Raw genomic sequence first — 266,585 nt, forward strand, 5'->3', positions numbered from 1 at the left:
CCTTTCTGTTTCTGTTCCCTTTCTATTTCTTTGCTTCCCTTCTTTCCCTCGATTCTCTCTTTTCCTCTCCTTTTCCCCCATGCTCTAAATCCTAAGATCCTATTGATGCCCCTTGCATTAATTCTGTAATATTCCACTCAGTCTACCCCAATCTACCAGCAACATACTCTGCCCCTACTTAATACCTTCCCCCTTAGTGGGCTTCAGTATGACTTGGCTTAAGCAATCAGTGGTACCCACACTTCTGCACAGCAGCCTTCCCTACCCTGTTTCCTATTTCCTGGGCTAACTTCCTCATGCAGACTGATGAAGGATATAAAGAGAGAGCTAGGTATTTATTGGAAGAGAGTCAAGCTTAAACTGGAACCGACATTGTACTTCTCCCCATTCCTGTACCCCTTGCAACTCCCCCAAAAACTAGGACCAGAGGATAAGAAGGATGGAAGATGGGTCAGAGAGCCAGGGGTCTAGAGATGGAAGGAAGCCCAGAGACCATCTAGGAAACTAAGAACTAGGGAGATGGAGAATCTCAAGCAGGGTCACACCACTAGCAAGTGTTTGAGGTTGGATTGGAACCCAGAGCTTCCTGACTCCAAGTCTAGAGCTCCTTCTGCTCCATCCATTATGCCCCACTTGAATAAATGGAATGAATGAATGAATGACAAATCATAATTAAGTGCCTACCATTTTCTTCTTCTTCTTCTTCTTCTTCTTCTTCTTTTGGTGAGGCAATTGGGGTTAAGTGACTTGCCCAGGGTCACACAGCTAGTAAGTGTTAAGGGTCTGAGGCCGGATTTAAGCTCAGGTCCTCCTGAACCCAGGGCCAGTGCTCTATCCACTGTGCCACCTAGCTGCCCCCAGTGCCTACCATTTTCCAAGCACTGTGCTAGGTGACAAGGATACAAATACAAAAGACGGCCCCTGTCTTTAAGGTGCCTCCATTTCTAATAGGGGAAAGCAAAATATGTAGGGGAGTGATGGCTAAGGAAGAAGATTTTGGTCTGGGGAGCTGCAAGAATGGTGGGAGGAACCATAGAATAATGAATTTGTCACACCTTCCTTGTCATCCATTGTCATGCCTTAAAGCATTGGTAGAATGGGATTAACTACTATTCCCAGAGCAAAGGGTAGGCAGGGGGAAAGGAGGGAAATGCTTATGATAACAGAACAGATGTCAAAATGTCAGGGATGGATAGAGGTAAAGCCTGTTCTGGAGCAGGTTACATATCCTGGGTTAGGTGAACTTGTATTCACTCACAAATGAGAATGGTTCAGAACCTTATAGAGCACCAAAACTGGGTGGTTTAACTAAGGGTAGGGAGAAAGGGGGAAGGGAGGAGAGCTGGGTATCTTGGATTGTGGAGATCTGGTCCAAGGATAGTACTACAGGTGAGGAGATCAAGGCAATGGCAAAGCAGACTGTAAGATGTTATTTCTTGGTGATCACTAAATGGCCACTCTTGTCTCTCTTCCAGGACTAAATCTATGATTCTCTTACACTTTCCTTTTGAAATCAACTACATCATAATATAATAATTAGCATGTACATGGCTCTTTAAGGTTTTGCAAAGCACTTTACAAATATTATACACATACACACACACACACACACACACACACACACACACACACACACACACATATATATTTTGCGGGGCAATGAAGGTTAAGTGACTTGCCCAGGGTCACACAGCTAGTGTCAAATGTCTGAGGCCAGATTTGAACTCAGGTCCTCCTGACTCCAGGGTTGGTGCTTTATCCACTATACCATCTAGCTGCCCCTACAAATATTATATTAATTATAGGAGGTAGGTGCTATTATAATCCCCATTTTACAGAGGAAATTGAGGAAACTGAGGCAAAGATTAAACGATTTGCCCAGAGTCACACAGCTAATAAATAAATATCTGTGGCCAAATTTGAACTCAGGTCTTCCTGACTTCAGGTCTAGCACTCTACCCACTCTATTCACCTAGCTGCCCAAATCTAATAAGTAGCTTACTACATCAAGTTACAATGTAGTCCATAAAATATTTTAAACCAGAAGGCTTCCAATGCCAGTTCTCTTTATGGAGGATGTAGAGATGACAATCAGAAAGGATAGCAATCAAGGCTCGGTTTCATTCTGTCCCTGTTGAGGGAATACCCACACAAAGTTTGCTAGCAAAAAGTTTTCCCCATTGGGAACCAGATCTTTTCTGTTCACAGTTCTTTGGGGTCCTCATTGTCTAGCAATCATTTTTCTACCTTCCCTCCTGAGATCAATGAATTCAATTCAACAAACATGAACTACTGACGTGGGGGTCCAATGTCATGAGCATGGGATACAGATGGAGTCAAACTTCTGATCAGTTACTGAACTACCTCTGTGACCTTGAACTTATCACACAGTTTCCTTAGCTATATAATGGGAGGGGGGTGTTGAGGGATCTCAAAGGTCTCTTCTGCTTCCAAATTCCATGGTCCTTCACCAGAGATTATAAGCAAACAAGAAATAATAATACAAAATTAACCATATGTATTCTGTGAGATTTGTTTATGTACCATTTGTATAGGTGGTCATTCTGAGGATGGCATGTGGTCTCAGACACTAGTGTGTTGTACCTTTTCTCTTGCAGGTTTTATTGAAGGACTGACTGTCACCAAATGATTACAGACAACATAGAATAACAGTTTGGATCTCTAGGAAGGAGTTCTACATTTGTAGTCAGGAGATCTGAGTGCAAATCCTGACTCATTATCTGTGTAGCCTCGGACTAATCAATTTTCCTCTGTCTTACAGTTCCCTCATCTGTCAGATGAAGGGGTTGGACTAAGATGATTTCTGATATCCCTTCCAGCTCTAAATCTATGGTCCTACAGACTTTTTTGTAAGTGTAACGATTGGAATGACGCCACCTGCTGGAGACTTACTGTAGAAGAGTTCTGCCCATGAAGCGAAGGTCTTTGAGGGCAAGACCAGGAGTCTTTTCTTTGGTGTCAGGAAGTGATGCGGGCTAGTGGGAGGAGGAAGGAAGAGGCTGGCGCTCGGTCTCTCTCGCTTTCCTTTGGACTCTGGTGGAGAGCGGAGCTAGAAATCTGCTCTCCCTTTAATAGATAGGAATCTAGGCCTTTTTTCTCTCTCTTTACCAAATTCTTATTCTCCTGAATAAATGCTTAAAAACCTAACTCTTGCTAAAGCTTATAATTTATTGGCGACCACTCATTAGATATTTTAGACAGTTTAGCTAGAATTTTAGCCCTTAACATAAGCCTTCAAGAAAATGGGAGATGAGGGGCCAGAGATATATTGTATACATTATGAATCATAGGTGTACTGGAGGAAAGAAAATGTTACACTTCTTAGGTTCTACTTCACATCCAGTGACATGAAAACAATGACAAAAAATGGCAATAGTAAACACGTTGTTATTGTTTGTTCTTCTTTTTTTTTTTTTCCAGGGCAATGGGGGTCAAGTGACTTGCCCAGGATCACACAGCTAGTAAGTGTCAAGTGTCTGAGGCTGGATTTGAACTCAGATAATCCTGAATCCAGGGCCAGTGCTTTATCCACTGCACTACCTAGCTGCCCTGTCCTTCATTCTTGAAGAAGACCATGGCATCAGGAGGTGATGTCATGGCTTGCACTGAATTGGATTTAAGTGAAGGAGGGCTGTGCAAAGTCACCAGCCTCACTCTCTCCTCCAGAGCCACCTGGGTCCAGTGGCAAGACAACTGGAGATGGCCCTGGATGTTTAAGGCCACAGAGCTAGAAGTGTCTGAGGTGGGATTTGAACTCAGGTGCTCCCAACTTCAGGGCCAGTTCTCTATCCACTGCGCCACCTAGCTGTCCCTACTAGTAAATACTAGAGGAAAAAAAAGGCACATTAATGCATTGTTGGTGGAGTTGTGGATTGATTCAACCATTCTGGAAAGCAAACTGGTATTATGTTAAGAAAGTGACTAGAGGGGCAGCTAGGTGGCGCAGTGGATAGAGCACCGGCCCTGGATTCAGGAGTACCTGAGTTCAAATACGACCTCAGACACTTGACACTTACTAGCTGTGTGACCCTGGGCAAGTCACTCACTTAACCCCAATTGCCTCACACACACACAAAAAAACCTAACTAGAATGCTCATACTCTTTAACCTAGAAATCAAACTGCTAGGCATATACCCTCAGAGATTACAGACAGAAAGAAAAGTCACATGCTCACCAAAATATTCATAGAAGTTCTTGTGGTGGTGAAGAGTTGGAAACAAAGAAAGTACCCATCAATTGGAGACAACCTAAACAAATTATGGTATGTGAATATAGTGGAATATTACTGAGCCATAAGAAAAGATGAATATGAAGAATTCAGAAAAACACGAGAAGACTTACATGCACTAATTCAGAATGAAGTAAACGGAACCAGGAAAAATATGCACCTGATGACAATGAATGGAAATAACAGAAACAAAAAAGAAACTAAATGATGTATAATTATAAGGACTAAGCTTGTCCCTAATGAAGAGATGAAAAAATGCATCTCCTCTTTTTATAGAATGATAAGCGTCCTTGGGGATGGAATATTGCATATACTGGTTGACATAATGTGTTGTTTAGTTTAATTGAACTGTATTTTTTTCTTTTCCTTTTTTATTCTTTGTTTCTGAGAGGGGAAAGCAAGGAGGGATATACTGGAAAAAGGAGTGGTTTGCCATTTCCTTTTCCAGCCCATTTTACAGATGAGGAAACTGAGGCAAGCAGGATTAAGTGACTTACCCAGTAAGTATCTGAGGCCAGATTTGAGTCTTCCTGACTCCAAGCCCAGTGTGCCACCTAGCTACCATCTGGAAATGAAGTTGATATTAAAACAAAAGACAGCTACACTAATTTTATTAATATTTTTAAAAAGAAAAGAATTGTTATTTGTAAATCAGTTGAAAAAAACAGAAAGTGGTACTTATACCCTCTATTTTACCTTAGGTTACATGAGACTCCCAGGCTACTTAGGCAACAGCAAGGTGGAAATGGGGAAGATAACCAAAAAATATGGAAGACTTGATCAAATGTCCGACATGTCTACATCATGGATCAATTTAGAAGCACCTATAAAGAACAGAGGTGCCCAAATTAAATTATAATCTATATCGAGCTTCTGATTACTACCCTCACTCCCTCCAGGGCAAATAGCAATGCTGATAAACCCAAAACCCTAATTAAGTGTAAAATAAATCTAAGCAAACATGAGGTCTGTGGTTACATTCATTTTAATAAGAGTTTGCAAGCAAGTATATATGTAAATGGAGGGCCTGGCACCGTGTGGCATTGCTTTTAGACTATTCTAAGTGACTAGGCTCCACGTGTACTAATTGGGAATCCCATCATTCCTGAGCAATCCAGTCATATATGTGCCCAGAGAAGCCTGAAGCAAACAAACTGGGAGTTAAATTTTTAATTATTACCTTGCCCAGCTTGCAAGCTGAGAATAAGATCCCATGAGGTCAGATTATATATGATACTCAAAAGAGAAATTTGAAAGATGTGGGTCCCTTGAAGATAACCAGCTCTCCTGTCTTGTTCTATTCCACCACATTCCACAGTTGTTTGGGGTTCTTGTTGTTTCCCTCCTTGAAAAGATGTCTGAGAGAACTTTCTGGTTAGGAACTCTAGTAGCCTTTCTCAGATGAAAATGTCACTGTGACCTGACCATAAGCACCACAGATGGGACACAAAAGGGAGTGTTGCCACGGCCAAAGTCATAAATCAGATTTACATACCCTGGAAAGAAAATGGTGAATAATAGAGTCTTCACCAGGTGAATTAAAGTTGGAACTAGCACAAATTGGGCAGATCAGCAGGATTTCTATGACATTAGACATTCTTAGTGAATCTGAGGTAGAGTGGGATGGGATAATGAGCAGAACTGTTCAGTAACTCATATTCCCATGTCCTATCCCCCAACCCCCAATACTGACTGATTCATTGCCTAAATGGGAGGAAAGTCTCCCTGATCCTCAGCTGCTTTCCTGGCCTTTTCATGTGCAGATGAGGTACTCAAAGCTTCATATCCTTGAGAAGGTAAGAATGAGCCTACTCAAAATTCTGAATCATTTACTTAGGTATGAAAGGCCCCACTAAAATATGAGGGATTATCCTTTATAAGGCAAAACTGCAGTCTGAATGGGATGGGACATAACTTTTCATCAGAATTTCTCATCTACCCAACAGAACTGTGTTTGCACTGAAGCTTCACTTTCCTAGGTAAGTGATAGGGTTTTTTTGTTTTGTTTTTTTTGGTGAGGCAATTGGGGTTAAGTGACTTGCCCAGGGTCACACAGCTAGTGAGTGTTAAGTGTCTGAGGCCGGATTTAAACTCAGGTCCTCCTGACTCCAGGGCCGGTGCTCTATCCACTGCGCCACCTAGCTGCCCCTAAGTAATAGGTTTTTGCAGGCAATGGTTTGTTGTTGTTGTCGTCCTGTCTGACTCTGTGACCCCATTTGGGGTTTTCTTGGCAAAAATACTGTCGTGCTTTGCCATCTACTTCTCCAGCTCGTTTGACAGATGAGGAAATTGAGGCTAAGAGGGTGAAGAGATTTGCTCATGGTTACACACCTAGTGTGTGTCTAAGGGCAAATTCGAACTCAGGATCTTCCTGACTGCAGGCCCAGCCTTCTATCCACTGTACCACCTACCTGCCCTTGGTAGGTACTGTATTTCAATAAAGAAGATCACACTCATAATCCTATTTCAAAGTCACAATATTGCTTCCTAGTACTCAGACCCAACTATAACCTACTACGCAGTTACTGAGTAACAAAGATCCTACTTAACTCGAATTCCTTGATGTGGGCAGGTAACTGTGCCTTCAGCAAATTTACTGGAATGGAAAGTGTGGGAGTAGGAAAGGAATACAATCACATAAAAGATAACTCCTCCAGTAAGTACAGTCACATTAGAAGGGGTTGGCCAGAGCCCCTGAGAATGTCATGAGAGATTCTACACCCCATGCCTTGAAGTTCCTGAAAGGGAATCATCACACCAAAGATGCACATTGATTTTGGCACATGGCAAAGGTGCTCTTCATGTTATTTATGGCTCTGATTCCAAGGTTACTGTCAAATGTTTGAGTTATAAGCAGGTATGTTGTTGTCCGTCCTTCATTTTCTTTTTTTTTTTTAACTTTTTGTTTTTGTTTTGTTTTTTTGCAGGGCAATGGGGGTTAAGTGACTTGCCCAGGGTCACACAGCTAGTAAGTGTCAAGTGTCTGAGGCTGGATTTGAACTCAGGTACTCCTGAATCCAGGGCAAGTGCTTTATCCACTACGCCACCTAGCTGCCCCTGTCCTTCATTTTCAAAAAGGACCGATGACAACATGGGGAGATATCTTGACTTGTAAAGTCCTCAGCCTCACTCTCTCTTCCAGAGTCATCAATGTCCAGTGGCAGAACAAAAGTCAAGACAACTGGCAATGGCCTGAGATGCAGCGGATGACCTTGGCCTCTTAGATGTTTGGCCTAGCTCTAAGCTCTCCATAGCACCTGCTTCAGCTGCCTTCACAGTCACTGGAACACATTGTTCTCATCTGGGGGAAGTCTTCACATGCTTGGGGTAGACACTCCCCTACCTCACTGGGTTTGAGGCCTTTCAATTCTCCTCAACCTGGTTTAGCCCATCTGCAAAGGCACTAGCAATCAAGTCAGACTATTGTCAAAAATACCTGACTCAGGCCAGTCTGGTAGTTCAGATTTGAATTGGAAAGAAACAAGATGCTTGTAAATTGTCTAACAACTAAGAAAAGGTCTAACTATCCATAGCATGGATACAGCACTGGTTCAGGTAGAAGTAGTTCCTTTTATCTCCACCTATAAATCCATCCGGTCGGTAGGGTATAATGTTGTTTGTCCTTCGTACTCAAAGAGGACCAATGACATCATGATGCTGGGGTCAGGGTGCAGTGTGTCTGACTGTGGCTGATCAGAAGGCTCTACTACATGTCAGGCACAAATAGTCCATATGAACATTTGGAGCAGGGAAGTATCTAAATCAGTACATCTCGTGTTTCTTTTGAGCTACTGCAATTCTGCTCTGCTCATAGAGCACAGAGCCTTCTTTGATGCAGGCACGCCAAGCTGGGTGGTTCAGTGCCAGTGTCTCCCATGGATCACAAATGATTCTAAAATTCTTCAGAGACACCTTGAGAGTGTCCTTTCATCTTTTCAAATTTTATTTATTTTATTCTGAATTTAAGAAATAAAACAAGAATTTTCATAACAGTAGAATTTTTGTTTGTTTGTTTTTGGTTTTTGGTTTTTTTGGTTTTTTGCAGGGCAATGGGGGTCAAGTGACTTGCCCAGGGTCACACAGCTAGTAAGTGTCAAGTGTCTGAGGCCGGATTTGAACTCAGGTACTCCTGAATCCAGGGCTGGTGCTTTATCCACTTCGCCACCTAGCTGCCCCCCAGTAGAATTTTTTAAAAAATGATTGCACATGCAATTGCAACTCTATCATGAACTTGCTATTGCTTTTAAATATATAATAAAATTATCATGTAAATTTTTTCTTTTTCTTTCCCCCTTCACCTTAGAGATGGCTACCACTAGACAAATATATATATGTGTGTGTGTGTGTGTGTATATACACACACATATATAACATAATATACAATCATTCTATACATACTTCTATTTATCGGTTCCTTCTCTGGATGTAGATAGTGCCTTCCTTCATAGGTCCCTCATAGCTAATTTGGGTATTTATAATGATTTATAAAAGATACTGGAGTGGTTTACTATTTTCTTCTTCAGCTCATTTTACAGATGAGAAAACTGAGGCAAACAGGTTTAAGTGACTTGCCTAGTATCACACAGATAATAAGTGTCTGAGACCGGATTTGAACTTAGGAAGATGAGTCTTCCCACCTTCAGGCCTACTATGTTAGCCACTGTGCCATGTAGCTAGCTACTTTCCCTTTTAAGGACTGAGTCCCAAATATGCCAAATCTTCACTGTTCACATTAGCTCTCCTAATGTAAAATTGTGTTACTGAGCAGGAGCAGCACATCACGGTGATAAGCACAGATGATAACACTTAGGGCACAGTCATCAGTTCTCATCATGGGTCAGGATCATCTGTACAAAGGTAGCTAAGAGAGCATGACCCTTTTGCATGCAGCTTGTCCTGCTTCCAATGTCACTACCCAGGCTTTCTTGGTACTATCATCGCCTTGGAAGGAAGTGTTCCTCAGCACACCAGCCAGGATGTCCCCTTCCTTTAGAACCCCATGATAGGAAATACAAAATTTCTGTTCCTTTAGAAGCCTCTGCTGATGGTCTTCCCCCCTCTTTTTTTTTAAGGTAAGAATCTTTATTTTGTTTGTTTGTTTTTTGTTTTTGTTTTGGTGAGGCAATTAGGGTTAAGTGACTTGCCCAGGGTCACACAGCTAGTAAGTGTTAAGTGTCTAAGACCGGATTTGAACTCAGGTCCTCCTGAATCCAAGGCTGGTGCTCTATCAACTGTGCTACCTAGCTGCCCCTTCCCCCCTCTTCTGAAGGAACTGGAAGAGGACTCTCCTATATCTTCATTTAGGAACTTGGGATGGTGACCAAGTCAGCTAAGCATACATTTACCATAACTTATGCAAAGCCATTTTCACCTCCACTGTGTCATGAGAAAGTAGGGCACCTCCCAACAATATCACACCTTGGACCTCTTCCGGGAAGGAGCTGTCTGAATCATCTCAGGGGAAAAGTAGGTCTGCTAATTGAGGAGGCTATGAATTATTTCTCAAGGGAATATGGAACACTTTGAGGGGGGCAACAATATTGTCACTGTGAGCCAGGGAAGGGATAAAGAAGGGCAGGAGAAATTCAACCAGAATAGTGACCAAAAGCCTTCTGTCCTTTCCGTGTGTCTTCCTGGAGGCTGGATCTGAGAAACTGCTGGATCCGAGTCCTATCTTTCCTCATGTGGCACTGATTAGTTGTAGACATGGCCTCTGGGAGGTGGTGTACCCAACCTTGGTGGTCAAGGGAATAATGACAAAGCTGTTATTTAGCAGAAGGGCAAATCTCTTTCCCTAATAAGGAGAAAAAAGGCCATTTTTCTAGTTGGGAGCAGGTCAGGGACAAAACTTTGTTCAAATTAGCATGAGGGGGGCGGCTAGGTGGTACAGTGGATAGAGCACTGGCCCTGGAGTCAGGAGGACCTGAATTCAAATCCGGCCTCAGACACTTGACACTTACTAGCTGTGTGACCCTGGGCAAGTCACTTAACCCCAATTGCCTCACACACACTAACCCCCCCCCAACAAATTAGCATGAGGGGCTCTGTTGGGCAGAAACAGCTGCCTTGCCTTCAGCAAGGAGGATCATATGGTTCCATGTCCAGCACCCCACGACACTGCAGCCACTACATCCAGATTGGCAACAGACCCAGTTCCAAAGCCCTCCCAGACTTCGGTCTGGTAGTTTTGTTCAACAGAGGGCATATGGTGCTTTGATATTTGCTAACACACCCTACAAACAATTATTTGCGTTGGGAGGCATTCTCCAAAAATCCTCCCCCAAATAAGAGTCTATAATAATTGTCCACGTCTGCTATCTCCAGACCTCAGACCACTCATCCAGAAACATGAGCACCACCAGGTAGGAGAGCAGATAAAGATCTTATTTCTCAAGGTTCTCTTACAGACCTCTCATGTGGCTTACAACTCAACCCTGGGGCAGCTAGGTGGTGCAGTGGATAGAGCACCGGCCCTGGAGTCAGGAGTACCTGAGTTCAAATCCGGCCTCAGACTCTTAACACTTACTAGCTGTGTGACCCTGGGCAAGTCACTTAACCCCAATTGCCTTACCAAAAAAAAAAAAACTCAACCCCGTAGGGGGACTTGCCTAGACCCTCATTCCTCAGGGCACCCCAGATTCCTGGATTAAGAACCATGAAAGTTCAGTTGTTTGCCTTTCTTGTAGTAGTCAGAAATGTCATTGAACCAGGCAGAACAGGAAGCAGATCCTCATAGGCAGGGTTCATGGGGCTAGCAGAGAAGTCACCTAATCTCCATTTGCCTGTTTTCTCAACTGTAAAACTCTCATAGTAATGTCACCTACCTCACAGAGTTGTTGGGAGGATCGAATGATCTAATATTTGTAAAAAAAAGCACTTAGTACTATGCCTGGAACATAGTAGGTGCTATATAAATACTTATTCTCTTCCCTCCATTTCCCTGGAGGTGGGTAGGTAGCTCAGTGGATAGAGCACTGGGCTTGATGTAAGGAAGACCTGAATTCAAATTGGACCACAGACACGTAGTAGCTGTATGACCCTGAACAAGTCACTTAGCTTTTGTTTGCCTTAATCCACTGAAGAAGGAAATGGCAAACCACTCCAGTGCCCACAAAACACCCTTGTACAGTATGGTCCACAGGTCACAAAGAGTCAGACATGACTGAACAAGAACAATAACCCTTCCCCTGATGTCTGAAATCCCCTCAGAGTTTAGAGAACACAGCCCTATCCCAATCTCTGCACACTCTATTCCAAACCTTTCGCTCGAATTCCAAGAGGTGAATGACAGGGGTAAATATAATTTTTCAAATGTATCTTGAGCCCCCAAATAAGTGCATTCTCTACCAAAAAACTAAGCATGAGCCTTGAGTCAAACAGCAAACAATGTGATTAGGACAGAATAACAAAGTCAATAATAAGAGATCAAGCTGTAGGCTCATTTTCTTTTTTCTTCCTTCCTTCCTTTTTTTTTTTTTTTTTGGTGAGGCAATTGGGGTTAAGTGACTTGCCTAGGGTCACACAGCTAGTAAGTGTTAAGTGTCTGAGGCTGGATTTGAACTCAGGTCCTCCTGAATCCAGGGCCAGTGCTCTATCCCCTGCACCACCTAGCTGTCCCTGTAGGCTCATTTTCAAGTCTTCACCTGACTCTGTACACAAAGAAATAGTGTTTAATCCAGTGGTTCTCTTCCATGCTCCTAGGTAAGAAAATGTAATTGTGTCTGTAATAACTTTCATGTAGCCATCTTCCAGAAACCATATGTAAAGTTCTTTGCAAACCTCAAAGCTCTAAATATTAGTGGTTGTTGTTTACTACTCCTTCTCCAGCTCCTACTCCTGTTCCCATCACCACCACCAGCAGCACCAGCACCGCCACCAGCACTACCAGCAGCACCAGCACCAGCAGCACCAGCAGCATCAGCATCATTAGCACCACCACCAGCACCACCACTGATGTGGTCCCCATCACCTCAGCAATTGCTCTACTCTGCTTCCACAGCCATCGTCCATTGAAGCTCTAGCCTTCCTACACAGATAGCACTTTTCTGTGCCTCTGAGACTTCCATTTGATCTTTCTCTACCAAGCTACTGCGGCCATCTACTCCAAGGGGCATTTGCTGCTAAAACTTCTTTGGAAGGTAGTCTACCTTTTCTGTGAAACTCCCTAGGCTAAGAAGCCTTGGTATCATACATACGAAAAAGCCCTGGGCGGCTCTTAAAATCTTTTCTTTTGGGATCAATGGAAAATCCTCCAGATCTTACTCCTGACTGTCTTTGGGTCTCTTTGCATGCCCCAGGCAGGTGGCATGCTAATGGACTTGAGTTTCCATCTGCCCAGGGGGGCATTCAGTCACATTGGAAGGGAGGCAACTTTTGTCCTCTATTTCTGCCAATATGACATATAGTGGGTTCTCACCTATTTTACAATTCTGTATCATTATATTAGCATTACATGTTGCCTTTTCACTCTTGATGGATTGTAAGCTCTCTTTGCATCTTTCACAGACTCTAACATAGTGGGTTTTTTTTTTTACACTAGTCTTTTATAATAAATGGTTGTTTCCCATTATCATTCTAACTTCTCCCATAACTAATCATAACAATATAGGCAAATTCAAAATACCAATCAAGAGTAAGATATGGTTATGATAAAATGGGGGACCAACATCAATTATAAGCTAATATAAATGGAGATGCTTTGCATGATGGTTTTGAAACCTTTTCCTAAGGTTTTCTAAGGAAAACTAGGTGGTGCAGTAGATAAGCGTGCCTGCCCTGAAGTCAAGAAGACTCAAGTCCAAATTCAGCCTCAGATACTTACTAGTTTTGTGACCCTGGGCAAGTCACTTAACCCTGTTTGCCTTAGTTCCTCATCTGTAAAACGAGCTTCAGAAAGAAATGGTAAACCTCTCCAAGATTTTTGTTAAGAAAACTCCAAATAGGATCAAGAAGGACAGACACCACTGAAAACGACTCAACGACAACCTTCTAATGAAGAAGAGGGCCTTGTCTGGTACCTTGAAGGCAGGGATAACATCTTATTTACCTTATATTTTCCCACTGCCTATAACAGTGCCTTACACAAAAGTAGATGCTTAATAAACGTTTGTTGAATGAATGAATGACCACTTCAAATTTTTAAAATAGATATATTTTTGGAAGTATTTTAAAATAACATTCACTTTGATTTCAGAAAGGCTTAGAAAATCTTTTATGAAGTATAGTGAAGAGAACAGAAGCAAGAGAACATTGTGCACAGAGACAGCAGTATTGTTTGATGAAGAACTGTGAAAGGCTTATCTATTCTCAACAATACAATGATCCAAGACAATCCCAGAAAACTAATGATGAAGCATACTAACCACCTCCAAAGAAAGAATTGATATTGATGGAACACAGACTGAAATATGCTATTTTTCATTTTCTTTCATTTTTTTCTTTTATTCAAGTTTTCATATACAAAGTGACTAATATGGTAATATTTTACATAATCGTACTGTATAATGTATATCTGTTTACCACCTCAGGAAAGGGAGAAGGGAGGGGAAGGAGGGATAAAAATTGGAACCCAAAACTATAAATAAAAATGTTTATTACTTTAAAAAGAAAAATAAATAAATTACATCCGCTAAAGGCAGAGTATTTTATCAGTATTGGAAAGGAGGCTTCCTTCTTCCTAACAACATAAATTCTATGTTGAGTTCAGCAAACTTGTATAGTTTGAGGACAGGAGAGAAAGATGCTGACAAAGTTCTTCATTGCATGAACCTCATTTTATCTTAGCAAATCTCACCCTCTAGTGGGAGTTATCATGTCACTTGCTTTGAAAAACCAAACCAAACCGAACCAAAAAAAAAGACAGCCTTTGAATTTGCAGCTAACCTTAGAAACCTAATTAAAAGGCTAAAAGGCACTTAGAGGTCATCAAGACTAATCTATGATCACTTTCTAGGGAGAGATTTTTTAGTGAAGCATAATTAGAGATTAGTGTTCTCTAAAGAGGGAGACTTCACAGACCATGAAAGCCAAATTGGGGGGCGACTAGGTGGCACAGTGAACAGAGCACCAGCCCTAGAGTCAGGAGGACCTGAGTTCAAATACCACCTCACTTACTGGCTGTGTGACCCTGTACAAGTCACTTAACCCCAATTACCTCCAAATTAGAAAAGAAAGTAATGAATAAGAATTTCAGAAGAGGCAGTAAGAAATACATATGAGGGGGGGCAGCTAGGTGGTGCAGTAGATAGAGCACCGGCCCTGGATTCAGGAGGACCTGAGTTCAAATCCGGCCTCAGACACTTGACAGTTACTAGCTGTGTGACCCTGAGCAAGCCACCCAATTGCCTCACCAAAAAATAGAACAAAAAAACCCAAAAGAAATACATATGAGGGGAAGCTAGGTGGCACAGTGGATGGAGCACCGGCCCTAATCCGGCCTCAGACACTTAACACTTACTGGCTGTGTGACCCTGGGCAAGTGACTTATTGCCTCACCAAAAAACAAAAAAACAAAAAAAAACAAAACAAAGAAATACATATGGACGTTGCTCCACCATGGTAGATTGGATTTCACTTTTTTCAGTGTTGTTACCAGTGGTCCTTCTGGAGGTGCTTCACTGACAAACAGGGCAGGGTGGTTATGTAGTGCTCAAAGAAGCAGGAGTTGAGTCTTTAGCAAATCTGATTCTTCTCACTGAGCCCTACATAATTATAAAGACCTATCTTGCCCTGAAGAAGAATTGAGAAAATGTACCTCTCAGGATAGCTCAGTGGTGGTGCAGTAGATAAAGCACTGGCCCTAGATTCAGGAGGACCTGAATTCAAATTCGACCTCAAACACTTGACACTTACTAGCTGTGTGACCCTGGGCAAGTCACTTAACCCTCAATTGCCCTGCAAAAAAAAAAATGTACCTCTCTCCTTCCAGTAGAGAAGTGGAGGACAGAGTATGGCATACACTGCTAAATGTGGTCGTTGAGTCAATTGGTTTTTGCTTAACTGTTTTTTTTCTTTTTTACAATGGGAAGGCGGGAAAAAAAAGGGATGGTTGGTTGTTGTCCTTGTGTCTAAGAAGACCAAAATGACATCACTATGTTGGGGTCAAGGTACAGTGTGTCCAGCTGTGGCTGATCAAACCAATACAAGCTCAGAGGTTCTACCAGGGTGTCCATATGAATGTTTGGAGTGGAGATGGCTTCAAATGGGTGTCCCTTATGTTTTTTTTTTAGCTACTGCAATTCTGCTTTGCTCATAGAGCACTGCACCTACTTTGATGTGGACACACCATGCTGGGTGGTACTGTGGCGATATCTCCCATGTCTCATGATCAATCCCAAAGTTCTTCAGAGAGACCTTGAGAGTGTCCTCGTATTGCTTCTTCTGACTTCAGGTGATCATTTATTTCCCTTGTGTGAGTTCTCTGTAAAATAGTCTTTCAGGCAAATGTACATCCGGCATTCAAACCATGTGGCCAGCCCATTGGAGTTGTGCTCTCTGCAGTAGAGAAAGGACCTCAGCGTCCGGTACCTTATCTTGCCAGATGATCATCAGAATCTTCCTAAGACAATTCAAATATTCAGTTTTCTGGCATGGCGCTGGTTTATTGTCCAGGTTTCACAGGCATAGAACAATAAGGCCAGAACAACGGCTCTGTAGACCTTCAATATGGTATGTAGTCTAATACCTCTTTTCTCTTGCACTTTCCTTCGGAACCTTCCAAACACTGAGCCAACTCTGGCAATGTGTGCATCAAGTGAACTTATCCACAGCATTCAAAACTTCTCCATTTGGCTCCACATATAGATATGTGGTGCTGGCAGGCGGAGAACCTCTGTCCACTTGGTGTTAATTGTTAGGCCAAAATTAGCCCAAGTAGCAGAGAATACATCCATACTCTGTTGTGTTCCTGCCTCAGAGGCTGCACTGAGAGCACCAAAGTCACGCACCAACTCTCCCTCCTCTCCATTTTTACCATGGGAATGCAAAAGGAAAGGAATAAGCATTTATAAATAGTGCCTATTATGTGCCAGGCAGCTAGGTGGCGCAGTGGATAGAGCACCGGCCCTGGATTCAGGAGGACCTGAGTTCAAATCCGACCTCAGACACTTGACACTTACTAGCTGTGTGACCCTGGGCAAAAACCAAACAAATATTATCTCTTTTGATCCTCACTCCAATCCTGAGAGATAGGTGCCATTTTTGTCTCCAGTTTCTGGTTGGGAAAAAGGAGGCAAACAGAGGTTAAGTGACTTGCCTAGAGTCATACAGCTGGTAAGTGTGAGCCCATATTTTAAGGCTTACTAGGGGTATAGGAGTTAGAGAGACAGAGAGAGAGAGAGAGAGAGAGAGAGAGAGAGAGAGAGAGAGAATGAGTATATCTGGAAATTACTGTTACATAAAAACAAAAGACATCAATACAACTTAGTACATTTTTTAAAAAGCAGAATTCTTTTCCTTCTTCTTGTGTTTAAGGGAAATAAAAATAAAAACACTAAAACCATTTTATTTATACATGAATTAACATTTCTGTTCTAAAATCACTGAATTTGAAATTCAATAGAATTCTATTATAAATATACTCTTGCTCCTTTGTATTTTTTTTTTTTAGTGAGGCAGTTGGGGTTAAGTGACTTGCCCAGGGTCACACAGCTAGTAAGTGTTAAGTGTCTGAGGCTGGATTTGAACTCAGGTCCTCCTGACTCCAGGGCCGGTGCTCTATCCACTGTGCCACCTAGCTGTCCCGCTCCCTTGTATTTTTATAGTGGATCTTTCTCATCATAACAGAGAGGGCCTACACTGCAATTGTTCACCTTGTTCCCTGACAGCAGCACTAAAATGAGGTTCTACCATAAGCTGATTTGATTTTAAGAAAATATGGAAAAGGAATATATTCTTGTGAAACTGGGGAGTTAGGCAATGAGAGTTTGCTCTATACCATGTAGGAGAGTTAGCATCAGGTAGAACACCAGGCTTGGAGACATGAAGACCCGAGTTCAAATTTGACCTCAGACACATAAGCTGTGTGACTCTGTGCAAGTCACTTAACCTTGTTTGCCTCAGTTTCCCCATATGTAAAATGAGTTGGGAAAGGAAATGGCAAACCACTCCAAGTATAATTGCCAAGAAAACCCCAAATGGGGTGCTGAAGAGTCAGAAACAACTAAATAAAAACCCATTAAATTTTTTTAGCCCATTAGTTTTTTAAGCCTATTTTGCCCATGCAAAGTTTATGACTCTTCCATTTCATCTTACAGGATGCAATCCCCCCTTTCCCCAAAAATTTGTGAACAAAGGCAGAAAAACAGACATATTAAACAAATCCTTCATAAGCACAACTCATCAAATGTTATAATTTTTAAAAAGGGCTTTAAAAGAAAAGATTCAAATTTTAGTATATATTAAATAATGTAATCCTAGAAAACATATAGAAACAATAGATAATTTCATTAAAGAAAATGTCGGCAATGAAATAATGTACCTAAACTTTTGGGATTCAGCCAAAGCAGTCCTTGGGGAAAAATTTCTATATCTAAACATTTTGATCAACAAAATAGGGGAGGGGGCAGCTGGGTGGCACAGTGGATAAAGCAACAGCCCTGGATTCAGGAGGACCTGAGTTCAAATCTGGCTTCAGACACTTGACACTAGCTGTGTGACCCTGGGCAAGTCACTTAACCCTCACTGCCCTGCACAAAAAAATAAAAATAAATAAAATAGGGGAAAATTTCCTGACAATATGGCCAGCCCAATGGAGGCAAGCTACCTAGTTCCTCCATACCCATTCCAACAAAAACTTAAAATTCATGACAGAGTGAATAATGATCAAGAAGTTGAATGAAAAAACCTCAGTTCTCCAACCTCTTCCATTTAGGGAGCAGCATCAGAGGTATTCTACTCCTGGACCAGTTCACTCACACTAAGAATACCTCCAAAAATTATTGCAAATCCAGAGGGAGGAAGATATTAAAGCAGGAAGAGCTGTAAGCAAAATAAACTTCCTGATGCTGAGGGAGATTGAGAGAAAAGACCATACTTGGACTCTTCTTAGAACCCTAAAGACAAAGAGTGAGTTTAGTTTCAAACCCCATAACTCAGCCTGAAGAAGCCAAGGCCTCTGGGACTTAGGCCCGAACAGGGCTTGGAATGGGGCCTGTGCTTTGTGGGAAGAAAGCTAATCTGGGAATTCATCTTCAGGAGCTGAAGGTGATTCCCACATGACCCTGATGTTCAAACCCTGACTTAAGTTTTGTTTCTTGAAAAGTTATGTATATTTAGGTATGTTAACACAGCACTATTCTAGTGAGGAATGGACATTTTTGCCCAGAATAAGGTTAAGCCCTTGTGCTTAATCTGATTGGTCTACTGATAAAATCTGATTGGTCATTATAGTTACCATATATGGGGGGTGGGGGGCAGTGGTAATATATGCTGTGATTGGTTGTTTCTGTAATTCTGTATGTAAATAGGAACTGTAATGTGATTGGTTGGGAGGGACCCTTGATGGGTATAAATAACTGTGCAGGACCTCACTTTGGTGAGTGCCCATCTTTGAGAAGATAAGAAGCCTTCAACCACACTCTGCTGCCTGCTTGGATTCTTTGAGCTGAGAGCTGGTTAGCTGCGTTTCTTTTTTTTTTTTTTCTTGTATAAGGTATTTTATTTTTTCTGTTACATGTAAAGATAGTTCTCAACTTTTGTTTATACAAGCTTTACAATTTCAGATTTTTCTCCCTCCCTCCCCTCCCTCCCCCCCTCCCCTAGACAGCAGGTAATCTGATATAGGTTATATCTATATATCTCTATACATATACATATAGATACATATATACACACACATATATATACACATAATAACATTAATCCTATTTCTGCATTAATCCTGGACAGCAGGTAATCTGATATAGGTTATATCTATATATCTATATACATATACATATATATATATATACACACACATAATAACATTAATCCTATTTCTGCATTAATCCTGTTACAAGGGAAAAAATCAGAGCGGTGATGCAAAACCTCAAAATAGAAAAAAAAACATCACCCAAAACAAAAGAAATAGTATGGTTCAATAAGCATCTATACTCCACAGTTCTTTTTTTTTTTTCTTGGATTTGGAGATCCTCTTCTATCATGAGTTCCCTGGAACTCTTCTGTACCATTGCATTGGTGAGAAGAATATAGTCCATCACAGTAGGTCAACACTCAATGTTGATGATACTGTGTACAATGTTCTTCTGGTTCTGCTCATCTCACTCATCATCAGCTCACGTAAGACCCTCCAGGTTTCTCTGAACTCCTCCAGCTCATCATTTCTTACAGCACAATAGTATTCCATTGTATTCATATACCACAACTTGTCCAGCCATTCCCCAATTGATGGGCACCCCCTCAACTTCCAATTCTTTGCCACCACGTAAAGAGCAGCTATAAATATTTTTGTACATGTGGGTCCCTTTCCCCCTTCCATAATTTCTTTGGGAAAAAGACCTAAAAGTGGAATTGCTGGGTCAAAGGGTATGCACAGCTTTATCGCCCTTTGGGCATAATTCCAAATTGCTCTCCAGAATGGTTGGATCAGTTCACAGCTCCACCAACAATGCATTAGTGTTCCAATTTTCCCACAGCTTCTCCAACATTTATTATCTTCCTTTTTTGTCATTTTAGCCAATCTGATAGGTGTCAGGTGGTGCCTCAGAGTTGTTTTTATTTGCATCTCTCTAATCATTAGAGATTTAGAGCATTTTTTCATATGGGAATAGATAACTTTGGTTTCTTCATCTAGCTGCGTTTCTAACAAAATTAAATGGAAAAAAGAAAAGAATGAGCCTGTAAGGGGATGCCTGTCAGCTGAGGAATGATTGAACAAATTGCGGTATATAAACGTAATGGAATATTATTGCTTTCTAAGAAATGACAAAAGAGGTGATTTCAGGGGATTCTGGGTAGCATTAACTGATGATGTATAGGGCAGTGAGCAGAACCAGGAGAGCATTTTATACAAAGAAAAGGGGGATGGGGGAGGAGAAGAGAAGGCAGCAGCATTTATTAAGCCCCTTCTCTGTGCTGATCAGCACCAAGGACTTAAGGACTACAGATATTACCTTATTTGATCTCACCACAACCCTGTGAGGCAGAATCTATTATTATTCCTGTTTTACCATAGAGGAAAAGGAGGCATACTGAGATTATGATTTCTCTGGTGTCATACAGCTCATAAGTAACTCTGAAGTCAGATTTTAATTTGGGGCTTTCAGATGTCAAACCCAGTGCTTTAACCACTGTACCACCTAGCTTCTTCTAATGTACAATGTTATTAAAAACAATAACAAAAACCCAACTTGGAAAGACTTAAGAATTCTGGTCTCCAGAAGACTTAGAACAAAATATATTATCTGCCATCTTATTAACTCCAGGTAGAAAGATACACATTTTTGGACAGGGTCAATGCATGAATTTGTTTTGCTTGATTACATTTATTTATAAGAGCTTTTTTTTTTTCCTTTTTGATTTTCTAATGGAGGAGGCTGTAGAGTAGGGATTAGTAATCTTGATGGAAAACAAAAGTGGGCCATTTAAACTTTCTTTTTTGAAAAAGCCTAGAAGAGAACAGAAGGAATGTCAGAAGGAAGCACAGATTAAAAAGGATAGTCTTTGAAAGTAATGTGTGGAATTATCTATCTAGATCTATAGATATTTTAATATGTAATACACAGATATTTTACATATAACAGACACATATATACATATATGTACATATATACACATGCCCACACATATATAAACAAAGTGGATATTCATAGTTTCTCAAACAATTCTTTTGTGTTTCACTGTGTAAATGGACATGTTTGTGGATTTTTTTTTAGGGGATTAAGTACAAAATAAAAAATAGAATGATCAAAGAGAAAAAAACAAATCAGTGGTTTGGATATGCAACTAAAAAACAAATAAACAAACAAGAAAAGCAGCACAGAGGGGCAGCTAGTTGGGGCAGTGGATAGAGCACCAGCCCTGGAGTCAGGAGTACCTGAGTTCAAATCCAGCCTCAGACACTTAACACTTACTAGCTGTGTGACCCTGGGCAAGTCACTTAACCCCAATTGCCTCACCCCCCCCCAAAAAAAAGACTAAAAAAAAAAAGCCAACCAGAGGAGTTCGTATTTGATCCCAGAGGTAATAGAGAACTCCTGAGTTTTACTGAGGAGAGGCGTAACATTTTTGGACTTGTGCTTTAGAGCTATCACACTGATAGTTATGTAGATTATGGATTGGAGAAGTGAGAACCTTGGAGGCAGGGAGAAATATTAGGATGCTCTTAAAATGGTCCAGATGAGAAGAGATGCAGGGCTGGACTAGTGTGATTGTGAGGTGAGTGGAGATAAGGGGATGGATATGAGAAACGTGGATGTAGAATCCATTCTTGGAAACTGATTAGATATTTGGGGAGATGGTGAGTAAAGAATCCAACATAACTCCAAGGTTGGTAACCTGGGTGATTGAGAGAATAGTGGTACACTTAATGAGAAGTAAACAAGTTAGGAAGAGCTTCTGAAAAAAAGATGAATTCTGTTTTTGACATGTAAAGTTTGAGATGCTTACTTCCAGTTAGAACTTTTTTTTTCTTAGGTGAGGCAATTAGGGTTAAGTGACTTGCCCAGGGTCACACAGCTAGTAAGTGTCAAGGGTCTGAGGCCAGATTTGAACTCAGCTACTCCTGAATCCAGGGCTGGTGCTCTATCCATTGCACCACCTAGCTGCCCCAGTTAGAACTTTCTAATAGCTAGTTGATGATTTGGGACTGGAGCTCAGAAGAGAGAATAGGGTTGGTTATATAGCTATGGGAATCAGCTGCCTAGAGATGAAAACTGAGTCCATGGAAGCCGATGAGATCATCACATGGGAGAAAATAAATAAAATAAATAGAGAAAATGGCCCAGGACAGAGCTTTGAGGTATACACCCACAGTTAATGGACATGATATGGACAGAGATGTAGCAAAGGAGACTGAGGAACAGTTGGAAGGCCATGAAAAATCCAGAGAAGAGAGATTGTTTTGGGAAGGAGGGGGCCGTCAACAGTGTGAAAGGCTGTAGAGACAAAGAAGAATGAAAACTGAGTGAAGGTCAAAAAGACAGAGGCTCTGAGCCTCTCTGAAACCCATAAAGCTCACTTGTGATAGTCTGACTCTGTTCTGGACGCTGGTACATCCCTTCTTCTTGACCAACACGCACTCCCTACCATTTTCTGGAAACGACCATGTTTCTTACATAGTAGTTGGCATATGAGCAGTGCTTGTGCTATTGTGCTGGGGGTGGGTTGTGGGGGGCAGGCACAGTGATGTTATTTTCCTTTCTGTCCCCCATCTCCAGGTACCAATCTTTCCCAGCTCCACCCTCCAGGAATATTCTCTAATCAACTCAAGACCATGGGAAATAGTTACCCAAGGCGGCCACATCAGCAATACTGCTCCTAGATCACTTGCCACCTTCCCCTCTACAAAGGTTGCTTTTTTCACATGAGCAGAAATTAATTCATGGTTTTTTTTTTTTGGTCCCCTGTTCTGAGAAGTTATAAAAACATAAATTACACTGAGTAAGGTCCCAAAAATTCATTGTTGTTGGTTGTTGGTGGTGGTGGTGGTGCTGTTGTTCAGTTGTTTCACACTTTTCATGACCCTTTTTCGGGCATTCTTGGCAAAGATACTGGAGTGGCCTACTATTTCCTTCTCCAGTTCATCTTACAGATGAGGAAACTGATGCAAAGTGACTTGCCCAGGGTCACACAGCTAGTAAGTATCAAAGGGTGGATTTGAACTCCAGGTTTTCATAACTCCAGGCCTGGAACTGTATCCACTGAGCCACCTAACTGCCCCAAAGTTCTAGTACTTGTAAAATTCACTTTCTCTCTCTCTGTCACACACACACACACACACACACACTTCCCCCTCCGCAAACCCCCTGTACTCAACTACCAATGGCCTCTCTCCTTCTGCCACCCTTTCCACAAGAATACACAGGTAAGCAACAAAATACAAAATAGTTAACTACTTTATTAGAAAGAGAAACAGATTAATAAAAACCATTCACGAACAGAAAGCAAATAAAATTCTTCAGAAACAAAGATTGGGAATAGAAGCTCCTCTCAACGAGTGAAACAAAGGATGGGAAAGTGAAAGACCACCATGTTCTCTTCCCAGAAGAAGCAAAGGCTTTGCCCTGCATCTGTTTCATGGGGTTCCAGCACTACTTGGCCACAGTCATTGTTTTATTTTCTCATTTTGGCTCCCCTGCCAGGTGACACATGGTGGCAGCAGCAGCAGTCAAAACCTGGTTATTGGGTGTCTTTGTCTTCATTTCCACTGGTTCCAGTGAAAATTATCTCCAAATGAGATAATATTTATAAAGCGCTTGGTACACAGTAAACTATTTACTATTTAGCCTTTACAAATATTATCTCATTTGATCTTCACAACTACCCTGGGAAGTAGGTGCTACTGTGATCCTCATTTTATAGTTGAGGAAAATGAGGCAGACAGAAGCTAAGTGACTTGCCCAGAGTCATAAAGCTAGGAAGTATCTGAGGCTGGATTTGAATTCAGGTCTTCTTGATTCCAGGACTAGTATTCTATCCACTATGCCCTCTAGTGGCTTTGGTTTTTCCTGGATCCCCATTGTGCCTGTCTCCCATGCTTGTTCCAACTCCATGCTCACAGGTCTTGCTCCTTTTTGAGTGTACATTTCTCTTTCCTGAAACAGTAAGGTCTAGGTTAATGATCAGAGGGTCCCAATAATTCTCCAGGGGCATGAGTAGGAGGCCAGTGGAAATTTCTGTCCACTTGTGACATCTTTTCCAATGCCCAGTTACATTCCTTCCTAAGGTTAGAAATTTTGCAGTCTCCTACAAAGTCAGTCTTGGTCCAGCTAACATCTATCATTATACTTTACAGCACAAAATAAACATTAGCTCTTAACAGAATAAGGGATCCCTGTGTCCAAGAGATGCGTTCAGTGTCAGGCTGCCATTTATAACAAACATATATAAACAATATGTTTAATAGAGATAACAGTATAAAGTAGGGTAGGCAGTAGATAGTACAGTAGAGTACTAGTCTTGGAATCTTGAAAGCTCATCTTCCTCAGTCCAAATCAAGCCTCAGATATTTACTAGCTGTGTGACCCTGGGCAAGTCACTTAACCTGGTTTGCCTCAGTTCCCTCATCTATAAAACGAGCCGGGGAAGAAAATGGTAAACCACTTCACTATCTTTGCCAAGAAAACTTCAAAAGGGGTCTCGAAGAATCTAACTGAACTGAAATTTACTAGCTTTGTAACCTTAGGCAAGTCACTTAATCCATTTTACCTTAGTTCCTTATCTGTAAAATGAACTGGAGAAGGAAATGGCAAAGCACTCCAGGATCTTTGCCAAGAAAACCCCAAAAGTCAAAATGACACCACAGTGTAAAGTATTGTTTGATACAAGGCTTTGGTGACTACTTGTCTAAATTACACGCAGGGCATATTACATGCACATGTCATAGAAATTCATGCATATCCATAGAACAAGCAATTACGTATAACAGCAACACAGAAGCAAGAACATCAGTGAGCCTACAGAGTAGGAAGACATAAATAAATGCCAGTGCATGCATGTTCATGCTCTCATGTGCATGCACACACACAGAGCCACAATTATGCATACTGAACAGACAAATGTATCAAGGGTACATGCATGGTACTAGAACAAAAGCAAATGATCATGAATAAGAAAATAATAAAATAAAAGCAACCTCAAAACATGCCATAATTAATATGCACATGAATGAACATAAACAATTCCATGTAAAACCCACAGTATATGATAAACATTAGCATTTTCCTCTGATTACAAATGTCATCACTTCTTCATTTTCCTCTGTGTAACATCCGAAATTGATTTGAAAACTTGACAATACTTTATATAGTTATTATCAAGAGTTATTATTATTAAGTTATATATTACATACCATTATTAAGTTATTATTAAGCTTAGCAGGAATGAGAGAGAAAGGTGTAACTATGAGAGGTTGTGACCAGAGATGGGGCTTTCACAGTTTGAGATTCTGAAGGGAGAGCAATTCTGTGTGATGATGTGGCCAAGCCTTGACTAGACTGGTGTGTGCTGGAAGAGGAATGGAGGTATATGAGAACTCACATTTAGATACCATCTTAAGATTTATAGCAAAGTAATAATAACAATAACAATAATAACTAATATTTATATGGTACTTTAGGGTTTACCAAGCACTTTACAAATATGTTCTCATTTGATCAGCACAACAACCCTGGGGAGTAGGTGCTATTATTATGTCTATTTTAGAGATGACAAAACCAAAGAAGATAGAAACATGTCTGGGGTCAAATCTGAACTCAGACCTCTCTTATTTCAGATTCAGCCTTCTATCCACTATACCATCTAGCCACCTCTAAGTACTTTCCTCAGATAGGACCAGTATCATCCCCATTTTATTGATGAACAAAATGAAGGAAGCAGACCTTAATTATTTTCTGTCTGTTCTTGTTCTCTAATTAATAATACTTCGCAATTACGTAGCACTTTCCCCCAGTCAGTCAATGAAGAAACTTTTATTAAGCCCTTGCTACGTACCAGGCATTATGAAGTAGGTAGTAAAAGTAATTGTTCTTTTCTATCATATTTACAAGGAAACAGGGTGAGAGAAGGGTCCCATAGCTAGTAAATGCCAGACCTGGATTAAATCTACTTTTAAAGTGATTTTGAACTTATTTGGTAGCCCAGTGGCTGAGTGGTCATGAAGTCAGGAAGTCAGGAAGACCTGAGTTAAAATCTGGCCTCAAACGCTTAGTAGTTGTGTGACCCTGGGCAAGTCACTTAACCACTTGGCCTTACTTTACTCCTCTGTAAAATGGGGGAAATAATTGCACCTACCTCACAGGGTTGTTTTAAGGATCAAATAAGAATACTTATGGCAAGCACTGTACAAACTTCAAAGCACTATACAACTGTTATTATGGTTGTTACTACTGCAGTAGCCACTACTACTAAAAGCCAAAACAAAGACAGCTAGATGGTGCATTGAACAGAGTGCTCAACCTGAAATCAGGAAGACCCAGTCCAAATCCACTCTATCACTTGCTAGCTGTGTGACAATGAGCAAATCACTAAATTACTCTCAGTCTCAGTTTCCTTATATGTCAAATGGGAATAATAAAATAGCACCTGCCTCCCAGAGTTGCCACGAGGATGAGATAATATTTATGAAGAAATTTGTAAATCTTAAAATACGGTATATAAATGCTAGCTGTTAGAAAATAAAATTAAAAATAAAGACAAGAAGGATTGTGATGGGTGAATGCAAGTAGATTCTAACTAACTATGGAGCACAGTCTCTGCAAAGGCATAGAGTGAGGAACTGGCCAGAGGTGTAGTGGAGCAGGTCATAACACCTTTGAAATCCACAAATGCTACAAATCAGGCCTTGATTCATTATTTTGTTGATTGTCTAGACTTCTTAATAATGCAAATGATACTTACAAGTGTGTCATTCGCAAAGAATTGGAAAATGAGGGAATGCCCATCAACTGGGGAATGGCTGAACAAGTTGTGGTATATGAATGTAATGGAATACAATGTGTGGTAAGAAATGATGAGCAGGCAGATTTCAGGAAAACCTGAAAAGACTTCCATGAACTGTTTTAAGTGAAGTGAGCAGAACCAAAAGAACACTGTACACAGAAACAGCAACATAGTGCGATGATCTACGACTTAGCTCTTCTTAGCAATCCAAGACAATTTCGAAAGACTCAGGATGGAAAATGTTCTCCACATCCAGAGAAAGAACTATGAAGACTGAATGTAGATGGAAACATACTAATTTCACTTTTTTTGGTTGTTTTTGTTTCTTCTTTATTGTGGTTTTCCCCTTTTGTTCTGAATCTTCTCTCACAACATGACTAATGTGGAAACATGCTTAACCCGATTGTACAGTATAACCTACATCAGGCTGGTTGCTGTCTAGGGGAGGGGGGATGGGAGGAAGAAAAATTTGGAACTCAAAATCTTACAAAAATGAATATCGAAAACGATCTTTATATGTAATTAGGTAAAAATAAAATTAAAATTAAAAAAATTAAAAGTGTAGCGTGCGTGTATACATTTTTCCCCCCTGAAAGGCTGTTGTTAACTATTTACTAGAGCATCCAAAGGACGCAGTTTGGCTGGAACTTAGAGCGTTCGAAGGTGAAGTAAAATTTAACTTACTTAAGAGGGAGCCAAATCTTGCAGAAAACAGGAGCACCTCTTTCGTCCTCTCCTGGTCTCTTTCACGTCTCTATGGTTGATATAGAGCTGTCCTATGGACTAGACGCCTCGGCGAGAATGGCCAATCCAAAGACGACTCTAGAATCACATGCTTAGATTCTTATCGGTTATTGGTTGCCTTCGGTAAAGCCCGCCCCCTTCTGCTCCCGCCTTCGGCTTTAACTTGCGGCCCGCGCAGGCGCTGGGTCTTTTCGATTCAGCGCTGGTCTCAGGTAAGTTGTGCGTATTGGCTCGGGAGTGGGGTGGAGGAAGCTGGCGGCGGTGATGACAACTATGAAAGCGTGTTAGACTACTGAATACCGTGAAGTGAATTGGAATCTGAGCCAAGGCCCTACCGAGTGCTCTGGGTCGGGATTCTACCACCTAAGGGACCTTTCGCTGACTTTGTCCTCTCCCCTCCCCTCCCCTTTCCCCGCCGCAGGTCCCAGCGTGTCCGGACGTCGAGACGGAGCCGTTCTGCGCACGCGCGCCCCTACGACCTCTGCCGTCCCTCCCCATTGTGTAAAAACTGCCAATAAAGAAGGTTCCCAAGGTCTTAGTCTCATCTCGCGTGTATGTCTGTCTGATGTCAGTCGCACTTGCCTTTGAACCCGAGGAACGCCTGTGCTGTGGTATCCCGGGCCAAGCAGCAGTGCAAGAGCAGCCCTGGCTTGTTTATAACTGGTTCCGCTCAGCCCAAATTTGAGCGGTTCTTTTAAGGACAAGCGACATAGGACGCGACCCCCACTTTGAGTCTAGGGTCACAGGGTGGGGGTGGGAGAGGAATAGAAATGCTAAACACGTGGTTATTGGTAGGAAGCTGCCCCCAAGTGCATCCTTCGTGCAGTTAATCACCACTCTGTGCCCTCTGGCGGGTATTGCTAAGTACAGATCTATAAGGACATTGAAATAGACAAACACGTGTGTGATTACGGGTAAAGCTTTTTAAAAAGCATTAGCCGGGCAGCTAGGTGGATAAAGCACCAGCCCTGGATTCAGGAGTACCTGAGTTCAAATCCGGCCTCAGACACTTAACACTAGCTGTGTGCAAGTCACTTGACCCCAATTGCCTTACCGACCCCCCCCCAAAAAAAAAACCCCATTAGCTAGGTTATTTGGGCAGCACTAGCTGCTGGGTGGGATCAGGGAAGTGTTGAATGGCGGTGGCACTGGAGTTTTGAAGGAAATTAAGCATTCTGAGGGGAGGAAGGACATTCAGGTACAGGACTGAAAACGGGCAAAGCGGCTGGAGACGATGTGAGGAGACCAAGAAGGTCGTTTTTGGCCCCAGTTTAGAATGCATAGTAATGTGGTAGATCTGGTTATTGAGGTGGTGAAATCTTAAAAGTGCTTACAAATGTTTAAATTGAAATAGCTCCTATTTAAGAAGCTTGCAGTCTAAAGGGGGAGACTTGAAGCATATGTTTTTGTGGGGAAAATGTTATGGGGAAATAGGTGGGTGTTTGGGATAGGAGTTTTTAGGAATTCCTCTTCAAAGAATTTCACCCTCTTGCACACAAATCCAATTAGGATAAAATAGTTTATGTTGTGGGGAAATTGGGTGGGGGGAGTTGGGGTCCTTACGAATTCCTCTTTAAAGAATTACACCCTCTTGGGGCAGCTAGGTGGCGCAGTGGATAGAGCACTGGCCTTGGAGTCTGGAGTACCTGAGTTCAAATCCAGCCTCAGACACTTAACTAGCTGTGTGACCCTGGGCAAGTCACTTAACCCCAATTGCCTCACTAAAAAAAAAAAAAGAATTACACCCTCTTGCACACAAATCCAGTAGAATAAGATAAGTTTATTCAGGGACTGGGGAAGGGAAACCAAGAGAGAAATCCTTGGACTTCTCATGGGGAGAAGGCTTGGCACAGAACTTGACTCTGAGATATCAATCTCCTTGAGCAGGAGATAGGCAGGTACTTTTTTATAGAGGACTGATGGGGGTGATCATCTGACTATAAAGCTCCCTTATTGAGGGAGGACCATCCTCCAGTGGTGGTGGCTGGAGGAGTTGGGTGAGGCAAGGCTGTGGAGCTCTCAAGCTGTCTCTGCTTCTCATGCCACAAAAGGAGCAGCCACTCCTAATCTTAACTCCCCAGGGGTAAGGGAGACTGGAATGAAGGGTGGTGGTTCTGGATGCCACTTATCTTTTTAGGTGTGTTTTTGTCTTTTGGTTTAGTTTCTCAAGGTTCTTTGATTTACCCTAGAGAACTTCTGGGGTATGCTAGGCCCATAACTTTAAGGAACTGTCAGAGGCCTTAGGACAGTGCTTGGGGTTTTTTTTGTTTTGTTTTGTTTTAGTGAGGCAATTGGGGTTAAATGACTTGCCCAGGGTCACACAGCTATTAAGTGTCAGGTGTCTGAGGCCGGATTTGAACTCAGGTACTCCTGAATCCAGGGCCAGTGCTTTATCCACTGTGCCACCTAGCCGCCCCTTAGGAGTAGTCTTAGAGAAGATATTTTGGTAGTTAATTATCAGGGATTTGAGGCAAGCCACTCACTGGAGTGAAGGGCTCTTGGGTTTTAGCCTCCATTAGAGCCCCCATAGCAAATATCCCCCCAACATCTGATCTTGTCCTCCTTTTAAAAATTCCTATCTCTGGCTCATCCTAATCCAATTTGTGTGCGTTTCTGTATTTTTGTCAATTTTACCTTCCTGCACACTGCTCCGAAATTGATTTGCTGTGGGTGCTAGCAGTCACCCACCCCTGGGATGTGCTAACCTTCTGTCTGCTACTTTGGGGAACCGTTTCAAGGCTTAGCTGATTTTACCCCCTCCTGGCAATCTTTCCTTGACCTTTCACCACTATGCCCGCCCTTTTTTTAGTTCTCTGTTCCCTTCTGTTTCTTTGTTTACATGTAACCTTCCAGAAGCTTGCTTGGCTTAATTGAATTCAAGGGAGTAGATTAAGTCTTGTAGGTGAAATTAAGCTGGGAGTAGGGAGTAAAGAGGTAGAGATGAGGGTCCAGAAAATGCCAGGTGTGTATTAACACCAGTAAAAACGGAGGAAGTCTGTAGAGTCTAACAGTCTGCCCTCAAGCTTGCTTTCAAATGGAGGAGGCAACTTAGTTCCCCCTTCTGTGGGGGGCCAGGTATGCATGGGGGTAGGTGCTTAATGTTTTAGAGCAAATGACAGGGAACCGTTGCAAGTTATGAGGGAAGCTGGGGAAACCTTAAGAGGGGAGGAGAGGAGGAAGCATTTGAAGTGTCTTCTGCAGAGAGACATAGGTTGGAGATAAGAGAACCATCTCTTGTAAATTTAGTTTGTGCCCTTTTCTGGTCTTAGTGTTGGGACCACTGAATGTTGGTCCCCAGGTACTTCTCTATACTCACTTGACATTGATTCCCATGGGTTTGATTATGTCTGAAGTTGATTTCCAGATGTATAGGTGCAGACCTGGTCACAAGTCAAGTGGGAATAGCTCACAGGACAATTTGAAAGGTTAGAATCCACACTGTCACGGGGTAGCTCAAATTCATGTCCAAATCTCCTCTCCCTTTTTAAAGTTTCCCATTACTTCTAAGGCACAGGTCTGTTTTTGACTCCTGGCATTCAACCCATACCTAAGCAGTGGCCAAAGTGACATTTTTATTTCCATGACATCTCAAATCTGTCCCCTTCCGGCTGTCATTACTGGTCACCTGAACTGTTGCAACACTTCTGAGATCTGTCTTGTTACTTAGATGCCAAAGTGATTTTCCTAAAAGTGCAAGGCAGCTAGGTGGCACAGTGGATAGAACACCGGCCCTGGAGTCAGGAGAACCTGAGTTCAAATCCGGCCTCAGACACTTAACACTTACTAGCTGTGTGACCCTGGGCAAGTCACTTAACCCCAATTGCCTCACCCTTCCCCCAAACCAAAAAAAAACCAAAACCCCAAATAAAGTGCAAGACTCCTAAAGTGTGTCACTCCATTGCTAAGTAAACTTTAGTATCTTCCTATTACCTCTAGAGTCAAAAATAAAGTGGCACTTAAGTGTGGCCCCTTCCTATTAAAAAAAAAAAAATGTTCTTTCCTGGTTAACAAGCATGTAGTGTCAGTAGGAATACAAAAGAAAGGAACTGCTCTCAAGAAACTCAGTTCAATGGGGGAACATGATAACACAAACATCTATGTATAAATATATAAAGGATAAATTGGAGAGAATCTCAGGGATTGTATACTGAAAGGAACACAGCCCTCTCTGGATTTAACCCTGAGAAAAGTGAATCATGAAGACCTAGGTTAAAATCCCACCCCCAAAACCTTACTTCACCATCTCTGATTCTGACCATTTAACCATTGTTTCCTCATCTGTAAAGTGGGGCTGAAGAAGAGGATGGACAAACCTCTTGGGTCCTTTCCAACCCTAAAACTTATGGCTTGGAATGTACTTTGCTTTGGCTGCCCATCATACTTGCAAAGCTCTCCCTCTTGGAATCCCAGAATTCAAGACTCAACTCTCCCCCCCCCCCTTTTTTCTGGTGAGGCAATTGGGGTTAAATGATTTGCCCAGTGTCAAGTGTCTCAGGTCAAATTTGAACTCAGGTCTTCCTGAATCCAGGGCTGGTGCTTTATCCATTGCACCACCTAGCTGCCCCAAGACTCAGCTTTAATATCGCCTATAGGAAGCTTTTCCCAGTCCCTTAAGCTGTTAGTGTGTATTATGCCTATATGACTCCCATTAGAATGTGATCTTGAGGGTAGGGATTTTTTATTTTTGGCACTTGTGCCATGAACTGCTTTAAAAAAAAAAATCTAAATATATGTCATGTCCGAGTTTTCATGGCAGAGATCCTGGAATAGTTTGCTATTTCCTTCTGTAGTTCATTTTACAGATGAGGAAACTGAGGCAAACAGTGAAGTGACTTGCCCAGGGTCACACAGATAGTGTCAGACCAGATTTTAACTCAGGAAGATGAGTCTTCTTGATTCCAAGCCCATTCTCTCCACTTTACCACCTAGATGCCCTGATTTAAATAAATTGAAATGTTAAACATGCAGTGTACAAACAAGCATGTTTATATAGCAAGAAGAATAGATGAAACTAAATCTTACGTATGGCTTTTTAAAAATGTTTCACTAGGGGCAGCTAGGTGGTGTAGTGGATAGAGCACCGGCCCTGGAGTCAGGAGGACCTAAGTTCAAATGTGGCCTCAGACACTTAATACTTAGTAGCTGTGTGACCCTGGGCAAGTCACTTAACCCCAATTGCCTCACCGAAAAAAGTTTCACTGATGCTCTTTGGCATAGTAGTCACTACCCTTCGTTCCCTACCCTACTGACCCCAAACTCAAAACCCCTCCCTAATAACTAATAAGTAAACAAATCCACACATTGAGCTTATTTGAAAATGGGGGTCAAGTTTCATACCTCTAGTTCTCTGCCAGAGGTGAAATGCATGACCCTAATCATGGTTATTGTGTTAATCATAGTTTTTCAGTTATTTCCTTCACAAGAGTTTAGTTGTGCAACTTATTCTGGTTCTGCTCCCTTAGTTCATACAAGGCATCCCACATTTCTCTAAGTCCATTCCTTTTGTCATTTCTTTCCGCAAAATATTCATATTCTGTGATTCTTTTCAGCCGTTCTTGAATTTATAGGCATCTACTTGTTTACAATTCTTTGCTAACACAAAAAAAGTGCTCACCAGAAATATTTTTGTCCATAGGAGTCCTTTCCCTCTGGTTTCTGGAATATTTGCCTAGTAGTGCTATCACTATCAAGGAACAGTTTCACCTTTCTCCCTTCACAAACTAACTGCATGCTCATCCTTTGAGCATTTATCTGTGAGTGAATGGCTTTTGTTCTTATATTTGTATCTGTTCCCCAATTGGTTTCAGACCATTAGCAATAATAGTTAAGGTTTTCTTTTCTGTCCAGTTAACTTTTCTTTCTAGCTGCATTTATGTTTATGCAAAATTTTTCAATTCTATATAATCAAAATTGTGCTTTTGTTTTGATACTCAGTCTCGTTTGATTAATAATTCTCCCCCATCTACAGTTGTGAAAAGTACCTTGTTCCTTGAGTTAAGAGAATGAGTTCTTAACCAGGGATGTCTGAACCTTTAAAAAATGTTTTGGTAACTTTTAACATAATTGATTTCCTTTGTAGACCTATGTATTTTATTTTGTGCCCTTAAAAACATTCTCCCCCCTTCCCCCTCACCAGGGCAATGAGGGTTAAGTGACTTGCCCAGGGTCACACAACTAGCATCAAGTGTCTGAGGCCGGATTGTAACTCAGGTCCTCCTGAATCCAGGGCCCATGCTTTATCCACTGCGCCACCTAGCTGCCCCCCACTTAAAAACATTCTAAGGAGTCCATAGGCTTCCCCAGATTGCCAGATGGGTCCATGATGCAAAAAGGATCAAGAACCCCTGAGATAGAGGTTCTAAGGGTCAGGAGTGGAGAGCAAGCATCAGGGAGCTCTGGCCCTAAGTTACTGGTTGCCAAATTGGACAGTTCCAACAGGATGTCATCTCTGTGGAGATTCTACCCCTAGAACCTTACCTTTTCTGACCACTCATAGGTCTACCACCCTAATTCAGATCATTAGCACCTTTTTTGTTAGGCTACTGAAATAGCCCCATAATTTATCTCCTTGCCCCAAGTCTTTTTCTCACAATCTTCTCCTACTGCCAATGTGATGTTCCAGTACAAGGTCTGACCACACCAGTGATCCTCAAGAGGCTCCGGTGGCTCCTGCTTCTACGATAAAATGACTATACTTCTAGGCTGATGACATTATTCCCCTTCATACACTGTATCTGAGTCTAAACTGGCTTACTCCTTGCTATTGATTTCACATATTCTATCTCCATTCTGTTGTCCAGTTGATCCTGAGCCCAATTCCTATAATAAATTCCTTCTTCAGTTCTTAAATACCCTCACTTCCTTCAAAGCCCAGGTCAAGCACCATCCTTCCCATGAAACTGTTCCTAATACCCAACCTGCAGCTACTAGTGCTTCCCTTCAAAAATTACCTTGTTTTCTGCATATATTTTAAATGTACTTATGTGTACATGTTTCCCAACAGGATGTGAGCTCCCTAATAAGGCAGGGAATCTTGCATTTTGGTCTGTATCCCCACAAAGTAGGCAGTTAATAAATGTAAACTGATCAGAGTTCTTTCCATGATTCCAATAGGCTTCTCATAAATCTTCCCATGTCATCAAAGTATTTGGGGAAGGGATCTTCAAATAGGCATAGTTGGCTCTGACTTTTTGTACCCATTGCCTGTATTGTGTTCCGAGACAGCGGGAATGTAGCACCTGGGTCTCTTTCGGAACCCTGAGACCAACCATCAAGAAAGCTTATATAATGACAGTCCAAATATACTAGGGGGTTTTCACTTTCAGGGATTGGGGGCTATGGGGTGAGAAGATTCTCAAGCGTGAGGGGAAGATGCTAGAGTGACTTCTGTTGAGGGGTAAAGAGGTTCATTACCCCAGGGGATTGAAGGTGATCATGCTCCAGGAGGTTTATCCTTTCAATGAAAAGAAAACTGCTTGAGCATTGGGTTATGACAGCTGACAGCTGATTTAGAGATGACTGGATTGTCTGTTCTCAGATACCTTAGAATTCTAAGGATGATGGGGATCTTAGATGTTCTGCTCCACATAAATGATGAAACAGGCTGAGCAGTGTTGTTAGTGTAGAGCCTGTGTCAGTCTCCTCTGTTTCATTCAGTGCTTTTTCTATATTACTGGGGAACCTCTAAGAGATCACTAAATGTATATTTGATTCATTGTAATTAGACTTAAGCTCACCTTTGATTTTGAAGCCCAAAGTAGAACATACTGTATTTTGTATATGGCATGCATATAAACTTGTTCATAACTGGTCTCCATGGTCATTTTTTTTTTTTTTTTTGCGGGGCAATGGGGGTTAAGTGACTTGCCCAGGGTCACACAGCTAGTAAGTGCTAAGTGTCTGAGGCCGGATTTGAACTCAAGTACTCCTGAATCCAGGGCTGGTGCTTTATCCACTGTGCCACCTAGCTGCCCCACCATGGTCATTTTTTAAGTGAAAGAATAGTGTCCTCCACATACATGAGTTTCATTAGCAACCAAACATGGGTAGCTGATTAATTAGTGAACTCTGGGTGTTTTTGCTGCTTAATAAAGTTGTTTTTGAAGTGCCCTTTGGTTAACCTTCAGTCACTAGCGATTTTCATGTTACTCTTACGTGTTACTTACATTTTTTTTTTTAACTTTGTGTGTGTGTGAGAGAGAGAGAGGCAATTGGAGTTAAGTGACTTGCCCAGGGTCACACAGCTACTATCAAGTGTCTGAGGCTGGATTTGAACTCAGGTCCTCCTGACTCCAGGGCCAGTGCTCTACTACTATCTACTGCGCCACCTAGCTGCCCCTTAACTATGTTTTTTTTCTTTCTTTTAAAAAATATGTTACCTACATCTTAACAATCCATCAAATGTGTATTATGTATCTACTTTGCAGAGCACTGGGCTTGGCACTTCAGGTACAAAGTTTACATAAGACAATCCCTTTCTTCATGTGCCTATGCCATCTAGAAGTGGGAAGATGAAAAACATTTCTAAATAATAACTGGTATTTATATGATGCTTTATGAAGGTATACAAAACCCTTTACAGAAATGCTTTCATACAGTTCCCCAAACCATCCTCTGAGGGAAAACAAGGATTATCACCTCAGCCTTCTGGGTTAGAAAGGCTTGAAGGGCTGGTAACCCACCTGAATAACTTACACATCCAAAAGATATGTCTGTGGGAAGAATGAGGACCAAAAAAGGTCCTATGAAAAGACAGAGTAGGAATATACTTGAAAAGGTACAAGTGTATAGAACTAAATGTTATAGAAAAATTTTAAGTGGTATTTTAGAGTCCTGTGCAATGTTATTGGCTGTGCAAGCCTGGGGTAGTCACTTCACCTCACTGCCTTAGTTTCCTCATTAGTAAAATAGGGACTGTAATAGCACCAACCTCCCGTGGTGGTTGTGTGGTTTAGATGGGATAATATTTGTAAAGTGCTTGGCAAACCTTTAAGCGCTACATAAATGTCAGCTATTATCATGTTACAGCATGAGATTCAATTCAACACTCATTAAACACCTACTATGTGCACAACACCATGCTAGAATCTGGGAGACGACAAAACTACAAAACAATTTCCCACAAACATTCTGCTGTGGCTTAGCAACTCTTAATACAGTTAAGCACATAATTAAAGTGACAAGCAACAGGAAGTTGGATGTGCAGGTTATATTCCAGGCAATCTTAGAATCTATACTCTGGCTCTATTAGCTAAGGAGGGTCAAGGAAAAATCAATGAGCTGCTCAGGTATTAGACATGAGATATTTATTTTGTGAGACAATGCAAGTGACTGTAATTCCCCACATACTTCTGATTAAGTGCAATAGGAGACAGTCATGTGTGATCTCTACACAATAATGCACCTCGTCCTTTTATTTTTAGTTATTGCACAACAATCAAATCATAAAGACCAGTGAACAAGACATGCGGACTTTATGAAAGGCAGCTAAGCCTACATAATGAGAAATTAGAACTGGACACAAATGGAATGGTCAAGGAATAGGAATTTAGTCAGATAGAATGCAATTAAAAGTAACCAAAATAAATGTTCAAATATAATTTCTTCAATATATTAAATGCTCTCTTTAAATCACATCCAGGCAAGGTGCACATTTTTTTTTGTTTTTGTTTTTTTTTGTTTTTTCCTTTTTAAACCCTCCACTATTAGCTTAGTCGTGTTAGGTATGAATGGTAAATTATCCCATGTTACACAAGGTAATTTTGATTTGGGTCAAATGCTGCTTTGAACACAATGTAAAAAATAAGGTTGACTTTCTGAAACTAAATTAACATTCTGACACAAATACACAAAGTAAAATTTGGCAACATTAAGGAGATGTCACAAATGCTTATTCTCAGCTATGTAGTGTTCCAATATGCAAACTTTTGGTTTTAAATCTCACAATAGGATAAGAATTTAGGAGCAGTTCTCTTTCCATTTTGGCCATTATTTAGAAAAAGAAACTGTTCCTAAAACCAGTTTACAATGAACTTTAGTAAGCATTTTAATTCCTATAGAAAACTTCCAGGTGTAACACAGTAAACACTGGGTGGGAAGCCTGTGAAGTACAAAGGTCATCCCACTCCCCATTGTATCTAGATTCTTTTTCTAAAAGCAGAAAAATTGGATTTTTCTGGTCACTGGGTGCAATGTTAGACATTTTCATGTGTGCTCATGTTTCAAAAAAACATTCAGAGAAGTTACAAAGCACTGTGATTGTACCTCACTGGTAAAAGGCTTGGTATGGTTTGATCTCATGGCTTTGCCTGTTTCACAGAAGCCCACCATCCCCACCCTGTTTGAGAGTGTGTTAGTGTGTGTATATATTTTATGGCTACTTGCTTCCAAAGATGCGCAATTTAAATGTGAAAAAAAGTTGCTAGGCCTATCTCCTTGCTGCCAACAAAATCACTCATAGAGCCACCCTGCCCCACAAACGCTCGTCATCAGAATCACAACCCAAAGAGTTCCTTTGTACTGAGGCTGTCTTGAGGACCAGCGCCGGGGAAGCTGAGGAGAGAGGGAGTCTTCCCTTCCCTAGGCTCATCCCCTCCTTGCTTGCTGTTTGTCCCTTTGTTGCCAAGGCATTTTTGGTAGTCCAGGGAGGCAACAGCTCCAACTCTATCTTTTGCCTGCTTAGAACTTCTGGATAGGCTGGGATGATTTTTCATCTTCTGCCCAAGGCAAACCTTCACAGCTGACCCAGGGAGAGACACCTCACAGTGGAATGGGAACAGGCAGGCAGAGACATGGCAGAAGCAGGCCTTTGGGGGGCGGGAGAGAATCTCTGGCACAAGTGAAGGGCACAACTACAACACAGCTCAAAGAACCAAAAACCTTGATGATTAATCAGTCTCATAATACTGTAAACCGCAGGTCTTGACACGTCACAGTTGATCAGCAGCGGCTTCCACGGGTGGATCTTGGAGCAGACAGGAAGCTGATCGGGGATCCATGGCCGAGTGCATTATTGGGATATAAACATCATCCATGTTTGGCATGACAAAAATTTTCTGTAAAAACCATGAGAGAAAACAGGTTATAGATTTAGAAATTAGGACTTTGCCAAAGAATCTCCTGTTTTCCCTACCAAGTAAGTCATCCTACCCCATTCTACTTCCATCAGACTCATGTCATAGACTTTCTCAACTTCTCATTTCTGAAGTAAAGATTTTTAAAAGTATTCTAACAACAATTTTCATCTAGAAAGCTTAGTAACTGGCTTGGAACACAGTGAGTAACCTTGGCATCTTTGATATCTGACCAAAGCTTAGGATTTTTACCAACTACTCAGCTGAATTCTACTGTAACAAAATAGTATGACATTTGAAATTCACTATATTGGCCCCCCCCCCCAATATACTCCTCCTCCTCCTCCTCTTCTTTTTTTTTGCGGGACAATGAGGGTTAAGTGACTTGCCCAGGGTCACACAGCTAGTGAGTGTCAAGTGTCTGAGGCTGGATTTGAACTCAGGTACTTCTGAATCCACGGCTGATGCTCTATCCACTTCGCTGCCTAGCTGCCCCCCGCCTCTAAAACACCTTTATAAAGAAAGCAGAGGCTTAGAATTGTTCTAAAGGGCTATCAAAAATTACTAAGAAGTTGGCGTAATAGAATTTTTAATTCAGTTCTAAAGTTACAGCTCTATTTACATCTATTTCTTTTCTTCCTTTCACAGCCAATCTTCCAGAAAAAATTCATTGTGCTTCCACTTCTTCAGCTCCCAGTCACTTTTCAACAGCCCTTCCAATCTGGTTTCCAATGTTTCCACTGACAAACTGCAAAGCTACCATGGATGTCTCAGTTGCTAAATTTCATGGTCCTTTTCAATCCTTATCCTACTTGACTTCTCCCTGTTTTCTTCTTGTCCATAGCTTCTCTTTCCTGACTCCTTTGCTGGATCATCATTCACTTCCCACCTTCTAATTAGGAGTATCCTCAGGCTATATGTTGGGCCTTCCTTGCTTCCTCCTTTACTCTCCCTCTTTCTGTGAACTCATTTGCTGCCATGGGTCCAAATTTAAGTTCTACAGTTAATGCTCAAATCTATTTATTTTTAGGTTGTCTCCCTACCTCTAGTCCCACATCAACTTACTGCTGCATATCCAGCTACCAGGATGACCTATAGGCATTTCAGATTCCACAGAACCAAAGTAGACCTCGTAGAGGAACACAGATCATGTAGTCCAACCCATCATTTTACTGATGAGGAAACTGAGGCCTACGCAGGTTAAGTTCCTTGGCTAACATTATAAAGGGATTAATAAGTGGCAGACCGGAGATTCACACTCCTGTTTTCAAAAATCTGACCATCTTTCCACGTCACCACATTGCCCCCCAAACTTGCCCTTCCTCCCAGCTTCCCCATCTTTGTTCTGGTCACCCTGGTTCATAACCTTGGAGTCCTTCTTTGCTGCTCTCTCATCCCCTTACATGACAGCAGTTGCTAAGTCTTATACAACCCACCTCACTGCTTTGCTGGGATTTGTCCCCTTGTCTCTTCTTCTTCTTCTTTTTTTTTAGTGAGGCAATTGGGGTTAAGTGATTTGCCCAAGGTCACACAGCTAGTAAGTGTTAAGTGTCTGAGGCCGGATTTGAACTCAGGTACTCCTGAATCCAGGGCCGGTGCTCCCTTGTCTCTTCTAACATAGCCACTATATCTCAGTTCAGGTCCTCATTACTTCAAACTTAGACCGTTTGTTTTTAGTCTGGATTACTGCAGTGGCCTGTTAACTGGTCTCCCCTTCCTAACTGACCCCCCACACAACTGCCAAAATGATCATGTACCTCCTCCCCTGATAAAAATCTTCAGTGGCTCCCACTTGCCTCTAGGCTAAAACTCCTGCTCCGGCTCCAGCAGGCTTTTTCAGACTTACTTCATATTACAGCACTGTCTTTATATTCCAGCTAGACTGGCCTTCAGGCTGTGTCTCTTGCACTTCATGTTCCATGCCTGTGCTTCACACAGGCTATACCCTCAGAGCCTGGAATGGGCTCCTGGCTCTCCTGCATCTTAGAATCTTCAGCCCATCTACTCCCTCAGACTGAACAGCTTTCCCAACCACCCACTCCCAGGTGTGGGTGTACTCTTCTTCCTCTATGGACATCAGTAACTGATCACTGCTTGTGGATCAAATGATGTGTTCCTCTCATGGAAAACACTAAGTCCTCTGAGATCCAGGACTTCTTTGTCTACTTTAGCATCCCCAACACTTTACTCTCAGTAAGTGCTTAATAAATGTTTATTAAATCGAAGCAATGTTGCCTCTAATGCAGGGAAGCATTTACCACCAAATGAAGCAAAATGGGGAGAAGAAACTCAGCAAGTCTCCCGATTTTTAAATTCCTCAAATTCAAGGAGCCTATATTCCAACTGCTACAGTATGTGGCTGTAATTTCACTTGCCATAAGTGGTTTCAGACAATGACTTTTAAAGGCCCTTAATAACTGAAACTCTCATTTTATGAGACTGAAATGCTCATTACCAGTTGTGGGCTAGGATACTTGTGGAATTGGGAAAGACTGAGTTAACCCCCATACTTTACCACCCTGGTGCTTATGAGCCAAGATACAATGGAACAGACCTGGGGCAGCTTGAGTTAACTTTACCACCTGTGCTCCTCCCCCTCCAGCTGCCACCCCCCCCCCCAATCTGGGATATAACTGGTTCCAGTAGGTAAGGAGAATATAAAAATAATTTTGGCAGAGAGCTCCTGAGATCCAGGGTACTTCCTTGCTGAGTGTACTGGTCAATAACATTTACTATTTGTATGGCTAAGAACTGAAAGAGTTCATGACTCAAAGGCTAGATGACATAGCAAATGTACCTGAAACTCTTGTTCCAATTTCTTTTCTATCCAATCAGTCACATGAACTATAGTCACTTCTCTCTCACCAAGTTTTGGCCGAGCCTTCAGCTCCACATGTGGTGGCTTTCGGAAGCCATACCTTTAAAGAAAACACAAATACATAAGTACGATTTTTTCATAAACAAAGATCTCCAGTATGGGCTATCATAAAAAGATGTATTATGCAACAAAAATAAGACTGTTTTTAGTACCATTTAAAATGTGAACTGATAGTAGAGACACATCAAAATAATATTGATTCAACTGCTGTCGGGGACATAAGAGAAGTGCAGGAAGCTCCTTCCAAATCTCTTTTGGTCCTTTAAGTATCATGGTGCTGCTATCTATGATGCCAAATGAATGAATAAATGCCCATTGCAACACTGATTTCCTTGGAATATAGCTATAGAGAACAATAAAGCTGTCATTTCTGCTTTAGAGTTCTGTGGTGGATGTTTAGAAGGCCAGCCAGAGTCAAAGATCACTGACAGGTTCTAGAATGACTTAACAGTACAGGTTCCTGTATAGCCAAAAGGCAATAAAACTGTGTATACTCTTTGACCCAGCAATACTACTACTAGGTCTGTATCCCAAAGAGATCATAAAGAAGGGAAAAGGATCTGCATGTACAAAAATATTTATAGTTGCTGTTTTTGTGGTGGCAAAGAATTGGAAATCAAGGGAATGCCCATCAATTGGGGAATGGCAAAACAAATTGTGGTAGATGAATGTAATGGAATACTATTGTGCTGTAAGAAATGATGAGTGGGGTGCTCTCAGAAAAATCTAGAAAGACTTAGATGAACTGATGCTGAGTGAAATGAGCAGAACCAAGAGAACACTGTACAGAGTATCAACAATATTGTGTGATGATCAGGGTGGCTAGGTGGCGCAGTGGATAAAGCACCGGCCCTGGATTCAGGAATACCTGAGTTCAAATCCGGCCTTGGACACTTGACACTTACTAGCTGTGTGACCCTGGGCAAGTCACTTAACCCCCATTGCCCCGTGCAAAAAAAAAAAAAATTGTGTGATGATCAACTGTGATAGACTTAACTCTTCTCAGCAATACCATGATCCAAGATGATGCCAAAAGACTCAAGGTGGAGAATGCTCTCCACATTCAGAAAAAGAACAATGGAGTCTAAATGTGATTGAAGCATACTATTTTCACTTTTGTTGTTACTTTTTTGTTGTTGTTAAAGTTATTCTTTCTTGCGTTTTTTTCTTTTGTTCTGATTATTCTATCTCCCTTTTAAATTGTAAAAGTATTTTATTATTTTCCAGTTACATGTGAAGATAGTTTTCAACATTTGTTTTTATAAGATTTTGAGTTCCAAATTTTTCTACCTTCCTCCTTTCCCTCAACCCTCCCCCAAGAAAGTACTCTGATATAGGTTATATATGGACAATCACATTGAACATATTTCTGCATTAGTCATGTTATGAAAGAAGAATCAGAACAAAAAGGGAAATACCTTGGGGGTAAGGGGAGGTAGAAATAGTATGGTTCAATCTGCATTCAGATTCCACAGTTCTTTTTTCTAGATGTGGAAAGCATTTTCCATCATGAGTCCTTTGGAATCGTTTTGCTAAGAAGAGTTAAGTCTATCATAGCTGATCATCATACAATGTTGCTATGCTATGTACAATGTTCTCCTGGTTCTGCTCAATTCACTCAGCATCAGACCCCTTAAGTCTTTCCAGGTTTTTCTGAAGTCTGCCTGCTAATCATTTCTTAGAGCACAATAATATTCCATTACATTCATTTACCACAACTTGTTCAGCCATTCCCCAACTGATGGACATCCCCATAATTTCCAATGCTTTGCCACAACAAAGAGAGATGCTATTTTTTTTGTACATGTGAATCCTTTTCCCTTTTTTATGATCTCTTTGGGATACATACCTAGTAGTGGTATTACTGGGTCCAAGGGTATGCACAGTCCCATGGCCCTTTGGGCACAGTTCCAAATTGCTCTCCAGATCAGTTCACCACTCCACCATCAATGTTCCAATTTTTCTACATCTTCTCCAACATTTATTATTTTCCTTTTTTGTCACATTAGTTAATCTGATAGATGTGAGATGGTACCTCAGAGTTGTTTTAATTTGCATTTCTTTACTCAATAGTGATTTAGAGCATTTTTTTCATATGGCGATAGCTTTGATTTTTTTTTCATCTGAAAACTGCCTGTTCATATCCTTTTTTTTCTTTTTTGTGGGGCAATGAGGGTTAAGTGACTTGCCTAGGGTCACACAGCTGGTAAGTGTCAAGTGTCTGAGGCCAGATTTGAACTCAGGTCCTCCTGAATCCAGGGCCAGTGCTTTATCCACTGCACCACCTAGCTGCCCCTTTTAGTCCATTTCTCAATTGGGAAATGACTTGCATTCTTATAAATTTGATTTAGTTCCCTGATTCTTCTCTTACAACATGACTAATGTGGAAATGTTTAACATGATTGTCATTTATAATCTATATCAGATTACTTGGGAGGGGGGAGGGAAGGGAGGATGGGAGAAAAATTTGGAACTCAAAAAAATATCCTTACATCTAATTGGAACAACATTTTTAAAAAATTTAATTTAATTTTAAAAAAGACTTTAAAAAACTTGTACAGGTTCCTGGTAGCCTTTGTTGCCTCTGACACTGAAAAGCTGCATTTGCAACTTTGGAAAGACCTACTGGGTCAGCACTTACTTAAAAAAAAAATCTCTATATCCTAGATATTTTGGTATTTCCTACCTCTCCTATAACAGAGAAAAACAATTAAGTGAAAATATTCAATATAGTAATTATATCTGACAATGTATACAATATTCTGTGTCTGTGTTTCAGTAGTCCCCTATTTCTCTGCTGAGAAGGAAGAAATAAGTTCCATGATTTGGTTTCTCAATTACTCAGTCTTTCCTTAATGATATTTTCATTGTGTAGTCACTGTGTATTCTGTTCCCTTGGTTCTTCTTATTTTGCTCTGCATCGGTTCAAGTAAATCTTCACACATTTCTCATATTCATCATTTCTTACTCCAAAATATTTCATCACATTCATGTACCATACTTTTCTCAGCCATTCACCAAGTGATGGGCACTCACTTTGTTTCCAGTTATTTACTACTACCTAGTGCTACTATCAATATTTGGTCTTAGGCTCCCTGCCTCAGATTCCCCTCTTCTCTCATCTATCTTCCACAGAGCTGCTAAAATGACATTCCTAATGTACAGGTTAGGCCATGCCATTCCTCCTCTGCCAGAAGCTTCAGTGGCTCCCTTTGCCCAGAGAATGAAAGAAAAACTCCAATCTCCTCTTCTTGACTTCCAAAGCCCTTCACCATCTGGCTCCAGATGATCTCTCCAGTCTGATCATCCATTACTCCCACTAACTCATTCTACACCCCCACCAAACTGGCCCACTTTCAGCACCTCATACATAACATTCCAGCTCTCATCTCCAGGCCTTTTTGCAGGCTGCCCCACCCCCTAGAATGTTTTCCCTTCCTCCTCTCTGCCTCTTGGAACCCCCAAGCTCCCTTCCAGGCCCAGCACAAGTACTACCTTCTTCAAGAGGTTCTCCCAATTGTTAGTTCCCCTCTCCTCCACTATAGCATATTTATTTGGGGGATAGCTTGTATTTATTTGTGATCTGGTAGTAACCCAGTAGAATATAAGGTCCTGAAGGGCAGGAATCATCTCAGCTTTGTATTTGTATCATGAATACCTAGCACATGGTAGGTGCTTAATAAATGTCTGATTAACTGATAGATACTTCACTACCATCTCTCTTTGACTTTCTTAGAGTATTTGCCCAGTAATTGGATTGCTGGATTAAAGGGTATAGACAATTTAAAAACAACTAACTCCCAGGGCCTTTAGCAACTTAGGTCCCCTTGCCAGGCAATCAGTCCAAGCCTTGCTAGAATGACTGTTCTGCTTGCATAATTAAAAAAACAAAAACCAAGCTGAAACCCAAAAGGGTCAAACGATTTCACAGCTCTACTGATTTGTTTTATGAGTGCCTCTGCTCCCACACCTCTTCTCCTCCTCCCCTCCTTCTCAGTGCATATCATTCAGACAACTTCCCTTGCTATCTCCTTCTTTACTCCTTTCTCACTGCCAGACGCAGCCCCCACACTTAATCCTGCCCTTTCCTGTCTTCTCTAGCAGACTGAATCTACAGTGTAACAAATGGAATGATGCCACCTGCTGGAGACCTACTGTAGGAAAGCTCTGCCATGAGGAGAAAGCGTCTGAGGGCAATCCATGAGGTTTTCCTTGGCATCAGGAAGTGATGTTTGCTCGTGGGTACTATAAAAGTGACGTTTGCTCGTGGGTCTATAAAAGAGGCAAGGCTTGTTCTCTTGGTCTCTTTCTGGATGACCTCAGGGGGGAGAGGAGCTGGAGACATTGGCTCCCTGAGATAGACAGCTGAATCTAGGCCTTTCTCTCTCTCTTCACCAAATTCTTATTCTCCTTAATAAATGCTTAAAAGTCTAACTCTTGCTAAAGCTTATAATTTATTAGTGACCACTCATTAGATATTTTAGAAAGACTAGCTAGAATTTTAGCCCCTTACAACAGTCTTTCCCATTCACTCTCCTCTCTTCAAACTCTCCCTGTCTCCTGGCTACTTCCCTGGTGCCTACAAACACACTGATATTCCCCCATCCCTAAAAAACCACTCATTAGATCTTACCATCCCACAGCACGGCTTTGATTGAGGAGGGTATGGTAGGAAAGGAACAAGAGCAAGAATAATATTTTTTAAAGTTAGATCATATTCTACCTCACACAGCTTACAGGTCAACTCTGGCTGAGAATATAATTAGTATCCAGAACCTCCAATTCAACAAATCCCCCTCCCATACTGGTGTGTGTTTGGAACTGCTGGCAGTCCCTGATCCAAGATGTTCTAGGAAGATGATGTCTTATTGAGATCTGAGTCCTGGTGCAAGAGACAATGATGTGACAAGAGTGGAACCATTATCATCATAGATAAAAGCCTCTTCTTCCTTATTACAACATAGCTCAAGACTGGCATGGCCAGGGGTGAGGAGCATGCAAAGTGGACCATCATGCACCTGGCTTCCCACTCACTGAAAATGAGATTTTTCTAATGCATGAAGACCAATCCAATGTGATTTAATCTTTTGCAAAAGAATGTGAAACCAAAACCTAGTTAACCATCACTAAACTAAACCAAACCATGGTGAGCTGATGAAAAAACATTTGGGATTTCTGTGGTTAGGAATATGCTGCTTTCAGTCATCAAACAATGAAGTGTCCCAGGACCTTGTAACGTCAAAGTAAAGATACCTGAAAGAAAGAGCAAAGTCTTGTTCTACATACCATATTCGGTCAGTTGGAGGAGGTGGAATGTTAACTGCTAAGGTTCCTTTACACTCTTGTATTTCAACAGTGAGAAGCAGTGGAGTATTTGAGACTTCCTCAATCTTCTTTTTAATAAATTCTGTCTCTGTTGCTTTTTGGAAATATTTTGACTTCGTGATTTTGTCCACAAACCTCATAATCTTACTTGTCCGGTATCCACCAACATACCTTCAAATTAGAATAGGAAAAATCAAGTTACTGTAAGAAGTGCTGCTTTTTCAAAAGCCATCTAGTTATTTTTTTTTTTGGTGGGGCAATGAGGTTTAAGTGACTTGTCCAGGGTCACACAACTAGTAAATGTCAAGTGTCTGAGGCTGGATTTGAACTTAGGTCCTCCTGAATCCAGGACCGGTGCTTTATCCACTGTACCACCTAGCTGCCCGCCCCCCCCCCCCCCCCCCCCCCCCGGCCCAATCTAGTTCTAGTGGCTCGAGTGAAAACCTTTTTTTTTTTTTTAAATACTGTCCATGTTCTGACTTAGAGGCAGCTATGGCATAGTGGTCTTGGAACCATGAAGACCTAGGTTCAAGTCTGGCCTCTGATATATACTGGCTGTGTGATTCTGGGCAAGTCACTTAACAGTTCTGGGCAACTCGCTAAGACCTTAGACTGCAGAGAAGATGCTAACCTAAATTGATAGGAGTTTCCTTATTCATGAATTTCCTAGAAAAATATATCCATAGGTTTAGTACCTACCCCTCTCTTCAATCTTGAGAGGCAGACAGTTGCTAGAGGACTGGCCTATACTAGATGTGTGATTGTAAGCAAATCCTCCCAATGATTTAGACAACTCTGGAAGACTCTTTAAGTTACAGATGAGTTGTCCATCTGCATGATCTATGACCTGTATCAGTGGAAGAGTTTCCTTACACAAAATTTGCCACACTAATGAAATCACAGCTCTGTATGGGGGAAAAAAAAGGGAGAAGCAGCTCCATCCACTCTGAGAATACAGTAAGAAAGTACATGAGATTTGGTGATATAAAAAAAAATGAATTACATATAGACATCATTTTTCACCACGGCCAAAAGCATCTCACACATTAATTAAAAAAAAACAACCTCTCAGATATTAGAATATAGTAAGAATACTCTAACATTCCTGTTAAATAAATGTTATAACAAGTGATATCAATGACCCCAGATTTAAACTCGACTTTAATCTCACTAAATCACCACCTTATGTTTTTAAGGTCATACCACATGTGTATATTCTCTCCCCAACTAGACTGACAACTCTAAGAAAAGGTACTATGGGTTAATTTTTATAGCATTTCCCTTCTCTACAACATCCAGTGACAGTCTCCACAATCACTGGAGTAGCTGACAAAAAGTCTCTTTTCCAGTTCATGTTCTCACAACATCACCAAACAATGCCTACTCAATGAATGGCCTAAATGAAATAATGCTACACAGCTTTAACCAAAAAGTCAATAAGTATAGCAGCTGGCAGAGTAGGGAACTGCGTTTTTATGTCTCATTTTCTAGTGGAAAAAATGCTCTAAGAAGTATTTTGGCTTAGAAAATTACTAGTTTTGAAGAATAGCGCTCATAAGCAGTCATTTCAAATAAGGGCAGCAAAGCTTTAGTATCAACCCATTTGACCTAATGATTCTTTGCCTCATACATAAGATTTCATAAATGGACAGAGTATAAAATTTCCTTTAATTAAGTACTGAATCACTTGGTTTCCTTTTTTCTTTTTGCAGGGCAATGAGGGTTAAGTGACTTGCTCAGGGTCACACAGCTAGTAAATGTCAAGTGTCTGTGGCTGGATTTAAACTTAGGTCCTCCCGAATCCAAGGCCAGTGCTTTATCCACTGTGCCACCTAGCTGCCCCATCACTTAGTTTCTTTATAGTTAGCTCTTGGAATGCAGTATTTCTCTGACTAGTTTAAGCTTCTCATATTGAGAATTTTATGTCATCGGTCCAAAGTATCAAGTGTTATATTTACAATGAACTGCTAAGATACAAAACACACAGGAAGTCAGATATTTAAGAGTTGTTAGATTATCCCAATCTTCAACTTTCACTGAAGGGGATGACCTTAGGATTTCTGCTGCATAACTAGAAATTAGTTTCTATGAACCAAACATAGAGGAGGAGCTTCCTAGAGAAAGCAGGAAATGTTACCTAGTTTCTTTCCTTTCAGTATACAATCAACATTACAGTCTAGTATCTCAGTAACGGGGGCTCTCCACCCCAGGGGAAGAACTCCACCTATACTGGTGCTCTCTTTCTTTTGTTAAGGGAGTCAGCATGATGAAGCATTTAGCTTTAGGACTCTGATTTTTTTTTTTTTTTTAGTGAGGCAATTGGGGTTAAGTGACTTGCCCAGGGTCACACAGCTAGTAAGTAAGTGTTAAGTGTCTGAGGCTGGATTTGAACCCAGGTACTCCTGACTCCAGGGCCGGTGCTCTATCCACTGCGCTGCCTAGCCGCCCCCTAGGACTCTGATTTTAAGCATGACGCATTGCCTATTAAAGCCCAAAGCTCTCAATTCCACAAAGTCCACAGTGAGGGAATTCACTGAAACATTTAAGATGGGGAGAGGGAAGAGGAAAAATGTTCTGAACCACAAACCCTTCAGTGCCTGGAGTGAGCTGCTTGTCTCCACCAACCACTTCTGAAGCATCATCTTCATCGGAGGAGCCAGCACTGGAGGATTCTTCATCACTGTCGGCAAGGCAATATGCCCTTGGCCTGAAACTGAACAAGAAAGAGTCACCACCAAGCTTCTGTGGGTTGGCAAGCTTTAAAAAATAGTGATCACACAAACACAAGAAGCCAGGAGGGACTAATGAGACCGGCACATTTTAATATCCTCTTCTGCCCACCCCAAATAAATAAGCTAACCCCAGAGTCCGCGAGTCTGATGAGTCATACAGGAGACAAGCTGGTCCAAACACAGGCTGAACGTTTTTCCTTAAAATCTGTTTTGCATAGAACTTGTGTTCAGTTTATGATCTTACATTTGGTTACCATAGACATTATTCCTTACATCTCACTGGTCTTCCTAGCAGGAAGGAGCAGAAACAGTAGCAATAGCTTTTCTCTGTGGGGATGCACGAAACATGTTCCTGCAGCCTTGGCTGTAATGTAAGGGAGGCAGGTACTGCATCCAGTTCCTGAATCCTTTAGAGAAAGGCAGCTCACTGCAAAGATATTAACTCTTCCTTCCACTGTGACATCTGGGGCCGGAAAAGACCCACTAGAGATAGGTAATAGGAGAGGATTCTCAGAAAGCCCCTTCACCAAAGAGTCTGCACTTTGCCCAGCACAAATTTGTAGTTGGACTCTCCTCCTTTCCACCTGTAGACAGATGACCCCAAGTCGGAGGGTTTTTCTGCCCTGAAATGGAGCAGAAAAGGGGGTAGGGGAGGGAGATAGGAGCAGCTGAATCCCAGGGGAGTAGTGAGGTTGCAGTGAGGTTCTGCTGGAAAGAAGGAGAGGAGAGTGGGCAAGTGAGTGGGGCTCATCTGTGTTAAGAGTACTCAGAGCCCTGAAGACAAAGAGGCTACTCCACAAATGGGAAAGAGGTAGAAGTAATTATTTTTCAGTGTATTTTTTCCCCCTTCAAAAATACCCTGTTTTAATGGTGCAGCTTATATTTGGACCAATACTGTAAATTTATTTAAAGGGATAATAATTTGAGACCAAAAGACTTCTTTGGCATGCATCAACAAACAGGAGAGTAGTTCAACACATTCTATGTATATAAAGTGCTTTGCAAACCTTAAAGCACTTTGTAAATGCCAGTTATTATTCAATGGAATGCAATGGTTTTTATCAAAAATGCTGGCCATGTTGAGTTTGTGGATAAATGGAAAGATGGTAATGATTTCAAGGGTGAGATGACATGCTGTCTCAGGGGAATCCTTCACCAATGACAATAGTAGTCTCTTTGGTTAAGTCACTTGACTTTGCATCCCAAATCTCTGAAGCTGCCCTGGCTAGGTTTTCATAAAATCAGCTTTGACTCTAAAGACCTCTTTGTAGCAGAAACTCATAGCACCACTTGGGGTTTCCCCATCTTATGCTTTCCTGGCCATTATCTGAGCTCTTCAGGGTCAGAGATAAGGTCAATGGCCACTAACAGCTGTCTGAGGAATCTTTAACAAGTAACTTAACAGAGATACTTAAAAGCTGTCTCAGAAAAGTGGAGTTATTTTTTTGCCAGCTGTTCAAAAAACACCCATTAAGCACCTACTATGTGCTACACACTGTCTAAGCTCTACACATACAAAGAAAGGCAAAAGATAGTCCCTGCCTTTGAGAAGCTCATAATGTAATGGGGGAGAAAATATGCAAACAACTGTACAGACCATATGATAAACAGGAAATGATCAACAGAGGGAAGACATTAGAATGAAGAGGGGTCAGGAAAGGCTTCCTGTGGAAGGTACGATTTTAGCTGGGACCTGAAGGAAGGCAGGAGGTGGGGAAGAGGCGGGAGAGCCCCGGAGGCAGTGGGGGAGACCAAGCGTCTTGTTTTAGGAACAACCTGGAAATCAGTGTCATAGGATCACATGTAATTGGTGGGAAGGCTGTGAGTAACCTGTAAGGTGGGAGGGAGGGGAAGTTATGAAGGGCTTTCAAGGCCAGACAGAGCATTTTACATGTGATCCTCGTGGTGATAGTGAACTACTAGAGTTTATCGAATAGAGTCATGCTCAGATCTGCATTTGAGAAAAGTCACTTTTGTATCGGAGTGGAAGACAGGCTAGAATGGGAAGAGATCTTTGGTAGGAAGACCAACCATCAGGCTACTGTGGCAGTCTAGGGCTGAGGAGGTAAAGGCCTATACAAAGGTGATAGCATCAGAGAAGAGGAGAGAGTATAGGTGAGAGGTGTTATAAAGGCAAACTCAACAGGTCTTGGTAACAGATTAGATATTGGGGAGGGGGGCAAGTGAGCAAGAGAGAGTCAAGGATGACACCTAGGTTGTGAGCCTGGATGTCTGGGAAGATGGTGGTGCCTTCAAAGGTAACAGGGGAGTTTGGAAAAGGGAAGGGGCTGGGGAAGAGATAATGAATTCAGTTTGGGACATGTTGCATTTAAGTTGTCTATAGTACATCCGGTCTAGGCAGCTGCAGATGGGAGACTCATCAGCAAAGAAATAACTCAATCCATGGGAGATGATGATATCACCAAGTCAACAATATAACAGAAGAAGAGAAGAGGGCTCAGGGCAGAAGCTTGAGGGAAATCCAAGGTTAGCAGGACAATCATGTTTGGTGGGCGTGACCTGGAGAAAGATCCTGCAAAAGTGACTGAAAAGAAGTCAAGAAGTGGCAGGAGAATCAGAAGAGAAGAGTGCTCTGAAAAACTAGGGAGCATAAAGAGAAGAGGGTGATTGACAGTGTCAACAGCTGAAGAGGTCAAGAAGGATGAAGACTAAGAAAAGGACGTTAGATTTGGCCCACGAGGGAGCATTTCTGATTGAATGATAAGCTTGGAAATCAGCCTATGGAGAGTTAAGAAGAGAGTGGGAAGAGAAGTGGAGGCATCTATCATACATAACCTTCTCAAAAGAGCTTAGCCACAAAAGGGAGATATGGGATGACAGTTAGAAGGGATGGCAGGAAGTCTGGGAGAGACATGGGCATGTTTGTAGGCAGCAGAAAAGCAGCCAGTTAATCAGAAAAGACTGAAGATATGTAAGGGGAATGGGGACATGAGAGAGGATAGCTGTCTTTTTGCTAAGCAAAAGGCACACAAATTGCAATAGACTATTTTCCTCTTAGATTTTTCCTGAGTCAGATTTTTAAAAACCAGGGTCACCAGTAGGTGCTTTGTTTTCCCCCATTCCAAAACATTTAGCCTAAAGGTGAATGCCCTTGCCCATTTTGTTCCTTAGAAGGTCCAGTTAGTACCTCTTGTACTAACAGTCTGTAAACATATAATACAGAAGGCTGATACGTTCTTGCACAATGGCCTGTCCTCTGAAGAGACTGGCAAATCCTTGTCCTTTTCAGCCAAGGCATTTGAGGGGGTTGTCTCAGCACTAACATTGCTGGGAAAATATCAGGCTTCTGAAACTTCTATTTTTGCTAAGAGCAAGATGACCCAGCAAGGTCAAGTCAGTTTTGTTTCTCACTTGTTTCTAGGCAGCCACAGTCTTTGGATTGCCTCAGATCTGCTTCTCCGGCCCTGGGGGCCCTCTGGTGGCTGCCAGGACAGACAGCAGAGCAATGGAGGGCAAAGGGGACACTGCTACATTCCCCTGCCAAGTTACATAGAGCTGAGGGCTGAAATGCATGGTGGCGATCAGCAGCAGTTCAAGTGTGGTGCCAGGGCTGGGACTGTACCCTCTTCCTCTGAAACAGGAGCCCATCAGTAAGGGTACCTGCAGGCTCTCCCTGTGCAACACACTGCTCTGACCCTGCTCTGCAGCAGCTTTGGAAATGAGAGAGCCAGCTTGTTTCAGCAGATGGACTTTTATTTAACGTTAAAGGAAAACTCCCTTGCCTGGCACAAACACACTTCTATCCAGTTACAGAAAAAAGCAACCTACCTCTGTATGTACTGGCTAGGTCTTCTAGGAAGTGTTTTTTTTCTAGGAAACGTTTATGTGCATTCCAGGTTACAAAGCTGGAATTGCTCACCAGTGCAAAGAGGCATTTCTGCTGAGTTCAGTAGCTGATACGAAGGAAACTTTTAAAAATTTAAAACTTGGACAGCAACATTTAATTACCCAAACCCCAAGTTCTTGGGAGAGGGGATGCAATCCTATTAGGTATGTGTCTATAACACTTAGTTAGCAGAGTGACTTTGCTATCTAGTTCTCAGTCTTGGTGGTGAGGGCGTCACAATTTCAGTGATTCCTGAGTCTCCAGGGTCCCTTCTACTGAAGCAATAGTTCTTTTTCATCCACGGCTCTCCAAAGGGCTGCACAGATAAGCTTGGAGTATACTGAAATCTGCTGACCTACCAACCTGAATGATCTCATCTCCTCCCACATCCATCACCTGGCAGCCTCCAGATCTCACAGGGGAAAATACTAAATGCTGAGAACTGCATAGAGGTCTCAGGTTACTGGATTAATCACTCCACCAGAGCATAGGGGTAGGACATCTCTTCCTGGACTGAAATAGTCATTTGGATGAAACTGTAGCCATCAGATCAAACCACAGATGATGTGGAAGCAAAGAAAGTGCTTCCTCTTGCAATGGCTGAGGTGAGAGTAGAAGTGGAGTAGGGAAGGAGGGAGTATTCTCATCAGCCAAGACGCTTGGCTGGATGATGAGGTCCCTCAGGGACCACAGAGTAATGGCCTTTGGCTTTGTGACTTTATAAGGAAAGGAACGCCCAACTTTTGGGCCTGACCTAGCCACATGCACACTCTATAACCACTAAGACTGGCTTCTCAGAAAGAATGGACCCAAACTTTGGCGTGTGATCCTCTAAGGCGTCACCCTGGGAAGGTAGATGCTCATCATTTGGGAAACAGTCTTCCCTCCCTCCCTTCCTTCCTTTCTTTCTTGGGCAGGGCAATGAGGGTTAAGTGACTTGCCCAGGGTCCCATGTCTAGTAAGTGTGTCAAGTGTCTGAGGCTGGATTTGAACTCAGGTCCTCCTGAATCTAGGGCCAGTGCTCTATCCACTGCACCACCTACCCCATCCCCCCAAATAATTTTTCGATAGCCTGCTTAAATGATAGTACCCAGCCTGGTCTCTAGCCTTGGCTCTGAAAGCCTTCTGGCTGCTGACAAAAGACAATCCATTCTCCCCCGCACCCCCACCCCAGAGGAGAGTTCAAAATAATGTGCTCCAGACTCTGAAGGTGATGACCAAGGGTTGGGGGGTGGAGGAGGAGAGAAGCAGCAGCCTGCTTAGATTTGGGCATCTCTCATTCATTTCAAAAACAAAAATACCTACAAAACCTGAAAGACCTTGTAACTTGCATAGTCACACTTCTTAGCCATCTCCTCCTTGAACAGGCCTTTCCTTAGGCTGTCACAGTGCCACATCAGACCCCTAGATAATGAACTTTTAAATGGTCTTTGTAAGTGGGAAGCCCACAAAAGAAGAAGAACCCCTGCCCCCCCTTTCCTATACAGTGTAATATGAGAACATACTGGGGTGGGGGTATGGTACATTGTGGGGACAGTGACTGGAGGAGTGGCCCCAAGATTTTGCTCTGGGGAGAACAGAATTTAAATGTGCAATCACATACAAGATTCAGTTGTAGACACACATTTGAAGTTCTCTATAGGAAATACTTTACAATCAGTGGAAACAATGATTCAGAAGCCATTTAATGGCCAGATCATGCATCCATTTGATCCCTTTCTGCACCCCCTCTTCAGTTCTGAGAGGGCATCTCACTGCAATGAGTTCCATGTAGGGTACCTTACTGCCAGAGAGCTAGGATAAACCGAAGCAAATCCCAAGAACATATTTTAGGAAGGTATAAGAACAGGAGAGAACAAAAAGGACTGCAACTCTGAGATGTACGCATATTTTAAAGGGGAGAGAGCGTGCCTGGAATAAGTGAACATCATTTACCTTCCTTAGTTTTACTCTAAAGGCAGGTCAAGATGGTGAGGGGGTTGAGGAAGGCTGTGTGGGGAATCTTTCTGAACATAAAGAAGTCCCTACCCATGCAGGAAGGGCTCCATCATTTGGCCCATTTGAAATTGGACTGAAAAAGAGGGTGGTCAAGGGCCAGCGGCACTAGCTGAGAGAGCCTGGGTGGCTGAGAAGCTGGAAAACCAGAAAGCTTCCTAGGAAGCCACTAAGGGCCCTGAAAGGAAGTGCCTGGGGCAAAAGGCAGCCAGTCAATTAGGCAAGTTAACTACCAACTTCACCATCTAGCACTCAAAGGTCCTGATGGTTTATTGGAACTTATTTCAATTATCCTCCTCTTTCCAGTGGTCTTCTGCAGGGCCAGTTCTGGGGTTTCAGATCCCTGCCTCTGGCAATTTATGTTCTGGGCTTTTCCTCACCAACAAAAGCTTTAGAGGATGTTATTTCACTTTGTTTTTCAAATTAAGCAATGAGGATACTGGCAAGAAAGGATAGGATAGCAAGAACTGGGAGTCAGAGTTCACCTGGCCTTTTGCAAGAAGCTTTTCCTGATCCCTCTTAATGCCAGGGCCTTATCTCAGTGGATTATCCCCAGTTTACCTAGTGTGGATCTTGTCTGTACATAGTTGTTTCCTTGTTATCTCCTCCACGAAACTGTGAGCTTCAGGAGAGTCTTTTGCCTTTCTTTGGATCTCCAGGGCTTGACTCAGAGCCTGGCATATAGGTGATTAATAAATGCCTGTTGCCTTGCCTTTGACCTGTGACAGTGATGTGTGATCCTATAGTGAGTGAGTCACTTAACCCCTCTCAGGCTCAGTTCCTTCAGTTCTAAGGCAGGAATAACAATACCTGTAGCATTTATACCCAAAGGCTGTTGTCATAAGATGATGTCAATCAATTGTTTCATAAACCTTAAATTTAGAAGTATTATGTCAGCTCTTTTTGTGATTCCTTGGCATGCCCTCCAAGAAGCATATACTGGATATATGTGTGCATATATACATACACATACAAACACACATGTGTGCACACCCATAAGAAGCCCTGACCACCACAAGGGCACCACTTTGTGACCAATGTCATCACTGTTAACAGCTTGTGATCCGACATACTTCCTTTTGTGAATCTGAACTGCACTGGGAGAATAGCACAAAGCTAAAGTTGCCAAGGAAAATTCGGCATGAAAACATTCCAGTAACCTGCACATGTTAGGGTCATATAGCATTTGTGACTAAATTCCCCAGAGAAGCAGTAAGCACTTTTCAGAGGGTTCCTTGGACACTGATAAATGCTTGTATCTTCACTAGACTTCTTAGGCATCAATTCAGGTCCAATGTGAACCTTGCTGCCAAGGGACTCTAATGATGAATAATAACCCAGAATACATGAAGAACTTTACTTTTTTAAAAAAGTAAAATAGGTTCTTCCCAAATTGCTAAAAGGATCAGAATAGAATCACAGAGGTTGTGTTCTCTTTGGATGAGGAACTTCTAGTAACAAGAACTTAAGACCTTAAATTATAAAGATTTTTATTTTATTAATGGTATTATAAAACCCTTTTTGTTCTCACTAAAATGATTATTAAAATATTTTAGTGAGAGCATAGGCTTCATTTTTTTTTTTTGTATTTTTTTTTAAGTGAGGCAATTGGGGTTAAGTGACTTGCCCAGGGTCACACAGCTAGTTAAGTGTTAAGTGTCTGAGGCTGGATTTGAACTCAGGTACTCCTGACTCCAGGAGCAGTGCTCTTTCCACTGTGCCCTTTCCACTGTGCCACCTAGCTGCTCCTCTTCATTATTTTTTAAAATCTTGGCTTTTTAACACTGCATTTACTTTAAAGTCTGGTTTTATTTTGATACTTAGCTTTGATAGCTATCAAGCTGACTGATAGATTTACACATATGAACCCAACAAATACCATTTTTAAAACCAACAGGGTGACTGGGCGGTGAAAAGGTTGAATTTTACTCTTTATCTCATTACACTTTGAGGTTTTCCTCCCTATTGCTGAAAAAACCTTGTAAAAAAAATTTTTTTTTAAATATCCTTCCTACACTATGAGAAGCTTTCTGCGCTTCCTAGGGGTCAGTTCTCTGCCTTCATGATTGCTGATGAAATTCTTCTGTGTTTATTTTGAATATATCTTTATATTGACTTATCAGTCTATGTCGTTTCCTTCCACTAGAATGGGAGCTCCTTGAGGGCAGGCAACGTGATTTTGCTTTTGTCTTTGTATCTACACAGAGGATCCAGATTTAGGTGCTTAATAAAAAACATCTGAATTGGAGTATGGAGCTCTGTAATCTCCTTCTCTACCTTACTCAAGTTCATATGCAGAGATGTAATTGACTGTGAATACTAAGTAATAATCCATTTCCAATCTGTCTGTAAAGGACAGTCTGGTTCTGAAAGATCATGTCAACAAGGCCAAGAAAGCAAAACACAAGCTTTAATCAACTCTTCTTAATAGAATTTCTACTTTTTAAATGTTACATCTTTCAGTACACCAATGTTAAAAAGCACTGGCTTTGGAGTCAGAAGACCTGGGTTCAAATCTTTATTCAGATGTCTACATGACCTTGAGCAAGTGCCAATCTCTCTGGAACTCAGTTTCCTCGTCTGTAAAATGAGGTGGTCTCTCCCAACACTAGAGCTATGACTTTTGCAACCCCTTAAGAATTCTCTCTCCCAGGTGAAGGAAGCAGAGTGAAGAAAGGAGAAAGAGGGTAGCCAGGTGGGAGGAAGAAGATGGAGAAGGGAACTGTTAGCGACTAGGGGAGGAGAGGACCAAGAAAAATAAGGGTGTCACACACTGCAGCTCATATCTAGAGATTTTTCACACTCTTTAAGATGGCTCAGCTCCCAATTCTCTGGAATTTTCAATCTTGCCCACTATGTATTTTTCTTGTCCCTTCTGCAATCTTTTTTCAGCTCCCTTTTATGAGTGGTCTATCTCTGTTACAGCATAAACTTTTTCAGGGCAGGGACAGTCCTTTTTTGTTTGTTTGTTTTTCTGGGACATGTATCCACAACAGTTTTAGTACAGTGTCTAGCATATGGTAAATTCACTAAATGCTTTAGATCTGATCTAACCTAATCTTTACTGTGACCAGCTCTTTTCTTCTACCAGATGAGCTACAATTCCTTAGTACTTTGTTGGTGCAAATCAACCTTCTGTCTAAACTCCTAGGCAAAAGGGCCAACCTTTCACTACCTTCCGCATGTGGAAAAGAGTCCTGCCCAGGGCACCCTTTGTGAACCCAGCTCCCTAATTTGGGATGCTATAATGGAAATGTAGGAGTGGGAATGAGCATGAGAGAGAAGGGTGATAAGCATGAGATCCAGGGCAAGGGCTGGTTTGGGGTTGGGGAGCTGGGGTAGGGACAGGGCTGACTAATTTGAACCAACCAGCATAACTATCTTATATGTATCAAATGAGGGTAAATCTAAATATTAAATATTATTTTAAATTTTAAAAATAAATAGTTCTAGGGTTTTTCTGCACTCTCATTGAGAGTCTTGCACACCCCACTTTTGTGACCACTACTCTAGATCACTAGGTAAGAAACATACAATTGTCTGAGGTCTCCAATGATAATGTAATTCTACTTGTAATGATGCACAAGAAACCCTAGGCAAAGTCCACTACACTGACCTATTTTAAGGGAAATTAGGGAGACACTGACCACTGTTCAGATGTACAATGATAGAAGGGTGAGAGAGGACAGGGATTAGATCTGGGATTTCACTGACATAGGGAACTCACAGAATACTCGCTCCCTCTATCAAAGTAGTTCAGCACCTTCTCAGCCACTTACCCAGAGCACAAAGGTTAAGTGAAGCCCTCAGGTCACAAAACTAGAATAAGTCAGAGATCCTAGAAAATTTTTCAAATATTCCCCAATCTCAGCGGTCTGAAGCCCCCAGTTTGGCACCCTTATTTCTAAGAAGGTGATGGAAGAAAACTCTACAATGGGTTCATACACAACTGACAAGACTCAGCACTCACAGGGAATGAAATGCTACATTGATAAATACCACTCACCAGAAAATACAAATCCACAGATTGCCGAGTCCAAACATATTATATAACACAACAGCAGAAAGGAATAAAGGGAAAATAGCACAGATAGAAGTTAGATGAGAAACAGTAGGTGCAATGCTCTAACTGTTATACTAGAAATAGGGTTTAAATCACCTACTTGCACCAGAATCATCCAAGTAAAATAAACACATTCTCAACTGCATGACCCACCCACCGGCTCCAATTACCTTCTGGAATATTTCTAAAGAATAGCATTTATACTGGGTTCATAAGTCAACAAACCCCAATAATCTTGTGTTCAAGCACTAAGCTTGATTAACCAGCTGATTAACCAGCACAGAAGGAAGCTGGCCTTTGGCATTACTGCCATTAGGGGAGACTCAAGGGGTTTTCCCCAAGGGGACTACAAAATATGGAGCTATGGATTCCAATCCAGGATGTTTAAATTATCAGTTATTCAAACCTTGGGTCAATTCTTTTAAGGTCAAAACTTGATTGGATTAGGGCCCAGCCCAGCCCAGCCCAGTCCCAGGGCCTAAACCAAAAAGATCAGCTACTCATCACATTCCTTTTTAAAATGCCAATAAATAGTTCTTCAAAGGCTTTATCAAAGCAAGTGCCTAATGATCACAATAGCTTTTCTAAGACAGGCACCTTCCAAGGGACAAAATGAACAAATGATACCTCCTTTTGGCAGAGAGATGGTAGACTAGAGATGCCAAATGTTTGTCAACATTCAATCATAGGTAAATGACAAATTGCCAGTGAAAAAACAATGCAATCTATAAGAAGGTTCAAGACAAAAGGAAAGATCTTGTATAGGCCAAAATATTCACTGTAGCACTTTCTGTGGTAGCAAAGAAAAGAGAATAAAGTAGATGCCCCTGATTAGTGGAGTGAGCAAACCATTGTGTAGAATGTAATAGAATATTCATGAGAAATGAAGACAATGAAGAACTCAGAAACATGAGAAGACTTATAGGAACTGATGCAGAATGAAGTAAGCAGAACCAGGAAAATTATGTACAAAATGACAATAATGTAAATGGAGAGAACAAGAAAATGAAAAAGAATGCTATGCAGTTATAATAACCAAGCTTGGACCCTGGAGGAGAGTAAAGAAAATCCATCTCTGTCCTTTTATTACAGAGTGGTGTGTGTGTGGTGCTATGGGTGTGAAATATTGCATATTCTGTCAGAGGTGTTCATTAATATGTTGGCTGGTTTTACAGAACTGTTCTTTCTTTTTATTTTTAAATCTTTGTTCCAAGGGAAGGCTCACTGGGTAATGGTGAGGGATAGGGATACATGTGGAAATGAATGTGATGTAAAAACAAAAGAGACTGATTTTTTAAAGCATTTTTTTTTAAAGGCAATGCAATTAGCCATAACAAGTCTCCTATCTTCTACTAAATGGGACTCTACAAAACTATAAAATGAAACAGGTTAACTGGAATCCATAAAATGGACTGACCATACAAAAGCCTTCATTTGAATAGTGAATTCAATTCATAACATACTTTAAAAAAATGGAACTAAATTATTTAAACAATGAAACTAGATGCTGGTTATTGAATTCATGCCATCCCTTACCCTTCTCTGCCAATTTCTCCAACTCTGAAGGCTTCAGCAAGAGGCTCTTTACCCAGTTTGGTTAAATTCATTTTGGTCTCAAGCGTCATCAGAAAGGGCCCGTTATAGGACATTTCCAAATCAATCCAGAGTCCTGAAGTGTTAATATAAAATATGAAAGTTACTTTCTGAAACCTGTGACATTAAAAATGACAACCAATATAAATTCTCCAGATTATGTTTAAAAAGCACTAGTATCATAAGCATAAGATTAATAAGTTTACAATTTGCTTATCTTGCCAACATACAAATTGAAGCTTTGGTATTAGAACCAAATTCAACCCATTATGTTTAAAATTTAGTTTTGACTTAATACAGACAAACAATGGACTCACTCATAGGTTATCAACAAGAATTTCTAGACAATGCCCTCTGTATGGTGTTAGTGTTACAAAGACAAAATGGAGATAGTATCTGGTTTCAAGGGGCTTAAATTCCACTAGAATGAGACAACCTGGGCTTTTTTTTTTTTTTTTTTGCGGGGCAATGGGGGTTAAGTGACTTGCCCAGAGTCACATACCTAGTAAGTGTCAAGTGTCTGAATCAGGATTTGAACTCAGGTCCTCCTGAATCCAGGGCCAGTGCTTTATCCACTGCACCACCTAGCTGCCCCTGACAACCTGGACTTATTAAACAAATGCAGGACATATAGAAAAATAAATAAATACATAGTGAAGATGGAGAGGAGTTTGAGAAGAAAAGTCTTCTTATTGCAGTTAAACATTAAATGTTGGTCATCTGCCACAGATAATTGAGTTGATGGATTGATGGTACATATTGAGATCAGCTACAACAAAATCTGACATTGATTTGATTCTCACAACAACCCTGTGAGGTAGGTATTACAAGTATCATTATGCCCATTTTATAGATAAGAAAACTGAGGCCCTCTCCAAAAGGTCAAATGACTTGCTCATTGTTACATGGCTATTAAATATTAGAGCCTAGATTTCAACTCAGGTCTTCCTGATTCCAAGGCCAATAAATATTTTATCTAGTCCACTACAAGATCTTAAGATGGTGGAACTATCTTAAAACACTGGGGGACAGGACTAGCATATGTGTTAGACACTGCATTCTTTTAGACTTTCCAGGGTGTGGTTATGTTGTAGAGGCTGAATTCTGTTCAGTGGTATAGCCAAATCTTTTCCCCCAAAAGTCTCCTTTAATAAAGCAGCAGGCAAAATTACTCCCAGCTAAGAATCTGGCAGGATAGACTGTACTCACAGCCAGTTTGCCACCTGCCCCGCCCCCCCCCCCAAATCCACCAAACTGTCATGGAGCACAGAGCACCCCAGAATTTCTCTGGGGCACACCGAGGAATCTTCTCCTTGAGAAACTAAACCAGAGGACAGATAAGGCCTAGAGAGATAAACTGAACCAAATCGGACTGAGCTAGCTTGGGATTCCTACCCTTCATTCTGGTCTCCCTTACCCTGGGGAGATAAGTTTGGGTGTGGCTTCGGCCTTTGTGTTCTGAAGAGGGATCCGTAGCCACCCCTCACCCAATTCCTTTAGTCACTACCAGTGGGGGATGGTCCTCCACTCCTCACCCAATTCCCCCAGCTACCACCAGTGGGGGATGGTCCTCTCTCACTAAAGGAACTTTCCACAGGAAGATGGTCTACCCCCATCAGTCCTCTATAAAAGTACCTTCCAGTCTCCTGTTCGAGGAGATTTGGTACCTCTGAGCCATGTGCTTTATGCCGAATCTCCCCATGAAAAGTCCAAGGATTTCTTTCATGGTTTCCCTCCCCCCACCCTTCCCTTCCCTTGCTCCTAAATAAACTATCACCTTATTCTAACTAAGTTTTGTGTGCAAGAGGGTGTAATTCTTTAAAGAGGAATTCCCAAGAACCCCAACCCCAACCCGTACCCCATTTTCCCACCACATCAAAACCAACAACAAGCTTTGCACAAAATCTCTGCCATGGTCCCTCTCTGAGAATCTTTTTTTTTTTTCAGGGCAGCAAGGGTTAAGTGACTAGCCCAGAGTCACACAGCTAGTAAGTGTCAGAAGCTGTATTTGAACTCATGTCTTCTTGAATCCAGGGCCAGTGCTTTATCTACTGCACCACCTAGCTGCCCTCCATAGTCCCTCTCTGAAAGGGGTTCTGTGAAGTCAGCTCTTTGTTAATTCTACTTGAGTTCTAAGATAATGAAGTTAGACATGGAGGTTAAACAACTTTTCCCACAAATTATGGAGTAACAGAAAAGAACTCAACCTATAGGATAACAGAGGAGGAGGTTCTACCATCACACTCCTTCCTCTTTCCATTCTACTTTCTATTCTTACTTCCCATGAAGCCCACTGGAAATTGTGATATTAAGAGTCCAAAGGAGGTGGCTTCACTGAATTAATTTCCTTCATCTTACAGAAAAGGAAACTGAGGCCCAGAGGAGGTATGTGATTCACCCAAGATCACAGTGAGTTAGTGATAGGGTGGGGATTAGAATCCCAGTCTCTTGATTTCCAATTCACTGACTGAGCTTCTTCATAAAAGCAAGGTGGGGTGGGGAAGGAAATTGGACTGGATGCTACTGGGATTCTTTTTTTTTTTTTATTTTATTTTTTAACAAACAATTATTTTATTTTTCCAGTTACATATAAGGGTAGTTTTCAAACATTCATTTTCATAAGGTTTAGATTTCCAAATTTTTCTCCCTTCCTCCCTCCCGTTCCTCTCCCCTCCACAAGACCACACCCAGGCTATATACATACAATCCACAAGTGCTTTTTTTTTTAATCAGTTCTTTCTAAGGGGGAGAGTAAGCTTCCTCATTAGTCCCTTGGGATTGTCTTGGATCACTGCACTGCTGAGAGTAGTTAAGTCATTCACAATTGCTCACTGAACAATACTGCTATCACTATGCACAATGTCCTCCCAGCTCTGCTCACTTCACCATGCATCAGTTCATGAGTCTTTCCAGGTTTTTCTGGGGTCATCCTGTTGGTTATTTCCTATAGCACAAGACCATTCCACCACAATCATATAGCACAGCTTCTTCAATTGATGGACATTCCCTTGATTCTCAATTCTTAGTCACCACAAAGAGTTGCTATAAATGTTTTTTGTGCAATTTTCCCCTTGTCTCTTTTTCATGATTACTATTATTAACTGTTTCCCTTCCATTCTATTTTCTTCCCCATGATATTTATTCTATTATCCATCTTCTTTCATCCTATCCCTCTTCAAAAGGGATTTGCTTCTGTCTGTCCCCTCCCCCATTCTGCCCTTCCTTCTTTTGTCCCTCTCTCTTTATCCCCTTCCCTCCTATTTTCCTGCAGGGTTAGAGAGATTACTCCACCCAATTGAATGTGTATGTTATTCCCTCCTAGAGCCAAATTCTGATGAGATTGAGGTCTTTGAGCCAATTCACATGAGTGTTAGGCTCATTTACTGCCCAGATTACTCCACCAGGTTGGGTGTGTATGTTAATCCCTCCTTGAAGCAACTTTGATGAGTTTGAGGTCTTTGAGTCTTTCCTGAAGAGTGTAAAATTCATTTACTGCCCTGCTCCTACTCCCATCTCTTCCCTACTGGGATTCTTGATAGAAAGATTTGGGAATCATGATTTTTCTGAACAGTCTGAAATTGGAAGGTAAGAGTTAACTTCTGAGTTACGGGGCTATTTTAAGGAAGAGCCACTTAATGTCTCTAACAGTTTCTTCATCTGCCCTTTGGAAAAGAGTTCACGGTAATGGGCTCCCATATCTCTAAGACACTGAACTCTTCAGAAACGATTACCTGTTGTCCAGCAGCTATGTACTGCAAGAGGTTGTAGATAAGGCTCTGCCATTTAAACTGCCCCACTGGCAATGAATGTCATTTAAATGGAGAATATCAGATTAGATCATAGAATATTAGACCTGGAAAGGACTTTAGAGATAATCTACCTCTCAAGTTCTCTTCCAGTGGTAAGATTTCATAAATTGGCAGGTAAGGAGGCCTACATACACTCAGTGACATTTCCCTGGCATTAGGGGCTCAATGTTGGTAATGTTTTACAAAGTGTCCTTTGGGGGGCAGCTAGGTAGCACAGTGGATAGAGCACCGGCCCTGGATTCAGGAGGACCTCAGTTCAAGTCTGACCTCAGACACTTAACACTTACTAGCTGTGTGACTCTGGACAAGTCACTTAACCCCAAATGCCTCACCTAAAAAAAAAATAAATAAATACAAAGTGTCCTTTGACACTGGACAGCATTTAAAGCAGACTCAGGAGATTAACCTAAACTCATTATCAAGGAGCCCCAGCTTCCAAAACCATCCACAGTGGATGACCCATCACCACTCAATCGCATATAGCACCCTAATAAAGTATCGAATGGTATAATTTCCCATTAAAGTCAGCATTGCCTTCCTGCCCTCAACAATTTTTCTGATTACATCTCAAGTATTGTATAAGAGGGACCTAGTAAATTTGATCAAACGACAAGCACTTTGGTGGTGAAAGCTCTATTTATAAGGCACCTCAGACAGTTATACTACTTTTTCAAATGGTACAATTAATTTACTGACCGGGGGAAGGAGAAACGATAGGTATTTATATAATGCCTACGTATGTGCCAGGTTGGGGCAATTAGGTGGGGCAGTGGATAGAGCACCAGACCTGAAGTCAGGAAGACTCATTTTCCTAATTCTAATCTTGCCTCAGACACTTACTAGCTGTGTGACCCTGAGCAAGTCACTTAACTGTTTGCCTCAGTTTCCTCATCTATAAAATGAGCTAGAGAAAGAAATGACAAACACTCCCCCGCCCCCCCCCAACACACTCCCTCTCAGTTTCCCTAGCCTGTTTGTTTCTGTTGTCAGAAGCCAGGCTTGCTCCTGAGTTCTACTCACCTCTACTGCCGCTGCCAGCCCTTCTCACTTTCACCACTCCTAGCTGTAACTGCTTGTTGCCGCTCCATTAGCAGCAATTGGGACCACAGGCCATGGCAATGAGCACAGCTAGCAGTGGGGCACTGAACACTAGGCCACTAGGAGGATAGCCCAGGAACTTCAACTTCTGGGCTCTACACAAAATAGCCCTAATAACCTGGAGATGTGAATGAGTCGACAGATGAAGCTTGAGCAGGCTTTCCACACCTCACCCCCTCACTGTTCTACATATCTCTGAAGACAGTGCCTTCCATAAAATGTTTGCTGTCATGTAGGGACAGTGCTGAGTCACAGGGCCCAGTGGTGAGCCCAGGGGCTGCACGGATATGCATGGGATTTTCAGTCAGAGGAAGGAAGGTGGGAATGCAGTATCATAGGCCAAGTGCTGAAAGGGACCTTTAAGACCCAAAAGTCTCACCACTGTACTTTACAGATGAAGAAATAGGTGAGGAGAAGTCAAATAACTCCCTGAAATTCATCTCAGCAGTGAATATTAAAGCCAGAATTTGAATCCAGCTCTTTAATTCTTCTCATCATACCATAATGCTTCTCTGAACAAGAGGTGCACAAGATGCCAAGGTGTGGCACCATTGGGAGGGATAGCCACAATGATGAGATCACAGATCCATTGAAATATTAAAAGAAATAAGTGAGTAGATGAAGGCTTAAGAATCTTTAATAAAAGATATTGCCTCAGTTTCCCTAAGTGAAAAAGAAGGGGATTAGACTAGGCCCCTCGGGTCCTTTCTAGTTCTAAATCTATGGGTCCTATTTTCTCAAAGTGCAAGAAAATATTCCTGAGTCACAGTAAATCATTCTAATGACTAGACTTTCTTCCCTTCCCATGAGGACCGTCTATTTTCAAACCAGGTGCAAATAAATACCAAGTTTCTTCACTGACAATACAGTAGGTGAAAAGCACCCTGAAAAAGTGATCACATGTGGCTCTGACAGCTGAGCACCACTTGTTATGTAACCAGTGAGTCAGCACATGCTGAATCTGAATTTCACAACCAAATTAACAATGACAAGAAAGGCTGCCTTTCTATTAGGGATAAACGGAATAAGAATGTGAATTAAAGAATGTGGACATAAGAACATTTCACAAGCAGAATCTTAACTAACCCACCCGGAATCAAGTGTTACTAAACATGTAATTACTATTTTTTTCAGCTCTTACAAGTGTGAAGGGTGTTTTATATAACATTTAACTTAAAACCACCAACCTGCAGCTGTCTCCCATCAAGGAATACAAAAAGCCACAGAATAAGAGAATCAACTGTTTTTTCCATTTTCAGGAAGAGTGACTTACTCAGCCTTGCAGTATGATCATTGTAGAGTCTCTCCTAGAATCTTCAAGGTATGTTAACAGAAGAGGGTTATCTAAACAAGGTGGCACCACCATGTTGGCAGCAAGGAGGTGCCCTGAATAAGAGTCCTGTCCTTGAAATTCTGGGAGCTCAAATCCTGCTTCAGACACTCAATAGCTGTGTGACCCTGGGCAAGTCACTTAACTCTTGTTTGCCTCCAGTTTCCTCATCTGTGCCTTGTTTAGAAGGAAATAGCCAAGCATGCCAGTATCTTTGCTAAGAAAGCCCCAAATGGAGTCACAAAGAGTTGTACATGACAGAAAAACGACTGAACAACAAAATGGTGATAATAATAGCTAGCACCTAGCTCCCAAGGTTATCTTGTTTAGTCCTGACAACATAGGTCAAGTGTTTTGTAAACCATGAAGGGCTATATCCATGTTATTATAACTATTTTTACCATGCTCAAAGCACCAGACTCCATTGCTTACAACAAGACCCTATGAAACAGGCATTCCCATCCACAATTCTGGTGGCTTGACTGACTCCTTTGGAGAGCAACCTCAATAAACCTCTGTTTTACTACCAGTTATTCCACCTGTCCCTTGGTTCCCACAGAGAGATCTCAGTGACCACCAACCTCATATTACCACACGACCACAGAGGGCAATGATGTTGGAAGGGTCATCTCTCATTCAAGGTGAAATAAGTCAGAAAGAGCCAGGATGACAGAACACACACATGCTCTAACTTAGTATGGCAATGAACAGTGCTAGAAGTCATCTAAAACAACCACCTTATTTTGGAGAGGAGGAAACTAAGGCCCAGTGAGGCTGAGCGACTTCCCAAGGCCACACAGAGTGAATGCAGCCCATATCACCTCTAATGGTCCTGCCAGTGTCTTTTTTTTTTTTTTTTTGGTGAGGCAATTGGGGTTAAGTGACTTGCTCAGGGTCATACAGGCTAGTGTCAAGTGTCTGAGGCTGGATTTGAACTCAGGTCCTCCTGAATCCAGGGCTGATGCTCCATCCACTGCACCACCTAGCTGCCCCATGCTGGTGTCCTCTTGAAGCCTCTTCATTAAGACCATGTACTTAGAGCTAGTAGAGGCTCTATGGATGATCTTATCCACCCCCCTCATGTGTAAGGCCTCAAGAAGACATGGGTCTCGTCCAGCACTGCACAGGCAGTACACTAAAGAGCTGGCATTTGAACCCTGGCCCTCTGACTCGAAATCAAGAGCTCAAGAGTATTTTGGATCATTTTTAGCTTCACTCCTCTGAAGTATTCAGTTAACACAAAATAAATTTAGTACCAAGTCACAGGAACAAAGAGAAGTGGATGTGATACTGTGCACTTAAAACATTTATGTCACAGGACGGGGCTCAAGGAAGTGAAGTTAGTTCTTGTTAGTGCTGTCTCGGCAAATGAATGCAAAGCTCTTTTTCCATAGGCTTCAGGGAAGTGCTCCCAACTCCCCCAATGGCACACCCCTCTTCCTTGTCTAGCCCCCAGACTGTAATTCCCCAGGGACTCTCCTATGGTCTCCCTGCTTATCCCCCATACACTGCCTGGCCTGGGGACCTAAACCATGCAGGATTAAGCTATAAGTCACATTCTTGCTATAGTCAATTTCCACTCGTTCCCCTACCTAGCCTTGGCCTTCCCGTGTCTCTGTCTTCCTCTGTCCTCTAAGAACCCTTTTATATTGTTATAATGTCATAGACAGGGAACTGGAGGGGACTTAAAATTCATGTAGTCCCTCTTTTCTAGATGAGTTCCAGAGGTTAGGTGACCTGCCCAAGGTCACGAGAGCTGAATGACCAGAGCTGGGGTGGGGACTTAGGTCTTCTGCCTCCAAGTCACACTGCTCTCATCTTAGACCTTTTCTCTCACTAAAAATCTAGCTTTCTCTAAGTTATCGATGTCACTCAGCATTGTTTCCTTCTCTCACACCCTTAAGCACACAGGGACAAGAAAGGAGGTGTTCTATACCTGTTCTCCACATGGTCCCATGGGGACCTACTTGCCACTTTCTGACCCTCACGCTGCATGGACAGCCTCAGTTCCACATCTCTTCCTTTAAAAGTTCACATCATCCTGTCCAGATCCTTGCTGCCATCATCCATGGACTTCCTCCCTAACAATTTCAGTACCTGAGTCAGTTTTCTTCTCCACCCCAATCCCTGTTCCCTTTCAACATTCTGACCTCCAAGTTCCCCCAAAATCTCAGCTCTGTGACCTTTTAGTTTTAACTCATGCCATGCACAGGAAGTTGAGATGAACCCACTTCCTTCATCAAACTGGAGATGCCTCACAAGTCAGATTTTAAAGGGTCAGCTGCAGACTTTATCTCACTCATATTCTCCAAAACCTCTCTCTGATCATGAGAATGTACTTTCTCTACCTTAGGTCAAATATTCCAATGTAAACTGAAACCAAATCTAATCTTCTAATCTCTCTTGAACAATTTGTCTATAAAAAGGAATTACAATTAGGAGGCAGATATAGAAAATCAACTGGATCCCTAGGGGTTTGTCTCTTTTTGGACTAATTAAAGTCTTATCCATCCTGAATCATAATTCCCTTAGTGTCAATCTACATTTCAAGTTAGTTCTAATAATTCTCTAAAGAAGAATGAAATTCTTAGAATTCTTAGAAGAAATTCACATTAAGAAAACAATCTAATGTCCCCAACTTACATAAGGTGCCTATCTTTCCATTCCCATAAGGACAAATTTTACATACTATATGTTCAATAAGAGTTTGGAGGGGGAGCAAGGTGGCATGTAGAGTGCTGGCCCTGGTGTCAGGAGAACTGAGTGCAAATCCTGCCTCAGACATTTATTATGTGTGATAGTGGTCAAATCAACTAACTCTTCTGGGCTTCTGTTTCCTCATCTGTTAAAATGGGTGGATAGCATCTACCTCACAGGCTTATTGTGAGGATCAAACGGTATAAAGTGCTTTGCAAACTTTAAAGCACAGTATACATGCTAGTTACTCTATGACCTTTCCAAAGAGGGCTTCGTCCCTTCTCCCACCCTCTCCCCACTGGAAGTCACTACTAATTAAAAAGATATAGGGGGGCAGCTAGGCGGCACAGTGGATAAAGCACTGGCCCCTAGGATTCAGGAGGACCTGAGTTCAAATTTGGCCTTAGACACTTAGACGCTGTGTGACCCCGGGCAAATTACTTAACCCTCATTGCCCCTGCACCCCCCCCCCCAAAAGACATACACATATTTAGGAGACCTCTAAGGATTCATAACATACTGTATTTACACAGAGCACTCACTTTAAAAAGCACCAGTTACTTAAAGGGGGTATACCCTCAGCTGAAAAGGTTGGAGGTAATAAATGATATAGCTCTGGGTAAAACAAAAAAAAACTGAAAGGTTGAAGGTTAATAAATGATATAGCTCTGGGTAAAACAGAAAAAACCTATCCTTGAAGGGATAGATCAAATCAGAGGAAGGGAGGAAAAAAAATCAGTTTATTTTCCCTTCTATTTACATAAATACACCACATATGACATCTTTGAAGGAAAAAAAGGAAAAAACTCCAATACAGTGATCTGCACTGAGGACTTGTACCTTCCTGAAACAACTTTTTTATTTATCATTATCCTCATTCAATATAATGGTTTAATTTGAAATCACAAATTCTGGAAGATTTTTTTTAATGCAACACATAAGACTTAGTTGTGTATGCATATACATACATAAAGAGAACATTCAGTAAAAATAGAACTTTTCTGAAAAATCTGAAGCACATTTTACATGCATTTGTCCATTTCCTACATTATTTCAGCCTCAAGATCAAAACCTTGTGGTTCACTGATAGATGTGTGACTTTTACTAATCATTTAGAGTTTGCCTCAATTCTGGAAGCCTTGGGTTCCCATCCTGACTCTGACACATACTGGCTGTGAAACCCTGGCAAATCATGCAATCTCTCTTAGGACAACTACCCCTTCAAAGAACAGGTGGTAGGATCTGCATCAGTGGAAGGAATTTCCTTACCTGGAATTCCCAGGTAAAGTCATGACTGGAAAAGCATTCATTAGTATGTCAATTTCTTAATTCATTTAGATCCATGATTGCTCACTTCAGTGAGGACAGAGAGATCTCCTACATGACAGAACTGCCAGTTGTCTGCAGGCTGTTTTCAAGCAGCCAAACTCTTGGCCCACAGTCTCCCAGACTTGGGGAGATTTCAAAATAAACATCTTTTCTGAAATTGAATCCTATATAATGCATGACCTAAGATGCTCATTTCAATTTTGAGAAATAACAATGTAAATAAATACTACACACTAATTAACTGTGCTGGTTTTTTAAAGTTTGCAACAATTGTGAAGTCAGATATTTATTTCTGTGGTGGAAGAGGACTATTTCCCTGGATACAAACACACAGCTATTACTGCTTAGAAGGCGACTTTTGGCTGATACGCTTCTTTTCTAGATTCACAGTACTCATATGCATGAACACATTTTGTTACAGTACAGCTTCTCAACATCTTTGGGGAAAAAAAAATCACAAAAATCAACAAAATATTTTAAAGAATTGAATATATTATTTAAAAATTTTAGATAGTTTACTAATGCATTAACAATTGTGACAAAATATATCTAGCCCATAAAGTACCTTTAGAAGCATTACAAATAAACAGCCTCAAGCACTGAAGAAAAAACAAACGCTGTACATACCTTATGGTACCAGATTCAGCCAAGTATTGAAAAATGTTCACATGGCTGCCCCATTTTAGCATTATAGGAAAAAAAATTAAACTATAGTTGCCTGAGACCATTTAGAACCTAAGTAACTTGTTCCTGGTTACACAACTAGTCTATGTCAGAAGCAGGACATGGTCACAGGTGCTCCTGACTCTAAAGCTAGCTGTCTTTCTGTTATACTATGCTGCCGCCCATTATTAAGTCATCATCATCATTAAAATGCCTTTTATTAACATCTGGTTCCTTCCCTCTCCCTGCCTTTCCCAAGAATGGATGCAAATACTATCACTGATATATATAGATATATTTATTTATTTTGGTGCGCGCGCGCGCGTGTGTGTGTGTGTGTGTGTGTGTGTGTGTGTGTGTGTGTGGCAACTGGGGTTAAGTGACTTGCCCAGGGTCACACAGCTAGTAAGTGTCAAGTGTCTGAGGCTAGATGTGAACTCAGTTTCTCCTGAATCCAGGGCTGGTGCTCTATCCATTGCATCATCTAGCTGCCCCTGGCCCTGGATATTGTTCAAGATGAAGCTTGTCTTATTTGTTATTAGTATCAAACTAACTTAAGTGGTTAGGAACAAACTTTAATGTTTCTTTCACAAAAAGAATCCTACTTCCTTGAAAAAAGTTCTTGTTATCAATCTGATACCCATGTAGAAATCCTGCAACCATTGTAAACATCCTCTTGTATTCAACTAAAACTTACCTTGATGGTCAACATAGGGTTTGAAAGCCTGGAGGATTTTTGGCACAGCTACGCCCCATGTCAAGTTCCGTCAGCGTTAGCTCATTCATAATGATATGGGAGCTAGGAAGGAAGGAAAGTGGACAAGGAAGGAGAGAAGTTAGAAAGCCTAATCATCATTTTTCTATGTTTGCTGAGATAAGGAGGCATCAAGCTTCATATGAACTATGGGTTGGGAGATGGCAGGGGTGAAGAAGATTCGGGGGGTATTTGCCCAGAGGACCAATTTTCAACAACAGGGTTTATTAGCATTCCACCCAGGAAAACAATTAAACTGAAGCACTAATTTGAAAGAAATTTCCTATAGTGATCTGGGCTGACCAGTGCCAGTAAGAAAACAGCACGATGTCTAGACAGACATGCATTTGGCACTGACAGTTTGCACCTAGTGGTCTCAGGCTCTGGGAGGAAAACCCTGTCCATTAAATTTGAATGCTCAGTGGTCAGAGGAGCTGATCTTTGTGACTCTTTCTCTCTGCAGCAGTTATGACTGCTTGCTGCTGTCAGACAGGCTGTACTCATAGGCAATTAGCTGTCCTCAGAGACCTCAAAAAAAAAAAAAGATAGCTGAAAGAAACGAACACATAGACTGTGTCATACATATGCCCCCGTCGGCAGCCTGTTGAAACTGTGGACACCTTTTTAGAATAATGTTTTAAATAAATACAATAAGTATACAGGATTACAAAGAAAATCCGTTATAATGAAATTGTTAACAAAACCATTAGGAAAAACAAGTAAATCGACTCCAGGTTACAGACCCCTTACTGGGACTATCTAGTCCATTCCACTGGAGACAAGGAAACCCAAATGCTAACTTGTAAGCAAATTGCTGTGGAATGTGGAAAGTAGGAATGATGTTCTAAGCAGTGGGAGGTTGGAGGCCTAGCCTATATTGTCCCTTTCACCCCCTGAAGTAGGTAAAATACCATAATCTAAAATGACAGTACTTCAGCTACTTCCATCCAAGGGCTGGAGCTGGAGGAAGACAGCTGAGGGTGGCTGGCCCCCTAAAGCTTTCTGGGTTAGATAACACGCATCATACCAAATGAGTCTTGACCCATGACCCAGACATCGATCATCGTTCTAGAGTTGGAAGGGACCTTCAAAGGCCATCCAGTCCCAAACCCCTCATTCTTCAGACAAGGAAACCAGGTAAGGGAGATCAGGTGACTTGACTAGATCACACAGGGTGTCAAATTTCAGACCTCAGGATTCATCCTCAGGTCCTCTGCTGTAGTCAGTGTTTCTTCCATGTACTATGCTGCTTTTCTCCCTGTACTGCATACCCAGGATTATGCATTTTCCCCAACTATATCATTTTAATGTTTTCATCTAATTACTCTAGGCGAATAAAAGATGTCTCCCTCATTCCCCTTAAGTATTTCAGTAGTACATCTCCTGGAGTGGAACAGGAAAGCACAAGATACCCTGCCCCCCACACACACCTTGTCATACTTATTGGTCAGATGAACCCCTTCTGTTTGCAGATACATATCTGGAAAGGCAGTGGGGCAAGAAAGATTCATGTATAAAAATATCTCCATACTTGTCCAAGAGGAGGAAAGGAATCATTGTGGCTGCTTGCCCCTTATCCCCAACGCTGATGTTTCTCTTGTCCTCAGAAATGGGCCAAAGCTGGCTTACCTCACACCCGGAAGACATAAGCGAACTTGTGCTTCTCATCACCCTCAGCCCTCCTTCCTAACCTCTCCCTGTTCAGTCCAAACTCCAGGAACTTCATGATCAAAAGGGAGATCTTCCACACAACAGGTGTGAGGAGAGATATTAACTGCATCCTATTTCCTGCAGAAGGCTGTAATATGATAATGCTTGTTCTTAAACCTGAATTAGACAGAATCCTCACATTGTCACTGATGATATAGGGGAAAAATAACCCAAACACTGTCCCCACCCAAACACCTTTCTTGATCTTTCTGAATGGGTAGCTAGGACAATGACTGAGGAATCAGTAAAACCAGTGGTTTGGATTCCTACTTCAGATATTTATTAACTGTGTGATGTTGGGAAAGTCGCTCCCCGTTTCTTTACCTGTCAAATGGAAATAGACAACTCTCAAGACTAGAGTCACTAGATGGCACAATGGATAGAGTGTTAGTACTTGAAGTCAGACCTGAGTTCAAATCCTGATACCTTTATAGCTGTGTGACCCTGGGCAGGTCACTCTAGTTGCCTTAGCTTCCTCATCCGTAAAATGGGGCTAAAAATAGAATCTTCCTCCCAAGGCTATTGTGAGGCTCAAATGAGATGATATATGTGAAGCATTTTGCAAATCTTAAGTGCAGTGTAAATGCTACTATTACTACATGGCCACTACCATAAGCTTGTAGAAGTGCTCATCTACAACTGGTTGAGGGAGTCTTAAACCACTGAACAAACAGGTCTGAGGTGCAATCCTCCCTCTGCTTCCTCCCTGCTCCCCCCTCCCCCCACTGCCCCAACCACACTTAAAGTCTTTCTGGCTTGTCTGGACCTTGCAGTTCTTATGGCTGACTAGCACAGCCTCTAAGCACCCTGGTTTTCCTTCGGGTCACGATGAGGCAGGAGAGAAGGATCTCAACATTAGCACAAAAAAAAAAAAAAAAAAAAAAAAAGAATGATGTAAGCTAAGCTAACCTGTGGTTAAACACAGAATTTTTCTAAAGCCAAACATGTGTTTGGTTTGTCTATGTTATTACTCCCCTCAATTAGAGAGGATAATTAAGAGTTGTCTGCACATGGAAAAAAAATGTTACAAAGCCAAGAGACTTGCTCCTTGGAAGGAGGAGTAAGACCAAAAGCACAGAGCAGACACTCCTTTCACAAGTATTTATCGCTCTTGATCCCTCATCTAAGACAAGCCTCTCATTCGGACACGGCCAAACAACCAGAGAGGGGTAGATAGCAATAGCTTGTCATTGATGTAGCGCTTTCAGGTTTCTAAAACACATTCTGTATATTGCCTCATTTGACCTTCACAGTCACCATGAGGCAGATACTGGATATATCATCACCCTTTTATATATGACGAAAGGGAGCTTTAGGGAGGTTCAATGCCTTTCCAAGGGGACATACAGTGAGGGAGTGTTGAGGTGGGATTTGAACCGGGTCTTTCCTGAATTCAAGTCCACAGTAAGTGCCTTCTCCTCCCACACCTTGATGCCTCTGAGGGCAATGACTGACCAAAACATCACCCAGCTAGGGGCAAGGGTGAGGAGACTGAGACAGGGTGGATCCTTACTCCTAATCTGGTCCTTTTTCCATCACAAGGCACTGCCTCAACTAGTACTGATTAGGCCCCTCACTGTACAGGGAAACTGAGGTATAGCTGATTCTGGCCCCATCCATGTCCTCCTTCCTGTTCTCTCTGGTCACACTTACCTTTACCTCTTTAACCAATGGCTGCCTGGTCTGTGGACTGCATCATTAAACCCTTTGGCTTTGTTCTGTCGTCGTGGATGTCAAGTTATTTTTATTTAGGAGATTCTAGTATTAAACTTTTGTATTGGGTGGGGGGGATCTTCACAACTGAAACTGAACTACAAAGAATACTTTGCTGTAAGAAAAAAAATACCTTAATTTTACAGAGTTTCATTTGGATTTTCTTTGACACCAAGTGAGACCAATATTTCTCTCCTAGAAAGTCCCAAATATTCTTCCGAGAAAGGCGTTCACCAGGCTTCCTGTTCTTCTTCTTCATGGGGCTTAGTCTCTGGTGTTAACTGGCAAAAGACACAAGATTCAAAAGCAGCCTATCATAAGACAGATCATGTGCTTCCACTCTACAAGCAGCCCCCACTTATATGACTTTCAGAGATTGAAGTATTAGCCAATGGGGGAAAAAATGCCCCAACCACCATGCCTCCCTGTACCAGTCAGTGATGAAAGATTATGGCAGCTTCCTCTTGTGGTCTGCTCTTTTTCTATAGGTCTGCCTTTAAGATAGCTACATATTTTGTACTAATATTTCAACACATAGATAGATTCACTGGCATAGACACTTCTTTCTCCATCAGTGCAGCACAACCCATCCATGGCTTCTCAACTTGGGGGGAGCTCTTGTATGGCTTCCCATAAACTCTCCATGGAGGATCTGTCCAATACAATGGGGACGGGCCCTTCTCTAGGTCTTTCCCTACTCTGTGGGTAGCAATACGGTACTGGGGATGTCAGCCCAATTCCCCCCTGCCTTTTTTTTTGGTGAGGCAATGGGGGTTAAGTGACTTGCCCAGGGTCACACAGCTAATAAGTATCAAGTGTCTGAGGCCAGATTTGAACTCAGGTCCTCCTGAATCCAGGGCCAGTGCTCTACCCACTGTGCCACCTAGCTGCCCCCCTGCAAATTCCTTTTAATTTTACTATTATTTTGTACTAAAAGTTTAGTCAAATTGCCCAGGATTAAAAATCAGAAATCTTTACATCTTTTTTTCTTTTGCTCTAAGCTGCTTGGGCCTAAGAATGAATTTATTCTTTCTATTTGGAACACAGGGCTTCTGAATAGCTAATCCTTGTATTCTGGCTTGCTCTTCCCAAAGCAAGTGTTTTAGGAGCTCTGAAAATTCCATCTTCCCCAGGAAAGGGAAACCTTCTTGAATTATAAAAAGGATCATATGCATCCTTCCTTGTCTATGGAACCTGTTATCTCCCAAGATCTTTATTGCTCACAAAAGGAAAGACCAAGCCCTATTTAGTTCATGTGAAATGAGAAATGATTAAATGTATATTACACATTTTGTAACCCTTGTCTTCCCAAAGTAGTGAAATAAGGAATTAGGAAAGTGGGTTTGAGTCCGGCTCCCTAGGATGAAATGCATTTTTCAGTGCTCAGGGACTTAAGATTGTCTGTTACACAAAGGGCCTTAGGTAGAGCAAATTAAAGAGATCCATGATGAATGAATCTGCTGGTTGTGCCTGCCCTCCTGCCAGTCTCAAGCTGTGATATACAGGTCTATTCTCTCCTCACCTGTAATCTATGATGAGTATATACATTACCACCTCATTATCATGCAGTAGATTCATTCTATGTCCTGGATATTCCAGGTGGAATTCAGACCAGTGCTATCTTTCTCATAAGGGCCGAGAGAACAAGAAGAGTTGGTTGCCTATCAGCGCCTAGTACAATGCCATGCATGATTATTTATAGTATCAGATATTGCTTAGTAGTGAGATCACTCCAGCAGTTTGTTAGGCAGCTCAAGAGCTGTGAAAGTCTTCTGGATCACTTTTCTTCCTGTATTCTTTCATATTTTAGTGGACTGCCTGTTCTTTTGGTTTTGTGTGTGTGTTTGTCCCAGTTTATGATGTTTGTTGTTGTGTCATTTCAGTCACATCTGACTCCTAGTGTCCGTATTTAGAGTTTTCTTTGGCATAGGTACTGATACTCATTTTACAGATGAGAAAACTGAGGCAAACAGGGTTAAGTGACTTGCCTAGGGTCACACAGCTAGTGTTAAGTGTCTGAGGCCACATCTGAACTCAGTTCTTCCTGATTCTAGGCCCAGTGCTCTGTCTACTGTGCATCTATGTGCCATTAGGATGTCCATTTTCACACCATGCCATGCAATCTTCTCAGTAAATTCTGCTAGAGACCTTCCTTAAGATCATGGAAACTAAAACTAGAAGGGAACTAACTCTACAGATGATGGAACTGCAGCCCAGAGAAGGTAAGTAAGTTGCCCAAGGTCACACAGAGAACAAGGCAGCAGTTGGGTTCTGACCCTAAGTCCCTCTGACTCCCAATACACTTGGTTCCCTTTTTTCTTGAGGTCACGTGTGGTCTGACCACCGTAGTCCTCTGCTCACAAATCTTCTGTTTGGCCCTTCTGCCTCAAGAGCAAAATACAAACTACAACAGTCAATGGATACTAAGTAATTCAATTCTTCAGGCTCTACCACCAAGCCACTTAAGTTGTCTTTTTTTTTAGCTTCTATTTTCTCAATCCTAATCTTTAAGCAATTCTTTTCTTCAGAGAGCTTTTGTACCTCCTTTTCCATTTGGTCAGTTTGGCTTTGCAAGCTACTGACTTTTTTTCCCCATGATTTTCTTTCATCACTTTCATTTCTCTTTCCATTTTTTCCTCTACCTCTCTTACTTTATTTTCAAAGTCCTTTTTGAATGCTTCGATGGCCTGAGACCAATTCATATTTTTCTTGGAAGCTCTGGATGTAGGAGTTTTGACTTTGTTATATTCTTCTGAGGGTGTATTTTGATCTTCCTTGTCACCATAGAAACTTTCTAGGGTCAGCATATTTTTCTGTTTGCTCATTTTCTAGTCTATTTCTTGACTTTTAACTCCTTCTTAAAGTGGGACACTGCTTCCAGCGGGGAGGGTGCACTGTCCCAAGCTTCAGGGGAGTTTGAGCAGCTGTTCTCTGAGATACTTCTAGGAATTTGTAAGTCCGTAGTTCCTCCAAGGTGGTACAATTCAAGGAGAGGCACATTCACCACTTCCCTGGCCTGTGCTCTGGTCTGGAAGCAAACCTCCAACTCAGAACAGAATCCTGCTACACTGCGGCCACAAGCTCCAGGCATGCTTGTATCCTTCCCCAAGCTGGGCTGCCACCCAAGACTGTGACCTGGGCCGAGCATGGGCAAAACAACAGAGCCCTGCCTCAGTGCCAGCAAAGAGATTCCTGTGATCTTTCCCTGGCCAATGGCTCAACCTCCTCACCACCTGTGGGCTAAGTTCCAGAAGCAGCTGCTGCTGCAGCTGATTCAGAGTCTCCCAAGGCCTGGCTCACTGGCATGGCCTGCCTGGGGCTGTGCTCCACCCTCCCCCTGATACAACAGACCTTTCCTGCCGACCTTCTAGGTCATCTTTGGCTGGAGAATGATTTCATCCTGTCCTTTTGTGGGTTCTGCTGCTCCAGGAATTGTCTTACGGCATTATTTGAAGGTATTTGGAGGAGTCTTGGGGAGCTCACTGCTTTTCCTCCACCATCTTGGCTGTGCCGAAAATTTTTTTTTTTTTAAATGGAATAATCTCGGGGCGGCTAGGTGGCGCAGTGGATAAGCACCGGCCCTGGATTCAGGAGTACCTGAGTTCAAATCCGGCCTCAGACACTTGACACTTACTAGCTGTGTGACCCTGGGCAAGTCACTTAACCCCAATTGCCTCACTAAAAAAAAAACCAAACAAACAATAAATGGAATAATCTCCCAGAACAGAGGAAGGATTAGGATGGAAAATCCCCACTGCTCAAAACTGAACGTGTACCGCTGACTCCCACAGTACAGCAGATCCTCTCCCCATTCCACTTCACCAACTTTGTTTTTTGTCCCAGCCATTCCTCAGAGAGAATACAAGAAGCAGCGGGTCATCTCAACCTTTATGGCTAAGCTGATGATATAATCACTATAGAGGCAATGTGGAGGATGGCCTTTTTTATATGATTAACTTTTTAAAAAAGAAAATTAAAAATTTATTGTAAATCCAAAACTATTTATATTTATAAATGAAAACACTATTGTCAGCATTTTTATTAGCCTGTATAACTTTTTAAACAGTTTGGGGACTAGTGGGGCATTTAACCCACTGTTTATCATAAAAGCAAAAACTGGTAATAATGGAGAAAATATGGCATAACTCACGACATTCAAATTTGGAATCAGGTATATAAACAGTACCACTGTTTATCCTTTACAGCAAAGTTGGGAATGTATTCAGAATACCTCACCTCTTTTCTTTATAAGAACTGTTTTTATAAACTCACTGTTTCTGTGTCACATGTTTTGTTAATAAGTTAAGTCATTTTAGTGCCACTAAGTTGAATTTAACTCATTTGAAAGGCCAGTTGAAGAGGGTTTTGGTTTTTGTTTTTTTGGTGAGGCAGTTGGGGTTAAGTGACTTGCCCAGGGTCACACAGCTAGTAAGTGTCAAGTGTCTGAGGCCACATTTGAACTCAGGTCTTCCTGACTCCAGGGCCAGTGCTCTATCCACTGAGCCACCTAGCTGCCCCTGAAGAAGGGTTTGTGCCTAATATATATGCAATGAACAAGAAGTCCTTTTTCTCATCTATTTGTCCTGTTCTTCTAAATTTCTTGGTTCCTGTGGGCAGGCCTGATGACATCTTGATGCAGCCTTTTCTGGCATCCTCCATACTGCTGTCTCTACGCTACAGCTGATACAGCTTTAGGAAACATTTTGCAGATCAGTCATGCTTCTGTTTCTGCTTCTGCACTATGATCAAGCAAGCAATTACCATTTAATTTAGCTCTGTGCTAGGCATTAAGGATACAGAGACAGGAGTAAATTCGTCCAAATCTACATTCTAACAAGGGGAACCACTTGTCTATATGCAGAGATGGAGAGACGCATGTACAACACACCTGCAAAGTATGTGCAAGATAACTTTGGAGGGGAAGGCACTAACTTCTACAAAAGGTAGTACTTGACTGAGTTTCAGGAAGCTCTGATTTAAGTCATAGAGAGAGGATAGAAGGCTGAGGTTGAGAAGCTGTAGTAGTGAAGCAATTGAAGAAGGGGCAGGCATTGTTTGTAAAAACTAGCAAGAGGAGCTATCAATGCAGACCACTTTGACTCCTAGTTCCAAATCAGATGAATAAATAAATAAAGACTGGTTGGAGAAAAAAAAAAAAAAGGTAGTGCTTGAGGGGCGTCTTGAAGGAAGGCAGGGAGGTAACTGACATTTAACAAAACAAAGTTTCAAACACCTAAAAACATAAATAAAACATATGATCATGTTCCTAGGACAAATACTGGGATGTTTTTTGGACTAGAATAAGAAAAGGTCTGCAAGTTTATCTCTCTAGGGACAAGGAAAGGGTGGGGTGTCGTGGAAAAGTGGTAGTCTTGTTCAGTTATCTTGAGAGCTAATCTATAGGACAGCTAGATGGCAAAGTGGACAGAGCACCAGCACTGAAATCAGGAGGCCCTGAATTCAAATCTGGTCTCAGACATTTACTAGCTCTGTGACCCTAGGCAAGTCCCTTAACCTTGATCACACCCTCCCCCCAACCCCACAAACAAAAATAAAGTCATTGAGAACAGTTCATCTGTTCCTAGTGTATGATATGATTATGGATTTGAGTCAGATTAAACTCTGAGGATGGGGTCTGGAAGGTACCCACCCTGCCCCAGTATAGTTAGTTTTGAAGTTTATTGCTTGTCAAATTCTCACTGTCTCCTTTAAGTTTTATTGCCAATTAACAGTATTTTTACTTCTGCTCAGTCTCCCCACTTGTCAGCTACATATTAGTTTTGTCTGCAATCCATCATGTGTCAGAACCCCAGTCTCTGTTGAGTGGGTCAGGGAGTTTGCCCACCAATTCAATACTCGGGACTCAAGAAGAAAGGACAGGGCTCGGCACAGGACGCAGCAATTGAGTTGAGACCAGATGTTAAGTGACATGTCTCTTTTTCTCAGAGCAGAATCCCCTTGACCCTAGGGTCCCAACAATGTGTTATTCTTTTATTCTTTATTCTATTTCTTTGACTTCCCAACATAGCCGAAGATAAATTTTAACCCTGTCATCCTTCTAGAATTAACACGACTACAGAACAATGCTGAAGCACCTGAGTGACTCTTCCTGTTATTCAGGTTGAATATCTTTAGAGACAGGGGCCGGAGTCAGTGGGAACTGTGAGATCTGAAATATCTGACTGTCACTCCCCCGTTTCCTCTTCCTTTGGTTTGACCTTGTTCCCCCTCCCCTTTTCCCCCTTGTTCCTGGAACACGTATGCATGTCTCCATACATTGATCACGAGCTAAACGCACCCTGGGCTTGTGAGCTTGGGATTGTGAGCTTGCCCTAATGTGCATGGGGACTTCCCCTCTGACCAACATTCCTATAAAAGGTCAAGGCATGTATTAGCTAGCATGGCTCAGGCATTGAGTTTGCCCATTCCCATGGGAATGTTATAAATCTGTCTCTGCTTGACTTGGTGGTCTCCTCGAGTTATTTGGGTAAACTGAGGCAGTTTGCTCCATACACTAGTAACTTTAAAATTTTTGATAGCCACCACACTGAACCAGATATTTGGGAATAGTTCATTTTCTTGGATTTTATAAAAACTGCAAGTTATTTACTACCACTATGTGAATTTTCAAAACAGACAACCAAGTTAAGAAGTAAATGAAGTTTGGGTCATTATTTAGATAGACAATAAAGTAGAAACTAAGCTTTCTCAAATTAGCACAGATTGCAAATTCCATTTAGATCATCTGTTGAAGAAATTACTACTCATGGCAGAATCTATTGGTGTGCAAAGACTCACATATTGCTAAGAGTGAAACCTTCCCAAACATTGGGTGTATCTTTTTTTTATTTAAAATAAAACTTTATTCCAGGGGCTTTGGTGAAGATTTTCAATATAAAATAGATATTCTCCCCTTAAAATTGTTTGGTAACTGTCTTCTATCTTACTTTGATTAAGAAGCAGAACTTGATGTAGCAGATTTGTCCAAATAATTTTGGTTTTATCCCAGTTAACTTAAGGAAATAAATGCAAGCTATCCTGTTAAGATTTAGTATGTGGCAATCTAGAGGCAGCTATTATTAAAAAAAAAAAGCTTGATGAGTATTTTTGTAAATAAAGTTGTGATTTAATTTGCCTCCTCTTGACAATATCACAAGTATACTGTTTTGCTTTTTAAAATATTGGTTTTTTATTGATTTAATTTTAAGGTTTTACAGTTTCATTTTGTGTAACAAGTTTTCATCACGTACACATTATTTTTGTAATAAAGAAGCCTGAAATGTGTATTTGGAATGTGTACTGTAATCAATAGAGATGACTGATAAAATTTTTTTTAAAAGACTCCATTCTCTGATATTTCCTTCCAAGTATTTTATCAGGATGGACCCCCAAGAAGAAAAACATCAGGAACAAAATGTGGCTGAACTACAGCAGGGAACTGCAAACAAAAAAAACCAAACCCTTGAAATGAACCTGGATGTCCCATGGGCATATCAAACTCAATACATCCAAAATGGATGCATCTTTCCTTATAAACCTGCCCCTCCTCCCAACTGCCCTACATCAGTGGAGGGCACTACCATCTTCCTAGTCACCACGGTTTGTTACCTTGAAGTCATCTCTGAATCTCCCTCACTCCTCTTTCCCTCAGTCAGTTGCTCAGTCTTGTCTGTTGTCCATCTCTCTACAAATACCTCTTGCATCTGACTCCTTTTCTCAGTCACCACCCTAGTTCAAGCATGGACTACTGCCATATTCTCCCATTTGGTCTCACTACTATCACTCTCTCCCCTTTCCAAGCCACTTTTCACATAGTAACCAAGACTATTTTAAAGGTAGAAAACTAACTCTGCAACATCCTTGTTCAAAAGCCTTCAATGGCTCCTTATTGCTTCTAGGATCAAATGCACACTTAGCCTGGCAGAGACCTCCACAGTCTGGCTTCAATTTGCCTTTCTACATTCATTTCATGTTAGTCCCCTTCCTGTGCTCTTAATTTCCAGCAAAACTGGGCCACTGGCTGCTCCCAGTTCCATCTCCATTTATTTGTGCAAGTCATACATCACACCTGGAATGCACTCACTCTTTATTTCTTCTTTTTTTTTCCCCCCTTATTTCTTCTGCCTCAAAGAATCCTGAGCAAATTGTGGCCTAAGAAGGCAAAGGAGGGGGCAGCTAGGTGGTACAGCGGATAGAGCACTGGCCATGGATTCAGGAGGACCTGAGTTCAAATGTGGCCTTAGATACTTGACACTTACTGGCTGTGTGACCCTGGGCAAGTCACTTAACCCTCATTGCCCTACAAAAAAAAAAAAAAAGGCAAAGGAATGCCACTGGTCCCTAAGACATGAGTAATGTGAAGCATTCAGAGATACATATAAAGACTGGTATGAAGTGACGCAGAGTGACAAAAGCATAACCAGCAGAACAATACACACAAGGACTACAATGACATGAATGAAAAAAACAACCTAAAAGTTAGCAGAACTAAGAGGAAATGGAATGAATAATCTTGGTCTCAGAGAACAGTTGATAAAACACATTTCCCTCCCATTGGCAAAGAGGTGGGAGTCCAAGAGTGCAGAATGCTTACTTAATATACTGTCATTTGAGGCCATTTTGTTGACTGGTTTTGTTTGTTACAAGAGTGGGTTCAATAGGAGTTGTGGCATTCTGGAAAATAACATGAAAAAAATCAGTTCATCAAAAACCAATAAAACTCTCAGGTAAATTAAGTTAAATTGGGGGGCAGCTAGGTGGTGCAGTGGATAGAGCACCAGCCCTGGAGTCAGGAGTACCTGAGTTCAAATCCAGCCTCAGACACTTAACACTTACTAGCTGTGTGACCCTGGGCAAGTCACTTAGCCCCAATTGCCTCACTAAAAAAAAACAACAACAACAAAAAACAAAACAAAACAAAAAATTAAGTTAAATTGGTAAATATATGCTTGCAAGCAGTTGGAAGACTCACTACTTCTCTGTTCTACAAAAAAAAGAGCTTGGTGATATTTTTGTGTCTTCAGACATGATGGTAACGATGAGGATGTGGCATCAAATAGTGTTTATTCCAGAAGAATGCACAATGGAAGGCACTGTAAACTGCTTTTAAATGTTTAAGGAGCCTACTTGAAAGAGGTGAAAATTATCTTGGAAAACATTTCTGTTTAGCTACTGTTTTACTGACTTGTATTTGATTTTTATTTGCCCATTTTGAGAAAAACAATGCAAAATATCGTGTGTGTGTGTGTGTGTGTGTGTGTGTGTATGTGTGACAGAGAGAGAGAGAGAGAGAGATGATGGTATTGTTTTATTTGCTGACTATTCAAGAATCTTAGGATATAGTTAAAAAACATGACAGATTTCATTTCATTTAGCTGAAATGTAGCTATCCCATTAAATGATAGCAATACCAACCAAACTCTTATAAGCCAAAGGGATTGTAGATCATGCATTTTATTGATGGAATGTACCAAATGACTATTCACAAATCTAGGTTCCCATAGATTATGTTGTGGTTTTTCTCATCAGGTTTTTAAGAATTTCCCCTGGAGGAAGCTGTATCACATGAACTACAAGTTCTCAGCTGGCTTCTGGATAAAGATAATGTAACAAATAAGGCAGCTAGGTGGCACATTTGACCTGAGTTCAAATCTGGTCTTAGACACTTAGCTGTGTGACCTTAGTTAAATTACTTAATCTTGTTTGGCTTAGTTTCTTCATCTGTAAAATGAGCTGGAGAAGGAAACTCTGACAACTTTGCCAAGAAAACTCCAAATGCGGTCATGAAGAATTGGACATGACTGAAAATGACTGAACAACAACAATAACACTTTAAGAAATAGAACTGGATTCAAGTATCTTGTTTACTAATTGAAATATTCCATTGTCTTAGACGGAATTAAAGCTGTTGGAAACCAGAGAAATACAATGGGACCATTTATTTTATGCACTGAAGGTAACATGTAATATAATACATAACAAATACTTGTGTATATACAAATATACATACACATCACTCTAAGGTTTGACAACAGCATCTACCCAACAAAGTTGTGAGGAAACTGAGATACATTGAGGTTAAGTGATTTGCTCAGTCACACAGCTGCTAAGTGCCTAAGATAGGATTTGAATTCAGGTCTTCCTGACTCCAAGTCCAGTCTAACCACTACACCACTTAGTTGCCAAAGAAATTTCTTGTAATTAGAAGACACGAAGCACTTGATACAGCTAGAAACAACAACTGGCATTTTGCCTGTCTTCTTCTCTCTCCTTCCTTCCCCACTCCCCTTTATTATTGCTGAATCATGCTTTCCTAACTAATAAGATTAAAAGGGAGGCCTGGGTAGCCTTAGGAGAAGCTGGGAGGTACAGCAAATTTCCCCATCTGCCTCAGTTTCCTCAACTGCAAAATGGGTATTGTAGGAGCACCTACCTCATAGGATAGTTTTAGCATCAAATGAGATTGTGCTTAATGGCTGCTTTCTTTCCCTTTCCTTTCCCTTTATGATTTTTCTGCGTGCCAGCACAGCCCCTCCATGCACCAGCTCAGGATACCCTTGCACTTAGCTTTGTGGCCGCTCCTCTTTCCTTCCTTCCTCAGTGACCTTTCCATTAATTCAAACAGGGTCTCAACTCTTACCTCCAAGAATCTCTCTTTAACTTTCACATCAGGATTGTTACTCTTTTCCTGCCAAAATATCTCATCTCATAAAATGTGTTTTTCCCATATTCTTGCACAAAACAAAGATCCTATACTTAGACATCTGTTCAATGTCTGTTTCTTTGTCCAGAGACCCTTTATCAACTAGGGGTCAAGAGTCTTTTCCAGAACCTGCACCAATGTTGGCGGAAAGGAAATTTCTCCACAAATTTCTGACCTCCCCTCCCTACCATGCAGACAACAGGGAAGCTCTTTATCTTCTATTGTTGCAACAGCTAAATTTTCATATGACCACAGAGTCAGTAACAGAAAGGACCTTGGAGGCAGGGAATCTAACTGGCTCATTTTATAGATGAGGAAACTGAGAACCAGAGAGGTTAAGTAATTTGCCCAAAGTCACACACCTACCAAGTATCTGAGGAGGGATTTGAAATGTAGGTCTTCTTGACTCCAGTAATCAATCTCCTATACCACACTGGAGAGGGTCATTTGATGATGTGTGAAGGGAACAAGGGGAGTTCTCAAGTGTTTGTTTTTGTTTTTTTTAGTGAGGCAGTTGGGGTCGAGTGACTTGCCCAGGGTCACACAGCTAGTAAGTGTTAAGTGTCTGAGGCCGGATTTGAACTCAGGTCCTCCTGACTCCAGGGCCAGTGCTCTATCCACTGCGCCACCTAGCCGCCCCTCCAAGTGTTTTTAGGGGCCTTGGACCTAGGTGAGAAAAAGGAGTCTTCTAGGCTCTTTAAGGGCATTTTCCTAGACTATCACCATTCCTCAGGATAGACTAAGAGACAAAGGTTAGGTGGTGCACCATTCTCTTAAAAAACATCACCAGCCAACTATATTTACTATGAATTTTACCACTTCCTCTGGCCTAGACTATTAGAATAGCTTCCTCTCTGCTTTCCCTGCCTCAAGTCTCTCTCATTTCTAATTCATCCTTCACCTAACTGGCAAAATCATCTTCTTGGAGCAGTGGTCTGATCACAGCACTCCCCTGCTCAGAAATCTAAAGCCTCGCCAACCTGTCTCTACCTACCTTTCCAGCTTCCCTTCCTCTTCATACACCATGCTTCGGTCAAATGAGATTACTGACTATTCCCCAATTTTGTCCTATCTGCTTCCATGCCTCTGGGCTGGCCCATTCCCTTTGTCTGGAATACATTTCTTTTTCATCTCATCCTTTCCAGATCCTTCTCTCTCTCTTTTTTTTTTTTTGGTGGGGCAACGGGGGTTAAGTGACTTGCCCAGGGTCACACAGCTAGTAAGTGTCAAGTGTCTGAGACCGGATTTGAACTCAGGTACTCCTGAATCCAGGGCCGGTGCTTTATCCACTGCGCCACCTAGCCACCCCACAGTCCTTCTCTTTTTAAAAGGCTCAGCTTAGGTGTCACCTCCTCTGTGAAGCCTGCTCTGATTTCTCCAATTTATAATGTTCTTTTCCTTCCCAAGAATTAATGGAGGCCTGTCTAGATTTCCCTACTTATACCCATCACTCACGTTCACCTCTTCTATTTATGTGTACCTAATGTATCACCCAAGCAGAATTTTCTCTGAGGACAGTGACTTTATTTCTTTTGTTTTTGTTTTTTGTGGGGCAGTGAGGGTTAAGTGACTTGCCCAGGGTCACACAGCTAGTATATGTCAAGTGTCTGATGCTGGATTTGAACTCAGGTCCTCCTGAATCCAGGGCCAGTGCTTTATCCACTGTGTCACCTAGCTGCCCTAGTGACTTTATTTCTACTGCCATCTATCATGACAATGGTCTGTGTCTGCATTAATGTTGTCTCTAATTATTAATCCTTGAGGAAAAGGATGGGAGGTTCCCTAAAATGTTCTTTGCACAGAATGTAATGGTCACATAAGCACGAGGCTTCTAAATACAAGGAATTCACAGGATTACAGATTCAGACTGAAAAAGACTTTAGAATTATATAATATCACCCTTTCATTTAACAGAGAAGGAAACAGGTACAGAGAAATTCTATGACTTGCCCAAGGTAGTGACAGCACTGGAGTATGAACTCAGCTCCCCTTCAAATTCATGATTATGTCCAATGAGCCATGCTATCTGAAGTAACAGGCTCAAAGAATCAAACCATTTCCCTGAACTAAAATATGACAGCTGAAGCAATTTGCAAATCAGAAACAAAATCTTAGAGCTAGAAGGGACCTTTGAGATCATCTAATCTAATCCTTTCAGTTTACAGGAGGCAGGTGAAGCCCAGAACAAGGAAGTCACTTGTTTGAGGTCGCCAGGTTGGTTATAGACCTCAGCCAGAGAGATCTAAGTTTCATTCTGCACTCACAATCCATCCATCATCCCTCTGACAAGAGGTGAGAAGCATGCTTTATCATGATTCTCACAGAATCATGGTTAAGCACAATTTTGTATTGATGAATTGAGGCATTTGAAATTGTTTTCCTTTACAATATTGCTGTCATTGTATAAATAGTTCTAGTTTTGCTCACGTGACACAAGTCTTGCCAGGTTTTTCTAAGTCTATCCTTTTCATCATTTGTCATGGCACAATAATATTCCATTACATTTGTGTGCCATAATTCATTCAACCATTCTTCCATGGATGCTCATTTTGTTTCCAGTTCTTTGTTATAATATAAAGTGCTTGCTCTAATATTTATGGGTCCTTCTCTTTTTTAATCTCTTTGGGAGTATATTCTAATAGGGGGTATATGTCTAGTAAGGGTCAAAGGATATACAATGTTGAGTGTCTTTCAGGGAATATCATTCCAGACTTTTTTCCAGAATGGTTGGACCAGTTCATAGCTCTATCAACTTCCATGTGTCTGTCCTCCCATAGGCTCTTAAACAATTGCAATTTCCTCTTCTTTTTGGTCATCTTTGCCATCAAAAGTTTAAATTTGCACTTCTCTTATTGTTTAATGATTGGAAATTTCCCCTATGGTTATTGAATCTTGCATTTTTTCCTTTTAAATAGTAATTGTTCGTGACCCTGGTCAAGTCACTTAACCCAACTGCCTCACAAAAAAAACAAAACAAAACAAACAAACAAAAATAGTATTGTTCATATCCTTTAACTATCTATTGGTGAATGACTTGTTTTTATCCTTATATAGCTTGGATATCTGACATTTATCAGATAATTTGCTGCAAAGATTTTCCCCCTGTAACTTATCCACTCTAATTCTACACCTTCTCTCTCTCTATCTCTCTTTTTTTTTTGGGGGGGGGCAGGGCATGAGGAGTTAAGGTTCATTGCCCAGGTCACACAGCTAGTAAGTGTCAAGTGTTCTGACCAGATTTGAACTCAGGTCCTCCTGATCCAGGGCTGGTTGCTTTATCTACTGTGCCACCTAGCTGCCCTATCCATTCTAATTCTAACTACATTTTAAAAAATGCAAAACCTTTTTCAAATGTATGCATCACATTTCCCATTTATTTACTGTGATTATCTCTATATTTTGTTTGATCAAAGACTCCTACCTAGAACTGTGAAAATTCTTTCCTTGCCACCTACATATTTTTTTAAGAATATGACCGTTTCCATCATAATCATGTACCCATTTGGAGATTATTGTGCTATATGGTATGAGATGTTGGTCTAACCTCAGTCTGCTTTCCAGTTTTCCCAGTGTTTGTTTTTTAAGTAGTGAGTACTTATTCTAGTAGGTGATATTCTTGGATTTATCAAACACTATATTATAATGTTTGCTTCTGGGTCTTGTATACCTAATCTGTTCCATTGGTCAACTTTTCTATTTTGTAACCCATTACCAAATAGTTTTGATGATTACTGCTTTGCAGTATATTTTAAGTAACAAAACTTTAAATTAAATTTTTTATTGATATCTTATTTTTATAGTACCTTTATTTCCTGATGTATCCCTTACCAACAAACTGAAAAAGTCTGACATTATCTTTGGTGTTCTAAATTCATAGTTCCCCACTTCTGCAAAGTGAAAGGAGGTGCTTTCTCATAATTCTCCTTTCAAGAAAAGCTTGGTGTTTATAATCTCATAGCATTCGGTTTTCACTGCTTTGTTGTTGTTTTCTGTTTACATTGCTGGTATGTATGTAAATATGTATATGTATGTGTTTTATTTATATATATATATATAAAATTCTACACATTCATATAATAATCATATACAGATGTATACTATAGAAAGTATTTTATATGTAATATATATACACCATTTTCTTAGTTTTGATTACTTCACTTTGCATCAGTTCATGTAAGTCTCCCCATACTTTTCAGTATCTCTTATAGCAGAGACTTTTGTGTTAATGTACACCATTTGTTTATAAATTGCCCAATCAACAGGCCTCTGCTTTATTTCCAGATCTTTTCTATTACAAAAAGAGTTGCTATAAATGTTTATGTTGTATTGGGGCTTTTTTTTTTGGTGGTATTGTGTGGTGGTGTTTAGTGATTCTTGTGAAATATGTGCTTAGCAGTGGAAACTCTGAGTCAAAGGATATAGGAATTTTAGTCACTTGCTTGGCATAATTTCAAGCTGCTTTCCAGAATGGTCAGACAATTCCACTGACAATACATTAGTGTGCCCGACTTTTCCCAACTTCTCTAATACTGACTGTTCCTATCTTGTGTAATTCTGGTAAATTACTTGGTGTGAAATGATATGTCAGAGTAGTTTTAATTTTAGTTCTCTTATTAATAATAATTTGAAGAATTAATTCATATGTTGTTGGTAGTCCAGTTATTGTGAGAACTGTTTGCTTATATCCTTTGTCCATTTGAGGAATGGCTTTTGGTTTTATATATTTGTTAGTTGTGTACAATATACATAACATGCACTTATGGGGAGAGAGAGCAGGAGAGGGAGAAGGGTAGAAAGGGAGGAAGGAGGGAGAGAAAAGAAAGAGAGGAGTCAGGGAGAGAATGAAAGGGGGGGGGAGGGAGAGATTGAGAGAGATATTAAATATGAGACCCTTATTAGAGATATTTGGAACAAAGATTATTCCCAGTTGATAGCTACCCCTTCTTATCCGTTAGCATTTATTTTGCTCATGTAAAAGCTTTCTATTTCATATAATGACATCTAAGTGACTACGTGCTAAGTGGCATGGCTGATATAGGCCAGGAACTTAAGAATGGGAAGACTGAATTAAAGGAATTAAAATAGGTAATGAGGAAATACAACTATCACTCTTTGCAGATGTTATGATGTTATTCTTAGAAATCCTAGAGAATCAACTAAAAAGCTACTTGAAATTATTAACACTTCAGCAAGTTGCAGGATGCAAAATAAACCCACATAAATCATCAGTATTTCTTATATGACCAATAAAGTCCAGCAACAACAGATGGAAAGATAAATTCCATTTAAAATAACTGTGGCTAATATAAAATACTTGGGAGTCTACCTCCAAGACAAACACAGCAACTATATGACCACGAACTACAAAAACATTTTCACAGAAACAAAGTCAAATCTAACAACTGGAAAAATATTAATTGCTCATGGGTAAGCAGAGGCCAATATAATAAAATTACAATCTTACTAAGTTAATTTATTTATTTAGTGCTGTCTATACCATGAACTTAAAATATTTTATAGAGCTAGAAAAATAATACAAATTCATTTGGAAAAAAAAGTTCATGTATATCATGGGAATCAATGAAAAAAAATGATGAAAGAAGTGGTCTAGCAGTACCAGATCTCAAACTGTATTATAAAGCAGTAATTATCAAAATATCTTGTACTGGCTAAGAATATAGAGGTAGATCAGTGAATAGAATAGACAGAAAGTATACTATAATATATGACTATAGTAATCTAGTATATGATTAAACCCAAAGAGCCAAACTTTTGAAACAAAAACTCATTATTTGACAATAATTGCTGAAAAAAACTGGAAACAGTATGGCAGAAACTAGGTATAGACCATCATCTCACACTGTATACTAAAATAAGTTCAAAATGGGTTACGTGATTTACACATAAAGGATTATACCATAAGCAAATTAAGAGAGTATGGAATCGTTTATCTGTCAGATTTATGGGCAGAGGAATAATTTAGGACCAAAGAAGATATAGAGAGCAAAACAAAATGTAAAATAGATAATTTTGGATTATATAAATCAAAAACCTTTGCACAACAAAACTAATGTAACCACGATTACAGGGGAAGTAGAAAACTGGGAAAGAAATTTTGAAACAAATATCTCTGATAAAGGCTTCATTTCTCAAATATATAGAGAGCTGCATCAAATTTATAAAAATACAAGTCATTCCCCCAATTGATAAATGGTCCAAAGGATATTAACAGGCAGTTTTCAGACAAAGAAATCAAAGCTATCTATAATCATATGAAAAAAATGCTCTAGATCATTATTGATCAGAGAAATGCAAATTAAAAACAGCTCTGAGGTAGCACCTCACAGCTATCAGAATGGCAAAATAAAACAAAAATGGAAATATTGGATTTGGAGAGGATGTGGGAAAGCTGGGACACTAATCCACTGCTGGTAGAGTTGTGAAAAGATCCAACCATTCTGGAGAACAATTTGAACCATGCCCAAAGGGCTACAGAACTGTGCATACCCTTTGATCCAGCAATACCACTGCTAGATTTATATCCCAAAGACATCCCCCAAAAGAGAAAAAAGACCTATCTGTACAAAAATATTTATAGCAGCTCTTTTTATGGTGGCTAAGAATTGGAAATCAAAGGAATGCCCATCAATTGGGGAATGGCTAAACAAATTGTGGTATATGATGGTGATGGAAGATTATTGTGCTATAAGAAATGACAAGGAGGATGACTTCAGAAAGGCCTGGAAAGACATGAATTGATGCATTTCTGGTGAGCAGAAGCAAGAGAACATTGTACACAGAGACAGCAATACCGTTTGATGAAGAAACTGTGAATGACTTGACTATTTTCAACAATACAATGATCTAAGACAATCCCAAAGGACTATTGATGAAACATACTATCCACCTCCAAAGAAAGAATTGATGGAACAGACCAAAGCATGCTATTTTTCACTTTCTTTAATTTTTTTCTTTTAATCAAGTTTTCTTGTACAAAATGACAAATATGGTAATATTTTACATAATCATACATGTATAAGCCATATTTGATTGTTTGGCAGCCTCAGGGAGGGGAGAGGAAGGAGGAATAAAAATCGGAAACCCAAAACAATAAATACAAATGTTTATTATTTTTTTAAAAAAAGAATGGGAAGACTGAAGTTCAAATTCCGCCTCACATGCTTACCTGTGTGACCCTAGGCCAAGTCAACCTCTCTGTGCCTTATTTTTCTCATCTGTAAAATTTGTATAATAATAGTACCTGTCTCATAGGGTTGTTGTGAGGATCAAATTAAATAACACGTAAATTACTTTACAAATCTTAAAGCACTATACAAATGCTATTATTATTTTAAGAATTCATCTCCTATTCATGGCTGGGAAAGGTATTTGATTTGGTTCTTTAAAAAATTTTGTGGTATGAAATTGAATATTCCAGGCACAAATCTATTTTGAACTGACTGTGAGGCATAAGATGGTGGTACAAACCAAGGATTGTTAATCCTTTTGTGCTACAAACCCATTTCAGAATTTGGTGAAGCCTATGGACTCTGCTTCAGAATATCTTGTTTTCTACATTAATAATTGAAGAAAATCCTAAATTTCAACTAGAGAATATGAAAATGAGATGTAATTTTCCCCCCATTCAAGTTCAGAGACCCTCTTGTTTACACTGTTCCATTGATCCACTTTACTATTTTTTAACCAGCACTAAATAGTTTTCATAATTATTTCTTTATAATATATTTTAAGGGGTAGAAGTATAATCTTTTCCCTCATTTGTACTCCTACAATTATTTGCCTTGATATTCTAGATCTTTCATTCCTCAAGAATTTTATTATTTTGTCTAGTTCTTTAAAGTAGCTTTGTAATTGGTATGGCACTGAATCTGTAAAATAAATTTAGTCAGTATTGTCATTTTTATTATATTGACAGCTCCCAACCATGAGTAATTCATCACTCTCCAATTATTTAAATCTTGTCTTTATTTTTGTAAATAGTGCTTTGTAGTTGTATTCATACAATTCCTAGGTGTGTCTTGGTACTTCTCTTTCTTGGTTATAAGCCTTTATTTTAACTTTTTGGTAATATGATGTTCTAAAATTTTCTTTCCTTTATAAAGGTTTCTGCTAAATTGTAGGTGATCCTGACTGTGGCTCCTTGACACTTGGGCTGTTTCTTTTTGGTGCTCACAGAATCTCTTTTTGGGACTTGGGATCTCTGAATTTTGGCCATGACACACTTGAATGTTTTCAGTTTGCAGTTTCCTTCATGAGGTGATTGGTAGATTCTATTTTCACATTGTTCGTTGTAAGCAGTTCTCATTTATGATTTCTTGAAATAGGGTATCCAGGATTTCTGTGTGGTCATCATTTCAATCCTTTGACTTTGTTTTAACATTTTTTGTTATCTCCTGGAGTTACAGAGTTCTGTTTGTTCCATTCTGGTTTTCAGGGAATCCACTACTTGGGTAAGGAACTTTCTGTTCTAAACTATTCTCTTGCCAATTTTTTTCCTCTAGAGCTCTTAAATTATGGTTTACTTTTTAAACTCTTCCTTCATTTCTCCTATTAAAATATTCTTTCCTTTTATTCTCTCTCTCTGTTAACTCATTTTCTTTCCCTCCTTCCTTCCCTCCCTTCCTTCCTTCTCTCTCTTTCTTTCTGTGGGACAATGAGGGTTAAGTGACTTGCCCAGGGTCACACAGCTAGTAAGTGTCAAGTGCCTGAGGCCAGACTTGAATTCAGGTCTTCCTGAATCCAGGGTCATTGCTTTATCCAATGTGCCGCCTAGCTGCCTCTTCCTTCATTTCTTCTAGCCATTCTTAGGGTCCTTGTGATCAAACCATTTTTTCCTTTGATACTTAATTTGTACTTGTTATTGAAGTGTTCTTTTCTAATGTTTGACTCTTGGGATTCTCTTAACTCATAGTACATATTCACTGTGTTTGATGCCCTATTCTGCTATCAAACAGTTTCTGTTTTGGGTCTTGGTGCTGGGGCCAGACTCTGCCTTCTCCCATCACTAGGGTGCAAAGTTCTGTTTGGCCCTGTTTCCTCTAGTCTGAATGCCATTCCTTCTGCTGTCTTGGATGGGGTGATCAGTACTAGGTTCCACCCTCTACTTCATTCTTTGTGTTCTTAGTTTCCTGATTGCCCAATACAGTGTTGTATTTGGTTTCTTATCCTTGCACAATCCCCAACGTGGAGTTTAGTTCTTTTATCTGCTTTGGCCTTAGTAAGTCCCAAGGAGATGCTAGAGATGATGCTGTTCTCAGGCCTCCTGGAAAGTCCTTTGGCAAAAATGTCTTTGCATTGTGCTGACCTTGTTTCCCAATGTGGCTCAAGTGTTCCCAGGTGTGCATCTGCCCTGCTTTTCTGTGCATTGACCTACAGAGGCTGGCAATTCCCTAATTCTCTCTTACAACATGTTGAAACCCAGCACTCCCTGCCTTTAGGCCCCAGTGACTAGAATTCCTACTGGTTTTGACCTCTCTCAATGCTCCTGAAGGTTTCAGGCCCTCCCTCCCCCACCGGGGATAATTGCTGAGAGGACCTGCTGACTTCGATTCTCTAGAGTTTCTGTCCTCAGGCCTGTTAACCAGGGGTCTGGTTGGCTCACCTCTCCTGGTGAGGTTCTTCTTCCAACTTCCACAGGCTTCTGGGTATCTTTTTATGCAGTCCTAGACTAGATGGACAAGCTTATTTCTGTTTCTCTTTGGTCTTCTTGATCATTAATTGATGATACCATTTTTAGGTGTCTGCTGGAATGTATGTGGAGCAGCTAGGCTCTTCTGTGGCTTTTCATGTTGCCATGGTAATCACATGTTTGTGTCTTATCACCCCAACTAGATTTTGAGCTCCTTGACGACAGAGACAATGCCCCCAGTATCATGTCTGTGTCTTTTACCCTGAAAAATGCTGGACATTGAAGCTATTGAAGACCTGATAGCAGAATGGCAAGATATACTAATATTCAGTGAGGTTACCAGAGAAGAAAAAGAATAAATAATCTTCTGTCTTCTTTTTTCATGAGTGATTTATTTCTGGAAACTTACAAACTAGAATTTGAGCATTGGAAAATTCTATTTTTTTCTCATAAAACTGAACTCTAATTTATGGATCCAACCATAAAGAGTTCTTGTTGATTTTACCATGGTCAGGTGAATCAGGTGGGGGAGGGGTGCACTGGGGCCTCTTTTGTCTGAATAAAAGAGCTGACATAACCACCAGTCTAAGTGAAGAGAATGAAGAGATTCTTGCAGGATGCCTGCCACTTAGACAGTCTGACCTGTAACTCCAATGGTTCTCCTAACTAAATAAAAAAGTAGCTGGTGTCTTAGGGACAGCAATATTAATGTCTCAGAACATTAAAATTTGTAGTTAAAGTATGTAGGACTTGAAAACAAAATGGGGTTCTAGAACAACCTGAATGACAAATGAAGATTTCCCAGGTCAACTTTCACTTGTACCTTGGCAATTACAGTCTTGGGTAGCCTTGGATGTAGCTGAGAAAACTGAGTACTGGGGTGTACAACTGAAGCCAAAGGATCTCTTACTCACATTCACATTCATCTTTACTTATCTCCCTTAATCATTCTTCCCTCCCTACCTCCCTTTTTCTTAACTAAAGAGAGCAAAACAGGGGGAAGCATGGACAAATGAGTGTACCTTTTTCACAGCTGTAGGACTGCTTTCTGCACTCTGCACTGGGCTCCTCTGGGGACTCGGTATTTCTCTTGGGACACACCTGGCCATATACACCTCATAGTTCAGGAGCATCTTCTGTCGCACGCTGACCGCTAGATCCTTCTGTTTAGGCTGAGATGTAAACTCTTCCACACTGCCTTTACTGCTGCTGCGACTGTGGGTTAGGTTACTGGACTGGCTATTGTGTCTGCTGTGTGTAGGCAAGAACCCTGAAAAGCAAAAACAAACAAATAAATAAATGAAAATTGAGGCAGCAACAATAAACAAAGCTCATTAATAAAGAAACTCGGTGTACAGTTAAAATTATTTGTGAGTTTATGTAAGCCTTTTATACTAGATTGCACCAGTTCAAACAGGAAATCTGCCTGAAAGACAACTTCGGTTTCTTGACCTCCATGAGCTATTTGGCACTGTTGAGCACTGTCCACTTTCAGATGCTCTCTCCTCTGTGTTTTCACTCTTCATTCTCCTCCTGTCTCTCTGACAGCTCTTTGGTCTACTTACTGGACCATCATTCAGATCATGCCCAGCTGTAGATATATCTAAAGCTCTGTCTCAAACTTCTTTTCTTTTCTCTCCACACTCTCTCTTGATGACCTGATTGATTTCCATGAGCTTAATTATGAACTCTATAGAGTGGACTCAAAGATATAGCTTATCCTCTTCTCTACTGAGACTCAGTTCTACAACCCATAGACATTTTGAACTGGAAGTTCCTATAGCCACTTCAGACTGAATGTACATACTCACGCCCAAAACAGAACCAAAGATCTTTCACCCACAAGTAACCCTTTTCTGAACCTCCCTGTTTTTTGGTGAGGATTCTCACAACCACCATTGTGGTTTAGGCTCTCATGACGTCTAGTCTGAACTACTGCAACAGTAATCTAACTGGATTCTCAAGCCTCTCCCCACTCTGATCCATCCTCCACACAAAAGTAAAAGTTATTTTCTTAAAGAACAGATTTGACCATGTCACTCTTCTCCTCAATAAAATCCAATAGCTCCCTATTGTCTCTAGGATCAACTACTCTGCCACTTAAAGTTTCTTACAACCTGGTTCCAATTTACCTTTCCATCCTTATTATAAATTGCACTCCTTGGGTTCAGCCAAAAATTTCATCACCAGGTGGCCAGTCTACTGTTGCTGATCTGCCTTTTCATGCTTAGCCAGGTTGATTCCCATGCATGACACTGTTACATTGCTTGCATACAAGCAATTTTTCATGCCTAAATGCACTCCTTCCTTCACTTGTTTCTTAGAATCCCTAATGTCCTTTGAAGCTTGTCTCACAGGCCACCTTCTTCAAGAAGTCTTTCCTGATTCCTCCCTAGCTAGGTAACAGTACCCAGCTACCTTTCCCTAATACTTTATATATTTATATATGTATATATGTATGTGTGTGTGTGTATATATATATGTATATATATATATACATGTATATATGTGCACACACACACACACACACACACACACATATATATGTCTATATACTTTGTATACACTTAAAAAAACATAGTTTCTTCCAATACAGCATAAGCTCCTTAAGGGCAGGACTGTCTTTTTTTCTTTCTTATTTGAATCTTTAACTTAGCACAATGCCCACTATATAAGAGGCACTTAATAAATGTGTATTGTATTGTATTTCTGTCTTAGAATACCAACATATTGCCTGGCACATAGTAATCCTTAACTTGTTGCTTGTTGACTGACTGAATTTGACACTGTCAATGGGAAATATCCCAGCATATGAATTGGTGTGTGGAAGCAGGTTTTTTTTTTTTTAATTTTTATTTTTTGGTGAGGCAATTGGGGTTAAGTGACTTGCCCAGGGTCACACAGCTAGTAAGTGTCAAGTGTCTGAGGTGAGGCCAAATTTGAACTCAGGTCCTCTGGACTCCAGGGCTGGTACACTATCCACTGCGCCACCTAGCTGCCCCTGGAAGCAGTTTTAAAAGTGATAAAGTAAAGAAGTGATTTTTTTTAATATCATGGGACTATCATACAAAAGAGGTAGAAGTACCAGAGGAAAACAAAAAATGACAAAGAATCTAATAATTGCAAAAAGGCAATTCATGATGAATTCAAGAAAGAAAGGAAATGATTTTGCAAAGGCTCTTATCAGACCCAAGATCTATCATACTACTAGGCCTCACTGGGAGCAATGTATAGAAGATTCATTTAGAGTTTACAGAGTTTTGCACCAGGTAATTTTTAAAAATAAAAAACTAAAATTATAATGTTTTTGTTACCCTACATCTCATTCACCTCATTTTACTGTTGAATTTTAAAGAAATTTTGGGATGAATACTACGCCAAAGAATATTTTAATATTAAATGAAAATAACCAAGTCAATAGAAAATAAGTATTTCCTGTCAAGGTTAATAAAAATCCAAGAGTGTATTATTTACTCATGCAATGCTGGGCAAAATAAAATAAGATTTTTGAAATCCAATAGGACGTTTTTAATGCAGCCTGAATCACTGTTGAGCATTTGCACAACAGGAGACAGCTAACTACCTCTGAATGCTGAAGTGGTCCAAGCAAGGCCAAAGACAGTCCATGTTCTCAAGAAGCTCATGGTGGAGATAATGCACAAACAACTATGTAAAACATGATTCAGGCAGGATAAACTGAGAGGAATCTGAAAGGAAGGGCATTAAGATTAAGGAGAATAGGGTAAGTTTCTGGCAACAGTTGGATCTTCAATGAGACTTAAAGGAAGCCAGGGAAGGCAGAAGGCTGAGATAAGGAAGACAACAATCTCCCAGGTGTGTGTGTGTGTGGAGGGGGGAGTGAGTAAAAATGCCCTGAGTTGGGAGATGTACTGTCATTAGACTATAAAGAGACATGGGGAACAAGGTGGGAGAAGATTGGAAAGGTAGAAAAGGAATATAAAGGGCTTTAAAAGCCAAACAGAGGATTGCATATTTGATCTTGGAGGCAATTAGGGAGCGAGTGATGACATGGTCAGACTAGCGCTGTAGGAAGATCAATTAGACAGCTGTGTGGAGGATGAAATGGAGTAATAATTTAAAAATAAACACACATGAACATGTGATTATGCAAGGAACAGAGAGAGTATTGTTTATGAAACTGTTATCTCAATTATGTAAGGCGACTTTTAAAAAGTAGGTTAGATTTAATATTTACTGCAAGAATCTCAGGATTGACATTCTTAATCTCTCCCAGCAATAGGCACACTTGTTGACAGTTTAAAAACCATGTGATTCTTTGTGCCCTGTTCCCTTTGCAGCAGTCCTGCCACCATTGTCACTGCAAAAGCAGAAAGGAGCTGCCCAGGACTGAAGACAATTTTTAAAATATATTTTGTTTCATGGGTTGCCATGGCTAAAAAAAAATTTCATCACCAGGTGGCCAGCCTACTGTTGCTGATCTGCCTTTTCATGCTTAGCCAGGTTGATTCTCATAAAACAGAGATCCTTCCTCCCTGCAGCTCCTAGTTCCACTGTATATTTTGTTTTCTCCCGGTAGAATGGAAGCTCCTTCCAGGCAGGGCCTGCCTTGCTTGCTTGTATTTGTACCCCCAGAGCTTAAGATGGAACCTTGCATATCGTAAGTGCTTAGTAACTGCTTTATTGTTCATTCCCTCATTCTGAAAGCCCTGCTAGCATGGCAAAAGCTGCCAGGGCTTGTCCTCAGGTGGCATTACTTCTGACACCCGGGGTCGCCTCCACTTTGAAGTATAACTTTGTGGAGCTCAATCTCGACATTCTTGCTATAAACAAAACCAGAAGAAAGAAGCTGCAGTCAAATGCAAGGAAAGCTCATAGGTATTCCTTGGAGAGACAGTGGAAGGAGTTTTATCATGTACCTAGCAGCTAACAGAGATACTTGGTCATTACCTTTCACAATACTAATGTCAAGTATTTGCAAAAAGACCACCATGAAAATAATAACTATCAGCTATTATAACTAACAAAACAAAAAATATTTATTACTTACTTAACATTTTAAAGTTTGCAAAGTGCTTTCACAAATATCTCATTTATGCTCACAATAATCCTGAGAAGTAGGAGTGCCAATATTATGCCGTTTTACAGATGAGGAAACTGACACAGCCAGAGAGAGGTTAAGTGACTCATCCTACAACTAATTGTCTAAGTCTGGATTTGAACTTGGTCTTCTTGACTCTAGGTCAGGCTCTCTATCCACTTTGCCAATTAGCTGACTCAGCAACATGGTTGAAGTGGTAGAAAAATTCAACAAGACCCTTCAGAACAAATTCACATTCACTCTGATACTTGGGGACTTCAAAGGAAAGGGAGAGGCTGAGAAGAAATATAAGGGAAAGTGTGATTCAGGAAAATAAAAAGAAAGAACAACGACTTACAGACTATACAAAAACCTCATGACTCTATATCATGAACATTTCCTTTAAAAAGAAGAATTTTCAGGTGCTGGACACAGTGAGCACCAAATAACCCCATAAAGAATGAAAGATTTTATTTAAACAGATAGGAAAAGTCTTGTTACTGAAGTGGGAGTGATCCCTGAGGCAGCTGTCTGTGTAAAGTCAGACCAACACATCATCAGAGATGAGTCACTGAGTTTGTAAAAACCAAGAAGAAAAGAATGAGAAAAAGAAATGAAGGGCAATGAAAATAACTGCATCCAGAGTAACCAATGTAAATTATTTGCCACAACAAGGTGATCAAAAGAACCCAGAAAGCACCTTGGTCAGCAATCATCTGACTTGACTTGTCAAAGTGAGAGAGAGAGAGAGAGGGAGAGAGAGAGACGGCTGCCAAAAGCAACACTGGGTTAGAATATAAATTGGTTTGTAAAACCTTGTGAAGAAGGATGATTAACAATTATGGACAGTGTCATCTCAAAGCAGAGAGAAGCAGTGAAGGGTAAAACCAGTTGAAAGAAGACATAGGGGATTTACCATGTTGGCAGAGACCAATAACTCATATGCAGTCAACAGCACCCTCCCCATTTTTACACATTGGAGCAGCCATGCCTGAGTGCATTTCTATCCATGTCAGCCAGACTGGTGTGCAGATGGGCGATGCCTGTTGGGAATTATATTGCTTAGACAGAGCATGGGATCCAAACCAATGGTACCATGTCAAGGGACAGAACCTTGGGGGTGGCTGGTAACTCCTTCAAAACCTTCTTTATGAGACAGGAGCTGGCAAGCAAGTACCCAGAGTGGTCTTTATAGACTTGGAGCCTGCTGTGATAGATGAGGTTTAGATCAACATCTATAAATAGCTATTCCTGAGCAGCCAATCTCTGGCAGGGAGATGCTGCTAATAACTATGCCTGGGGTAATTATACTGCTGGGAAGGAGATAACTGATCTTGTATTGGAGCACATCTGAAAACTGTTGGGCCAATACACAGGGGTACAGGATCCCTGATAGTTCATAGCTTTGGAGGTGGTACAGGCTTAGGTTTCACCTTCCTGCTGATGGAGAAGCCCTCTGTCGACTATGACAAGAAGTCCTAGCTGAAGTTTGCCATCTACCTAAGCACCACAGGTATCCACAGTTGTAAGAGAGACCTACAATTCCATTTTAACCACTCATACCACACTGGGGTACTTGGACTATGCCTTCATGGTAGACAATGAAACAATCTATTATATCTGCTGCCGGAACCTAGGCACTGAGCTCCCCACAAACACCAACCTCAATCAGCTCATTAGCTAGATCATTCACCATCACTCCTCACCTATTCTTCTATTGTCCCTGCTGAGAAGATCTATCATGAGAAGCTCTTTGCAACAGAGATCTCCATCACCTGCTTTGACCCCTCTAGCCCTTCCAACTTATCACATCATGGAAAGTACATGGCCTACTGCATGCTATACCAAGGTGATATGGTATCCAATGATGTCAATTCCACCATTGCCACAATAAAGACTAAGAGAACTATTCAGTTCATAGAACCCTCTGGCTTCAAGATTAGTATCAATTGCCAGTTCCCAACTGTGGTACCCAGTGGAGATCTAGCTAAAGGCTGTATGGGTGCTAATTAACACAATGGCCCCTACCAAAGCACAAGTCTGATCTTGTATATGCCAAAAGGGTATCTGTACACTGATATGTGGATGAAGACATGGAGAAAAGAGAATTCTCTGAGATGGAAGAAAATTTGCCTGTACTAGAGAAGAATTATGAGGAAAGCAGGTATAGATTCAATAGAGAATAAAGATGAAACTGAAGCATTCTACAAAGGACCTAGCAACCAAGCTTATTTGGCCTAAAGGTGGATATCTTTCGTATCTTTCTCATTTTGTACCATCCCAAAATAAAATCTTTTCTTCACAAAACAAAACAAGTAAACACAATACATCCAACTAAGCAGTCTTTCCAAGGGCATTTCAAGAACGAAAACAGGATATATACGAACAGAAAAAATAGAAAAGACCTATAAATGCCATTCTAACAAACAAATTATCCTAATATACCATACAGACCACCATAACGACCACTGAGGTGCTTGTAAGAGGATGAAGAAATGGCACTGATGAGAATAAACCAAGGAAAACCTGCCAACTGGACCAAGTAGAAGAGATCTGGTCTGGAGGCAACATGATTGTGAGGGTACTGAGGGACTGAGTGTCCCCAACATCTTAGAGCAGTTTTAAGCTTTAATAGAATTTACAGCTTAACACTCCTCTGAGACTTTTGGAATACTCTTTTATGAAGTGTCTGAAAGAGGAAAAGATACCAAAGGCATGGGGGAAATCTTGGATCTTGTTCAAGGTAATCGGAAGAACATCAGTATTCCTCTCATTTATAAGCCCAATCTTCCATCTCAACAAAATCTTTATGACATTCATCTATATACAAATGGAGGCTTTCACAAGCGATATCCAACAACCAACTGCAACTTTACCACTTTATAAATTAACTGAGATGAAAAGAATGTAAGAATCCATTGTGCTTACTGGTGGTGATTATTTAACAAAGCATTTTATTTGATAGAATTGGAAAAGAGGAGGATGGGAGGGATTATTTTCAGGAAATTACAAAGCTCTTTTCCTATCTCCAAGCTGCCTGTGAAAGCAAAGTCTTATCTTTTCAATACTAATATGCTGCTGTGTGGCAGCAAGACTTAAAAAAAACCACACCACTGGCACTAAAGCACTAAAGATGAGTGTCACAAAGAGGTCAGTAGAGGGGTGCCCAGAACAACTTCAATACACAACTAATGAGGAGCTCTAAATATGTCACCAAGAAATTGTATGACAGGAAGAAAAGATGAGTTGGTCATGTGGCAACTGAGAGAGCTGACAGGTGGACAACCAGAGTTTGCTACTGGTGCCCTCATAACCTTAAGAGAAATCAAAGGCCACACTATTTCAGGCAGATCCCAGCCATGCTTCACAGCTCTGTCCCCAACTCTTGGCCCTTTTCTCATCAGTCTGATAGCAGTCTTGCTGCCAGAAAGTTCCCTTCCTCTCCCCCTCCAGTTCTGAAACCATAATCAAATCAATTCTGCCATTGCTCCTGGAAGGGGTGTACAGTCTACTCCTTTAGCCCCATTCACCACATCTGTTACATTCTGTACCAAAGCTCTGCCCCCTCTACCTTATGCGTGGTTTTCATTTCTTTTTCCTCTTAGTCTGGCCACCTTTGGGGAGAGAGAGGGAAAAATGGAAAAATGTAGAGAGGAAGTTTTTCTCTTTTCCTTAAGTTTCATTGTACTTTTAAAAAAAGGGGTGATCAAATTCATGAAAATGTGATGGGTTGGGGCGGCTAGGTGACGCAGTGGATAGAGCACCGGCCTTGGAGTCAGGAGTACTTGAGTTCAAATCCGGTCTCAGACACTTAACACTTACTAGCTGTGTGACCCTGGGCAAGTCACTTAACCCCAATTGCCTCACTTAAAAAAAAATGTGATGGGTTTTGGTGTAAATTTTAATGGGAATAAGATTAAGGTATGTCACATACTAAATTTCATGGTGAAATTTCTCTGGATGTTTTTCTCTAAAAATTATTGTTAGGAATTGAGATTTGGCACCTGGACTACATTTTCTTATGTGTTACACAGAAACTGTTGGATACAAGAGTTCCCTCAAGCACTATACTTACTTATTTCCTTGAGGGAGATGTGCTTATCTATGAATTTACTTTTTCCCCTTGATCTGAGCTCCCAGAAGAGGGATAGAAATTTTTATTGACAGTCAAAGAAGTCCAACTGTGACCCTAAAAAATAATATCTATATTATAACCCAAGCAAGGCAGTTAGTGGGTACCCCTGAACACCAACAAAAGCTCAAAGTGATCCCCCTTTCATCTATAATTAAAAATGGATGTAGGGGACAGCTAGGTGGCGCAGTGGATGAAAACACAAGCCCTGGATTCAGGAGGACCTGAGTTCAAATCCGGCCTCAGACACTTGACACTTACTAGCTGTATGACCCTGGGCAAGTCACTAAACCCTAATTTCCCCACAAAAAAACAAAATAAAAATGGATGTAAAAGTACCTTGCTTCCACCTTATCTTCTATTTCCACTAACCACAGGTGATCAGACCAATAGATCTTAGAGGATGCCAGACATTTTGTTATATATTGTCAACAGTGCTATAGCTGTGCATTTTGGCCCGCCAGATATGTAATACCAGGCTGCTAGATGTGGGTGTCGTCTTTTCTCTTCTTTTTTTCTCATTGTTAAATTTTATTTTTGATTTATGGAATAAAACAAGTATTTCAATAACAGTACAATAAAAAAAATGATTGCACATCAAATTGCAAATTTACTATGTACAACTTGCTATTCCTTTCAAATATACAATAAAATTATCATGTAAATTTCTTTTTTTCTTCCCTCCCCCCAATCTTACCCTAGGGATGACTACCATTAGATACACAATAGGTATGTATATGTAAAATTATTTTATACCTACTTCTATTTATCAGTTTTCTTTGGCTACAGATAGCGTCTTTCTTCATATGTCTTTTATAGTTAATTTGGGTATTTATAATAGCCAAAATAACTTATTTGTTCAAAGTAGATATGTAATTACAAATGGCACTTTGTTTACTGACACTGATTTGATCCTGGTAAAAGTATTTAAGCTGGGGACAGCTAGGTGGCACAGTGGATAAAGCACTGGCCCTGGATTCAGAAAGACCTGAATTCAAATGTGGCCTCAGACACTTGACACTTACTAGCTATGTAATCCTGGGCAAGTCACTTAACCCTCACTGCCCCTCAAAACAACAACAACAACAAAAGAAAAGAAAACAAAAAAACCCCAAAAAGTATTTATGCTGAAGAATAAGCAACCCACCATGAAAGCGGGGATCACCAAAAGGCCAAACTCAGCAAAACTCAAGATCTCTGAGTAGCACATTCAAATTTTAAACCTGTTACTCACAGATGTAGATTACTGAGAAAGCTGGGGAGACAATTCTAGAAAAGCAGGAGTAGGATCTCCCTGACACACCCCACCATAGCTCCTTTTTAAATCAGAAAGTTTCCCACCTGTTAGACCATGGGTCTAGCTACTATACTTTTTTAATAATGCAAAGTTTCTCAGGCTCAGGCTTGGAGTTTTGTACCAGCATAGCTATAAAAGGTCAGCCTCTGACTTTCAAGCCCAGACTTGAAAGAACCATCCAATGATGTTACAACAATATCCCTGTTCCCCACCTCAAACTAAATTCCTATAACCTGGGCAAAAAACACCTAAATGTTTGATTCCACAATGATAGGTTTATGGGAGTGGAAAAACTCTTTTGCTAAAAAAAAATTTAAAAGTCAAGTTTGGCTTGCTGGTACACTGGATGAATAATTTTCACTGTCCAGGAGCATCATTGCCAGGATGTTTTTAAAATATGGTTATCCCAAATATATGGCTTTCCCAAACCTAACGCTAAACTCTGTGGTGCTTTTAGTATTACTGATGGTGCTCTAGATCTGCTATTTGTACTACTGAATTCTTGCACTCTCAAATTCTATTAAGTTATTTTATGTGGGATACAAGTCAAATACTAGGGTTACTTTGGAGAGAGATTCATGACGGAATGGCACAGCAGACACAGAACTGTTTGAGGAAGTCAACCTTCAGTTACTATATGCCCTTTTCCCCTTTGTGCCTCACTGTTTCCTGTATTTGAACAGTGAACAATGATGTTCTGGCTGGGGAAAATGAAACGAAACAAAACAAATACCTGTGGTTTAAGGTTTAAACAATTACTTCTGTCTTGAAGCATCTATTTTGAATGCTTAGGACTCATTGCCTTGGCTCCAGGTGGTCTCAGCACTGAGGGCTCTGGGTTAGGCTGCACAAAGGTCAGTGGGCTTAGCAACCTTGTCAGCTTTGTAGCCTTGGAATTACTGGGGTTGGTGGCCCTGATGACAGACTCTGCGGCCCAGGGATTAGGCCTGGTGAGAGACTTTGGGATTAGCAGGTTTATATCCTTTGGTTAAGTGGTCCTGGCAGCCTTGGATTCAGGCCTGGTGACCTTGGGCCCGAGGAGCAAGGATATAGAGACAATGGCACTGAGGGTCTTGGGAGTCTCTACTCAGGCACCGATGGCACCTTCTTCAGTCCCTCCTGGTTATGCTCCTTGGCAGTTCCTGAGAAACTGCGTCCACGCCTTTCAAATACTCTGAAGGTACTCTCAATCTCTTGGTCTGGGTTTCTAAATATCATTTCTGTGCCATTTTAGGGACCGGTTGTGGGTGGTATAATGCTCAGATTGTCTTTACACAACAACCTTCACACACAGCTGGTTGCTCTGAGGATTAGAAGGGGCTGAAGGCAAGAAAGAAACAGCCCTAATCCCACTGAGTAAGAGAAGTTGGCTTGAAATTAACAGCGAAGGCAAAGTTTGCGCTAAAATAGTAGGTTCCTGAATGACAAAGGATTCTACTACAATGAGTTTTGTGATCTTAGGAGCTCATCATTGATTTATTCTCTACTGTCTTTTTCTTCATCCAAATGTCTTGCCCTCCAAGCTCCCCACATTTCAAGAGTACAGATTTCCACACAAGTCTTATTTTTTAAAATTGGGAACCTGACAAACATGAATAATTCAATATATGAAGTACAGAAAAAGTGGGTTATATAACTGAGGATCTCAATTACATATGGCATATATCAAGTTTAACACAATAGTACCAACATTGCCTTGCTTGCCTTCTGAACTTCTTTATCTTCCATGCATTAAAAAGAAATGTTTCATTGGCATTTTTTTTCCTTATTTTTTTTTTGTCACAATAACTACCCACCCATTCTCTCAGAAGACCTCCTCTCAAATAAAAAGCCCTCCCTTCTAAGCATAGTCACATTAGATAAATTCACACACTGGCTGTGTCTGAAAATGTGTTTCATTCTGAACCTCTACTTCATCACCTCCCTACCAAGAGCAGGAAGCCGACTTCATTTTTGGTCTTTTGCAGTAGTGACTGCACAGTAAAAAACATATTGCATTGATCAGAGCTCTTAAATCTTTCTAAGGTGTTTTCCTTTATATTACTGTGGCTGTTGTATAACATAATCTAATTCTGTTCACTATACTTAAATCAGTTCATACAAATCTTCCCAGATTTCTTTGAATCCAGGTCTATATTAATCCACTGCCTATTCTACCTGTTTTGAAAAAGGCCTGTATTCTAGGCATTAATTCTATCCCAAGCCCCTTTGATCTTAGATTACCTACCTATTCTGCATTAAAATCTCAGGTTCACTCTACTGAATAGAATCTGAGGCCATAAACATTATTCAAATCCTTTCCCCAGTCATTCCCTCTTGTGCATTAGTGGTTATTCAGTATTAGAAACCTCCAAAACACTCTCCCTTCTCAGATTTCTTGTAGCACTTTGTCTGGACTTCTCCTTTGTATTTATCTCTTTCTGAGGCTTCTTCTAGCTGTAAAAGCCTATGATCATAGTTATTTGTGTACTTGTCTTTCTAACCATTAATTAGGTTCCAAGTTCCTTGAGACTAGTGTCAGTGTGGTAGCTATCTTTAAATTTTCAGCACTTACATCAGTGCCTAATACACAAATAGGTGCTTAATAAGCATTTGCTAAATTGATTTTTTTTCCCTGTGTTGTACCTAATTTCCTCTAAAGTAGAGAAATTTAAAATTTACATTTAAAATTCACTTGGGGGGCAGCTAGATGGCGCAGTGGATAGAGCACCGGCCCTGGAGTCAGGAGTTCCTGAGTTCAAATCCGGCCTCAGACACTTAATACTTAACTAGCTGTGTGACCCTGGGCAAGTCACTTAACCCCAATTGCCTCACTAAAAAAAAAAAAAAAAAATTCACTTGGGATTTTTTCTCTTCCCTTCCATTCTCAGTCTCAAGCCATATTGATGAAGCCCATGTACAAACGTCTTCTAGATCTTGTGAGGAAAATTATGTCAGCCAAAAGCCCAATAAACATTGTTATCTTAAGCTGTGGTCCAAAAAATTAAACGCCGTTCTTGGATACCATGTATGTAGCTACTCACTTCCCACAGTCTTTGTTTACTTTTGAAGTCCTCATAGGGAAGCCCAGCTAAGTGGATTGAGCACTAGCCTTGGGGCCAAGAAGACATGAGATGAAGTCTTAACCACTACCCTCCCTGGCTATGTGACACCAAGCAAACTATGTAACCTCTCAGTCCAGTAGCAACTTTTTAAGACTAGAAGTTGCAAAAAAGGTATAGACTTGCATTTGTAGACAGTGTTTCTTTTTGATAGAGCATTGGGCCAGGAGTCAGGAAGACATAAGTGCAAATCTAGTCTCAGACACTTATTAGCTGTGTGACAAGTCACTTAAAGCCCTGCCTCAAATGAAGTAATTTTTGTAAAGGCACTACCCATTGTACCTGGAACAAAGGAGGTGCTAAATAAATGCCCCTCCCCTCCCCTTCCCTTCCCTTTCTTCATCTGGGAGTTTCCTATATCAGTGAAATCACACATCCAGTCCCTATCTATAACCACTATCTAGAAAACACGAGTCTATTATCTGTGTTCCCACATCTTTCACTTTCCACCCAAGACTTTATGTCATAGTGAAGTCTTTCCAGTTTTCCGCTAGAAGTATCATTCAAACCCACATATATCACAAGAAGGAGGTAACAGCAGCTAGCCAGTTTGATTACTGTCCATGGGCCATGGGACACACCCCGGATACATGGTCCATGAAGACAGCATCCCTCCTGATTAATCACATAAGGGCACAAGGGCCAGGGAGTCCGTGACCACAAAGGGCTGTATCTCTTCTTTCTGGGGGCTATCTAAAGGAGTTTGCTTTAAATAGGAGCATACTAACCCTATATGTATATTCTCCCCATTGTGTGCAGCATGGGACCCTGCTTCTCTTACTCTCCTTTCCTCCATCTCCAAACCCTAGGCACCATCCAAACGATTCTGCCATAGATCTTCCTTTCCCTTCTCTGAAGTCCCGTAGCACTTATTGTGTGTACCCTCCATTTTATCATTTAAATTGATTGTCATATTGTAAACTGTTTTATGTACATATTTTATCTCTCCAACTAAGCTCCTTGATGGTCAGGACACAGTTTTATACTTTTGTGGATGTGTGTGCACGTCTGAGTGTGTATCCCATAAAGCACCTAGCTCAGCCAGGGTGGCAGACACTCAAATACTTGTGAAATTGAACCTATAAAAGGGAAAGAGAACAAGCATTTATTTAGCGCCTACTATGAGTCCCAGGCACTGTGTGGTAAGCACTTTTTATCAATTTTATCTCACCCGACCCTCACAACAACCCTGGGAGGTAGGTGCTAATATGATTCTCATTTTACAGGTGAGGAAACTGAGGCAGACAGAGGTTAAGTGACTTTCCCAGCATCACACAACTAGTAAGTGTATGAGGCTGGATCTGAACCCAGGCTGTCTTGATTTGAGGCTCAGTGCCCTATCTATCGTGCCATCAGCTGCAGCTAAAAGGGACAAGAAATTTGAACTTCCAAAATTCTAGAGGAAGAATAATACATCAAGCAAGGGTTCTAGCTTCAGGAGTCTACCTCAGTTTTCCCATTAAGGTGAAAAGTTATAATAGTTTCAAAATAGTTTTAAAGTTCAAGTAAAATGCCAGCATCTTAACACAAGTCCAGTTAGTTCTATCAATGTTTAAATAATTGTGTACTCTTATGTAGAACTGTGTGATCCTAGACGAGTCACTTAACCCTGTTTGCCTCAGTTTCCTCATCTGTAAAATGAGCTGGAGAAGGAAGTGGCAAACCATTTTATTATCTTTGCCAAGAAAACTCCAAATGGGGTCATGAAGAGTCAGACATGACTGAAACAACTAAACAACAAACAACAAAATATACAGAACACTGTATGGACTGCCTGAGAAGAAGCCTGAGACTGTTTAAAAAGGGAGTGAAATCAGGCCTAAGTGAGTTAATATGTAGTTGTTTTAACCAAAAGACATCATTCTTATATAAGGTTCATGAATAAGCTATCTGACCTAGAAGAAATCAGGATGATCCTAAAACCACAGATTAGTATGGAATAATAATAACGCACACAATTATATTACATAAATTATTAAAGATGATATAATATATAATCATATTACAAATCATGTGATATAACTAAATTATGTAATTGTGGTTATAATGCTATATTATTTTACTATAATAATGTATAGAATAACTTAGAAGTTATGTACCATCTAGGCCGAGACAAGGTAAATTTTTTTTTTTAAGTGAGGCAATTGGGGTTAAGTGACTTGCTCAGGGTCACACAGCTAGTAAGTGTTAAGTGTCTGAGGCCGGATTTGAACTCAGGTACTCCTGAATCCAGGGTCAGTGCTTTATCCACTGTGCCACCTAGCCGCCCCAAGGTAAATTTAAAAAATATTCATAAGTAACTACCTTACCCTGGTATATTATTTATGGCTTGATATATTCCCTTTTCCCTCATAAGAGAATCATATCAAATGTACTCTTGGGTAGGTATGTGTAGCAAGATGGGATAGAAGGGGAAAAGGGGACAAATGCCAGACCAGGACATCTAATGACAGTGGCAATGGCTGTGAAAAGAGAAGGTAATTAGAGAGAGGGGTTATAGCAGATCTCTTCCCTTAAGAACCAAGAAAAGTTCAAGAGTCTTAATGCTTCAAACTAGAGTTCAGAAAATAAATAACGAAACATGAAAGCCCCGGGGGCTGACAGCAAAAGTCTGCTGCATCAGCTTCGAGGGGCAGAACTTATATGGAGGAAGCCCGTGTGGCTCACTGAGATTTAGGATTAGATACTTTACAAAGCCTGAAGTGGAAAGGAGAATTATAGTTTGGGAGTAGGGGAGACAGCGGAACAAGGGCTGCTTTAGCATTTAGGCCAGATTGCGAGATTCTGGGTAGAAAATGGGAGATAAAGAAATTGAAGTATTAGATATAGACCACTTTTTAAAGAAGTCTGACTGGGAGGAGGAGGAGGAGGATCCATTACTGTAAAGTTTTCAAAGCAATTTATACAGACGATCTCAGCAAGGAACAGGGATATCTGTTTCTCTGTAGAAAGGGAAGAAGAGAATGGATAATGATTTGGGAAGTTATGAGGAGTGGAGGAGGGAAGCTGGAACACTTCAATCTTTCCAGTGATGTGGGAGGCAAGGACATATGCTGTAAGTGAGGCTGGGGGCTTTAAGAGAGAGGGAAAGATTCAGAACAGTCACTATGGGGATTGGGAGGCTTGACAAGGAAGTGTGAGGGCCCAGCTGAGGTCATTACCAGGGCAAAGTGTGAAATGCATCATATCTTAGGGGGTAGACTGAAGTCAGATCAGTCATGAGGACATTTCTTAGCTAATGAAGAACTGCCCTTTTTCCTAGACTGTTACCCAGATTTTTAAAAACTCAATCAGCACCAAACAAATAGGCATGTCTGTACCTGGTAGGTTGCCAGGGACACTGAAGGGTTTCTTGACTTCAGACTTCAGCTTGGATGCCAGGAGAAATCTTCTAAACCATTCTTCCTTTTCTCGGCCAGTCCTCCCAAAGAGATACAACGTCTGATCCTTCTGGCCTGTGGGTTTTGTACCATCTGGAGGATGGGTCAACTTCCGATGATCTTCATTCCCCGAGTCTTTCTCGCATGAAGCCTTTTCTTCTGAAGCATCTTTATCAGCCTGGGTCTTGGACATAAAGTCATCTTGTCTAGCAAGTTCAATACAAATGGGGTACTTTTTATTCCAGATGCGTTTTCGTGCCAAACTCTTGGGAACAAGATAAATCTAAAGTAGAGAAGGAAATGGTGATTTCTAAACTAAGGTAAAGTCTGCATAATGGATTAACATCTTATACAACATTAGTAAGCAAGAGGGAAAAAAATAACAATGACACATCCCCTTAAGGCACACTTAATCTCAGACAAAAGACCCAGCAGTGTCTCTCTCTCTCTCTCTCTCTCTCTCTCTCTCTCTCTCTCTCTCTCTCTCTCTCTCTCTCTCTCTCTCTCTCTCCACCTCCCTCTCTCCCACCTCTTCCCTATTCTCTGTCATACACACACCTCATCTCCTTTTGTTCTACTAGAGAGTAATAATACCATTGAAACTGTCAGAAGTATACTAAATTATACTGATGTTCAAAAAGAGCCCATTTTAAGATAAAATATCACAGGGAGAAATGTGATAAAGCAACACTGATACAAAATGCATATTTTCATCAATATTCTCAATTCAAAAGTTCCTAGAGCTTACCTTACTGTCTGAAAGATTGTAGATTTTCTGGCTGACATAGGTGACTTCAGGTTTGGTCTCATTGTAGCTGGCCCTTCTGGATATGTTTTTATTGGGCTTTGAAAGCCTCAAGGTTTCCCCTTCAAGTCGAACAAAGACAGAATGCGTCAAAGTTGCATGATAGGTCTCTGGGTCATAGTTGTAGATCTCATTCATCCATCCCTGGTAGACAATGGAATTCCATTAATAACAATTGCACAACTGGAAAGCTGATTAAAATATACAAGTTGAAAATGCTTAAGGTTAATGGTTTCCCCACAAAGTGAAACACATGACTCTTTACCTTCAAGAAAAATCAAAATAAGGCAATTTAGCAAACACTGATTAACAGGTGAGCAAAGGGTCACCTTTTCCCCCCTAACCCCCCCCCAACCCCAACAAATCATTTAGTATCACAGAATAATGTAATGTTAGAACACAGAATGCTATAAATTAGAAAGAACTTACAGACTATCTAGTCCTACCCCATTTGTTTCTTTGTTTTGCAGATGAGGAATTCACAGTTTAAAATATCATTTTAGAGTCTGGGGAATCTTAGACAAATCTCACCACTTTATAAAAAGAGATGAAAACCTCACAGAGCTTCTTCACCGGCCTTCTCTCCACTTACACAGCCACAAATCCAATTTAAGCCCTTGTTACCTCTTACCTGGACTTTAGGAAAGCCTTCTAATCTGTCTCTGCCTCAAGTCTACCTTCACTTCCATCCATCTCTTCCATTCATCTGCCAATTCTCTCCACCCTCTCTGCCCCCTTCTAATTCCAGTGGTTCTCTATCCCCTCCAGGATCAAATATAGAGTCCTCTTTGTCATTTAAAGCCTGGCTGCTTCCTACCTTTCCAGGCTTCTTCCATTTTATTCCCCTTCACACAGTTCAGTGTCACTAACTCTCCCTCAGTTCTACCTCCCTGGCTTCTTTGCTGGTCACTCCAATTGCTCCCTTCTGCTATTCTCCATACATCCTGATAGTACCTAGTTATTTTACATATTATCTCCCCCATCAGAACATGAATTCTGAGTGTGCAGACCACATTTCTTTTCTTTCTTTGTACCCCAGAACTTAGCATAGCACCTGGGACAAAGTGCTTACTAAATGCTTGTTGACTGACACTGAAGCCTAGAGTGACTGTGGGCTAGTCACTTCAGCTCATTTCTGTAAACAAGAGATAATGATACTAGCACTATCTACCTACCATGGGTGTCCTGAGGAAAGCACTTTGTTAACCCTAAGGATTTTACTAGAAAAGGAGGGGAGGGGAACATCATCACCACCATAATAACTGAGCTGGCTGTCTTAAGGGTTCCAAGTTCTGAAAGCTCAGCTGTGTGGCCTTGGGCACATTCTGTTATCATTCTGGGCCACAGCTTTCTCATCTGTGACATGAAGGTGTTGGATGAGATTATTTCTAAAGTGTCTCCCACTTCTGACATCCTTGGATTCTGTAATAAGCAGGGCTGATGGTCACTGAATTATTTAGTATTTTTTCATGTTGAATTATTGTGGGAATGGCAGTTTTCATTAACACAAGCACAAGTTTGAAGAAGATATCTTTTTGGTAAGTAGGTCAGGAAGGAGGGACCCACATGAAAGTTTTATTCTACTAACTATAGCATAGCAACCTTTCCACACTTAGAGTTTCTAAGGGGGAAACAACTCAATGAGAAGAATATTCATCCAAACCACGATGGTACTTTTTATTGGTCAAATAAATTCTTTGCTTATCTCCAGGTAAACTATGAATTGGTAGAAAATATCATCACAGCCTCAGATTTTACACAGTAAATATACAATTTTCAGTGACTTTTCAGCATTCCATGTCATATACTGGATGTACAATCCTCACTATCTATTACTATTCATTCATGGAAACTGTATGAAACAAATCATTTTTGCCCATAGGGACATGGTTATAGTTAGAAGCTACGTTCCATATCAAGGTCATAGTATTAGATGAATCACGGATCTGACCAACAACTACTAAAAAAAGTAAGATTCAAGAATAAAATCCAATGTCTTTTGAAATGGGGCAATTACTTTCCAAGTCCTAAAAAGCAAACTAGAAAAAAGGAAAATAACAAATTTTGAAGGGACCGTGTAAAAATCGACACATTAAAGCAGTGTTAATAAAGCTAGGAATCAGTGAAGACATTCTGGAAAACAATTTGGAACTATGTCCAAAAAATTTGTTGTTCAGTTGTTTTTAGTTGTGTCCAACTCTTCATGACCCCACTTGGAGTTTTCTTGGCAAAGATACTAGAATGCTTTACTATTTCATTCTCCAGCTCATTTTACAGATGAGGAAACTGAGGTAAACAGGGTAAAGTGACTTGCACAGGGTCACACAGCTAGTAAGTGTCTGAGGCCAGATTTCAACTTAAGAAGACTCCAGGCTTGGCGCTCTATCCACTTTGTCACTTAGCTTCCCCAACCAAAAAGTTACTAAATTCTGAATATCCTTTGATACAGAGATAGCTCTACTAGGCTGTGTATCCTTCCTCTGCCCTGCCAAGAGATCAAAAAAAGGGAAAAGGACCCAGAGAAATATTTGTAATTGTTCTTTCTGTAACTGTAAACTAAACAATTGGGGGGATGGCTGATCATATGGCATATGAATACAATGGAATACTACTATCCTATATGAAATTAAGAAAGCAATGGCCTCACAGAAGCCTGGGAAGACTTGTACGAGCTGATTCAAAAAGTGCTGACTTGATAAAATAGGAGCTCTTGGGGGGTGGGGGTGGGGGTGGGAGGTGCAGCGGTGCATAGATTTTTCTGTTTAGTTGGTGTTATTGGATTTGTTCATTTTCTAAGGTTAAGTTTCATGCCCAATTCTTTGATGCTTTCTTTCATTCAGGTCTTTATAGATAAATATTTTCCTCTATGGATTGCTTTGGCTGGATCCCAACAATTTTGGTATCATGTAAATTATTTATTGTTCTTTGACACACATTCTTTTAGGATTATATTTTTCAGTCTCCATTTACATTTCCAATTTTTCTTCAAATGCCCTTTCTCGATTATAATTTATGTTTTACGGTCATTAAAGGATAGTTTTTTATGCCTTACCTAATCAAGTTTTTATAAAGGTGCCACGTAAAGCTGAGAAAAATGTATATCCCTTTCAACTCCTATTTAATAACTGCCAAAGATCTCTCATGTCTAACTTTTCTTAAAAATTCTTCTTATCTTTTATCTTGCTTATATTTTTTGTTAGATTTTTCTAAGTATGTTGCTTTCAACTTATTCCTATAGTTTGATTAGCTTTTCCTTTAAGTATTTAGTAGCTATTCATTCAATTCATATAACTCTCTCTGTCTCTCACTCTTGCTCTAGCTCTCAATCTATTGAGAGGATTGATATTATTTCATTATCTCTGGAGCCTTTAAGCGTAAGGTAGTTTCCCTGGTTACCTCTTAACTATCTTTTTTGCTGCTGTCTTTCTTGAGATTATAATTATCAACTTGCTTGCTTGGACTATACTAAGCATAATAAATTCTGCTTCAGTCTTTCATTTTAATTCCGTATTGAACCTTTATGGTTCAAGTGTGTTTACTTAAAATAACATGTTGTGTTCTGCTTTCTAATTCATTCTGCAACCTTTCTTCATTTTGTAGCTGAGCTCATCCCAGTCACATTCATGATTATAAATATTAATTGTATTTCCCCCTTGATCTCATAATACTCATAATCTTTGCTCTTTGATGTCTTCCCCTAACAAAAATCAATGCAGTTAGAATAGAAGGGAAAATGTTAAGTGGAGGAAATACTTTTGCAGCAAAGTCCTCTGATAAGGCTCTGAAATCAACAAATATATGGAACTGATAAAAGTATATAATAAGAGCCTTTCTTTAATGGATAATCTAAAGATATACATGGGCAGCTATCAACAACCATATGAAAAAAATGTTCCAAATCATCAATAAAAGCAATGCAAATAAAACAACTTTGAAATTCTATCCCACACCCATAAGATTAGAAAAAATGACAAAACTGGGAAATGACAAATGCTAGAAAGGCTGTGAAAGGACAAGCAAAACAATATAATGTTTATATAGCTATGAACTGGTTTAACTATTCTAGAAATTAATTTGGACATTACCCAAAGTTACTAGATGATGCATACAATTTGATCTAGCAATAGCACTATCGATACCATACCCTAAAAAGGTCAAAGAAACTGGAAAAGGACAAATCTATACAAAAATGTTAATAGTAGCACTCTCATAGCAAAGAACTGGAAATGAATCAGGCATTCATTAACTAAGGAATGGCTGAACAAAATATAGAACAACTGTGGAAATGGAATATTATTGTGCTATGAGAAATGATGAGAGACAGATTTAGAAAAACCTGGAAGGACTTGCATGAACTGACACAGAATAAGGTGTAGAACCGGTAGAGAGCAATTTCTATGGTGACTTTAAGGCAAATAACTTGAAAGGATTTAAGATCTCTGGTCAATAAAATAACCAATAATGACTTCAGAAAACTGTTATGAAGCTTGCTCCCCAACTCTTGGCAGGGAGGGACAGATCACAGGTACAGTGTAAGACATATTTTAAGATATGTCCCAAGATTTTTTTTTTTTTTGCATGATTATTTTGTCTCAAGAAAGGTGGTGTAGTGGATAAAGCATTGGCCCTGGATTTAGGAGGACCTGAGTTCAAATTTGACCTCAGACACTTGACACTAGCTGTGTGACCCTGGGCAAATCATTTAATCCTCATTGGCCCGCAAAAAAAAGAAAGAAAGAAAAAGAAAGGGGAGAACTGGTGCATAATGATAAAGATGTTAAAAAGAAGAAAACAAAGAAAAGAGTATAAATAAAATATTTAAAATACAGCAATGACAGTAAAAAGGGATCCGGATAAAAAAGGCAATTTTGTGACTATCATGTTAAATGTACTAAACTTTAAAAATCCAAACAAATTATATGTAATAGAAATGAAGCGTTTCATATACAGTCCTCTTTTGCTTCTTTGTATTTTGAAATGTTCATGTTGGTATTTTGTCAATGTAACAATAATAAAAAAAATTTTTTTAAAGCCTTAACTTTCTCACTCCTTGTTAAAGCATCTTTGAGATCCAAACTATCCAGAGTACTAAAATGAATATATAACACTAAAAGCCATTCCTCACAGATAAGTGATTAAAGGATCTGAACAAACAGTTCTCAAAAGAATGATAAATTAAGAACCGCATGAAATTTTTTTAAAATCACAGTAAGTACAGAAATGCAAATCAAAGTAACTTTGAGGTTTCATTTCAAATCCAGCAAATTACAAAAATTAGAGCTAAAGAGATTATAGCATATGAATGTGATAGAACATTACTGTACTGTAGAAAAGTATGATTATGATAACTACAGGGAAGCATTAAAAGGCTTATATGAACTGGTACAAAGTGAAATAAACAGAATCAGGAAAACCATATTGTAAGACTACAAAAAACATAAATGGAAAGAACAACCACCAACCACAAAATCAATAGGGAACACTATGCAACTATACTGACCAAGCTTGGCCTCCCTTTTCTTCCTCTTTGCAGAGATAGACACTGCGATATTGCTGAATTTGAGTGATGTGTTGTTTAGTTTTGCTGATCTGCTTTTTCCCCCCTCTTTCCTTTTTATTTGTTATAAAGTATGGCACTCTGGAAGAGGGAGGGGGCATATTGGAAAATCAGTGTGATACAAAAAAAAAAAAGATACAAAAAGTTTTTTTTTTAATTATCTTTAATTTGAAGGAACAAAACAAATGCGCTTAATTTTTTGAAATTATTTTATTAGTTAGCAAACTACTTGCAGCCGTTTTCTATCTCAGAAAATATCAGCAAATTTGGGACACATTTTTTTTTAATAAAAGAAAAATGCCTAACATCTTTAAATGACATTTAATCTGTTGCTGTCTTTGTTCCCAAAGAGGACCATGACAGATGTCATGACTTGTAATGAACTGGATTTAAGTGAGGAAGGACTGTGCAAAGTCACCAGTCTCACTCTTTCCTCCAGAAACATCTGGGTCCAGTGGCAAGATATATATCAGAACAACTAGAGATGGCGCTCGATGTTTTGGGTTTTTTGTTTGTTGTAGTTTTGTGGGGTAACGAGGGTTAAGTGACTTGCCCAAGGTCATACAGCTAGTAAATGTCAAGTGTCTGAGGCCACATTTGAATTCAGATCCTCCTGAATCTAGGGCCAGTACTTTATCCACTGTGCCACCTAGCTGCCCCTGGTTGTTTTTTTTTTTTGTTGTTTTTTTGTTTTGGGGGAATTTTTAAAAAGGCAATTGGGGGAAAAAATAAAAGCAATTGGGGTTAAGTGACTTGCCCAGGGTCACACAGCTAGTGTCTGGGGTGAAATTTCAACTCGGCTCCTCCCAACTTCAAGGCCAGCTCTCTATCCACTGTGCCACCTAGCTGCCCCATGATATTTAAGCATTTTGCCAAGAGATAACCAGCATGTGTGGAGAAAATGTCGGCATGTTCAATCTTTTGATGATAAAGGTTTTTGGAGTTTTCTTGTTTGTCTTATAGCACTTGTCAAATAGGTAAACATTTCATGATGCATTTTCCTCAGTACTTTAGTTTAAAACTCTGAAAATGTTTTTACAGTGTATTGCATATCATTATTTCTTTCCTCAAATACATTTTTTATTCACCAACTGCCAACCAAATGCCATTCACGAGGAGGGTAAGCCAGCCTACCTCAAGCAGAAAGGCATCTGGAAGAAGAAACAAGAGGCAGTTCCAGACAAGTCAAACCACCACCATTACATTGATCACCACTTTTCTTCAGAACCTGATGGAGACAGCCAAGAGCCTTGGGAATAGCAGTGTCTCCCAAGATGGCCCAGCTCCCACAGCCATCATTAAAGGGTGAAATAACTGGGGAGAATGACTACCAATAAGGGGATAAGTGTAAGAGCCCTGAGGGCAGCAGTCATCTGCAGATCACTGGTCCTGCTTTCTGCCCAGCCCTTATGACCACTGTCTAGGAAGGCAACTTCCTTGGACAAGAGTTGAGTCATCAGCACCAACCACCAACCAAAAGCCATTCAGAGGACAGATGAACCCCCCTAGACAAAGCATCCTGATGGAGAGACAGGAGGCAGCATTTACAGGTGGGTCAAACCACTACCATCATCCCTCAGACTGTGATTCCAAGAGCCTTTGAAATAGCAATGCTTCTATTTAAAGCTCAGTGTCAATTTGTACAACATCAGAAACTATGATTTTATCAGTGGAAATGGCATTGTAGAAGAGGCACCACCACCTGCTTTGCCACTGTGCCCTGAGATGGGATCTTTCCATCTGTGTTTTCTCCCCTAACGGAATGTGAGCTCCTTGAGAGCAGGGACTGTCTTCCTTTTCTATGTGTATCCTCAGCAATTAGTACAGTGTTTAGCGCACAGTAAGTTCTTACTAAATGCTTCATTCATTCATTCATTCTTCCTGTGGCTTGTTTCATGAATTTGTAGATTCAGCTAAGTCTGTAGATGAGGAAACTGGAAGGAGAATCTCTCAAATGCTAACATAGATCTGGGATCTCCTCCATAAGGAAGTTCTCTCCAATGATCAAGCAGGCCACAAGCATTTATTAAGTGCTTACCATGCTGCCAAGCACTATGCTAGGTGACAGTGGTATAAGGAGACCAAGGAAACAGTCCCTTCCTTTAAGCAGTCTGCCTTTGGTCAAGGGAGACACAACATATTTCAATAAGTGTATGCAGAATAGATGCAAGGCAATTTGGGGAGGAAGACCACGAGTAAAAGGGAGGAAATCAAATAAGGTCTCATATAGAAGGTGGCATAGCTGACAAGGGTGGGCAGGTGGTATCACCAGTTTCACTGGACTGCAGAATGCAAGAAGGGGAAGAATAGACAATGACATTTTAGGAAAGGCAGGGCTGTGATGGACTTTAAAAGAAGACAAAGGAGCTTTTCTTTGATCCTAGAGCCAATATGGAAACACTGGATCTTAATAAATAGGGAAGTGCAAGTCAGACCAGCCCTTTAGAACAATCACATTGGCAGTTATGTGGAGGCTGGATTAGAAAGGAAGATCAACTAGTAGGCTCTTGTAATGCCTAAGTGACAGGTGATGAGGGACTGAGTTAGGAAGGTGGCTGTGTAAGGACAGAGAAAGGGATATATATGAGAAACGGACCCAGAAATAAGATTTGGCAACTGACTGGATTTATAAAATGAGAGTTAGGAGCTGAGAATGACACCAAAGTTACTTACCTGGGTAGATGGAAGGAGGGTGGTACCCTTGACAGAAACAGGAGAAACAAGAGGATTTTCTCAATGGCACCTGCAGAGCTATTATTAGGGCAGCTAGGTGGTACCATACTGCACAGAGTGCTGAGCATGAAATCAAGAAGGCTCATCTTCCCAAGTTCAAATCTGGCCTCAGACACTTACTAGCTATGTGACCCTGGGTTAGTCACTTAACCCTGTTTGCCTCAGTTTCCTCATCTATAAAATGAGCTGGAGAAGGAAATGACAAACAATTCCAGGATCTCTGCCAAGAAAACCCCAAATGGAGCCACAAAGAGTCAGACACAATTCAAAAGTGATTCAACAACAACAAAAGAGCTATTGTGGAAGCTTATGTCATAGTTAGGTTATAACTGCCTTGAATGGTTGTTGCCTGGCACAAAAAAGTAGAGGTTGGGAGTCTGCATAATAGTAGGATGAGGGGGAAGGGAGGACCACTGGGCAACGTGCTTCCTGACTGTATCAGAGGGAGGGTGGGATCCATTTTCTCAACTTTCAATTTGGTCACGAGTCATCCTCACAATCCCTTGAGGCAGTACAGAATCACTTTAGAGCTCACTTATCTTGAGTATCAGGAATACATAAAGATAAATGGGGAGAAGGGAGAGAGGGAAGTGCACACCAGGAAGGGAGAGCAAAGGGAGAGGGAGAGAGAATTAGAAAAAAAGTACAGTATATCTCTGAACCCATATTGCTGAGCCAATCTAGCTCTGGCCCCCACTAAGAGGCATGCTTCCTGTTGGGGGGTTCAGTAAATCTGGTAACCTCAGTAAGAGCTGAAGGGAAAGGGGAGATATCTAAACGTGAGGTTCTTTGGACTAACTACAAGATAGTGAGCTAGTTGCCAGATATAACCAGCTTTAACTAAGCAAATTTAGATGAGGAGGGGGAAGGGTAGAAGTGCAGTTCTGACCCCAGTGCAGTCAGTCAGTCACATCAGAAGGGTTTGGTACTTCTCCCAGATAGTCTATCCTTCACCACTATGGAATTTGGAGATGGGGGAAGGTGGGAGCCAGGATCGGGGCACCACTATGACAGGAACCTCAGGACAACAACCAGGTTGTGGGTTGCTAGACCTGAAGTGAGGTGTGAGGACAGCAGTTGCCACTGCCCTCCTTCCAAAAGAAAAAACATGCCCTCCCCTATCATGGCATGTTGGGGTAAAACACAACTCACTCCATGCTAGTTACCATTCTCCTGGTAACCTAGGAAACTAACTGCAGAAAAGTGAGGCTTGAGGCTAGATCCTTTCTTCTTTATAGGCTCTCCTACCAGAAAGGGAAGTTTCTCTTAAAAAATTAATTAACTGATTTAAGCCTAGACAGGGGGAATTTGTTTCCTTGAACTCAACCACTGTGAACTAAGTTGAACACTGAAATTCTAGGCTAGGAGAGAAAGCACAAAATTCAGTGAGGTAGAACTGACCTGGAGGACTTCTTACCCACCTCTCTGCACCTTTTCCTAATATACCCCCCCCCCAAAAAAACCCAAACAAATCCCTGAAATACTTCCCTATGGTTGTTTTTTAATCACTTAGAGATTTTTTTAATTGTTCTTTGGCTGCAAAATTCTATAATGTAGTGAAGACTATATATATATATATATATATATATATATATATATATATATATATATATATATAGTGAATATATAATATATATTATAACATACCATATAGTGAAGACAACCCTAGCAACTTAAAAAACCAAATGCACTCCACCTCATGCTAAGCCATCAAACATTCCTGATTTCTCTGTCTCTGAAGCTATTAAAAAGATGATGAACCAGTGCTGCCAGACAATGGCCAGAGTCAGCGAGCCCACAGCTGTCTAGTTCTGCAGACTGATCTTGTGATCTTCACTTGTAAAGGTCACTGGTTTCTTTTCCATTCCCTGCTGAATTTAGAAGTATGTAGTCTGCCTAGAAGGACAGCACCACAAACCATAAAGGACCTTGATTAAATACAGGGAAAGATGATGAGACACAGCTTGCATTTCACAAAAGAAGAAAGCCAGGAGGGGCTTCTCCGATACTCCAACTTTCTGCTGCAGTGCTAATGGCCCAAAGTCATTATTGATAACAGGAACATTGATCAAGATATTGATGATTACTTCAAAGCTGTATTTTTTAAATTTTAGTACTGGCTTAGAAAGTATAAGCATTGCAGAGTCCTGGGAACAGACAATGAATTTTAGATTCCTCTCTCTCTCTAGAAGGAAACAGACACAGGAACTCAGCTGAGATTTGGGGCCTAGGGCTGTGGTAACCCATCATCCAAGAGAACAGTCGACGAGCAGCAACATCCCAAGATTACTGTTCCCAAGGCTCACATAAGGGACATTTTAACAATTCATGAGGCTCACTTTTTAAGATTTATTAACATAGAGGAATAGCCATTAGTTGAACAAACTATCAGATGATGATTATAGATCACAGGACCAAAAGGGGACCTAAGAGTGATCACAAATGTGCACAAAGGAAAGCCACTGAATTAGAGAACCTTTAGCCTCTACAGATGCACACAGAGTTCTAAGAATGTCTGAAAGTCTCATGATGAACACCCAGGTGTTCAGAATAAGTGATCCAGCATTACCTCTACTGAACACTCAGCTGGTCCTTTATTTCCAGCTAAGATTGTGGTTGTGCAAGTGAAGAGTCAGCGCTAGACAATTTGTCCTACTTAGGCCTGGATAAATGCTATATCACCACCAACTAACTCTAGAAGCAAAGCTTCCAACACTTTGCCACTGAAAAAATATTAATGAAAAAGCATTTGTGAAGCAGGATGATTTCAGAAAGGCCTGGAAAGACTTGTCAAGTGAGCAGAACCAAGAGAACATTGTGCAGAGAGACAGCAATATTGTTTGATGAAGACCTGTGAATGACTTAACTATTTTCAGCAATACAATGATCCAAGACAATCCCAAAGGACTAATGATGAAGAATAGTATTATCCACCTCCAAAGAAAGAACTGATATTGATTGAAAACAGACTGAAGCATACTATTTTTCACTCTTTCATTTTTCTTTTATTCAAGTTTTCTTGTACAAAATTACTAATATGGTAATGTTTTACATAAATGCACATGCATAACCTATATCTGATTATCTTACCGCCTTGGGGAGAGGGAGGAAAGGAGGGATAAAATTTGGAACTCAAAACTATAAATAAAAATGTTTATTATTTTTTTAAAAAAGAAATTTGTGAAGCAGTTAGTATGTGCCAAACACTGTGCTAAAAGCTATTCAACAGGTAAGTACATTGTCAAAGGATATGAGCAAACAGTTCCCAAAGAATCACAATGTAAACTTGTTCATATGAAAGAATGCTACAAATCAAAATAACCCTGGGGTTTCACCTCCTGCCCAGAAAATTGGCAAAGATGATAAAAGATGGGAGGTCAATTTCACAGGGGGTTGTGGAAAGACAGGATCATGAATGCACCTGGGGTGGGGGGGGTGGGAATTAGATAGGGAGAGTGGAGCTGGGAATTACTGTGACCATTTTGGAAAGCAATGTGAAATAATGCCTATAATGTGGCTGAAATGTCCATACCCTTTGACTCAGAGATTCCATTGCTAGGTATATATCCCCTAGGGAGACTATTGCTAAAAAAGAAAGTCCCCATGGATACTAATCTTTATAGAAGCACGTTTTATTTTTGTGGCAGCAAAAAACTACACACAAAGTAGGATGGGGAATGGATAAGCAAATTGTGCTATGTGAATGTAATGGAATATTACTGTCCTGTAGGAAATGACTAATATGATGAAAGTCAAAGAAAAATGTATAAGAACTGATATAAAGTGAAGTAAGCAGAGCCAAGAAAACAATATAGACAATGGCAATGGAAAGAACAAGAAGGGAAATTAAATGCTGTGTACTTATGACAATCAAGGTTGCCTTGTGAAGAGTTGGAAAAAAGATGTGCCTCCCTAACTCCACTGAATAGATGGGGAGGACTACAAGTATGGAATAGAGGATATATTATAAGACAGGTGACCTGCTTTTTAAAAATCTTTGTCATGAGATGGCTTATTATAAGCAACATACGTGCCCCCAGGAGTCCTAGACCACTTAGGACTTTCTCTTCCTGCCACAGCTTATAAATATTTGCTCCTGAGGCTCCTTGGCAACAGACCTGATTATATCCCTTCCCTGCTCCTTCCCACTACCACTTGGGAGGTATCAATTCTGACCCCAATGTTAAAGGGATTTGCCCTAATCTGGAGGCATGAGCCCTGGCCAATCATAAAGCAGTCAGTAGGCTTCTATAGCATCTATCTCTTGTCCCTACCTACTGCTATCTATTCTTTTCTGGGCTTCCCCTCAAACAAGTCAATGAAAAGGGCTTACTGCTTTCAACATCAATTGGTTTATCTAACTTATTTGTGATGCCCCTTTCAGTCCTAGCAATGTTCCCTGGAAGTAACTTAAATCTTAAGACATGTAACGAAGAAGGAAGCAAGAGCAGGTAACTGAGGTTTAACCCAAATAAGTGGCGTATCTCTGTAAGAATACTAAGAACTCTGAGTTCTAGAATGAGCTGAGACTTATAATGAAAGCTAAAGACATCAAAAGAGATTGCTGTATTGTAGCTTTTGTCCTGTATGAGTGGGAAAAACATGAAAGAGGAGTCAGGACTGCTGCTTGATGTGTCTGGGTTAATAATAGACAAAGAAGAAAAGGCAAAACAATTCAACTCTTAATTTGCTTCTTAGACCAAGGAGAATAATCTTTCGATTACAATGCAGAAGTTTAATAAGTTCATAAAAACCAAGATAAATGTTGAGTTTTTTTTTTAAAAAATGGTTTTTTTAAGTGAGGCAATTGGGGTTAAGTGATTTGCCCAGGGTCACACAGCTAGTAAGTGTTAAAGGTCTGAGGCCGGATTTGAACTCAGGTACTCCTGACTCCAGGGCCAGTGCTCTCTCCACTGCGCCACCTAGCTGCCCCAATGTTGAGGTTTTAAGAAAACACCTATTTACCTGCCATTTTAAATGAGGTCAATTCACCAGGTCTAGGCAAACTACATCCTGAGATATCAAAAGAATTCAAAGGCAGGATTGCTGAGATGCAAGTATCTTTTCAAAATCATGGTAAATAGTAAAGGACTTGGAAATGAACATATGGGTGCTGATTTAAAAAAAAAAAGAGGTAAATTCTTCAGGTTATAGGCCAGTGAACTTGACTTAAGTTTTGGTAAAATTCTAGAACATATCAAAGTAGGGATTACTTTGTGCCTCAATGGGCTCATCAAGAATAAATCATGAAAAAAAAAAAAAGAATAAATCATAGGGGGAAGCTAGGTGGCACAGTATATAAAGCATTGGCCCTGGATTCAGGAGGACCTGAGTTCAAATCCAACCTCAGACACTTGACACTTACTAGCTTTGTGACCTTGGGCAAGTCACTTAACCCTCATTGCCCCACAAAAATAAAAATAAAAAATAAAAGAATAAATCATGACAAACTAATCTCACTTTTATGAAAAGGCTGTTGGACTGGCAAATTGCAAAACATTCTAGATATAGTTTAGCTGGATTGTAGCAAAGCATTTGACAGTCTCATGTCTTTGGGGTGGGAAAGACAATTGAGATCTGATGATACTATAGTCAGGTGGATTCAGCACTGATTGGTGATTCAGGGATCAATCAAAATCTGGAGGAATGTCTCTAGTGGAGTACTACAGAGTTCTGTCCATGGCCTTGTATTAGTCAATATGTACATCAGTGACTGTGCTGAAAGTATACAGTTCATGGTATGCTTATCAAAGCTGTGAATGGCACGAAGCTTAGAGGAATACATAATATGATGTCTAGGAGAATCAAGATCCCCAAATTTCAACGTGGTAAAATGCTAAACCAAATAAGAGAAAAATTAATAGGAATAAACATAAAGCCCTACAAATGGATTTTTGAAAAATCGATTGTGTAAGTTCAGGATTGTTAGATAATAGTTAATGTGAGAGGAAAAAAAAGACCGAAGGATTTCACAAACTTCATGATAATTGAAAAAGTGAATAGAAACATGAGGTCCAGACTGATAGGGGTTAAAATCCCACCACATTTCAACCTAGTTATACCACATTTAGAAGCCAATGGCACCACCCAATTTCAGAAAGAGCATTTACAAATTAGAATGTATCCCAAGCAGGGAAGGCAATGAGATCATGAGATGTGACAGAATCATAGCTTTAAACAGAATCTAGTACTCCAGAGATCATCTGTCTGCACCCTGATGTTCCATAATGCATCTAGAACTTAACATTTACAAAAGAGATTTCCTTTCCTCCCCTTCCAAAATGCTTATTTTTACTGAGGGAATCATCCTCCTCCTGGTGGCCACCTAGGTTTGCAATCTCACAGTCACCTTTGACTCTTCCCTTTTTCTCACATCCATATCTGATCAGATGCCAAATCTTGTGGCTTCTATCTTCACAGAATCCCTCACATTTGTCCCTTTCTCTCCATTCACACAGCCTCTAAACCTTTTAAAGGCACTCATCAACTCACACCTGGACTACAGATATAGCATCCCAACTGGATTCTCTGCTTGCAGTCTCTACCCTCTGCAATCTATCCTCTACACAGCTTCCAAGGGGTTATTCTTAAAGCATAAGGCTGACCATGTCATTCCCCAACTCAATAAACTTCAGTGGCTTCCTATTGCCTCAAGGATACATTAAAAACTCCTTCACAACTGGGCTCCAACCAGTCTTATCATATGTTATTGGCCTTTCCAGAGGAATATCCTCATTCCAATAACCTCATAGAATCCCTAGCTTCCTTCTAAGCACAATTCAGGTGCTCCCTCCTAATTCCTCAAATGTTAGCACTTTCCTCCTTCACTATATAGATCTTGTCTTTGATTATCTATGTCCAGGCCAAATGGGGAGTGGAAGAAAGAGAGAAGAGACTGGGCTAGGTAAGTCTAAGTCAAGTGCTGTGAGGCACACAATAAAACAACAGGGTAAGTAATGAAAATATTTTGCGTAGACTTAGTGTATACAAAACAGTCATCAAATGAAAAAGTCAATTAGTGGAAGACAAGGACTGTTTCATTTTTGTCTGTCTCCTCAGTGCCTAGCATGTAGTACATGTTTTGTAAATATCTGTCACATTGATTTTGTTGAATGTTAGAACAGAGAGGGACCAGCAGAAAGGGACCTACATCTTTACAAAGGAGGAAACTAAGCTCAAAATGGCAAAACAAATTGCCCAAAGCCACACAACTAGATAGTGGAGGAGCACCCAAAGTAAGGGGATCCTTATTGTGAACTTCTTGGTTTCTGAATAGGTGAGGTGCTAATAAGTTACAGACATACTCAAAATATAAATCATGTTAAGGATAGATACTAATCGCTTCAAATGTGGCAAGGTTTGTTTATTTTTCTTTTTTAAATCTACATCCTAAGATAGCAATCATTGACAGTAGTAGTATCTTCAACTATTGGGGGGGTGGGGGAAGCAACACACAAAAATATCAGTATGAAGATTTTATAATTGTAGTCTGCTTTTCTTTTCTCTGGCATTGTCATGGGAGTGGTCCCAGTGAAACAACTGAAATGGATGGATAAGAAAAACAAAAACATCAAGTGGCATTAGTGAATCACTGACCCAACTAATGTAGGGTGGGTTAGCTGAGAGGTTTGAAAACACAGTTTTCAAAAATACTTAGCAGCATCGTGTTTCCTGTCCATTCATTTTGAGCTCCCTAAAAGGTTTCACCCAAAAGATTTTACTTTAAATTCTAGGCCTTTAAAATCACATTCGAGGATTTGGATGCCAGCAACTTAAGTATCACTGAGTTTTAAGAACACTCCAAATCTCCTGCAAACTATTGTTTTAAAAAAATTTAAATGCAAGAAATAATAATTTTATTTTGATAGATCTATGACATTAATGTCAAATGATGATAGCTCTAGATCAGATTTAGGAAATAATTACCAGCATTATAATTTCCCATACACTGGCAGAACATATAAGCTCCTTGAGGCCAAGGGATATTTCATTTTTGTCTTCCTGTCCCCGGCCTCTAATACAGTACCCAGCACGTAAAAGATGCTTAATCCATATTAAATTGAATTCTCATTGTAAAGTCAAAATATAAAGAATAGAAACACTTGAAATTCTCGGCTTGAGTTCTGGGATATTGGTCTATTCTCCCACCTGACACCACCCCTCCCCAATCTTTGGAAGTAGCTCTTTTATAAAAAAAAAGCTGGGATCACAAAGGATCATCTTTTGCTTTTCCAAAAGTGTATGTTAGCATAATTTCTCCCAAATACTGATACATTTGGGCTTAAAAAAAAAACCTATTAAATTAGTGAATGAGAATTTTTAAAATTTTAATTATGGGAGGATCATTTTTTCTTCCCCAAAAATTTCTACCCTGAAGCCTCACTGAAGCATTGAAGATGACTGGGTTCTTGAAGGCTATGTCAGTGGGGCAAAAGCTTCAGTAAGCATCATCAAGCTGGAAAGGCTCCTGCGATGACAGACAGTGGACTAACTAGCTTTGTTAATTTTGAAAAGGCTCAACAAGAAATTGGCTGCAGTGAGATGGATTCTTGAAGCCACAGTCACTCTTGTGGCTCATCTACCAGTACAAAGTAGGAATGTGATCTGCTTTGGTGGAGGGGCACCACTGGGATAAACTCATTAATCCTGGAAATAAGAGATCAAATCATTTCTGAACTTTATGGCTCAATCAGAAGTGTCAACAGAGGAAAATGTCAAGACTGGGTACTTGGAGTAAAGTGACAGAGATGGAGCAATTCATACATAGTTTTACAAGTTAATAGGCACTGGTGGTTTTAATAAAAGCAGAACTCAAACACTCAAAAGGATATGGGATCTCAATGGTGTGGCTATTCTTTGCAATTGTAATCCACTTAAGCCCTCCACCCTGTGAGACTCTTCAAACTTATCCCTTTTCTCCTAATACCACAACGATGCCAGTTGAATAATTAAGTGGTCTGTCATCCCTACTCCTTACCACATGGCCTGTCCACATTCCCTTTTTTTTTTCCCAGTGCAATGAGGGTTAAGTGACTTGCCCAGGGTCACACAGCTAGTAAGTGCCAAGTGTCTGAGGTCAAATTTGAACTCAGGTCCTCCTGAATCCAGGGCCAGTGCTTTATCCACTGTGCCACCTAGCTGCCTTTTTCTTTTTTTGAAATAAAGCTGAGTTTTTCTCTCACCCAAGCTAAAAATGCAGGAACTATTATGATACCCAATCCTACTCTGTCACAGGAACTTTGACTTACTCAGCCTGATAGACCTCTGATCTCAAAGGCTTACCACACAAATGGCAAACTGTACAGACACCCAATATTCTAGCCTGCTGCAGCTCAGAACTCCTAAGTTCAAAAGAGCTACTGAACTCAGACTTTCTGGCAGCAGGAATTACAGGCATGGATCACCATGCCTAGCTGATATGCATTTTCAGTCCTTGTGATTGTGCTTCCAATTTCAAAGATATACAGAACCACCAGTATGATACAGGTGTTAAAAAGATGGTCCTTTGTTTCTGGGAGAAGCTTGAGATTACTAAAGGAGTTTTGCAGAACAACTTTCTTAAAAGGCCACTCTTTTTTTCTTTTCAGCAGGGCAATGTGGGTTAAGTGACTTGCCCAGGGTCACACAGCTAGTAAGTGTCAAATGTCTGAGGCCGAATTTGAACTCGGGTCCTCCTGAATCCAGGGTGGTGCTTTATCTACTGCACCACCTAGCCACCCCCAAAAGGCCACTCTTGAGATGGGTTAGTGGGGGTGATTTATTGGGAGATGAAACTGGTATAAAAAGCAAAAGACATCAATAAGGCTTTAAAAAGAGACTGGTCTTGAAAGCAGAAGTGAATGTAAATCTAAAATTTACTTATAATTTTTCCTACTGAGAATATTACCCAATACCTTTAGATTTTACAAGATGAAGTTGTGAAACTAGTTTCCTGTCATGACGGTGCATTGGCTTATTAATATCTTTTCTTTGTAACAAGAAGGATAGTGCCCGTTGGATAGAGTGACCATACAGAAATGACATGATATAAAAACAAAAGGCATTAATAATTTTTTTTCATTATGTAGGGAAAAAAAGGACCTAACATGAACATATTGACTCTGGCTTCTCAAACACTATATCAAAACATCAAACTCTGAAAGGTTCCACCCAGTTAGAAACTGCCAAGTGTGGGCCCTGGGACAGGAGTATGTTCTTTTTAAAAGGGTAGACTCTGTCCTGAGATATTACTCACTAAATAAACCATCAGGTGATGATTGCTGTGATTATCTGCCAAACTAGAGAAGAGTTACATCCATGTTTGTTCAGGAAGTGCTCATTCTGAGCAACCCAGGTATCTTCTACTTAAACTATGAGGCAATCCGCATGCAGTAAAGCCCCAATTTCTCATTTAGTCTTTCCAACAACCATTTTTTAAAAAGCTATTTGGCTATACCACTCCTTCTCCTCCACAGTGACACTGGGCTCCAAGCCACAAGCAAACCAGTGACTGCAGCCTCCAAGTCCTGCAGCCACCACTACGCTGCACATGATCCTCAACCAGGCCAAGAAGCAGCCAACCTTGATCCCCATGTTGGTGTTCATCGGAGCTGGGGGCACCAGGGCGACTCTGTACATCATATGCTTGGCGCTCTTCAATCCCGACATCAGTTGGGACAGAAAGAATAACCCAGAACCTTGGAACAAAATGAATCCCACTGATCAGTACAAGTTCTATTCAGTAAACGTGGATTATAGCAAACTGAAGAAAGAAGGTCGAGAATCTAAGTGAAAATGGTGTTTTCCAGCCGCTGAGAACAAAGGTCTTCCAAAAGCCATCCACACAATGCTCCACACAATTAGGAAATGCTTGATTTTCCCCTCATGTTGCATGATATCATGCTGAGTTTAACATATAAATAAAGATGTGAAACTTGAAAAAAAATATTTGGCTATACCAAGATCTGTCCAATAAAAACAAAATATGTTTTTTACATCTTGCACTAGGAACTGCATAACGACGCTGAAAATCAATGACTGGCAATAAATTCACTTTTTAAAAATAATGTGAGATTTTAAAACATAAAGTTAAAAAATGTGCTAAAGGGGGCAGCTAGGTGGCGCAGTGGATAAAGCACTGGCCCTGGATTCAGGAAGACCTGAGTTCAAATCCATCTCAGACACTTGATACTTACTAGCTGTTTGAACCTGGCCAAGTCACTTAACCCTCATCCCCGCCCCCAAATGTGCTAAAGTTAAACGGTATCATGAAAGAGAGCTGGTGGCACTTCCTCAAGCTACTACTGACATAGAGTCCTCTTATTTTGTAAACTTTTTGTGTGTGATATTTTGTAACCTTTTATGAAAATCTTAAATCATTCAGATCACAAAGTTCAAAGATTTAGAGCTAAAAGAGACTTTAGAAATCATTTAATCTAATCCTTTCATTTTACAGATAAGAAAATGGAGACCTAGACAGATTAAGTGGTTTGTCCAAAGTCATACTGATGGCATAAGACATATAACAATCATCCCACCATTTCCAGTTTGAGTTGACCCTTCCCTGACAATTTAATGACAAGGTCTCCCAGTGCAAAAGCAGAAATTACTTAATAAGGTGCTAACTCAGTTTTTAATAGCATTGGCTTCTTCTGTGAGTAAGGAATAGAACTGCAGTTCCCCACCCCACTCCGCAATTAAAATTTATTCAAAATTGAGAATTTGGCTTTTTTCTTTAGTAACTCACCAAGTTATGGCTACTGGCTATATAATTCATTGTGGTTTCTGATGCTAATTGGGCTGTTTCCCCCCAAAACTCCTCACAGCACACATTTATAAGAGATACTTCAATGGAATCATGTTCCAATGTAGGTATTCCCCCAACCACTGCCAATTGCAATTCTTCCACACTTTCTTATCCTGTATGATTCTTGTCCATTTTTGTTATTCAGTTATATCTGACTCTTCATGACGCCATTTGAGGTTTTCTTGGCAAAGATACTGGAGTGTTTTGCCATTTCTTTCTCTAGCTCATTTTACAGATGAGGAAACTGAAGCAAACACGGTGAAGTGACTTGCCTAGGGTAACACAGTTAGCATCCCAGGCCAGATTTGAACTCAGGAAAATGAGTCTTCCTGACTCCAGGCCCAGCACTCAATCCATTGCGCCACCTAGCTATCTTTCTAAAAAAGCCTCCAAAAAGGATCCAACAGGCTACACACATTCCTTTGGTTCTCTTAATGTTTTGTGGACAGAGAACAACATTTGGGCTGCCCATCTGTTATCCTTCACACTCTCTACATGCACAGCACCCCTTTCCTTCTTAGTCACACATGTCCTTAATAATGTCTTTAATCCATCATTTCTGTTGCATAACTCATCCCTGGCAATATGCTGCAGCTTCCTAACATCCATGGGATAAAACCAACAGGCCATGTCCTGGTCTCACATAGCCAAATTTGGGGTCCTATATTTGGGGAGCAATATAGTGCATATACACTTATTTTCTTCAACATTCCTATATGTGTGTATGTACACTCATATGTCCAGAGAACATAAATGTTTTAATTAAAGAGTTAAAATTCCTAACTCAAAAGATATTTGTCTATACATAGAGGATAGGAAAAGCAATGCCTAAATATCTTTGATTAACCTAATGAATCAGAGATGGTATGCTTCCCAAGGACATTTCAATTTGCTTTGGGAAATGAAATGATTTCTGAAAAATATAAAAATAAATCACTACTCTAATAATACCTAGTATTTATGGGGTAAGAACAAAACCAGTATCTGAGTTATGAAGAAAAAAAAAAAATATATATATATATATTTTAGTGAGGCAACTGGGGTTAAGTGACTTGCCCAGGGTCACACAGCCAGCAAGTGTCAAGTGTCTGAGGCTGGATTTTGAACTCAGGTACTCCTGACTCCAGGGCCGGTGCCCCATCCACTGCGCCATCTAGCTGCCCCAAGAATATATATATTAAGGGAACAAACAAGAATATGCTTCTTTCATGAAAATAAGTGGTTAAAGTGAAGCTTATAGACTAGCAATTATCCAATTTTCTAAATCAGAGGTTCTTAATCTAGGGGCCCATGGAAAGCTTTTGGGGGGATTGTGAATTTTGTTTTTAATATTTTAATAATTGTAGTTCAATAATTGGTTTCCTTTATATTTCTATATATTTTAGTTTATGCATTTAAAAACATTATTCTGAGAATGGGTCAGTAGACTTCAGACTGTCCAAAGGGTTTTCTTAATATAAAAAAGGGTTAAGAATCCTTACTCTAAATTGAAGTATCCCTCTAAAATAACCAATGACATGGAAAAAATATTTGGGCTTTTCAGTCTGGAAAGAAATTGAGGGGAGAAATGTTCACAAATGAAGGATATCGAGTAAGTGGTCATAGACTTGCTCACTAAATTTTAAAATAAAAAGGAATCTAAATTTATGAGAAACAATACTATCTATTCTAAAACTACTATCTTATACAATGAGAGTGAACTTCTAGAATTCATTATTCTAAGAAGACTACAAACTCAGATAGAGAAGGGTTTAGATGAATGGCTGACAAAGCCATAATGGATCATCAATCAAACAAAGCATATATTAACTAGAGATACACATCCTTTGTTAGGGACGGAATACAGGGGCTGGAGAGATAACAGACTGGCATTTTAAACTAAACACTCTTAGAAAAATCTGTTATATTCATTGAGAGGCATCATGGCATATGGTGTAGTGACAAGACTGCTATGCTTAGAGTCAGCGGATCTAGATTTGAATCCTGGCTTTGACACTAACTACCCATGTGACCTTAGGCAAATCACTTAACCTCTGATGGCCTCAGTTTCTTCATATACAGGATGAGAGGGCTGCCCCAGATGACCTCTAAGGTCCCTTTCAGCTTTTTTAATAGGAGGGCTGGCCTTGGAGTTAGGAACACATAGGCTGAAGTCGTATCTCAGACATAAACCAACTATGTGATCATTAGCAAGTGCATTTAACTTCCCAATGTCCTAGGCAATTCCATAGGACTGTAAATCGTAAAAGAGCTGACAGTCCCATTGATGGAAGTATTTATTGTTTGTCCTTTGTTTTTTGAAGAGGACCAATTACATCAAAGGGTGATGTCTTGACTCCTTCATGAATTAGATTTAAGTGAGGCAGAGTTGCACAACGTTTCAAGTCTCACTCTCTTCCAGAGTCACTGAAATTCAGTGGCAAGACAAAAATCAGGACAACTGGTGATGGCCTGTGAGTAGTGGATACCCTTGGCATCTTCCATGTCTGACCAAGCTCCAAGAACCCCACAGAGGCTGCTTCAGTTGCCTTCATGGCCACTGGAACTGTTCTCATCCATCCAATCTGCCAGGGGAAGTCTTCATATACTTGGGTAGACATTTCACTACCTTACCAACAGATCTGGTGCCTGTCAGTTACCCTCAATCTGGTTTAGCCAATCTGCCGAGACAGTTGACTGGAGTGTGGTTGCTGAGCAGGCTATGGCTTCTTGAAACCACAGGTGAGAGTTGAGTGCCAAGTGGAGTAATAAAGGTTAGCAGCCCTGAAAAAGGGCTTAGCAAGCCCTCATATCAAGAGGTGTTAGTCCCCCTGAACATCCCCCATACACCTCTCATAGATGGACGTAGTTCCATACTTAAGAGTTGCTTATCCATATGAAATCACAGGTCTGGATCTCCTCTAGCCCCCAGTATTAACCAACACATTTTATTCTCAAAGATGGATATTCCTTCAATCAAAGCAGATAAATCTTCCATGTCGCCGCTTAAGTTGTCAATGGAAAAAATTTTTTCATTAACCTTCTGAGCTTCTTCATGCTCAGTTAAAGTTGTTGGTCCTTGGACAGCAGATACATTTTTATTTCATTACCCAGGGGGTACTGAAAGTCTTTCAGTTTGGTAAGACCTACCAGAGCTCATGGTTTCCCTCAGAAATCCAGGTCACCGTCCACATCATCTTTGGGCCCTTGAGTTGCATTTCACAGGGAAACTAGTAACTCAATCATCCTAAGCCGTTTTTAGATTTTTTTTTTTGTGGGGCAGTTGGGGTTAAGTGACTTGCCCAGGGTCACACAGCTAGTAAGTGTTAAGTGTCTGAGGCCGGATTTGAACTCAGGTACTCCTGACTCCAGGGCCGGTGCTCTATCCACTGCGCCATCTAGCTGCCCCCTAAGCCGTTTTTAAACATAAATTAACAGGATGCTCACATAAGAGGATGGTACAAAGATATCCAAAACAGTATATCCAGTATGATGGATAAATTATCAGAATTATGTTATATAGTCCAAGTAAATCACGTTATGTTGGAAACCTTTGAATGCAGGCAAGTTCTTGAGGTACAACTGTTAACTTGACATTACAGACTGAGTCGATCAAAATAAAATTTTTCTAAGATAACTATTCATGTTTGCTCACGCTGGCCAACTGCCACCAATGGGCAGGTAAACCCAAGAGCTCTGGAAACAGTCTCCTCAGACTACTGGCCCTGCTTCTAGTTTAGTCCCTGAAGCCATCATCCAGAAAAGCAACTCCAGAGGAAAAGAGCTAGCTATCCCCACCAAATGCCAAACTCCTGCCACCTACAAAGCAAAAAAAACCAGTCTCTGCTCTCAAGGAGCTCATACTAGAATGGGAGAGACAGTATGGAAACAACTATGGACAAACAAGATATGGACAAGAGAGGGAGGAAGGCACAAGCATTAAGCAGAACAGAAAAGGCTTCTTGTAGAGGGTGGCATTTTAGCTGAGATTTGAAGGAAGCCAGGGAAGGCAGGAGGAGGAGATGAGGAGGGTAGAGTTCCAGGCATGGGAGACTTCCAGTGAAAATGCCCAGAACTGGAGGCACCCCTTCTATGAATTACCTCCCCATTAGAATGTGAGCTCCTTAAGAGAAGAGATTGTCTACAATTTTCTATTTATATTGCCGATGCTTTGCATATAGTAAGTGCTTAAAACATTCAATCAGCAGTTCCAGTAAAGGGAAAAGAGCACCAAGCTAAGAGTCAGCAGTCTAGGGTTTGAGTTGTGGCTCAGCCATTAATCAGCTATATCACTTTGAACCAGTCATTTCTAGACATCAGTTTCTTCATCTGTAAAATGAAAAAGTTAGACTAAATGATCTTTAAAAATCTCATCTAGCTTTAAAGTTTTCTGGTTCTGAAATAGATTCATTCAGAATAGAACAAATAGCATGGCTCTGCTGTGAATAATTTCCCCTTTACTCTGCTAAAATTAGGACTGATGTGTTCAGATTGGCATAAAATTCAGGTAGTAGCAAAGTGGTAATTATGACTTTATCAAAAACACTTAGCAACGACTAGGCAGAATGAGTCATTTTTGTTGCATTTCACATAATAATGTAGTGCCTAAGCTTGTCACTTTCCTTGGGAGTTGCACCAACTTCTTTAAAAAAAAAAAAAAGCCAGTGGATCTGAGAAATATCTCATTTTGTCTTTTTCAATACTCTACAACTGAGGGGGAACATCCTACAGTGCTGAGGCTTTGTGGGAAATATTTATATTGATGGGAGGAGGAGGAGGCTGAGGAAGTTGACTTTTTGGTTTGACATTAGGTACCTTCCCCACATTCAACATCCCCCAATTTTATCCATGATATACTCAGCTGTACTTGACTGATCTTTAGCAACTAGGAAACCCTGGTAAGCTTATAGAGTTCTGCTGGTATTTATTTTATTGAAATGCAGTGTTCTCATGGGGTCCTGGAAGTCTCTGATAATCTAAATATTTTATAACTGAATTAGCATAACTCCTTAGCCTTGGCAGGCAACCCGCCTAGGGGAAGGAAACCCTGATTTTAAACCTCTGCTGCCTTGTGGCTATACCCATATATGGGAAAGGCTTCGGGAGTTAACCCCAAGGAAAAAAGCAGGAGTCGGAGTCCCTTAGGCAGTTGGATGTTGGACATCACATCCCTCTGGCAACTCCTGCGGAGGCACTGGTGCCAAACTGTATTGGCTCTGCCTCTCCTTTGGATCCACCAATGTCGCGGAGAGGAAAAACCTGCTACACGGGCAACGGCTTGTTTTCCAATTGATCCGCCCAGGCCAGTGCCCTGGAGAGGACACTCCAGCTACTCCTCATGGGGTAGATACAACACGAGATGAGGCAGTTACCAGTTATAAGTCACTCAGGAGCTACGGCTCCCATATCGGACTACACAGCCACACTGTGGCCTGTGGCTCTTCAAGGTGCTGATCCATGGTCATCCTCGACTGATGGAGGCCTACACCCACCTTTGCTGTAGGGACAACTTCTTTTTTTCTGGTGGGGCAGTGGGGGTTAAGTGACTTGCCCAGGGTCACACAGCTAGTAAGTGTCAAATGTCTAAGGCCAAATTTGAACTCAGGTCCTCCTGAATCCAGGGCTGGTGCTTTAACCACTGCACCATTTAGCTGCCCCCCCCCCACCCCTCCGGGGCCAACTTCTAAATATGAAGCTTTACCTGATTCCTCCCCTCCCTCATTATTTTGTATTCATTTTCCTTATACTTATTCATATACACGTATTCTCCCCACTCCCAATACAGTCTTTTTTTTTTTTTTTAGTGAGGCAATTGGGGTTAAGTGACTTGCCCAGGGTCACACAGCTAGTAAGTGTTAAGTGTCTGAGGCCGGATTTAAACTCAGGTACTCCTGACTCCAGGTCCAGTGCTCTATCTACTGCGCCATCTAGCTGGCCCTCCCAATACAGTCTTATGCATAAATTAAATCCAGTGGAGTCAATGTCATCAAGGGAGTGTACTCTGTGTAGTTAGGGTACAACTACAGTTAGGAGACATGATATGGATAATGAACCAGCAAAGAAGCCTGAGAAGGAATGGTCAGACAGCAGAAGAAATAATAAAGAGTGGTGACACAAAAACCCAGAGAGGAGAAAGTGTCCACGAGGAATGAATGGTCGACACTGTCAAATACATTAGAGGTCAAGTAGGACAAGAATTTAGAAAAGGCCAACTGATTTAGCAATAAAAGTGATCACGGATAATTTTAGTGAGAACGGTTTCATTTTAAGTGATAAGATGGGAAACTAGACAGCAAAGGAATGACAGAAGAGGAAATGAAGGCAATGCATGTAGATTTTTTTTCCCCTATAAGTTTGGGCATAAAAAAGAGGATAAATATAGAATGATAGTTTTTCAGGAGAAGAAAGACTTGAGAATCTTTGAAAGACAAGAGAGAAGGAACCAAAAGATAGGGAGGAAGTTTGCAGGAGCAATCCTGGAGATGATAAAGGGAACAGGAGTAAGGGCTTGTGCTGATGAATTTTCCTTGGAGCAAAGGGTCACATTTTCCATGGAATAAAGCAAGAGAGAATTGGGACTGGGGGGAGAGAGGATGTCAAGGGAAGAAGATTAAACTAAGATCAAATAGAAGAGAAGACTGGTGGGGGGGGGACACACATGATAACATCACTATCGTCTGCTATTTTAAAGGCTAGAAGAGATATTAGACTTGCTCTCTCTAACTCTGGAGGACAGAACCAAGAACAGTGGGCAGAAGTTACAAAGAAACAAATGTAGGCATAATATAAGGAGAATCTTTCTAAAAATTAAGAGCTGTCCAAAAGAAGGATGGCCTGGCTGAAGAGATAAGTTCCCCCAAATCTTCAAACAGAGGCTGGATGAAACCATATCAAGTTGGTTACTATGGGGATTGGACTAGGAGGCTGCTGAGGTCTCTTTTCAGTTCTCGACCCTTGTATCTTCCTTATGCCCAGATTTATTTGGTCATGTCACTCCTCTGTTCAAAATATTGCAATGGTTCCCTACTGCCTATCGAGTAAAGGCCAAATTTCTTATTCTGGCAGTCATGTCCCTAACTCAATCTGATGGCAATTTACCTTTCCAGTCTTGTCTCACAGTTACTCTGCATATATTCTATATTATAGAACACCTGGAATAACTGCTGTCTCTCCCATACAACTGATGCTTTCCCCATGCCTTTGTTCAAGCTCTTCTGCCCTGTGCCTGAAACACTCCCCCTTCCCAAAATATAAACCCTACTGAATTCCTACCCATCAGGTCAACCACCACCTTCTCTGACTGTCAGCTGCTGCTGGTCAAGATAATTATCACAGAGGTATAAATATTTTATGCCTTCTCCTCTTTTTCTAAGATATTCAGATAGAAATGGTTCTAAAATAAATTGCTATCCAACTATTAGTTCCTTTTTGTTCAATGTCCTGTGGACTGTTTATTGCACAGGTTAATAAAATGACTGCAAAGGTCAAGGAATAAATGTACTGGAATGTGAGCTCTCCTGCTGGTTCACTCATAGACTCTTTGGGGGCAACGTAAGCACCCCGTTTTGTTCCCATGTAGTTTTTTTAATTGTTTTTTTTTCCCCATGTAGTTTTGACTTATTCCCCATGGTCTCTAAATCGTGAAAGCTTTTCATTCCAAGCAGCCTGGATTTAGTGTATTTGACATTCCTATTTCTATTATTAGGGGTAAGTACTGAATCTGTGTCTTCATCAGGAAAGAGAACTCCTAGCTGAGGAAACTCTCTTCACCAATGCAGGTCAGCCCCTTTTCAACTTAAAGTCTTAAGAGAGTTACATGAAGCAGTGAAAAATTAAATAACCTGCTCAAGGTCACGAAGCCAGTATTTGTCAGGGGTGAGATTCCTATTATCATTATCAAAAGAAGAAAATGAAAAGAATATTTATCTGTGGAGTATGGTTGAAAAGTGAAGGGGCAGCTAGGTGGTGCAATGGATAAAGCACCAGCCCTGGATTCAGGAGGACCTGAGTTCAAATCTGGTCTCAGATACTTGACCGTTACCAGCTGTGTGACCCTGGGCAAGTCACTTAACCCTCATTGCACTGAAAAAAAAAAAAAGAAAGAAAGAAAAATATACTAGTTTCTCTGGGGTGGCTACGTGGTGCAGTGGATAAAACACCGGCCCTGGATTCAGGAGTACCTGAGTTCAAATCTGGCCTCAGACACTTGACACTTACTAGCTGTGTGACCCTGGGCAAGTTACTTAACCCCCATTGCCCCACAAAAAACAAAAAAACAAAAACAAAAAGTGAAGCAAAATCGTTCACCCAAAACTTGGCACTAAAACACTCATTCTTAGTCTGTGAGTTAGGCAGGTTTTGATTTAGGTAAAAATAGTGTCATTCTGTGTCACATGCCTTGTTCATGGTCACGGTGAGTCAGTCACTGGACTTGGAAACTTTTCATTATAGTGATTGTTGATACTGGAGGGTTCAAGGAAATTTTACTAGTGATCTTGTCCTACTCAACAGCAGGGACAGGAGTCCTTCCAGAAGATCTGGATCTTCCCTTGATCCCCTCCCAGCTGGTAATGACCTTTCCCCTCATTAGATCTCTCCTAACACATTTTTGGCACCTTTCAAGCACTTGCTTTGTATCACAGCTATTTGTGTAAGCATTATATTTCCCAACATAAGCTACATGAGGTCAGAGGACTCTTCTGCTGGTTAATCGGATGATTATCTCACACAGCCCCATACCTTTGACTCAGTCATACCCCATGCTCTTTCCAAGACCCCCCTTCTCTCTCCACATTCTCTCTCAGTGATTACATTAGCTCCCACAGGTATAATCACCATTTCTTTGCATATGGCTCTCAGATCCCAGACAGAGATGCAGCATGGTGTAATGGGAGAGGAAGAACTGACTTTGAACTGCCCCAGACACTTACTAACTCTGTGGCCCTGGGCAAGCCAGTTAATCTCTCTGGGCCTCAGTTTCCTCATCTGTAAAATAAGTGGGCTGAACTCAGTGGCCTTTGAAAACCCTGACAGCTCTAAATCTATGATCCTGGGATCTATACATCTAATGCTACTCTTCTGCTTGCCAGTGCAACAACACAAAAAGCCCACTGGCTATTTCCAACTGGATGTCCCATTGGCATCAAACTCAACATATCTACAACAGAACTCCTTCTCTTTCCTTCCAAACCCACCACTCTTCCAGACTTCTCTGTTTCTATAAAGGACACCACCATCTTTCCCATTATGAACTCAGGTTTATAACCTCACAGTCATCTCTCATTCTCTGTCTTCTCTCCTCCCCCCATATTCAATTCACAGCTAAGTGTTGTCAATTCTACCTCCACAGTATCTCTCAAATCCATCCCTTTCTCTATTCCAGAGTCATCACCCTAGTTCAGACTCACCTCACCTTTCACCTGGACTACTATAAGAGTCTCCTAATTGGTCTCCCTTCCTTAAGTCCCTCCTCTCTCCAATCCTCCACACTGCTGCCAAATGATCTTTTTTTCTCATTAAAATTTTCCTTATAATTATTTATGGACTTGACAAGCATGAAATATGAATATTTTCCTATACAAAGAAGAATAGAAAAATATTACCTGGTAACATGAGATTAAAGATGTATATGAGACCAGGAATCTTCACCATGTATATCTTGGAATTAAATTTTGGTTTTTTTTTTAATTTTAGTTCTATTATAGCTTTGCTTCCTTGTGTCCCCATATGAAATTCCTTCTACTCTTGTTTATTTATTTATTTATTTGTTTGCTGGATTTTTTTGGGCACTCTTTCTTATCTCTATCATTAACCCCTACTCTCTCCTAGACCTCCCTCACAGCCACCAAATGTATTGTTCTCTTACAACAAATAAGTATAGGCATGCAATAAGAAACCCACACATTGGCCATGTCTGAAAATGTATGTCTCATTCTACATCTTAAGTCCATCAGCTCTCTACAAAGAGGTAGAAAGCTAATTCACTGTATAAATTGTTCTCCTGATTCTGCTGTTAACTTTATATCAGTTCACACAATTCTTCTCAGGTTTCTCTGAATCCATTCTTTTTGTCAAAGTGATTTTCCTAAATCATAGGTCTGACCATGGCACTTCCCTAACTTAGTAGATCCAACTGCCTCCAGGATTAAATATAAACTCTGTTTAGCATCTCAAGTCTTTTATAACCTGTCCCTTACCTACCTTTCCAGTTGTGGTATACATTATACCTCTTGATGTACTTTAGAGTTCAGCCAAAGTGGTTGCTTTACTGTTTCTCACATATAATACTCCATCTCCCACCTCTTTATCTTTGCACTGGCTTAGCATGCTCTCCTCCCTCATCTCAGCCTATAAGAATCCCTACTTTCCTTCTATAGTCAGCATGAGCATGACCTACCTCCAGCTACTAAGTGCTTTCCTCACCAATTGTACTCCATATACACACATATACATACATACCTATATGTATATGCATATATTTTATATGTATTGTTATATCTATATGTTGTCTCCCCTGAGAAAATGTAAGCTTCCTGAGAGCAGAAACTGCTTCATTTTTTTCATTTTTGTATTTCTGGCACCTGTCACAATATCTGACACAAAGGAAGTACTTAATAAATACTTGTTGATTTTACCTTAGTTAAATCTTGTATTTCCCTCAGTGCCTGTGTACACAGTAGGAACATGAATTTTTGTGAACTGAATTAGGCTGTACAGGGTAATAAAAAGAGCAAAGAATGCAGTCATGGGTCCTGAGTTCAAAAACTATCTCTGGGGGCAACTAGGTGGCACAGTAGATAAAGCACTGGCCCTGGAGTAAGGAGGACCTGAGTTCAAATCCAACCTGACACTTGACACTTACTAGTTGTGTGACCCTGGGCAAGTCACTTAACCCCAACTGCCTCACCCCCCCCCCCAAATGGCTCTGAGTGACCTGGAACAAGTCATTAAATTTCTATGGGTCGGGGGCAGCTAGATGGCGCAGCGGATAGAGCACCAGCCCTGGAGTCAGGAGTACTTGAGTTCAAATCCGGCCTCAGACACTTAACACTTACTAGCTGTGTGACCCTGGGCAAGTCACTTAACCCCAATTGCCTCACCAAAAAAAAAAAAAAATCTCTATGGGTCTTATTTTCCTAATCTGTAAATGAGGAGATTGAACTAGATAACTTCTAAAGCCTCTTCTAGCTCTTGAATAATCCTATGGATTACTTAACAGCAGAACAAATTTATGGTTTATAGGGTAGTATTTCAAACATATCAGTATTTCTTGATGCCAGAACTACATATGCTAAACTTTCATGCATCTAGGAAGTTTACATGGAAAATCGCCTGTAGGTTGTTGGGCCTTCCAGAAAGACTTCTGCTGCTGTAATGGAGTTGGCCAAGATCCTTAATAAAACTTTCTTAAATCTTCAAGTGTCAGAGCTATGAGTCACTAACCAAAGGTGGCCAGGTGAGTGACAATGTATGACTGTGAGGAAGGCGAGTCACTCAGGACTACACTGTGGGAAAAAATTGGGCCAACTTGATGTATCACTTCCCTACCTCAAGGGTGAAGATAAGTAAGGCACTCACAAGAGTATCTTTTAAAGTCCTGCAGTTTAGGGGGGACAATCTTGTTTCACTTCTCAACCAATTTCCAACTGATTCTCTTTTTAAAGAGATAATCATACAGCATATAAACTGACATTTAGATAGACTGCACAGTTTACAAAAGTACAATGTATATGCCGCCTTGTAACATGTTAGAGTCAACAGACTCGTCTTCTTATCTCCAGAGCTCATTGGAACAGTACCACTTTAAATGATGCTCACCTGTCTCAACGATGCTGGAATCACAATCACTTGCTTCTTAAGTAAAAGATCAGTTAAGAATTCTCACCTTCAGAATTTCCGGTTCTTTGATATCCAAAGATTCTGTATTCCAGTGTTTTAGGCTTGTATGTAGCCTGTGATATGTATGAGCACTTGGTGGTGTAAAAAACCAAATCACACAGACCGCAATCATAAATCCGAGGCCAAATCCCAAGCAGAGTCCACTCACGTAACTGGGGAGAGGGAGTATAAGGTACGCATAGACTAACAAAATAAGGAAGTATAGTGTCTTCATTGGTAGTTTAGGCTGCTGCATGTACAAATTCATTTCATGTTCACTGTCAAGTGCAGTGTTTTCTTCAAGCATCCCTGGCTTAACAGAAATGTCTAGGGGCTTATCGATTTTATTTTCTTCTTCAGTGTCCAGGTCAAAGTCCTCAGCGTACAGTTCACAAAACTCTTCATCTTCTTTGCTCACTAAGGCAGACAAAGAACATTTTTCAAGTACTGAGGAAGCTGTCTTTACGCTTGCATCCTTGACGCTGCTGACTGGAGAGCCCTGCACTTCCACCTCCCTTACCAATTCTTCAGAGGGTTTAGGGTACTCACTCTTACTGACATTAGAGTCACTTCCATCACAATCACCTTCCCAGTCATATTCCTCTTCTTTGATGCTGTAGTTGTTATTGCTTTCCAAGTGGCCATTCAAGTTGGAAAGATTGGAGAGCTCTGAAGCACTTGAAGATAAGGCTTTGGGCCTGTGGCTACTACTTTCCTCCCCCATAATTTTGCTAAGGAGCTGAAAAGGCTCATAGATGACTTCAGAAAGGCGCCGTTTAGTATCTTCAATTTTAGCTTCCATTTCGGGCACTTTAAAAAAGGATCTGGTATCCGAGGGAGAAGTCAGTGGGGAAGAAGGAGCCGTCTTGGAATCTCCCCCTGTGTTTCGTGGCTGAGTAAACTGCTTGAAGAGATGTAAATTCAGTTTGGAGTCCGGTGGCTTATAGGATAGAGTGTCCAGCTCCTGCTTAGAAGTATCTGTGGACAGAGACTTAACTAGAGTCTTCATCAAGTGCCGGTGCCTAGGGGGTTGCGGGGATTCTTTTGGCTCCACCTCTGTTGAGAGGGATTTGACAAGGCTCATGAAAGGTTTTGCACTAGAAAGGGTGGAGGAAGAGGCACTGGATGACAGGACAGGAGACTTGGAAGGAGAGGACAGTGGAGAGGAGGAACTGGTTTTCTGCTCAGATAGAGATGACACACTGGGTGAGCTCACTATGGGACCCGATGGAGAAGATGCTGGGGACACAGAGGATTCCAGTGATTTCACAGCATTCTCGGCAACGGGCAAAATGGGAGGAGGGGAGGACACAGACTGTACAGTCGCCATGACAGGTGAGGTAGCAGGGCCAGCAAAGCCATGGTGCCCACGTTCAAAGAACAAGTCTTCCTTGGCTTCGAGAGCAGTTACAATGCTTTGGTCATCGAATTCTTCATCAGGGGGTTCTCTGAACTCCTCCTCCTCCTCTTTCTCCTCCTTCCCAGATGCTGAGAAGTGAATGGTGATAGTATCTCGTGAAAGTGACCTTTGGACCTGCACTTTGGGGGTAGATGATGGTTTTGGCATATCATTAGTTTTCTCTGCATGGCTACTGTTCCGACTTGTCATTGCCGTCTGCGCTGACCGCCCTCACACAGTTTCAAGCTCTGTGAAGAGAACATGAGGAGAAACAGAAATCAAAAGGCAAATTTCTCATAAAGAGACATTGACATTTACAGATACAAACCACTCAGAAAGCTCATTTTAAAATGGTAATTATCCTTTTACTTTGGCAAGCATTTACTGTTCCTCAATTCCATGGACTTAACTATAATTTGTTTAGCAAAAATTAAATCATTAAGCATTTCCTTATCAATCAAGTCAAACACCATTCATGAATTTTGCCATTCTCATTCTTGCCATGACAGCTGAACTTTTTTTTTGGTTTCCCCTCTTTTCTATGGCTTGTTTATGTCAATAATTTCATTTTTCAGAGTTTAGTACAGTAGCAAACTAGACATTATCACTGCTATCAATACAGAAATCCAACAGGACAAAATGGGGTCATGAAGAATCTTGAAATGACATGTTTCACCAGTGGTTTTCTATCTAAAGAAACTAACCAGACTCAAGAAGGCTATGGCGATTACCTCAAGTGAACTTTCACGGTGATATTTATAATCATTTGACTTTCATCCCCAAATGCTTATAAAATCTTGTCATAAAACAAGAACCAGAAAGAAAGTTTCTAAGTATGAAATGATTTCAAGTATACATGGGTTTAATTATTTTTCAACATGCTAGTTATGAAGCCAAACTGCATCAGCAGACATAAATAGCACATAGATCCATATCCTAAAGAGAACTAAGGCAAAATCAAATGAATGTAAATGGGTTTAAAATTTGACAAATGAAGGAACTCAGAAATTATGGTACCACTGCTATATTCAACCACCTGAGTGGTATCTTAGTTCACAAAATGTGCCCATCAGTACCGTGGGTGAGACAAGAGGAAGCAGCTATAGTGTTGTATGGAAAGAAAAATGTAGCTAGAATCATAGGACCTGGGTTTGAATTCTCATTCTGCTACTTACTTGTGTGACCTTAGGCAAATTATTTCACCTGGGGACAGCTAGGTGGTAGAGTGGATGAAGCACTGGCCCTGGATTCAGGAGGACCTGAGTTCAAATCCGGCCTCAGACACTTGACACTTACTAGCTGTGTGACCCTGGGCAAGTCACTTAACCCTGATTCCCCCACCCCCACCACCACCAAAAAAAGAAAAAATTATTTCGACTATTTGGAACTATTTCTTCACCTGTAAAGTGAAAGGGTTGGGTCTGAGGGCCTCTGTGGCTCCTAACAATGTCAAATCCTATGACAAATTTAAGACAAGGTGCCAACCTTTTAGGAAGGAACTTACAATGTTGTTATGGACATGCCCAAAGTTATAAACAAACCTAGAGAGCAATGCAAAAATGTTCTAAGACATTCTGTAACATGTCATTCAACTCTATTATTAATAAATGAAAATATTAAGTGCCAAATGACTGGCCAAAGTAAGAAGTACCCTAGGAACACAGATTAACAGAATGGGTTGAGATGCTCAGAGAAAGCCCAGTGAAGATGGAGGAACTTGAGCTGGGCCATCAAGAATGTTGAGCAGGATCTGGATAGACAGAGAGGTCCAAAGAAGGCATTGAATTTTAGGAAAGGTGTAACTGAGGCAGGAATGGAACATGGTGTATTCAAGAAGGCAGTAAAAAGACCAGATTAGGTAGAAAGCAGAATTTGTGTTCAGAAGCTGAGTTTGGTGGTATCATAGAACTAATAAGCACACTTAAGAGACTTTGTAGTGTAATTCAAGTTGTTTTCCACAATGGTAGGACTGATAAATAGCTCTACCAACATTCAAAGTGCCTAGCTGCTTAATAAAATGCTTGTTTGGGGGGGGGGGCTAGGTGGCGCAGTAGATAAAGCACCAGCCCTGGATTCAGGAGTACCTGAGTTCAAATCCGGCCTCAGACACTTGACACTTACCAGCTGTGTGACTCCGGGCAAGTCACTTGCCCCATTGCCCCGCAAAAAAATAAAATAAAATAAAATGCTTGTTGCCTGATTGACCATTACTGTGACTCAATAGTGTTCTCAAAGACCGATCATTTATCATTTTTGTCTTCCGTCATCTTCACTAATATGAATGGTAAGATATGGGATCTTGGGTGTTATAATTTGTGTTTCTCTTTTGGTGACTGAGAGCGTTCTTTTATATGGCTATTCATAGCTGCTTGTTTACATCCTTTAACTACTGATGCATTGAGGAGTGATTTGTTCATATATACTTTTTATCAGTTCCCTATATATATCTTGGATACATATCCCTATATATATCCTTTTTCAGAGATATCTGCTGCAAAGATTTTTTTAATCCAATTAACTATTTCTCTTTGAATTCTAGCTACAATGATTTTATTCATGCAAAAGCATTTTAATTTTATGTTATAAACCCAGAAATGACCCTTGAATGACTACACTTATTTTTTTCTAACTCTATAAAGTAACCTTTTAGTAGTTTGAATGGCATGGTCCTGAATAAATAAATTAATTTAGGTAGTATTGTTATTATTATTATGCTGGCTCAGCCTATCTATGTGAAGATCTGTCTATATTTGTGTAACAAATGTTTTGTAATGCTGTTTATATATTTCTTGTCCATGTCTTGGTAAGTAGAAACTGAAGCACTGTAGTTACTGTAAAATGGAATTTCTCTTTCTATTATTTTCCTGTTGGATTTTGTTAGTAATTATAGAAATATACATGATTTATGTGTTTTTTTGCATCCTTCAACATGGCTGAATTGTTTCAATTAATTTTTAGTTGACTCTCTAGGGTTTCCTAAGTAAACCATCATATCATCTGCAAAAAGTGATCATTTTACTTTTTGTTTATGCTTATTCCCTCAATTTTTTCATATGATTGCTATAGCTTGTAATTCTAAAACTATTTTGAATAGTGATCAGGAGAATGGGTATCCCTGCTTTTACCCATGAACTTATTAAAAGCCTCTAGTTTATCCCTGTGACAGATAATGCAGACTCTTGGTTTCAATTAGATACATTCATCATAGTTAAGAAAGATCCATTTATTCATAAACTTTCTATTCCCATACTTTCTAGTATTTTTCATATAAATGAATATTGAATCTTGTCAAAAGCTTTTTCTGCATTTATTAACAGAATTATGTGATTTTGTTGCTTTTGTTATTAACATGGCCAATTATGTATGTTTTACTACTACAGAACCAGTCTTTTTTTTTTAATAAAAGTATTTTATTATTTTCCAGTTACATGTAGAGATAGTTTCCAACATTTGCCTTCATAAGAGTTCCAATTTCAATTTTTTCTCCCTCCATTCCCTCCCTCCCCTAAACAGCAGGTAATCTGATATAGGTTTTGTGTGTGTGTGTGTGTATAATAACAAACATATTTCTGCATTAGTCATGTTATAAGAAAAAAATCAGAGCAATGAGGAAAAGCCTCAAAACAGAAAAACATCAGCACCAAAAACAAAATAAATAGTATGGTTCAATCAGTATCTATACGCCATAGTTCTTTTTTTTTTTTTTTGCCTGGATTTGGAGATCCTTTTCCATCATGAATCCTTTGGAACTTTCTTGTACCGTTGGATTGGTGAGAAGAATCTAGTCTATCACAGTTGATCAACACACAATGTTGATGATACTGTGTACAATGTTCTTCTGTGAACCAGCTTTCTAATCTAATTTTAGTGCATAATTTAGTTTTAATACATGATCTTTCTGAAATGTTGCCATACTCTTGCTAATACTTTATGTAAAATGTTTGTATCAATACTCATTAGGGACATTAATCTATAGGTTTCTTTCTCCATTTTGATTCTCCCTAGGGTAAGCATCCAAACCATATTTATATCATAGGAGGAATTTGGTAGGACTTGTTATTTTAAGCTTTTTTAAAGTTTATGTAAGTTCAAGTTTTTATTTTTAAGTTTATGTAATGTTTATTACATAATATTTATTTTATGTAAGTTTTTTTAAGTTTATGTAATTTTGAAATCAAAAGTTCTTTAAATGTTTGATAGATTTCTCTTGTAAAATGATCCTGGAGTTTTTTCTTTGAAAGTTCATGGCTTCTTCAATTTATTTTTCTAAGGTTGAGTTAAATCTTCTATTTCTTGTTCTTTTAATCTAGACATTTTAAATTCTTATAAATATTTATCCATTTCATTTAGGTTGTCAATTTTATTAGCATATAACTGAGCAAAAAAATTCCTAAGTTATTTTTATTTCTGTTTCATTGGCTGAGTTCATCTTTTTTTTTTTTTTTTTGGACACTGGTCATTTGGCTATTTTTAACAATCAAATTAGCTAATGGTTTACCTATTTTACTTTTTGTGTTCTTTTTTTTTATACCAACCCCTAGCTTTATTTATTAGGTCAATGGTTTTTTGTTTTCAATTTTGTTCATTTCTTCCTTAATTTTAAGGATTTCTATTTTGGGGTTTAATTAGGGATTTTTAATTGCACAGCTAATTCATTAATCTGCTCTCTGTCTTTTTTTATGGTGCCAATTTTAAATAGATTTTATTCTCAAGTACTCTCTGTCTTTTATTAAAGAAAATTTTTAAAGATATAAGTTTTCCCCTACAAACTGCTTTGGCTGCCTCTCAAAAATTTGGTATGCCTCTTTTTTTCATCGATTATTTCTATGATCCACTCATATTATTTTCTTTTCAGCTTATTATTTTTTTTCTCTAAGTTATACAACCTGTGCATGCTTTGTAATAAACTACATAAACGTGCAATTGGCTTGTATCTCGAGAGGTCACCAGTACACTTATCTTTTGGTAGTAAATACACGAAGTCTTCTATTAAGAAAGACTGGAAAGGGGGTAGCTAGGTGGCGCAGTGGGGTCTTGGATTCAGAAGGACCTGAGTTCAAATCCAGCCTCAGACACTTAACACTTACTAGCTGTGTGACTCTGGGCAAGTCACTTAACCCTCAGTACCCCGAAGAAAGGAAGGAAGGACGGAAGGACGGAAGGAAGGAAGGAAGGAAGGAAGGAAGGAAGGAAGGAAGGAAGGAAGGAAGGAAGGAAGGAAGGAAGGAAGGAAGGAAGGAAAAGAAACTGAATCAGTTATATCTGAGAAGAGTGGGAAAATGTTTTGTTTTGTTTTTTTAGTAATTCATTCACAACTGTGAAAACATTTAAGCCAATAATTGTGGATATTAACTAGCACCAGTCTGTTAGCCTTGCATCTATTTATTTATTTGTTTGTTTGTTGTGCAGCTTCAATGGGATACCCCAGGAGATTATCATTTAAATAGAGTACAATTGGGGCAGCTGAGTGGCGCAGTGGATAAAGCACCGGCACTGGATTCAGGAGGACCTGAGTTCAAATCCGACCTCAGACACTTGACACTAGCTGTGTGACCCTGGGCAAGTCACTTAACCCTCATTGCCCTTCAAGAAAAATCCCAAAAAACAAACACACACACGCACGCACCAAAAAAGAACTAAAATGGTTCCAAAAAACGATAGAAGAAATTCCCACCCTATTCCTTTGCTGAGAGAAAAGCTCCACAGGCCTGGTACCCTGTGCATATTTTCAGACTTAAAACACACACACACACACACACACACACACACACACACACACACACACACACACACCCCAAAACACAAAAACACTGACCAGTTTTAATTGATTTTTTCTTTAAAAATATTGTTATATGGAATGGTTCCCTGGGACGGGGAGAGATACTAAGAGAAATTTCAGTTATCAATAAAATGTATTAAAGAAGGAAAGATAAGATCAGTATCATATTTGAGAGGAGGCTGGTAAAATGCTTTGCTAGTGTAGTTCATACTGTGAAGCATTAGTGCCAATAATTATGGGTGTTAATTGGCCCCACTGCCTTTCAGTTTTACAATTATTTGATATTATCATTATTACTGCTTCAATAAAGTACCCCAGTTGACTATGATACACACCAGACATTTCCATAGACATTAAAGTGAATCTCAGAAAAGCAAAGCTTTATATGAGGTTCTACATCCCAACTCCTGAAAAGCAAAGCTACCAAAAGCAAGCTCCCACTGGGACTGCATATGCCTGTGTGCCCAGAGGAATAGAGCCCAGCCACAATGACTGCATCTAGCTAAGACTTCCCAAAAGACTATAAGAACATCTAGTGTCTTCCTATGGGACTAAGGACCCAAGTGCATGTCTACTTGGTTGACAAAAACAAGCAAACCTATGCCAAGAGTATAAGGAAGAATTCACAACATCATTTTAACTTTATCCCACAAAAACCTATAACTAAATCAGTGTAGATACCAGTGTAAGAAGCATTCAAGTTACATATTGAGTTGAGTTTCCCAAAGAACTAGCTAAGGTTATCTAAAAACTAATTGCTCATAGAGTCAAAAGGAGGATGCTGAGCCAGTAAACATTCTGTGTCCAAGGTATATAGGCACAACTGCTCACACCAGGTCACCATGGCATCTCCAGAACTTAAGATCTTATAAAAATAATTCATATAATTTTTTTTAAACTGGATCACTAAAATATATAATATTTCATAAGGATACTTCCTGTATTTCTTCCAAAAGTTAGTACTAACAAATACCTCAAAACAGCTAAGATATCTTGGTTGGAAATTTCTATTTTTGGTAGTATTTGTCATCCTAGAGCACACTGTAATTCCCAAACTGCTTCTTAGGAAGGAGAAAAGGTGGGGAAAGTTTAAAAAACAAACAAACCATGACAAAACAAATGCCAATGGACAGAGAGTTAGGAGACCTGGGTTCCAGTTCCAACCCTGCTGCTAAACTTTCTGTGTGACTTTGGCAGGTCATTTTTTTTTAACCTCTCTGGCCCTCAGTTTCTTTATTTTAAAAAAGGGGAGGGGGGGAAGTTGGCCTTGATTAGTGGTCCTCGGGATGCAGGGCCAAGGTGGCAGAGGAAAGACATTAAATGCACAGAGCTCCTGATACAATTACCCCCAAAACAGCAATAAAAGAACCCCTGGAGCAGAAACTCACAAAAATATGGACTGAGTTTATTTTCCAGCTATAGCTAGATTACAGGGGGCCATGAGTAAAGTCCAACCCCATGACTGCGCCGACAGAGACCCCATCCACGCCGCCAGAGGAATTTACCCCAGAGCCTCTGAGCACCAGCATCTTCTAGAACTGAGTGTGGAGTTGGGTGAGAGGGCTGAACGGCTGGATGGGGGGAAAGTGCAGGGGTACCAGGGGCACATAGGGAGGAATTCGGCTGTCCCACCCCAGCGGGAGCCAGGAAGAAATCCTGAGAGGCGGGAGGCCCAGGTAGGGGAGGGGAGCAGGCTCGTGGAAGCTAAGAATCACAACACAGAAAACTTTGCTGGTTGGTTGTTTAGTAAGTAGAGGCTTGAGGTTACCTTCCAACCAGAGAACAAGCCAGGCAAAAGTAAAACCTGCCCCCCCTCAAACCAAAACACCTGGGACCCTGTGAAGCTGGGAACAGTAGTGGAACCAAAAAAGAGGGAGCCCCCCCCCCAGGGGAGAGTTTAAAGTCAAGTAAAAGATGAGCAAGCAAAGAAAGTTCAGAACTATAGAAAGCATCTTCAGGGACAAGGAAGATCAAGGGGCACCATCAGATGAGGAAATCAACCACAGGGCCCCTACATCCAAAGCTTCCAAGAAAAATGAACTGGTCTCAGGCCATGGAAGCTCTCAAAAGGGACTTTGAAGAGAAAGTAGGAGAGAGAGAAGGAAGATGTAGAGAGAGGGAGGAAAGAATGGAAAGAGAAATGAGAGTGATGCAGCAGTCATGAGAGAAAAGTCAATAGCTTGAAAAATCAAATGGAAAAGGATATAAAAAAATTGTCTGATGAAAATAATTTCCTAAGAATTAGGATTGAACAAATGGAAGCTAGTGACCTTATGAGAAACCAAGACACAGTGAAGCAAATCCAGTTGAATGAAAAAACAGAGGGCAATGTGAAATGGAAAAACAGCTGACCTGAAAAATAAATCCAGGAGAGATGATTTGAAAATCAGTGGACTACCTGAAAACCATGACCAAAACAAGAGCTTAGACACCATCCTCTAAGAGATTGTGAGGGAAAATTGCCCTGATATTCTAGAAGCAGAAGCTGAAATAGAAATTGAAAGAATCCACCAATCACCTCCTGAAAGAGATCTCAAAAGGAAAACCTCCAGGAATATTATAGTCAAATTCCAGAACTCCCAGGTCAAGGAGAAAATATTGCAAGCAGCTAGAAAAAAGCAATTCAAATACTGTGGAGCTCCAATAAGGATAAAGCAAGATCTAACAACTTCTACATTAAAGGACCGGAGGGCATGGAATATGATTTTCCAGAGGGCAAAGGAACTGGGACTATAGCCAAAAATCACGTACCCAGCAAAACTGAGTATAATCTTTCAGAGGAAAAAAATGGAACTTCAATGATAAAGAGGACTTTCAGGCATTTGTGATGAAAAGACCTGAACTGAATAGAAAATTTGACTTTCAAATACAAGACCCTGGAGATAATAGTTAGATCCCCCAAAAGAGAAAAAGATCTATTTGTACAAAAATATTTATAGCAGCTCTTTTTTTGTGGTGGCTAAGAACTAGAACTCAAAGGAATGCCTATCAACTGGGGAATGGCTAAACAACTGTGTTATATGATGGTGATGGAATAATATTGTGCAATAAGAAATGACAAGCAGGATGACTTAAGATAGACCTGGAAATTCATGTATGAAATGTATGAAGTGAAATGAGCAGAACCAAGAGAACATTGTGCAGAGAGACAGCAACATTGTTTGATGAAGAACTGTGAATGACTTGACTATTCTCAACAATACAATGATCCAAGACAATCCTAAAGGTCTATTGATGAAACATACTATACACCTCCAAAGAAAGAACTGCTATTGATGGAACAGACTGAAAAATGCTATTTTTCACTCTCATTTTTTCTTTTATTGAAATTTTCTTGTACAAAATGACAAATATGGTAATGTTTTACATAATCATACATGTATAACCCATATCTGATTGCTTGCCACCTCATTGAGGGGGGAGAGGAGGGAGGGAGGGAAGGAAAGATAAAAATTGGAACCCAAAACTAAAAATAAAAGCATTTATTATATATATATAAATATAAATATATAAAATTATTTTTTTTAAAAGATAATAGGTTCACGAGATGCTGGCTTCTCCAAACTTTTCCTCCATGTTTGTATGTTCTAGCAAATTCCATTTTTGGCAAACATTAAGTCTCTCCCCTCCTCATTAATTTCTTTCCCTACTGTATTTTTTTATTTCACTCTTTTTCCTCTCTCTCTTAAAAGCAACAAAACAATAGATCCTTCTGGAACCCTTGGAGAAAGTGAGATTCTGAATGGGTCCTTGACTCTTTTCAGCTACTGGCAGGTTAAGTGCTTCAATATCATTTAGCAGTTTCCAATTGATCTAGTTTATTTATCTTTCTAGGTTTCTCTTGTCTCCTGTGTTTTCAAAGATTTTCCTCAACTTTCCTCTTTTCATCAGAAATGTCTGAAAGTTTTCTATTTCATGAAAAATCCATTTCTATAGAATTATGTTCAGCTGCCACATTGCATTACTTTGGATTCTAAGTTTCTATTTTTTTCCTTTTGATGTATTTTATTCCAAGATTTTCTCTCTCATTTAAAGGAGTTTCAGAATAGTCACTTGGGGGAAGATTTATAAAAATTCTATTTATTATAGTTTTCAAAAATGTTTTAATAAGTAAATATAAACACTACACTTACTGGGTCCTCTTGTTTCTAGAATTTCTTAGGACACTTGTTAAACAACTGTTTAGAAGGCTTACACATAAGAAAAACAACCCTGGGGGCAGCTAGATGGCACAGTGGATAGAGCACCAGCCCTGGAGTCAGGAGTACTTAAGTTCAAATCTGACCTCAGACACTTAACACTTACTAGCTGTGTGACCTTGGGCAAGTCACTTAACCCCAACTGCCTCACTTAAAAAATATATATATATATATAATAAACAAACAAATAAATAAACAAAAAGAAAAACAACCCTGGTTTTTTAGGTGAATTCCTTTATTTTTTCTTTTAAGCTGAAGGACAGAGTTCTCATAGCAATCTGGTACTTCTGCCCCACTTCTTGCCATATTAAATGCTGACACTAAAAAAAAAAAAAAAGACATGAAATAAAAGCCCCAAAGAACCCTGAGTCCATATTCTTTTTTTTAAAGAGAAAGAAACCTTAAGTAACACAAGATTCAGAATTTTGGTGTGATCGTTGTGCCACTCTTCATTTGACTTTTTGCCTGGCTGCTTTTACATTGACCTGGAGGTCACTGCCGCTGCCGCCCACCACAACCATTTGTGACTCTAAGACGGGCTCTCTGTCTATAACACTAAAATGTCTTTAATTATAAACATTCCTAAAAGCTTCACACAAAGCCCAATCCCAGAGACTATTAAAGACAGCTGGATGGCTTGAAGACCTGCTACCACGAGAACTCTCTACCAATTGCCTTCTTCCTTCATCCAGGCTGCTGGACTGCTTTGCTTATGCTTGAGATGGGAGTCAACAACTCCATTCCTTCTGTTGAGATGGGAAACCACCAGTCTTTACCATCTACCCTGCCACTGCATGCTAAGACCCTTTAGGCACTGTCACCTGCCCTACCTCAATGCCCTACTGTCCTGGCCCCATACTCCATTTCTGCCATATTAACTACCCATGTAATCCAAGGGCCTTTCCATCTTCCCTGTGGCTGTACTTTGTTTTTATTTCCCACAATTAAAGCATGAGCTCCTCATGAGCAGGAATTGCCTCGATTCTTTCTATTTATATCCCCAGCACTAAGCACTTAATGTTTTTTCATCATCAGTCTCACTGTTTTAAAGTGACACTTTCCTTCCAAATCTATCCTCATCAAAAATGCTCTTTCTAGAATTAGAGAAGCTTTATCTGACAAATGGCATACATAGAACATCTTTAATTAAGTTTTTTTTGAAGAAAGGAATGAGGCTACTATGACATTTCAGGCTCCTTAAAGGTTTTTCTTTTTCCTGCTTACTCCCCTGTCTCCTGCATCATCCTTTTTAAACCAAAGGTATCATTCTATTTATATATCTGAACAAATTCAAATTTAGAAAAGGATAGTCGGTGTTACTTATTCCCCAAGGACATGTGGATATATGGAAAGAATAACTATAATCTTGTAAGTTTTTTTAAAACTCCAAAATAAAAATTAAATTTTCAGCTATAATTTTTAAGTTAATCTTATTAAATGTAATTCCTTTGAATTGAAAGGTGAGGGACTAATACATGTGCAGAAGGTTGTCTACACTGTCCAGGACAGTCATTCCTCAATGTACAATGGGGTTAGGGGATGGCACAAGCAGATATATACTGTGATGACTGTGACATAAAGTATTGAAATAAAACTTAGAAATTCATTTTATAATCAAAATAGCAAAATATCTTGGTTGGATAAATCATTTTAAATGAGATACCTACATAAAAATCCAAATCTTAAATGAAATGTACTTCAAAGTACTAGTTAAGGTCTTTTAAAGTCACATGCTAATTAGAAACCACTCATCAGCTAAGTGTCACCTATAATTTCTACTTGAGAGGTTGAGGTTGATGGATCCTTTGAACTGCATTAGGGCTAAAACTAATTGGTGTTCCCCTGAGGTCTGGCACCAACATGGTGAGTCTCCAGGAACCTGGAGACTACCAAGGTGTCTAAGGAAAGGTTGAAGTGGCCCAGGGTAGAAGGTAATATGTCAAAGGTTCTGTGCCAATCAGTGGGGTTGGTCATTAAGCCTTGGCAAAATAAACCCAATCAGAAAAGGAAAACTACTAATCAATGAAGAGTTCTATTGAAAGCAGGTCACTATAGTGACAACTTAAGCTTCAAAGTATATTAATGAATCTTGCTACCCAAATGTAATGTCACTTAGCACATGGTCAATAAGGAAGGACCCACAGTCCTCCAAAGGCTGACAGAAACAGCACAGAGTCAACAGAGCATTCACCTATAATGTAATGAAATTAGACTATTGTAAAAAGCAGCAGTTATAAGCATTCATTTATCTGCTCCTTGAGGTCAAGGAGCTTCTTTTTGTCTTTGTAGCCATAGCACTTAGCACAGTGCCTGGGATGTAGAAGACCTTCAATGAATTCTTGTTAATTATCCACTTAGTTTTCATCTGTGGATTTTCCCAAAAAAACATCACTTTTCACTGATCTATGGGTATAGAAGAGTGATAGGGCAATTAGAAGTGGGATTTTTGGAATACCCAGTATTTTTTACAGCAGATTTACCTTTCTAATTATGTTTTACTTAAACTAATGTGAAGATCAGTTTATATTCATTTAACATGTATCAATTGCCTGACAAAGGAAACAACTCAACAGCAAATCAAACTTACCTAGGATTTAAAAAAACTGCTACAGTACATCCATATGCACATACCCAGGAACTGACTATATAATGTATGCTGTATTTAATATCCATAGTGCTGACTGTTCATTAATTTTAGATGAATTTCACAGTAAGTTTTCAGTAATTACCAGCAGCTTGCATTACTAGCTCATGAGATCCCTGTATCAATTAAACGATCCAGTTACTTAAGCAAAGCCTCACAGATCACATCTCCTACAGAGCCTATGCAGCCTACCTGCCTAAAAAGTTCTTCAGTGAAATCTAGGGAGTTTTCTATTTCCACTGCCCTCTGGGCTTCGCAATGCTTACCATCCAGTGAAAATAAAATGAAGCATCCTCTCAGCCTGACACCTTTCCAAAAATCATACAAGATCTGAGAAACAAAAGCCCCTTGACCACAAGGCTTTTATTTTTTAAAAAAATTAAGATCTTTAATAACAAAACAAATTAAGTTGTTATAGATATTTGTTCATTAAAGGTAATTTTCTAAAGTTGCAAATAGTTGTCAGTGTTATTCCTCTCCTAGGTCCACTTTGTGAGAAGGGAAGGGGAGAGGAGATAGTAATGTATAGTAATAGTTTTAATAGTAGCCAAGGGCTGGGAAAGAAAATAGGTGACCATCAACAGAGAGATGGCTAAACAAACTGTGGTATATAAATATAATGGAACGTTACTGTACTAGAAGAAACAATGAAAAGTGATGAATACAAGAGAAGCAAGGGAAATCTTTTATAAACTCATGCAAAGTGAAGAAAGCAGAGCCAGGAAATATATACAATGACTATAAAAATGTAAATGGAAAGTACAACAAAAAATCGAAATTAAATGTTGTGAAATTATTAATGACTAAGCTTGGCCCCAGAGAAGAGATAGGAGAATGCACATCCCTCCCTTCTTTGCAGAGGTTGGGGACTACATTTGTGCAACAGTACATATAATGTTGAACTTGGTTTGTGTGTTGGTTAGCTTTCCTGAATTGTTTTTCTTTTTTCTTTTGTTATTCTTTGTAGGAAAGGAAGAAAGTAGAAGTAAAAACAAAATATATCAATAATTTAAGAAAAACAATAAATTAAGTGATGAGACAGTCCTAAAACATAAGACTATAATTATTATGTGCCCCCTTCCAAATTATATGTATCTTGGCATCTCTTTATAGCTATAGACTAGAGCCAGAGCTGTAATTAGACAGTTTTGTGCCTGGGAAAATTCAGTTGAGCAAGAATTAAGTGGTAAGAGCATGCAGCAGCAAGCACCAAGGACAGTTGCAAACATTGGTACAGTTGGACTGAGAGAAAGACCGAGAAAAGGGGAGATTCGTGAACCAGAGTATACAGACTTCAGTTCTAAACAGACTGTATAGAAGAGAGGACCCAAGAGAGGGGTATCACAGCAACAGGACCCTATAAGTAGTGGTCTTCAGGGAGCACTACACCATGGGATGGCATGGGTTTGAAGAAGATGAGTGTGAGGCTTAAGAGTAAAGGACAGGGGCAGCTAGGTGGCACAGTAGATAGAGCACCGGTCCTGGATTCAGGAGGACCTGAGTTCAAATCTGGCCTCAGACACTTAACACTTACTAGCTGTGTGACCCTGGGCAAGTCACTTAACCCCAATTGCCTCACAAAAAAAAAAAGAAAAAAGAAAAAAAAGGAGTAAAGGACATACCCTACCCATACCCCTCCAAGGAAGTGTGCATCCCTCAGATGTTAATACCCTGGAGCAAAGCCAAGTTTGCCCTGAGCTAATTATAACTCAGATAAGGAGATTCACACACACATATAGGTGTGTGTATGTGTATATGTATGTATATGATGTTTCCTTGTTAAATCAAGTGAATAAAGAATGTTGCCCAAACTATGACATGCAATTTGATGGGGAGTCCATTGAATGAGTCCCTCAATACCTGTACACTGGACAGGCACCATAGATAGATAGTGAGCTGAACCCGGAACTAAACAGAAAGAGGAAAACAGGATGGACTATATTTAGGAACTGATTAAGTGTTCTCCATGATGTCTCCTATTATAAAAACCCATCTTTTTTTTTTTGGTGAGGCAATTGGGGTTAAGTGACTTGCCCAGGGTCACACAGCTAATAAGTGTGTAAAGTGTCTGAGGCCATCCTGAATCCAGGGCTGGTGTTCTATCCACTGCACCACCTAGCTGCCCCCTTTTTCTTTTTTTTTTTTTGGTGAGGCAATTGGGGTTAAGTGACTTGCCCAGGGTCACACAGCTAATAAGTGTGTAAAGTGTCTGAGGCCATCCTGAATCCAGGGCTGGTGTTCTATACACTGCGCCACCTAGCTGTCCCCTTTTTCTTTTTTTTTTTTTTTTTGGTGAGGCAATTGGGGTTAAGTGAAAACCCATCTTTTTAACACCAACATTCTACCTATGATACTATATGGGTGCTACTAAGGGCACATTGTAATTTTCACTAATAAATTTTAATTGTGCTTTGAGTCCTGAGTGGTGAGGTGAAAGTTCAAAATGTATTATTCCCATTTTACAGAAAAGAAACTGAGACCCCCCAAATATGAAGCAATTTGCCCAGGATTACACACCTAATAAATACTGGTGTTCTTTCCACTATATGACGAAGCCAATTATCCAAAGGGCAAAAGAAAGGGGGACAGTAATATAAGTTGCCTAAAGTGAATGATCAGAAAAGACTTGTTTAAGAAGTGGGGAATAGGGGCAGCTAGGTGGCACAGTGGATAGAGCACCGGTCCTGGAGTCAGAAGTACCTGAGTTCAAATCTGGCCTCAGACACTTAAAACTTACTAGCTGTGTGACCCTGGGCAAGTCACTTAACCCCAATTGCCTCACTAAAAAAAAAAAGAAAGAAAGAAAGAAAGAAAGAAAGAAAGAAAGAAAGAAAGAAAGAAAAGAAGTGGGAAATAAAAGTCATCCTCAAGTACATGAAGAGCCAAAAAATGAGGCAGCCAAGTCATGTAAGGTGGTGAGGGGTGGAAGACAGCAGTTGTTGAACTGACGTAAACAAAGCACCAGAACCAGAGCAAGGCCTCTACAACAAGGGCTAGTTTCTTCATGGAAGATTTAAAGAAAGACTTGGATAACCTGGATGTAGTTCATACTGGAAAATCACGATCCTAAAATAAAGTAACCCTTGTTTATATTCCACGGAACAGCTGGATGATGATGTGAAGATTTAGGTGATTCAATGTGAAGAAGGCATAACAGAGGCAAGGCTGTTGTGTGTCCTTTATTCTCAAAGAGGACCAATGACTTGCAAGTGAATTGGATTTAAGTGAGGCAGGCTATACAAAATCACCAGCCTCACTCTCCTCCAGACCTATCTGGGTGCAGTGGCAAGACATAGATCAGGACAACTGGAGATGGCCCCAGATGCATTGGGAGACCTTGGTCTTTTTAAGCTAAAGTCTTTCCCAGGTCTCAGTTTGTCTAAGCCACCCATTCAGTGATTAAGGCTAGGTAAGAAATGAGGCAAAAGATGGCCTCTTTTATCTTCTCTAAAAGAAAAAAGAGCAAAAAAAAAAGGCAAAGCTGTGGTCTTGAAGTTTAAGCTTAACCCTCTCTGGTTCCTAGTTGGCAGGAGACAAAGTGATTGACCATTGGTGAGCAAGCTCAAGAAGCCCTGACTTTGCTTCCCCACTCAGTCCCTCAGAGTGGTGAAAAGTCACTGCACAGTTTTGGGTCATTTATGGGGTATTTTTGCAGAAGGAATACAAATGGACAGGAGAGAATGTGAAGTCATGGTCTTGAAAAATACAAAGTTAGATGCAATGATATCTTTCATATTTTCTATTCTTGAAAATAAAATATTAGCAGAAAAATAGATAACTACTTTCTAGAGATAAAGAAATGACTGGAAATTTCAAAAACAAGTTGTTGGGGCAGTAGATGAGAGAGGATTACATTTGTTAACAAAAATGGTGTAACAATAAAAAATATCAACAAAAATAAGAAAAAACTAAACCATCAAATAACAACACATATTAAAATAAGTTATACACTTATAAATATAACCCTCCACCTGCCCCATCAAGGCACCAGGAAACTCTGGGTTCTAGAAAACTATTTCAACAGAGCCTAAGCTCTGGTAGGTTCTACCATGCCGCCCCCTCCCCAAAAGTTATAAGTACGGATCTGACAAGAGTCTCCTTTCCAAGGACCAGCCTCATGTTAGACACAAAGCGGTTCGTCACCCATAGGCTGGCCACTTGGAAATGGATTTTTTAGCTATAGCAATCTGTGAAACAAAGAAAAAGATAAAATGGCTTCCAGTTCCATGGTTATATGGCAAAATGATGCGGGCAAAGTAGTGGAAAGGGGATCAGAATACAAAGAATCAAAGCTTTAACCTTTATAAATATTAACTTGGCTGTTGGCACTATGAGATTTTTGTCTACTGACCAATGAGGGGCCATACCACAGGAGAACTGAACCATGCTGATCTTTATTACTATTAAACAAATTCAGAAGATAAAAAGAAATTGATGTGGGGGCAGCTAGATGGCGCAGTGGATAGAGCACCGGCCCTGGATTCAGGAGTACCTGGGTTCAAATCCGGCCTCAGACACTTAACACTTACTAGCTGTGTGACCTTGGGCAAGTCACTTAACCCCAATTGCCTCAAAAAAAAAGAAAAAAAGAAAAAAAAAAAGAAATTGATGTGTGACCAGAGAAAAAAAAGATGAAGCAAGAACAAGGAATGACCAATGAGCAGCCTACATATGCCAATGGTAACCATGCCATGTCAAGAGAATGCAAGGAAGCCCCAGTACACTGGGTAGACTCCTTGTGGTGAACTTACGGAAAGACATGAACAAGAGTTGCACAGGATGGGCAGGCAGGGATGGGCTGCAATCTGCATTGTTGGAGGGAATACCCACATCGCTGAGATCACAGATCCAATGGAATACTGGAGTATTATGAAGATAAGTCTTTTTTCATAGTTCCTGATCAGAGAAAGAATAGCCTACTTTAATATTTTACATTTGGAAGCCTATATTACTTAATGCTTTGCAAAGATTATTAAACTAAGATTAAGGCTCTTTGTAAAATCTATTAAGTGTGAAATATACTATTTATCTAAAAGAGATTTCTGGGTAGAGGAGAATGTAACTTGAAAGACCCACGATAAAGATGACTAGTTCAGATCTGCCCATCTGTACCAAAGGAGTTGGAGTGTTATGTAGATTCAAACCACAGTCACCCTTTCTTCTCCACAAGGGAAAAAAAACCTAAGGGATTACGGGTCATTTGGATAATTTATTAGAGTATTATTTCATTTTAGAAGTAATGTTTTACAAGCTTATCATACTTCAAAGAATCTTGTATATAAGTCACAATGGTTATACTTGATGTGTATACACACACACACACACACACACACACATCTCAGTTCCAGTTTTTACCACCTTTAATATAGAATAAACCAAGTGTGTAATCAAGTCTGTAATCCCAGTTACTAGGGAGACTGTGCCTGTCAGATCTCTTAAACTCAGGAGTTCTGAGCTGCAGGGAGATAAGCTATTTGGATTAAGCTAAGCTTTAATACAGTAAGCCCCCCAAGAACAGAAGACCACTGACATGGCTTGTAAGAAGAGAAGACTTGAATTATTTTGGAAATAAGGCAGGTCCAAGTTCTCATGCTGATCAGACTGGGATCAAGAAGTGGGATGCAGGAAAGCCAAAAATAAACTTTGGTATTTCAATAGGCAGGTATAATTTGCTTTGCCAAAGGGCATCTTAGGTGGTACAATGGCTAGAGTCAGGAAGACTCATCTTTGTGAGTTCAAATCCAGCCTCAGATACTTACTAGCTGTGTGACCTTGGGCAAGTCACTCAACTGTTTGCCTCAGTGTCCTCATCTGTCAAATAAGTTGAAGAAGGAAATGGCAAACCATTCCAATATCTTTGCCAAGAAAATCCCAAATGGAGTCACAAAGAATCAAACATGACTTAACAACAATAAAAAAATACACTCAGAATCTAAGATGATTCCCAGTATAGAAGTAAAGACAGTTTTTTTTAAAGCTGAAATTCTCAAACATGTTGACCTCTGCAAAAAAAGGTATCTTAATCCTCCTTTCAGGTTCAGCTCCATCCTAATCCATGAAATTTTCCTTCCTTCATCTCCCCAGAAGGAAGCAATCTCTCATTTCACTTTTCCACCTCTCCTGTGAATTCATCATATGCCCTGTTTGTACTATAGTTATTTGAGCTGGGAGGCAGTGAACAACAGTTACAGGATACTGGACTTGAAGATCAAATTCCACTTAAAATGCTTACTGGCAGCATGACACCACATGGGCAAGTCAGCTTCACCTCTCTTACTATTTTATCACATGTACAATGAGGATTCTACCACCTATTTTACAAGATAGTTGGTGAGGCTCAAATGAGACAATGTGTGTGTATACAGTCAACAAGTATTTGTTAAATTCTTACATGTGCCAGGCATTGTGCTAGGGATACAAAGAAAGACAAAATTGGTGCTATGCAAGCTTGTTTGAGTTAATAGTATTATTTATTTTCTTATCTTAGCCCCACTCACTAGGCCAGAAATTCTTAATCTTTTTAGTATCATGGACCCCTGTGACAGCCTGAGAAGCCTAGCCTTCTCAGAATAATGGTATTAAATGCATAAAATACGTAGGGTTATAAAGGAAACTAATTATACTGAAATAGTTATCAAAATATTTTTAATAAACTAGTTTATGGAGCCCAGGTTAAGAATCCTTGTCCTGGGGCAGCTAGGTGGTGCAGTGGATAAAGCACCAGCCCTGGATTCAGGAGGACCTGAGTTCAAATCTGACCTCAGACACTTGACACTTACTAGCTGTGACCCTGGGCAAGTCATTTAATCCTCAATGCCATGGGGGGAAGAAAAAGAATCCTTGCCCTACTGTGCATACCCTTTGATCCAGTAATACCACTACTACGTCTGTATCCCAAAGAGATCATAGAAAAGGGAAAAGGATCCACATGTACAAAAATATTTATAGCAGCTCTCTCTGTGGTGGCAAAGAATTGGAAACTGAGGGAATACCCATCAATTGGAGAATGGCTGAACAAGTTGTGGTAGATGAATGTAATGGAATGCTATTGTACTGTAAAAAATGATAAGCAGGCAGATTTCAGAAAATCCTGGAAAGACTTAAGTGGACTGATGCTGAGTGAAGTGAGCAGAACCAGGAGAACATTGTACACAGTAACAGCAACATTGTGTGATGATCAACTGTGATAGACTTGACTCTTCTCAGCAGTTCAATGATCTAAGACAATTCCAAAGAACTCAGGATAGAAAATGTTCTCCACATCCAGAAAAAAGAACTACGCAGATTGAACCATACTGTTTCTATTTTTTTGTTTGTTTTTCTTTTTTGAGGTCTTTTCCTTTTGCTCGAATTCTTCTTTCACAGCATGACTAATGCAGAAATATGTTTAATGTGATTGTACATATGTAACCTATAGCAGATTGCTTGCTGTCTTGGGGAGGGGAAGGGAGGGAAGGGAGAAAAATTTGAAACTAGAAATCTTATAAAAACAAATGTTGATGGGAGCAGCTAGGTGGTACAGTGGATAAAGCCCAGGCCCTGGATTCAGGAGGACTTGAGTTCAAATCCAGCCTCAGACACTTGACACTTACTAGCTGTGTAACCCTGGGTAAGTGACTTAACCCTCACTGCCCCACCAAACAAAAACAAATGTTGAAAACTAATCTCTACATGTAACTAGAAAATAATAAAATACTTCTATGATGAAAAAAATACTTTTATGATAAAAAAATAAATCCTTGTCCTAGTCTGAAAGCTACTGAGAGAAATGTTTGGATCTTCTGTGAATGCCCAACAGCATGCCTAACACATACAATAAATGTAATCACCACTTATTTTTCCCCTTTTCTGATAAGAGCAACCTTTTTAGGAATCAAAACATACTTCTGATTCTGCCTTTTAAAATGACCTTTGGGGAAGTCATTTAATCTCCTTCATTCTGTTTCCTCATTTGTAAAATAAGGGTGTTAAGACCTGATAATGTATGAGGTTGAATCTAGCTTGAGATCAATGATCTGTGATCTAGGAAGACAATTAAAATTAAAGTATGGGCTTTTTCAACAATTTCCCGAGCAGCAGGGCTAGTTGTCAAAAAATGGTGAGCATGATGATTTTTTTTCTTCCCTAAGCTTCTTGCTCTTTTCCAAGAACTTTGGACACTGGCAACAAAACCAACACATTCCAAATTGCTGGGCTTATGATGCAGGAAAACAAGTTATTTGAATAAAAGCCTTGAACAATCATTTCTAAATAGGTAAAGGTTTAAGCTTTAACAAACACAATCTGGCAAATTCTTCTCCGTATCACAGAATGGCTTGTTTTGAGAATTACCCAGAAATTCCCAGATATTGCTCCAAAGAGTTCTGAGAAATAAGAACATGTTCTTAAGATACCCACCTACCATGAAAACTTAGGTTCTGACTTATAAGATTCAACTTTTAGGCATTTCCCTATTACTTTTTGAGCAAATCACAACCTCTGCTTAAGCTCCTTCTACTTGCTGCATACATATGCAGAGATACTGTCATCTGATTGTTTACTATTATAGGCTTGGTGTAGGGTATAGATAAGTGTTGGTGTTGGAGTCAGGAAGACCTGAGTTCAAATCCTACCTCAGACTCCAGCTGTGTAACTCTGGACAAGTCAGTTAAATCTCCCTAAGCCTCAGTTTCCCCATGGACGAGATGAGGATAATAACTGCATCTATATCACAGGCTTGTTGTGAGGATTAATCAATCAACAAGCAATCAATTGCATATTATGTGGCAAGCATTGTACTAAGCACCCAAGTTACAAAGACAAAAATAAAACAGTTCCTGACCTCAAAGAGCTTAAATTCTAAATCAAGGGAAACAACATGTGTTACTAGATACAAACTACATACAAAGTAGAAATAAGGTTATGTGATGGGTGTGGAGAGAGAAAATAGCAGGCAGCACTCCCCAGTATCCCCCCTCCAAGTCAAGAAAGGTTTCAAGGGGGCAGCTAGGTAGCGCAGTGGATAGAGCACCGGCCCTGGAGTCAGGAGTACCTGAGTTCAAATCCGGCCTCAGACACTTAACACTTACTAGCTGTGTGACCCTGGGCAAGTCACTTAACCCCAATTGCCTCACTTAAAAAAAAAAAACAAACAAGAAAGGTTTCAAGTAGGAGGTGATATTTGAGCAGAACTTTGAAGGAAGTCAAGCATTTACAAGGGAGATGGGGAAGGAAGTAAAGAGAGAGTGTATTCCAAGCATGGGGCATAGCCTATGAAAGGTCACAGACACAAAAAATGGAAGGTCATGAGTGAGGGACAACTAAAAGGTCAATTTGGCTAGATTTTCAGAAATTTAGGCAGCTGGAATTAAATTATGAAGGGATTTAAATACCAAGAAGAGGACACTGTATTATCCTAGAAGCAACAGGTTGCCCTGGAGCCTTTTAAAGAAGGGAGTGGTATGATCAATCCTGTTTTAGATAGATGTACAGAAGATGGGTAGCCTAAGTAGAGGCTACTGAAGTAGTCTCTGGGAGAAGAGTAATGAAGGGCTGGCCACATGAGAAGATGGACACAAGAGATGATATAGAAGTAGAAATAACAAGACTTGATGGTTGGTTGAATATGGAGAGAAGAGTTCAGGGGAATGAGGAGTCAAGTATGATGACAGATGCAAACCTGGGTGACTGGAATTATGGTGGTGGCCTGAACAGAAACAGGAATGTTAAGAAAAGGCATTCCAAAAGGTTTTGGAAATGTGATTTGGGCTGCCTATAGGACACCCAATTGGAAATAACCAATAGGAGTTGGTGATAAGAAATTGGAGATTAGGGCTACATAGATATTGAAATGGGAGTCATAACATGGAGATGATAACTGAACCATGAGTGCTGATGAGAGTAGGAGAGTATAAAAAGAGAAGGGAATCTAGGACAGAGCTAATACAATTGTGAATGTTTACAAAGTACTTTTAATCCTTTAAGAGTAACACATATGTATACATGTATGTATATCAAGCTAAAAAAAGACCTCAGAGGGGCAGCTGGGTGGCTCTGGAGTCAGAAGTACCTGAGTTCAAATCCGGCCTCAGACACTTGACATTTACTAGCTATGTGACCCTGGGCAAGTCACTTAACCCCAATTGCCTCACTAAAAAAAAAAAAAAAAAAAGACCTTAGAGATCATCTAGTCATTTTACAAACGAGGAAACTGAGGCCCAGACGTGAAGTGACTTGCTCAAGGTTACACATATGACAGTTAGGATTTGAACCTAAGTCCCCTGACTATAGACTCAGAATTCTTTCCCACTATACCACATTTCCTTTCTTTTTGTAAGATTTTTAATATACCAACTATCAAAAAACATGAAATAAAACTTGTTCCTGTAGTCTATTAGCCAAGCTAACATATTTCTAAAATCACACTGAAGCCTCAAGGCTTTATATTTAAAAAAAAAAAAAAGCTCAGGAGCATGAAATTAGTTTGGTTGTCAATTCAACAACGGTTTTTAAACTCAAATTACATACAATGAGGTATGGGAATCTAAAGACAAATAAAACAGTCCCTCCCCCAGCAGGGTGGGGATGAACATAATATGTATGCAGAGTAACAACTGAAAGTGGAGAGAGAGAATCAGGAAAGGGTTTGTCTAAAGGTGGTGCCTGAGGTGAACTCTGGAAGAACCTAGGGCCCCTAACAGGAATAGATCGGACAAAAATGCATTCTGGTCACTTAACTCTGAGAAAATGAACAAAAGTGGTTCTCCCCCCCCCCCAGGTGTCATTTAGAACCTGCCTCTTCTACTACACTGACCTCCACTCTCAAATTTCTTTGGGCAAGAATGTCACAGAGGTCAGATCTCTCAGTAGTTTTCAATTTATAACTTTTCACACCACACACATAGTATGGGTGCAGTGGGAAATCAAGTATAAGATGATACAACATTTAAATCTATTCCTGTTATTTAACTTTTTGTATTTTTTACACTTCAGTAAGACATGGGCTCTCATCCAGTGCAGGCCACAGTCCATCTACACCTTCTCATCCTGGGTGAGGCTCTTTGCCACTTTCTCCTGTAAATCCACCAGAGGAAAACGCCTAACTGGGTGAACCTACCTCTAGTTCTCTTGCTCACCAATAGACTCTTCAGGGTGTTATCCCTTATTTATGCTCTCATACATCTCTCTGGTGATATCGCATCCTGCCACTTCTGCATATTTTTTTTTTTATTGGTAAATAAACTGTGGGCACTTCCAACCCAACAGGAGCCTTTCAACTGCCACTCTAAATATGGAATGGTTATCAAGGGCCTACTATTGGCAAGGCAGATTGCTTAGATGCCTGGAAATTCAAAGGGTTATGAGCTGTTGTCCTTGCCCTCGAGGCTCTTATAACCTTAGCAGGGAAGACTGAGCATGTTTACATAAGGATCAGAAAGTAAACAACGTAGTAAACACTACTAAGTGTTAAGTGAGCAGCAGATTTGGTAGGAAGAAGACCCAGATCACGTCAGGATCACCTAAGTGCTCCGAGAAGAACCTAGACAAGCTAAACCGTGGGAGAGGGAGGATACAATCTCCCCCTAACCACTGGTTCCTTTCCTACTGCCTACAGACCTGCCTAGAACTCACCCAACTTGGGAAAGAAAAGAAAAAGCAAAACAAAAACCTCTTAAGATGCTACAATTCCTTAAAGCTACTCTTATATCTTTCCTCCCTTACTATCTACTTTACTTCCTCTCCTCTCACTTCTCTTTGGCCTCCAACCTCATCACTAACCTACAACTGTTCACTCCCAATTTCCCAGTGATTTCAATTGTAAAATAAGATGGCCTTTTCTCAAGCTCATTCCTGAGCTCTCAACAGCCTCTGACCCTGCTGACTGCCCTCCACTATGGCCTCTCTTCCTGGATGTTCTGTCCTCTCTGTTTTCATAATATTGTTCTCTCCTGGTTCTCTTCCTACTTTCTTAACCATCTGTTCTTAGTCACCTTTGCTGGTTCATCTTCCTAATCATCCTCTCTAACTGTGGGCATACCATAAGACTTTCTCCTTGGTTCTCTAGTTCCCTCTATACACTTGGTGGCTTCATCAGTTATTATGGGTTCAATTATCATGGCTATGCAGGTAACTCCCAAATCAGAAGAGACTGTCTACCTTTTATCTCTTTTTGTAACCCCAGTGCTTAGCACAGTACCGGGGCACATAGCAGGTGCTTTAATGAATGCTTGACTGATTGTCTCTCAACACATCTAGAATTGCTAACTGGATTTTCAAACTGTAAGTCCCACAGCAGATCAAGCTTAATATACCCTCCCCCCCCCCCCCCCCCCCGCCCGCAAATGTCCATCTTTTCTTCTAAAATTACTTTCCTTCAGAACTTCCCTATTTCTGCCAAGGCTACCACCATCCTTTCAGACACCTAGGTTCACAACTTTGGCATGATCAACTAACTCCTCATTCTCCTTGCTCCATATATTCAATAAGTTGTCAAATCTTATCATTTCTACAAGCACAATCTCTTTGAAATCTGTCCCTTTCTCTCTACTCATACAATCCATCACTCTAGTTCAGTCCCTTTTCACCTCTTACCTAGACTCTTGCAACAAACCCCAAATTGGATTCCCTCGATCTAGTCTCTGCAATCCATTCTCTATCCAGCTGCCAAAATGATTTTCCTGAAGGAGAAGTCTGACCATGTCATCTCTCTACTCAAACTCCAATGCTTTCCCATTGCCTTCTGGATCACGTGGAAGCTCCTCTGTTTACCTATTAAAGCCCTTTCCATCTTGGTCCCAATCTACTCTCTATTTACTTTTTGTACACCAACCACTTTCCCATGCTCTATAAATCAATGGAGAAGAGCCTACTGTATGTATGTCAGGCACTATGCTAAGCATTGGAGATACAAAGAAAAAAACCAAAATAGTTCTTGCCCCCAAGAAGCTTATATTCCAACAAGGGAGACAATATGTACTTATACAAATTTGTAGAAGATACATACAAAGTAGATACAATGTAACCTTATGGAAAAAAGGTTATAGCTGCTGGGGATTAGGCAAGGCCTCCTTGCTCAGAGAGAGACAGAAAAACTGGAATTTGAGCTGAGCCTTGAAGGAAACCAGGAATTCTAAAAGGCTGAGATGAGGAGGAAGAGCATTAGGCCATGAGAAGCAGACAATGCAAAGGCAGGAGAGTTTTATGTGAGGAATAGAGATGGGGCAGCACCACAGGCTGGTGATTATGTCGAGGAGAGTCATTATAAGAGATGTCTAGGAAGGAAAAGGCAAGGGCCTTTTGGAGAGCTTTAAATATAATAAAACAGAGTTTATATTTGATCCTTCAGTAATAAGGAACCTCTGGAGGTTATTGAGTGTTTGAGGGCAGGGAGGTGGGTGGGGTGGAGGTCCATGAGAAAAGTTGCTTTGGCAGCTATCAGGAGGTTGGATTGGAGTGGGGAAAGATGAGGTAGGGAGAAGAGTTAGGAAGGAGCTGGAAGTGAAAAGAGGCTGAAGAAGGATGGTGGTTGTTAGTAGTGGAGAGAATGAGACAAAGATAAAAGATGTTGTGGAAACAGAAACAAGATTTGACAAGTGACTGGAAATGGAAATGTGGGTAAGAGTAAAGACCAAACTTATGTCACCAAGCTTATGTCACCAAGCTTATGCACTGCAGGGACTGGAAGGACAGTGGTACCCTTGCAAGAAAGAAGAAAGTTCAGAAAAAAAGTTGGTTTGGGGGGAAAGACAATGAGTTTACTTTTGAACCTGTTGAATTTGAGATACCTATGGGATAGCAAGTTTGAAATGTCCAGTAAGCACCAGGGCTGGATGTGTAGTTCTGGGAATCATCAGCATAGAGAAGAAAATTGAGCCCACTAGAGTTAATGAAATAATCAAGTGAAAGAGTGTGGAGAGAAGAGAGAAGACAACCCAGGCAAGAGGCTGTGGGTATACCTGAAATTAGCAGGAGTGACATGGATGAAAATCCAGCAAAGAAGACTGAGGAATGAACAGAGAGCTAGGAGGAAAAGCAAAAGAGAGAGCAGTGTCATAAAAACCCAGACAGGAAAGAGAATCTAGTTAAAGAGGGTGGTCAACAGTGTCAAATGCTGCAGAAAGATCAAGAAGAATAAGAACTGAGAAAAGGGTATCAGATTTGGCAACCAAAATATTATTGGTAACTCTGAAAAGAATAGTTTCAGTTGAGTAATGCAGTCGGAAGCCAGGCTGCATTAGGAGAGAAAGTGGAGGCAGTAAAGACATGTTTGCTGAGTTTAGCTGAGAAGAGGAATAGAGCTAGAGGATGATAGCTAACAAAAATGTTAACATCAAATGAGGGTATTTTTAGGATGAGGAGGGGAAGGAAGATGGAGGAAAAGCAAAAAGAATGTGGGAGAGAGGAAGAGAGAAAAAAAGACAGGGAGAAAGATGGTGTTAAGAGGTGATCTACCAAAGAAGATAAGAGGGAAAAGGATCAAGAAAGGGTCTATAGGGGCTCCTAGGTGACACAGTGGATAGAGCACTAGCCCTGGAGTCAGGAGGACCTGAGTTCAAATCTGGCCTCAGACACTTAACATTTACTAGCTGTGTGACCCTGGAAAAGTCACTTAACCCCAACTGCCTCACAGAAAGAAAGAAAGAAAGAAAGAAAGAAAGAAAGAAAGAAAGAAAGAAAGAAAGAAAGAAAGAAAGAAAGAAAGAAAGAAAGAAAGAAGGAAAGAAAGAAGGAAAGTAAGAAAGGGTAAATGTAGTGAGCTGGCCTTGGCAAGGAGAAGGCCCACCCCTTTATCAAAGCCTGGGGTAAGAAGAAAGTGTGTGTGGGGTGGGGGGGAATGTCAAAGGGACACGAAATGGGAGGGAGCTCAAGGCAAATAGCCTTGATTTTCTGTGTAAAGTATGGAGACAGGTCGTCAGATGAGAGAGGGTGGGAAAGGTGTGCCATGAGAGGTTAAGGGAAGAAGGTTTCTAACAGCTGCTGTGGTAATTAAACCAGAGAATCAAGGAGGAACCACAGGATTGCCTTGCTATAGTGAGGGCCCAGGTAAGATTAGAAAACATAAATGTGGAGGCAGCTCGGTGGTGCAGTAGATAAAGCACTGGCCCCGGAGTCAGGAGGACCTGAGTTCAAATCCGGCCTCAGACACTTGACACTTATTAGTTGTGTGACCCTGGGCAAGTCACTTAACCCCAATTGCCCCACTAAAAAAAAAAAAAAAAGAAACCATAAATGTATAGTAAACTGGGTCAACACAGTTACAACATATGAGTAGAGAATGAGATAAATGCTGGGAGTAATCCAGGGTTGAGTTTGGGAAGGCATGAGGGATGATAGGACAAAGAAGCAAGAGATTAGAGACTGCAGGAGAGAGAAAGGTGAATTGGCAGTGGTCTCCAAAACTTGGGGATCAGAGTCCCCATTAGTAAAATATTCTGAGCACTCCCCCCAAATATGTGTATATTTACTTATGTATTTACATGTATGTACTACATGTATTAGTACTACTGTACTAATAATTATGAAATAAATTATGAAATAAAAATGAAATAAGTAAGTTTTTTAAAACGTTACTTAATTGTGGTATCATAAAGCTTCTTTGTTCTTGAGAGCAGTGTGACTGCATATGCTTCATCATTTTTTCTTAAAGCACTGTGTATGTCCTAGGAGTTAGAACTTGTAAATGATCATTATTAGTAATTATTCAGTCAATTCTTATAATTAATTAGTAATTATTCCGTTTTGAGCAGTAATTAATTATTTGTGAATGTAGACAGCCAAGCAGGTAAATTTCATTTAAGATTTTTTTGTTGTCAAAAGATACACAATAAAATAAATAATAAATAAAATAAAATAAATAATGACAATCAACATAATAGCTTTGCAGTCAGGAGTTACAAGTGAAAGTGAAATATCTGGTTTTAATTCTGCAGAAAGTTTTCAGTATAAGTCTGTTCCTCTTTCATTATGTGGTTCTGCTTGATAAATATTTTCTCTTAATTCTCTATTCACATTTGGATATTAGTTGTCTTTTTGAGTGGGGAACTAGCAGGAAGGCAAGTTTGGTTAGAGACTAGCAGGCAAGTAGGAGAGTAATGTATTAAGCTTGGAAAGGTTGGCTGGGGACAGATTTTCCAATCTGTAAATGGCAGGCAGAGGAGTTTGTATATGATCCTAGAGTGAACAGGGACCCACTAACGTTTACTGAGTAGGAGGGTCAGAGTTTCTCTTTGGGGAAATCGTTTCGGCAGGTGTGTAAAAGACGGACAGAGGCATAAAAGACCAGGCAAGCAAAGTTGAGGACCTAAACTTCATACAAGTAGAAAAAAAGAGGCCAGAGAATCTAGGAAGGCAGAAACAATTAGATCTGGAAACTGCTTTGGATAAGTAGGTGGGGAGTGTAAATGCAAAGTGGAAAGATGACACTAAGGTTCTGAACCTGGGGAACTAGAAGTATGGTGATGCCCTTTGTTCAGAAGAGGAGAGGTGGGTCTAATGCACCCTATCCATGCTGGCAGCCTATCCAGTGTGACTCACTTTGTCCCACCCAAAACAAGGGAAGGAGGGAAAGGATTACTAATCATTGTGCCCCAGAGCAGAGAGCCTGCCCTAACAGGAGGGAGCAGTGCCTGCTGCAGCCAGGCAGGAAGGAGGTATTGTGGAGAGTGAAGAGCTCAGAATGACACAGTTGCTGTTTAAGAATGCCCAGGTTGTGGTTATACTATCCTAAGGGGGTGCCTGCCCTTAGCACAGCACCTGGTTCAGAGTGAATGCTTCAGAAATACTTGTTGACTTGATTACATCTCTCCACTTGGATACCACCACAATGCCTAAAGCTAATTGAATTTTGAGCTCTCCTCATTTTCAAATCCCAAATCACCACCATTTCCTAATTTTCATATCATAGTTAATGTCTGTTTCTCTGGACCTGAGGCTCATAACGGTAGAGACAATAACTCCTCCATTTCCATTTTCACAGCTACTGACTAGATTAGGGATTCTTAAAACCCAGGGTCTGAAAACCTTTTTTTAAAAAAATATATTTTGACAAATTTATTTCAACATAATTGGTCTCCTTTGTAATCCTATGTATTTTATATTATGCTTTTACAAAATGTTATCCTGAGAGGGCTTCTTCAGCTTCCCCAGACTCCTGCCCAAGGGGTCCTATGGCTCAAAAGTGGCTAAGCACCCTTAGACTAGATTCTTCTTGCTTCGCTCTTGAATTCCCCACATCATATATATTGCTATATATCACATGACATCACTATCAACACAACTGCCAAAACAAAATGCCCGCTATCATCCTTTTACTCCCCTATTTAAGAAACAAGATTCTTTAGAATCTTACGATTGGAAGAGACCTTCCAAAGTCATATCATCTAGCCTTCCACCCAATCTCAAAATCCTTTCTAGAGTAACCCTAGCAGATTCAACTCCTCAAGTACCTCCAGTGGCAGGGAGTTAGCTCATGGGTAACTCTTTTCAACTGCTGCCCAGCTAAGTGGTACTCTAAATGTAGTCTATATTTGATGGGCCAGTTAGATAACTCACATTGATTTTCTATCAACCCAGTGAGGTAGGTGGTACCTCATAGTATTACTGTCTCCACTTAAAGGATAAGATAGTCTAGAGAGGTTAACTATCTCCCCTAGGGATCACAGATTGTAAATACAAGAGCTAGAATTCAAACCTGGTTTGAATCCTGATTCCAAATTCAGTGCTCTTTCCACTACAACGCACTGCCTCTCATTTAAGAAAGCTTTTTCTTATACTAAGTCAAAATCTGCTTTCCTAAACCTCTTCCCTGGCAGCTAGGTGTTAAAGTGCATAGAGCGCTGGGCGTGAAGTCAGGAAGACCTATCTTTTAAGCATTCAAATGCGGCCTCAAACATACTAGTCATATGACCCTGGACAAGCCACTTCAACCTGTTTGCCTCAGTTCCCACATACATGAAATGAGATGGAGAAGGAAATGGCAAACTACTCCAGTATCTTTGCCAAAGAAACCCCCAACAGGGTCACAAAGAGTCAGACACGACTGAAATGACAACAACAAAACAGCTCTTCCACCATTGGTTATAGATCGGCAGCTCTAAATTAGTGTGGTCATCTCAAGTAGGAAAATAAACTATACATAAACTGTGTGGTTGACACAAGGGGTTGCTTTAGGGTCTTTTACTAGATCATTAGATAATAGTAGGAATCTTTCTTAGATTCCCTCACTGCTATAAGAAACCTTCAACTTCCTCGCCTCTTTCCCAGTGCACTTGGAAATTTCTTGGGAAAGCTGCTCTTTTATTTACTTTCCTGAAAAGGAGTTGAGTAAATGTACCTCCCACTCTTTATAGCAGGTGACTAAAAGGTGCAAAACATGATATACACTGTCAGATGCAGTAAAATCATTAGTTAGTTTTGCTAAAGCCTATTTTTTTCTTCTCTTTCAATCTTTATTACAAGGGATACTTTGCAAGTTAGAGAATGAAGAGAACTCTGTTTTGGAATGAATGCAAAAAACAAGAGATGCTAATAAAAATAAGAACACTTTTTAAAAATACAAAGTTTAAAAAAATTGTAGCCTCAATCCACCTCTAACTGCTAACATGAACTCCTAGAAAGTAATAAGTAGTATTATGACAGAAGCAATATCACATAACATTCTGCTCCTTAATAGCTGTGGTTTAGTGTCCAATCTAAATTCTACAGTTTAGCACTCAAGGCTTTCTTCACCTCAACTTCATTTCCCAATACCTTCTAATCCAGCCAAGCTATATTGTACAACCTGTTTGCTTCTACCTCCCTGACTCTGAACATTCCTTCTCTCCTCTAGGAATGCCATCTTTATCAATTCACAGCCCTTACCACTTTGAAAATCCCATTCGGGGCAGCTAGGTGGCGCAGTGGATAGAGCACCAGCCCTGGATTCAGGAGGACCTGAGTTCAAATCTTGCCTCAGACACTTGATGCTAGCTGTGTGACCCTGGGCAAGTCACTTAACCCCAATTGCCTCACCAAAAAAAAAAAAAAAGAAAAGAAAAGAAAAGAAAAGAGAAAGAAAAAAAGAAAGAAAATCCCATTCAACTCACCACCTCCAAGATCCTCTCTGACTATTCTCTCCTCTACTTGAATTGACTTTTCCTTCCCCTTTCCTAAACTGTTCTCAGTTTCTCCTATGCCTGAGTTACATTTCATTTGTAGTCTAAGCGTATTTTCTTATATGGTGTTCTGTTAAATTATTTCCAGAGGCAAAGGTGCATGGTGGATAGAGAGGGAGGGGAGTCCAGGTCACTAGAGCTAGGTTCATATCGCATCTCTGATATGAGCTGTGTGGCACTGGAAAAATTACTTAACCTCACTGGGCTGTGAAGATCAGATGAGATAACAGATGTAAAGTGCTATATGAATGTCAACTGCTATTAACACTTTGAGGACAGTGCAGGGATATTTTCTAAGGTCCTCAAGGGCAGAAGACTGGCGCAGTCTTATTTGTCCTTCCTATACCGAGTTCTGCATAGTAGGTGTCCAACAGATTTAACAGACTGACTGAACAGACTATAACTTTATTTATTTATTTATTTATTTTTAGTGAGGCAATTGGGGTTAAGTGACTTGTCCAGGGTCACACAGCTAGTAAGTGTTAAGTGTCTGAGGCCGGATTTGAACTCAGGTACTCCTGACTCCAAGGCCGGTGCTCTATCTACTGTGCCACCTAGCTGCCCCCAGACTATAACTTTAAAAGTATAATGATTTTCTAGGGAAAATGGCATCTTACATGCCAACTGGCTTAACAAGGAATACAAAAAAGCCAGATTCAAGGTTATAACTTCCAACACCAGTCCTCAAGTAATCCAGAATACTTTTAATCCAAGTGCTCTTCCCCTCAACAGCTCCATATGAGATTTCACAGTCTACTGATAAAAACTTTAAACACTGACAAATCCACCAACAAGGTTTCTAAGTGAAAAATCAAGGGACTACCAGAGACATTATCCAGGCTTAGTCACCTTCAACAAACATTGCACAAAATCAGTTTTAACTACAATAGCTCTCTGGGTTCATAAAACCATCCAGTGGCTTGTCTATGAATCACCAAAGGTCTGAATTAAGTTATTTATCCCACCAGATTATTTTTCCCTATAAGGTAGGATTATTATTTCCATGAAAATCTCTTACCATTTTGAGTCTGATATTAAATGCTAAGGGCACACACAGAAGTGGGAACTTGCTCAAACAATTGGCACAATGCTAGACCCTGAGACACAGGCAAAAATCAAACAGTCTATTCCCTAAGGGCCCTTATGTCTCAGTGGAACCTACTTGTTTTACCCTCACAGTCTGAAAATAGGCTCAAACTTTGCCTCCTATGACAAAGTCTTGAGCCTAACTTAAGCCAGACTGGGAAAACCCAGGAGTTTTGCAAGGTCAATATGAGTTAGCCAAGAGACATGGTGGCTACAGTGGCTAATCTGATCTGAGTCAACATCAGCTGAAACAAAATATAGAAACAAGTGAGATGTCTGCTGCCCTGGTCAGACAGCAGCTGGAGCACCATAGGCTCACAGATGGAAAGCCCTACGGCCTTTTCCAGTTCATATCATCACAACTCCTTTTTTTGTTTTTGTTTTGTTTTGTTTTGCTTTTGGCAGGGCAATGAGGGTTAAGTGACTTGCCCGGGGTCACACAGTTAGTGTCAAGTATCTGAGGCTGGATTTGAACTCAGGTCCTCCTGAATCCAGGGCCAGTGCTCTATCCACTGTGCCACCTAGCTGCCCCACAACTCCTTTTTAACAAATATAACAATCTACAGTTTTTGCAGAGGAGGTGTGTGGGCCCAGGTGCTGAGAGGGCTCAACATCATGTCGAACAAAGACAGATGAAGGAATTAGGGGATGTTTAATCTGAAGAAAAGATTTAGGAGGAAGCATGGAAGGGTTGTCATGTAGAACAGGGATTGGACAGGTTTTGCTCTGGCCTCAAAAAACAGAACTGTGAACAATGGGTGGAAGTTACAGTAAGGCGGATTTTTTGTTAGGAAACACTTCCTAACAAAGTCGTCATGAGGTGTGATAAAATAATGGAATTTGGCAGATGCCCAGGGGTCCCACCTGATTGATATAGTATTGTTTGAATTGGGTGACAATGAGAAACTGACTAAGTACCTACTTGGGAATGATTAGATATAGGCCATACCTGGCCTGCCCTGAGTGACATATACTGCTGACTTCAGCAGGGGGACCACTCTCAGTCATGCAACTTGAAGGACCTCCCTTCTGGGGAAGTGAGAGAAAAAGTAGAAAAGAGAACGCTGAGGCTGGGAACGCTCTCTATTTTCTGTTGGTGAGCTTCTGAGAGGACTGGAGAGGGGCTACATAGCTGACTCCCATAGAAACTACAGACCCCAGGTGGTGAGTTAATAGAAACGAGGCCAGCTCTTCGAATTAGCTGAGCTGGAAGTAAGTTTGGGGATTGAGTCAGTCTTTGCTAGAGCCAGGAAGCTTATCCATTTTTCTCTTCCCCTATTCCCTTGCCCCTGGCTTTATTAACTTCACCTTTGTTGTATATTTTATTCCCATTAATAAAACCTGATTTGTTTGTGGAAAAGAGGCTCTTAATCTTCTTTCTTATTAGCCTGGAAGAAATAAGTTTAAAAAGGCAGTTTGGAAGAGAGAAAACTTGGGACCTAGAGGTCCCTCATTATTTTCTGAACCCCAATATTATAGCGAGCCACCCAATTAACTCTCCCCATATTAAATTTGGCCCTTATAGGGGTAATGGGTTCTCCATCTGCAAGTCTTCAGAGTTGTATGAATACTTGTTGGGGAAGAAATTCTTCCTCAGGTATAATTCAGAGGTATCAAGCACATGGCCCATAATACTCCTGTAACCCAAACCAGATTAAAACATAACTGGGAGATATTTTACAAAATAAACAATCCATGGCCCCAGGGATCCTCATGTACTTCAGTGGTCCCTGTTTCTTAGAGTTTGAAACCACTGGCCTAATTTTCTAAGGTCCCTTCCAAAAGTGATATTTTATATAACTCTAAGTAGTATAGTAGCTGTGTGGCATAGTGGATGGAAAGACTTGGGTTCAAGTGCAACCTCTGACACATGACATCTCTGTGATCCTAGGCAAGTCTCTTAACCTCTGTCTGCCTCAGTTTCCTCATTTGTAAAATGGAATTAATAATAGCACCTCCCTCCCAGAGTTGTTGTGAGGATCAAATGAGATACTATTTGTAAGGCACTTGCATATAGTAAGTGCTATAAGAGTGTTAGCTATTAGTATTATTAGTATAATTAATAATACAATCCTAGCAGGCAATGTTGGTTCTGTATTTCTTTCTAGTGTTTGATAGATATCCTTTGAGAATATGAGGAGGGCGTCCCAAAAGGAAGATACTGTTTTGTTCTTCTGCCTTTTTACTTAAATCCAACTAAGGAAATTACACTTGACATATTAATAATTTGCATTTTCTTTCAAGTGTTGATTTCAGTCTCAATTTCTTTATACATGGAATGGTTAAAAATCTTTGATTAAAAAAGGTGAGTATCACTCATCCTATATCATGCTACTACTTTTAATACAGCTTCCACTCTAATAATAAAGTTATTACTTTCAGCACAAGGACTCAAAATATTCCATTTCAAGTACAAAACAGACAAATCAACTTTAGGACTATTGCCTCAAACTCCATTAGGCACAAGAAAGGATTTCTAATAAAAAAGAAAAGTAGGCAAGTGTATACCCATTCCAAGTGATGAGTGGGTACTACAATAGGTATAATATGGTTCTCAGTTAAGATTCTAAGATTACTTGCAAGAGCACTTCAAGCTATGACTTTTAATCTAAAGTCCTCTACAGTCATATAACTTAAGAGACTTCTCTCCTTAGGCTGTCCTCAACTATTAGAATAACTCATCTAGAGAACTTCTCCAGGTGGAAGCTAAGATATTCTTAGCAGAAGGCTGTTCCATCCAGAATGAGTATGCTTGGTTAATTCCCCTGAGCAAAGGTACTTATATATAACGTAAAAACAACCTAGCTTCTATAGCCTGTAACCGAGAAGGTGATGTGTAGATTAAGAATTTGGGAAGCAGGGGGGTTTTCCCCACCCTAAAACCCATCAGTAGAATTCTACTGATCATACTAAGTCAAAGATTTGGTCTATTTGCTGTTCTCCAAATTCGGCATTCCATCTCCTACTAGGTGGTGCAGTGGATAGTGTTTTGGGTCTATAGTCAGGAAGTGATGAGTTCAAATCTGGCCTCAGACACTTACTAGCTGTTAGACAATGGTCAAGTCACTTACCTATTGTTTGCATCAGTTTGTTCATCAGTAAAATGAGGATAATAATACCACCTACCACCCTGGATTATTGTGAGGATTATGTGAGATAACTGTAAAGCACTTCGCACAGTGCCTGGAACATAGTAGGGACTCTATAAATGTTAATTATTGTTGTTATTATTATTGCTAAACCTTTCCACAGGCTGTCCCCCAAGCTTGGAATGTACCTTTCCCATACCTCTACCTCTTAAAATCCCTAGTTTACTTCAAGATGCAGCACAGGTGCCACCTATTCCATGAAACCTTTTCTGATCCAAGTCTCTCCAATTGTCTCTGCCTCCTCAAATAATCTTATAAAGTCATCCCTTGACATTCAGGGGTTTCACATTAGAGGTTCTGGTTATTTGTGGGTTGGCCATAGATAATTATATGGGAAGTTTTGGAGATTTGAGGCTTACTGTGGAAATTTGCAGACAATGCACAAATGTAAAGTAAAACAAATTACTGTCATAAATATATTAATATATTTTTATCATTTGCCACTATAAGTACACACATATAAATTTATTCTGAACAGTTAAATTTCGTTAAAAGTTTCGGTGCACTAAAGAACTATGGCCTACACACTCTCTTTGGGAATGCCTCCTTCTTTGGTGTGTCTACCATCCAGACTGTCATGTGATTTTTCCCCCCATGGTGATCACTGTATCTTGCACTTTTTGTAGAAGGAAATCATGAAGCAGTTGCTGCAACTTCACCAGCTGCTGCAAAGTCTTTGCATAGTATGTGAAATACTAATCTCTTTCTCATAGAAACTGCAAATTTTTTTTTTTTAGTGAGGCAATGGGGGTTAAATGACTTGCCCAGGGTCACACAGCTAGTAAGTGTTAAGTGTCTGAGGCCACATTTGAACTCAGGTACTCTTGACTCCAGGGCTGGTGCTCTATCCACTGCACCACCTAGCTGCCCCAAAACTGCAATTTTTAAGGTGCAGTGTATTGTTTTACTTGTTTTGTGTTAAATAAATATGACCAGAATTATTAAAAATAATTTTGAGAAGGGGACGAGAGTTATTCATTGTTTTTCACATTTGTGGAAGTCATGTACCCCTAAACCTGGGGAATGTTGAGGGATGACTGTGCATACCTAGATGTGTTTATGCTTATCCCTCCTGCAGAATCTAAGTGTCTTGAGGATTGTATCTGTATCTTTAACCCCTAGCACAGTGTTTTTGCATATTTGTTTTGGTCTAGACCTGCAATTTCATTAATCGCCAACTGTCCTATATATTATAGTCACAGAACTGTGTAGGACACTGAGAAATTGAGCCAAATTACACAGGATCACAAAGCCAGTTTGTGTCAGAGGCAGAGTCTTCCAAGGTCTCTAACCCCTTTGTGACACTGCCTTTCACATATGTGGTAAAAAGTTTTAACAGTCGGTTAGATAATGGAGAGACGCCAGTTTTGGGGTTTTTTTAGGACCACCCTTTTGGGGAGGAGACCAACAGCATTGCCTGCTGAGCACTCGACTTCTGACTCAGCACACGCTTGACTCGGTCTCTCTCCCCAAAAGTGGCCTTGGGTTTTGGTGAGTTTTTATACAGAATATAGACTAAGCCTAGACTTAAGACGATTTGTATTGTATTTCTACTTTCCTATCCTTCTAATCAACATCACCTTGTGACTACCATAACAATAAAAGGTCTATCTAGAAAACCAAAAGCTTCTTGCATTTACTAGTCTGGGAGATAAATTAAGGGAAAGGTTAAGTAGGGAAGATTTATGATCTAATATCCAATTTTAAATCTCACACATAGTAGGTAATTTATCAAAACTTGAATTGGACTTAATTTTCCTGGGACTGCTTCCAGCACACAGAGATCAGCCAGCAGCAGTCAGTCAGTAAGCATTTAGTAAGAGCTGAGGATACAGAAAAAGACAAAAGACAGTCCTTGCTTTTAAGGAGCTCACAGTGTGATGGGAGAAACAATGAGAAAACAACTATGTACCAATAAGATACACACTGAGTATGTTAAACTGAGTAAAGTAGTGTTACTAAAAGTAAGTACCAGAAAGCAGTGTAAAACCAGGGACAGGCCCAGAAAAACTAACTTCGAAATAGATACCGGAAGACTCATGGGACCATACCACTTGCTGGACTAAAGAACGGAAACATCTTAGGAACGGAGTCCTTGAAACCTGTTATTGTTCAGTTGTTTCAGTCATGTCTGACTCTCTGTGACCCCATTTAGGATTTTCTTGGCAAAGATACTGGAGTGGTTTGCCATTTCCTTCTCCAGCTCATTTTACAGATGAGGAAAGTGAGGCAGGGTGAAGTGATTTGTCCAGGGTCACAGAGCTAATAAGTATCTGCAGCCAAATTTGAACTCAGGAAGTCTTACTACATCCAAGACCAGGGCTCTATCCACTGTGCCACTTAGCTACCAAGAATGGAATTACCATTTAATAAATATTGTCAGAGCAAACTGGATGGCTATAGAGGGGAAAAAGGAATTCATCGTCTACACTACAATAGACTGTAACACATACTTCAATGGTCAAGAGACACAAAGAAACTGTTAAAAACTACATGAAAAGATGCTCAAATTCCCTAACAATCAGATAAAAGGAAATGGTGATAACTTGAAGATGGGGCTTCATAATGGTAAAAATAGAAAAAAATGTGAGATCCGTTGTTGGCAGGGCTATAAGAAGAGACATACTAATACATCATTAATAAGACTACAGACTGAGGGCGGCTAGGTGGCGCAGTGGATAAAGCACTGGCCCTAGATTCAGGAGTACCTGAGTTCAAATCTGGCCTCAGACACTTGACACTTACCAGCTGTGTGACCCTGGGCAAGTCACTTAACCCCCATTGCCCCACAAAAAAACAAAAACAAAAACAAATAAGACTACAGACTGGTATAAATATTTTGGAGAAAGCATGGCAACAAGAATGAATGCCCAAAATGAAGGTAGACCAATAAATTCCTCTCAAAGCTTCCTTTAAAAAGAGGACTCACACCAGAACTTTCCAGGTAAGTCCATTTTCTATCAACAACTCTGGCTTAGTTTGACTCTAGAGAACATCATGCCTCACCCAGGTTAAAGTAATCACCTGAAATCTCATCACCATGTTGACTGACTAAGGTTTAGACACTTAACACCTTCCAACTCCCTCAGCTTGATTGGAAGGCTGCAAGGTAAAGCATTAAACTCCTAGCAAAGTCTTCCTTTTGTAGAGGGCTCAGATCAGAACTTTCCAGGTAACTCTCCAAAGTATTTTGCATCAGCAGCTCTGCTTGGAACTCCCAGGAACATATTCCTTTCCCCACCGCCTTTTTCAGTTTCCTTTTGCGTGTTGTAATTAGATTTTAAGCTGCACTTAGCACAATGCCTGGCATCTGTTGTTGTTCAATCATTTCAGTCCTGTCTGACTCTTCATGACCCCAATTAGGATTTTCTTGGCAAAGATGCTGGAGAGATTTGCCATTTCCTTCTCTAACTCATTTTACAGATGAGGAAACTGAGGTAAACAGGGTGAAGTGACTTGCCCAGGGTCATAAAGCTAGTAAGTGTCTGAGGTCAAATTTGACTCAGGTCTGCCTGACTCCCGCTCCTCCATCATTCCCACCACTAAACCATGATCTCTTGTTTTACATGCTGCTAAGCCTCTGTAGAAAGGTCACCTTCCATAAGACTTGAGTTCAAATCTGGCCTCAGACACTTACTAGCTATGTGAGTCAAGTCATTTAACTCTGTTTACCTCAGTTTCCTCATCTATAAAATGAACTGGAGAAGGAAATGACAAACCACTCCAGTATCTTTGCCAAGAAAACCCCAAATGGGGTCATGTAGAGCCAGACGAGACTGAAGACAACTGAACAACAATAATTTCCTGATTCCAGGCCCAGTGCTCTATTCACTGCACCATCTAGGTACCCTCTTCCTGGAGTGTAGTAAGCACTTAATAAATGCTTTATTGAATTGAATTATTCCATTGCTAGGATTCTATTTTTTTAAATTGAAAAAAAAGAGCACCAGCCCTGGAGTCAGGAGGACCTGAGTTCAAATCTGACTTCAGCCACTTGACACTTATTAGCTGTGTGACCCTGGGCAAGTCACTTAACCCTCATTGCCCCACCAAAAAAAAAAGAAAATGGGATGAAAGGTGGCAGAACTTCAGAATAAGGGTACTATCTTATTCTGTTAATGTGTTTGGTTCTCTCTATAGCCCAGGTATGTGTGGCAAGATTTTGTTCTTTATTTGATATGTATTAGGTTTATAATAAAAAATTAAAATAATTGAAAAAGTCATTTGCTAAATAAGCAGATACCTTGAAGTATTAATAGAAGCAAAGCAAGTAACTGAAAATGCATAAAATAACAATTCAATGAAATTTATTGATTTACACATTCTCTGGGGTTTTGCAAATATTCATTCACAAAAATGCCTAGGTATTTTATACACATTCGCAATACACCCTTGAACAGTCTCAAATTTCACATTTAATTGTGTACTAATAATGGCCATTTAGCTTCTTCTTCTTCTTCTTCTTTTTGGCGGGGCAATGGGGGTTAAGTGACTTGCCCAGGGTCACACAGCTAGTAAGTATCATGTGTCTGAGGCCAGATTTAAACTCAGGTACTCCTGAATCCAGGGCTGGTGCTTTATCCACTGTGCCACCTAGCTGCCCGCCTACTTCTTTTTAAAACATGAGATGGTATAGTGAAGAAAGTTCTGGAACAGGAGTAGAAAGACCTACAAATTCTACCTCTCGTTTATGTAGCACTGAGGGAGTCATTTAATCACCACCCTAAGCCTCAGTTTCCTCATCTATAAAATGGGGTGACAATACCTATGGTACCTACCTCATAGGGTAATTGTGAACTTCAAATATAATAATATCCATAACATGCTTTGCAAAATTTAAAGCATCATCTAAATGTCAGTTATTGTTCTCAAATAAATCTGTGATCTAATCAATTTGGAAGTTCCCTCCAACAAAGATTATCACAATTTATGCAAATCTTCCCCATCTCCTTCAACTCTAGTCCCTAAATTTGACACAGAAAACATCCCAGAGGATTTTGTTGATTGTTCCTAAGCTTACGAGTTTACCAGTGTAGCACTCAGGATGCCCACCTGTTATCCTGGGATGCCCTCACCTCTCCTTATCGTACAATTCCTTGATACCTTTTAGTCCTGTTGTTTCTTCAAGTTCCTGATTGGTTAAATGTTGTAGCCAGCTCACGGCCACCATTTGCTTCTCAATTGCCCTCTGGTATTCATTTTTAATTCTTCAGAGATTATTTATTTCATGTCCCAATACCATACACCACCAGCATAACATACAGTATGGCGGTATTAAAAAGATGAAGCTTTCCTTTTAGGGGAAGTTTGGGGACAATTAAAGGAGCTTTGCAATTTGATGAAGGCAATTTGGCCTGCCTTCCTTTTCTTGTTCAACTTTGGCCCAAATTAATTGTCCAGCCTGCTTTTCTCTAATGTTACCCTCAATGAGAAGGCCAACTGTTTGTGCAGAGATGATTTTCAAAGTCTGTATAAATGGGAAAGTAAGCATACAAGTCAGTAGTTACTGAAATTATTTCCCTTTTTTTGGCAGTAATAAGGGCTAAGTTGTTCTCCCCCACCCACCCAATGCCTCTGGTATCTGCCCCTCCTTCAAATACTTTGTATATTGAATCCTTTTTATGCTCTCAATTTGGGTCATTTCTAGCATAGGGTTCCTCTATATAGTTTGTCCTAACAAGCTGCTTTTCCCATCTTTGCTCCCTACACTGCCATTTCTAATTCACCATAAGTTTATCCAGTACTGTAATGTTACTGTCCAAGTATGCTAATTCCACTGTCCCCAGGGAGTGGGGAAGTTTGTTATAATAATTTTTACAAATCTTTTCCATTTTTTCTTGTATTTGCTGTCTTCATTTTTGTTCTTAAATGCCCTTGGGATGACATTACCTAGTTGAATGTCTTGCCAAGCTCTCTTTAAACTGGTTTTTAACTGCTTGTCTTTGCTTTATGAGATGATGCTATCTAAACAGCCTTCATTTTAAGACTTCCAAACAAGTTTATATTCTAGCTTGGAAGTGACTTTGGCTTCTTCACTCCCTGTTTGGCAAGTAAGTCAGATCTTTCTTGACTAACATACTCTTTGGGCTCTTTTGGTCTTCTTGGTGGGGTAATTAATTTATATTGGTTAAGTTTCTGTATAAAATTATTATAATTGGTATCAATGTAATTTCTATTGTCTATTTCCCATTTTTTGATTGTCAGTACTTGTTTAAATGGTTTAAAACTGGGTCTAATTATGCACCAAAGCTTTTCTTCATTATTATTCTTGTTTTTTATTAACTCCAATTTTAACTCTAACAAGTCAGTGGTCTGATTATACAGACAACTGAATCAGGGATAACACCCAAATCAAAAACAAGCCTTTTCCTATCTACTACAATATAATCTATTTCATTTTTTTGGTAATTTTATTTGGAATATACCATGTTTAACACATATTAATTATTTTCTCATGGAAAATATATATGATATAAAGGCATGAGATATATGATATAAAGGCAACCCACAAGCCTATGACCTCTCTTCCTGAACCATGCTTTCCTGTACATTTCTCTGTATCCTCACTTTTTTTAACCTTTATGCTGAAGTTACTAAGTATCAGAATAGATTTAATTTGGAGGGTTTTATCAAGTTCTTTTTTTCCTTTCCTTTTCTTTTTTTTTTTGCAGGGCAATGAGGGTTAAGTGACTTGCCCAAGAGTCAAGTGTCTGAGGTAGGATTTGAAGTCAGGTCCTCCTGAATCCAGGGCCCATGCTTCATCCACCTCGTCACCTAGCTGCCCCCTTTATCAAGTTATTAATACAATTCTTCTACTTTGTCCTCAGCAACCAATACTGGTATATAAGCTATAGTTACTTTCATGAGGGTCATTTTGCAAATACTTGTCATTATTACTGCAGTAGATTATGGCCACATATCCCATTAAATAATGTTCCTTGTTGTCATCAGGGGATGACAAAAACCATTCCACCAACTCCTTTGCTTCTCCAAGGAGTGAGAGCTATCCTTTAATTCAGCTGCAATGTCTATCTTGCTTCTGGTTTCCACATAACAAGAATGTCAGAACTGCTACAATTCAGCTCCTCTAACATTATATCTACATGTTGGTCACTAGATCAGACTAGGCCATTAAGAGAATACCAGCAGTCAAATTAAAGTTTATAGATGATCTAAAAATAATGTGATTTTATCACCCTCTGTTCTCTTTTCCCCTCTCTGCCACCATCACTACAGAAACAGATGGGGGACTGAGCATTACTTTACATATTGGGTTTATGGCTTGCATAGGGACAACCCCCATCCATAATCTCTACTGGTGATGTTCCTCTCCATTATTAGCTAGATCGGTCCTCAGAAAACAAACTCAGTCTGTTGCTGTGGCCATACTTAAAGCCTGTCCAAAATGATTTGTTGTTATTCAGTCCTGTCCATTGTTGTTCAGTCGTTTCCTACTCTTCATGAGCCCATCTGGGGTTTTCTTTTCTTTTTTGGTGAGGCAATTGGGGTTAAGTGACTTGCCCAGGGTCACACAGCTAGTAAGTGTTAAGTGTCTGAGGCTGGGTTTTAACTCAGGTCCTCCTGACTCCAAGGCAGGTACTCTATCCACTGTGCCACCTAGCTGCCCCTGGGGTTTTCAAAGATACTGAAGTGGTTTGCCATTTCCTTCTCCAGCTCATTTTATAGATGAGGAAACTGAGGCAAAGAGCATTAAGTGACTTACTCAGCGACACAGTCACATTTGAATTCAAGACACAGGGGTCAAATTTGAACTCAAGTCTTTCTGACACTAGGTTCAGTGCTCTATCCACTGTGACATGTAGCTGCCCCTTACAGAATGATAGCATAGCTTTTGTGAACCCAAAGCTACCTCAGTGCTAAAGTAAGGCTTTAGAGTAGGTCTCAGTGGAAGTATTATTATTTAAATTTAGCTTGTTGAGGCCAACAGAGTTGAAACACTGAAGCTAGAGAACTTCTAAGGTCCCTTTCAGGTAATATAGTACTATACTAGTGAGAGGATTCATTTTCTTAACCAATCCTTTTTTTTTTTTTTTTTTGGTGAGGCAATTGGGGTTAAGTGACTTGCCCAGGGTCACACAGCTAGTAAGTATTAAGTGTCTGAGGCTGGATTTGAACTCAGGTACTCCTGACTCCAGGGACAGTGCTCTATCCACTGTGCCCCCTACCTGCCCCCAATCCTTTTTATATATTAACTGCTCATCAGTTCCTGAAGCTAAAAGCATGTTACTTGGGGAGAAGAGTGGGGGGAAATGGAACAGGGAGAATGCTATCCTAGGATCAAAGCATTTTCAAGCTGAAATAAGAGGTGGAGTTAGAAAACTTTCTTATCCACCACAAAATTTTGCTAATTTAACCCGCTTTAGGGGAACTAATTCTGCAGCTGTTTCAGTTGTTTCGCACATTTGCTAAATATCTCAATTTACAGTCAGATGTATAAACTGAGGGTGGTAACAGAATTTTTAAATGAGGGAGGCTGGCTAAATAACCTCTCAGTTTCCCCCCAGCTCCAAAATTATGATTCTTTTGCCTTTAAACCATTGAGCCATTCTAAAAAGTGCAGAACAGAGACTCCTTGGACCCTTAATAACTCATACAGAGATACTCACAAGAAAAGCCAGCAATAATAAGTGAGCACCAAAGAAGATAAAACGAACAAGAAAACAAACAAGGGTCCTCATTGGCCAGAAAAAAGTAAGAGGGAAAGAACAAGAAGCTGGAGATAGCAAGGAAGAGATATTATTTCACAGGTTTGTAGCCTTTTGTGGTTGCTGAGCTTGAGGTAGATGATAAAGTCAAAAGGAAAAGTGTCCTCAAATCTCCCTCCAGCTTCCATCTTTGGAATGTGAGCATTGTCAGCCAGGTGCGGTAGTACTGTGTCTCTCTTCCCACTAAGTAGTACCTACTGAGTCACTGCCCTCCATTCCACCCCTTCAAAGAGGTGTCTCTGGGGTAAAGGAGGCAGAGGAGAACAAGGGCTGGGGCAGAGAATGAATGAAACCTTGTCCAGGACAGCAAAGATGGCTCTCTGACTCATTTTTAGTCTAGGGCAAAAGGAGGAGTACCCAGGTCCAGCCTTCTGGGAAGCCAAAAAAAATTATTACTAATCCAAATCTTAGATTTCTTCGCATTTTAAACTCTGAACCCCTAACCAGGAAAAAGGGAAAGGGAAGAAAATAAGCTTTAATATAGCACCCACTATGAACCAGGCACTATGCTAAGTGCTTTTACAAATATCTTATTTGATCCTCATAAGAACCCTGAAAGGTAAATGCTACTATGATAATACACTTTGGGGGGGAGGGCGGGGCAATTGGGGTTAAGTGACTTGCCCAGGGTCACACAGCTAGTTAAGTGTCAAGTGTCTGAATCCAGGGCCTGTGCTTTATCCACTGCGCCATCTAGCTGCCCCAATAATACCCATTTTACAGTTGCTGAACCTGAGGCAAACAGAGATTAAGTGACTTGCCCAGGGCCATATAGCTAGTAACTATCAGGGGCCAAATTTGAACTCAGGTCATCCTGACTCTAAGCCTAGCACTCTATCTACTGTGTCCTCAGCTGCCCCTGAGAAAACTTAGCATTTTGGGAGCAGAGCACGAATCCTGGTCCTTTCCATATCTCTGTATACCAATATCCAAATGCTTATCCCTCCTTTTTGGAGCCCTCTTACTTGGAAATAAAGTTAACACAGAACAACAACATTTAGATCCATTGGATTTATCTAGCGAGCAAAAGAAATTCAAACTATTTAAACAGAAACTAGAAAAGTGATATTATGGAACAGAATAAACTTCGGAATCTATCTGTGCCTTATGGGGCAGAAAAAAAGGAGGAGAATACTTCAGTCTGGTACCTATTCTCCCAAATGGAAGGTCATGCTGACCTCTGAGGGAAAAATAAAAGTGCAGTACCAAGGGTTCCCACAACCAGCTCCATGGGCTATGGTGCTTCAACATGCATACAGCAGCCCTGAAGTCACCTGTTCAAGCTGGGCCACTGTTACCGATGCCAGTGTTTCTCTGGCAAGAAAACCTCCTGAATCCAGTTTCTCCCAGGATGTTTGTCCAGAAACTCACACTGCCAGGTTCAAAACACTTCTCCCTGCCTGTAGAGATCCAGCTCAAAAGCTAGCTACTTACAGATAGAAGGATGGGGCTACTACATTTTTATGTTCAATAACTAGAATAGGACCTGAAAACAGGCTTGTGAGATATAGCCCAAAGGGATCTGCAAGAGGAAAGGCTTGACTTTCAGTTTCTTTCCTGGGCAGCTGGGTGGCAAAGTAGAAAGGGCACTGAACCTGGAGTCAGGAAGACCTGAATTAAAATCTAGCCTAATGCATTTATCAGACCCTGGGCAAGTCACTTAACTGCTTAATCTGCCTCAGTTTCCTCACCTGCCAGGGCTGTTGTGAGAATGGAATGAGATGATATATTTGTAAAACCACTTTGCAAACCTTAAAGTGAAATAGGAATGCTAGCTATTATTATCATCATCGTTATTATTGTTATTACTCTATTTATATAAACTGAATGGACTGGGAATGTTTTCTGCCTACCTCTCCCAAGAAGTCCATGATATTAAGGAATCTCCATTTGAACTTCAGAGAATCTTTATCTGACAGGAACCTCTGAGTCTGAGGGAAAGGTAGGCAAATAACATTATCCAAACGGAATCAGATGCAAATATAAACTTTCAATTTGTGTTTTCCTTCATTTCTCTTGTTTTTATGGTACTTCCTTTTCTTCTTATTTTTTTTGGTTTTGATTTTTTTTTTTTTGGTGAGGCAATTGGGGTTAAGTGACTTGCCCAGGGTCACACAGCTAGTAAGTGTTAAGTGTCTGAGGCCGGATTTGAACTCAGGTCCTCCTGACTCCGGGACCGGTACTCTATCCACTGTGCCACCTAGCTGCCCCAGCACTTCCTTTTCAATACAAGACAAATCACTGTAGCCAGTGGACTAATCTTTCTTCCTGGAGGTGGGGTATGCTGTACTATTGTATTTGCCAGCATTAATGTTCTATTAAGAGTTAAAGTCAAACAGGATATAAGGTAGGTATAACTCCCATTCTTTCCCAAGGATGCCAGTGTCTCTTCTATTCAGAGTACTACTCTTTCAGTAGTTCCAAGGAAGAACCCCCCCCCCCAGGCCCACACATATTTATCACCATTTAATTAAATCTTTCTGCAAAACATACTACCATCATTATTTAGTTTGCATCAGTGTATTAATCTCCACTCAAAAGGCCCTCTGCTTTTCTTAGAGATAAATATGCTGCTAAATTTAGTTTCCTAAGGGTCAACATGGTGGAGAACAGGAAGCATGGGATGGTGGAAAAACCACTGGACTAGGAGCCAAGGAGACCTGTACCTCACTAGATCCTCTATGTGAGTTTGGATAAGTCACTTTACCTCCCACAAAGGACCTCTGCTTCCTCAGAAGCTGGATGGCCTGGCAGATAGAGTCAGGAAAAAAGAGGAAAAAGGCACTTACTAGGTGTGTGACTCTGGCACACTAATCACTTAATCTCTCAGCCTCAGTTTACTACTCATCTATAAAATGGGGATGATAATAATAGCACCAGTCTCCCATGGTTGTGAGGATCCCATGAGCTAACACATACGGTATTATGAAAACTTTGAAGTGCAATATATTTATTATTATTATAAAATGGGGAGATTGGGATAGAAAGCCCTTAAGGTATGTTCTCTCTGTAAGGTCTCTTTCTATCTCTAAATATATGAATTTATGATACTCATGATCCTGTCTTTCTCACTCTCATTGAGCCCTTCCACTTATAACATGATTTGATATGACTTATCTTTGCAGTTTTAAGTAAATCACACATTTTCCAGAAATTTGAGAAATTTATTTTTGAAGAATCTCAGTAATAACAATGGAATAAGCAAAAGACAGTTGAGTGCTAAGTCATCTGATGGATGAAAACAGCTGTTCTAACAGAGTAGGCATCCCAGTATACAATCACTATGTTGTTCAAGTACAAAAACTGCTTAGCCTGAACGTTCTCAAAGTTCTCTGTGGCTTAAATTATATGCAAAATGTCAACCCAAATGCCTGATTTCTCACCACCACCCCCCCATTCATTATCCCTTCAATCACACCAATTTCACTCATTATGTAAAACTTCCTTTCTAATTTAACCAATATCTCTTGCTCAAGTATTTTTCTTCAAAGCCTTCTGGCACAATACATTAAACGCATAGAGAGTAAACTCATTCTTTGTGCATTCTAATTCGTGTAGCCACTTGGAAAAATCCACTCATACTTTTTGGCCAAATTATTTGAACCATGTAATAAAAAGCAAAACCTAAGCCTGTACAGAACCTAGTGATAAGTGTGCTTTGGGTGAAGAAGAGAGGAGACTTTGCCCTTACTCTCCAAGGCAGGTAACCATGACAACGAATGATTTTGAGTAACCAACCTGTTTATGTACTAAATAACAAAAAGAAAGAAAATCTCGAAAGAAATATGTAGGCTACATGAACGATGATTGTATACTTTCTCAAATTCTATCATCAACCTATATTTAGCAGTCTATTACAGCTATTTCAGTTGGAATTCATCTATCTCCCTGGCCCTACTAAAACTGTATTTTAATCTTTAAAAGCAGCCAAGTAAGTCTCAAATAATGTCACTCTACAACAAACAGACTGGCAGAAGGCCTCGTCCCCATATCACTTGTTAATTTGTAAGTTTTCCGGTTTGGGGGTTTTGCTTGTGCAACTAGTCATCGCCTTTTTGATGGCATATGAACAAATGTACGTTTTAAAGACTACAAGCCCTTCCCTCCCCCTTCCGCCAGAAGAGCAAAGGGACGAGCATGGGATAAACATTGGCGTTAAAGTAACACCTTTTCTGCAGTCCCTCCCAGGAAGCTTAAGCCAGCTCTCGAACATAGAAGCAGGCACTTGAGGCCCATTCATAAAACTCAAGGTGTTTTTTAGTAGTTTTATTTTCCGTGTCCCCACACCCGGCGTCAGGCCAGCCCCGCAGTAAGGCAGGCTGGAGCGCAGGAGCGCAGGGAACGGACAGCTAGCAGAACCCCGCGTGCAGCAGGGGTCACGGCCAGACCCGGCCGGCCGACCCGAAAGAAGGGAGGGGGGGGGTCCCTCGGCGGCTGCAGCTGCTGCAGGGGGCGGGGGAACGCGAAGCAAAACGAGTCCGGGCACCAGGCTCGCACGGGGCCCCCTCCAGCCCTAGGCTGCAGCCCCACTGGCCACGTCGCAGGAACGGCCAACGGCCAAGAGCCAGGCGGCGCCGTTCCGCCCGCACCTGAAGCACAGAGGGACCCCGAACTTGGCTGGTCCCGGCCTGCAGCCCCTCGGGGCCTCGGCTCGTAGAGGAGGGAACGCAGCCTAGGCGGCGGCTCCTACTCTACCCTCCCCCGGGGCCCCACCGGCTGGTGAAGCTCACCTGCTCCCGGGCCCAGCTCCAACCTGGCTCCAGAGTGCGCACGCCCGCCTGCCTGCCCACCCGCCCCGCCGCCGCGGCGCGCGGGCTGCCCAGCTGTGCGGGGCCCCGGCAGGGGGAGGGCGGCGCGGTCTACAGAACGGCCTCCCTCCCGCTCCAGCTGCTCACAGCTGGCGCAGCGGGATGTCCCGCCCCCTATTCCCCCCTCACCCCCTCCCCACCGCCACCGCCCCCCGGGTCCCTGTGCCCGCCCTTTCTCCCGCCTCCGCCGCTCGCCAGCCAATTTCACTCACCTCGACTCCGCGGCTCCCTCACTCATCGCTCGAGTACGGTAGTAGTGCGCCGTCTGCACCCTCATCGACTGGGCTCCTGCTCCGGCTCCCAGGCAGTCTGCGATCCCGCCTCCCGCCCCCGGCTTTGGGCCAGCCCACGCCCCGCCCCTTACCTCCCTGCCCGGCCCCTCTGGCTTCTGGCTCCGCCTCTCCCTTCTCCGCCCATGCTCTCATTCTAGGCCTAACAAGCTTCTAGCCCCGCCCTTCCCTCCAAATTCCCCCTCCCCTCACCCTTCCCTCCAGGCTCCGCCCACTACCAAGATTAAAGACCAACCAGGGGCGGAGCTGAAAACACGCAGTTCCTGCTACTGCTAGGGCTGCTCCAGCTCGTTGGCTGCCGCCGCGCCGCCGCTGCTGCCGCCGCTCACGCTCACGCTCACGTGGTGCTTACGCGGCAACGCGGTGACGTCATCACCGGCCTGTCCGCGGCAGCCTGCGGAGACCAGGCTTCTTCCTCAGCCGCCGGGCCCGGGTTCCGCTGTACGCCGTCCACCGCCACCGCCTGCCGCCCGCCGCCTGCCACCTGCCGCCTGCCGCCTGCCGCTCGCCGCTCGCCGCTGCCATGGCTCAATACAAGGGTGCCGCCAGTGAGGCGGGCCGCGCCATGCATCTGATGAAGAAGCGGGAGAAGCAGAGGGAGCAAATGGAGCAGATGAAGCAGCGGATCACCGAGGAGAACATTATGAAGTCAAACATTGACAAGAAATTCTCAGCTCATTATGATGCAGTAGAGGCTGAGCTCAAGTCCAGCACTGTGGGCCTTGTGACTCTGAATGATATGAAGGCCAAGCAGGAAGCGCTGGTGAAGGAGCGGGAAAAGCAGCTGGCTAAGAAAGAACAGTCCAAAGAACTTCAGCTAAAGCTAGAGAAACTTCGAGAAAAGGAACGCAAGAAGGAAGAGAAGCGGAAGATCTCGAGCCTGTCCTTCACCTTGGATGAGGAAGAGGAGCCTGAGGAAGAAGACGAGGAAGATATGGATGAGGAGGATCTAGAACGGGAAGGCAATGTAGACGTGAACAAGAACAGACAAGGCTCCTACCTTCAAAGAGTTAACGGTCCAAATGGAGAAGAGATCCCTTCAAAGAAAAGAAAATTAGGGAAGAACCCGGATGTGGACACAAGCTTTCTTCCAGACCGTGACCGAGAGGAAGAGGAAAATAGGCTCCGAGAGGAACTAAGGCAGGAATGGGAGGCCAAGCAGGAGAAAATCAAGAGTGAAGAAATTGAAATCACGTTTAGCTACTGGGATGGCTCCGGGCACCGAAGGACCGTAAAGATGAAGAAGGGGAACACGATGCAACAGTTCCTGCAGAAGGCGCTGGAGATCCTGCGGAAAGACTTCAGTGAGCTGAGGTCAGCAGGAGTGGAGCAGCTGATGTACATCAAGGAGGATCTGATTATACCTCATCATCACAGTTTCTATGACTTCATCGTCACCAAAGCCAGAGGGAAGAGTGGCCCACTCTTTAACTTTGATGTCCATGATGACGTTCGTCTGCTCAGTGATGCCACAGTAGAGAAGGATGAGTCGCACGCTGGAAAGGTGGTGCTGAGGAGTTGGTATGAGAAGAACAAGCATATTTTCCCAGCCAGCCGCTGGGAGCCCTATGACCCAGAGAAGAAGTGGGACAAATACACGATCCGATGAGCGCCTGTAAAGACAGCGTCTGATTTTGGTCAGTTCACCTCTCCTCCATCCCAACCTACTCACCCAACCACACTTTCTCATTTGCTCGGCCTGACACAAAATTAGCGGCTTCCTCTAGACTTCCTTCCTCCTCGCTTCTCCTAACCCTACTTCCCTTCCCCATCGTGGAGTTTCACCCTTTCCACTGATTTTCTAGGTGTATCTGGGTCTCCTACATCCACGCGTCCAACTGCGAAGCAGACTCTGGGACCGGCACAGACTAGATGGGGCTATGGTAGTATTTCTACTGGATTTCTACTCCCTACTCTACTGGTATTTACATGTTTCTTATTTTACTCTAAAAAAAGACTTTTGCATGAGGAAAAAAAAAGACCAACCAGAGTCCAATCTCGGAGGGGAGGGCGGGAGCTCCAGAATTGACGACTCAAACCCAATCCAGACAACCCAATCCAAACCGATGAAGATGTGGGAGGCTACTTCTGTCTGTTAAAGGGACCAAACAGCTTTAGAACATGGGCAGAAATTATGCTTCCTGCCTCTCAACTTCAGCCTGTGCCCTGGCATTCCTAGTTTAGGGGTGCCTAACAGGGCTTCTTCCTTCACTCTCCTGCTGGTTGAGCACAAGGGAGACTAGAGTGGGAAGGTGCTGAATGCCCTCAAGCCTCCAGAGATCAGGGCTGGACTTGGAATCTTATCTGCCTCCCAGGCCTGCAGCAGCCACACACCTGTCTTTGCTGTGGTTAACATGCACCAAACCTCTAGAAGGGACCCCTTGACCAACCTGTTGACTAGCTACTACATCTGCAATAAGGGCATACTCAAAGATCTCCACTGAGAACCTCTCCAAGCACCCTGTTCCGCTTTGGGACACCTCGGGTAATTATGAAGAACTGAAATCCGCTTCTCTGCAGTTATTGCTCTTTGTTCTGCACTCTCTGAACAAAGCACAAGTCTGTCTTCTCTTATACATGATATAACCCTTCTGATACCTGAAGTCAGCTATCATATCCATTTCATCCCTATGGTAAACCTCTTCTCCACGGTAAACCTCTATTCCATGCTAAAAAAAAAATTTTTTAAGTCCCTAGTCTAGCCTGTCTTATAATGGTTCTCTACTCCTATCAATAAAAATATTTTTGAGCAGATATTCCCAATATGTTTATTTGTTTACATGTTATATACATGTGCTGCTTTATAGTCTATAATGCAAATGTCCGATGCATAATACATTTTGACCAATTGTCTATTAAGACATTTGTAAAATAGATATTACCATAATGAAATGCAAATTTCATCATCTTGAATGCTTTAAAAAGTTGATTTATTGTTTTGTGAGGCAGTTGGGGGTAAGTGACTAAAAGTTGATTTATTGATGGTAAAAAACCTTTTTTGCTCTTGAGAACAATGTGATTGAATGTTTCTCCTTTTTTTCCTTTTGAAAAATCTGTTTTGGAGTTGAATATGATGGTTTGTTAGTAACTATTCACTTAATTTGATCAATATAGCTAGCCAAACAGGTGAATTTGTTTTTTAAAACTTTTATGTTGAAAAAAACCACAATGCAACAATCAAATAATAGTCCATAATAGTGTATAAATATGGGGCAGCGAGGTGGCACAGTGGATAAAGCACTGGCCCTGGATTCAGGAGGACCTGACTTCAAATCTGGCCTCAGACACTGGACACTTACTAGCTGTGTGACCCTGGGCAAGTCACTTAACCCTCATTGCCCCACCAAAAAAAAAATAGTGCATGAACATAACAGCTTTTTGACAGGAGTCATGTTTTTCTGTGTATGTGATATTCAACATATTCAATTTTTAAAAAGCAAAATTGAATGATCCTTTCAGCAGAAAGTTTTCAATAAGAATGCATGGGTTTTTTCTTCATGTGGTTCTGTTTAATGGATGCTATCATACCTTAATTTCCTATTTATATTGGGATATTTTTGTTATGGTTTTCATATATGTATGAAGAACAATAGGTATTATGGCCAGTTTGGATGCACTGTAGAATAAAGAAAGGGAAGCATTATATAATACTAGGATTTACATGGTGCTATAAGGTTTGCAAAGGGCTTTACAAATTATCTCATTCTATCCTCCCAACCATCCTGAGGTTGAGCTGGTGCCATCATAATCCGTTTTACAGATGAGGAAACTGAAGCACAGTGATTTACTCAGCATTGAACAATGTATCTGTGACTAAATTTGCTCTCAGTTCTTCCTGACTCCAGGTTTAGTGCCCTGTGCCACCATGTTGTTTGTCCTTCATTCTTATTTTGGCGGGGGCAGGGGGTGGCAATGAGGGTTAAAGTGATTTGCCCAGGGTCACACAGCTAGTGAGTGTCAAGTGTCTGAGGTCAGATTTGAACTCAGGTCCTCCTGAATCCAGGGCAGTTGCTTTATCCACTGCGCCACCTAGCTGCCCCCATTTGTCCTTCATTCTTGAAGAGGACCATGACATCAGGGAGATGTCATGACTTGCAGTGAATTGGATTTAAGTGAGGGAGGGCTGTGCAGGATCACCTACCTCACTCTCTCCTCCAGAGCCATTTGGGTCCAATGGTAAGATATATATATCAGGAGGTGCAGAGGATGTTTTTAAAGCAATTGAGGTTAAGTAATTTGCCCAGGGTCACACAGCTAGTAAATGTCTGAGGTGAGATTTGAACTTCACCACCTACCTGCCCTCCTGTGCCACCTAGCTATTTCACAAATGAATAGAAAAGTAAATTGGGGTCCGGTTGTGAAACATTTTAAATGTGAAACAATTTATATTTGATCCTTGAGTTAATAGGGAACCAATGGAGTTTATTGAATGGGCAGTGACATGGTCCAACTTGTACTTTAGGAAAATCACTTAGTTCAACAGACGTGTATTGGACTGGAGGAGAAACTCAAAATAGGGAAATTAGTTAAGAGGCTATTTTGATAATCCATGTGAAGGATAATGAGGGTCTGAAGTAGGGAAGTGGCTATATAAATGAAGAGAGGGGACCAGAGAGAAGTAGGGGAGATAGAAACAAGATTTGGTAACTGCTTCAATATTTAAGTTGAGAGAAAGTAAAGAGACCAGTGTGACACTGAGGTTGGGAACCTGGATGGTTGAAAGGATGGTGGTGCCCTCTGCAGAAACAGCTAAGTTTGGGAAAGGAGTGCCTTTGGGGGAGAAAGAAAGTAATGAGACCTACAAAGCAAAATGAGAAACATCCATACTTGCTGTCTTGCACAACTCACTTAGTCCCACCCAAACTGAAAAGGTGCAGGCAGGGCTCTGTTAAGCAGCGCAGGCTGCTCTGGGAGGGATGTCTCCATATTTTTTTAGTACATTTGTAATACAATCAAACTGATAACATTTAGAAAAGTGTTGCAAATCATCACCTAGGACAAGAGTTCTTAACATTTTTTGTGTCATGGTCCACTTCCACAGTCTGGTGAAAGACATGGACCCCTTCTCAGAATCATGTTTCTAAGGGCATAAGATAAAAACAAAAAAACAAAAAACCCCCAAAAGACCATAAGATTACAAAGGAAATTTTGCATTAAAATGCAGTAATAGCAAAGAAGGCCGTTAGGTGGCACATTGGAACCAGGTAGACCTGAGTTCAAATTCCACCTCAGACACTTACTAGCAGTGTGACCCATGGCAAGTTACTTAATTCTGTTTGCTTCAGCTTCCTCGCTTGTGAATGAGCTGGAGATGGAAACAAGAAGACACTCCAGTATCTTTGCCAAGAAAACTTCAAATGAAGTCACGAAGAGTTGGACAGAACTGAACAACAACAAATAGCAAAGAATAAATTTATAGACCTGACCTCCAGTAAGCAACAATGGTTCTTGACCATGGTATAAATGAAAGTTCTCTCAATCTCAGTGAGGCTATTCCCTCCAACAATGAAGATTGCAACCCGTCATTCTAGCCCATCCTTTATGACATATACATCCTCCTGGAGTTTATCTCAAGGACTCCACCCCTTGTGCTGGGGATCTTCTTTGTTTTCTCTTGACCATATGATACCCTTGGAGCATAGGGAAAACCCATATAATCCTTTGCTCTCACAATGTGACCACCTCATCTTCTTTTTGTCAATACCTGTTGTCCTCCACAGTCCCTTCAGGATTTTTCACTTTCAATCCCATGCCCTGCAGCTATATCTAAAAGAACACCAGAAGATTAGTATGGGACCTTGTAATTAATAGATAAAGGCAAAATTTAGCAACCAAAAATAAAAGAATAAATTCCTCTAGAAAGAAGAATAGTTGGGGAAGTAGTTGTGTATAAAGAATATGACTCAGCACAGAGAAGGCGCCCGAGGGGGAGGGAGGATAGGAACAAGCATTTAATAAACACCCAATGAGTGCCAGGCACAGTGCTAAGGCCTTTATAAATATTATCTCATTTGATCCTGACAACAATCCTGGGAGGTAGAGGGAAGGAGGTGCTATTATTATCCCCATTTTGCAATTGAGGAAACTGAGGCAAGACAGAAGTGAAGTGACTTGCCCAGGGTTGACCTCTAGCCTTTTCCCCATCTGGCATCAATTTCCAATCACTGTCTTATCAAGTCACCACATGCCTGACTGATTCCTCACAGCTTTGTAATTTCAGATTTCCATCTTCCCTCACATACTAGGCTGACCTCCCCAGTCAACTCAATTCAATAAACATTAAGTGCCTTCTGTGTGCCAGGCATTATGTTAAGTGTTAGGGATTAAAAAAGAGCCAAAAAGACAGTCTCTGCCCTCAAGGAATTTACCATCTAATGGAGGGGAGAACATCATGCAAACAAGTATATACAAGGCAAGCTATATACAGGATAAATAATTAACAAAGGGAATTAACTAGAATTAAGAGGAGTTAAGGAAGATTTCTAGCAGAAGGTGAGATTTTAGTTGGAATTCAAACCACTCCAGTATCTTTGTCAAGAAAGGCCCAAATGGGGTCACAGAGAGTCAGACAGGACTAAAATGACTCGCAATGGTGGCAGCTAGGTAGCATAGTGGACAAAGTACCAGCCCTGGAGTCAGGAGGACCTGAGTTCAAATCCGACCTCAGACATTTGACACTAGCTGTGTGACCCTGGGCAAGTCACTTAACCCTCACTGCCCCACAAAAAAAGACTCAACAACAACAAAAGGACGCCATGTAGTCAGAGTGGAGGAGGGAGAACCTTCCAGGGCTGGGTCTAGCCAGAGTTCCAGCTTCTCTCTTTCTCTTCCTACCTACCAGCTTAGGAGGCATTTTCCAGTCCCTTCCCGTGCTATTAGGCATCCTGAATGCAAAATGTGAGAATTGGCATTATTAGTTTTAGTAAATAAAAATAGTCACACAGAAAAACAATCTTAGTTACAAGAGATCTCGGAGGGCACCTACTTCAGCCTTATACCTCAGGAATTTCCTCTAAAACAGGAGTTCTTAACCTGGAGGGAGTCCATAGGCTTCACCAGACTCCCAAAGGGGCCTAGGACCAAAAAAAAAAAAAAGTTAAGAAATTACTCTAAATTATAAAGGACAAGTGGCCCTCCAGCCTTTTCTTGAAGACTTCCAGCAAGGGAAAATCTTTTACTTATTACTTAAAAAGCTCTAATTGGGGCAGCTAGATGGCGCAGTGGATAGAGCACCGGCCCTGGATTCAGGAGTACCTGAGTTCAAATCTGGCCTCAGACACTTAACAACTTACTAGCTGTGTGACCCTGGGCAAGTCACTTAACCCCAATTGCCCCACAAAAAAAAAAAAAGCTCTAATTGTTGGTGACATGGGCTTAGAACCAATCAGAAGGAGTTTCTCCTGTGAGAAACAAAACCAAAAATAACCAGATAATAGAACAGCTACATTGAAGTAATCAAGGGACTAATAAAGTTTAGATTGACCAAATAGATATTAGGACAGACATATGGAAGAAGTAAGGAGAGATAAAATTCTATAGGAGGAAAGTCACTTAGGCATGGCTACTACCTGCCCAGAGCTACTTCAAAGATCAGGACCATCATTTCAAAAATCCCCCTCAACTCTCAGGAATATGACAAGCATTCAAGCTTTTCCCACCCCACCCCAAAAGAGAACTTTCCAGTTTTCAAGTGGTCCTTCCCCTTCCCCCTCCCCTAATCTATCCTCTATAAAAAGCCTTGCCCTTCCCACTGTCTTGAGCAAATTCTTTCCAACTTTTTTCCTCTCAGAGGCAGACTTTCCTCTTGGTCATTTTCCCTAGCGCCAAATAAAAACAACTTTAATTCTAATTGGACTGTGTGTGAGTGTGTAATTCTTTCCTGAGGAAAACCTAAGAACCACCACAACCCCACCCCACCTCCTCCATCATTGGGAAGTTGGGGTTTTAGTTTGTTGTTGTTGTTGTTTCTGATTTGCCTCTTTTTGGCTTCCTGGTTCTGCCCTCTTGAGCCCATGAAGAATTGACCTGATCACTTCTCTCTCATGACAGCTCTTCAAATACTTTAGGAAGAGTGCCATATTCCCTCTAAGACTTTTCCTCTTCAGGCTAAATAGGTCTACTTTCTTCTACTGATCCTCACATAGAACAAACTCAAGGCCTAATCCTTGGTGTCCTTCCCTGGACACTCTCCAGTTTATTGTTGTCCTTCCAAAACTGGAGTGCTCAGAACCACCAAGCTACTTTCAATGTGGGTGGTTTGACTAAGACAAAGTAGAGTAGAACAACCATTGTATACTGGGCTTCTTGGACATTATGCCTCTCAGTGCAGTCAAAGATCATATTAGTTTTCACTCTACTGACTCATCAAGCTTGTGATGCCTCATAATGCCATTAAGGTGAGGGTCCAGGAAGCCATGAGTTTCTATGACCCAAAATATCTATGACCTAGTGACCAGCTCCTCTGGTGATGAAAGTCTTCTTATTAATCTAGGCTTGTCTTCAGATGACAGACACACGATTTGTCCCTGGACTCATACCTAAAGTCCTTTTAGCTTAGAATTGGTCCAGTGGAATTGCCTTCAAGAATCCAGGGTTACAAGAAGGAAAAAAAAAGAATCCGGGGTTACTCACCTTCATGCCATGGTGAGGCATCAAAATAGAACTTCAATGGAAGTCATTATTATTTTAATTTAATAATAATTATAGGGGCAGCTACGTGGCACAATGGATAAAGTACTGGCCCAGGAGTCGGGAGAACCTGAGTTCAAATCCGGCCTCAGACACTTGACACTTACTAGCTATGTGACCCTGGGCAAGTCACTTAACCCCAATTGCCTCACCAAAAACAAACAAAAAAATAATTATTATAAATACCATTAGAAAGAGTAGCCATATTGATGAGATCACAGATCCATAGAAGTCTTAAAATAACAATAACATCTCAGACATCTATAGGTTTAAGTTTGACAATATACCTTCCTCAAAACACCCTTGTAAAGAAAGAGGTTGACCTAGCATTACCACTGTTTTATAGATGAGAAAACTAAGCTCTGAGGACCTAAATCATTTGTCTATGTTCTCAAAGGCAGTAAATGTTAGAGGTGGGATGTGAACACAGAGCTCCTGATCCAAAGTCCAGTGTTCTTTCCACTATTCAATTCAATTAAGCAAATATTTATGTAAGCTACTATATTGGGCATTAGGGGTACAATGACAAAGTTTTTTTTAATTTATTTTTTAAATTAATAAAGTATTTTATTTTTTTCCCATTACATGTAAAGATAGTTCTCAACTTTTGTTTATATAAGCTTTGCAATTTCAGATTTTTATCCCTCCCTCCCCCCTCCCTTAGACAGCAGGTAATCTGATATAGGTGTTTTTTATATATATATATATATATATATATATATATATATATATATATATATATATATATATATATATATATATATATACACACACATATATACATATGTACATAATACATATATACTTTATACATATATACATAATAACATTAATCATATTTCTGCATTAGTCATGTTATAAGAGAAAAATCAGAGCAATGATGAAAAACCTCAAAATAGAAAAACAACAGCACCAAAAACGAAAGAAATAGTATGGTTCATTCAGCACCTATACTCCACAGTTCTTTTTTTTTTTTCCTGGATTTGGAGATCCTCTTCTATCATGAGTTCCCTAGAACTCTTCTATACCATTGCATTGGTGAGAAGAATATAGTCCATCATAGTAGATCAACACTCAATATTGATGATACTGTGTACAATGTTTGTCTGGTTCTGCTCATCTCACTCATCATCAACCCACGCAAGACCCTCCAGGTTTCTCTGAACTCCTCCTGCTCATCGTTTCTTACAGCACAATAGTATTCCATTATATTCATATACCACAACTTGTCCAGCCATTCCCCAGTTGATGGGCATCCCCTCAACTTCCAATTCCTTGCCACCACATAAAGAGCAGCTATAAATATTCTTTGGGAAAAAGACCCAAAAGTGGTATTGCTGGGTCAAAGGGTATGCACAGCTTTATCGCCCTTCGGGCATAATTCCAAATTGCTCTCCAGAATGGTTGGATCAGTTCACAGCTCCACCAACAATGCATTAGTGTTCCAATTTTTCCAAAGCTTCTCCAACATTTATTATTTTCCTTTTTTGAGAGTTTAGGCTTTTTTTTTTTTTTGGTGGGGCAATGAGGGTTAAGTGACTTGCCCAGGGTCACACAGCTAGTAAGTGTCAAGTGTCTGAGGCCGGATTTGAACTCAGGTACTCCTGAATCCAGGGCCAGTGCTTTATCCACTGCACCACCTAGCTGCCCAATGACAAAGTTTTGATACAATCCCTATCCTCAAGGGCCTTACTTTGTACCAGGCAGGATATAATATATACACAGATAGTATAATGTAAGGTCAATGGAGGAGAGAAAGAGAGAGAGAGAGAGCGAGAGCGAGAGAGCAAGAGCGAGCGAGAGAGAGAGCGAGAGCGAGAGAGAGAGCGAGAGCGAGAGAGAGCGAGAGAGAGAGAGAGTGAGAGAGAGAGAGAGAGCGAGAGAGAGCGAGAGCGAGAGAGAGCGAGAGAGAGAGAGAGAGAGAGAGAGAGAGAGAGAGAGAGCATTAGTAACTGATAGCAGCTGACACTTTCTTATATCTTGCTCCAGATGTAATGAGCAACAGAGGCAGCAAGGTGGCACAATGGATAGAAAGAGCCCTGGACCTGAAGCCAGGAAGACATTCATTCAAATTCACCCTCAGATATTTATGAACCGTGTGTCACTGGGCAAGTCATTTAACCTCTGCCTCAGTTTTCTCATCTGTAAAATGAGAGCAATACTAGCCTCTACCTACCAGAGTTGTTGTGAAGATGAAATGATATATCCATATATCCATACATACATGTATGTGTGTATCATTTGATCCTCACAACATAGATGGATGGGTGGATGGGTGGATGGATGGATGGATGGATGGATAGTACTTTGCAAACCTTAGAGCACTATAGAAATATTACTTATTATTAGGAAGCTATCAGTTAACCAAAGCTAACCAACACATCAACCTAGGTTGATAATATATGCAATGCTCCCAGAGAAGGCAATACTTTTTTAACTCTCAGGGGCCAATCTTGGTCACTAAAATTACCCAGCATTCAGTTTCACTTTTTTGTTTTCCACTTGCATTGTTATTTACTTGGTTCTGTTTACCTCATTCTATATCAGTTCATTTAAGTCTTCTTTTGTTTCTTTGATTTTGTTATATCGTTTCTTACGGAACAATAATATTCCATTATATTCATGTACCACATTTTATTTTTTTTCCAATCAACATACATCAACTTTGGTTTCATTTCTTTGATACCACAAAAAAGTGTTGTTATTGGTATTTTGGAATATTTTCTTTCTGTCTTTGATTTACTTGGGTTTACACATAATAGTGGAGTCACTGGGTTAAAGGATGTGTGTACATATATCCATACATGGGGATTTGTGTGTATGCATATATGTCTATATCTTAATACCACTTTGGGGCATAATTCCAAATTACTTTCCAAAATGGCTACACCATTTCATAACTCCACCTACAGTTTAAACAGTGTGCCTCTCAACCCCCATTACATACAAGGAGAGCAACTACAGAACTAAGTATTTTTGTTCACAATTTTATACTCACACCCTGGACTCATCTCCCTAAAAAGTGGCCCAGGTAGCACTTTTTCTGGTAGCAAAACATGGAAACAAAGTGGTGTCCACTGATCCATTCATTGGGGAATGGGGAAAGGAAACAAACATTTATTAAGTACCTACTTTATACATTTATCACTGTGCTAAGTGCTTTACAAGTATTATCTTAATTTACTCTGTGAAATAGTTGTTATGGTTATTCCCAATGGAGAAAATGGAATCTGACAGAGGTTAAGTGAATTGCCCAAGATCACACAGCTAGGAAATGTCTGAGGCTAGATTTGAACTCAGGTCTCCAAGTCCAATACTCTTATCTACTGCACCACTAGCTGCCTCTAGTGGTTGAATAAATTATGATATAGTATCTGTGGCACCCACCTCTCACACACAGATTCCCCAGATTCTCTACCCCAAGGTCCAACTACTCTAGGCCAATACTGAATCTAAACAATAACCCATGGACCCCTACCAATGTGTCTACTTTTTCTCTTGTTAGCCAAAGGACACAGTTCAAGCACAGACATTTAGGGTTACAGGATAATAAAGAGATTTGAAGTAGAACATTACCCCAAAACCATAGGGCAAAATCTCACAAATGATCATACCATCAGTGGAGAGTGAGAATTCATGAGGGTCCCACAAATAGGGAAGACATATAAAGGGACAACTCATACCTCTTATTTATCAAGATGTTATACTACTGAGCATTTCTGCGGGGCCTGCACCTCACTCATCATTCTGCTTTTCTGTGTTCACTAGGCAAGACAGAATTAATATCTGCCTTTCTGGGTCTTCCCTCTATTTAGGTATAGTGACTATACTCTGCCCTAATAAGTGCAGACTAATACCTTTTTAGGCATAGCCACCAGATCCAGCTAATAAAAGTCAGGTAAAGTATCTTGGGTTAAGATTAGGTCTTTCCTTTTGATTCTTATGCCTGATTCAGAGATCATAAGTTTCTGTTATGATCAGTAGTGTTAGGGTCGGTATTTTTAGTTAAATTCCAGATGTCTTTGCTTTAGCTGGAAATGAGTTTTAGCTAAGGACAAAAGGCAATTTAAGAAAGAAACTTCAATGTTCTCCATTCCTCTAGTCTATAATCCTATTTTTATTATGTATATTTGTAAGGAGCAAAGTCTGAGACTTATATGCTATATTTTGGGCAGCAAAAAAAAAAAAATCAGTCTCCCTACAGTGAGATGGGAATATAACAGAAATGTGTTGTGCAATGAGATAACAAATATAAGGAACTTGTCAAAGTATAGGAAGACCTGCACAAACGGATTCAGAGAAAAGTAAGTAGAACCAAGATGATCTCAATGAAGAAAATAAAAATAACATTGAAAGGAAGTGAATTCATGAAGGGAAAAGTAAGCATTTGTTAAGTGCCTACTACATGCCAGGAACTATGCAAAGCGTTTGCCAAATAAAATCTCTTTGGATTCTCACAACAACCCTGGGAGGTAGTTGCCAATGTTATCTCCATTTTACAGTGGAGGAAACTGAGGCAGTCAGAGGTTAAGTGACTTGCCCAGGGTTATTATGTTAATATGTGTCTAAGGCTGTATTTGAACTTGTCTTCCTGATTCAAGGTCCAGGCTTCTATCTACTCTACTACCTAGCTGCCTTGTGATTGTAACTATATTGTAATATAACCATAATTAAATATAAAAATTCATGATTAATTATAATTGACCATTTTTGTCTTCAGAAAACAGTTGACAAAATATTTCTCCCCTCAGTAGGGGAGTACAAATACAAAATATTGTTTATGCTTGCTATCAGACAGGGCCAATATGTTCATTGTTTTTGCTTAACTGTTCTTCCCAGCTCCCTCCCTGTCATATTCAATCCAGGGCAGGGTGGTGTGAAAATGGGTACCTTGATTTTGCTTGAGCCCCCCAATTATCCAGGTAACCAGAACAACTGTATGAGGACTGGCTTCATTGGGTAATACATCAACAATCTTTTGCATTACCACTAGTAAACCTACCTGGTCTTGCAGGGAATCAGTAACTCTGAAACCAATCAAAGACTTATCTGACTACAGGAAATGCAACTATGGATAGGAACCTTATCTTCAGAGATTCCCTAACTTTGGAATATTTTTTTGGGGGGAGAAAGAGATCTTACCAAGACATTGCCTAATCAAGCCTTGAACTGAACTGTCTGTCACCAAGAATTCCTTCTGATTTGTGTATCAAAGGTCACATCCTGGGGCAGCTAGGTGGCTCAGTGGATAAAGCACTGGCCTTGGATTCAGGAGGACCTGAGTTCAAATCCAGCCTCAGACACTTGACACTAGCTGTGTGACCCTGGGCAAGTCACTTAACCCTCATTGCCCCACAAAACAAAACAAAAAAACAAAGGTCACATCCTTCATCCCTGGAATTCTTCACACACACATACACACACACACACACACACACACACACACATCTTCCCTTTCACACACATCCCTCCCTTTGGAAGTGGGTCTTTCTAAGCCCACCTTTTCTTCAAAATTCCTTTTACCTGCCTTTGTTTAAACTGTATATAAACTTTCACAACCTATTGCATGGTGTCCTATTTGGCAAAACGCTGGATAGTATCCATTATCATGTTAGATTTTCTTTCCTTCTTAATAAAACCTTTTTAAAAAAAAAAAAACCAAGGGGGCAGCTAGGTGGCGCAGTGGATAAAGCACTGGCCCTGGATTCAGGAGGACCTGAGTTCAAATCCAGCCTCAGACACTTGACACTTACTAGCTGTGTGACCCTAGGCAAGTCACTTAACCCCCATTGCCCCACCAAAAAAAAAAAAACCCACAAAAAAACATTTTTACAGGCATTGTCTTTCTCTGATTTCCTTCCCTTTTAGGAAGAAGGGGATTTAAATCTCCAATTCTCCAGTCTTCCTCTTTGGGAAGAGATCTAAGTTCCATTAATCAGAGTGCTTGCCTCCGTTTACAGTGGGATAGTGAGGGGAGGGGAAAGGGAACATACATAGGGAAATCTTTGACCATTATGTAAATGTATTAATAAATGTATTAATAAAACTTCCCCTCCTCCCCAATAAAGCATAGGAAGACCTACACAAGGATAGTCAATTCAAGGAAGAAACCAGTTCTTTGTTCCCTCTCTACAGCCTCCTTAACTTGTTACTAGTACAAAAGGATTCCTGTTCTGGAACAGATGAATGTCTTAGCAGGAAGTATTCTTGTAGCCAACTTCAAGAGGTTTAGAGAGCCCTTTGGCTCTGGTGAGTAGGTAGAGTTTTTTTGGGTTTTTTTATTTTAATGCTCTGAATAATTTTCTGTGTTTATGTAGAGAAACGGCTGATGTTGTCAATGACTTATTTTGCTACTTAGTAGTTGAAGTGGGAAGTTATTAAATATAAATGTTTCCACCAACCTCTTCCGTAACTGTAACTTTTAATTGGCTTCCAGCTGATTTTGTTCTGGCTCTGAATGGGATTTTTCTAGAGAGGCTGTGTTCAGAGACATTTTTCTACACTGTAGTCTCCCACTTGACTTTTAGCTTTGCCCTTAGTCAACATCCCCTTCTCTCCCTACCTAGGGCCAGGAAGGAAAGAAGGAGGAAAGGGAGGAAGGGGAGAAAGAGGAGGAAGGAAGGAAGGAAGGAAGGAAGGAAGGAAGGAAGGAAGGAAGGAAGGAAGGAAGGAAGGAAGGAAGGAAATGAGTAAGAGAGGAAGAAAGGAAGGGTTGTGGGAATGCAGTGGGATCCCAAGAAACCTAATATAAGCTGCCCTTATATAAGACTATCAACCCCCAAGTTGGGGGAAGATTTTTCTTTATCTGAAAGTGCAATTTACATATTATTCCAGCATTAAAACTACTTATATGAATTTACAGAACTGGGGCACTCATCCCTCTCTATCTTACACCTAGGTAAGAGGTTTAGACTGATGGAGAAGGTAAAGAAAGGGGTTAACAGACAAACCTAAGACCTGAGCTCTAATTTAGATCTATGTTCAGCCTTGGGGAGCATGGCCTCTAATGAAAGAGGGTTTCCCTTTTCATATACTCCCTTCTCTCATCCCTCTGTCTCAGGGGACTTAACAACTTTAATTAAAGTAAATTTGATTATAATTCACAGATCTAGGGGTTCCCTAAAAGGTATTCAATATACAATATGAATTAGGTATAGGCTAGGTAATCTATTCCTTCACAACAGATGAAGGGCTAAATAGTAATAACTAACATTAGGGCAGCTAGGTAGCACAGTGGATAGAGTGCTGGGCCTGGAGTCAGGAAGACTGATCTTCTTGAGTTCAAATATGGTCTCAGACACTCACTAGCTGTGTGACCCTGGGCAAGTCACTTAACCCTGTTTGCCTCAGTTCCTAATCTATAAAATGAGCTGGAAAGGGAAATGGCAAACCACTTCAGTATCTTTCCCCCAAAAAACTCAAATGGGGCCATGAAGGATCATACACAACTGAAATTTACTAGCTCTGTGAAGCTGGTCAAGTCACTTAGCCCTATTCTTCTCAGTTCCTTATGTGTAAAATGAGCTGGAGAAGGAAATGGTAGGTAAACCATTCCAGTATCTTTGCCAAGGAAATCCCCAAAGGGATCATAAAGAGTCAGACAAAACTGAAAAACAAAAACAGCAACATTTATAAACCACGATGTGCCCGGCACTATGCTGAGTGCTATACAAGCCTGAGAGGTAGGTTCTATCATTTTACAGATGAGGAAACTGAGGCAAACAGTGTTAAGTGACTAAACATAAAGAATTCACAAATTCACATTAACACAAAGGGATTCAGTCACAATATAAGTACTGGTAAAATCTTCCGGGAGGCTAATATTCAAACCTTGCCAGGAGCAGTTTTGCAAGATTACTAATCAGACATTTTGCCATTTCCCCTTGGCCCTGCACTATCACTCCACTCCAAACCCAAACTTCTTTTGAACTTCATAACCATTGCCAAAACCAACTGCTCCAGAAGATGCCACTATTGTGGTGGGCACTGCAGGAAAGAGCCTCTATGCACAAAAATACTGATAGCAGTATTATCAGTGTAGCAAAGAATTGGGAACTAAGTGCCTCCTCAGTTGGGGAAGAGCTCAACAAATATACCAAGACAACAGAATATAATGATATACTGATGTTGTTCATCAACATAATGGATTATTATTCTGCTGTAAGAAATGATAAAAGGAATTTGAATTAACCGATGCAGAGTGAAATAAGCAAAATCAGGATAACAATTTATATAATGACTGTGACATTGTAAAAGAAAATAGCTGAAAGGTTTAAGTTCTATGTAATGATCAATCACAACTCCAGAAAACTGATGATGAGTGATGCTTCTCTCCTTTTGGCTGAGAGATAGTAGACTAAAGGAACAAGATGAAACTTACATTTTTCAGGCACAGTGTGTGGATTTGTTTTGCTTGAGTATACATGTTATAAAAGAGAGCTTTTATTTGTATGGGGGTGGTGAGAATTATGGGAGGAGTGATGGTAGTCACAGTGACACAAAAAAGTGAAAGAAAATAAAGAAAAGAATGTCAATGAAATACTCAAAAATACACAGCAGAGAGCCAAAGGAAATTCAGAAGGGGAGACAGATAAGCAAAACAATGTTGTAGCTCCTGAATTTATAAATTTAATATAAGCTAGGTGGTACAGTGGAAAGAGCAGTAGGCCTTGGAGTTCAAATCAGGCCTCAGATACTAACCATGTGACCCTGGCATGTTAACCCATAGTTGCCTCAGTTTTTCATCTGTAAAATGGGGACACAATGGAGAGGGAAATGGCAAGCCACTCCAGTATCTTTGCCAAGAAAACTCCATGGACGTTTTCGCAGAGTTGGACACAAATGAGCAACTCAACTCAACAACAACAACAAAATCCAAGTTGTATATAATAATTTACTTTGTCAATCAGGCAACAAGCAGCTTTGTTCTGGGCTCCTTTTGTGGTGGATAAGAATTGGAAATTGAGGGGGTGCCCATCAATCAATTGGGGAATGGTTGAACAAGTTGTGGTATATGATTGTGATGGAATATTACTGTGCTATAAGAATGACAGGCAAGATGATTTCAGAAAAACCTGGAAATATTTACATAAACTGATACATAGTGAAGTGAACAGAATCAGAACATGGTATAAAGTAATGACAATATTATACAATGAACAACTGTGAATTGCTTCACTATATTCTTAGCAATACAATGATCCAAGATGATCCCAAAGGACTTCTGATAAAAAATGCTATCTACTCCAGAGAAAGAACTGATGGAGTCTAAAGGCAGATTGAAGCATATTACTTACCACTTTCTTTCTTCCTAGTTTGAGTTTTCTTCCACAAAGTGACTAATATAGAAACATGTTTTACATGATTCCACATGTTTAATTTATATCAGATTGCTTACTGTCTCAGGGAGGGAAGAAGAAGGAGAGAGGAATAGAATTTGGAACTCAAAACTTAAAAAACAAATGTTAAAAATTGTTTTTACATGTAATTCAAGGGAAAATAAAATGTTATTTTAAAAAATAACTTTGTGGGGTGGCTAGGTGGTGCAGTAGATAGAGCACCGGCCCTGGAGTCAGGAGTACCTGAGTTCAAATCCAGCCTCAGACACTTAACACTTACTAGCTGTATGACCCTGGGCAAGTCACTTAACCCCAATTGTCTCACTTAAAAAAAAAAAAAAGAACTTTGTGAAATCAAAGCTATCCATAGTCATATGAAAAAGTGCTCTAAATCACTATTGATTAGATAAATGCAAATTAAAACAACTCTGAAGTACCACCTCACACCCATCAGAGTGGCAAATATAACAAAAAAGGAAAATGGTGGATGTTCAAGGGGATAAGGGAAAACTGGGACATTAATCCCCTGTTGGTGGAGTTGTGAACTGATCCAAACATTCTGGAGAGCAATTTGGAACTATACCCAAAGGGCTATCAAACTGTGCATACCCTTTGATCCAGCAATACCACTGCTAGGTTTATATCCCAAAGACACTCCCCAAAAGAGAAAAAGATCTATTTGTACAATAATATTTATAGCAGCTCTTTTTGTGGTGGCTAAGAATTAGAAGTCAAAGAAATGCCCATCAGTTGAAGAATGGCTGAACAAGCTGTGGTATATGATTGTAATGGAATCTTATTGTGCTATAAGAAATGACAAGCAGGATGATTTCAGAAAGTCCTGGAAAGACTTGTATGAACTGATGTATAGTGAAGTGAGCAGAACCAGGAGAATGTTGTGTACAGTGATAGCAATATTGTTTGATGAAGAACTGTGAATGACTTAACTATTCTGAACAATACAATGATCCAAGACAATCCCAAGGGACTAATGATGAAACATACTATCCACCTTCAACGAAAGAACTGCTATTGATTGAACACAGACTGAAGCATGCTAATTTTTGCTTGCTTTCTTTCATTTTTTTCTATTATTCAAGTTTTCTTATAAAATGACTAATATGGTAATGTTTTACATATTTTATAATCTATTTATTTATTTGCAGGGCAATGAGGATTAAGTAACTTGCCCAGGGTCACACAGCTCGTGTGAAGCATCTGAGGCTGGATTTGAACTCAGGTCCTCCTGAATCCCGTGCTTTATCCACTGTGCCACCTACCTACTCCCTAATGTTTTACATAATTGCACATTATAACCTATACTGAATATTTACCTCCTGGGGTGGGGGGTGGGGTGGGAATTGGTGGGGAGAGAAGGAAGGATAGAATTTGGAACTCAAAACTTTAAATAAAAATGTTTATTAAAAATGTTTAAAAGAATTTTGTGCTGGGGATACAAAGGCAAGTACGTGGTTTCTGCTCTCAGGGAGCTCACAATTTAATGGAGGAGACAACTTGTAAATAACTATGTACATACAAGTTATATACAGAATGGCTGGAAGATCATCTCAGAGGGAAGATTAAAGGGGACCAGAAAAGGCTTCTTGAAGAAAGACTAGCATTTGCACTGAGACTTGAAAGAAGCTAGGAAGCCCAAGAGGCAAAGATGAAAGGGAAAGCATTCTTTCTAGGAGTGTAGGGACAGCCAGTGAAAAGGGAACAAACAGAGTTGGAGATGAAGTGTCTTGTGTGAGAAACAGGAAGAAAGCCAGTGTCATTGGATTGTGGAATCTAGAGGGGGTAAAATATGAGAAGATTGGAAAGGGTGGAAGAGGTAGGTTGTGAAGGGGTTAAAAAACTAAACAGAGAGGGGCAGCTAGGTGGCACAGTGGATAGAGTACCGGCCCTGGAGTCAGGAGGACCTGAATTCAAATCTGGTCTCAGACACTTGATACTTACAAGCTGTGTGACCCTGGGCAAGTCACTTAACCCTCATTGCCCCACAAAACAACAACAATGACAAACATTTAATTAATTCATTAAAAAATTAAACAGAGGAAATTCTATTTGATATTGAAGAAAATAAGGAGCCACTGTAGTTAATTGAGGAAAGGGGTCACATGGTCGGGCCTGTGTTTTAGGAAGATCACTTACTTTCACAGCTGAGTGGAGGATGGACTGAAGTGGGGAGATTTGGGGAAGTGAAGACCAATCTCAGCAGGTTGTTTCAGTAAATCCAGGCATGAGGAATTAAGGATGATGCCTAGATTGCTAGCCTGGGTGACTGAAAGGATGGTGATGCCCTCTATGGTAATAGGGAAGTTTGGAAGACAGGAATATTAGGGGAATGTGATATAGAATCCTTTTTTTTCCTGTTCTTTTATAGAGAAATATTCTTGTTGAATGCTATCCAGCACCAGAGAAAGAACTGATGGAGTCTGAATGCAGATTGAAGCATACTTTTAAATTTTTTCTTTAATTTTCTTGTTTTTTTTTTGTCTGTTTTCTTTCACAACATGGCTAATGTAGAAATATGTCATGCATGACTGCACATGCATAATAATCTATATCAAATTGCTTGCCTTCTCAAGGAGGGGGGAGGGAAGGGAGGAGGGAAGGGAGGAGGGAAGGGAATTTGGAACTCAAATTTTTTAGAAAATGAATGTTAAAAATTGTTTTTACATGTAATCAGAAAAAATATAAAAATTTTAAAAGAAAAAAATATTCATGTTTATTTCTGTTTAAAAAATAAAATATAAAACAATAGCTAAATTAGATGAAACCCAATCCTATTGCCTAGACTAACAATATTTAAGGGAGCAAATAGCTATACTTCCAGCCTGTTAGCCTTTCTCTCTGAGATGAGCATAGTCGTGGCCTTGGACCTCTACTTCCCGGCAAGAATTAAAGTCTCCTTTGGAGAAGGGTGTAAAGAATTAATTGTTATTTGAGGTTTTTATGACCCCATCATTTAGCTAGAATTAAAAAAAAAGAAAGAAAAACCTCAGCGAGCACACTGGCCTCTGGGGCTCCGCAAACAGCACGGTGCTCCACCCACTGGTTGTAGTTGTTGCCATGGTGCTGGCACTCACGTCATCACCACTCGCTGACACCTACAAGGGCCTGGCAAAATTACAATGATTGGAAGCCTAGTGAGGGCAGTCATGTGACTGTTAGAGCGGCCAGCCAATTGGCTGGGGGCTGTGTGTGGTCAGCCTGGGGTCTGCTGGGAAGAAGGGAGGCTCAAACCTCAAATAACAATTAATTCTTTACAAGGGTAAGGGGAGAAGAGGCTAGAGATATCTATACTGTCTCCCTTCAGGCCACACAAGACATGGAGCCTCACTATATTTGGGGCCTCACTCTTCTTTTGTTTTTGTTTATGATGGGCAGTGAGGGTTAAGTGACTTGCCCAGGGTCACACAGCTAGTAAGTGTCAAGTGTCTGAGGCCGGATTTGAACTCAGGTCCTCAAGGGACCTCACTCTTCTACTCTCTCATACCTTTACACTAGTGGGACAGTTAGGTAACACACTGACCCTGAAGCTGGGAAGACCTGAATTCAAATCTCACCTTAGACACTTACTAGATTTGTGACCCTGGGCAAGTCACTTAACCCCAATTGCCTTAAACATCTGGAGCCATCTCCAGTCATCCTGAGATATATCTTGCCACTGAACTCAGATGGCTCCAGAAGAGAAAGTGAGTCTGGTGACTGCTCAGCCCTCCCTCACTTAAATCCAATTCACTGCAAGTCATGACATTACCCTGACAATCAACAAAAACAATAAATCAAATCCTCATTTTGTAGTTCTTGCAGATTTCTGAGGAGTAAATGCTCCTGGCAAATATTTAATAATTAGCTCTTAAGAACCAGTTTTAGCTGGCTCCAATACGTAGGTTAGCTATATGTTTCATGAGGGCTGGGGCCTGCCTTTCTTAAAATTTTGTACTTCACTTAGCATAGTGTTATATACTCAGTGTTGTTGTTCAGTCGTTTTTCAGTCACATCTGACTCTTTGTGGCCTCATTTGGAATTTTCTTGGCAAAGATACTGGAGTGGTTTGCCATTTCCTTCTACAACTCATTTTACAAATGAGGAAACCAAGGCAAAGAAGGTTAAGTGACTTGCCCAGGGTCACACAGCTAGTAAGTATCTGAGGCTAGATTTGAACTCGGGCTCTCCTGACTCCAAGGCAGGTGCTGTATCCACTGAGCCACCCAGCTGTACCCAACAGATCTATAATAAACATTTGCTACATTTTATACCTCAGAAAAGAAGAAACAGAGCACCTCAGTGGCCCAAGTCAGTTGGAATTTTCATTTTCACTTCACCATCAACCTGTTGTACAACTTTGGAGAAACGCTCTTTGTCCAATTACTGTTCTTCCTCAGGGACAGCACAGGGAGGTGCCTCTCTGTCATGGGTCTTTGTGTACATGCCCCAATTAAAGCTGGCAAAGGTCTCTGGAAAGCCAATTATTAAAATTACAGTAAATGCCTTCAGCAAGGCCTCCAATAGAAGCTGGGCACACCCAGGTGGAACCTAACTAATAGTTATACAATCTGTCACAGCAGGAAGTGGAAAGGGGGCCAGAAATTTATTCATCTACACATTGAGGACATAAGCATTTTATGTACAAATTATACCTTTATCGATTTGACTATTCAGACTATTTTTTATTTATTTATGTATTTATTTTTTGGGCAGGGCAATGAGGGTTAAGTGACTTGCCCAGGGTCACACAGCTAGTTAAGTGTCAAATGTCTGAGTCTGGATTTGAACTCAGGTCCTCCTGAATCCAAGGCCAGTGTTTTATCCACTGTGCCACCTAGCTGCCCCCCAGACTAATTTTTTTTGTTTCCAGGGCAATGGGGGTTAAGTGACTTGCCCAGGGTCACACAGCTAATAAGTGTCAAGTGTCTGAGGCGGGATTTGAACTCAAGTCTTCTTGAACCCAGGGCCGGTGCTTTATCCACTGCGCCACCTAGCTGCCCCCCAGACTATTTTTTAAAGCAATGTTGACCCTTTTAACTAGATACTATTAGCTTGATACTACCCCTCTTTTTAAAAAAAATCACATTTGGTTATTTATTTATTTATTTTGGGGGGCTAGGTGACTTGCCCAGGGCCACACAGCTAGTAACTGTCAAGTGCTTGAGGCTGAATTTGAACTCAGGCTCTATCCACTGTGCCACCTAGCTGTTGCTGATACTATCCCTCTTTAGAAATATTCAATTTACCCAAGACCTTAGAAAAAAATCTCTCTTTAGAGGCAACTTGGCAAACAACTAGGATTCATGCTTAGTACCCCATTTTGATAGTGCTGTTGGTCTCCCTTGCTCAAGTTTCTCCCTTCACCTGTCTGTCCTCTCCACAGCTACCAAACAGATGTTTCTAACATTCAGGTCGCACCATATCACCATGTGACTTCTAGAATAAAAAGCAAACTCCACTGTTAAGGATTTAAAGCCCTTCTCAGTCCAGCTGCAGCCTAACTATGCAGGCTGACAGCATGTTACCTTCCCTCACATACTCTCAAAACTCCAGTTAACCAGGCACACTTGCTCCTGACAACAACTATCTATCTTCTATCTCTGCTTCTCCAAAGGCTTCTCCCTGTTCCTGGCATACTTTTAAGATTCAGTCTAAAATATAACAAAACGGAAAATATTGGATGTTGGCTGGGATGTGGGAAAGTTGGGACACTAATCCACTGTTGGTAGAGTTGTAAAAGATCCAACCATTCTGGAAAGCAATTTGGAACTATGCCCAAAGGGCTATCAAACTGTGCGTACCCTTTGATCCAGCAACACCACTGCTAGATTTATATCCCAAAGACATCCCCCAAAAGAGAAAAAGACCTATTTGTACAAAAATATTTATAGCAGCTCTTTTTGTGGTAGCTAAGAACTGGAAATCAAAGGAATGTCCATCAATTGGGGATTGGCCAAACAAGCTGTGGTATATGATGGTGATGGCATCTTATTGTGCTATAAGAAATGACAAGCAGGATGACTTCAGAAAGGCCTGGAAAGACATGTATGAATTGATGTACGGTGAAGTGAGCAGAACCAAGAGAACATCGTGCACAGAGACAGCAATGTTGTTTGATGAAGAACTTTGAATGACTTGACTATTCACAACAATACAATGATCCAAGACAATCCCAAAGACTATTGATGAAACATATTATCCACCTCCAAAGAAAGAACTGATATTGGTGGAACAGACTGAAACATGCTATTTTTCACTTTCTTTCATTTTTTTCTTTTAATCAAGTTTTCTTGTACAAACAAATATGGTAATGTTTTACATAATTGTATGTATAACCCATAAGTAATTGCTTGCCACCTCAGGGAGGGGTGAGGGGAAGGAGGGATAAAAATTGGAACCCAAAACTATAAATAAAAATGTATATTACATTAAAAAAAAAAGACTCAGCTCAGGGGGCAGCTAGGTGGTATAGTGGATGGAGCACCAGTCCTGAAGTCAGGAGGACCTGAGTTCAAATCCAACCTCAGGCACTTGACACGTCACCCTGGCCAAGTCACAACCCCAATTGCCTTAAAAAATAAAACAGCAGCCTAAGTGCCACCTCCTTCTCGGGGCTTTTCTTGATTAACCTAGTTGTTAGGAAAACACCCCCAAGCCCAAATCACTTCCTCATTTATTTTGTGTTGTTTCGTTTCAGTCATCTCCAACTCTTTGTGACTCTATTTGGGGTTTTCTTGGCAAAGAGTCTGCAGTAGTTTTCCATTTCCTTCTCCATCTCATTTTACAGACGAGGAAACTGAGGCAAACAGGGTGAAGTGACTTGCTCAGGGTCACACAGGTAGTAAGTGTCTGAGGCCAAATTTAAACTCCAGAAGATGAATTTTCTTGACTCCAAGCCCAGCATTCTATCCACTTTGCCACCTAGCTGCCTATAATTAATTTTGTACTATCCTGTATTTGCTTATCTTTGAACATACGTCCTTTCTTGTAGATTGAAAGTTCCTTTGGCTCATTCTTGTTTTTACATGGTTCTTTGCATGTTGTTTCCCCCATTAGTCTGATAGCTCCTTAAGAGGAAGGACTGTCTCCTACTTTTTTTTTGCATCCCCAGTGATTAGCGCAGTGTCTGACACATACTAGGCACTTAATAAGTGCTTGTTGATTGACTGACATTGGAAAGAGGACTTTGGAGTCAGAAGATCTGAGTTCAAATCCTGGCTCTACTACTTATAGATATGACTGTCAAGTCTCTTCACCTCTCTACATCTCAGTATCCTCAATTGTAAAATGACAAAGGTGGACTAGATGAACTCTAAGGTCCCTTTCGACTCTAAGTCTATGATCCTAAGATATAATATCTCTGTCCTCAAGAAGTTTCCAATCTTACTTTATTGTTATTTTTGCTCAGTCATGTCCAACTCTTCATGACCCCTGACGCAAACAGGGTTAAGTGATTTGCCCATGGTCACACAGCTGGTAAGTGTCTGAGGCCAGATTTGAACTCATGAACTCATGAAATCTTCCTGATTTTAGGCCCTGCAGCCTATCCACTGTACCACCTAACTGTCCTTTACAATCTTTTAAAAAAAAATTTTTTTTTTTTGGTGAGGCAATTAGGGGTAAGTGACTTGCCTAAGGTCACACAGCTAGTAAGTGTTAAGTATCTGAGGCCAGATTTGAACTCAGGTCCTCCTGAATCTAGGGCCAGCACTCTATCCACTGAGCCACCTAGCTGCCCCTGTCCTTTACAGTCTTTAAGATGAGTAGACATGAAACAAAATAACTAGAGGCTAACCTGTATGGTGTTGATAATCAAGACAATGGGAACTCAGATCTATATGGCACTGAAGTGGATACTACTTTATAAGAAAGTTTTACAGAATATTAAGCCTTGAGGTTTTTGTTTGTTTGTTTTCAGGAATCCTAGATTTAGAGCTGAAAGAGACCTTGGAGATCTAACCCCCTCTTCTTTTCCAGCAGAAGAAACAGGTTCAGAGAAAGTTCAGTGACCTGCCCAAGGTCTGATAGATATTAAGTGCCAAAGTCCAAATTTGAACCCAGGTCCCCTGTCTCCAGGTCTATCAGTCTTTCCATTATACTACACTGTCTCTTGGCCCTTCAAGATGACTAGGTACCTAATTATTCTCCTTTTCTTTTTTTTTCTTTCAGGGCAATGAGGGTTAAGCGACTTGCCCAGGGTCACACAGCTAGTAAGTGTCAAGTGTCTGAGGCCCGACTTGTACTCGGGTCCTCCTGAATCCAGGGCCGGTGCTTTATCCACTGTACCACCTAGCTGTGCCCCCCCCTCCAATTATTCTCTTTTGTTGAATTTCTTGCAGTATCAAGAGACTCCAGTGGTTCAGAGAGGTTACAAAATACTTCTCAGCTGCTCCCACTGACCAGTTTTCTGTTACCTCTTTCTTGCTCCTCAAGATCAGAACTCGACTGGATTTTCTTGACTTTTTAGGGACCCATGGCACTAGCCACACCAGGCTTAGTTTTAAAGGCAGACCTTAATCCTCTAACTAGAAAAAATGAACCCTCACATAGCACTTTGAGCTTCACAAAATATTTTTCTTCCTGTGCCATTGTAGGGAGCTATTTCCTAGTATTATCCCATTTTCCAGATATTAGGGCCCAGAGGAATTTAAGTGATTTGTCTAGGGTCACACAGCTATCAAGTGTCAGAATTCGCATCTGAGCTCAATTCCCTCCTGACTCAAGTCCAGGACTCTTTGCCCTAAATCATTAAGCCTCTCTGCTTCATCTATAAGTGAAGCTTGGGCAGGAACCATTGCAATGCCACTTCTGTCTCACCTTATCCAAGTTCTCTCCACTTCCCCTCTATGGTAATCACAAACACACAGATGGGTGTTCATGGTTATCTCAAACATCAGAGTTGTTCTACTTGGGCCACAGAGGATGTGACAGAGGCCTCATAGGGCAAAGATCAATTGCCTTCCTTGTTCACAGAAAAATGAGGATTGGACACAAAGTGCTGTTGGAGCCCCAGGAAAAGAGCTGGACAAACACAGGAAGTCTTCTTCCTCTTCCTCTCTTTCCTTCAGCCTTGCTGCTGTCATCTAGCAAATGATTACCATCTTTCTGTGTATACAGGGCCTGTGCAAAGTCTCCTGTTCTGGAGACCAGAAGTCTGCTAATGCTTACATTCCAGTTTATTGCAATCTCCCATGAACCAGAGACTCTATAATGTTATTTGTTGGCCATCCCCCATGCCCACTCAAGAGGTAGAGCTCTGTCACTCCCATCTTAGGAGACCTGGGGAAATGGAATCCTACAGAAATCAAATGGCTGAACCAAGACCACAATGCAAATCTTTATCATCTGTGGGATCGGAACTGTCTCTTCATTCCCTTTGTCATGCTATCTCCTTCCCATTTCCATTCTGAACAGAAGCCCAAAATGTGTCTGGCTTAAATGACCATTCAGAGGTTCAGCAGAAGCTTTCTTTATGCCCTAGATGAGTAAATGAAGATATTAAATCCAAGTTTCACATACCCTCAAGGCAGCATGGTATAATGCTAAAAATGAAAAGGTTGGACTAGGCAACCTCTAAAGATATATCAGGGGGTGCAGCTAGGTGGCACAGTGGATAGAGCACCAGTCCTGGATTCAGGAGGACATGAGTTCAAATGTGGCCTCAGATACTTGACACTTACTAGCTGTATTACCCTGCACAAGTTCAGTGGGTAAAGCACCGGCCCTGGATTCAGGAGGACATGAGCTCAAATCCGACCTCAGTCACTTGACATACTTACTAGCTGTGTGACCCTGGGCAAGTCACTTAACCCCAATTGCCTCACCAAAAACAAACAAACAAACAAAAAACCCAAACAATAAAGACACATCAATCCCTAAATCCCTGTGACCCTATGGCTAGGGATCAAAATACTTGGGTTTGAGTCCCAGCTTGTAACAAAGCAGCTATAGAAAGGAGGGTTAACCAGAAGAACCCCTTATCAACCATATGAGAGCATAGGGCATAGACCTTTGTTCATAGGCATCTGAAGGACGCCTCTCCTAAAGCTAGGCATGAACACTGGCACCTTACTGAGAGGCCACAGGAAACTCTAGCAACTGATTCATTTGCTGTGACCGGCAACTGAGGGATAGAGTAGCTAGATTCTTTGGAGCAGGACTTCTTAAACTTTTTCCACTCATAACCCCTTTTCATCAGAGAAATTTTTACTCAGCCCCAGCTATATGGATATATAAAATCGGTATACACAGCAAACATTTACTGACAGATTTTTCACAACACCCCCCCCCACTTCAGGTACACAATCCCATATGGGGTCACAACCTACAGTTTAAGAAGTTTTGTTTTAGAAGACCTGCCCCTCCCTTCTTGGTCTATAAAAATAGAGTCAGTCATTTAGTCAATTAGTCAATAAACATTTATTAAGCACCAACTCAATGTCAGATACCACCATAAGAACTGGGAATACACAGAAAGGTAATGATAGTTCCTGCCTTCAAGGGCTCATAGTCTAACATGGGTGATAACACGTAAACAATTTTGTACAAAAAAGCTATACACAGCGGAATAGCTAGGTGGTACAGTGGATAAAGCACCGACCCTGGATTCAGGAGAACCTGAGTTCAAATCCAACCTCAGAAACTTGACACTAACTAGTTGTGTGACCCTGGACAAGTCACTTAACCCTCATTGCCCAGCCCCCCCCACCCCCCCAAAAAAGCTATACACAGGATAAATGAGAAGGCATTAAAATTAAGGGAGATTGAGAAAGGCTTCCTAAAGAAGGTGGGAATGCTAATTAAAACCATTCCCTGGATCTTGATTATTTTCTCTTTTGCTTTTCCCTTGTGCCTTCTTCAGGAGTACAGCCGAGGGAAGGGGAATGTATGTCCTCTTCACCCCAGGAGCAATTAATAGCAACATGCCAGAGAAGCATGTGACAAGTGGTATGTTTGCCCAGATGGCCTGAGTTTCCTAGATCTTGAATTCCTGGTGCTTTCTGCCTTTCTGTTTCTGAACACAAGAGTTCTAAGGATGGACTCTTCCTGCCCAAGCAGCCAGGGCACCAATAGAGAAGGACAAAACTGGGGTGTGTGTGTGTGTGTGTGTGTGTGTGTGTGTGTGTGTGTGTTTTCTTGGCTTGAAAGGGGCAATAGTAGAAGTAGACTTTCCCAACTTTGAGGGTTGCATGAAGTTCACTGATGCAGCTCGAAGTCTGGAGCCATGACATGAAATGGGGGACTGGGAAGGTGGGAAGAGGGAAAGCCGGGCCCTGACAACTCTTCCCACTTTTGCCATGTGATGCTGCTCTGAGGTCTAGGTGAGTGTGTATTTAGAAGCCTCCAAAATATGTTTGCCTTTGTGGAGGGTGGAGGAAATGTTGATAGGCTCTCTGAGTATTTTATATACTTCTCTGTCTGTTCGTGGGCTCCTATGAGTCTTTGGTATCTTATGAGTGGGAGTGAAATAAAGGATGCCCCTTAACTTATACTATAATTTGATGTCCTTAACTTATACTATAATTTAAGTGACTGTGTAGCAGTTGGGAAGCCTGTTACCTTATTTGTGGAAACCTAGATACAAACTATATCATTAGAATATTTATCCTGGTAAACTCCAACTTGGGGCAATAAGCCAAAGAGAAGACCTGACCCTCTTAAATGAACTCCCCTAGGATTAGCAGACTTTAGCTGCCTTTCAATATCCTTTTAAACTATCATCAGAGTAGTCATATGGTCTATTGTTCTCCTGGTTCTGGTTAGTTGTTGTTGTTTGTCCTTCTTTCTTGAAGAAGACCATGACAGGAAGTGATGTCATGATTTGCAGTGAATTGGATAGAAGTCAGGGAGGGCTGTGCAAAGTCATCAGCCTCACTTTCTCCTCTGGAGCCATCTGGATCCAGTGGCAAGATACAGATCAGGATGACTGGAGATGGCCCCAGATGTTTGGGGCAATCAGGATTAAGTGGCTTGTCCAGGGTCACACAGCTAATTAGTGTCAAGTGTCTGAGGCCGGATTTGAACTCAGGTCCTCCTGACTCCAGGGCCAGTGCTCTATCCACTGCACCACCTAGCTACACTCTCTGGTCAGTTAGTCACTAAATGAAAGGGCAGCTAGGTGGTGCAATAGATAGAACACCAGTAGGAGCCAGGAATACCTGAATTCAAATCCAGCCTCAGACTTTAGCTGTGTGACCCTGAACAAGTCACTTCACCCTGTTTGCCTCAGTTTCCTCATGTATAAAATGAGCTGGAGAAGGAAATGGCAAACAGCTCCAGTATCTTTGCTAAGAAAATCCCAAATGGGGTCATGAAGAGTTGGACTTGACAACAACTACAGAGGACCAACTATGTTCCAAACATTGTGTTAAGTTCTAGGGATACACAGAAAGGTAAAAGATAGTTCCTGTTCTCAAGGAACTCACAGTCTAATGTGGGAGACAACATGCAAACTACTATGTACAAACAGGAACACACACAAATATATATATGTGATAAATTGGTAATAATCAACAAAGGGAAAGCCCTAGAATTAAGGAGACTTGGGAAAGGCTTCCTAAAGAAAGTGAAGTACCAAGTAATGCTCTGAAACAGTTCACACAGGTCTTTTCATGTGTTATTAAGTCCCTCATAGTCATCAATATTTACTGTTCAATAATATTCCAAGATCCCTTTGAAGGACCTTGGGCTACAGGTTACATTTGGAATCTTGGCCAGTGCAATCCAATCTAATCCAATCTAATTCAATCCAATGAGTACTATTTACAACTCAAGTCAAAAAGCATTTATTTTGTCTACTAAGTTCTGGGGATATGAAGAAAGACAAAAATAGTTCCTGCCTCCAAAAAGCTCACCATCTAATGGGGAAGACAACATGCAAACGACTATGTACAAACAAGATATATAGGGGATAAATCAGAAATAACCAACAAAGGTAAGTCATTAGCAAAACTAGGGATCAGGAAGAGCTTTGTGTAGAAGATGGGATTTTAGCTGAGACTTGAAAGTCAGGGAAACCTGGAGATAGAGATGAGGATGAAGAGTGTTCTGGGCATTGGGGGGCAGCCAATGAAAATGCATGGATTTAAGAGATTTTTGAAAAAAAAAAGGGGGGGGAAAGAGATGAAGTATTTCGTTTGAGGACCAGCAGGAAGGTCAGTGTTTCCCACTATGCACAAGAACATGCTAGATGTCAGGAATACAAAGACAGAAAACAGCACCTGTCATTAAGGAACTCACATTCAATTGGATGAATCACTTAATAGAGAATCAGTCAAAAAATAAAAAGAATCAGTCAGTATTTATTCAACACAAACTACATGTTTGGCACTGTGCTATGTGCAGGGATACCAAGACAAAAAAAGAATTCCTGCACTCAAGGAGATTGCATTCTATCAGAGGAAACATTATTTACCTGTATAAATAACTAGATGCAGAGTAAATACATGGTCATTTCTGGAGTGGGAATGGCGACATTCACAAGTTGAGATGAGCTTTGAGGAAGTCTAGAGATTCTAAAGGAGAAGAAAGGAGAGAGTGCATTCTAGGCATGCAGATAGGGCATGAAATGTCATGTGGGAGACCCAGGCTAATTTGGCTACACTGTAGTAAACATGAACGGGAGTAACTTGTTATAAGTATGCAAAGGAAGGCTGAAATCTGATTATATCTGATTATCAAAGGCTTTAAATGCCAAGCGTAGGAGTTATATATTTATCTTAGAGGTGATTGGGAACTACTGGAAAGTTTTAACCAAGGGAAGGGACATGATCAGATTTGTGCTTTAGGAATATTAATCTGACAGCTGTGTGAAGGAGAGATTGGAGAAGGGAGAGACTGGAGGCAGGGGACCAATTAGGAGGCTATTAAAATAATCCAGGTGAAAAGTGATGAGGACTTGACCTTTCATTATAGCCATGTGAGTGGATAGAAGGGAATGCATGTAAGGGAAGTTGTGCAGGAACGATTGACAAGACCTGGCGACTGATGGGATGGGAAGAATGAGAAAACGATGACTGAGGTTGAGAACCTGTGTGATTGGAAAGATGACTATGTCTCCAGCCTTCAATTTCCTGCTCTGTAAAATGAGAGCATTGGATTATATGATCTCTAAAATCTCTCATGCCTTCTGGTGAAAGAAGAAGCAGCACCCCTACTCCTTTTTTTTTTTTTTTGCAGGGCAATGGGGGTTAAGTGACTTGCCCAGGGTCACACAGCTAGTAAGTGTCAAGTGTCTGAGGTTGGATTTGAACTCAGGTGCTCCTGAATCCAGGGCCTGTGCTTTATCCACTGCGTCACCTAGCTGCCCCTGTTAGTGTTTTCTATGTTCCTGACACTGTGCTAAACTCTTTACAATTATTATCTCATTTTATCCTCACAACAACCTTGGGAGGTAGGTGTTATTATTATCGCCATTATATAGTGAGGAAGCAGAAGCTAATGAGTTAAGTAACTTGCCCAGGCTCACACAGTTAGTGTCTGAGGCCATATTTGAGGGAGTCTTTCTGACTCCAGGCCCTCTTCCACAGCTGCCCTCTACAACAAAAGACAACAACAACAACTAAGGATATAGCCTATAATCTGAAGAAGAGAATTCAGATTAGAGTATAAGAGAAAAGAAATAAGGAGAAGGTCAAAGCAAAGGAAAACCTCTTAGAATTGGGTACAACAAAAGAATAGTACTTATATGAAGACATTGGAGGGGAGGAGTGTTTAGTTCCTCCATGTGCTCAGCTGGGCAGGGAAAGAAAAGGATCAAAAGAGGGGGAGAAACAGATAAAAAAGAAAGAAATTAATTAATAATCTAAGGAAAGTCAAGAAATTTGGTGAAACAATATACATCACTGATAAATTGAGGGAGGAAAAAGAGACAGAGAGATCTAGAAGGTAAAATCACTTCATTTAAAATCCACTGAATGGGCCACTCCTCCTGGCTTAGTGGAGTAATTTTCTCTGACACAGCTTTGACAGTTTAGACTCAGCCTTCCCTTTCCTTCAGCCATTACTGGGTGTGAGAATGACCAAGAATTTCTTTCTTCAAAAAGTGATCAGGGAGTTGTGAAAAGATCCAATCATTTTGGAGAGCAATTAGGAACTATGTCCAAAGGGCTATAGAACTGTGCATACCCTTTGATCCAGCAATACCACTTCTAGGTTTATATCCCAAAAAGAGAAAAATATTTATTTGTACAAAAATATTTATAGCACATAAAAAAATTTATAGCAGCTCTTTTTGTGGTGGCTAAGAATTGGAAATCAAAGAAATGGTCATTGACTGGGGAATGGCTAAACAAACTGTGGTATATGATGGTGATGAAATACTATTGTGCTATAAGAAACGACAAGCAGGATGATTTCAGAAAAGCCTAGAAAGACTTGTATGAACTGATGTATAATGAAGTGAGCAGAAGCAAGAGAACAATGTGTACAGAGACAGCAATATTGTTTGATGAAGAACTGTGAATGACTTAACTATTCTGAACAACACAATGATCCAAGACAATCCCAAAGGATTAATGATGAAACATACTATCCACCTCCAAAGAAATAACTGATAATAATTGAACACAGACTGAAGCTTGCTATTTTTAACTTTCTTTCATTTTTTCTTTTATTCAAATTTTTTGTACAAAATGACTAACATGGTAATGTTTTACATAATTGTGCACATATAACCCATATCTGATTGTTTACTGTCTCGGAGGGGGGGAGGGAAAGGAGGGGAAGAATAAAAATTGGAACTCAAAAGTATAAATAAAAATGTTTATTATTTTTTTAAAAAGTGACCAGATCCTTGAGAGGTGAGCACATATTCACCTGGATGTAAACAGGGCATATGTCCTACTTAAACTCTTTCTTTTATATTTTTCTATAGTTTCTTTGATTTCTTGACTTTTTGTTCTTCCAAATGAATTTTGTTATTATTTTTTCTTAGCAAAATAATTTTTTTGTAATTTAATTAGGATGGCATTGAAAATATAGGTTAATTGAGGTAAAATAGTCATTTTTATTATGTTGACCCTGCCTACCCATGAACAACCAATGTGTCTCCAAATATTTAAATATGATTTTATTTGTATAAAAAGTTTTTTATAATTTTGCTCATTGTTTTGGCAGGCTTACTCACAGGTATTTTATACTGTTTAGAGCATTTGGAATGAGGTGTCTCTTACTATTTCTTCTTGCAGGGTTTTGTTGTTGATATATAGGAATGATAATGATTTATGTGGATTTATTTTATATTTTGCTACTTTGCTAAAATTATTAATTTACTTACTTAATTATTAATTAACTTTTTAGTTGAGTTTTTAGGTTGTTCTGAGTATGTGAATATATCATCTGCAAAAAGAGATAGTTTTACAGCAAAGAATTGGAAATTGAGGGGATACCCATCAATTGGGGAATGGCTGAACAAGTTGTGGTATATGAATGTAATGAAATACTATTGTACTATAAGAAATGATGAGCAGGCAGATTTCAGAAAAACCTGGAAAGACTTACATGAACTGATGCTGAATGAAGTAAGCAGAACCAGGAAAGCATTGTACATAGTAACAATAAAATTTTGTGATGACCAACTGTGATAGAATTAGCCCTTCTCAGAAATACAATGACCCAAGACAATTCCAAAAGACTCATGATGGAAAATGTCCTCCATATCCAGAAAAAGAACTATCTAGTCTGAATGCAGATCAAGGCATGCTATTTTCCCTTTTGTTGTTGTTTTCTGTTTGTTTCTTCTTTCTTGTGGTTTTCCCCTTTTGTTCTGATTCTTCTTTCACAACATGACTAATGTGGAAATATGTTTAATATGATGTATCTAAAAAAAGATGGCTTTATTACCCCCTTGTCCATTCTGATTCTTTCTATTTCTTTTTCTTCTCTTATTGCTATTGCTAGGATTTTCAATAAAATATTGAATAATGTTGGTGACAGTGGAAATCCTTATTTCACACCTAATCTTACCAGAAAGGCATCTAGTCTATCCCCATTAAAAATAATACTTGTTAGGGGCAGCTAGGTGGTGCAGTAGATAGAGCACCAGCCCTGGAGTACCTGAATTCAAATCTGGTCTCAGACACTTGATACTTACTAGCTGTGTGACCCTGGGTAAGTAATTTAATCCCAAATGCCTCACCCCCCAAAAAAAATAATAAAAATAATACTTGCTGATTATTTTAAGTAAATAATTCTTATCAACTTAAAGAAAAATGCATTTATACCTACATTTCAAATGCTTTTAATGGAAATGAGTGTTGTGGTTTATCAAATTTTTTCTGTATCTGTTGTTATAATCATATGATTTTGTCACTTTATCATTGATATCATAAATTATATTAATGATTTTAATTATGTTAAATTATCCCTGCATTCCTAGTATAAAGAATGTACAATATTTGTAATATATTGTTGTAATCTCCTAGCTAGAACTTTGCTTAGGATTTTTGCATCCATATTCATTAATGAAATTGGTCTATAATTTTCTTTCTCTGTTTTTTCTCTTCCTGGTTTAGGTATCAATATCATATTTGTTTCACTAAAGGAGTTAGGTAGGACCCCTTCTTTGCCTATTATTTCAAAGAATTTATTTAATATTGGAATTAGTTGGTCTTTAAATATTTGATAGAATTAACTTGTAAATCCATATGGTCCTGATGCTTTTTTCTTAGGAAATTAATTTATGACCTGTTCAATTTCTTTTTCTAAAATAGGTTTATTTAGATATTCTATTTCTGGGCAGCTAGGTGGCACAGGAGATAAAACACTGGCCCTAGATTCAGGAGGACCTGAGTTCAAATATGACCTCAGACACTTGACACACATTAGCTGTGTGACCTTGGGCAAGTTATTTAACCCTCATTGCCCCGCCCCCCCAAAGACATTTTATTTCCTCTTCTGCTAATCTAGGCAGTTTATATTTTTATGAATATTCTTCCATTTTACTTAAATTGTTAAGTTTATTGGCATATAATTGGGCAAAACAACTCAATTGCTTTGATTTCATCTTCATTAGTGGTATATTCACCCCTTTCATTTTTAAAATCATATTAACCAATGTTTATCTATTTTTCATAAAACCTACTTCTATTTTTATTTATTAATTCAATCATTTTCATCTCAACTTTCATTTTTAGGATTTCCAATTTAGTATTTAATTGGGGAATGTTGGTTTGTTCTTTTTCTAGTTTTTTTTTAGTTGCATACCCAATTCATTGGTTTGCTCTCCATTTTATTGATTTTATTTATTAGAAAGATAAATTTTCCTCAGATTACTACTTTTACTGTATCCCATAGGTTTTGATAAGTTGTCTCATTAGTGTAATTCTCTTTAAAGAAATTATTAATTGTTTCTATGATTTGTTCTTTAATCCACTCATTCTTTAAGATTAGGTTGTTTAGTATCCAATTAGTTGTTATTCTATGTTTCTGTGGTCCTTTATTAAATATAATTTTATTATGTCATGATCTGAAAATAATGCATTTGATTTTTCTGCTTTTAACTACAAAATTTTAATGCCCTAATAGATAGTCAATCTTTGTAAAGGTACCATGTACTGCTGAGAAAAATGTGTATTCTTTTCTATTACCATTCGGTTCTCTCTGGATATCTATCATATCTAGCTTATCTAAAATTCTATTCTTTTCCTTGGTTTCTTTCTTTTTTAAATTAAATTTATCTACTTCTGAGAGGGGAATATTAAGTTCACTACTGTTATAGTATTACTGTCTATTTCCACTTATAATCCATTTAACTTTTAAAAATTTAGATGTGGGGCAGCTAGGTGGAGCAGTGGATAAAACACTGGCCTTGGATTCAGGAGGACCTGAGTTCAAATCTGGCCTCAGACACTTGACACTTACTAGCTGTGTGACCTTGGGCAAGTCACTTAGCCCTCAATGCCCCACAAAACAAAAACAAAAAACAAAACAAAAAATTAGATGCAATAAATTTGGTGCTTATAGTTTAAGTATTGGTATTACTTCATTGTCTATGGTATCTTTTATCATAATGTAGTTTCTCTGTTCATTGGGGGGGGGACAATGAAGGTTAAGTGACTTGACCAGGGACACACGGCTTGTAAGTGTCAAGTGTCTGAGGCTAGATTTGAACTCAGGTCCTCCTGAATCCAGGGCCAGTGCTTTATCTACTGCACTACCTAGCTGCCCCCATTTCTTTTAATTAAATCTATTTTAGTTTTAAGTTTTTCTGAGGTCATGATTGCTACCCCTGCTTTTTTTTTTTTACATCAGCTGAAGCATAATAAATTCTACTGCAGCCCTTTAATTAAACTCTGTATGTATTTCTCATTTTTAAATATGTTTTTTGTAAACACCAGATTGTTGGATTCTGATTTTTAATTCATTCTGCTCTCCTGTTCCGTTTTAGATTTATGGGTGAATTCATCCCATTTATATTCAAAGTTATAATTACTAATTGTATATTTCTCTCCATCTTATTTCTCCTCGCTATTGTCCTTCTCACCCTCTCTTTTTACCCTATCCCTCCACAATAGTCTCATCCAAAGTTTCTTTACCTATATGGGTAACTCAATGTGGGGGAACAATTTGGCAACAGTAAAAGGTTATGTATTTTATATACTTATATAACCAGGGTCATGTAAAAATTTCTTGGGGGGAAAAGGGGTTATGAGTGGGAAAAGTTTAAGAAGCACTGGTCTAGTCTACTTTAACCACTACCTCTCTAATCCACAACCTTTTAAAAAAATTTTAAATTTTATTTTAGTGGGGCAATGAGGGTTAAGTGACTTGCCCAGGGTCACACAGCTAGTAAGTGTCAAGTGGTTGAGGGCAGATTTGAACTCAAATCCTCTTGAATCCAGGGCTGGTGCTTTATCCACTGCACCACCTAGCTGCCCCCAGCTAATCCACAACTTTTTAAAGAATCCCTTTATCATTTCCCCTTACTCCCCTATTCCTTATTCTGCCCACCCCTCTAAGAGTCCTCTCCCCCACCCTCCTAAATCTTACCCTACACACCCTGCTAGAAGTCCCTCCCTTATACTGTCCCCTGGCCTCTTATTTCTTTATAAACTTAGAAGGCTTTTATATCCTTCTACATGTATATACTGTTTCCTCTTTACCTCAGATCAGAAGAAACCCCAACCTCCTTCCTCTGTATTAGATCTTCCTTTTACATCTCATTTATGTGGTAAAAATTATTTGTGGCGTATGAGATAATTATTCCTTTTGACCTTTTCCTACTGAGAGAAAGAGAAAAAGTCTGCCACCAGAAAAATGCTGTTATCTCAGAAAACAAGATAGGGAGGGAGTCTGGTAAGAAAGGAGGATTGCAGAAAGGGGACCTCAAGGCCAAAAGACAGTCTTGCAGGTGCCTAAAAGTAGATCTAGAAGAGAACTTCAAGGCTAGTAGTCTAGCTAGTCCAAGTGTGCCAAAGGTTAAAGTTAGTTTGTACTGTGCTTGCTTAATTAGTTTATGCATATTAACTGCCAACACCCCAAAGGCAGAGACTGTAGCCATTTTCAAACATGAGATGTATGTTACAGGAGAGGTGACATGTTAATGGGAAATATGTAGAGGCGTTCCAGGAAGACTGTATGTATATCTCTTAGTCCTCAACTAATGAGATGAACTAGGGAGGGACCTTTGCAATAGGATTAGGGATTAAAAAGAATAGTTTGTTGTGGCAAAGCATGCCACTCTTCTATAATGCATGCCCATTCTTGCAAGAATATAATAAAGTGTTCATATATTCACCAAAAATGAAATTCCAGTATTTTTATTTCTAACACTACGCAATTTTGTTTTTTTAGAATTATCCCATTATACTCAGCTCAGCCCCAACCTTTCTTCCAAACTACCCAAGTCATAATAAAAGTCTTAAGAATATTGATAACATTTTTACATAAAATAAGTAAACAATTTGACTTTATTGAGTCTTTTATAATTGGTCTTTAATGTTTACCTTATATTTCTCCTGGAACTTATATGTTGAATTTTCATTGAGTTCTGGTCTTTTTGTCACAAATACCTGAAAGTCTTTGCTAAATATTCTTTTTTTTTTCATTCAGGATTATGCACAATTTTGCTGAGTAAATTATTTTTGGTTGCAATCCTAACTCTTTTGCACTTTGTAATATAATGTCCTAAGACCTATGGTCTTTTAGTGCAGACATTGCTAGGTCTTAAATAGTCCTGGTTGTAACTCCATTGTATTTAAATTGGACTTTTTTCCTTGTTAGTTGTAATATTTTCTCCTTAACCTGGGAGTTTTGAAACTTGGCTATGATATTCCTGTAAATTTTCATCCTGGGATTTCTTTCAGGTGGTGGTTGATGGATTTTTCCCATTTCTACTTTACCCTCTTGTTCTAGAACTTCACAGCAATTCTCCTTAGTAATTTCTTGTAATATTGTATCAAGATTTCTTTTTTGATTGCAGCTTCCAGGTAGTCCAACAATTCTCATGCTGTCTCTCCTAGATGTGTCCTCCAGATCAGTTGTTTTTATATAATGAGATGTTTCATATTCTCTTCTATTTTTTCATTCTTTTAATTTTGTTTTATTATTTCAAGGTATCTTACAACATTATTCACTTCCCCTTGCCCAGTTCTAGTTTTTAAGGAGTTACTTTCTTCCTTAAGTTCTTGGGTCTCTTTTTCCAATTGGTTGACTCTTTTCATATTTTTCTTGATTTTCTTGAATTACTTTTATTTTTCCCCCTATTTTTTCCTTGATTTCTCTCATTTAATTTTTGAAGTTTTTAAAAAGTTCTTCCAAGAACCCTATTTGGGCTTGTGATAATTTGAGACAGAGCCTTTTTATTTTTTAAAACTTCCCTATTTTCCTCTGAATATGAATCCAGATCTTCCCTATCCCCATAGTAGCTATCTATGGTTGGGTTCTTTGTTTACTCATTTTTATTTTTATTTTATTTTATTATATTTTTTAGCAGCTTATTCTTGTAATCAGATTCTATTCCTGAGGTGGGGGTAATGGTGCCCCAGATGTCAGGTCCTTCTTACTATTATTTTCTGAACTCTGTCTGGGGGGCCCAACTTCAGGCACTCTTCTCCACTCAAGTCACAGCTAGGGCCCCCTGCCATGTCATTCTGCAAATGCTCTTGTTCCCTGTGGTTCCTCCTAGGACTGCACAAAAACATAAAGAAATAGGTCATAGAGACCCTAACAACAACAAAAATGCAGAGATAGGTCAGAGACCCTAGATGAATACCCCAAAATTAGGCCTAAGAATAAGAAAGGAATAAAAAAAATACCAAGACACTCTGACCTTGGCAAGTTGAGGTAACACACGCAGAAAAGGTCAAGTTTGTCCCCAGATTCACCTTATAATGTGTAAACCCCACAAAACACACCTCCACTGAAAAAGGTAGCTGCCTCAGGGGTTGGCTTAGGACCCCAGGAACTCCAAATTAGGATAAACCCTCCCCTGTACCTCCCTAAAATAGAGATTATTATAATGAGACTGATAATCAGTTCATCCATATTATAAATATAACTGTCTTTCCTTTCCCTATTCAAGAGACACCTCAATGATGCCCTCCCTGTGGTCACTCATAGTATTGCAATAAAACTTGGAAAACTGAGTCACTGAGTCTTGTCATTCTTTTGGGACAACTCATGTTAGTTTCCCATCCCACATCAACAACATCCTGTGTGTAAGTTTTGAGAGAGACTGGAGTGGGTGCTGAAGGCAAATGGGGCTGTTGGCATTTGAGAAACCACTAGAATGAGGCCTCCACCACCACTGTTAGGGCCCGGAGAGAGCCTGAGAAGGTGGGAAGCAGGTCTAGGCAGACCAGATGTTACTGAATTTTCCATTTGGGAAAACTGATACCAGATGGTGATTTTTGCATGGTCCTCTTTTCTCCTCTTGCTGCCCTGAGAGAAAGCAACTGTTAAGCCCCAAACTTGCCTATTCTTTAAATTTTGTTTTCATTTCTATAATAATAATAATAATTAGCATTTATATAACATTTACTATGTGCCAGACACTATGCTAAGCATGTTATAAATATTATTTCATTTTATCCTCACAACACTGGAAGATAGGTGCTATTATTACCCCCATTTTGTACTTGAGGAGTCAAGCAGAGGGTAAATGACTTACCCAAAGTCACGCGGCTAGTAAGTGTCTTTCCTAATTCCCTCTAGGTGTTGTTCCCCTCTAACCTCATTTATTTGGCACGTGTAACAGTGGCTAGCCTGGCCTGGGTTCCGCCATATTAGTTGAATAAGGTAGGAGCAGAAAAGCCCCCCATTAGATGCATATACAGATAGTTCTTGCTTTAGGTAAATTTGCAATATGCAAATTTGACTTTACATAAAGAACTCTGAAGGAAATCCACATTCCAAAAAAACCCCTTTGTTAACTTTACTGTACACTCTCTCTCTTTTTTTTTTTTTTTTTTGCGGGGGCAATGGAGGTTAAGTGACTTGCCCAGGGTCACACAGCTAGTGAGTGTCAAGTGTCTGAGGTAAAATTTGAACTCAGGTCCTCCTGAATCCAGGGCCAGTGCTTTATCCATTGTACCACCTAGCTGCCCCAGTACTGTGCTCTCTTGCTCCACTCCTGCTTCTCTGCTTGGCACTCCATAGCCTCCCAGCCTTGACCATCACCAAGAAAAAAAAAATTAACCCCTAAAAACCCCCCCTCCAAATGATAGCAGAAGAACACATGGAGAGACCTTCTGCGATGACTGATCAAGACTTGGCTTGAGAACTCCAGCTCAGAGAGAGGAGATTTTTGCTGGACTCCATACACCCACTTGAGTTTCTGACCCCCATGCATCTGTTATCACTCCGTCTGCCCTTGGGTAGCCATGTTTGTCCAGCCTGGTCCCATCCTTTCCTGTCTGTGTCCAGCCCCCACCTAAGTGTCCTCCCCCTCCCCCAGCCCCCCCCCCCACTTCTTCCTCTCAGTTCCAGCCAGGTCCTGATGTGGCTGGCCCCAGTCTCTATGTTCCCCTTCCTGCACTCACTTCTCCATCCTGCCTCCCAACTGTCCTTGAACTTTGTGTCGACCTCCTTCCTCAATGGCCAGGCTGCTCCCTTCCTGTGTCCCTCCCTCCCTCCCTTCCCCCACGTCTACCACCAAGTTTGTATTATGTAAAAATAAAAGTCACCTTACTGTAGGGGGCTGCGGAACAGTCCACTTAAGTCAAACAAGAATTGTCTGTACAGTAAATGACAATACTTCAAAAGTATTTACTTGGGGCAGCTAGATGGCGCAGTGGATAGAGCACCGGCCCTGGATTCAGGAGGACCTGAGTTCAAATCCGGCCTCAGACACTTAACACTTGCTAGCTGTGTGACCCTGAGCAAGTCACTTAACCCCAATTGCCTTACTAAAAAAAAAAAAAGTATTTACTTATCTGAGGACACGGTGAAGCCCTTCAGAATGGCAGCTTTTTTGAGAGCAGGGACTGTCTCACATTTAGATTTCTATACCAGTGCCTGGTCACAGCGGGCAATCAGGACAGTGGAAAGAGCACTCACCTGGGAGTCTTCTGAGCTCAATCTCACTTCTGTCACCCACTCCCTGTATAATCTTGGGCAAGTCTCTGATCCGAGTCTCCATTTCTTCATGTGGAAAAGGAGGGAGTTGGGCCAGAGGATAGATGTTAAACACACTGCCCACAACACTCCCAAGTGCCTCCCAGACCAGAAAATATAATTGAGAAATATCTAGGGGGCAGCTAGGTGACACAGAGGATAGAGCACCGGCCCTGGATTCAGGAGGACCTGAGTTCAAATACGAACTCAGACATTTGATACTAGCTGTGTGACCCTGGGAAAGTCACTTAACCCTCATTACCCTGCCAAAAACAAAAACAAAAAAAGAGAGAAATATCTAACAAAATAAATAAAATACAATTAAACTTAGATAATATTACATTTAAAGCTAAGTCAGTATGTGGACTTCCATATTCTCTATAAGGCAGTGAGGTGGCACAATGGATAGTGTCCAGCCTGGAGTTAGGAATGTTGTAGGAATGTTATTACTCTCTCCTAATAAATCTCTCTTTATTTTACAAGATTCGTGATGAGCCTCCAATGCTTTGGGCAAACTAGCCCCTTGATCCAGGTCACAAGTTCCTTGAACAAAGAAGACTCTTCTTCCTGAGTTCAAATCTATTCTCAGATACTTTCTATCTGTGTGACCTTGGACAAGTCACTTACCTTTGGTTTAGTTTCTTCATTTGTAAAATGAGCTGGAGAAGAAAATAAATAGCAAACCACTCCAGTATCTTTGCCTCCAAAAAACCCCAAAGGGGTCATGAAGAGTCTAGCAGGACTGAACAACAACAAAGTGTTCTTTATTATTGGATTAGTAGCCCTTGTTTCTATTTAAGTTTTACATCACTGGGCTAGAGGACCCCTGGCTTCCCTTCGAGCTCTATTAAGCACATATTATCCTATGATTCTGAGTGCTTAATAAATTCTGGTTGGCTGTTTGATCAATTCTGGAAATTAGATTAAATGACCTCTATAGCACCAAGGTATTCCCTTCTCCCATTTGGGACTTCCAAAACATTTACCCCAGATTTAAGGTATTCTGTGAGTCTACATCTACCCACATGGCAGTTTATAAGCCCCAGTGACAATAGCCAACATTTATACGGTGCTTAAAGGATTTGCAAAGCACTTTATAAAAACTAACTCATTTAATCCTCACAACAATCCTATAAAATAGGTGCTATTATTAACCCCATTTTACAGATGAGGAAACTGAAGCCTAGAGAGGTTAAGTGACTCTCCTAGGGCCACAGGGCTAGCATCCAAGGTAGGATTTGAACTCAGGTCTTCCTAACTCTAAGTCCAGTATAATCAGCTGCACCATCTAGCAGACACTTAATCCTTCCTTCCTTCCTCCCTTTCTCTCTTCCTTCCTCCCTTCCTTCCTTCCTTCTTTCCCTCCCTCCTTTTTCTCCTTCTCTCCCTCCCTCCCTTTATCTTCCTTCCTTCCTCCCTTTCTCCCTTCCTCCCTTTCTCCCTTCCTTCCTTTCTCCCTTCCTTCCTTCTTCCCTTTCTTCTTTCCTTCTACTCTCCTTTCTTTTCTTCTTTGCCATTATGTCTGTTGAGATCAAAGTTAAAGGATTAAATAAAGCTTAGTGGTAGATGCTGTGAGATCATCCCAAGATCCTCTCTGGCTTTGCTTGCAAATGAATTTCAGCCAGAATGGAAGGCAAACTGGGACAGTTAGGTGGCACAGTGCACAGAACATAAGGCCTGAAGTTAGGAAGATTCATCTTCCTGAGTTCAAATCTGACCTCAGACACTTACTAGCTGGGTGACCCTGGGTGAGTCACTTAACCCTGTTGTTGGCTCAGTTTCCTCATCTGTAAAATGAATTGGAAAAGGAAATGACAAGCTATTCCAGTATCTCTGCCAAGAAAACTCCAAATGGGGTCATGAAGAGTCAGACATGACTGAAACAACTGAACAACAATGGAAGGCAAGGTTATTGTTCTCCACCTACATAGCCCATGTTCCTGTTTTTTTTTATGCATATCTATCAACAGCAAAGACCAATTGCTTTGGTGCTGTGTTTTGGCCAATAAAATTCCTCAACCTTCCTACACATGTCAGGTCTCATCTAGCCCTAAAACTGGTCCCATGAACGGAGGCCTAGAAAAGTGGTTTGCCCAGGGTCACATGGGATGAAACTGAGATTAAAGTCCAAAGCTTCTGATTCTAGAGGCAGAATTCTTACCATTGCTTCACTGCACATTCCTTCCTCCCACCCATCCTTGATAAAGCTAAAATGAGAGTCATAGGACACCTTGGTCTACTAAACCATAGTCACTTCAGGGCAGGGGCCAAACATTAATAAGGCCATAAGCAGTTTTTTAGCTGGAAGATCCATTCATCCATCTTTCTTTCCTTCCTTCCTTCCTTTCTCCTTCCTTTCTTCCTTAGTCTTACCCCTTTATTATACAGAGGAACTACAGTTGAAATAGAAGAAGCTGGGGCAGCTAGGTGGCACAGTGGATAGAGCACCGGCCCTGGAGTCAGGAGTACCTGAGTTCAAATCTGGCCTCAGACACTTAACACTTAATAGCTGTGTGACCCTGGGCAAGTCACTTAACCCCAATTGCCTCACTAAAAAAAACAAACAAAAAAAAACCTTAAAGCACTATATAGTTATCAGATGTTATTACTCACATCAGATGTTATTACTAAAAGTAGTGTGTTGGGTTTTTTTAGTCAAATCTAATTGTCTGGAATGTTGAGTTGAAATCTGCTTCCCTGTAACTTCTATCAATAGTCTGGAGCTATGCAATATACACTTAATCTCTGTTCCATGTAACAGCCTGTCAAACATATGAAGATAGTTATCATGTGTTCCCCTAAGTCTTCTCTTTCCCAGACTAAACACCCAGTTCCTTCAACCTGTTCCTTATATGACATGCTTTCCAGGTGTTCCACCCTTTTCTGGACAAACTCCAGTTTGCTAATGTCCCTCTTTTTTTTTTTTTTTTTTTAGTGAGGCAATTGGGATTAAGTGACTTGCCCAGGGTCACACAGCTAGTAAGTGTTAAGTGTCTGAGGTCGGATTTGAACTCAGGTACTCCTGAATCCAGAGCCAGTGCTCTATCCACTGTGCCATCTAGCTGCCCCCTAATGTCCCTCTTAAAAAGGAAAGCCCAGATGAAGTCTGACCAGTGGAAGGAAGGAAATAAGAATTTATTAAGTGCCTGCTATGTTCTGAGCACTGTGCTAAGTGTTTTACAAATATTATCTCATTTAATCCTCAGAACAACTTTGGGAAGTAGATGCTGTTATAATTTCCATTTTTAAACAGTTGAATAAACAGGAGTTAAGTGACTTGTCCAGGGTCACACATCGAGCAAGTGTCTGAAGCTGGATTTTAAATCAGGTCTTCCTGACCTCAGGTCTGGTGCTCTATTCACTGTGCCACCTAGCTGCCTCAGTGGAACTATCACTATTTTCCTGAATGGAGTTCTTCAATCAGAGACTGGATGGCTACTTCTGAGAATGTCCTAAAATTCAACTCAATTCAATTCAACAAGCATTTATTAATCACTTATGAGCAAATTTCTGTGCTAGGAGCTAGGGATACAAAGACAGAATCTGAAATGGTTTCTGACTTCTAGGAGCAGATAGGGAGGCAATAATCATTTTAAAAACACTTACTTATGGGACAGGGAGGCAGCTGGGTTGTTCAGTGGATAGAGTCCTGGGCCTGCAGTCAGAAAGACCTGAGTTCAAATCTGGCCTTGGACACTAGCTGTGTGACCCTGGGCAAGTTATTTAATCTTTGTTTGCCTTGATCTGCTGGACAAGAAAATGACAAACCACTCCTGTATTTTTGTTTTTGTTTTTGTTTTTGTTTTTTTTAGTAAGGCAATTGGGGTTAAGTGACTTGCCCAGGGTCACACAGCTAGTAAGTGTTAAGTGTCTGAGGCCCGATTTGAACTCAGGTACTCCTGACTCCAGGGCCAGTGCTCTATCCACTGTGCCACCTAGCTGCCCCCTAAATGATTCTTTTTTTTTTTTTTTTTTGCAGGGCAATGGGGTTTAAGTGACTTGCCCAGGGTCTCACAGCTAGTAAGTGTCTGAGGCTGGGTTTGAACTCAGGCCCTCCTGAATCCAAGGCTAGTGCCTTATCCATTGCACCACCTAGTTGCCCCCACTCCTGTATTTTTGCCGAGAAAACCTCACGGACAGTGCGGTCCACAGGGCCACAATGAATAGGACACAACTGGATGACTGAACAACAATAACCACAGTGTGCCAGGGATTGTGTTAAGTGATGGAGATACAAATACAAGCAAAAAGAAAGACCATCTCTGTCTTCAAAGAGCTTCCATTCTAATGGGAAAGATAACACATAAAAGAGAGCTGAGAAGGAGGGAGGGGAAAGGAGAGGTGATTAATAAATGCTTGTGACCCTGAACACATGGTGGTGGGCATAAAGTCCAGAGAGTCAGAAGCACATCCAAGAGGTGAATGAAGCATCCATCCTAGTCCACTCTCTAAAATAGAGGCCCTGGAAAGAGTATCACCAATGGGAAATGGGGCTATGGTAGAAGAATGTTCCAGAGTGAGAATGCCCAAGGGCCTGAGGGAAGTTCCTGTATGAGAAGGCATCTGAGTCATGGTGGCAATACCTGGAGCTTACATTTTGATGGGATTTTGATTCAGGTATTACAATGAATAGTTGAAGTTCAGGTCCCTTTGAACTCAACAGAGAAATGTAGACTAGAGGGCAGTTAAATGGATTTGGAATTAGTTGGATAGTCAGACTCCAAGTAAAGTTGTTAATGACTTAATGTCAACTTGGTAGGGTGTCTCTAGTGGAGTGCCCCAGAGAAAAACTTAGCCTTGATCTATTTATCAGTAACTTTCATAAAGATGTAGGACGGTGAGATCATCAAATTTGCAGATGATGCAAAGTAGGAAGGGATAGCTAACACACTGGATGACACAGGCAAGATCCAAACAGTTCTTGATATAGGCCTCATTTCTAAAAAATATGGGGAAATTTATGAGAATAAGAGCTATTCCCCGAATAAATGGTCAAAGGATATGAAGATGCAGTTTCAGAGGAAGAAATCTAAGCTATCAATAGGTATATGAAAAAATGCTTTAAATAATTAATAATTAGAGAAATGCAAAGTAAGACAACTCTGAGTTACCACCTCATACCCACTGGATTAGTTAAAATAACAAAAACGGAAAGTGATAAATGCTAGAGGAGATGTGGGAAAAATAAGTTCACTAATGCATTGCTGGTGGATCTATGAACCATTCTGGAAAGCAATCTGGAACTATGCCCAAAAAGCTATTAAACTGTGCATACATACCCTTTGACCCAGCAATACTCCTACTAGATCTATAGCCTAAGAAGATCAAAGAATGAGGAAAAGGACCCATATGTGCAAATATATATATGTATATATATATTTGAATAAATGAACATATATTTAGGTTCGTTCATTAATTTGTTTATTTATTTATTCATTCATTTATTTATTTGTTTGTCTGCTTGTCTATTTATTTTCATTCATTCATTGATTTTGATATGGGGGAGAAACCGATAGAAGAAAGCATGTGGGTCCTTAGGATTCCTCTGTAAAGAATTACACTCTCGCACAAGACCTAATTAGGAATAAAAGAACAGGTTTATTGGGGTACAAGAGAAACCAGCCGAGAGGAAGGTTTTGCCAGAACAAAACGCTTTCCTCCCCGGCTAACTTGTGGGGTGCCATTTTATAGCATTTAGATGGGGTGGGTAAGAGTCTCTTATTGGGTGAGGGGCTGGTGGTCTTCCCGTGTTGTGCTGGGGTAGGAGGAATCCCTCGTGAGTGATCTGCTGGTGGGTGTCAACTTTGTCCTGATGGGTCTAAGCAGTCTGCTGATGGGCGGTTCCAGGTGGTTTTCTCCTGGATTACCTCATCCAGGTGCTTAGGATGACTGGAATGTAGGGTGATGGTCCTGGAGCATGCTCAGTTCAATGTGTCCTTGATTGAGTTCAAGGAGAGGACTACTTGATTTCAAGGGAAAACCCCTGAAGTTTCAAGGAAAAAGTTCCTTGAACCCCCCCAGAGAATTGTTGGGGTAACCGGGGCCCATAATCCTCCCATGACAATTTATAGCAGCTCTTTTTGTGGTGGCAAAGAATTGGAAACTGAAGGGATGTCCATAAACTGGGGAATAATTAAACAAGGTATGGCATGTGAATGTCATAAAATACTATTGTGCTATAAGAAATGATGAAGGAGATTGTTTCAGAAAAAAACCTAGGAAGACTTGTATGAAATGGTACAAAGTGAAGTGAACAGAACTAGGAGATTAATTTATACAAGAACAGCAATTTTGTAAAGATAATTTTGAAAGACTTAGTAACTCTGATCAACAAAATGGCTTTCCATCGTAATTCCAAAGAACTAATGATGAAACATGGCACCTCCAGATAAAGAACTGATGGACTCAGAGTATAGACTAAAACATATTTCTTCTCTTACCCCCCCTTTTTTGGGGGAGGGTACAAGTTTAATGTAGAAATTTGTTTTGCATGACTATACATATTTGTAATGGGTTTCGTTTTTCTTGTCTCTCAGTGAGTGGGGCAGAGATGGAGGGAGGGAGAGAATTCAAAACTGAATAGAAAATAAAATAGAATAATAAAAAGATCTTGACAGACTATGGCATTGGGCTGATTCTAACAAGATGAAATTCAATAGAGATAGGGGGCAGCAAGGTGGCGCAGTGGATAGAGCACCAGCTCTGGAGTCAGGAGTACCTGAGTTCAAATCCGGCCTCAAACACTTAACACTTACTAGCTGTGTGACCTTGGACAAGTCACTTAACCCCAATTGCCTCACTAAAAAAAAAAAGAAAAGAAAAAAGAAATTCAATAGAGATAGACAAAAAGTTTTAAATTTGGATATGAAAAAAATAAGCTTTATAATTACAAGTTGAGGAATGAATGATTAGATAGCAGTTTGTCTGAAAGATGGGTTTAAGTGGATTCCATATTCGAAATAGGTCAGCAATGTGATGTGGCAGCAAAAAATGATAATGTAATCTTGGGTTCTATTAAGAAGCATAGCTTCTAAAGATAAGGAAGTGGTTGTCCTTCTGTACCCTGTCAGACCACATCTGAACTATTATGTGCAGTTCTGAGTGTTTCAGAAAGAGAAACACTGGTGAACTGGAGTTCCCAGAAGACAGCAGCCTAGATGGTGCAATCTCTTAAATATGTATCATATCAGGATAGAATCTGCAGATGGTTAACCTGGAGAAGAGAAGACCCAGGGGGCATATGACAGCTATGTTCAAATATTTGGAAGTCCATCATATGGCAGAATCAAAATCACAGAACTTTATAGTTGGAAGGGACCACAGTAACCTTATCCAATCCCACCCATGCCCAAAAGCAATCCCTCCTACTACAAACTCAACAAATGGTGATCCAGGCTCTTTTTGAGGAAGTCCAAGGAAGTGTAGTCTGTCTCCTTTAGAGGTAGCCGATTCTACTTTCAGACAGCCCTAATTGTTAAAAAGGTTGTGCTGACCTTAAGCCTAAATTTGCCTCCTTTCAACTTTCACCCAACATTCCCAATCCTGCCCTCTGGGGCCAAATAGACAAAAGCTAATTCTTTCACAGGAGGACCTTTCCATTCAATGTCATCAGTAAAGTAGAAATCGTAATACCCGAACTACCAGTCTTGCAGGATTGTAGCAAGGAAGGAGCTCTATAAACCTTTAAATCTTATAGAAATGCAAGAGCTTAAATTTCTCTCTCAAAAATGTCCACCCTGTTGGAAATAGCCAAAGACGATTTGCTGAGACTTGTTACTAAGAACACAAGCGCCACCTAGTGGCCATAGAAATTTCTCTTCCACAAAGGCCACTATAACATCTTTGTGAAATTTTGCATTCATCGCTATGAAAGTAATACTGGGGGGGGGGGGGGGGGGTAGGGTAGCGCAGTAGATAAAAGCACCGGCCCTGGATTCAGGAGGACCTGAGTTCAAATCCGGCCTCAGACACTTGACACTTGCTAGCTGTGTGACTCTGGGCAAGTCACTTAACCCTGCAAAAGAAAAAAAAAGTAATACTGGGTTAGGACAAGGCTCCACTTGGCACAAGATGGCAACTCTAGCGGTTAAAAGGTGAGCTTTTGCAGCAGGAAGCATTTTAGGGTCATTGAAATTTTCCCAGATACATTTCAGATGTATGGGGATCACAAGATTCCAATTGAAATATAGCGCTAGAGAGGGGGCAGCTAGGTGGCACAGTGGATAGAGCACCGGTCCTGGATTCAGGAGGACCTGAGTTCAAATCCAGCCTCAGACACTTGACACTTACTAGCTGTGTGACCCTGGGCAAGTCACTTAACTCTCACTGCCCCCCCCCAAAAAAAAACAAAAAGAAAATTTAAAAAAAGAAAAGAGGGGGGCAGCTAGATGGCGCAGTGGATAGAGTACCGGCCCTGGAGTCAGGAGTACCTGAGTTCAAATCTGGCCTCAGACACTTAACACTTACTAGCTGTGTGACCCTGGGCAAGTCACTTAACCCCAATTGCCTCACCAAAAAAAGAAAAGAAAAGAAAAGAAAAGAAATATAGTGCTAGAAATATGCTTAATGTGATTGTACATATATAACTTAAACCCAATTGCCTCACCAAAAAAACACAAAAAACCAAACAAGCAAAAAAACCCCCACGAATGTTAAAAACTATGATTACATGTAACTAGAAAATAATAAAATACTTTAAAAAAGAAAGATAGTGCTAGCAGAGACCTTAGAAGTCAATTAGTCTGGGACAGCTAGGTAGCTCAGTGGATAAAGCAATGGCATTCAGGATTCTGGATTCAGGAGGACGTGAGTTCAAATGAGGCCTCAGACATTTAACACTTCCTAGCTGTGTCACCCTGGGCAAGTCACTTAACCCTCATTGCCCTGCCCCCAAAAAATAAGTCAATTAGTCCAACCCCTATATTTTACAAGTGAAAATATTAAGCCTAGAAAAATTTAGAGATTTACCCAATGTCACAAAAGTAGAAAGTGTCAGAGTTGTCCTAGAGGCAGCTAGAAGGTGCAGTAGATAGAGTATTGGGCCTCCAATGAAGACCCGAGGTCAAAGCTGAACCCAGATACTTACTAGCTATGTGACTCTGGGCAAGTTACTTAACCTCTGTCTGCCTCAGTTTCCTCAAGTAATTAAAATGGGGATAATAATAGTACCCACCTCTCAGAGTTTTTGTAAGTATAAAATATAATATTTTAAAAGTGCCCAGCACATAATAGGCACAATGTAAATTATTGTTTCCTTTCTTCCTTTGAGTACAAAGCCATTGTTCTTTTCACTGTCCCATGCTATATAAAATGGAAGTACTGATGATGGACTGTCTCAATGGGCCGTCCAAGTGCCTGGCACAGGGTAGGTACTTTATAAATGTTTATTGACTTGCCGACTGGATCATAGGACCATTCTCATGTTTCCACTATTAGAGGACAGCAGAGTATATCAGCTGAGAGGGGGCATATTATATTATTTGATGGCATTCTATCTACCTCCTTGTCAGTCCCAGGTAAGTTTTCCTTTAATAGGCAGGCAGTAGGCACAACTAGCTCAAACCAAAGACATTTACTATATCAGTTCTTTCTTTGGAGGTGGATAGTATGTTTCATCAATAGTCCTTTGGGATTGTCTTTTGTGTATTGCTGAGAACAGTCAAGTCCTTCACAGCTCTTCATCAAACAATATTGCTGTCTCTGTGCACAATGTTCTCTTGGTTCTGCTCACTTCACTACACATCAATTCATACAAGTCTTTCCTGGCTTTTCTGAAGTCATCCTACTTGTCATTTCTTAGAGCACAATAATATTCCATCACCATCATATATACCACAGTTTGTTTAGCTGTTCCCCAATTAATGGGCATTCCTTTGATTTCCAATTCTTAGCCACCACAAAACAGCTGCAATAAATATTTTTGTACAAATAGGTCTTTTTCAAAAACAAAACAAAACAAAACCCAAATAGGTCTTTTTCTCTTTTGGGGGATGTCTTTGGGATATGAACCTAGCAGTGGTATTGCTGGATCAAAGGGTATGCACAATTCTATAGCCCTTTGGGCATAGTTCCAAATTCACAGCTTGAAATTTAATTTCAAGGGCTAAATTCCCTCCTAAATCCAGAGTTGGCTCTCTTCTCTGCTGCCACAGATCACACTCCTAAAAGCCACTTTTCCCTTGAGTCACTCCCTATACATGTCTGCATCTATATCTGTAGTCCCTGAGCTGTAATACTTCCTCAACTGTGCCTTGAACTCTTTAGAACTCCCAAACTGCTGGAAAATGTGTCTCCTGCTCTGTGACTAGCTACATTGCTAGATGCCATAGCAGAGGTGGGTAGAAGAGAGAAACTTTTTTCTCCCCTAACATCCCATTGTCATCTGGTATAGGCACAGGGGTCATGTTCCACAAAGCAGATAAACTGTGTTTTTAAAAAAATGATAATAAAAATAAATAAATAAATTTCAAAAATTAAAAATTATAATAACCCTTTATGATGTGTGAATGAGCCTCTGTTTGATTGAATTCAAGGGGCAAAGAATTGGCCTGGAGTTAACTGATCAATATCCTGATGGCCCCTTAAAAGGGCCCTCTTTCATCAGCTCTGAATCAGTTGGACTTGTTAGCTAAGTTCCCATTTGCATCGATCCAACATTAATATGAATCCTTCAATGAAACCTAGAGTGAGTGTCCCCAGAAGCTCTGTTCTGTGCCCTCTTCTCTGCTTTTTTATTATTTCTTTTGGCGATCTCATCATCTCCCATAGGTTCAATTGTCATGCCTATGCAGATGATTCCCAGATCTATATATCCAGTCATAACTCTTCTCCTGAGCTCCAGTCTCTAGTAATTTCCAATAGCCTTTTAGCCACCTTCAACTGGATTCTAATAGTTAGTGAACTCATATACTAATAGTTAATATTGTTTTTCTCCTTCTAGGTTCCAATACTGGCCAATGACATCAACAGAAACTCTTTAGTGAAGCCTAGAGCAATGTCAGGGTATAACTGTGTTATACTTTAGTATTTATTTCCCATTAAAACTATGAATGTCAACTTGCTACAAAGAGGTCCTGTTGTCAGGGGTTTCTAGCCTTTTTTGTGTCGTGGACTCCTTTGGTAGTCTGGCAAAGCCAATGTAACTCATCTCAGAATAAAAAATTCATAATTGAAAGAAATTCTAAATTTCCAAGTTAGTGAAAATAATTATTTAATTCTCCCCCTAAGTTTATGAACCTTTGAAATCTATCCACAGACTCCTTGGGGGTCCTTGGACTCTGGATTAAGAACTCCTGGTTTAAGGGGCAGCTAGATGGTGCAGTGGATAGAGCACCAGCCCCTGGATTCAGAAGGACCTGAGTTCAAATCCGGCCTCAGACACTTAACACTTACTGGCTGTGTGACCCTGGGCAAGTCACTTAACCCCAATTGCCTCACCAAAAAAAAAAAAAAAAAAGAACTCCTGGTTTAGAGGAATAAAAGACATTGCTACAACCTTATCTTTATTTGAACAGCATATTTTATCTAAGAATGGTACCTGGTTTTTAATTAGGGAATTAATGTAATAATTATGTTTCTCTGACTAGGTTCTCAGTTTTCTAACCATGTGTAACAATCTAACATCAAGAGGAATATTCCAGTGAAATCTAGGTCAATGAAAGTGTATAATTATATATTCTACATAAGTATCTCTTTTCATTAATAATGTGATATCTATTTGCTAGAATATAGGTCAGGGTTTGGGGGTGGTTTTTTTCCTATTTAGAGCAAGAGGAAATAAACTGCTATATGTTAGTTGTTATTTGGACGGGGTATTTGTCCATCACTTAGCACAGTGATGGCATTTAGAAAGTAGTTAATGACTGCTTGTTGACTTGATGACTTGAATTCTTTTTTTAAAATAGTATTCTATTTTTTCCAATTATATGTAAAGCTAGTTTTCAACATTCTTTTTTTAAAAAATTATTTCATTATTTTTCCAATTACATGTAAAGATATTTTTTTGAGTTCCAAATTTTTCTCCTGTCCTCCCTTCCCTCCCTTCCCTCCCCCCTCCCAAGGACAGCAAACAACTTGATAATGTTATACATTACAATCACGTTAAATATATTTCCACATTATTCATGTTGTAAGAGAAGAATCAGAACAAAAGGGAAAAAACACAAGAAAGAATAAACAAGAACAATAAAAAAGTAACAACAAAAGTGAAAATAGTATGCTTCAATCTGCATTCAGACTTCATAGTTCTTTTTTTGTATTTTATTACAGTATTTAAATTCAGTGCATAAAATCTGCTTTTCTATACATGGTGCTGTCTTCTTTGGGGGAGAGTATGTGATAGATTTATATGTAAGTTCAATGCATTCTTTTTTTTTTTTTTTGCTTTTGATCTTTTTTATTTTAATTTTTCTCAATTACATGTAAAGGTATTTTTTGAGTTCCAAATTTTGCTCCTACTCTTCCCTCCCCAATCCCAAAGCCAGTAAACAATTTTATATAGGTTATACATTGTAATCATGTTTAAACACATTTCCATGTTAATCAGAACAAAAGGAAAGAAAAAACACATGAAAAAATAAACAAGAACAATAACAAAAAAACAACAAAAGTGAAAATAATATGCTTCAGTCTGCATTCAGATTCCATACTGCTTTTTCTGAATGTTGAGAGCATTTTCCACTGTAAGTTTTTTGGCATTGTCTTGGATCACTGCATTGCTGAGAAGAGCCAGGTCCATCATAGTTGATCATCACACAGTGTTGTTGACATTGTAAACAATGGCCTCTCGGTTCTGCTCATTTCACTCAGTATCAATTCATGTAAGTCTTTCCAGGTTTTTCTGAAATCCATCTGCTTATCATTTCTTACAGTACAATAGTATTCCATTACATTCATATACCACAACTTGTTCAGCCATTCCCCAATTGATGGGCATCCCCTCAATTTCCAATTCTTTGCTACCACAGAAAGAGCAACTATAAATATTTTTGTATATGTGGGTCCTTTTCCCTTTTCTATGATCTCTTTGGGATATAGACCTAAATAGTGGTATTGCTGGGTCAAAGGGTATGCACAGTTTTATAGCCTTTTGGTCATGGTTCCAAATTGCTCTCTGGAATGGTTGGATCAGTTCAAAGCTCTACATTATTAGTGCATTAGTGTTCCAATTTTTCCATATCTTCTTCAACATTTATCATTTCCCTTTTTTGTCATATTAGCCAATTGGATAGGTATGAGGTGGTACCTCAGAGTAGTTTTAATTTGTATTTCTCTAATCAGTAGTGATTGAGAACATTTTTTCATATGGCTGTAGATAGCTTTAATTTTGTCATCTGAAAACTGCCTGTTTATATCCTTTGACCATTTCTCAATTGGGGAATGACTTGTATTCTTATATATTTTATTCAGTTCTCTCTATATTTTAGATATGAGGCTTTTATCAGAAACACTGTCTGTAAAAATTGTTTCCCATCTTTCTGCTTTCCTTCTAATCTTGTTTGCATTGGTTTTGTTTGTTTAAAACCTTTTAAATTTAATGTAGTCAAAATGATCCATGCTGCATTTTGTAATGTTCTCTATCTTATCTTTGGTCATAAATTCTTCCCCTCTCCATCAACCTGGCAAGTAAATTATTTATTCTTTTTCTAATTTACCTATGGTATCACCCTTTATGTCTAGATCAGAGCACAGGCCAGGAGAGTAGTAAACATACCTTTCCTTAAATCATAACACCTTGGAAGAACTGAAAATTTACAAATCCCTAGAAGTATCTCTGAAAACAGCCGCACAAACCCATTGAATGGAGAGTGCACCCTCCACCCTGGAATCAATGCCCCATTTTAATGGAGTTAAAAATCAAGAAATAGGCCAGGGAAATGAGCAAACAGAAAGAAATTCTGACCATCAAAAGTTACTATGGTGATAAGGAATATCAAAATACACTTTCAGAAGAAGATAACAAAGTCAAAGCTCCTACATCCAAAACTTCCAAGAAAAATATGAATTGGTCTCAGGCCATAGAAGCTTTCAAAAAGAACTTTGAAAATAAAGTAAGAAGGAGCAGCTAGATGGTGTAGTGGATAAAGCACCAAACCTGGATTCAGGAGGACCTGAGTTCAAATCCAGCCTCAGACACTTGACACTAGCTGTGTGACTCTGGGAAAGTCACTTAACCCTCATTGCCTCGTGAAAAAAAAAAACCCCAAAACAAAAACCAGAAAATAAAGTAAGAGAGGTAGAGGAAAAAATAAGAAGAGAAATGAGAGCAATGCAAGAAAATCATGAAAAAAAAGTCAACAGTTTGGTAAAGGAGACACAAATACTGAAGAAAATGGCACCTTTAAAAAAGGTGCCATTTGTTAGAAATAGGTCTTTTTTTCTATTTGGAACAATAAGAAACAAATTGTCACAACTCGTTTGTTATCTGTACAAGCTGTGGTATATGATGGTGATGGAATATTATTGTGCTTTAAGAAATGACAGGGCCAGCTAGGTGGTGAAGTAGATAAAGCACTGGCCCTGGATTCAGGAGGACTGAGTTCAAATCTGGCCTCAGACACTTGACACTTACTAGCTGTGTGACCTTGGGCAAGTCACTTCACCCTCATTGCCCCACCAAAAAAAAAAAAAAAAAAGAAAGAAAGAAATGATAAGCAGGATGGTTTCAGAAAGTCCTGGAAAGACTTGTATGAACTGATGTATAGTGAAATGAGCAGAAGCAGAAGAACATTGTGCACAGGGACAGCAATATTGTTTGATGAAGAGCTGTGAATGACTTAACTATTCTCATCAATACAATGATCCAAGACAATCCCAAAGGACTAATGATAAAGCATACTATCTACATCCAAAGGAATAACTGATATTGATTGAACACAGACTGAAGCATGCTATTTTTCACTTTCTTTTATTTTTTCTTTTATTTAAGTTTTCTTATGCAAAATTACTAATATGGTAATGTTTTACATAATTGTACATATATAACCTACATCTGATTGCTTACCTCTTAGGGGGAAGAAGGAAGGAAGGAGGAGGGATAAAATTTGAAATTCAAAACTATAAATAAAAATGTTTATTATTTTTTAAAGAAGAACTATTTTGGGGGGCAGCAAGATGGTGCAGTGGTTAAAGCACCAGCCCTGGATTCAGGAGGACCTGAGTTCAAATCCGGCCTCAGACACTTGACACTTACTAGCTGCGTGACCCTGGGCAAGTCACTTAACCCCCATTGCCTTAAAAAAAAAAAAAAGAACTATCTTCTGAATAAGGGATTAGATTTGGTCTGTTTAACTGCAAAGGGAAGAACAGGAGCAAAGACTTGAAATGGCTGAGTAGTACATTTAGTTTGACAGATGGGGAAACTCCCTAACAATTAATTCTATCCTAAAATGAAATAGGCTTCCTTGAAAATTAATGGGTTCCCTCTCACTAGAAATTTTCAACAAAAGACTTGTCAGGCACATGAAGTAGATTCTTGTTCATGTATGGGTTGGACAAGATGAAGGAGGTCCCTTCCAACTCTGAGATTGAGAGATTCTGTAAGATACCATTACTATACTTTGAGATATCAAACCATTAAGGTTAATAAGAGCCTCAAATTTTTTAATTTTTCTATAGTATTCTTAAATTCAAGACTCCCATAAAGATGTGCACTTTTCATGATTGGCCCAAAAGTAGGGATACGGTCATATTTTTTCTGCTTTTTCAGAAAAAAAAAAACACAACAGCAACCTCCCCCCCTAAAAAAATATTCTAGCTATTTGCCTCGACATACTATCAATAGGAACTCTCTAGTTTTCATTTCTGGGCCACTGGAAGAGTATAACTGTATTCTGCATAAGTATTTCTTATTAAAAAATGTGACAATTCATTTGCTAGAAATATACCCCCTTTTTTTTTTTGTGAGGCAATTGGGGTTAAGTGACTTGCCCAAGGTCACACAGCTAGTAAGTGTTAAGTGTCTGAGACCGGATTTGAACTCAGGTACTCCTGACCCCAGGGCCGGTGCTCTATCCACTGTGCCATCTAGCTGTCCCTAGACCCTTTTTTAAAATGTAGGAAGATTGGAAACAATTTGCAGGAGCCTGGTTGTTATTTAGATCCAGTTTCTTAAATAGTGGGTTGCAACTCCATATGGGGTCATGTAATTGAATGTGGGGGTCCCAAAAATTTGGCAGTAAATGTTTGATTTATATATCTATTTTATATATCTATATATTCAGGGTTGTGTAAAAATTTCTCAGGCAAAAAGGGGTCATGAGTGGAAAAAGTTTAAGAAGCCCTGATTTAGACAGTGTATTCCCAGAAAATGAATGTATCTGGTTCCTAATTAGTTAATTCCACTTCATACCCATTAGTTTGGCAAAGATGACAAATAATGAAAATAACAATACATATAATATATAATATGGCTTTGGGTGGACAGACACACTCATGCACTGTTGGTGAAGCTGTGGATTGGTTTACACTTCTGGAAATCAATCTGGAATTAATACCCAAAAAGTCACTAAACTTTAACCCAGAAATCACTACAGGGCCAATACCCCAAAGAGATCAAAGAGAGAGGTAATGCCCAAATGCCCAAGAATATTCATTGCAGCACTTTTTGTTGTAGCAAAGAAACAGAATTAAAGTGAGTATTCATTACTTGGGGAGTAATTAAACATATTATGGCATATGAACGTAATGAAATATTTTTGTGCTGTTAGAAATAAAAGGATAGGTTTCAGAGAAACTGATGAAGACTTAGATGGCGATGCAGAATGAAATGAACAGAACCAGAAGAAATATTTATACAGTTACCATGACATTGTTTTTTGTTGTTGTTTTTTTAGCTACCATGACATTGTAATGGAAAACAACTTTGAAAGACTTAAAACTTCAGATCAATGAAATGATTACCTACAACTCCAAATGACCAATGATAAATCATGTTATCATGCTTTCTGATGTAGGAGGTAAGAAAGGAGTTAACAGAAAAACCTAAGACCTGAGCTCTAATTTAGATCTGAGCTCTAAGAGGGATTCAGACCTCGGTTCTGAAAGGGATTAATGGATAACTTAAGACTTGGGCCCTCATCAAAGTCAAGGCCTAGGTTCTTGTTAACTGGTACCTGGAGGTCTGGCTCCTATTAATTACCCCCATTAATCCACCACTTATAACAAGAACATAAAGAGGCAGGTCACAGAGACCCTAACTACAACAAAAACTTAGAGAGAGGCTATAGAAATCCTAATTAATAAATGTTAATACTCAGAAACTAGGCCTGGGAATAAAAAGCATGGGGACACTCGGACCTTGGCAAGTTGAAGTAACATGTGCAGAAAAGGCAAAATTTGTCCCCAGATTCACCTTATGACCTGTTAACCCCCAAAACACACCTCAGCGGAAAAAAGGTACCTGCCTCTGGGGTTGGCTTAGGACCCCAGGAACTCCAAATTAGGATAAGCCCTCCCCTGTACCTCCCTAAAGTGGAGATTATTATAATGAGACTGATAATCAATTTATCCATACTATAAATATATCTGTCTTTTCTTTCCCTATTCTAGAGATACCTTTGTATTTTTCTGGTTCTCTCCCTGTGGTCAACAGTCTTTCAATAAAACTTGGGAAACTGAGTCACTGAGTCTTATAATTCTTTTGGGATGACTCATGATCAATTTGGGTTTTTTTGGTTTTTGGGGTCTTTTTTTGGTGAGGCAATTGGGGTTAAGTGACTTGCCCAGGATCACACAGCTAGTAAGTGTCAAGTGTCTGAGGCTAGATTTGAACTCAGGTCCTCCTGACTCCAGGGCTGGTGCTCTATCCACTGTGCCACCTAGCTGCCCCTCACGATCAATTTGATCACCTAATTTCATCCCACATCACTTCCTCTCTTTTTCTTGGTAGGAAGGTGATGGATTTGAAGTATTAAATGAAACACACATTTCCAGGCATCATCATTATATTTGTTGATAAATTCATTTTGCTTGAATATATTTTTGTCACAAAAGAAGACTCTGGGGGTGGGGATAGTGATAATGATGCAGAAAAAGTGAAAAAGAGGAAGAAAAAGAATGTTAGTAAAATATTTGAAACAGACGGGACCAGAAGAGGGGGACATAGTCAAATAGGACAATATTGGTATTATCATGTTAAATTTAACTTTATTAAATTTACATTAAATATTGCCTATTTGATATTGTGTCAAATATAAGTGTACACATATGTCATATAAGTAAGTATATTAAAAGCAACAAAATTTTATCCACTATGTACATAGAGGATTAAGAATTTCATGTACAGGGACAGCTAGGTGGTGCAGTGGATAAAGCACCAGCCCTGGATTCAGGAGTACCTGAGTTCAAATCCAGCCTCAGACACTTTACACTTACTAGCTGTGTGACCCTGGGCAAGTCACTTAACCCCAATTGCCTCACTAAAAAAACAAAAACAAAAACAAAAAACCGAAATAAAACAAAACAAAAAACAAAAACAACAACAAAAAAAGAATTTCATGTACAATCCCCATTTTCTGGCTTTCTATGTGTGTGGAAATGCTTGTGTTTGTTGATGATTTTCTGGTTCATGAGGAAAAAAAATTTTTTTTCTAAACATTTCAGTGGAATTTTAACCTATGACCTATGACCCTCACCCTTTAGATCTTATATTTACATTTTCTGTTGAATTTCTAGATATACTACCGCTATAGGGGCTCTGGGTTTTCATCATGGATCTAACAACCTGTGTGGCTCAACCTAATTACTTCCCTCTCTGACCCTTGGTTAATACTTCTATCCAAGGTCACCAACCTCACTCTCTCCTCCATGGTCATCTGGGTCCAGTGGCAAGATATACATCAGGATGATTGGAGTTGACCCCAAATGTTTAAGGCAATTGGGGTTAAGTGACTTGCCCAGGGTCACACAACTAGTGTCTGAGGTGAGATCTGAAGTCAGGTCCATCTTGACTGTGGGGCCAGTGTTTTATCTACTACCCCAAACAAAATTATAAGGAAAGCAGAAAACTAGGGGGGAAATTTTGCAAAAAGTGTCTCTAATGAAGGCCTAATTTCTCAAATATATAGAGAACTAAGTCAAATTGATCAAAATATAAGTCATTCCCCAAATGAAAAATGGTCAAAGGATATGAACAGGCAGTTTTCAGACAAGGAAATCAAAGCTATCTCTAGTCACATGAAAAAATGCTCTAAATCAGTATTTATCAGAGAAATGCAAATGAAAACAGCTCTGAGATACCATGTCATACCTATAATAGTGGCTAATATGACAAAAAAGTAAAATAGTGGATGTTGGAGGGGATGTGGGAAAACTGGAACACTAATGCACAGTCGGTGGAGTTGTGAACTGATCCAACCATTCTGGAGAGCAATCTGGAGCTATGCCCAAAGGGCAACCAAACTGTGCATACCCTTTGATCCAGCAAGATGATTGTCGATGGCCTGGGATGCAGTGGATGACCTTCAGGCACTTCATAGCCATTGGAATGAATTGTTCTCATTGGGCTCATGTGCTTGGTTTAGACACTCCCATAATTTACCTACAAGTTTGTGGTCCTTTAGTTACTCTCAGCCTGGGTTAGCCTATCTACAGAGACAATTTACTGAGTTGTAGCCACTGGGCATACTAGAGCTTCTTGGAGGCATGGGTGACAGTTGGGTGACAGGTGGACACCAAAAGGCTCAACAAGTCCTCACACCAGAGTTGTGGTAGCAAAGAATAAAAAGCAAAGTAGATGCCCGTCAACTGAGGAGTGGCTAAATAAATTGTGGTATGTGAATATAATGGGATGTTATTGTGCTATAAGAAAGATGAATGTGATGAATACAGAGAAGCATGGAAAGATGTACATGAACTGATACAGAGTGAGTGTAAGGAGAAACAAGCAGGTAATATACACAATGACTAAAACAACATAAATGCAAAGCAGTCAAAAGTGAATGTTGCAAAATTGCAAAGAACAGGCAGGGCTCCAAAGAAAAGATAGAGAAGATATACTTATCTCATTTCTTGGCAGAGGTGGGAGGTCCACAGGTGTGGAACTTGGCATGTATTTTTAGATTTCCTTTTTGGATGTATTGATCAGTTTTGCAGATTATTTTTGTCTCTTCCTCCTTTTAAAAAAAATTTTTTTTTTGTTATGTGGGATGGCTATGTGGGAGTGGGGAAGGGAAAGGATGCTGGTGATATAAAAAAAGATATCCATAAAATGTTTTTTAAGAGAAAGATATATAAAATATATCTCTTTTTAAGATATAATATTAGTCTACAATCTATCTATAATAGATCTCCCACATGGTCCACAGGAAGTAGTCAGGGAGTACTACTGATGTAGTAGTGGGAGATCTTCCTCTCTTTAAGAGAAAGATATATCCTTTTTCTTTAAAATAAACACTCAAGACATAGGTGACATATGGTGCAGATCATTAAAGCAGAATACAGGTGACATTATAGAAAGTTAACTATGGTAAAAAAAAGAAAAAACCCCACACATCTGTTCAAACAGGATACGCGGTACAGGGAGTTCTTCACAGATAAGCAATGTTATTCTTTCTGCTTTCCCAGCAAACTCCAGTGGTCCTGTAAATTGCTTAAAACCCAGACAGAGTTATTTAAGATGAAAAGGTAGTTAAACTTGATTTCAGTGCTAAGAACCACACTGTTTTTGGACCATCAATATGCTTTAATTTGGCTTTTGGTTGTCTAAATGTGAATTCTTTGTCCAAGGACCATGTCAGCCTTAACATTCTTGCTAAAAATGAAATCAGAAGGAAAAAAAAAATGAAGTGACAAACTAAATGGAAGGATATTATAGGTAGAAATTCTTTGGAAAGGCCCAGACGAGTTAGAGTAGGTTTTTTTTTCCACTCAAAGGAAATAAACAATAAGGTATTTGATCATCAGGTACATGATAAGTATTTAAAGATACAACTGCAAGGGAATTCTGGGGGTGTTTGTAGATCACAGGTTCCCTGAGGGCTGACTAAGAGCCATTAAGAAAAACTTCCCACTCTTTGGTCAGGAAATTGCCTGGAAGGGAATCCAATGACCTCATTGTGCCCACACCCACCTCTCCTGTCTCCTGTATTCCGGTCATCCCCCTCCACCTATCTCAGTCACATCTGTTTAAGGTTTTCTTTGAATGATCTTCCCATTCCATGACTGATACATCTTCAAAGCTGTGCTATATATTCCAATCTTTGGCCTTCCTCCCATCATTCAAAATTCTTCTGAAATGACACCTTACTTAGGAAGCATTTCCAAATTGTTTGTGTGAAGTGACACGTTAGAAAGAGGAACCTTTTGAAAGAAGCCATTCTCAGTCCTCCTCAGTCTTAGTGCCTTCCTTCTGGAACTACTCCCAATTTGTCCTGTCTACATACTGTCTGGGGACAGCTAGATGATGCAGTGGTTAGAACACCAGGTCTGGAGTCAGGAGGACCTGAGTGCAAATCCAACCTCAGACACTTACCAGCTGTGTGACCCTGGACAAGTCACTTCACCCTGTCTGCCTCAGTTCTTCATCTGTAAAATGAGCTGGAAAAGGAAATGACAAACCACTCCAATTTGCCAAGAAAACTCCAAAATGGGGTTACGAAGAGTTGGACATAACTGAAATGACTCAGTAACATATATTGTTTGCTTGATGCCCAGCACATAGTAGTAACCTAATAAATGTTTCTTTTCTTTTCTTTTTTTTTCGGTGAGGCAATTGGGGTTAAGTGACTTGCCCAGAGTCACACAGATAGTAAGTGTCAGGTGTCTGAGGCCGGATTTTAACTCAGGTCCTCCCAACTCCAGGGCTGGCGCTCCATCCACTGTGCCACCCAGCTGCCCCATAAATGTTTCTTTACTGACTGACTGACATAGTTGTTTGTATGTTGTTTCCCTATTATCTCATGAGCTCCTTGAAGGTAGGAACTGTGGTTTTTTGTTTTTGTTTTTATTTTGCCTTTCTTTATATTCCTGCAGCTTAGTATAGTGCTTGGCACATAGTAGATGTTTAATAAATGCTATTTGGGGCAGCTAGGTGGCGCAGTGGTTAAAGCACCGGCCCTGGATTCAGGAGGACCTGAGTTCAAATTTGAGCTCAGACACTTGACACTAGCTGTGTGACCCTGGGCAAGTAACTTAACCCCCATTGCCCCACAAAAATAAAATAAAATTTAATTTAATTAAAAAAAATAAATGCTATTTGACTGACTATACTGTAGGGTAGAGATTATTGGATTAAGCATGAGGTGTTTCTATATGTGTAAGTGGCTCAGTGACTTGGGTGTAGCTGGACCCCACCCTCTCCAGGGTTGCTAAACGTCAGTTTGAAGAGAGAGGGCACAAGTAGTTACAGTGCATTCACATGCTGACCTTTGATCTGTTTTCCTTCAGTGGCAACCAGTTTCCTGTCCCTCTTACATTTGTAAACCAACAGCTTCCTCAGCCTCGGTCTTCCTTTACCTTAAATCTCAATATTGTTTCCCTTGCTTCTCTACCCTACCCAACGATCACCCTTAGTTGAGCTGCCTCCACTTGAAACTAGCCTAATCTTTGACATACGTGACATGAATTGTACAGAGCATTCTCAATTATTCCCTGACTACTTCCTGTGGACCATGTGGGAGATCTGAAGGAGGTCAACCTTTGGCCATGTTTAACTCATTACTGAGACTCTCGTAATGGAGCTTGGTAACTCAGAAGACTTTTGTGGGGGACATCCAGGTGGTGTAATGGAGAGAGTAGAACTGGGAATCAGGAGCCCTGAGTTCAAATTTTACTTCAGACATAGTTCTGTGACTCCGGTCTCCTGCTTCACTTTCCACACGTATAAAATGGGGATAATAATAACTTCTATCTCATAAGTTATTGTAAGGATCAAATAAGACTATCTATTGATCAATCTAGATGTATATTATTAGCTATTATATGTATATATTATAGTATACATATATAATAGGTATATATGTATGCATAGATATATATGTATAGGTATATACAATTATGTTGTATATTATATAGGTATCTATCTATAGATACAAAATTATTTAATATATGTATATACATTATATATATATATTTATATATATATTTGCTATGTAAACCTTAAAGTACTTTATAAACAATAGCTATCATTATCATCATTATAAGAGGAGATAGCTTCTGATTGGGGCCTTTTGGTTCTAGCTGTCCTGGTGAAAAGATGTGATTTCAGTGAAAGGTAGAGAAGGGTTCTACTCTATTCCAATATGATGGTGACCTTGCAGCTTTCCTTTTGGAGCATGGATGCAAGTGGGCAACTTTTACCAAGTTTAGTTGATTAACTTTGCTTTTCTTTAGTGTTTCCTTTCCTTGGCACAGTGGATAAAGCACTGGCCCTGAAGTTGGAAGAACCTGAGTTCAGATTTCACCTCAGACACTTATTAGCTGTGTGACCCTGGGCAAGTCAACCCCAATTACCTTAAACATCTGCGGCCATCTCCAGTCATCCTGATGTATATCTTGCCACTGGACCCAGATGGCTCTGGAGGAGAGAGTGAGGTTGGTGACCTTGCATAGCCCTTCCTCACAGAAATCCAATTCACTGCAAGTCATGACATCACCTCCTGATGTCATGGTCCTTTTTGAGAATGAAGGACAAACAACAACAATCTTTCCTTGACCAAGTGATCTGGGGAGTTTCAAATAGCCCAGCAGTCTATAGTTGCAGTGTTGACATCATCTCCTGGCATGGGGGTGACAGTAGTGTACTGGCCTGAAAGAGAAAGCTTCTGTAACAGAGAGAGACCGTTTCTCTGCCTGGCTGGTTCTGGGAGTTGATAGGACAATGCCAAGTGAGATGAAATGTGAAATGGCTAAATAATAACAGCCTTTCAACTGTTCTATGCCTTAAGGAGGCTTAAATCCCACAAGAAGTCTTCAATGTCAGTCTTATCAATAGACTCCAGATGCTTTGTAGTCTAATCGGCACTAGCAGTTCCCAAGCTTTTCCAGATCCTACATAGCTGCATCTTAGGCATGTAGTCAGATCTGACCAGAGGGAACTGTGGCTATTGAATGTTCAAGTTCAACCACTCTCTTGTTCCTCTAAATCCCTTAACCCTCCTAGTTAGGACAAAATTTGGGGAGGGGCGGTTTTTTTTGTTTTGTCTTGTTTTGTTTTGTTTTAGTGAGGCAATTGGGGTTAAGTGACTTGCCCAGGGTCACACAGCTAGTAAGTGTTATGTGTCTGAGGCTGGATTTGAACTCAGGTACTCCTGATTCCAGGGCCGGTACTCTATCCACTACCTCTACCTAGCTGCCCTGAGGGGTGGTTTTAAGAAGAGGACACTAGAAAATCTCTGCCTGAATCCAAAGGCTTCCAATTTCCTGAATCCTGATTTCCTTGTTTTATTTCCTCCTGGGATTCTAGTTGAATTTGTGCCCAAGCTGTGTTTTTCTCTGAGGCTTTGCTTATAGATAAATGATTTAGAGTCACTCTCTTCTGGGTTTGTGTCTTGAGCATACCTGTCTCCTCTTTGTGGTGGGATTCTTTTTTAAAATTTGCTTATTCTTTCAGCTATTTCCCAACTTTGGATGTTACATTAGAGCCAGGCTTTGCCATGCTTCTAGAGGGAATGTTTGGGCAGGTCCTGCTGCTACTTTCTTGGAAAAATTGAGTGTTGTTATTCTAAGATCTTAGAGACAGCATAGGTTGGGAATCTGCATACTTTCAAAGGGAACTCATGCAGGGAAAAGTCTGACCACCATCATTTTGGTCTCAGCTCTGCAAACTTTAGCCCTGAGTTTGAGTCTGGCAACACTCCTAGTTGGAAATTCTAGAAGACACAGGACCCAGCCACTATCAATCAGCTGAAAAGCTCTGCTGGTTCAGAGAGACAGAACTTCGGCTCCCCTTTGGTCTGATATCTCTGACCAGGTTGTTCACCTACAGGTTTTAGATTGGGCTGTGGAGGCTGGATCTGAGACCCCACTTAGTTTCCAGCGTCAGAGCCATATACTACTGTTTGCTTCTGAAATTGAAAAATCCTGAAAACTCAGAACACAGTGTAGGGCCCACTCCTCACCCCTAAGCATAGGTTCTCTTCTCAGTTTGCCTTGGATCTGTGACCAGAACTGGACTGTGAGTCACAGTGCTGACAAATGGCATCTAATTCTTCATCCTGAACAAGATTAGGGTCTACTTATATGGTTCTGGGATCTCGTCTGTCCCTAGTGCACAGCCTCAGTTCTCTCTTTCAGTTCCTGTGCATCAGGATGGTTTGCACATTGTCCTCCATCTCCAGGGCCTACAGACTTCTCAGTCTTCTCGTGCTGACCTGGGCTAGAAAAATGACTTATAATTTTTTTTTTTTTGGTGAGGCAATTGGGGTTAAGTGACTTGCCTAGGGTCACACAACTAGTGTTAAGTGTCTTAGGTAGGATCCGAACTCAGGTCCTCCTGACTCCAGGGCCGGTGCTCTATCCACTGCTCCACCTAGCTGCCCCCTATAATTTTTTCTTTTAAAGATTTCCCAGTTAGGACTCTGACTGGAGCATTTGTAGATCTTTTGTGTTGGAGGAGCTGCTCTCCCATCTTGGCTCCACCCCAGGATGGCAAAGAGAAGGACCATTTATTCAGCAGGGACTCGTCTCTGGAATGATGTCAAGGTGTTTTGAGTTAGAAAAGGGGAGAAGAAATAGTTCAAGGTGAATGACTTTATTTTCTCAATAAAATATGAGGTGAAGTCCTCAATATGTATGGGAAGGCGGGGGGAGTTGGGAAGCTTGAGAAGAGAAGAGAATATTTGTAGTAGCTACTGTGGGACACGTGATGGACAATCAGTTAGGGAAGAGCAAAAGGTTTGCTTTGCTACAGAGAGGGCTCTAGTGAGATTAGATGGCACAACTTTGAAATCATTCCAGTCAGCACATTGCATGGCTTTCTTCAGCATCTTTCAACAGCCAATTGAGTTGTTTTTGTTATTCGTCCTTCCTTTCAAAGAGGACCAATGACATTATGGGCGATGTCTTGACTTGTGAGTGAATTGGATTGAAGGAAGGCAGAGTTGAGCAAAGTCTCAATCTCTCTTCTTGAGTCATCAAAGTCCAATGGCAGGACAAAAGTCAAGATGACTGGAGATGGCTAGAAGGAGGAGAGATGTATGAAAGGAGTGATTCTGGGTTGGATTTTGGCAAGACATGCATAGCAATAGGACAAAGGAGAATGGGATGCAGGAGTACTAGGCTACATAATGCCAAATTGGTTATAGGGCCAATTTTAGGAAAGAAGGAAACATTTTTTTTGACAAACACATTTTTTTGGACAATTCCTTAGTCTGAAGCTTTGTTATCTGTTTTCTCTCACAACCTAGCTAATGTAGAATTGTTTTCCATGAATACTCATGTATAATTTATATGAAATTGTTTGAGTTCCTGGGGTGGGGGTGGGAAGGGAAGGAAGAAGAAAAAAAGGAAAGAAGGAAAGAGAAGCCAAAGCAGAGGTGATCAGTCTTAGGAGAGTAAAAGGGGTGAAAAGACTGTAAAGCACTCTGTTTCAAACAACTTGCACTATT

General features: G+C 40.3%; 2 protein-coding genes, 1 long non-coding RNA gene and 2 other non-coding genes across 5 annotated transcripts; 4 read left to right on the top strand and 1 right to left on the bottom strand.

Moving 5' to 3' along the window:
* The first annotated feature begins 27,718 nt into the window (after positions 1 to 27,718).
* Positions 27,719 to 28,128, top strand: LOC122725837. Its single transcript, XR_006352759.1, has 2 exons — positions 27,719 to 27,802; positions 28,012 to 28,128. It is a non-coding gene; the product is annotated as an uncharacterized LOC122725837 (long non-coding RNA).
* On the top strand, positions 27,849 to 27,914 carry LOC122727109. The gene has a single exon (XR_006353063.1). It is a non-coding gene; the product is annotated as a small nucleolar RNA SNORD104 (small nucleolar RNA).
* Positions 28,129 to 28,164: 36 nt separating the features above from the next.
* Positions 28,165 to 28,303, top strand: LOC122727147. Its single transcript, XR_006353097.1, has one exon. It is a non-coding gene; the product is annotated as a small nucleolar RNA SNORA76 (small nucleolar RNA).
* Positions 28,304 to 36,121: 7,818 nt separating this feature from the next.
* On the bottom strand, positions 36,122 to 197,492 carry TEX2 (testis expressed 2). Its single transcript, XM_043963451.1, is given in 17 exon segments — positions 36,122 to 38,644; positions 41,460 to 41,580; positions 46,827 to 47,036; positions 49,453 to 49,578; positions 61,039 to 61,171; positions 72,719 to 72,773; positions 72,775 to 72,810; positions 72,812 to 72,820; positions 76,332 to 76,408; positions 76,411 to 76,431; positions 76,434 to 76,479; positions 97,572 to 97,819; positions 113,459 to 113,801; positions 114,267 to 114,467; positions 146,262 to 147,901; positions 165,027 to 165,171; positions 197,387 to 197,492. Coding segments are annotated over 15 exon segments (3,354 nt in total). The 5' UTR covers positions 147,864 to 147,901; positions 165,027 to 165,171; positions 197,387 to 197,492; the 3' UTR covers positions 36,122 to 38,518.
* A 345-nt stretch (positions 197,493 to 197,837) lies between these two features.
* Positions 197,838 to 200,204, top strand: LOC122726124 (protein FAM50A). The gene has a single exon (XM_043963649.1). It carries the CDS (start codon positions 197,988 to 197,990, stop codon positions 199,071 to 199,073), a length of 1,086 nt encoding a protein of 361 aa, XP_043819584.1. The 5' UTR covers positions 197,838 to 197,987; the 3' UTR covers positions 199,074 to 200,204.
* Positions 200,205 to 266,585: the final 66,381 nt, after the last annotated feature.

This window comes from Dromiciops gliroides, chromosome 4 (assembly GCF_019393635.1).
Source record: "Dromiciops gliroides isolate mDroGli1 chromosome 4, mDroGli1.pri, whole genome shotgun sequence".
In the NCBI taxonomy this organism is placed as follows: Eukaryota; Metazoa; Chordata; class Mammalia; order Microbiotheria; family Microbiotheriidae; genus Dromiciops; species Dromiciops gliroides.

Coding starts and splice junctions, on each gene's coding strand:
- LOC122726124 (XM_043963649.1), top strand. CDS start 197,988: ATGGCTCAATACAAGGGTGCCGCCAGTGAGGCGGGCCGCGCCATGCAT.